Source organism: Gobius niger (genome assembly GCF_951799975.1).
Source record: "Gobius niger genome assembly, chromosome: 18".
In the NCBI taxonomy this organism is placed as follows: Eukaryota; Metazoa; Chordata; class Actinopteri; order Gobiiformes; family Gobiidae; genus Gobius; species Gobius niger.
Window position 1 is genome coordinate 9,299,763 of NC_136869.1, and position 288,358 is coordinate 9,588,120.

Genomic DNA, 288,358 nt, shown 5'->3' on the forward strand with positions numbered 1-288,358 from the left:
GGGAATCGGAGCCGGCGTGCAGTGTTGAGCGTGTTTATTGTGGCTGTGTAATTACAAACTGTATTATGCACAATCTAATTTATTAGATTAGGGAAAGCATTGTAAATCAGTAATTGTGGGACGCTCGGGTGGCTCGCGGTGCCGCTGTAAACAGTGCCATCTAGCGCCCGGGCCGGGGACTTGCTCCAGCCCGGGGTAAGAGCGAGGAGGAGGAGGAGGAGGAGGAGGAGGTGGTAGTGGTAGTGGATGGGATCAGCATCTGTTGGGGAAAATGAGCTCAGAGTGAGTCAGAGCAGGGCTGACTTCAGACGTCCTGGTGAAAGTTTGAAAGCGGAATAGCAATGGTAAATATTGTCAGGTTTACCTATAAGAAGAAATCTAACACAGATGAGCTGATAATGAAGAGAAGCTGTTATTTTCTGCGTCATGGACTCCTGACTACTGACCACCACACACTCACACAGGAATGGTGGGTGAAGTGCCTTGCCCAAGAACACATCACTGACTTTTTAATCTGAATCTTTTTAACTCCTTAACCCGCACCCTTTTCCAGTTCGGCTTTACTCAAATATAAAAGCAAAAAAAGTGGCAAAAGAGCGACCAAAACGTGCCGGGAAAAGTGTAACAATAACACAATAAAAAAAAAGCGACTAAAGAACAAAAACCGTGACAAAGACATGACAAAAACGCAACAACTGAGAGATGAAAATGGGATGAAAGAGTGACAAAAACACACAAGAAAATGCGCAGAAAAAGAAACAAAAAACAACAAAAGCAACAATAACGGAACAAAAAAAGCAAAAAAAAACACAACTACAGAGCAAGTAAACCACAAAAAGCGACAAAAAAGTGACAAAAATGTGGAAAAAATGTGGAAAAAAACGCGGTGACATCCCGTCGAAAAACATACGATCAGTTTTGTAGGTCTTAACTTTCAAATGAGGCACGACACTATAGTCTATAGGCTATCAGCTCCAGTCAAGAAGCTTTTAGATTTGGGTAAAACTGAACTGGAGAAAATGTGTTCAGTTAAAGTGAGGGATAAGAGGTTAATAGTGATGTTAGTTGCTATGGATACCTCTTGTTTGTTTGTTTGTTTGTTTACAGTGAGGAAAGGGAACTGTTAGTTGTGTCTAAACTCATTCCTAACATCCCCATTCTTCACACGGGTGGGTTTTATAATGTTTCATGGCTTTCACGTTTCACGGTCACTTTCCAGGGTCAGTGTCATGGTAATCCAAACAAAAACCAGCCGGGAGGCTCACAACCGATAAATATATGGTCAAGCTTTTTTTCCCCACACACATTCAATAAACTGATGGAGGACAAACTCATTTCATTGTTATCATTATTATAGTAAATAAAAAAGGTACAGGGCCCTTAGTCCTCAGTAAACTGCAATGTTCAGTTCAAGATATAGAATATATATATATATATATATATATATATATATATTTTAAGTATTAGTTGTAGTACTAGTTGTTAACCTCCGCCTTAACCAAGTGCATTTTGTCCATTTCAGCTTTACCCAAATCTAAAAGTTTACAGCCTATAGGCCAGTGTAACGCCTCATTTGAAAGACCTTTAAAACACATCTAAACTGACCTTTTCCCTTGCGTTTTTGTTCTGTTGTGTCAGTTTTTTGACATTTCTTTTCATCGCTTTTTCATCACATTTCTCTCACTTTTTTGTCACTTTTTCATCATGTTTTTGTCACTTTTTTGTCCAATTTTTGTCAATTTTTTGTCAAATTTTTGCCACTTTTTCGTCACATTCTGGTCATTTTTTCTTAACATTTTCGTCACATTTCTGTCGCATTTTTGTAAATTTTTTGTCACTTTTTAGTCACATTTTCATCACATTTTTGTCACTTAACTGCTATACTTTGTTTGCTTTTTTTGTTCCGTTTATGCCACTTTTTTTGTTGCATTTTCATCCTTGCTTTCATCTCATTTTCAGCTAGTTTTTTCAATAAGCTTCTAGATTTGGATAAAGCCAAACTGGAGAAAATGGGCTCGGTTCAGGTGGGGGTTAAGAAGTTAAACGATAATAAAAAAGTGAGACAGATCAATGATAGAAAGTAATGATGGTGACAACAGTGGCAACTATATTGTAATGGCATCAACTTTCAGGTCTATTTTCTCTAATATATTTCTCATTTCTTAGGCCTTCTTGCAACATGTGATTATGATACTTAACCTTACATAAGTGTTTTATCTAATGCACCAAGAGAGTCAAGAGTTCCATGCACGAAATGTTAAAGTTTTTTGAATCGCTGCCACTTCTCCCGGTACAACATGTTTCTCCCTGTCATGAAGACATTTAAGATTTAAAGGAAGTAGATGTTACTTCTTCTTCTCAGACGGGGACTTTCTCAGCTGAGCGCAGGAAACTCGCCTCAATCCCGGGGAACGTCTTGTACCCGCGACGCCTCTATATCAAACATTCTCCATTCCATAAAGGTGTGAAAGTGATTCGGCTATATCCGACGAGACACTCTGACCCCTGCCATAATACAGCTTTTATTATACGAGGCGATTAATTTACTTTTAGAGCCATTTCCCCGTGACATTAAACTGCTGCCTAAAGCGAGAGATCAGGATAACTACCCAATCTAAAATCATTTATGTCCATGGCATTAATCTTTCTGATGGGTCCAATATTATCCCAATTAAATGATGTTGGATGGTCATCTGGCTCATAGAATACCAAAGAACTATAGTCAATGCAGCGGAATTTCACCTGCCTGTGGGACTGCAGATGGAAACTTGCATATTCACTATAATCTGCCTTATTTACATTGCAAACAGATGTTCATCATGATGCTCTGTCCCCATATTGAATAAATGCAACAAACTGGCCAGGTTTTACTTTTTAGTTCTACACAAGCGGCAGACAAAGTGATGGCATCAACAATAGAAGCTTGACAGGTGTGTAAAGAGTGTAGGGGAGGCTGATGTGTCAACTGGTGTGAACAGTATAAGGGAGAAGCCTTTGGAAGCGCAGTTATAATTGATACTGGCCAACTCCACAGCGGAAAACTCCACGAGAGCTGCAATTTTGTTGATGCGCTGGCCGGGTTGTCGTCTAGACTCGCAATTTGTCCATGGTCAAAGTCACTTTCTATAGATCTTTGCAGCTGCTGGTGTTGCTCTTAAAACGCAAGCAAATTTTTTCCCACGTTTGAAGCACTTTTCCTATAGACTGTGGGTAAAGAACGTTTGCAGATGTTTCTGACAGTCTGATTAGAATCATACTTTTTGGAGCAGATAGTAATAATAATAATATCAGTTTTATTTAGCGCTTTCCTAGACACTCAGACGCTTTACTCCATACTTGGTGGTGGTAACCTAGCTGCCCTGGGGTAGACTGACAGAAGGGAGGCGACCAGTCTGTGCCATCGGCCCCACAGACCACCAACCACTCACTCATTCACTACATTCGCCAAGGCTTCCTGGTGTTACCAAACGGTCTCCGATCCAGGTACCAACCAGACCAGGCCCTTTCCTGCTTAAGCTTCCGAGGTCTGACGGCGGTATGATCGTCTTGTGATCGGAGAGTCAGTGGTTCGAGTCCCACAGGTACACACTGTCGTTGTGTCCTTGGGCAATACACTTCACCCACTTAGCCGCTAATGTCTGACACTGGTGTATGAATGGGTGAGTGTTCTTTGATGTAAAGTGCGTTGAGTGCTTAATGAAGGTAGAAATGACCATTTACTGTTCTCTTTTTCTTATGCACTGATTGCGCCTCATCAATTAATAAGTAGCATGATAAACTTTATTATCCCTCATGGAAAATTTCTTCTGGGCACATAGTGTAGGTGCAGCTGACAAACAAATATCGGATTTTCCGGACTACGAGTCGATGCTCCGTTGACAAGCCTCTCCCGGCAGCACGTTGTACAAGCACCCATTTGCAAACTCGGTCCACTAGCTGTGGCCATCTAGCTTTAAAGGGACTATACAGAGTTTAAAAATGTTAAAACCAAGTATTTTCCTCCCCCTACATGTTCCAGCCATGTCCTAATGTGTAGAATGAGAATCAGAACTATTCACCACAACTGGCACTAAAATCCTGCACGGTCACTCAAAAAGGTGTTACTTCGAGTCCAAAGTCCCGTCATGGACAAGCTTAATCCAGAAGCTGCAGTTATGCATAAGACCTGAGGTGGCAGTAGTGAGCATAAAATGACTAACTTGCATTTAGCTTTAAGCAATTAGCTTTTTTTGTTTTCTTCATTACAGTAAGAGTAACCTCCGCTTTTCCCCAGTCCCTCAAAAGTTTCTCACTTACTCCAAACTTTATTTTCTGCTACTCCATTACTGTTACTTTCAGTGGTTCAGGAGTAGCAGATACTGGTAAACAAGTCTAGAGCGCCCTCTAGAGGCTGTCAGAATGACAAGAACAAGTTGCACCTGAGTATAAGTCGCACCCCCAGCCAAACTATGAAAAAAAGTGCGACTTATAGTCCGGAAAATACAGTAATACAGAATCGGTAATAAAATAGAATAAGTGCAGACTTGTACAATGGGATAATAAAAGCATTGAAGGAACGAAAACCTCGATCATCCAACCGACCATGGGCAGACAGATAATAAACCTGAGTGGAGCCAAGGGGATGTAGCCATTCTGGAGCAGCAGATGAATAATATTTGAGGAATAATTGATTGGAGAGGAGGGCAGGGAAGGACATTTATGAACATTTAAGTCTGTGGTCAATTCCATTCATCGCTAAAGATGCTTTCTGAATTAAAGATAATAATTTGAATATTTTCAGTTTGAGACCAGAAGGATATAGAATGAATTCCTGATCCCACTGTATTTGCAACATTACATGACAGTCATAAAACTATAGCTGTTTATCCCAAAGCCAAGTGCAACAAAATCTACAGACCAAAATGTAAAATGAAAAGTAATATTCTTTCAATATGTTTTTCTGAAATTGAAATGTCTTTGTGTGGTGAGTTCAAAGGCAGCGGGTCATCTGAGGACCCGTGCAGCAGCGAGAGGCTGGAAACTCCCGCTCATGTCACCACAGCACATTCCTCAGCCTCTGCAGCAACGGAAAAGAGCGCACTGGCCCAAAGATCGGCCCAAATGTATCCCCCAAAATATCCCAATATTCACCACAGTCACAACAGACCTGTACCGCCGACAGGACACGTCGGCGGAAAATGAAAATAACCGTCGGAAGAGTAAAGAGCCACACGGACATTTCATTAAACTGACAGGATCGAATAAAAGGATGGATATTATTTTTTCTTCTTCATATGTCTTTACTTTGAGTGTGTGCCACGTTCTTTCTATGTGTATGAAACTAATGAAAAGGAGAGTATTGTGCTCTCATTTGGGCTTTAAAAAAAGATAAATAGATGATAATACTTTACTAATATCTACTACTACCACTACTGCTACAGCTGCTACAGCCTTTTTCAAATGCGACAGTAGCTGAACATATAGTAAAGCAGGTGAACAAAAGCTTCTGCCTTACAAAAATTAAATAAATGCTTAACCTCTTCACCCCCACTTTAAGCGAGCACATTTTCTCCAGTTCAGCTTTACCCAAATCTAAAGACTTCTTGACAGGAATTTACAGCTTGTAGGGCAGTGTAACGCCTCATTTGAAAGCAAAGACCTACAAAACTGATTTAAGACTTTTCCTTGAGTTGTCATCTCTTTTTTCACATTCTATTTCCATCTTTTTGTTGCATTTTCATCACTTTTTTGTCACATTTTCATCACTTTTTTGTCACATTTTTGCTGTTTTTTGTTCCTTTTTTTGGAGGGGTCACTTTTTGACGCTTGTTTTGTTGCGTTTTTATCTCATTTTCTTCTCTATTTTGGTGCCTGAACTCTTAATCCATTTCAGGGACAGCTTTTTTGTTGTATTTTTGGTGTTTTTTTGTTGCCTGTTTTGTCACGTTGTTGTTCTTTTGATCCTTTTTGTGCATTTTCATCCTCATTTAGGATGTTTTTTTTTAAGAGCTGGAAAAAAAGTGATCGGTTAAGGAGGTGGTTAAGAGGTCAATGGCGAAAAGTAACAAGGCAGTATCAAATACCAAATGCTTTATTCTGGCAGCCTGCAACAACAAAAAACATTTTCCCCCACCTTAATTGAGCACTTTTTTTGTCACCAGTTTGGTTGCTTTTTCATCACTTTTTCATGATATTTTCGATGCTGTTTTTAATTTTTTTGTAAGTTTTTTGTCGCTTTTTCTGCACATATGTCACGTCCATGGTGCCTGTTTCATTGCAGTTTTGTCGTTTTTGGTTTCATCACTTTTTTGTTGCAGTTTTGCCGCTTTTTTCCCAAGTAGCTTTTAGATTTCGGTGAAGCCGAACTGGAGAAAACGTTCTCGGTTAAGCCGTGGTTTAAAGGAACAGGCCATCGTTTTTCCATACTGACAATATGTTCTTACCTGAGCTTAGACGAGTTGATGCGTACCTGTCTGGTCTTTGTGCGTACCCTCAGTCACGCACAACGACCAAAAGCTGTTGTTAGCATTTGGCCTCTCCCAGCATATTCCTATGGCTCCAAACGGGGTGAAGTTAGAAGCGACCAAGCTCTTCCACTCTTCCACGGGCAAAGACCAGACAGGTATGCATCAATTTGTCTAAGCTCAGGTAAGAACATATCTCAGTATGGAAAAACGGTGGCCTGTTCCTTTAAGAGGTTAATGACATAACATTTGTAGTTTTCTCTTCTATAAAGGCAGCAGTAATAGAAACCTGTAACCAATGGCCGCTGGCTGCCCTGCTTTTTGACCACAAACGTGGGGGCCGCCATTGCTCCGCCGTTGCTGCAGTACCTCCATATCGCCGCTAGGCCCCCATTGAAAAGCATTGGACTTTAGACATGTTAAAAACTACTTTAAAGCCTGGTTTCAATTGTTTCAACGCTAGACTAGGCTAGATCTTCCTCCTGAGATAACGCTGGGTTAATAACAATATATGAAACCAGGCTGGTTTTCGTAATATGATTTTTTGAAATCTCGTATTTAATGAGGCTCGGACTGTTAGCATTGGAGCAGCGCGAGCTACACGTCACGCAAGGGCCGAGTCTACGGTGAAAATCCCGCCCGTATGTCCTTTTTAGGAACATGCTTCGTCAGAGCTGGGGAGGGGGAGCCTGTAAATCCGCCATGAATTGCCCCACGGCCGTGGTCATTCTGGGAAACGGGGAGGAGTGAGCATAAGACGTCCATTATTTTCTACAGTCTATGCCTGTAACACATGAATACTAGTAAATTATTCATCGTGCTCTTGGGTTCTCTTAAGTGCATCACTGTGCCATTCACTCGTGAGCATGCCATTAGCTAAAAGACAGGCTTTACTATATTGTTCTATACCCTGACCAGTCTGTCACTCCTTACTGTCTTCATAACATGAATTATCAATGTGGAATTAGCCCAAATCCTACTTTTAAGCTTCATCTATCCACTTTAAATGAAATATAAAAAAGTGTGCTGCTCACTCGGACCGTATCCTCTGATGTACTTGGACACTGGGGACTTTTGCACCTCTGTCAAATCAAGTACTCGTGTTAAACCTGCCACGGCGTAAATGAGATTAAGATGTATTATCAGATTGAGAATTATGAACCATCGGGGACACAGATGTGATTAGGCGCCGGTGGGTTAGCGCAGGTGAAGGCATCGGGGCGCTCAGAGCTCTTAGCCCTGCCCCATGTGGGATTTGATGTGCATTACTGACAGTGAGAAATGGACTGTTGAAACACAATCTCTGGCTTTCTGCTGTGAAGATGGAGGGAAGAGAGTGGAGAGGGCAGGAGGAGGGGCCCGGCTAAATGAAAATGCTCACGAGAAATATTATAGACGGGAGGCGGGGAAAAAAAAAAAAAAAGAGGCCGAGATACAATTTAGGGATGAGATTACGATTGATTTCCAAAGTGACATGTGAACAAAGTACGACTCCGTAAAGATGTGTGCAGGGTGTTTGGTATCAAGCACTAAACTTATAATTGTTGTAGTCGTTTTTTCTAGTAATGGAACAGAATTTTCGTTGTGCTCCTTTTCTATATCGTAAACACTGTGCCTCTAATTGTAATTTGGATTTGGAACGATTGCATGAACTTGCAGGCGAGTTTTCTTGCATTTCTGTGACAGTGACCCTGAAACGTGACCCTATATGTTGTGAAATGTAACTAAATGTGCCAATAAACTCCTCCCTGTGAAGAACTGGGATGCTAAATATGTTAGGAATGAGTTTGGATCACTACTGACATTTTAATGTTGTGGCTTCCTTTCTCATTGTTTGTTATAGGGCCTTTAAAAGCACTGGGTCAATGAATAAGGCAATGTAAAGCGTCTTTGAGTGTCCAAAAGAGCACTATACAAAACCAATTGACCAATTTATCACATTGTCTGCCTTTAATTGCAATTTTTTTTTATAGCTTAATTAAAGACATATTAGAGTGGAGACAATTTGAGCACTAAAATGGCCAGAATGAGTCTGGGTTTGCTCGCACCTGCAAAGCCTTCAGCATCACGGTGAGCCCATGCTCCAGTCTCTTCAGTGTGGAGGAGACTGAACTCTCTCCCTCCCCTGCCCTCCTTCCCTTTAGATTTTTGACTTGGTGGTGAGTAATCAATCACTGAACCTGTGTGACGATACAAAAGTGCCTTTAGTTAATGATTTACTCTCAATGATAGGTTATCTGTTTAAAGTAGGGGCCTGTCCTGTAATTAGTGATTTAGGGCGTGTCAATGACCAGTCAATGACCTGTTACAGACGCCCAACCTCTTAAAGACAAGGAAATAGTCAAGTAGATGCAGAAAAGGATGTTTGCCTTCATCCCTAAGTAGCCTGTAAAACTATTAGACTATTAGTGGCCATGTTTTTGTTTAACCTTTAAAGGAACAGGCCACCGTTTTTCCATTCTGTGATATGTTCTTACCTGAGCTTAGACGAGTTCATACGTACTTGTCCGGTCTTTGTGCCCGTGGAAGAGCGTGGTAGCTTCCAACTTCACCCCCGTTTGGAGCCATAGGAATACTTTGGGAGAGGCCAAATGCTCACAACATCTTTGGTCATTTTGTGTGACTGAGGGCACACACAAAGACCAGACAGGTACGCATCAACTCGTCTAAACTCAAGTAAGAACATATCTCAGTATGTAAAAACGGTGGTCTGTTCCTTTAACCACCAACTGAACCAAGCACATTTTTTTACAGTCAAGCTGCTGGGTTAGATGGAGAGATGATATGTTACTGACAACATATCACCGAAATTATTTCCATTTTCTTATTTCCAGACACAGTTAAATGTCAAGTATTTGGGATATCTATATACCGACTATAAGTCCCACTTTTTTCATAGTTTGGCTGGGGCTGCGACTTATACTGATATATAAATACTGATTTATATATCAAAATACATAATTTCACTTGTTTTACACTGACAGCCGCTAGAGGGCGCTCTGGACTTGTGCACCAGTATCTGCTACTCCTGAACCACTGAAGATTAAAAAAAAAGGTGATCAAACAGCAGACAGAAAGTTTGGAGTGGGCGAGAAACTTATGAGGGACTGGCGAAAAGCGGAGGTTACTCTTACTGCAATGAAGAAAACATAACAAAAATAATCGCGGCTAAAAGCTAGAGCCACAGCGAGAGGAACGAGTTTGCAAATGAGAGCTTGAACAATGTGATGCCGGGAGAGGCTTGTCAGTGGTGCAGTTACGCCTCCATGCCCCGGTAGTTGCCTAGGCTGATGCGACTTATACTCCGGAGCGACTTATAGTACAGAAAATACGTTATATATTATTTTTGCATTTTGTTGTGTTTATGCCGAATGTCCAGCCATTTACTCATCTCCCTTTTGGAAGTCCAGCTCTATAAATCCAAACGCAACTACATCGACCTCTTTACCACAAGAAGGTAGTTCTGAAGTCTCTTTGTGAAGTCGCTGAAAGGCCGACTTGTACTTCACAGGGGCAGGTCAAACCCATGAATACATTTGATAATTGAACTGAGGACAGGACGCCTAACTTTTTTTTCCTTTCTTTCTTTTTTTTCCCGTGAGCGTCCGCAAATCTTTATTCAATAAATCATCTCTCATACTTCTGAAAAAGGGTATCTTACAAAGTGTTCTGACAGCACGGTAAAAAAAAAAAATCACATTAGCGGCTGAGTCATCACAGTTATAAAAACATAGTCAAGGTAATGTCGGAGACCATGACTTGTCTATTGATAGATTTCTAAAGCGCTTTAAGTCGCAAATGAAAGGAGAAGTGATGTAACAGCGCTGCCCGACATGCTCCGAGTTTCAAAAGGGAAGAGGAGTGGAATAAGAACTGCATTGAACTGGCTCTTCTATAATAGACTTTTGCACCTCGCTGTAACGGGCCGTACCTGGCCTTATCTGTGCCCTTGCCCCGATATAATGGAGCTTTTCAGAGTGCCCCACGTTCAAACCCTCCTGTATAGATTAGCATTTTTAAATTGGACCGTATTAAAGCTGTTATTAACAAAGTAGCCAGGTTTCTTCCCTTTGTGAGTGGATCAGTAAGTAATTCCCCTCTGCAACGGGTGATGGATATATGTCCACAATTAAGATGGAATCAGTGTAACCGACAGTGTTTTACAGATATTTAAACATCTTAACACCCACTTGAACAAAGCACATTTTCTCCAGTTTGGCTTTACCCAAATCATCAAGTCATTATAGCAACAAAAACGGTGAAAACGTAACAAAAATGCCACCAAAAATGGCAGAAGAAAAGGGACAAAAACAAAGCAAATGAGTGAGGGGAAAAAAGTGACAAAGAAGCAATAAAAGAACGGGTAACGCTTCATATTAAGGTGCGCTCATTAAAGTGATAGTCTGTAAGTTTGCAAAGTGAGGAGAGATAAGAGCAAAATTTCAAATCAAATTCCTTTAACCATAAAGCCACTCCTAGTTCGCAAAATGAGGCGAGCAGTAATAGAATTTTCAAAAGTAAACTATCAAGCCCCTCCCCCTCCTCCTGATTAGATCCGACAGGCCGGTTAACAGGAAAAGCGCGTCTCATTGGTCAAAGTGGTATCCTGAGGATTCTGATTAGTTGCTGAAATCAGCAAAGAGTTAATATATTATTATTTAATATTACTTATGTTACCACAAATTTCAGATCCAGGCAGTCGATTATACACAATCTATAACATTTAAACTTAGAGACTATCACTTTAACCATTAATAAGGCACTAATAAGCATTAAGAATATGCTTGTAAAGTATTAAGACACTGCTTATTATACTTTTATCTGTTAACATACAGATAAAAGTATAATCTGTAGGGGTTGTCTATGAATAATACACTTATTCATAGCCAACCCATAACCTTACCTTTTTTAATGTCCCTCCTTCCAGATTTCTGTAGCTAATCAGAGTGTAATATCCTCCCGCGTTGGCCAATGAGACGAGCTTTTCCTGTGAACCGGCCTGTCAGATCCAAGTACCAGGGACGGGGGAGGAGCTTGATCGTTTACTTTCAAAAATCTGTTCCTGCTCTCCTCATTTTGCAAACTAAGGGCTATCACTGTAATCTAAAGCAATACGGACAAAAATTTGGCAAAACATGACCAAAAAAGCAATGGAAAAAGAGCGACAAAAACATGCCAGAAAAACTACAACAATACAACAAAAGAGCATCAAAAATAAAAAAAACATCATAAAAGATAACGCAACAAGAAAGTTAGGCTCAGAAATGAGGTATTACACTGTTGCTCTCCAGTACAGAAGCTTTAAGATTTGAGTAAAGCCGAACTGGAGAAAATGTACTCGGTTAAGTCGTGGGGTAAGAGGTCAAACTTAATACTGGAACACCAACAAGACCAACAGTGTCAAGTAAATATATAAATCCATATGACAATAGATGATGCTTTCATGAAAACATGTACCTTCACTGACAATGGAGATAAAACCTATTCTGTTTCTGATTCTGAAATGAATTATTGATTGTTATATGTAATCTCCATGCGGTCCGCCCCACGCGTCGATACAACACCACATTAAGACTCCTATTACCTAAAAGGGTTGATTTGTTTCTATTTCTGTTTCTTCAGCTGGACACACTTAGCAGCGAGGAGTCCAGATGTTTCCTCTGTCCTGCATTAAGGACACATGTGGCCTCAGATTGGTGCGCCGGGGCTCCGGGTGCGTCCCATTCCCTGTGTTGTGGTCACGCTTTCAGCTGGAGTCACATCCTCGCCTCCTACACACTCTTCCTTCCTCTGAGCTTTCCTATAGGGACTTCCTGCTTTAAGTGTTGTTTGCTCAGTCAGTGCCCACTCGTCTCCTACCTCCTTGGCAGACGCTTCCTCTGGCCTCCTGCTGCGTGCGAGTGTTCCTGCTCCTTATGTAAAAATGTAAGTGTTTGCATAATGACGTCCCACGTAAACCCACATTACATAAGCACGTGTAATTGTTATGGATTAGAATAGGGCTGAACACGTCACAGCATGTGCCGATTACACAGCGTAAGTGAAAATATGAATAGATTTGAGTGCAGAATAAATAGGCTCGATGAGGGACATGTGACTCCGAGTGTGATCTCCGGAGGTCGTGGTCCTCCCTCTTGGTATTTTCCCAATAAGGATCCACGATGTCTTGCACAAATCAACAAATCATTAAAGAAACATCACGAACATTTAGTTACTGATAGTAAGTCACCGGCAACATGTTCAAAACATTACTTGACGTCTGTGTTTTTATCTCAGAGCTAACGGCTAGTATCAAAACACACCAGAAAAAGTTATGTAAAAAGTAATTAAAGGGACTATACGGAGTTTAAAAATGTCAAAATTATGTATTTTCCTCCCCCTACATGTTCCAACAATATCCTATGGTGTAGAATGAGCCCAGACCTGTTCACCACAACTGCCTCTAAAATCCTGCACTGTCACTCAAAAAGGTGTTAATTCAGGTCCGAAGTGCCGTCATGCACAAGCTTAATATAGAAGGTGCAGTTACACGTATGACCTGAGGTGGCGGTAGTGAGTATAAAATTGCTAACTTGCATCTAGCCCCTTTAAGACTGGCCAAGTATTTGTTGAGCAGCTTGTTCAAAATCTTACTGCTATTTTAATTTTCATATAGTGCTAGTGTTTTTTTTGTTTTGTTTGATTTTTATTATTAAAATAAGTACTGTATATTGGGCCTAATGTCTGGCAACTGGTCCTTTGTCGTTTTTTTATTTTTTATTGTGTCTCATAAGCCACAATAATAAAAACTTCATTCATTCATTCATTCATTCATTCATTCATTCATTCATTCATTCATTCATTCATTCATTCATTCATTCATATTAAAGTGCATATGACAGGTTTTAATACTTTTGAAAATATGACCTCAGTTGCATAACTGTAATTGTAGCAGCAATTTCAACGAAGACATGTTGGTCAAAAGCTTTTAAGCGGCTGACAGGAAGTGACATGGAGGTAAAGTTCCACAGCAGTTTGACTCATTTCCCACCGACTTAACATGGTCAGCACGGCAACAGTTTAAAATGGCTTGCCTCTATCTATGTCACTTCCTGTCGGTGTCCAATAAGGAAGTGAAATCACAAAAATGGTCCAACTAAAGAAAGAAAATATTTTGTGTTAACTGTGTTTTAGCAAAAACTGTGTCTAATGTGTCATATGAACTTTAAAGGCGTGATATCCACACGGCCTCTTTGCCGTGTTTGCTCCAAATGACTAGTTTCTTGTAAACCAGGAAGTAGCTAAAAAACACACATAGCTTGGTGCTGGCTAGTTGTTGTAAATAATACTTTGCCGCTCTGCTTACTGCAGGTGCTTATAAACTCACCACTGCAAAAAAATGGTGATTTTAGGAAGAGCAACTAATAAAGCTCCCTGTTTTTTGTTTGAAAAGTCGAAGAAAAAAGGGCAAAACCTTCAAACTGGACTTGTGGCATTAACTGAGAGTAAAGAATGCTTTTATGTGATTACATTTGTGCAGCTACTACAACAACCAAATTAGTCCTAGTTCTTTATAAATCCATTTTTATTGTTTATTTTGTCACAGGCAGAAAAACATCTCTGAGCTAATTGCCGAAACGTTTATCTTTATTCCCTGAATCTCTTTTATTTGCCCCAGATCCGCCTCCTGGCCTGTGTTTTCTATTTAACCCTCTAATGATTGTGCATTTGGAGTGCCGCTCGGGGGCACCTGCTCGCATGTCGAATAGTAAATATATAATGAAGCGGAGGAAGAGTGACGTGATCCCTGCCTTTTCCAGCCACTTCCAGCCCTGACCCGCTGCCCATAAGGTTAATCGCATCATTAGCATGCTGTTCGGGCTCGCCTCGGCCTTACCGTTTCTTCCCCCCACAGCAGGCTTTGGGGCAAGGGGCTGGGTAAGCTGGGGGACTTTACGGTGTGGTCAGAAAGCAGAGTGGAATAGGGGGTTGAGAGCGCGGTGTGATCATGTGCGGAGTGTCATGTAGCCTGGAGATGTGAGTCAGAGGCTGGGAATGGAGGGTTAGGGCTGGGGTTAGAAGGGAGGAGATAGGAATTAGGAAAAAGGAGCTAGGAGGGAGGAGGGAGGAGATACCAGAGAACAGGATCTTTGAGTCATTGGGAGTGACCATTGACCGAAAGGAACATACAAGTCCAATTATGTCATGGTTAGTCATCCAGTTTCAGAACTTCTCGTGAAAATTAAAGTGTGAGATTGTGTTAAACTACTATCCAAGAAGATAAGGAGAAATGACTCAAATCGGGCCCATTTGTCACTCAAAAGCGAAACTCTACCAGTGAATAACAGTTATAAGTAATTAACAGTATAGTTTAACAGTAAATAGCAGACAATAGCATAACATTTTCACAACTATGGCACTGTGATGAACACATTTTGAGGCCACAACCGCTCAGAACAGCTTTAAAACTGTAGAGGACAATTGTGTGTACTCTCAGTGATGTGATCACCTCCAGGAAATACAAATATGAAAAGGTAGAAGTGAATAGGATTACTCAAAACTGCATAAATGTTTGGCTGAACCTAAGACAAATTTCAAATGGTCTGAAGATTATTTAAAGGCAAGGCAACTTTATTTATACTGTGCATTTCGTACCTAAGGCAACTCAATGCGCCTCAGAAAAGAAGATATGTTGAATTACAATCAGGTCAAGTTAAGGCAAAGCACACACAGATAAAAACATCAACACATGGGAAATACACAGCACACGAGGTCACGTGCGGCATTTTCTCTTGGGGACAGGAAGGACGACCAGCCATTGACCTGGGGGTGGGGCTGAGGAAATGTGTTGAGGCGTCAGAATGTCAGAACGACGGGGGCGTGGTTATGGAGGGGTATGTGTGTGCAGTTGTGTGGTTATGGAGGGGTATGTGTGTGCAGTTGTTTACAATCTGAAAGTCAATGTTATGCAAAATATAACCCAGAGAGCTCAGTCCGTATCTAGTTTCGCCCCATGACTTGGAAATGAAAAGGCCAAGCGGGATTTCCTTTTATTTAAATAGATTTAAATAAAAAAACAAAAACAAAGGGGCGGCAGTCCGGCGTGGCGTGTTTGCATGCATGGGTCCCATATGTGTTCATTGGCAATCAAATACATGTAATGTGCTGCAAAATCAATTGTTGTAATTGACATTAAGGCCATTTATATCATAACTTTATCATCTTTTCCTCCTTGTTATTTTATTACTGTTTTTGTTTGTTTTGTTTGTGTGTTTTTTGAATATTAATTAATGGGGCGACAATGTTTTATGTTATGTTTCAGTATCAACAAATTAGACCCTTACACTCATGCTGCAGTGATGAAATATGTCAACGTGAAAAGAATGCAGTAAAGTACAGTACATATTTACACTGGGCACAATGTCTTTTTAATGGTCTTTCTCTGCTAAGCTATTTGGCTTGAGGTAAACTGAATACGCACAGCCTTAAGAAGTAGATAATGTCCAATTGTTTAGCCGTAACTACAAAGCATTTAAAAGTCAATCAGTGATAAGTGTTTGATACTCACACATAGAGTATACTAGCTGAAACCCGGCCTTCGGCCGGGCCTCGCTAGTGTCCACATTTGATATTCTGAGATTATGAGTGATTACAAAGAAATGTCCAACCCGTCACACAGTTCAGCTGTAGACCAGTGGTTCCCAACCCATTCCAAAAACTATGGCCACGACAAATGTTTAAAATAATGAAGGCAAAAAATAATTGCAAACAAACAGCAATTGGAGAGTTTGATGCACCCGTGCTCCTTTCTTATTAACTACAACAACAATATGCTATGTTATATGCTAAACTCAGGGAATAGAATTCAAGAGATAGTGGAATAATTATGGATAAATATGAGGGGTTGAGCTCTAACGGTTTGGGTCACGGTGCAGGACCCGTGGTTTGGTGCATCACGGTAGTGTACAATAAAACAAATAATGAGTAGGTTTTGAACTGAAATAGCCTAATGATCGTTGTTAGACTGTATTTATAACCTTACAATAAAATTGGCAATGCTTTCAAAGCTGCTTTAGAATAAAATGTACCTCTGGGCTCACAATACGTGAAAGCAAAATAGAAAACAAATGGTACAGCAGCAAAGTAAAAAAAAAGAAAAAAACTACGCAGTGCAGGCCATGCGCTCGTGAAGTTGTAGTTTCATTTTCGCTTTCACTCACACGGAGGATAAATCAGTCGGAGCAGCGCGTTTGATTAGAGGCTCGTGTTTGAGCAGGTTTTGGGCAGGAGAGACTTAAACAAAGACACGCAGATGTGTTTTGGAGGATGTACCTGTACCTGTGCGGAGCGTCTACAGCTGCAGTTTAGGGTGAGTGACGATGGCACACAGCGCCCTGTTTGGATGCGCGCGCGCACACACATACACGCCTGCGCACGCACACACACACACACACACGCACACACACGCACGCACGCACGCGCACACAGCCCTGTTTGGATGCACGCGCGCACACATACACGCACGGACGCTCACACGCGCACACACACAAACGCGCGCGCACACACACATCGCCCTGGTTGAATGCGCGCACACGCACGGCAGTCAGATCTCGTGCACTCGCGTTTTTGTGACGGTGGGTTGTCCTCGGACAGCAGCACCGCAGCACCGCGGCTTCCTGGTGTTCCCAAACGGTCTCCCATCCCAGTCCTAACCAGGCCCGTCCCTGCTTAGCTTCAAAGTCGGTATGGGAAATAAACATGGCGGCGCCCAGGCGGCGGCCATTGAGATAGCGTTTTCTATAATAGATACAGCTCCTCATTTATACAGTATGAAGATGTCACCTCCTGAAGTTGCCTAAGATAACAGCCTCTTATTGTAAAGTGCACGTATTGGGGATTACATTTCAAGTGGCAACAAGTTATTTAACGGCAAACTGATGCAATGAGTGGCTTCTCATTTCTTAAGAAGTTATGTGGAAAGACACAACCGGAGTTTCTGGTTAAAATCTGTCGGTTTGGGAAGTGTCAGAGTCATCGGTGTCAAGCTGAGAAAACATCCAAGGAGATTGCAGAAACTATTACACAGTAGGTTCACCTCTTAGACCCCGCCTTAACTGATCATATTGTCTCCAGTTCAGTTTTACTGGAGCTTACAGCCTCTAGGCCATTTGAAAGCTAAGAGCTACAAAACTGATTGTCACTTTTTTGTTGCGTTTATGTCATGTTTTTGTTGCTTTCTTCATTGCTTTGTGTCTTTGCTTTTTGATGCTTTTTTTGTTGTGTTTTCGTCACACTTTTGTCACTTTTTTTATTGTTATTGTGCTTTTCTGACGATGTTTGACATGATGATGTTTTTGTTGCTCTTTTTGTGACTTCATTGTTGCATTTTTGTCACTTTTTTGTGGCTCTTTTTTCTTGCTTTTCCATCATCGTTTTTGACGCTGTTTTGACGTTTTTATTTTGTCATTATTTCATCACGCTTTTGCCGCTTTTTTATTGTGTTACTGTTGCTTTCCCAGCACATTTTTCTTGCTTCTTTGTTGCGTTTTCATCCTCGTTTTCTTCTCTTTTTTTTATTTGACTTTTTTTAACCAGGAAAGTCCCACTGAGAATAAGAATCTCTTTTTCAGGGGAGTCCTGGCCCAGGAGGGGAGCCTATTGTACATGTTTTAGTGGTAGGGAAAACCGGAGTATACCTGTAGGGACACAGGGAGAACATGCAAACTCCACACAGAAAGGCCCCGTTTTCGACACTGTTTTGAGATTTTGGGTAAAGCCAAACTGGAGAAAAAGTGCTCGGTTCAAGTGGGGGTTAAGAGGTTAAAACAGGAAGGGAAATCATTTACGACTCCCCCATCACCAGTACGAGATTTCTGGGAAATAATGGACACTGGACATAAATAAACCTGATTTTCTAGCCAGGGCACAATTGGTCTTCATTTTCACTGGTAGCTTTTGTTTCTGGGTTTATAACGAAGGAGGTGTTCAAAAATCATTTATGCTCCAGACTGTTTATCTCCGGGTGTTTGTTTAACCTTTTCATTAGTTCAGGAGGTCAACTCGAGCTTAATCCCAAACCCCCACAGCTGCAAACCTGACCCTCCACTCCCATAATCCCCCGAATCTGCGCAACGTCTGGGCCTAAAACTAACAACAATTTGGCCTGCACGCCTCTTCCAACTTTCTGCTGAGCTCTCCTGCCTGCAATTACAAGAACATACAATTGAATCAGCCTTTCCAATGCGGTCTCAGGCTTAGTCATTGTCTAAATAAATCCTGGAAGCCAAGGGGAGGTTGCTGTTATTTCTAATGTGGTGGCTACATTAGCAGTTTTGAGTGGAAATGCTTGCTCCCAGTCATTTCCTCCCTCCTAATTGCCCGGTTTCTGTGTTTTGAGTGTGCTATTTATTTATTTATTTTCATTTTTTGCCGACAAAGTGCAGAGGAAAGTGTTATGTAACCGACGCTAGCGCAGTGTGGTCGGCCGTCCTTGAAGAAAAATGCTATATTTATACGTTTCTTTCAGTGTTTCCAATGCGTGAGTCATGTTTAATTATTGACTATCAGAATCTACCGCAGTGATACTGTGTATATGGAACAGGCTGTTGAAAGAAAAAATGTATTTCAGGAGTGTGTACAATCAAACAGGAGAAGGGTTTACGCGATGGAGTGACGGACGTTTGTTGAAGGCTTTCCTCCATTGTTCAAGACTTGAGAGTTCACAGTGGCAAAAGAGCGACAAAAACATGTTGGAATTGCAACAATAACGCAATAAACAAGCGTCAAAAACACACGACTTGAGAGTGATGAAAAAGCAACAAAAAGTCAATAAGAGCCACAAAAGAGCGTCAAAAATGTGACAAAAACGTGATGAAAAAGTGACCAAAAAATTACTAAAAATGCAGCAAAAATAAAACGTTATGGTCAGTAGTTGGTCTTAGCTTTCAAATGAGGCGTCACACTGGCCTCATAGGTTGCAAGCTCCAGTTGAGAAGCTTTTAGATTTGGGTAAAACTGAACTGGAGAAGATGTGCTCGGTTAAAGGCGGGGGCTTAATACATATACTGCAGAAAGCAATTCATTTACAACCCCAATATTCAAAATATATCAAATTTAACCCCTCCCTCCTCATCTTTTTTGTGCAAAAAATTCATTTTCAAACAATACATATTTTAATTTTAGATTCCCTATGTTGAACCCTGTAATTCTGGGCTGTATTTGTTTCAACATGAAATAAGTAGAAAATTAAGAAATGTGTTGGTAACGCTTTATATTAAGCTGTGCTCATTAAGTATTAATAAGGTTCTAATATGCATTAATAATCTGCTTGTAAAGTATTAACACACTGCTTATTATACTTTTATCTGTTAAACATACTAATAGGCCATTAATAATACGCTTATTCATAGCCAGCCCTAACCCTAACCTTAACCCTAAAATGATTACTAATGCTTATTAATACTTAAAGCAATACTAAGTAACTTGTTTACCCAATAAATATATTTTGTAGTCTCTCTAGGTGTAATGCAAGTGTTAATGGGTGGATTGGTTGTCTTTCATCTCCCCCTGGTGTCTCTGGCCAAAAAACCACAATTGCAACCGACCCGGAGACACCAATACACACTAATAAAATCACGAAGAAGAAGCTAACAGGCTGGCGGGCAAAGCTAACTGCGGGCTAGCGCTACTTTAACAGTATTACAGCCAAGTTTGAGTGAAAAATGATCTCCATTGTGTAATTGGATGTACAATATCCCTATCCCACTCTCACGGACAATTAATAAGTTAAAAAACGCAACATGCTACGACACCTGCAGTGGTGCTTTTGGCCTCTAGGGGCAAGAGTTACTTAGTACTGCTTTAATGAGCACACTTTAATCTAAAGCAATACCAATGTGTTTATTCATTACACACTGTTGTGACTGAGCTCAATAGATTATTGTACCAGCATTTTTGTTAGACTTTTTTACTTGATCAAGAGGTTAAACCAGAATTCTCCCCATTATTCAACCAAACGTTACGTCCTTGCATTCTGTATATTATAAAGGCAACACTAGTGAAAAAAATGTGTGTGTCGAACTATGAATCCTTTTCATCAGTTATCAGCTCCCAGAATGCAGTTGTTTTTGTTCTCTGGAAGTTATGAAACCACAGAATGTGAGAAATGTGTAAGAAAGTCCTGAATGATTTTGTACCACAGTTATTAGCCATTTCATTTCCGTTTCTTCTGACCACCTCTGGTTGCTTGAAGAAAGGCTTCCTTCACTGTCATGCATCCACGCTGTAGTTTACATTAGCACCGGCGTGTGAGCTGCTTTCAGAGTGACCACTTCACTGCTCACGGTCCTCTCGTGGTGACGCTGTGTCAGCCATTTTGGCTCAGCGCAGCCATCTCTGTAACAGGAACCACAGAGGTGACTCAGGAGATCCTTCTCTTCCCTCCACTCAGGTGACTGTGCCCATGTCGACACATTAAACACCAGCTGGAGGGAGGGGGGGAGGGAGCCAGCAGGGGGCAGCGAGGAGGTGAGAGAACTGCATACATGAACGATCAAGTCAGAAATATGGAAGTGGTATTGTGATATGTTTTTAAATCAGGATTCAGTTCCAAGAGCACTTTCTAACCTCTTAACCCCCACTTTATTGCATATTGAGTGCATTTTTTCCAGTGCGGCTTTTTTTTTTTTCATGTTTCCTTAGATTTTTTGTCATGTTTTGGTTGTTTTGGTTTTGTTTGTCTTTTTCCATTGCTTTTTTGATGCTTTTTTGTCACGTTCTCATCCCTTTTTGGTGGCTTTCTTATTGTGTTTTCGTCATGTTTTTGGCCATGTTGTTTTGTCTCTTTTTCATCACTCTTGACTCATATTTTGTCCCTTTTTTACTTTTTTATTGTTTATGCCGCTCATTTTCATCCTCATTTTTGTTGCCCTTTTTTTTCAAGAAGCTTTTAGATTTGGGTAAAGCCGAACTGGCGAAAATGTGCCCGGTTCAGGTGGGGGTTAAGAGGTGAAACACGTCAGTAACGATTAAAGACTCATCTCTTCAAACTCGCTTTTAATACTTAGAGCACTGAATTGGTCTAGGTTGTAATTATTTGGTGTTTTTAAATGTGTTTTATCTTTCTGTGAAGCACTTTGGTCCTCCTGGTGTTGCTGTAAAGTGCTATATAAATAAACTTTCATTGATTGATGGAGCAACACTTTATATTAAGGTGTGCTCGTTAATAAGGTACTAATATAAGCAGTAAACATATGCTTGTAAAGTATTAACACACTGCTAATTATACTTTTATCTGTTAATATACTAATAGGCCATTAATAATATGCTTATTCATAGTCAGCCCTAACCCTAAAATGATTACTAATGCTGATTAATACTTAATGAGCTTAAAGTGATAGTCTGGCAGTCTAAATGTTTTACAAATTTGATAAAATGTGCAAAATCGACTGCCTGTTCTTGCATTTTGATATACAGTAAGTACTAATATATACATATTTATTTTTTGTGAAGTTCCTCCTTCCCCGATCTCAGCCACTAATCAGAGTGTAGTATCCTCCTGTGTCGACCAATGAGATAAGCTTTTCCTGTAAACCAGCCTGTCAGGTCCAATCAGAAGGGAGGGGGAGGAGCAAAAAGTTCTGTTCCTGCTCTCCTTATTTTGCAAACTAAGAACGGCTTTCTGGTTAGAGACGAAGGAATTTGATTGTTTACTTGCAAATTTACACTCAAAAACACTCTCCCCTCACTTTGCAAACTTACAGACTATCACTTTAATCTAAAGCGATACCCACACGTCCTGCAGCATTAGTATTTGAATAACTCGTTGCTGCATCTCTTATGTGTCAGTCGCATAATTACAATTCAGATTTGCGGATCCGTGAGGAGCATCAGGTGGAGCTCCAGGACAAAGCGATGCGTTCACAGCCGCCCGAGACTTCTGGCAGCGCTGGGCATGTAACACCTTCCTCGCTCTGACCCAGATGTAACCTGCAGACACCGGGGCCAGGCTGAACTCATGTGTCAAAACCAATTTAGACCAAGACACGCAGAGATACCCTGACAGGTTTCAGATATGTGCAAGTATTAGCCGGTGAGAAGGAAGAGTGCGGCTCCAGAGGTTTAGCCCTCAACCACATTCAGGGCTAGAAAAATGGTTAATTTCTATTTTAGTTTGTAATCAGATTTTAAAAACAATGAGAAAACAAAGTATAGTTCACCATTGTATAATATGTATTGGCTGTTTTCTATCGGAAAATCTATATAAAGCAACAACCGGCTCTTATTATGCTAAGACATTGGTATCAGCTTTGTAACTGATTAAATGTAAGTTTAAATTATATTATTTAACCTCTTAACCCCCGCCTTCATTAATCACCAGCTAGCTCAGACCTACATACTGATCTAGAAGGATATTTTTCCTCGCACTATCACTTTTTTGCCTTTTTTTTTTCATTGCTTTTCACAGCCACAGTTTTGTTGCGTTTTTGTCACTTATCTGTTGACACGTCTTTGTTTGTGCGTTTTTGTGTCTTTTTCCATCCTCGTTTCCGTCTCATTTCTGCTACGATGTCCCAAATCTAAAGCTTCTTGAGAAAAACTCAATATAGCAATAGAAATAAGGATGAAAACACAACAAAGAAGTGACAAAAAATTGCAACAAAAGTGTTAAACAGCTGTCATCTGCAGAAGTTCCTGTGGGCTGTGTGTCTGAGTGGAGCGACCTGGATGACCGGTGGATTATCATGGACTTTGTGGACTGGTGTGGGCGCAACCACCTGTGCCTGAACACCAGTAAGACGAAGGAGATGCCGCAACCACAACTGAACATCCAGGAGGACATTGAGGAGGCGGACAGCTTCAAGTACCTGGCTGTTCACCTCAACAATAAACTAGACCAAGAAGGGCCAAAGTCGCCTGCGCCTTCTGAGGAGACAAAGGTCCTTTAGAGTGAGCAGGCCTCTGCTCAGGACTTTGAATGACTCTGTGGTAGCCTCCACTATCCACTACGCTGCCGTGTGCTGGGCCCCGGGCAGCTGGTCAGGAGGAACTGCTCCGTCCTGGGCTGCCCCTTGGGCTCTGTGGAGGAGGTGTGGGACAGGAGTGTATTAACCAAGCTCACCTCCATCATGGCCAACACCTCCCACCCACTACACGGGACTGTAGAGGAGCTGAGCAGCTCTTTCAGTGGAAGACTGAGACACCCTCAGAGCAAAAAGGAGCAGGTCCTTCATCCCCACTGCTGTTAGACTGTACAATAAGACTGCGAAGCAACATGTGCAATATCCCCTTTGCAGAATACACACAATAACTACATCACTTATCTGCGTCACTTTATCAGCCACTTGCACTATGATGATGATGGCTATAACATTTTTTATTATAGTCTGTTTACTTATTATTTATACTTTTTGTCCCCACGAAGTCCTTGGTAGTCACTGTGATAAGATATCACTATTTACTATTTAATCGTTTTTTCCTCACATTTCCTGCCTATTTGCACACCCTGACTGAGAGCTGAATGTAACAAGTTCATTTCTCCATTGTGAGATCAATAAAGGCTATCTTATCTTATCTTAACAAATTGCATTGACGTTGATTTGGTCGCCCCATTAAAACAAAGCACTGCCTCACTGTGTTACCCTCTCTCCTTGTATAACTGATATAAAAAACTAATTCATACCTTTGGGTTTGTGGGCGAATGCTTCTGGGAATGTTGCATATTGTGTCTGTGCTGATAAACTTTTGCCATTACAGGATTCTGATCTCTTCTCTTTACAGTCTTCACAGCGCTAAAGGCGGGATTTGAAATATGAATTCCCGAATGTACAGCTCAGACTTTGCCTCTGCATTTGTCAAAAAATAATGCTCGCTTCTGCTCCTTTGACATCCTGCAGCCAACCACCGTGGGAAAATGCAAATGCTCCGGCTTTATTTTTTTTGACGAGTCGTCTGTATTGCCCTCTGTAGATTCACTCTGGCAGAAAGTTCCCTGTACATTTTGTCTTCTTTCTGAACTGTGTCTCCCTTCAACAAAACGCGTCTGGCTTTACGTGCCGAGCTATAAGGGCCTCATAATTCTTATCCTTATGTAACATCTGCAGAGCGCGTGTCGAAATCCGCCGCCGTCTCTGGCCGCGGCCCAAGCACCAGCTGTTGAGTTCTTACTGTGGGGGGGGGGGGGAACGGGAATTAATAACTCGCTCAACCTTCCCCGAGTAATTCCCGCTAAATTTCCCTTCTGCAAAGCAACCGAACCCGAAGCAGATCCCGAAACGCTCAAACATGGAGCAGTAATTAGGTCCGCCGCGCTGAGAGACTCGCCCCGTGCCACCGAGGGCCCGCCGAGACCGTTCCCCGGGCTCCTGTATTCATTAAGATCGGCGCTTTTGTAATCACATGTAACCTCCAGCGGCCGCGCAACCATTTCCCGTTTCCCGCCCGGTATCTGCGGCTGTCTTACCGGGCGCTCCAGCCGCACCTCGAGTACCGCGGGATCCTAATAAAACCAGATAAAACTGGGGCTAACAGGGAAGAAGTTGGGGGGGGACGCACAAGCTATGAGCGTTTACGCATGGAAGAATCCTATTATGTTTGGTTTCAAGGAACACAAGTGGAGCGGTGGTGAAAGTCTGCTGGCTGAGGATCTGCAATACTGTTCATAATCACGCTCGGATAAGGCTATCTCACAAGACTATCACTGCCAAACCTCTTTTTTTTTTTTTTTTTTTTCATCCAATCCAACACTCAGAACTAACAATTTGCCCGAATGGCTCAGTGATTTAGGATAACCTTCGCAGGGCGCGTTACAAATTGCACTTGAATTCTCATAACACACTTTGAAGAGCTTTGTTTGATTACTTGGGCGACCAAAAACAATTACAAAAAGCAAGTGGAGAGCTCTGTTGCAAAAACAGATGTGCCATTTTCAAGTGCCATTGAAAAAAACAAAAAAAAAAACAGTTGCAGTGTTTTTTAAAAGGCAGGTGTATTTCATTGCATTAAAGCGGCATTATGCAACTTTTTATGCGAGAGAAAAAAAGTTGATTTATGTGCGTATTTGATCTTGTAGTGACTTAGCGAAGGTATGAGTGGTCAGCACCTCTACTTTCGATCACGGTGGTCTCTACAACGCTCCGGGATCGGTTGTTTTGTAGGTTGTCTGGTGAGTGGTTCCGTCAGCGGTGAAAACCTTCCAAACGATTGATCATGGAGAATCCTAGGGAACACTGTGATGGAAAGTAAAGGCGCCATGCTGACCTCTCATACAGCCGCAGGGTCACTGACAGGTCAAATTTGCATGAATATCGAAAAAAAGGAACAGGCCACCATTTTTACATACTGCGTACCTGTCTGGTCTTTGTGCGACCAAGCCCGTGGAAGAGCTTAGTCGCTTCTAACTTCGCACCGTTTGGAGCCATAGGAATATACTGGGAGAGGCCAAATGCTAGCAACATCTTTGGCTGTTTTGCATGACTGAGGGCACGCACATAAAACAGACAGGTACACATCAACTCGTCTAAGCTCAGGCAAGAACATATCTCAGTGTGTAAAAATGGTGGCCTGTTCCTTTAAAAATCCGAAGACTCCAGTATAGTAGTCTCGCCAACCAGACTCCGCTTCTTTACAGAAGAGGGTCTGGCAACACTCCATTGCGCGCCTACCGAGCCTACCGACCAATCAGAACAGCTCCCTGAACAGGCGTCACGTTGTTGCGCCTTTGTTTTGTAGTTTTTCAACGCAATCAACCACTTCACGTAATGCTCCGGTTTGCTTGTATTCTTAAGTTTTTCTGACATAAACGACAGAAGTCATTTACTGAACTCCGTGTGGCAGGAGCGCCATTGTTAATGTCCAAATGACCACAACTTTCTTGTCACTGTTTCTGTCGTCACCTCCGCTATGTTCTCATTGGCTGCTATGCGCTTCGGTTGTCCCACATTAATCCCGCCTCAAGCAGTAGCTTTTCTATGACAGGGTCGCCAGACTAGTCTCCTGTTTATTAATTAATAAACATCGGAGATTAGTCTGGATGCCAGGCTACCAGTATAGTTGTATTGGTATATCAGCTGTAGCACTAAAATCAATGAAGTCAGATCATCATTATTCTCCTGTATGAGTACCAAAGTCATATTTTAATGGTTTTGGGGAGAAGCATGGGGAAAAAGGAAAACACTTTGGAACCGTCATGAAGATAAACTAGTCAGAGGCTGTTTCTTTGGTAGTAACCCTGGCAACACTTCTGGACGCATTCTCACACACGGTTTTTGGTCATCTTTAAGAGGTCCCTGGAGCACACTGGGAACATGCCACATGAGACAGGAGGAGACCAGCACCAAGAGCACCAAGTCCTCAACTGTGAATGGTCTCTAACATTGGGCACAGTCCAATTATACTCCACAGGGCTGCAGTGTTTAGATGGTATAATATAATGAAATACTGACTGACAATTCTGCTTATAGCTACTATGTCACTGTCACTTTCTTTCCCCCAAAATATAAAATCCTACTCCTACAAGTCAATTTATCTACTCGATGTTCTGTATGTGGTGCATTTCCATCCTGAACTGTAATTCACAATACCTTTTCTCACATTGCCCCCCTTTTACACACAGTACTTTACTTCACTGTGATTTTTCTCTCTCTATAGAAACTACCTACTGGGGAATCCTACTGATGCACTGGTCTGCATACTAAAAACCCATACATCTCCAGCTCTACCATATACATACATTCTCTCTACCTTTACATTGCGCTCTCCCAAAGTGCTTCACAGAGAAAACCCCCTAGTTATCTCAAACCAGACGGGAACGCGACGCACGGCAGCCTTAATGCCTGTCTATTAATTGCGTGAAGCCTTGAAGGAAAGAGAGAGAGAGAGAGAAACAGAGAGAGAGAGAGAGAGCTTGGCAGAACAATTGCCTCTATAGACAGCAGCATATGTGGTCTGCAGATTTATGCACACTGAAAAAAGGGGAAGGGGAAAAACAAGTGCGCGGGTGCCTGTCAGGTAATTGCTTATGGCTAATGATATCACATAAGGAATGCCGGGGGGAAGTCTGCTCACTGTAAAACTCAGGGATGATTATTAGCAAAAGAAATAGGCTGCTGTCCCTCCGGTTTGTAGCATAGTTTTGCGAAAAGTCAAACCTACACATACACAAAAAAAAAAGGAATTCTTTGAATATACTCGCTGCAAAAAATATTGAAAATGTTCTGTCTGTTAACACAATATCCCTCCTTGTTACTTATTGTTGAAGAGATTTTTTTATATCGGCTGGATAGTTTTCCGTTTGACTAAGGTGTGAGAAAAGAAGTGATGGGTTTATGTCTTTATTTATTTCAGGGACAGCACATTTTAATGGACATTTCTGTGTATATGCCAGAATTAGCCACAAGGTTTTGTTTTCATCTGTTGACAGGTGTCACAGTCTAAAATTCTGAAATCAAGAACAACAAAATTACCACATCTGCACCATCAATTTCATGAGTATAGAAAAATCAGTAAACTCAGCCGAGTTGACAAAGATGCTTTTGTCCGTTTAAAAGAAATGCCAATAATAAGGGAAAACATCATGAAATGTGTACATAGACAGTTTGACATAAAAACAGATCTGTCTTGATGCCCTTTTGATCTGTTTTTGTTTTGCCTATTTGCAGCTGCCAAGAAAGAATGTTACTGTTTTTGTGCCTTAAACAACCATATACTTTTGATGTTTACACAGTGGGGATTTTGTATTTTTTTGATTAGAAAAAGATTTATTTCATATCAGTGCAAGTATATTAAAATGATACAAATGACCCACAACCCAACCATCCACACCTACCACACCTAATTGTAACTAACCCAGCATTATCACAGGGGGAATATCTGGCTGTAGAAAGTTTAAGAAAATTAGAGTTTGTTTTTAGTGTGTATAGAGCGCAATGCATTCCAATGGGAACCTAGCGGCGATATGGAGGTACTACAGCAATGGCGGCCCCTAGTGTCGTCGTCACAAAGCAGAGCAGCCAGCGGCCATTGATGCCCACCCTCGACCTCAGTGGGCATTTATTGAAGGGGCTAGATGCAAGTTGGCCATTTTTATACTCAGTACTGCCACCTCATGTCACACGTGTGACTGCACCTTCTATATTAAGCTCGTGCATGATGGCAATTCGGACCAGAGTAACACATTAGGACATGGCTGGAACATGTAGGGGGAGGGAAATACATCATTTTAACATTTTTAAACTCCGTATGGTCCCTTTAAGTGTATCTGCACCATTTATTTCAATGCACTTTCACAACACACCATGTATGTTTGCTCCAGTGAAACTCCGTTGTTGCTTTTAAATGACAATGACAATAACGCATTGACTGATAAATAGTAGAAACATTTATCAGGTGAAAAAGTATAATATGCTCAAGATCACAAAAGGCCAGACACCACCCTTGCTCTGCCCCATCCCGTCAGATCTCAGAAGCTAAGCAGGGAAGGGCCTGGTCGGTACTTGGATGGGAGACCGTTTGGGAACACCATGAAGCCTGGGTGAATGTGTGAGTGAATGAGTGTTTGGTCTTGGTCAGAGGGGCCGATTGCACAGACTGATGGCCTCGCTTCCGTCAGTCTACCCCAGGGCAGCTGTGTATACAATAGTAGCTTACCATCACTAAGTATGGAGTAAATGAATAATGCAATGTAGAGTGTCTCTGAGTGTCCAGAACAGCGCTATATAAAACCAATGCGTTGTTATTAAAAATAAATAAATAACCCCTCTATTACAGCATACTTATTATTGTATGAGCTGAATAATGCATCGACGTTCCCCACAACACTAAAACATGGCCACATTTTACAGTGCACATATACATGAGGTGAGGAGTGTTTGGGTGCACTTGAAGAAGAGGCAGTCATTTGCATAGGATTGATGCAGCCCCAGCAGCAGCTCCCTGTGTCGGAGCCATGTCTGAGCCCTTTGTACCGTATATGTGTATAAGTATGTGAACTACAACGCCTTCACAGCGTGGAGCGCAGATCACTCACCACAATGCCGTGTGGATGTTTTGTAGATGGAGATCCAAACCAGTGTTTCAGAAGCGGGAGTGCGGAGGGTGTTTCCCCAGATGCAGTGGATACCAGTGGAGTGTTGTTACAGAAATCACACTGGGGACGTATGGCTTTGATGGGGCTGTATGCGCGGCAGCTTTTGACCTAAATAAACTGCAAACTATACGATGAAATGTTTTTTTTTATCTACCCTTTTTCTTTCATATAGGTTTGCCTTGCTGCTGACGTATTCCCTGACTTGACTCCTGCTCTTAGGATAAGAAATTATACAGTTTTAATCCTTGAAATAACATAGCTAATTCCAATCCTGGACAAAGGAGTTTTAGGAAAGGCATCTGGAACAACATCAGTCAAATACATGCCTTTCTGTCATGTGACTTTGGTTGTTTTGGTGGCCATTTTGAATAGAATAGTAGAATTCAGTGCTACAACATACAACAATAGCTCTACTCAGGATATAAATGAAAGACAACTGGTCGATAGGGCATTTTTATTTACGTGTAATCATTTCTCAAAAAGAGAACAGTAAAAACACGGCCCTCGAGAGCGCAAGTTTATGTGAAGAAGCCAGTGAGTCAGTGTTTAAGCTGCTCAAGACGCTAGCATGCTACTGGTTAGCATTTAGCTTTAACAGCTCCCTCCGAGAGAAAGCCCTTAACCACATTCCATTATCTTATCATGTTGAATGGTTTAAATGCTAACCGGTAGCATGCTAACGTGTTGAGTAGCTTAAACACTGACTCAGACTGAGACTCTGTTGACATGACAGACTTCATAAAAATGCCACAGTCCATCAGTTGTCTTTCATTTTAATCCCATGTTTGCAGAGACAACAACCATAAATATGAAGTCTGTATTTTGACCGTAGACTGATCGAATGACGTTACAAGGACTACAACCTTTGTGCCAATGTCATAAGTGCTGATGATGTAGAGTCACTAATGTGAGGAAAATGCTTATGTTAAGATGACCTATAGTATTATTTGGCTCTCATTAAAACGGTTTCTCAGTCTGTGTTTTCATTGTTTTATTATTTCCCTACGCCCCAAACTCATCACTGTGCATCCAACTTGCACTTGATGCAAATGCCAATATCCAGTATATTTTATGTTTCTGAAACATCAATATGCACCAGTTCAGTGGTCTGCAAAAAATGCTGAATAGACAAGAATTGGTTTTCATTTGGGAGACTGCTGAGGAGTGAGCATGAAGCCCGCACTGTGGGTTTCGGGTGTCTTGAAGTCGTGAAGTCTTAAATATGGTAAGTATGTGCCAATTGAACAGAACTGCTGCACATAAAACATGGCATTTCACATGTAGACTTTCCATGCCCTACTGACCTACAAACGTTACTCGACACCTCATCTCACTTTTTGCTCCAAGTTGATGTTTTAGAAACGTGAAATGGTACAAGGGCATAAAAATCCGACAAAAGTATGTTCTTGAGCTCATTGGTTGAACTTCTATCTGACCATGTTGGTGTGTGTGACTTCATTTCAAAAAGTGTCACTAAAATCTACAAATAAGACCTATCTGATCATATCTTTATGCCTGGTTTGGTACTATTTTAATTAAATTATCATGTCAAACCGTACAACTCCAAATGTTCACAGATTATATCGCCGCAGCCAACACTCAAGCAGCGCAGCGCTAATGTGTCATAACAACATTTACAGTATGTGTCTCATCTTTGGTTTCTTGGATCTCCTTTCGTCCCGCCGCAGAAGGGCACGCTCGCGTTTTTCTCCAGAATTCTCTCGACTTTGGCCGACCCTGCTCCGTCCCGTCCCCTTGCAGGAAGCAGGCCCGCCTTGTAAATTAGGTTAAGATACTGTGCGAAACACTGCTTCATGCCATAATGCTGTATCCACATCGACAGCTGCCAATACAATTCCCGACGTCCACATCACGGCGAGGAGTGGAGTGAACAGCCCTGTCAGCCGCACAGTCGGGGGGGGGAGAGAGAGACGGGGGGGGGGAGACGAGAGGACTTGTGTCATGGATACAGGCAAAGTCATGTGGGCACTGCATATAGACACTTCTCTCTTTTGCAAACACATCACACGAGGCACAAAAAGACAGACTGAAATGCATATTACCCATCGCAGATAACAGCAGTGCCTCTAAGATACACCACTGACCCTTAAGTTTTCTCCACACAGTTTTCATTTTATTGTCTCTGCCGGGCGCCAGTCAGCAAATCGAAATAGCGAGAGTTCCCACTATAGCCTAAGCTACGGGGAATAAGCGATGCATCCGCGCTCCACAGAACTGGCCAAAACTGTCTCTTCTAAAATAACTTCAGCAAATATATGTTAGGGATGCACATTCTGCACATTTCTTTTATCGATTTATTGGTTACTTTATCAAACAATTAGCAATAAACAGTTAACCACTGGCTTAGTGTCGATGTACAGGACATTTCATATGTGAAACATTGTCGAAACTCTGAAATATTAACCAAAATAAAACGTTTGTAAGCTTCAACAAATATACAGATGGCATCTCGTCATACTAGGGCTGTCTTTTGGTAACACTATTTTTCACAATTTTTAGTCATTTTCTGGCAGAATATAAACATATTTATCATACACAATAAAGTCAAGTCTAAATCGGGCCCATGCAAATTTTAGCTAACATTAGCATTCATAATTCAAGCATCTGTCAAAGCAAAACTAAGTAACTTATGCCCCTAGAGGCCATAAGCGCCACTGCAGGTGTCGTAGCATGTTATGTTTTTTTGTCCGTGAGAGTAAATACTTCGCTGACATATAAGATAAAGGGAGAGAGGGATATTGTACATCCAATTTAGCTGTAGCAGTTAGCTTTGCCCATTAGCCTGTTAGATTCTTCTTCATGATTCCATTAGTGTGTATTGGTGACTCTGACCCGGAGACAGGAAAGTTGTTATTGTGGTTTCTGGCCAGAAACACCAGGGGGAGATGAAAGACCCCCCAATCATCCCATTAACACTTGTATTACTCCCAGAGAGACTACACCAAGGATTTATTAAGGTAAACAAGTTACTTAGTTCTTCTTTAAAGTAGTCTTGGAGCAATTAGAGAAAGTTAAGATTTTTCTCTTTTTTGTTTCTCCCTCAACTGCTTCAAACATGACCATATATGGGCGATTTTGCCGTTCATCTACGCCATATGTTGTGATAATTCGCACTTAGATTATGCTGTATTTTCCCCTCACATGCAGAATAAAGATTACCTTTATAATCGATTAAGCCCATGATGACAATTAATCAATCAATTGAATAATCATGAACATCCCTAATATAGGTCAATATGCAGGTGGCCGCCAGAAAAATAAGATAAATAATAACTGACTTGGCCTTTCAGCTTTTGACTGAGCTGAAGCAACAGTCTTGGCTACTGTTTATAATACTTGAGACATGAGTAAACACAAACACAAACCTTGTTGTCATGTAAGAATATGAAATAAGGGCTGAGGTATTGAAATCTGAAGGACCGTTCGCTTTGCACTTTTTCTTTCATTCAAAATTTGAAGTTCGATGTATTGAGGTGGGAAAATATCACAATAACCGATATTATTGAAGACTGTTTTATCTCTAATGCTTAAAAATGACAGAAATAAAAGTACTTTCTTGAAATATCCCACAATGAACATGAAATACAATGAAATACATTAGACATATGGGGGGAAAATGCAAATAAATGTACAGACGATAAATATTGAGCCCAAATATGTATCGTATCTGTCATTTATTGAACGCTGAGTCGATATTGTCTTTATCTTGACAGCCCGAGTTTGACTTTGACACATCTGTGAGATATTTCAAGTTGGTAAAGTCTAATGTTCGGCTTTAATGAGGAAAAAAAAAAAAAAACAAGATACATTTCCTGCATGTTCACCATCAAATTTCCACATAATGACACACCTAATCAAAGGGCTGCGAACACGTCCCAGAGCCACTCATCAACATTTGTGTTTGAAATTCTCTCAACACAGCGTCAGCATCAGCAGCAGCAGCAGCAGCAGCACAGAGATGTTCAGTGCTAGTGTGTTATAGTCTGGGGACATGTAGCTAATGCCATTTTGAAAAGCAGCCTGTCCCCTTTAGAGAGGATCCTGACTCCTCTCCCCTCACCCCGGGCCTTTTCCGATCCCGCGTTTCCATATCACCCCCACCTGTCCGTCTCCTCTGACCCGGGGCAATCCACACACACACACACACACACACACACACACACACACACACACACACACACACACAGGCATAGGACACACACCAGACAGGCAAGGAGCAAAGGCTTAACTAAATCTCACGCCGCTGTGGCCTGAAAAATCACTCTGCAAGGTGGAGAGTATATCCCGCACTCCAACCCTCCCCCTCCCGCACCCCCCCATCCCAGCCAGAGGTGAAATTTCCATGGCTTTTTACGGGGACGCTTTGAATTTGGTGCAAGCTCTGCGGAGAACAATCAGGCAACATGGCAGTGTGATTATGTACGGTGAGTGAGGGGGGACATTTCCCATTCATGTATGCAGATCGCCCAGCGCTGCTTCTTCATATTTATCGGCAGCGCGGCGTTTCCGAAGTGGAGCCGGAGCAGGTATAACCCCCCCCCCCCACCCCCACCCCAAACGCATATCCATAATGTATTGACCCGCGTGTATGTACCACACGGCTATTTCATTTCCATTTTATGCAGCCTGCATTAAAGCGCGTGTGAGAAATCGCTGTGTTACTTTACGCCCTTTGTGCTATATTTAAACTGTTTCATTTAGGTGCCATGTGTGATTTATTCAATTCTGTAGGCAAAGAGTTTTCTTCCGCGAGATTTTATGTTAAATGACATACTGTGGATGTAAAGTGTAATTGTGGGGTGTGCATGTGAGGGCAGAGAGGGTTAAATACTGCATGTTGCTCTGGATCAAACATGCATTGTTACAACATTAAGGTGAGGCTCAGTCTGGCTTTAACATATGAAAGTGGGAGACGCCTGGCATAAAAAGTCTCATTCAGTGGCTCTTTCCTTCAGGGGTCAAAAACTACCGTTGGTGTGATGTTCTTTTGGGCTATATATTGTATTGATCAAAAACTGTACATGCCGGAGTAATACTGTATTCAAAGAAGACTTTACTGATCTCACAATGGAGGAATTAACTTGTTACATTAGCTCTCAAGAAACACTCAAATAGACGGATAATGTGAAATCAAGTCATAGTAACTAGATGTGTCTTATATACAATGAATACAAAATCTTTAAAGGCACACTGCGTAACATTTTGGACTACACTGTTGCCACCAAAACAAAACAAGGCAGCCAGACACAGAAAAATGCTAATTTGGGCAATCAAAGAATGGATTTGGATGTGAATCTAATCATATTTGGCTGCCTTTAGCCGACATCTCCATGGAGACGAGCTGGAGACGTCCCGCTCCCAGTAAAGATACGGGTCAGGTTTGAGGAGAGGTGAGCCCAATGGCCGCTGGCTGCTCTGCTTTGTGACGACGACACAAGAGGCCGCCATTGCTGTAGTACCTCCATATAGCCGCAAGTCTCCCATTGGAATGCATTGCACTTTAGACAAGTTAAAAACAACCACTTTTTGGGAACTTGATACAGCTAGATATTCCTCTTGTGAACATTTTAGAAATCTCGCACTAATGAGGGCCGGACTACACATCACACATGGGCGGAGTCTACAGTGAAGATCCCGTCCTTATGCCCTTTTTAGGAACATGCTTCATCAGACAAAATATAGTATGATCAAATAAATGCTTGAAAAATATATAGATATAAAAATTAGAACAGTGACACTGATATAGAGATTATTGCACATGGTTTTGCATAGAGGTTATTGCACGTTACTTTACAGTAGGCTTGATTCTCTAAGTAGCATGGATAAATAAATCCACATCCATTAATTCATCATTTATTGCGCCACACATAAAGGTAATTTCCACACACTCTCATTCATACAGCAGTGTTCACAAACCTAAGTTTATCGACATTAAAAATACTAAATGTCAATGACAAGTTTCGGTGATTAATAGACACGGACATTTACATTCGGTCATAATCACTTACGCTCAACAATTATCTCAACATTTAATGGGAAGTGTAATTTATCCTGTTACACTGTATTTAATCAATGTATCACCAGATCACTATCACAGGGGCTCATTTACAAAACAATGCTCTTATCCTCGAATCATCCTGCATTTAAATACGGGGATTAATCCTTGTCATGTTATTGCATACTGATTGTTTGTTCTACATTTTACTGATGACGATTAGCCGAAAGGAGGGTAAACAGTGGCTAAATATTCAGATATTTTTTGTCACCTAATCAAAGCGAGATGACAAATGAACAGACAGGGACATTAAAAACTAGATCCAGGCTGCAAACAAACAAAAAAGCAGAAGGAAAAGAAGTATTGAATTAGTTTCTTTTCAATCAAAGAGACACTGGACATGTAATTTGGAGATTTTCCAAATAGGATTAATACAACAGTTTGTGTTAGAGATGCACCGATCCAGCTTTTTTGCTACCGATACCAATACTGGGGTTTGAGTATCTTCCGATATCCGGTATTTACCGATACCAAGACACTTTCTTAAACTTGGCTTTCTCTGAGTGAAAAATTTAATTGACTCTTCTCCATTGTAAGATCGATAAAGTCACAGATCGATTATCAATTATATCTACTGATAAAATCTTGGATAAACATTTAACAAATGACTTTTCTACACTAAATATCCTTGGGTATATGACATATAAACATATACAATAAAACTAAAACACAAACACTTGGCTTAATTCAGCAATGGTCGATTTAATTGTTTGACTACTTTAGGTGTTTCTATTCTATCATAGCTTCTGACCCAGCCTTGATTAGTTTTCGTCAGCATTAGCATATTTTCGCTAGCTTTAGCATGCTATTACTAACCGCAGAATTTTGCGCGGCGATCAAAAATATATTTACGAAAGTTAAAACCAACTCAGCGATTGGATACCCCAGGTTCTTAGCTTTGCCCATATTCACTTAGATTTAGGCATGGCCATGGGAAGCCAGGGTGCTGAGGGCGCTACAGCACCCCCTGGTGGATCATTTACGCACTATAGGCAATATTAAATACATAAGAGCGTTTTTGGCGACAATATTGTCTCTCAGCACCCCCAAGCCAAAACATCTTCCCACGGCCCTGGATTTAGGTGGCAAAAGTTATGTTTCTAAGGCGTTGAGAGCCAAAACTAGCATTGGTTCAGTATCGGATATTTGTAGCCGATACCCAATATCATATTTTCTTCCAGCATCAGCTCCGATATCCGATACCAGTAACGGATCAGTGCATCCCTTGTTTGCGTAACATTTTGGTTAACAAAACTATAACCAAAGGACCCAGTAAATCCTTTGAAATCAGTTGTAAAAAAAAAAAAAAAAAAGGAAACATTAGTTGAGCTCAGTTGATGCTCAGTGACTGAATTCTGGAGGAGCAGAGCTTTCAAATGAGGAATGCCATGTCCACATTAAGAAGCTTAAGAAGCCTGAAGGCAATCCGAAATGAGCTGTGTTTGTGTAAAGCCAGTGAGAGCAAACACATGCCCAACCGTTAGCACTGAAAGAAAATACATGTGGAGATGCAGCGACAGTTAAAAGGATGTTGAGCAGTTCCATCCTGTATCTGCCTCCTCTGTCCCCTCCATCGCGGCTGCACTGTCTCTACTGCCGAGGTCAGAAGTTAATGAAATTCCTGTGTTCAGTTAAATAGTCATTTAGTTAATATACTGCGCTCCATACAAAGCCCCCATAAATCATCCTAATTTAATAAACGAAGGAATAATCATGCAGACGTCCGGCCAAGAGACGGTCACTCCCAGACTTCATCCCTCTCTCGCCGTCGCGCCGCAAAGACACAAAGATGTCACAGAGGATTTATACTGAGATGCATCACAGACAACTGGGTCAGAACAAGCCTCCCCAGAGTTCAACCCTTAAATCCAAAAGAGTGAAGGCAGCGGGCGAAAAGGTGAATAAAGGAAACTTATTGTTGATGTTAGAATTGAAAGAGGACATGTCATGAAAACATCATCTTATGTGAGCTTAAAACCAGGTTTGAGGTGTTGCATAATATGTAATAGGTCTGGGAAAATATGTCGTTTTGCAAAATATCGCAATACGCCGGTTGTGATATTGCATTGTATCGGATTGGTTTAAACACTAGAGGATGCGCTTAAAATGTGTCACCCATTTGCAGTTTTCAGAACGTTTTACTCAATGTCTGACGGATTTATACTTAAAGTCACACTGTGTAACATTTGGATTATAATGTTGCCACCAATGCGAAACATGCTTCTAATGAGCAGCTCGAAATCAAAGAATGGATTTGGATGAGGACCTAATCTATTTAAATCTCACATTTGGCTGACTTTATTCAACATCTCCATGGAGACGAGCTGGAGACGTCCCGCTCCCAGTAAAGCTACAGTCAGAGCCGCACACATGTTTATTTGGTAATTCTTTCGATATTGTTCGACAATACTTGGGTTAAATATTACACAGTGTGGCTTTAATATAACCTTTAAAATGTCAACATTTGCTTTCTTATTTAATGAATTCAGTTTAAAATATGGCTTATTGTTATAATGACATGTATCGATAATGTATCATATCAGGCCCTCTGTATCGGGATACGTATTGTATCCTAACAAAAGTGTATCGTGCCAGCCCTGATACAGTACAACCTAGGACTGTACTCTCTGTTATTAAAGGGGCTAGATGCAAGTTCGCCATTTTATACTCACTACTGCCACCTCAGGTCATATGTGTAACTGCAGCTTCTATATTAAGCTCGTGCATGACGGCAATTCAGACCCAAAGTAACACGTTTTTGAGTGACAGTGCAGGATTTTAGAGGAAGTTGTGGTGAACAGGTCTGGGCTCATTCTACACATTAGGACATGGCTGGAACATGTAGGGGGGAGCAAAATACTTAATATTAACATTTTAAAACTCTGTATAGTCCCATTAAGTAATCTGTAATAAAATACATTTTTGTATTGTATCCTATTCACTGGGTGAGATATTACGCATTGCGGCTTTAAAAACTCAACCTTTGCTTTCTTATTCAATGAATTAAGGTAAAGTATTGCTGATTGTTATAATGACATGTATCACAAATGTATCATTCTGTATCGAGATACGTATTGTATCGCAACAAAAGTGTATTTTGTCAGCCCTGATATACAGTATAACCTAGGACTGTACTCTCTGTTTGTAGCCCATTAACCATCGCTGAACTCGTTCTGGGCAGTTCCGCACTCGCGCTGTGTTCATCATAAACCCCCTTGATTTGTTAGCATGGCGTTAGCTTAAAGTGATGACTTGCATTTTATGTTTACTTTGGTTAATTCCCCTTCTACCAGCAGACGGCTCTCCAAGCAGCATACGAGATGCTTAAAAAAGCAGATATCACGACAACATAAAAAACAACCCAGTCCAGATGATGGATTAAGAACTTTTGTCCACAAGGGAAATCTCTTGTACAACTGAGAAGTTGTACAAACAATGAAAGAAGTATCCATCATGCGTTACAGCAACATGGACTCATACTTTTCGTGAGCTTTGTAAACCCATGTAAACTCTGTGCCTGGACTTATTCAAACTCATAAATAGCCTTTCCCATTTTCTAAATCAAACTTTCTCAGCAACAGTCCCGCGTTTATGGAAACCCACCGACTTCAATCTGCCAAGTATGTTTTTTGGACAAATTAGCAGAAAGTATGCATAAGCCAAGACGTATATTTTGCAAGCGGCCGCTGTGCTTTCAGTAGGAGGCATAATGAAGTGTGAAGGAGGAAATCTGCCGTTTTTATGAATCCCTCGAGAAAACCGTTTGGTTTCATCCAAAGGGAAAAAGAAAACGCGGCTGTTGTTGAGTAGAATTTATAGCTCTTACAAATAAGACACAGCATGGGCCCCTTTTTGAAAAAAAATAAATAAAAAAAATCCCAAAGAAAAACGTTTTGCAATTGAAACAGTCTCCAGCTGACTGCGACCAGTGAGGATAAATACATGTTGACAATGATATGAGTGAAAATGTTTGTAGTTTAGCTTTGGGCATGTCTTATTTGTAAGGAGATGCAGACCTCACACAAGATCAATTGGGGTCTGTGCTCCTGTAATGCAGTGCCCTCTAAAGGACTCGCATCGGTATTGTCTAAAATACAACTGTATGCAAGGATTATTTAGGCACAACTGCTCTGAATCTATAATAATAATAATAATAATGCATTGGTTTTATATAGCGCTTTTCTGGACACTCAGACGCTTTACATGGCACTATTCGTTCACTCCATACTCAATGGTGGGTAAGCTACTATTGTAACCACAGCTGCCCTGGGGTAGACTGATGGAAGCGAGGCAGCCAGTCTGCACCATCGGCCCCTCCGACCACCACCACTTACACACTACATTCGCTAGGCTTCCTGGTGTCCCTAAACAGTCTCCCATCCAAGTCCTGCCAAGGTCTGACAGGATCGGGCAGAGCAAAGGCAATATGGCCACAATCTATTTTACAAGCTTCTGTTCAATGCCTGACCCTTTGGGCTTGAATTAGGCGACAATCTGAGCACAACTTTTTAATCCTTTTCATACAAAAAGGGAAGAGAGAGATACAGAGATATTCTAAAATGTTTCTCATATTGTGGAACCAGTGGTCATTTATGTTTTGTTTCTTTTATAACTAAATCAGATGTTTTTAGACCTGGTTTAGTGATAGTTTAGCTTCAGTTTTGACCTGGTAGGCAAGGCAAGGCAAGGCAAGGCAAGTTTATTTGTAGAGCACAATTCATACACAAGGCAATTCAAAGTGCTTCACAGTTGCATAAATATAAGAAAACAAATACAATCAATAAAACATCAACAGAATTAATCAATTACAGTAAGAGGCAAGAGTGTAGATAAAATACTTTCAGTTATATGCATTTTTAAGTCTTGTTTTGATTCGCTCTGTCTTGAGCACTATTTTTAAGTCTTGTTTTGACTCGCTCTGTCTTGAGCACTATTTCGCTCTGTCTTGAGCACTATTTTTAAGTCGTGTTTGGACTCGCTCTGTCTTGAGCACTATTTTTAAGTCTTGTTTTGATTCGCTCTGTCTTGAGCACTATTTCGCTCTGTATTGACACTATTTTTAAGTCTTGTTTTGACTTGCTCTGTCTTGAGCACTATTTCGCTCTGTCTTGAGCACTATTTTTAATTCTTGTTGTGACTCGCTCTGTCTTGAGCACCATTTTTAAGTCTTGTTTTGACTTGCTCTGTCTTGAGCACTATTTCGCTCTGTCTTGAGCACTATTTTTAATTCTTGTTGTGACTCGCTCTGTCTTGAGCACCATTTTTAAGTCTTGTTTTGACTCGCTCTGTCTTGAGCACTATTTCGCTCTGTCTTGAGCACTATTTCGCTCTGTCTTGAGCACTTCGTACAGTCTTGTATAGAGCTGGTGGTACCCTAGTTGTTTTCTTATTGCTGGGTTGCAGGTGACATGACAGCATTCTAAAGGCCTATACTATTATATAGAGGAAAAAATATTTTGTTTTTGAGGAAATTTTTGGTCTTGTACAAAGAGATCATGGACCCAGTGACTGATATTAATTATCATTATTCAATTATATCAATATCAATTTTTTTTTTTATTCATATATTTTCTTTCTAGCTACGACTTGTGAAAGTGTAATGCTGTTTATAGGTAAAACTGGCTCCTGCCCCCCGTTGGGTCCGATGACATCATCATATTCTAGAACCTGAAACCCAGCAATAGGTGGTACATGGAGTGAAAAGTTGGTGTAACCATGAACAAAGTGGACAAATCGCCTGCTGCTCCAAACTATATCTATATCTTCCATATCTCTTGTTATGTCGAGGCCACAGTGGCACAAAGCCGTTCCACTGGTGAACAAGTCTGTGAGGAAATCTCCCCAAAACAAAAACGCCCGTTTGACTCCGGCCTCCTCGCCACACGCGCCGCAGCGAGGGAGCATCCGGCGCAAAGACCAATCAATGAAATGCATTTGACTTTCAGAAATGCCAAAATGCCACGGAGTCCAGAAAAGCAGCCGTTCTCCGCGCCCCTATCAGGACCAGCTAATTCTTTGTGGCATTTCCGGGCAGTTTCCTCCCTCGTCGCTATGTAAATGTCTCGGTACAATCTGATTAGGACAAATGTCATTCATGGGTAACACAACAAGTGGACAGGCGGGCGGTATTGTTTGGGACTTTTTTTTATCTCCTCTCGCCGCGGGCCGATCTGGAACAATGAAATGAGCTCTGAGGACAGGTGTCTGGGAGGGAAGGAACACATTTGTCTGAGTCGGCCATGTTTAGAATCTTGATTAAAGTTATAATGTTGTAACGCACCTTAGAATGACACTGAACCATCCACAAGCCCAGGTAAGTCTCACTCACTGTCGAAGTACTGCAACTACCACCATCACCACTACTTTTACTTCTATTATGATGAGTCGTTTCTGCCACAATGACATACACAAAACAATCCCATGGGGCATTAAAAGTTATTGGAAAGTCAGGATATTGCTCAACCACAGCATTGGATAATCTGAAACACACAAAAGTAAGGTTCAAAACACAATCAACTGCAGTTTTGGCTAAAATTGTGCTTTTATGCTCAAAATCTGTCTGTGCTTTGAACCTGTTAACCCCCCTTTCCACAAATTTCAACCAAGCGTCAAAATCCCACACTTTACCATTTCTTCAGTCACAGTGCAGATATATTTATAGTAAATAAAAGATTTTTCACTTTTTTTTTTCATTTTTCACTCTAAAGGGCTGCATTATTTGGGGGGGCTGGTGGGGTCTTTATGTTTTGGAATTTAGATTTGTAAAGTATGTTTTAGAATACAATCACATTTGTGTATGTACAGATCTAAACTACAGGGTTAGCCAGTGTTATACATGATAATTCCTTATATGGGAGGCAGGGTTAGGGTTAGTTAACCATAATCCGGATAAAATTGGGGTCAAGAACGGCAAATGTAACGTAAGCTGTGTCTCACTCACACAGATCTCACTCATATTTTTTTTACAAACTAGAAGGTCTTGGCTTTCAAATTAGGTATCACACTGGCATATCGGCTGTAAGCTCTCCAGTCAATACGCTTTGAGATTGGGATGTAAATAACTGTTAAACCGAACCGTAACCCTATAACACGGCAGTTAAGTGGTTGACCAAGTGCATTTTGTCCAGCTCAGCTTTATCCAAATCTAAAAGATGAATCTCTGAAAGCTAAGACCCACAAAATTCCTCTAAACAGATATTTTCCCAAGAGTTATCGTCACTTTTTTTAACTTTTTTTTCTTTGCTTTTTTGTTGTGTTTTTGTCACAGTTTTCTGTTACTCTTTAGTTGCTCTTCTGTGGCTTTTTTATTGAATTTTCATCGCTATTTTGTCACTTTTTCATTGCTTTCTTGTCACGTTTTTGTCGCTCTTTTGTTGCATTTTCATTCTCATTTCCGTCCCATTTTTGACACACCTTTTTCAAGAAGCTTTTAGACTTTAGCAAACCTGTAGATAATGTGCCGGGTTCAGACGCGGGTTAAGATAATTGTGAAGTCCTTGTAACTGCCTTTTTTGAAAAAAAAAAAAAAATGCGCACGACACACACAATATAGTCTTACCAAAACAGCAAAGGAAGCTCCGGATCCTTTAACTTTTCCGGTTCAGGGACAGTTCATTTCACTTCTAACCCTCTTCATCCTCACTGCACGCCGCTGCTCTTTCATTTACCCCTCTTGTACAACACACCTCTTCCTTTTCTTTGCGGAGGATCTTGTGCCGGAGTTCAAAGCCCGCAGTCCTAGCAGCATGTGTCCTACTCCACATTTGAACAACCTGGCTGCGTGTTCTGCTGCCGGGGCGCGTCAATTCAGCTGAGATCTGAGCGCTAAAGGCTGTCCAAGAGGCAGGAGCAGATCCGGCCCGGGCTTTGCGGTTTTGGCTATTGTCAGGGGCGCGAGGAGAGGGGCGTGAAATCAGGGCGGGTACTTAGGGCTCGCTTAAGGTTCAGGATACAGTAGTGAGTTTAGTGAGTGGTTTGCCAATGCACTTTTACCCTTCAGTGATAGGAATAACTTGGGGTTTGAATGTGGTTAATGAGGGAATTCACAAGACTGTCAAGGTATTAAATAAACACACAGGTCTGGCTATGAGAACTATCATCAACGAAAACCCAATGAACCTAATTGAAGTAAAAAAAAAGCTACGACGACCATTTTTGCTTCCTCTGGTTGCACGATTTTTGAAATAGACTATTAGTATCTGTTCTAGAAGCAAATTTAGTAGGGCTGGAACGATCCAATATGTATCACGATTCTAAAGGCCCGATACGATATTGCGATACAATATAAGTATTACATTTCTGATTTGTCACTGAAATAAACTGCGATATTTGAATTTGTGTGCTTGGGCAAGACACTTCACCCTATGCCTATGTGTGAGTGGTTGGTGGTGGTCAGAGGGACCGTTGGCGCAGATGTGAGGAGCCTCGCTTCTGTCAGTCTGCCCCAGGGGAAACTGTGGCTACAAATGTAGCTTGCCACTAGGCCTGTCACGATAACAAATTTGAAGTTCGATATATTGAGGCAGGAAAGTATCGCGATAAACGATATTATTGACACTAACGATACTAGATACCGTCAACTCTCAGGCATATATAAAAATGACAGTAAACCTTTGTTCTAAAAGTGCACAAGCTGTAAAAAAAAAACATTAAATATAATGTAACTCAATTTGCTTCCGTTAGAAATCAAAGTTTTACACAGAAAAAAAGGGGGAAAATGTGAATAAATGTACAGACGATAAATATCAAGCCCAAATTATATCGTTTATCTGTTATTTATTCAACGATAAGTCGATATAGAAATTATCGTGACAGCCCTACTTACCACCATCAGCATGGAGTGAATGAACCCCCTCCCTTTAAGTCTCTTTCTCCATCTCATTTTAGCCACTTTTTCATTGCACTTTAATCGCTTTGGTTTTCACTTTTTGCTGCTTTTTAGTGGGTTCTTTGTCACGTTTTTTTTTTTTTTTTTGCGTTTTCATCCTCATTTTCTTCTCGTTTTTGTTGCTACTTTGACGCTTTTTATCATGAAGCTTTTATATTTGGGTAATTTCAAACTGGAGAAAATTTGCTCGGTTAAGCGTGGGGCTTAAGTGGTTAATAAATCAATTATAAATCAGTCTAACACTGATTAAAATATTTTTGAAAAGCGCAAATGGCAGAAGCATTTTAAAAGTCTGGCTCTTTTGTTTAAACCAATCAGACCAAATCTGGATTTGACAAAACTAACTTTAAGCAAAAAAAAAATGACTTCAGTATCAAAATGCACTGCGATACATACAGTAGTTTCCGATACGATACATGTATCACAACAAAAGAAGTATTGCGGTATACTGTAAAACGATATTTTGTCTGTGCCCTAATATTTAGCCCCTGGTTTGTGTCTCCCTCTCTAACTCTCCCTCTCTCCTTGTGTCTCCCTTTCTCTCTCTCTCTCTCTCCCTCGCTCCTTGTGTCTCCCTTTCTCTCTCTCCCTCTCTCCTTGTGTCTCCCTCTCTCTCTCTCCCTCTCTCTCCCTCTTTCCTTGTGTCTCCCTTTCTCTCTCTCTCTCCCTCTCTCCTTGTGTCTCCCTCTCTCTCTCTCTCTCTCTCTCTCTTTCTCCCTCTCTCCTCGTGTCTCTCTCTCTCTCCCCCTCTCCTTGTGTCTCCCTCTCTCTCTCTCTCTCTCTCTTTCTCCCTCTCTCCTCGTGTCTCTCTCTCTCTCTCCCCCTCTCCTTGTGTCTCCCTCTCTCTCTCCCTCTCTCCTTGTGTCTCCCCCTCTCTCTCTCTCCCTCTCTCCTTGTGTCTCCCTTTCTCTCTCTCTCCCTCTCTCCTTGTGTCTCCCTCTCTCTCTCTCTCCCTCTCTCCTTGTGTCTCCCCCCCTCTCTCTCTCCCTCTCTCCTTGTGTCTCCCTTTCTCTCTCTCTCCCTCTCTCCTTGTGTCTCCCCCTCTCTCTCTCTCCCTCTCTCCTTGTGTCTCCCTTTCTCTCTCTCTCCCTCTCTCCTTGTGTCTCCCTCTCTCTCTCTCTCCCTCTCTCCTTGTGTCTCCCCCCCTCTCTCTCTCCCTCTCTCCTTGTGTCTCCCTCTCTCTCTCTCTCCCTCTCTCCTTGTGTCTCCCCCTCTCTCTCTCTCCCTCTCTCCTTGTGTCTCCCTTTCTCTCTCTCTCCCTCTCTCCTTGTGTCTCCCTCTCTCTCTCTCTCCCTCTCTCCTTGTGTCTCCCCCCCTCTCTCTCTCCCTCTCTCCTTGTGTCTCCCTTTCTCTCTCTCTCCCTCTCTCCTTGTGTCTCCCTCTCTCTCTCTCTCTCTCCCTCTCACCTTGTGTCTCCCTTTCTCTCTCTCTCCCTCTCTCTCTCCTTGTGTCTCCCTCTCTCTCTCTCTCTTTCTCCCTCTCTCCTCGTGTCTCTCTCTCTCTCTCCCCCTATCCTTGTGTCTCCCTCTCTACCTCTCCGTCTCCGTCTCATTCTCTCTTGAACAGTGGCCAGACCTGCGACGAGCTCCACTGAACGTCAAATATCCAAATCCACGCGGAGCCTCGGAGCCTCCCCTCTCTGTGTGCTGGTGTGAATGGCAATGTAGCTGGCATTGAAACAACCCTGGAGGGCTAATTAATTTTCCAAGCTGACAAACTGACACTGTGCACTGCTAACCTTTCCAAATTATGCGATATAGACATGCATACCCACGCATACAGAATATATAGAGGAGGAGAGACAGACCTATAGGTTAAAATGACAAGTGTCTTCTTTCTATGTAATGTTGCTTCTACTATTGCCATTGTCACATTTCTTGTATAGACTAAATCAGGGCTAAATGAGGCTAGTATTGTTTTACCTTGAACAGTTGTTTGACCGTGATGTCATTATGGCTCATATATCACTTATATAGTGGGTAAATTCTCTTTGACTATAGTGAAATAGTCTATATCTGGTATCTATACTAATTTAGACATACCTTAGTCCTGGTGAAGTAATAGTTTGAAATCTGGTTCAGATTTTATGAAGAATCAGCTCCAAAAAGTTGCAGATCCCTGGAATTAACCGAGTAATCATGGACTAAAGGAGGCATGGACCAAACACGCCGAAGTACACAAAAGTAACACAAAAACAAATTTACAGTCCGCGAAAATGAATCCTGCAGAAGCCGTCCACAGACGAGCAGCATTTGACCCACACCATGGTGTACTTACACTTGTCAATAATAATGAAAAGCCTTGTAATTGAGATTGTGTTATGTAAGATTGAGCAGTGGCCTTCTGCTGCAATGTGCTCTGCAGCTCCAAGTCTTTATCAGGCCTACAGTGCCACCCAGTGTTGAAAACCGGAAGTGTCACGTCTCATCTGGGAGGCAAAGCAGACACAATATATTTATAACTAGGCCCGAAGCCAACTCAGAGTTACAGTTTATTGTTTCAACTTGAACAGCTTGCCGACAGACTCCTAGTATTTAGTGAGCTAAAATTATTTCCCAGTGTGTTTTAAAGCAATATTTCGTATTAGAGGAGCCAAATTTCTCAGCAGAATTACAGCTCTTTAATATTTTGAATGAACCTAAAAGCTTTCGCAGAGATGAAGCCAATAATGAATGCACAAACTTATTCAGATTACTTTGTTAATAACATTAATGTAACCAGGGCAAAAAAAAATACCACGACAAATGGGATTCTGTGACATTTTTCTTTTAATGGGACCATTTTGAGACTTTTCACCATTGTAAAGATACATTTATTTTTTTCCCCATTTTGAAACCTCTCTAAATTGTTAGTTGTGGACCACACGAACACACGTTAATATCCCTATTTTTGTGTTGGGCTTAGTTTATAAGCACCCTTGACAGCTTTCAGGGAGTAAAGTTTTTACACAAGCTTATTCCAAACAGCTAATGCTTGTTTCTAGTCCTGTCTTTTAATATATTTTGTATTGTATTGTTTTTCATTCTGTCGTCCAATGCGGCACTTTGAGATTCGGTGTCAAATGTAAAGTGCATTAAAAAAACCTAACCCTAATGTATTATTATCATTATAAGAGTAGAATGTAGAGAGTGTTTACAATATTAGCCTCAAATGCTAATTGCTTTTAGCGTCACTGCTACTTTACAATCATAACATGCAAAGGGTACAAGATGGTCTCTTTTTTTCCTTCAACAAATGTCTGCATATAATATACTGTAAGGCGAGGAAATGGATCCCACTATCAGTAAAATAGGTATTGCCCCTTTAATTGCTATGGAGACAGTCCTCATTTTGCATCGATGTGCTTATGTTTATGAAGAACCCCATTAGCGTAAGCGGCTTACACTTCAGCTACACTTCCTGGGGTCCTGTGAAACTCATAGGTGATGAGCATACTTCTCAAAACATAAAGTGAATGAATAACACATTAGCACTTTCTTTTCCCTTTGCAAAGGAAACCCGTATTACCCCAACTCTACCCCAGTCCTTCAGTATGACCCAGGATCCATTCTAAGTGAATTCAGATATAGTTTACTTCAGTTTCTGTGTCTTCTTTGATGGGGTCATTAAATCCCATCTGAAATCTGAAGACAGCTCCATGGAAGGGGAAGAAATGAAAGACTGGCACAACCATCCTTGATATGTAGGTAATTGAATCAGACTACTAACCTGTGATTGTCCTTCGTCTTTCCTCATTGTCGGTGACCTCTCAGGTTACTGGTCAAATCCTCACAAAATTCACTTTCCCCACCACCCACGCTTGCAATCGCTCTTCTCCTCATTAAACACTACAACCCCGGTCTCCCCCACGCGTCTCTGATCCTCTGACCTTAGCGTCCTCACATACAGCGGTGCCATAAAGCCGCTAATGGCCTGTTGTAGGAATACTAAAGTGTGCGCCAACAGATGGTGAATCATATGCTACAACAAGGGCACCACTGACACCGGCAAAGACCAGGAAATTACACTGATTTAACGCTGCACGCTGTCGTCCCATGGAGAGAGGCTAAACATATCCGTATGCTTGGCTATTGACCTTAAGTGTGGTGTTGTGCAGATATGATTCATGTTTTCAGTAAGGTGGAGTTAGCATGCTGTGACGATCTCTTAAAGCTCCGTGCAGGAGGAGTAGAATCCCAACAGTAGGCCTTTGGAGATAACCTATGGAGTCACCTCCGGCTTGGTGAATAATGAATGTGTGTTAGTTTAGTGCACTTTCAATCCCTCATGTCACCAATTTAGACTAGAGGTGTTTAATATCGGACGGCCATGTAGGTTGGTGCTGAAACAGGATTTTACGAGATCAGCAATCGGCCGAGCTAGTGCTGATTAAAGTCGATATCTCCAGGACCGAAAGTGCTATAGAGACGTCACTTTTTTTTGCATTGGAAAGAGCGAGTGCAAGTCAGTTCTTTAAAATGAGTCCTCCCCCAACTCTTGAGGCCTCCGAGAACTCCGAGGGGACAGAGAAACATTGCGATGAAATCGGTTAGCTACACGTTTGTGAAATACAAGTTGCACAAAACCTCAGTGAATATGGACATGCTGTATGTCAGTAATTGCGACAGTATGCTAATGCTAATGGCAGCATGCTAATGCTAACGGCAATGAACTAATCACTTAAAGTAATAAAATAAAACAAAACCAGCCACTGCTGGAATGGGCAAGTATATATATGTTTTTTACAGGATTATTAACCAGACATTTGGAAAAAATTGCCCAGAAATATTGGTAATATTGAAAATATCGGCACAGGCCATGCAGGCCGTACCGTCTTCGCTCTGCCCGATCCCGTCAGATCTTGGAAGCTAAGCAGGGAAGATCCTGGTCAGTACTTGGATGGGAGACCGTCAGAGGGAAGCCTGGGCGAATGTAGTGAGTGAGTGAGTGAGTGGTTGGTGATGGTCGGAAGGCCCCAAGGCGCAGACTGATTGCCTCGCTTCCGTCAGTCTACCCCAGGGCAGCTGTGGCGCCAATAGTGGCTTACCACCACCAAATATGGAGGGAATTAATAATGCAATGTAAAGCGTCTTTATTAATAAAAACACAAAAAAAATCGGCAACGCCATCAGCCTTAGAAAAAATCATATTGGTCGACCTCTGGTCTTGATTTTAAGACTAGAACAATGTACCTTAGCTTGTTTTCTGCCATATAGGGTTAGGATTAGAGTAATTTTCTCCAATTATGCATCACCAAATCTCAAAGCGAAGCAACAAGAGCTTCCAGCCTGTGTAATACCTCATTTGAAAGCCAAGACCTTCCTGTTTCTAAATATGTGTGAGTGAAATACAACTTAGATCCCTAACCCTAATCACAACCCCTGACCAGTGGGGACGGCAAGTACCAGGTTAGTGGCTTCAAATGACTCTGAATAAACTCTTAGTATTTCTCAAGTTCTTCGACAATACGACCTAATGTCCACAATGTCGCCCTCTTACGTGATTGCTCGCCTTCTTCTGTTTTGTGCTGTGAGGCGTTATCGTAACTTTCCAATTAAATCATAGTAAACAATTTGAACGAACAAACCATATCTTAAGAGGCTTTTTCCGGGCTTTGTTCCTGCGTATCCTCTATCATGACCCTCTTAGTAGCTCCCCATAAAAGCCTCTCGAGTGTTTATGGAAGTTTCATTGTTTTTGTTGGACATTTAAACCAGCGCTCTGAGTTTTTACGAGGTCATTCCGTTTTAAAAGTCTGTTTGAATTTCACCAAAACAACATTGTCTCGGGTCTGAAGCCGTTCTCAAGTCTAATTAATTTTCAACGTAGATTCCCCAATGACTTTATTTTGTCTTTTATGGGCCCGTTTAGAGCGTCTGATGGTTCCAGTGATATCTTTAATTACCAAGATTATAAACATCAGAGCAAAGATAATTAAGACATTTATTGCGTTTTCCTTCCAAAATGGGCTCTGAGTCATGTCGGGCCATATGTCGAGCTGAGAGATGCTTGAATTTATTACGGGGATTATGAGCGGGTTTATATTTCTGAGACGATTGGACGATTTAGCATCTACGCTCTGTGGAACATTCGACTTGGCTCTGAAACTGAAACTTCAATCAAGGCTCAGCAGGTGAACCGGAAAACAATAAATCATATTGTGGGATACCAGTTTGAAACTTTTCCCCCGTAGATCCTGAACATCATTATATAATGCTTGCCCTTTTTTTTGTTATCATTTAATATGTTCATGTGGAAATAAGGCAGTGTATGTGTGTAAACATGGCCGAAATTTGCATTCTCATGGGGCTTACATTAGTTTTTTCCTCATGACATACTGTAGTTACAAACATTTTATCTTTAAAGGTGCATTATGCAACTTGTTATGTGGAAAATAAAGTTTGCATTTGTGCGTATTTGACCTTTCAGTGACCCAGCGGCTGTATGAGTGGTCAGCATGGCGCCTTTACTTTCTTTCCCAGTGGTCTCTATGACGCTCCAGGATAAATTGTTTGGAAGGTTTTCACTGCTGACGGACCCTCTCACCAGAAAACCTTCAAAACAATTGACCCAGCACTGTTGGCCACCGTGATCGAAAGTAATGGTGCCAAATATCACCTTTTGTTTGTACCAGCCCCTATGGCTCCCCCTGCAGGTGGTGGGTCCACAGGAGGACGGCCTCATGGTTCTAACTGGGCCTGTTGGTCTCTCATAAGGAGCTTCTGAACCACTCTTTGTCTTTCCCGTTAACTAGGACCTGTTGTGCCATGGGAGACCCTACCAGGGGCCCCCGACAACAGAGCCCTCTGGATCATTTGGGCGCTCAAACCCCTCCACCACGTTAAGGTGGCGGTTCCAGGTGGGATTTTAAATAGATATGGATTTTATTGTGTTGTTTTGGCTGAGGTATTAGATGTAATCTATAATCTAAAAGTTGCTCAATTTGATCCGGAAGTGAAGTGTTGATGTTGTTTCTTGAGCTTTTTTCATTGAGGGCCACATTTTGAAGTTTCTCCCGCACTGGGCCACAAACTGGTGGTCAACACGAAACATCCAGCTGGGTGCATTTAACTTAAGAGAGGTTTTAACTGTGTCTCAGACTTGGACGCTTAATGCATCTCTACCTCACAGAAAAGTGTTGATTTTTGAGGCTATAATTACAGTAAAAACTACCTTCTCTGGTCATATGTGCAAACTCAGCAAAAAGCCCGAGGGCCACCAAAAATTGGTTTGAGGGCCGCATTTAGCCCCCAGGCCAAACTTCTGGCAAAACTGCTCCAGAACGTGCCTTTTTAGAAACCATCTATGAAATGAACAATGACACAATTAAATTTATATCGCGCCTCTCTACCTGCTTAAGGTGACAATGTGAATTTAAACAAAGTTAGCCACAGCCCATGGTTAACTGTGCAAAGGACTAGGACTATTTTTAAGCCAAAAAGTTACATTGCATCTTGCTGAACCATCTAAAAACTTCACTACACCAACCTAACTCCAGACTTTGGCAGACCACTCCTAACCCACTGACACAATTGCCCACACAAGCCTTGTTACGCCGCTTCTGTGGCTGGATCCTTGTCAGGGTCCACAGTGCGGTGTGGGGGAGTATCGGGACAAAATGAACAAAACTGGCCCCAAATCAGTAACAGGACGAGAGAGGGCTGACGAGAAGGGGGCAAACACTAATGATCTCTCTGTCAAAGGGAGCTGTTTCCAACTGTCCCGGGACACTGACACTGACAGCCCTGTGGAGGTGACAGGTACAGTACATGTGGGATACTGTCTTCACCTGCACGAGATCTGTACATAATGAGAGGAAATCAACATACGCTACATTTTATGCAGCGTTTTTGGGGTTGTTCGGGGGTCACATTTAAATAGTGCTTTAGGCGCCAATTGTTTCAGTGTTCAACCATGACAAACGACATAATAATAAGACGCTTTGGCAATTTTCTCTTGACATATTACTTTCTTATTAAACACCTCAAGTTATAGTTCAACCCCCTAAATCTGCCAACTAGGTATTCTCAAGCCTGGCTCAAGATTTAACCTTAACCTCACATGTATCAGGTTGGATTTACGTAAGACGGTGGAACTACCTCCACCTCACCGAAGTGTTACAAACTAGAAGTAATGTAGAAGCGTAGAAGCCTGTTTGGGTGTAGGACAAAACGTCTTCAAACCCTCAAGATGACCACCTTTTGGAAAACTGATTTATTACCCTGAAGTTTCCACAGTTGCCTCTATAAATTGTGCCCGCCCCTTCCCCAATATTAGTTTGGGCAAGGGACAATCATTGGACATTTCACACACATCACATTATGTGAATGAGAGTCTGAAAGGGTGACTGGTTCTTTGCTGTAAAGCGCTTTGGGCCCAATGAAGGTAGAAAGGCGCTTTATAAGTTAAGTCCATTTACCATTTACTGTACATCAGATTTTAGCAGCAATGACTCCGTGCTTTCCCAGAAGTGTCAAGATAGAGGAAGTGCCGTGGAAGATCCGTGGCAAAAGAGGCAAAAGTGGACAGTGCCTAATATGGTGTAACCCATGCCCCTGGAGGCCATAAGCGCCACTGCAGGTGTCGTAGCATGTTGTGGTTTTTTCCTCATTAACTGTCCATGAGAGTAAATACTACACTGACAGAAAAGACAAAGGGAGAGAGGGATATTGTTCACCCAATTACACAATGGAGAAAATGAAAATCACTCAAACTTGGCTGTAGATACAGCTAAAGTGGTGCTAGCCCACAGTTAGCTTTGCTAGTTAGCCTGTTAGCATCTTCTTCATGATTCTATTAGTGTGTATTGGGCCTTGATGCAGGAAAATTGTGGTTTTCTATCCAGAGACACCAGGGGGAGATGAAAGACCCCCCAATCGTCCAATTAACACTTGAAAAACACTACAAAAAAGATCTATTTGGGTTTCTTTGTTCTTCTTTAATAATTACTCTGAAGACAGTAAATTATGATACTACTCGTGGAACCCTGGCATCACAAGATAGATGCGAGGCTATGACACTCTTGACTTTGGGAGTGATACTGTAAATCTATGTTTCTGACAGGTTGAAAACTTACCTTGCGATCTCACATTCTGCACTGTAACCGTATACATTTCCGAGACATTCTGGCCATTAACCTCAGACCTATATAAGCCCACAGCCGGGACTTTCTTCTTGTTGCATCTTTCCCTGGTTTTCTTTCCCACTCCGCTGCATCACCGGGCCGGCTCTGACAACCGCTAAGACCCTCATTATCCACCGTGAGAGAGGCTAGAGAGACAAACACAGAGGCTGAGCCAGACAGGGGAACAGCAGCAAATTGCCTGGGAGCTCATTGAAATGCATGCAGGGTCCGTCCATAGACTGCGGCGGTGTGGTGTGCGTGGCGGGAGGCTGTAGGTTAGCAAATGGGAAAGGTTGGGCTGCGACTGTGAGGGTAGGGGGGGGGGAAGAGCCGCCAAGGCAATATTTCCCAATGCAATGTGTCACTATTGAAGGGACATATGTGTGACATGTGACATCCAATCAGCAGCAGAGGGGGCTGCCACCGCTGTCACCGACTACAACAGCTCGGCTTCCAAACGGAGGTAATTAGGCGACAGGCAGGCAGAGAGGGACAGTGGGAAATGCACATGGACGTCAGGGAAGCAAGATACTGCTACTACTACTGTGCAGCAGAGGGGACAAACTAAGGCCAGGGGAGCACATGCGGACTTAGATCAACACCTTAGATCAGTCCTGAGAATGACCTCTGACACCAAGCTTTGATGCATTAGCCAAGGAGGGTCACCAACTCCACTCTTTTAGATATTGTTCTATTTATTTATAATTGGCCCCTTTAACCTCTTAACCCCCACCTGAACCAAGCACATTTTGTCCAGTTCGACTTTGCCCAAATCTAAAAGCTTGTTGACTGCAGAGCAACAGTGTCATGCTTCATTGAAAAGCTAAGACAAAAGTGACTGAACTTTGTTGTCACGTTTTTGCCGCGTTTTTGTCACTTTCTTGTCGTGTTTCGTGCCTTTTTTGCCTCTTTTGTGTCATGTCATTGTTGGTTTTATGCATTGCTTTTTTTTGTTGCTGTTTTGTCGTGTTTTCGCCACATTTCTGTCGCATTTTTCACGCTCTTTTGTCACTTTTTTGGTTGCGTTTTCACCATGTTTTTCGCTACGCTTTTGTCACTTCTTTGCTCCGTTTGTTTTTCTAATTTTTGTTGCTTTGCCGGCACGTTTTTTTGTCGCCCTTTTGTCACTTTTTTGTTGCGTTTTCATCCGCGTTTTTGTTGCTATTTTTAAGCTTTTTTATAGCTTTTAGATTTGGGTAAAGCCAAACTGGAGAAAATGTGCTTTGTTCAGGTGGGGTTTAAGAGGTTAAAGTTCTTTATTATACAAGACAGCCTGATTTTGTATCAATTATTCTCACATTAGTGTTTAGTGTGAATTTCTCCATTGTGAGATCAATAAAGGCCTATCTTATCTTCAAATGAAGATAATGCATACAGTAACTTCTGCTATTTATTTTTATTTTATTTTATGTTATTGTTTTACAGTCCATATATTATCAGTTCAATAACCTCCGAACAGCTACTAACCTGCACTGCTGGAAAAATGTCAAGTACGCTTATCATGGTTTGAACTAAAATTGGCCATACTACAACTATTATGATATCAGTATATGGGTTCTATACTGTAGATGTGCCCACATTATCAATAACCCAAATCAGTCAATCATCATTTATGCTCAATGCTCTTTATGTGACTTAAACTGTCAAATTGTATAATTCTATAAAGAAGAGCTTTTCATCATTACAAAGTTGCTTTCTCATGTCATTCATGAAGAGGAACAAGTAAACAATAAGAGAAGGAGAAAAAGAAAAAAGAGAAAAAGAAGAAGGAGACAAAGAAAAAGAAGGAGAAAAAGAAAAAGGAGGAGAAAAAGGAAGAAGAAAAGAAGAAGATTGTATTACAAAACTGAAGGGGCAAACATTTCAAAATGAGGTTTCTAGCCTTTAACTGCAGTGATTTTAGTCCAGTCCTGTCAATAGTAACTCATGCACCATCCCCCTGGTGGTGACACAAAGGCATCACACGCTATACTCTACAATTACCTTTCTGCAGATTTCACATTCATTAAAACCTTGTATTACCAGATTTACAAGCGATTAGAGATAACTGTTTATCCCTGTGCTATCCATGTGGTTAAAAGTGCCTGACACAAGACCGATCACATGACTGGCCCATAAGCTTCACTTCACAGGATTAGCAGCACAGATGTGTCTGATAACAGGGTTACTGTTTACATTACGAGCTTTGACACTTTCAAACCTATTAGGCCGTGTTACATAAGAGACGGGGAAAACAAGCAAGACAAATGATGAGGTGGTTAACGTGATTTCTAGGCACCAATCCTCTAGATGTAATTGATCGATCAAATGTGTCCACTCATGTAGATATTACACACAATATCTATGTACGTCTCTGCCTTCAGCCTCTTCATCATATTTCACCACCGTAACTGCTACTTCAACCCCGACCATGCCATTGTGCTGTCATTTTACTGTTTACTTGTGGTTCACCTGCTCAGACAGTCAACTCTCTCCATGTGTCCAGTAGAGCCCCCTGCTGTCAGACTAGGAGCACTGCGGAACCTCCCTGTGGCCCCTCATTCGTCTGAAACAACCCACAAGTCAACTCCTTTGTCCTCTGTGGTGAGAGTTAAAAGGCAGAAGCTATAAAAGCAGCCGGCAAGGAGTATACTAAAAGATGACGGAAACATGTTTTATTTTCTTTATGCACTCGATACATGCCACTTTAAGGTATCATGCCCTGATTTGTTGATCATTGAAAGCAAATGTATTTGTCTGATCTGTGACCCATGTAGTATTTTATGCTGCAAAAAAGGCGTGTTTCAGAGTGTTGTCTTTATTGAGGAAGCAAAAACTTCATGTGGAAGTCAATACAATATGATAACAATAATGTCAGTCCTGTATGGTTTTTTGTTGTATGTGTATAATATAGAGCGCAATTGCAGTGTTCCAATACAATACGACTATACCTTTGCTCAGTGTCTTAATCAGGCACGTGCTTCTTGTTTTATTGGCACACATCCACAGAGATGGCACTGCAATCGTAATAATTCCACACAATTAAAACCTCAAAAACATTATTGTGAGACAGAGCCAGCTTTATGGTTCCAAGCCTAAATAAAGGTAATAGGTAAAGGCACTGTTTAAACCTCTCTTAAAGGAACAGGCCACCATTTTTCCATCCTGAGATATGTTCTTACCTGAGCTTAGACGAGTTGATACATACCTGTCTGGTCATTGTGCGTGCCCTCAGAAACACACAACGACCAAAGATGTTGTTAGCATTTGGCTTCCCCGAATGTATTCCTATAGCTCCAAACGGGGACGAAGTTGGAAGCTACTCTGCTCTTCCAAGGGCACGCACAAAGACCAGACAGGTACGTATCAACTCGTCTAAGCTCAGGTAAGGACATATCTCAGTATGGAAAAACGGTGGCCTGTTCCTTTAAATACACCCAATTGAATGTTTTAATGCACTGACCTCTGATATGTGTCCCTCCATGCTGTATAAATGTTAATAAATAATAATTTAATAATAACAAAGCTGCACTTTATTAACTCTGAGTGATCTTCTTAAACGCCGACTGTAACAAGTGAATTTCTCCTTTGTGAGATCAATAAAGGTTTATCTTGTTTATCTTATCTTAATATGTGCCCCTCTGTGAAAAGGTATTGGTTTGGCAATGTCCTGGTTTACTTAACCCCAGCTCTTATTTAGACTTGACTTGATCCTGGCTTGGTTCATCTTCATGAACCATTCAACTTCATATTTTGTGGGTAAATTGGATTAGATCCAAAATATTGCAGGCATTTCCAGAGTCAACTTACAAATAAAATATTTTCAGTGTAGTACATGTTTTGCCACATGACATTCCTGTTGTACAAAGATTATCCAGATGCCTAACGAGGCTGTTGCCATGTCCTTATATCGCCACTAGAGGCCAGCAGCACCTCACAGCTGGTGCCTGTATTATTTTTCAGCTCCTTTGCCAACAGTAACCAACATTAGTTCAAGTCAAACAACCATAAAATGACACCACTTTTTCTAATATACTGTATTTATGGCATATGTAGGTAAACCACTGCAAGGTTAGACCAGTTTTCCTGACTCTGCAAAGGTAACAGAGACCAAAATACTGTCATGACTATTAGAAGAAATTACCCTTCTCCGTTTCCTCCAAATATGAATCACTGTCTCACTATTGCCAAAAACTACATGAGATCCCAGCTCTATCCAAGTGCACCCCCCTGCATCTGTCTTTCCAAAAGCATGGGTGGAAAATCGAGTTAGCCACCATTAGCAGTAGTGACACAGTACTTAGTGGATCACATGTGTGCTGCAGTGGCAGATGAGTGATGAACTGGGAGCGCTGTGGTCTGTGATTGAACATATTGAGGTCTGGACCGATCCTGGATGAGCACTCGCTGCTGACCACACGGAGAAGCCAAAATGTACTACTCGTGCATGATACTCCTGCCTTAGAATAACTACAGCGATGGGAGGAGTTTGTATCGCAGAGATGAACGATTGGACTAAAGGTATAAAGAATGTAAACTTCCAAAACTCCAGCAACCATTTCAAAGTGATGTACCAGAATTGTAAACTAATACATATGAATCTGAAATGTTGTTTGAGGCCCCAGCATTTCCCAAAAGTGTTGACTCCATCAGCAAACAGTGTATGTAACACCAAACTGACACACTGGATCTGACATGGCTGTGCTAAAATGGACCCGTCTCCAGCCTGTTCCCACCAAACAGACATCTCTGCCCAGACATCTCGGATTTTGCAGACTGAAACCGTGGAGATTTGTACCTGCAGTCACTCAAAGTTTTACATCTGTCATGGAATCGCATTGGTTATTTTGTCCTGAATGCCTCTATGTGTGGAAAACGTACCTGAACTTTACTTGATTGAGTTTAATGTACAATTTTATGCCCTCACTGCGGCGATAAAGGGAAAAACAAAGTTTATCTGTTAGCGACTACGTACGATATCTCAGGAATGCCTTGACCTTGCTTGTTCGGGTCAGAAGTCATGTTGAGGTTGCTATGTGATGTAGGTCAACAAACAGTGACTTTATTGACTGAACAGCGGTCGAGTGGACTAATCTCTACTGGTATTCCCACGTGGTAATTATTTACATTTTCCTTTAGTAGCAGACATTGTTTTGAAATTGTGAAGGGAAAAGTGGCATGAAAAGGTCTCAACACTAATCATCCAAACAATGTTTCTCACCTGGTGAACCTGTTTAACTACAGGCAGGCAGAGGACACCTATGGGTTCTTAAGGCCTTGCTTTTGTGGCAACCCAGTACGACATGGCCTGATGAAAAGGACTTTATCAGGCCATGTTGTACTGGGTAGTCATTCCTAGTTTGGAAATGCTTTGGTGCTAGTCTAATATGGAGTTACTAGTTACTTATTCCTCTTATACAGTGGTTTCCAACCTTTCTTGCCTCGTGCACGCCTTGTAGGGATGGGATTTACGACTCTTTATGTGAGCCGATTCTTTGGGATACGTTCATTTCAAAGAGCTATTCAAAAGACTGGCTCTTTTTTATGTTAAATTTTAGCCAAAAAACTCACAATAACTAAAACGGAATCGATAAATGGCCCCACAACTGAAAAGAAGAAGCTGCATCTGTCTGACAAATCACTTTTAATGCAAGAAGCACTTCAATCAATCAATCCATCAATGATTTTGTATAGCCCAATATCACAACAGGAGTTGCCTCACAGGGCTGAACCGAACTTTAAGGCAATGAAACAGAGCAGTAAATATGACAATGCAAAGTTCAGGCGAATTCAGTATCCAGGCAAACATAATGTGCTAATAAGCATCAGCAGCAGGTGGCGACGAGCGGCGCGGGGTGTTCCCTGTCCTTAGACTCTCCAGCATGGTGAGGAAAAACTCAAAAACCCAGGGGGGAAAAAAAATAAAACCTTGGGGAGACCCACAGAAGGTGAGATCCACTCCCATGGACGGACAAGCTATAGAGACTCAGGACCGATGGAGTCCCTCAGCAGACGAGACAAGATCGCAGACTGTCCAGTCCTTGGTGTCCAACTCCAGTAGGCAGGGTTCCTCCACTTGTGTCGCCTTCTCCAGTGTTGGGCTGATTCTTGAGTTCGTTTGGGGGAGTTCTGGGTAGAATTGACTGAAAAAGGATCTGGCTCTTTTCCCAATTGAGATCTGGTTTGAACTGTTAACCTTAAAGAAATTAAAAAAAGCTGCTCGGTCATGAACGGTCACATCACTAACGCCTTGAGTCGTTTATGTTTTTACTCCAAGTTCCTCCTACTTCGAGAATTCTGCCCATATTTTCACAATGTGGTCAACGAAACTCAGATTAGTCAAAGTTTAGAAGAGTGTTGTTTTCAAAAGGAAGCTAAACTCCCAAACTCAAGGATTTTAACCCCGACCGTACCCCTTTGTTGAGAGACACTGCTCTTATAGACCGGAATTAGTCTTGGTGTAATAATGGACTAGTTGGTTCTGTCATAGTTTTGTTCTTGTTTAGTCCTCATTGATCACAGTAAATGCACCAATTGGGTTACAGCGCTTTATGGATAATATTGTTGGGGAAAAATAGTCTCTTTGGCTCCATAAGGTTGCAGGTCCATGTGTCAAATCATGCATGTGTCATCGTTCAAGTTATTGCTGGGCTCTAAACAATTTTAGAAAATGACAGCACCAAGGGCAATATTTTGGGAGAGAATGTTTTGAGAAGGTTCTGGTTCCGTGTGATCATTATATTTCAAACATGACAAACACTACCGATCGCACTTGTGATGTTAAATTTGACATTACGCCGCCCCCGAACGTCAACCCAAATTAACAGTGAAACCTTTCTCTCTCCGCCTGTCGCTGATCCTCTCCAGTGTCGCTCGGGTTTCCGTCTGAACTCGGCGAAAAACCATCCGAGCGCCCAAATTAAAGGTTAGCGACATAATGACTTTAACCGCGACACTGCTAACACGCCGTCATCCATCACATCCACTTACCCCGACGCATGCGATCCATCATGAGCAGCTCATAGAAGCGCGAGGGCACTGAGGTTCGGCAGAGAGGGGTGCTATCCGTCAGCTGGGACGCAACCTGACACTTATAACATTTAGATCAGTCAAACAGGAGAGTAATAAAGCAAAACGAAGTGCTCTGGCCTTTTGAAGTCGCACCTACCGCAGACGGGGATGGGTCGGGCGGTCTCTATTTGGGGAGTGAGTTAAGCTCTTTAGATAATTACTGCATTATTCTTTCTTCTAATGGTTCATGTACTGGATTACTGCACTGTATTCTTTTAAATGAGAAAGACGTTGGTTCATTACGATATTAACAGAGCCCAATTATAAAATAATCCCCCAGCTACAGTGAGTACTCCAGATCAAAATCCTGGCTAAAGATGTGGAGAAGAGTCCCATGACAGGGCCACCAAGCCTTACAAGTTTTTTCAAAGCAAGAACTCATTTGCTGCACCCATAAAGTCGTCGGAGGGGGATTTGGTGATAGGCCCATTGTTTCTGTGTATGTAAAATTGTCATCCGCATCCTTCAATACCACCGTGACTGTGAAAGAGGAAACCTGTAAGGAGCAACCGGGTGAACCCATCCCTGGTTCTGCCCTGGTAATCTGTATGGGGCTTTAGTTTGGTTGTGTATGAACATAAATAAGACATTTTATTCAACTGGATTATGGCAATGGAAGGACTGTGGGTAGACCTTTGTACAGCCATAAGTCCATTAGCAAATGTTGTAAGAAAGACCATGATCATGTGCATTAGCCTTTCCAGTGTTGGACAAGTTACTTTACAATGGTATAATATTCTATATTAGTGGTTGCAGTTTTTAAAAAAAAAATATTGTGACCCCCAGACTGTGGAATGCCCTGCCCCTGTCTCTGTGTCTCGCATTCTTTGTTGACTTTTTAAAAAAGGATCTGAAAACATGCTTATTTAAAGGAACAGGCCACCGTTTTTCCATACTGAGATATGCTCTTACCTGAGGTTAGACGAGTTGATGTGCACCTGTCTGGTCTTTGTGCGTGCCCATGGAAGAGCGCGGTCGCTTCTAACTTCACCCCCGTTTGGGGCTATAGGAATGTGCTGGGAGAGGCCAAATGCTAACAACATCTGTGGTCGTTTTGCGTGACTGAGGGCACACAGGTCTTCCATACTAAGATACAGTATGTTCTTACCTGAGCTTAGACGAGTTAATGCGTACCTCTCTGGTCTTTGTGCGTCCCCATGGAAGAGTGTGGTCGCTTCCAACTTCACCCCCGTTTGGAGCTATAGGAATACATTGGGAGAGGCCAAATGCTAACAACATCTTCAGTGTTTTTGCGTGACTGAGTACACGCACAAAGACCAGACAGGTACGCATCAACTCGTCTAAGCTCAGGTAAGAACATATCTCAGTATGGAAAAACGGTGGACTGTTCCTTTAAGAGAGCTTTCGGTTGATGGGTTTTCACTAGTGTCACTTTAAGTTTACATATGTACAGTATATGCAGTTTTATATCGTTTGTTTTTACCTATTTTTTTGTACAGCACTTTGGGATTATATCTGTGAAAATTAAAGCGCTTTATAAATAAACTTTACTTACTTACTATTATATATTGCTGTATTTCACGCAACTTGATTTGGATTTTATTTTATTGTATTGTTTCGTTTGTATATTTAAACGCACTTGTAACTTGAGTTGCTTAATAATTGTAATGTCTAATATATTACCGTATTTTGTGTCAGTAAAATGTTATATTAACCCCGGCCTTAACCAAGTGCATTTTCTCCAGTTCAGCTTTACCCAATTCCATATTTTTTACCACAGCTTATAGGCCAGTGTAAAGCCTCATTTGAAACCTAAGACCAACAAAACTCATCTTTTTCCTTGCATTGTCGTCACTTATTTAAACACTTTTTTTCCGTCACTTTTTTGTTGAGGTTTCGTCACATTTTTGTCACATGTTCATCACTTTTGTCACTTTTTTGCATCTTTTCTTGCTTTTCTGTGACTGTTTTGTCAGTTTTCTGTCACTCTTTTGTCGCTTTTTTGTAGCATTTTCATCCTTGTTTTCGTCTCATTCTTGTTGCTATTTTGACCATTTTTTAGAAGCTTTGAGATTTGGGAAAAGCCAAACTGGAGAAAACATGCTCGGTTCAGGTGGGGGTTAAGAGGTTATGGACGGGTCAAATACCCAGACCTTACAGCCTCAGACAGTAAAACAGCCTAAACTAAACCTTGAAAGGCTGGAGAGACAGTGTTGCATGAGAGTTAAATGCCGTGGCCATTTAAATTTCCCTCTTTGCAAAAACAACACTCCTCAATAGAGTTTGCAAGTGGAGTCTTTGCGTGCAGTGTCCATGCGTGTCCAGAGAGTTCACACATCAGTGCAGTTTCCCGTAAGCCCCGCGGCAGCAGCAGCGGTGGGTGGCGTCTGTCCTTTTTAGACCCAAGGCCCTTCTCCTCACGAGCCTTAAGGTGGTATTTTTTATTATTTCAGTCCATTCACAGTCTATAATTACCCCCTTTACATGTCATTTTTGTTCCAACTTCTTTTTTTCTTCTTTTTTTCAAATTACACGTCTGACCATCTCTGAAGGATAGGATTTCCCTGCCATGTATTTTAACCCTCTCTATTTTCAGCGCTGCTTCCCTGTGATTATTTTTCATTTTTGGGTATAGTTCCTTTAATCTTTGAGCTATGATCTCCACTTTGGGTATTTTGTCTGGAACCGTTCATATTGTGAAGTTTATGCAAGAGCTGGAGTGGAATGATTTTGGGGGGGATGTGAGAGAAGGTTAGGTGAGGTTGGTGGCATTCGAGGAGATCATTGAGATATTTCTGGGTGCATTAAACTAAACGTCGGATAGAAAATTCAGTTCGTGAGGTTTTTGGCCACTGGTGATTCAGAAAGCGTAAAGCCACCTACATATGTCTTTCATTGTCTGTAAACAAAAAGATCAAGTTCCAGGCAGCCCTGTCCAATGAGTCACATCTGCTTGCAGCGTGATACTAAATCGGAATACTAAATGATATGATCATTTGAAACATAAGGTGAGAGGAAAAAGTGAGTACACTACTGGCAAAATATTCTGTGGACTGATTAACCCAAAGTTGAGTAGTTTGGGAGGAACACACAAAGTCATGTGTGGAGGAAAAACGGAACAGCACCAACATCAAAACCCTATCCTCAAAGTGAAGTATGGTGCAGGGAGCCAACGTGCTATCATCAATAGAAAAATGAATAATTTTATTATTATTCATTTATCAAGATATTCACAGGACAGCGTGGAATAAGTAAGTGAACCCTTGTATTAAATAGCTGGCTGACCCTTCTTTTGCAGCAATAACTGCTTTACTGTAGTTGCAGATTAGACGCTCATAATGATCAGGATGAATCTTGGATCATTCCTCTTTACAAAACTGCTGCAGTTCAGCGAGAGTCAGGGGGTGTACTTACTTATTCCTCCCTGTCCTGTGAATGTTTACATGTTATGGCCAATGAAAATATGATAAAATGTAAATGTTTGGATGGCATTAGTTTAAGCAGACACTGTTTACTCACATTTTATGACCAATTTAGGCATAAATGTAACAAATTCCTAATCAATGGCCGATGGCTGCTCTGCTTTATGCCCACAACACTAGAGGCCGCCATTGCTCCGCCATTGCTGTAGTACCCAAATCCATAAGGTCACGACAGACTAATAGGCCAGTGTAACGCCTAATTTGAAAGCTAAGACCAACAAAACTCATCTAAATGGATCTTTTTCCTTGCATTGGCGTGACTTTTTTTCCATCACATTTTTGTTGGGTTTTCGTCACATATTTGCCACATTTTCATCACTGTCAATCACTTTTTTTTTGCGTCTTTTGTTGCTTTTCTGTGACTGTTCCGTCAGTTTTCTGTCTTTTCTGGCTTTTTTGTCGTCTCTCATCAAAAGCATACCTGCAGCTTTGTATTGACCCACTGGCACATCTCTGAGTTGTCTTTAAATCTTCCCCAGAGGTTACTCCTCGCTCTCAAAAAGCTCCTTGTGAGGTCTTTTCCTCTTCTCTCAATCAGTTTCTAAGCTTAAAGGTGCAATATGTTACTTTTTATGTGAGAAAAAAAAAGTTGATATCTGTGCGTATTTGACCTTGCAGTAACCCAGTGACTGTATGAGTGGTCATGATGGTCAGCATGACGCCCTTACCTTCGATCACAGTGGTCTCTACAACACTCCAGGATCAATTGTTTTGTAGGTTTTCTGGTCAGCGGCAAAAACTTTCCAAACAATTGATCCTGGAGCGTCCTACAGACCACTGTGATGGAAAGTAAAGGCCCCATGCTAACCCCTCATACAGCTGCTGGATCACTACAAGGTCAAATACACACGCATATCAACTTTTTTTCTGCATAATGCACCTTTCATGAAAACATTGCAAAGTAAAGACACTCGCCATAGCTCCACCACAGCCACACCTACACTGTGTATTGAAACAGCCGGGATGCAAAGAGGAGGTTATGGAGAGATCACTTGAAAATAAGGGAGTGAAAGTACTTGATATTTAGTTTTAGATCAAGTATTTGAGATTATTACCAAACACCTGCATAAAGCATAACACCTCCTCCGCAGAAACCATAGTAAGTTTACACATACCCACACACACAACAAACATCCCGACTGCAGCGGAGATGTCCTTTTTCCGAGCGAGAGTTGTCCCTCCTCTAATTTCAACCCCAAACATCACATTATTGCGGCGCTGCCCGTCTGAAAGAGAGACTGACAGGCTTTTCAGGGCTTTGTGTACACCGGCCATTACAGGCAGCTTTCCCACAAACTCCGGCGCCGCTCATGTGCCAATCCAAACACAAGAAGGCCCCATAGTAATGGCCCGGGCTTCGACGCTAAATCAGGACCTGCTCTTTGTGGACAGAAGGGGACGTGCACAACGCGCCTAAAAGGGAGGCTCGGGTAATTGTCCGAAGATATGAAAAACCACGGACAATGACAGATGGGGGAGAAAGTGCCAGAGGAAGAGAGAAGAACGTGATGCAATCGTCTGGTGCGCACAAATGTTTTTGTTTTGAGGGTTCGGATGCTCAATGTGTGGTTTTAGACTGAAATATTGAGGCAAAAATGGACCATGCTTGTTCTGCTAGGTTACGAGGTAATAACTCTGAAGCTTTTGTGATTTGCTGAGATCCACATGCAATTCATAGGACCAGGTTTGTTTTCAAATGTGAGCTCGTACCTTCTGCTGTAGCTTTATTTAGTGCATTCTCAGCATAGTTGGAAAACAGCTTTCACATGACTCCACTGCCACAGTCCAGCTAATGCAATTACATGGACATTACATAGGTTAAACGTGGATACAAGTACATTGTGTGTAAGTGGCTGCGAATTGGTCTGGTTAGGACGTTCATGACCGGATCTGATCTATTGAACGCCTCTTTGGCATGAGATCACTTTATAATTTAGTCTCCCATTCCCTCTTAACCCCCGCCTTTAACCAAGCACATGTTTGCCACACTTTATTGTCACTTTTTAACACTTTTATGTCACTTTTTTTCCACACTTTTTTGACTTGTCACTTTTTATCTTTTTTTTTTTTCCCGTTTTTTTTTGGGGGGTCACATAGCCCCCCTTTAAGTTTTCAACATTTTGCCATCCTATGGACCATAAACGTACATATATTTAATTGAAATTTTATGTGAAAGACACATGATCGTGAAGCGTGAAGTGAAATGAAATTTATACATGATTTAGATTTCAGAAAAACTGAAAAGTGGAATGTGTATATGTACCGGCCCCCCTTTCCTTTTAGTGCAACCAATTGCCTTCAGAAGTTGCCTGATGATTTCTGAATGATCACATGTTGACCCAATGACTAAATAGAGTCTACCTGTGTGCAATCTAATGTCAGTTCAAATACAGCTGCTCTGTGATGGTCTCAGACTATTGGGGAGCAGAAGCATCATGAAGTCCAAGACCACACCAGACAGGTCCGGGATCAAGTTATTGAGAAGTATAAAGCTGGGTTTGGTTATAAAAACATTTCCAAAGCTTTGAACATCTCTCAAAGTACAGTTAAATACTCCATCCAGGAATGGAAAGAGTATGGCATCAATGCAAACCTATCAAGACCCGGCCGTCCTCCTAAACTTACTGACCGAACAAGGACAGCACTGACCAGAGCTGTTACCAAGAAGCCTATGATGACCCTGGATGAACTGCGGAGAGGTACAGCTCAGGTGGGGGAAACTGGCCGCAGAACAACTATTAGTCATACACTGCACAAATCTGGCCTTTATGACATTTTTAAAGAAAGCCATAAGAAGTCCTTCTGATGATTCTTTTTGGTTCATTTTCATCCTGGTTTTCATTCAATCCACTTTATTTATAACACACTATTAAAAACAACAAAGTTGACCAAAGTGCCCTACATAAAAGACAATATGAAATACAATCATATATACTCATACTGCTCTCGTTTTTGTCGCTATTTTAATACTTTTTTCCCCCAAGAAGCTTTAAGATTTGGGTAAAGTCAAACTGGAGAAAAAGTGCTCGGTTCAGGTGGTGGTTAAGAGGTTGAACAGTTTGAGTCAGACCTTTTCATTACTTTTTGTGTTGTGTTAAAGTGTTAAAACGGAAAACTAGAACACAACATGTTTTGTTTGTTAAAAAAATAAAATAATAATAATAATAATAAAGTAGAATGACAAAACAGAACAAAAACAACAAAGTAGTTTGCTGTCATTTATGTGCATTCACCTTTTCTCAGCAGTATGAAGTTAGATCGGAGTTTGGCCTTCAGTTTGTGAGAATGGAAGGACCGGCACTAGAGGGCGCCAAACCATAACGAGTTTGCCCTGATCCGCTCTCCAAACAGAACTCCCTTTCCAACCGAGAGTCTAAATGAGGCTGTGAAGTTAACCCTCTCACTAAAGCACAGTGGGGTCTTTCTGGCTCTTTTTAGCCGCACCGCTGATGTGTGACCGCTGCCACTGTCTCGCTTTGAAAATGGATTTACGCGAGTACAGGGGGCCTGCTGATTATGGTGGTTTGAACTGGGGCCGGGTTAATGAGCAAGGCGCCTTTGACAAACGCAGGCCGGCTCTCTAATAACTGCCAAACAACAAACAGTAAGTAAGTAGCGGCGTGCAGACATTCAAAGACAATTCATGTTTTTAATTCAGTATCAGATCAAACTAATGGAGTTAACATGAGTCTATTATACTTTCCTGTTGAAGTATTTTACCTAAAGCACATTCTTCCATATTGTTGTGGGTTAGTGGTTTTCAACTGGTGGATTGAGATTAACCTTTTAACCTCCGCCTTAACCAAGTCCATTTTCTCCAGTTCAGCCTTACCCAAATGCCAGTGTAACACCTCATTTGAAAGCTAAGACCTACAAAACTGATCTAGAAGAATCTTATTCCCCACATTGTTGCTGTGTTTTTGTCACATTTTTGATACATTTTTATTGTTTTCTTCACATTTCTGTCACTTTTTCATCACTTTTTCGCCAGTTTTTCATAACTTTTTTGTCACTTTTTCGTCACTTTTTCATAATTTTTTCATTACATTTTTGTCACTTTTTTGTCACTTTTTCATCCCTTTTTTGTCACTTTTTTAAATCAATTTTTCGCTACATTTTTGTCACTTTTTCATCACTTTTTTTTGTCACTTTTTTGTCACTTTTTTGCAACATTTTTGTCACTTTTTTATCACTTTTTCATCACTTTTTCGTCACTTTTTTATCACTTTTTTGTCACTTTTTTGTCACTTTTTTGTCACTTTTTTGTCACTTTTTCATCACTTTTTTTAAATCAATTTTTCGCTGCATTTTTGTCACTTTTTTATCACTTTTTTGTCACTTTTTCGTCACTTTTTTATCACTTTTTTGTCACTTTTTCGCTACATTTTTGTCACTTTTTTGTAACTTTTTCATCACTTTTTCGTTACATTTTTGTCACTTTTTCATAATTTTTTCATCACTTTTTCGTAACATTTTTGTCACTTTTTTATAATTTTTTCATCACTTTTTCGTAACATTTTTGTCACGTTTTTGGTGCATTTTGTCACTTTTTTGTAATTTTTTCGTTACATTTTTATCACTTTCGTCACTTTTTTGTTGGATTTTTGTCACTTTTCTATCCTTGTTTTCATCTCGTTTTTGTCACTATTTTCACCCTTTTTTTTCAAGAATCTTTCAGATTTGGTTCAAGTCAAACAGGAGAAAATGCGCTTGGTTCAGGCGGTGGTTAAAGGTGCTGAATTTAAAACAATGTGCAGGATTGAGGGTCCCTTATTGGTCGGAAAGTGCAAGAGCGACTCCAAGCCAAAATGCATGTTTGACAATCCTAAATAATGGCTTACTTGGTCGTCGTAGTAACCATGCTTCCACCATCACTCATTCTCTCCACAGATAATGACGTCTAGGTGGAGCCCATTGAAGCCGTGATTGACTCCTCTCGAAAACTCAAGCATAAATCTCCCTCTTCGTCCAAAAACTCCTCATTTACAAAACACTGCACTTTCTTTTCACCTCCCATTTCGGGGTCTGTTTCCTGTTTTGTAAAGCTTCTCCATTATTTAGCCTCGGATCAATACCGGCTTCGTTCCGGCGAGGATAAAAAAAATCGGGGCTGATCCGATCTGAAATGTGGATTTGTTTCAGCTTTCCGGTGGCCACTCGCGCGAGAAATTTGAGGAAAAACAGAAAATCTCTCGGACTCGCTGTATTTTGAACAATTGTGCTTTTGGGGCCATTACAGCCACGGCCAATTATCAGACACTACGAGTTTCAGAGCCGGCCGTTGTTTGGGGCTCGGCACAATCAATACTTAAAAGGTAAGTTTGGGAATATATTTGTGGGATTTTCAAACAATGTATTTTTGAAGTGTGTTGGGATTATTAGGACGGGGGAACGGAAAACAAACCGGGTAAACACTTCTTCCACGAATTTCTTAAATGATAAAGTCAAACGGGCTCTTTTTTTTCCGCTTTGAAGTGATGCTGGAAAGTTTGCAGACAAAATTCTGAATTGTGGAAAAATTTGGCCATGAAAAACTGAAAGGCAGTGTTTTAAGACGATAACAGGATGTAAAAAGGAAGCACTAAAACTGGTTCATTAAAGACATTTAGCGAATGCCGTTGGTCGGGCAGTGAAGATGTGGATTTAAAGTGAAACAAATGGGTTCAATTGAAACTACTGACTGGTTTTGTGTGACTAACTGAGAAATGTGATCTTTTTTTGAGTCAGGAAAGTTGAGCTGTCTTGACTGACCTCTATCATTTGTTTATCAGCATACATCTCATGACACATTACCTTTAAGAGATGTGCTTGTACCACGAAAAATCCAAATCAACGGCAAATTGACCACAAGAAGCTAGATTTTCTACAAGATCCTGAAAGAAAGATGATACCAAAAAAAAAAAAAATAGTATAGCAACTTGACCCTGTTGTTAAACATCAGTATCTCCTCATTGAGTTTGACGATTCAAGCTTTCATTGCCTAAAAACGACATTTGGGAAACAACCAGTAACTCAGGCAGCACGGTGGCACAGTGGTTAGGGCTCGTGCTTCACCGCAAGAAGGTCCTGGGTTCGATTCCCACCTGGACGGGGCCTGTGTGGAGTTTGCATGTTCTCCCCAGGTTTCCTCCGGGTACTCTGGTTTCCCCTACCACACTAAAACATGTACAGGGGGGGCAGGACTCTCCGAAAAAAGAGATTCTTAATCTCAGTGGGACTTTCCTGGTTAAGTAAAAGTCAAATAAATAAATAACAGTCAAAACTTTCAAAAAGTTGTTTAAAGCTACTAAAATTCAAGAATATATAAGCTTAGGATGAATAAAGTAAGAAAAATAAATAAAAAATAATAATGATGACATGATTTAGTTTCAACTAAATTAACTTAAACAAATGTATGTATACATATTTGTTGAAATTTATGTTACTAACTTCAGATACATGTTTATTTATCTTCTGTTTAACACTTGATATTGTTCATTATTAATGTTTGTGTTTCGTTTTTCTCTCGTGGAAGTTTGTAAACTGGGTTAGGCGTAATAAGTTTTCACTTCAGCCTAAACCCTTTCGGTCGTGTTGTACACAAAGAATTGGAAATGTATTTACGTTTAAAGGAATGAACTGACCGAATAAACTACTACTAAATAATGTTTCTTTGTCCCACTTTTAAGGATGTATAACATTTAAAAAAAACTGTGTTAGTTGGGGGGAAAACTGGGACTATAGTAAATGTATAATGTAAAGATATTTTGAGATTGAAATGAGACTGATAGTTCTAGTAAACAGCTGTACAAGACGATCTTACACATCTTGTATAGACGATAATGATAAGTGAATGGACCGGGCCACTGATGACAAACGCAGCATAATTCATCACACTGTATTCAAGCCAGGTCTAATGTAGCACACAGAAGTCTCCACACAGGACACCTCTCAGAGCACTTTCCCAGGCAGCCGCCCTCTCGGCTCCTGAAGGGACTTATTAAAAAACATATTTTCCAACAGGACAAGTGAAGAAACAGGGGAACAGTTTGTGCACCTGGATTTGTTGTGGCCTGGGACGGTTGTTACGGGACATTCTGAGTCCAACCGGGAGTGGAATATAGTCATTTCCTTACGTATTATACAGGGTGACTTTCCTGGTAATATTTCACTCGAGCAAATTTAAGTGCAGTGTATTTAATCAGCATTAGCCCCCTGAGCACACCTTCTCCAGTTTGGCTTTACCCACATCTAAAAGTGATGGAAATGAGGATGAAAATGCAACAAAAAGCAGCAAAAACACAGGGAAAAAAACACGTGAGGAAAGAGCGACAAATATGTGGCAAAAATGTGACGAAAACAAAACAAAAAAGTGACGAAAGAGCGTCATAAAAAGAGATTAACACAGTTTTCTTTCACATGAGGCATTACACTGTTGCTTTCCAGTCAAGAAGCTTTATTTGGGTGAAGTCCAACTGGAGACAATGCGCTTGGTTAAAGCAGTACTAAGTAACTCATGACCCTAGAGGCCATAAGCGCCACTGCAGGTGTCATAGCTTGTTGTGGTTTTTTACTCATTATTTGTCCGTGAGAGTAAATACTACACTGACAGAAAAAACAAAGGGAGAGAGGGATATTGTACATCCAATTACACAATGGAGATCTTTTTTTTTCTCCACTCAAACCTGGCTGTAAACATTGTTTAAGTGGTGCTAGCCCACAGTTAGCTTTGCCCATTAGCCTGTTAGCTTGTTCTTCATGATTCTATTAGTGTGTATTGCGCCTCAAACCTGGAGGCAGGGAAGTTGCAAGGGTGGTTTTCTGGCCAGAGACACCAGAGGGACATTCCTAGAGGGACTACGAAAACTATTTATTCAGGTAAACAAGTTACTTGATCAGTGATCGCCTTACGTAACTTGCTTTAGACTCTGCACATGAAACGAGACCGTCGTTGTAATTGTGCTTCTTTTCTGTTGATGTATGAACATTTCAAACAGTGTTTTGTAAGTTATAGTACCTTATAAATAGTTTGTAAGTTTGTAGCTTTATCCTAGTTGTTTCGTAATCAGTATTGCTCCCTTTTGGATTGGGATTGTATACAGTGCATACGTTTCAGTCATGTAAAGCCATAATGTAAATACCATTTTGTAAACAACAGCAAAATTTGTTTTGCTGTTGTTTCGTTCCTTTGTTGTTCCACTATGTTCTTGTGAAATGAATGAATGTTTGCTGCTCAAATAAATAAAATAAAATACTGCTTTAAGGCGGGGTGGGGGTAAGAATGACAAAATGTGATTTGGCAACTTAGTCACAAAATATGTTCAATATAGTTTTAGTAATAGCTATAAGAAACCGCCTTCCGTCCAAGTACTTTTTATTGACTTACTTCCCATTCAGTGCTTATTCTCATGTACATTTTTGAGCGCTTTGTCCACCTCTGACAAACCCTGCCAGTGTCTTAACTTACTGCGCCCCCCTCCCCCCCTCCCCGGCTATAAAAGCTTGTCTTGGTCCGCACAACTGTCGTGACGTGCTCATTTAGAGAGTGACATGAATCACAGCTGCCGAGAGCTCCCAAAAGCTTCGCATGGACCCCAAATATGAAAAACATCTGTCCGGGGCCGAAACGCGATCCTCCGTGTAGCAGTTGGTGTACACCAGCGCTTGAAAACCGACTGTAACCCGGGAATTTGCGAAGGATTAGTTTAACAAAAAGTCATTCAGAGCTATTACGAAAGTCAGGAAATGAGGGATTAAGTACAAATGCATTAACAGAGTGGTAAGAGCTGGCTATACACAGTGTTGGTATAACGTTTGGCAGTGACTCAGGCTGAGCCATTGTCTCGGATGGAAAGTGTGGAGACTTTCTTGGAACGACAGGTGCCGTCCTATAGCCTCAGGATGTATATATATGCATAACTCAAAAATAGGCTTACACAAAGGATTATGATTACAATTCCATTATACAGACAGAGACGATAAATATATGAAGGAGCAATTACTGAAAGAAGCTGGGGGAATTTGGTTTTTCAAGGTTTATTGAAAAGGAGAAAATCTCTTAATTCAACACCTGAAACGAGTTTGGCATTACCCAAATCTAAAAGCTTCTTGACACACACACAAAATTACAAAAAAACTATGAAAATGTGACAAAAAAAAACAATCCAAAAATGGGAAAAATGCAATAAAAAGCCACAAAAAAGTGACAAAAACAAACAAAAAAACTACAAAAAAAATAAAAATGTGACAAAAAAAACTACAAAAAAGTGGCAAAAATGCGATAAAAAAGCCACAAAAAAGTGACAAAAACACAACAAAAAATGACCAAAAAAATATAAAAAAGTGACTCAAAATATGAAACAAAAATGGGTTGAAAAATGCAATAAAAAGAGTCCAGAAAAAAGGCAACAAAAGAGTGTCAAAAACAGCATGAAAAAGTGACAAAAATCTGATGACAACATGGCAACAACGTAAAGAAAATGATCCATTTAGATTGTGGTCTTAGCTTTCAAATGAACTGTTAGACTGGCCTATAGGCTGTAAGCTTTTGGATTTGGGTAAAACTTTTGGGTAATAGGTTGATTTTGAATTGCGGTCTCACTAAGAAGATTTTTCAGGTCGTTAGTCCCATTTTTGGGAAGCATGTTGGAGGAAAATGAAGCTTCACCATGTTTAGGCTGTACTCTGGGCAACACCAACAGACCAGAGCTGGCAGATTTTAAAGGTTCGGGTAAAAAAAGAACAAAAAAACAAAAACAAAACACTGATTTTATTGATTTGTTGGTTGTAATTATCCCACTGTTTTGGTAAACTACAAACCTACACTGTATTGTATGTTGCATCATTTAGCTTTCACTTTCTCCATTCATAGCCTCCTTTTACTGTCTCTGTTTCAAAAATCTTCTCCATCTGTTTCTGTTTCCTGCCACAAGTCGACAAGACCATCCTGAAATCACAAAGCATTTCCACTAACGGTCTTCTTTTCTTTTCACCAGCCGTGGTTTGGTGACACGGTCGGCCATATTGGGGAGGTAAAGAGTGACAGAGGTGTGGGGGTGTGGGGGTATGGGGGTGTGGGGGTGTGGGGGTGTGAGAGGGTGTCGTGTGCGTGACAGACGTGACACTGGCTTCTGTCGCTCAACGAAAACATTGCTCTGGCTTTACTGTTGCCGGGTTCGATTTCAAGTCAGAAAATGTCAGGTCATGATCACCCAGGTCACATGTCGTCCAGGTGGAAGGTGGACTTCGACTTTGACAAACTTTATTGATCCACATGGACAATAGTAGGGTGGAGACTTTAGGTTAGGTTAGGAAAGTATAGAATTATTAGACTTTCATGTTGTGGTTAATCTCCACCTTAATTTTCTCCAGTTTGTGCACAGTGTCTCATTTGAAAGCTAAGACCTACAAAACTGATCTAAACTGATCTTTTTCCTTGTGTTACCATCACTTTTTTCACATTTTTTTCATCGCAGTTTTGACACTTTTTTGTTGAGATTTAGTCACTTGTTTTTGCTGCCCTTTCAACACCTTTTTGATGACATTGTTGTTTTTTTGTTGCTCTTTTGTTACCGTATTTTCCGGACTATAAGTTGCTCTGGAGTATTAGACGCACCAGCCATAAAATGCCTAATGAAGAAAAACAACAGGCTGAATGATGCATTGCATGCAAGTTGACTTACTTTTGTTACTTTTGTTGGTCTTTTGTAGCTTTTTGTCACTTTTTCTACGTTTTTTGTTGCTCTTTTGTTGCTTTTTTTAAAATTGCGTTTTCGTCACATTATTGTCACTTTTTTTTGCTGCACTCTCCTCGCTGTTTTGTTGCGCTTTCACCCTTGTTTTCTTCTCCTTTTTGTCGCTATTTTGACGCTTTTTACAAGAAGCTTTTAGATTTGGGTATTGTCAAACTGGAAACACTGTGCTCAGTTCAGGTGGGGATTAAGAGGTTAAACAGTTTGCAAAGAACCATTAACACAGGTGTAGCATGTAGATGCAAGTTAGCCATTTTATACTCACTACTGCCATCTCAGGTCATACGTGTAACTGCAGTTTCTATATTAAGCTCGTGCATGACGGCACTTCGGAAGCAAAGTAACACCTTTTTCAGTGACAGTGCAGGATTTTAGAGGCAGTTGTGGTGAACAGGTCTGAGCTCATTCTACACATTAGGACATTGCTGGAACATGTAGGGGGAGGAAAATACATCATTCTAACACTTTTAAACTCCTTTTAGTCCCTTTAAAGGCAGTGCTTTTCAGTTTTTCAGGGTAAAGAATCCAGGAACTTGTTTGGAGGATCCAGCCATGAGATGATAAATGAGAGTCCTCCGGCAACTGTTTTGGCCTGTTCCCCGATTCTATCACACCAGTCCAAATGTTTTCCTCAAACTATTAATTTACAAATTAAGCCCTGCTTAAAGGTTTACCCAAGCAGCTCTACTCCCTCTTGTTTTCAAGCCCAGAAAGTCAGAGGTATAGAGCACTAGCTACCGCTCAAATAGTTTTTAGTTCTCATAACACTCCCGCAAAGTAGTTATATGGATGCTTCACATGTTTGTAACTTACTGAGAATCAGGGCAGATTGCTTCTAAATCTGTCCTGTTTGTGACCTATACAATTATAGTATTTGTGAAATCTTCATATCTATCTACTGTATGTCTATATAGGATTTGCATCCACATACTACTTAAAACACCCACTGCTCCTATAACCACTATTACCACAATATTATTGCTGCCAGTATTTACCACCGAGGCCTAAATGAGTTTACTGTAAAAAGGTGACTGATGTGGCCGCCCGGCTTAACATGGCTTTGTAAATGGTTTTTCAGTCCGTTTTTCTTCCCCAGAGCTGACCCATGCCAGCGTCACGCTCATAGAAACACACGTCGTCCCTCCAGTTCAACAGCGCCTTCACATAATGCACAGTTAGTGTTAGAAAACCCAGCTCAGCACTTGTCACCTTATTACCGCCTCCCAGCCGCAATTACCGGCTCTGCTTTTGCCATTCAAACAGATGGGCACGTTTGTTTGCATCGTAATTAGCCCCGGCATGGAAAAAACAACAACTTAGGTCAAACCTTTAAATGCTCAACAGTGCCCTGGAAAATCGGCAAACACCTCTTCTGCCATTTGCAAATTCTAGTATGTCAAGCAAGGGAAAAAAAGGACAGGATTTGCCTTGTTATTGTGGTCTTGTGTTGTATGTTTGATGAGCATTGACGTTGAAGTTAGCCAGGCAGGTGGAGAAAGTACAGTATGTGTGTGTGACTTCAGAAGGCATGTGCAGGTGAATGGGTTCATGTTGTTTATGGTCATGGGCAGGTGATGTAACTCGGCGTGTCCGCACCGCTCTCCATTCACAAAGCCCACATGCAGCTGGGTCTTGGAGCAAAGTGGCTAGAGTTTCTGGGTAAATATGAGAATGAAGGTGTTTTGCCTGGACCGGCTGTTAAGAAACGGCATCATGTTGTCACTACATAAACCTCTTAAAGGAACAGGCCACCGTTTTTCCATACTGAGATATGTTCTTACCTGAGCTTAGACGAGCTGATACGTACCTGTCTGGTTTTTGTGCCCGTGGAAGAGCGTGGTCGCTTCTAACTTCACCCCCGTTTGGAGTTATAGGAATACATTGGGAAAGGCCAACTGTTAAAAAACATCTTTGGTCAAGACAAGAAAGGTACGTATCAACTCGACTAAGCTCACACGGCATCGAGCACATTTTCTCCAGTTTGGCATAACCTAAATCAAAAGCTTAAAAAACAAACAAAAAAAGCATCAAAAGAGCGACAAAAACAAGGATGAAAACGCAAAAGGTAGCCTAACAAAAATGTGTCAAAAAGCAATGGGAAGGCAACAAAAACTGACAAAAATGCAGCACAAAAGTGACAAAATGTGGCAAAAACGCAACAAAAAAGAGATGAAAAAGCAACACAAATCCATTTGACCTTTATTTAAAGGAACAGGCCACCGTTTTTCCATACCGAGATATGTTCTTACCTGAGCTTAGACGAGTTGATACGTACCTGTCTGGTCTTTGTGCCCGTGGAAGAGCTTGGTAGCTTCCAACTTCACCCCCCGTTTGGAGCTATAGGAATACATTGGGAGAGGCCAAATGCTAACAACATCTTTGGTCTTTTTGCCTGACTGAGCACACACACAAAGACCAGACAGGTACGAATCAACTCGTCTCAGGCAAGAACATATCTCAGTATGGAAAAACGGTGGCCTGTTCCTTTAACCAGGAAAGTCCAACGGAGATTAAGAATCTCTCTTTCATGGGAGTCCTGACCCAAGAGGGGAACCTATTGTACATGTTTTTAATGGTAGGGGAAACCTACGCAGACATGGGGAGAACACTTTTGTTTGTTTTAACTTTTAAAATGAGCTGTTACACTGTTGCTCTCCATTTGAGAAGCTTTTAGGTTTTGGGCAATGCGGAACTGGAAAAAACAGGTTAACTGCCATTGGTTAAAATCTATAAACTTCTTCTAATCCTGGTCAAGATGGAGGATTAGCGATGTCCATAGTATACATGATTTTACATGATTTTGAACAGATTACCTCACCCAGAATCAGGCAGAACTTGCAAACTCCACACGTTAAGGCTGCTCATGGCTTGGATTCTGCGCGTCTATTTTGTCTGAAACCTGTATAACTTCCAGCGCATCACTGAAAGCATCGCTATGAGTCTGCAGTTCCAGATGAGACCGTGACATGAGGTAGCAGTAGCCGGCAGTCTAGACAACGCCGAATTGGAGAGGACAATTACGCACTTTTGTCAGGCAGCTGGGGCATGGATTAAGAAGACGGAGGAGGCAACTAGATATTCCAAATGAGAAAACATACTTCACCCAGAGGACGGCGTCTGTGGACAGTGAGACAAAGATGTATTGAAATGTCAGACACAATTCACATGAGGATCGCATGAGCAGAGGAAGTTAATGCCTTTGAAGTGACATTAATATTTGACTGTACATTAACATAAGGCGAGATGAAGTAGCCAGTTTATCTGTAATGGCCATTAACGCGGATTATATTCGACAATGGAGAAGTATGGGAAGTATGAGAAGTAGGCGAACCTTGAACTTTGATCAAATTGTAAAAGCATTTTTATACAGCACCGGTCAAAACTCTGAGAACAATTGTTTTGATTTAAGACCGTTTACATTGTAGATTCTCCTGAAGGCATTAAAGGAACACTGTTTTTCCATACTGAGATAAGTTCTTACCTGAGCTTAGACGAGTTGACCTGTCTGGTCTTTGTGTGTGCGCTCAGTCATGCAAAATGACCAAAGCTGTTGTTAGCATTTGGCCTCTCCCAGTATAATCCTATAGCTCCAAACGGGGTGAAGTTGGAAACTACCACGCTCTTCCACAGGCACACACACAGACCAGACAGGTACGTATCAACTTGTCTAAACTCAGGTAAGAACATTTCACAGTACGGAAAACCGGTAGCCTGTTCCCTTAATGTATTAATGAACACATGTGGAATTATGTCTTAAACAAAAAGAGTTGACCTAAATTCTTCGAAATAGCTGCTTTTTGCTTTGATTACTGCTTTGCACACTTTGATGAGCTTCACAATACCAGATATGAGAATTGTGGGGAGGGACTAAGCCAAGCTAAACTCCTCCCTGTGGTGTATATCTGGGCTGTGGGCTGAGCTGAACCTTAGTGCGCTGACAAAGCCTTTTGGATGTGAGGCGAAACATTCGACACTTCAGCTACAGAGTACAGAAGAGGACTCAAGAACCTTAATTGAAGATGGACTCCTGTACGACTGAGAGCCTACACAGACAATACCAGATATGGTTTTGACTTCACAGACTGTTGAAAACCATTTCAGATGACAACCTTACGACGCTCATTGAGAAAATGAGAATAAAGGCTGACACAATTCCATGTGTTCATTCATAGTTCAATGTCTTCAATGAGAATCACACAAGGTAAAACTTTGGAAGGTGCCCTGCAATGGGAGGAAGTCAAAGAGCTAGTAACACAAAGGGACAGTAGAGTTAACTGTTCTGGTAACAGCACTTCCATTAATTTTATTTGTAGAGGCCAGCATCACAATGGGATTTTGATGTTGCCGTTTTTAGATCGCAAATACAAGCGGCCGAAATGAGCTTCCTTCGCAGGGTGGCTGGGCGCACCCTTCGAGATCGGGTGAGGCGCTCAGCTACCCGGGAGGAGCTCGGAGTAGAGTCGCTGCTCCTTCACGTCGAAAGGAGCCAGCTGAGGTGGCTCGGGCATCTGTTTCGGATGCATCCTGGTCGCCTCCCGCGGGAGGTGTTCCAGGCATGTCCTAGTGGGACAAGGCCTCGTGGAAGACCCAGGACACGGTGGTGGGACTATGTCGTGGACCGGGAAGTTTGGGCATCTCTGCTGAGACTGCTGCCCCCACGACCCGGCCCCGGATAAAGCGGAAGAAAATGGATGGATGTTTTTAGATCAGTTTGGAAATCAACAATGAGAAGGACATCAAACAATCAAACAGACAATGAAACGTCAAACAGCCAACCATGCAATTCCAAAGGTCAAAGTAAAACAGCTTACTCTATCTCTCTCTCTGGGAAGAATGCTAGCCTCACTTTGTTTAGCCCATGCAGGCTGTGTTTTCTTTACTGATTGCAGCAGTCGAAGCGGTTAGCCCTGATTTAGCCTCACACGGCGGAAGAAAGAATGGCCAATCTCAAGTCTCACCAGTGGATCCTGGACACATACATCACTTAAAACTTTAGCCCACGTCATTGCACGGATTAATTACATCTGCATTTCCTGACTTCGGTCTATGTCACCACTTCCTTGGCCAAGAATGAGTCAACAAAATGGAAATCTTCAAAACCTCACTCGCATGCAAACATTGCCGGCAATTACTTCCAAAGAACATTGGTGCGTAAGCGGACCGTGCCCTCCTGGCTTCCTCCGGTTTCGGCGGCACAAACCCAAGCGTCAGGCGGATTGGTGGAAAGCGGGGACTCCTAATTGCGTTCAGGGCTGTGTTTACTTAGCAGTGACACCGGCAGCCCCGAAACCTGTTTATTTTTTGACTTTGCGTGACTTTAGCGGGGGAATAAATCATCCGTGCGCCGCCGCATCATAAAAAAAAAAAAAAAAAAAACACGGCTCAGAAGAAATGTCAAGTTGAAAGGGACCTGCATCCTGTGGAAAAGTAAGCTCTCTCGTCGCCTCTTTTCACTGCGGTGTCTTTGAAGAGTGAGCGATTAGCCCTTTTAGCCAACGTACTAGCGCCTAATAATTGAGTTCATTGCTTTCCACTGTGTAAGCAAATGCTATTTGAGAAAGCCTATTTTGCATTTACTGAGTACAGTAGACTGTGTTCTCTGTTCTTTGGTCTGTTGTTTAAAGTATTATAGAAGTTTTCGAATATCCTTTCACATGATCTCCTCAGACATCCTTTTTGCTCATAAGTGAAAAGACTGGGCAGCAAACAAGTTTATGGAGTGGTTGTTTTTAATTTATTGCTTTATTTAGTGCATGTTAATGAACATAAGACACTTCATGTAAACATTTCACGCCAGATTGTACCCAACTTACTTAATCATCATGGCCCTTTTGCACATGTTTCGAGTTGTAAGGGATATCACACTGCACTGAAGGTATAGGAAGCTTCAGTACAGCCAGAAGCTTCCTATACCCAGGCACATGGAGACATGCAAACCCTTCATAAGTTCATAGAAAGGATCAAACTGGCCACTTTCATGCTGTGAGGCGGTGGATTAACTGAAATCTTCTACTATGATGGGAAATTAATGGACAACTGAGAGTTTATTCAAGCTTGGTATCAAGTTAAAAGCAGTGGGTGACATTTAGTTTAGTCAGGAAGATGACTATAGTTTTACACTAGACTAGGGCTGGGCGATACAATATTTAAGATAATTGTTATATTTTGAAATGGCATAATGGAATTAGACCGTATCGTATATATCGATATAGTTCAAGTTTGCGCTGTAATACTTGCTTCAAGGCAATGGCAATTACGTGACCTCCAACAGAGCATCTCTGAATCCAGATGCCACCGACAGGCTGGAGTTTCTTGCACAAAATCTTGCACAAAAAGAACATGTTCGTCTGTCTTCTAATGTCTACCCTCAAGACAGCACTACTGTTTATCAAAGTGTCAAAAAAAGAACATGTTTATTGAGTTGAAAGTCTTTTTTCTTGTTCAACTGGTTGAGACTGTTCAGATAAGCTATTAAGTTAACAAAAAGAAACAGGTAATCTCAAGCTGATGTTTTAAAAAAGCTTGTCTTAAACTGAGCACTTTATTTTGTTATCTATAAATGCTGCCCTCAGAAAAAGATTGACCTATTTTATTTTGCAGGCTATTGTTATTTAAGATATTGTTTTATTTAAATGTGCACAATATAGAGCTTTAATATACAGTATTTATATGTTTACATTGTATAGGGAGTTTTCAATAAAACTACTCATATTTGGCTTTGACTTTGACTTAACATTTCATTTCACAGCTCTCACTTAAAAATAATATTGGGATATATATCGTATATTGCTATTAAACCGAATTATCGGGATTTTACTTTTAGTCCATGTTCCCCAGCCCTATGCTAGACACTAGCCCAGACAATAGCCTGTTAAATTTGGCTAAAATATAAAAAAGAAAAATACAATGAGGGAATTGGTTAAGAGATGTTTGATGTTTATGTAAAATGCAGAAGGAATGCAGCATGTTAAATATAAAAAGATTCAAAGATGTTTAATAGTCAATTCATTTGTCAATGAATTTAATTTCTCTCGTCCTTGGTTGTGGAGCGATGTAACAATGTTAATGGAGAAATAAATACAGCATTAATAACTGCCTTAATTTAATTAATAATATTCAGTCTTGATCTCTAACAGGTGAATTAAAAATCCATATGTATGTGGACTTTCACATTATTCAAAATGTAAATTAAGTCCATTAAACCCTCCACTTATCAGCTCATTATACCCAGTTAAAGCCTATGATGGGCCATTATAGGAAGATGGAGCTATGCCTGAAGACTTATATCGAGTCCTGTGTGTCCTACAGAGGAGCACCCAAGGGATCTGCCGCAGTGTGAAGTGCTCCCAAGGGTGCGTGGGATCGCCGAGAGGGGGAATGTAATAAGTGAAGGAGAGGAGAGCTGCCAATTACAGTCAGCGCAGGACACAGAGGATCTGAGGCAGTGGAAACGCTCTGTGGTCTGTCCCGAGGGGGAAGGGGTTGTCTACAACCCCAGCAAGTGTGGGAGTAATGGGAACGGATGATTCTTAAATTGTGCAAATTAATGTTTTCAAATTTGAATTTCGACAATAATCAGTGTTCTCAAATTGCATATCATTTCGCACATTTGCTTCATCAGACGGACGTTTGTTTGTGTTGACAAAACCACACGATCTTTATTATGAACAATCAACGCACAATTTTCAAACACCCCATTGATGCCACAAGGGATCAGATCCAGGCCAGGTCCATCGACTGAAAGGCAGCTTTATCCACCAGGCTGACAGGAAGATGAACTCTCTCCCTGTGCTGCTCCATTACAGTAGAATTCTTAATATTGCTTTAGTGGTTCTTATTTGTCTCCACACTCTTTTGCATTTTCTGTTGGAGATTTACATGTTGTAGAGCTATTATCATGTGTGGTTCATCAAGATTATTAAGACAAAGTGCAAAGGTCTGAGAAAACAGGAAACTACTTGTAATTGTAATTGATAAAACGGGGGCAAAAAGATTCTTCTAAACAGACCTCGCTGTTGTTTTAGGACTGCATGAACACTCTCGCCCCTCTTTCTTCTTCTCTCACTTCTGGCCTGCACGTCTCCACTGTTTGGTTTGTCTTCTTCTGTTATTTCTTCAACAAACACAGATGGAATGACCCAAAGGCTGCACATTCTTCTCCGAGCAGATAAGCAGCTTGTGGTAACAAGACACAAACAAAAGAGTTTAACTACTCAACCTTTACTTTGGATTGGAGGGAAACACAGTAATGCAGTATAGGTTAAATATTACCCGTATTATTTTGTTTTACAAGCATAATGAAATGAGAAGATTTATTACATGTGTTGCACAGAGAATGAGCTGTTACATGTTTTTTATATTTATGAATTTATAATAAGCACATAATAGCACAAATATTTCTTGATTGTTGTCACATCTAATCTCCATTATCGATCCTTTACCCGGGCCAGGCGCAGCCAACCATCACACAACTCATTCGGCAAAACAACGATCATCCACGATTACACAAGTTACATGGGCAGCACATAGTATTTAGGGCAATTTCATGAAATAGGAAAGTGGCTTGCATGCTGTTAATTTGGTTGGAAACTTACGCAACACTTTTGAGCAAGTCATGAGTTCCTTGCATCACAGCAGAGCGAGTTAACATGGGGTCAATGGCCTTGAACCTGACTTCCAGCTATTGAACTGCACTGAGCAACACAGCTATTTTAAAACCAGCGTGGGGGCTCTCCCAGGAGGTCACTGTAAGTTAAGAATTCTGGAAATCATAGCCCCGAGGAACAGCTGACGGGGAGACGGTGTACAGAGGTTGAAGTGTGAGATTACGTCACGGATTACAGATGATGTGCTGCAATATGACAGTTTGTGACGAAGTAATGGGTGTCATGCTTGGGCATATCTTTGTTGGTTGCCTCACACCAAAAAGTTCTGAAGTTTAGTGTGAGGCCTTTATCCAGCTGGGGCCCGGGGCAAGAAGGTTCCACATGCTGTCCTTGGGTGACAGTGCTGACAGTGCTGGTTGATGGGAGGAGGATATCCTGCCATTGGACTTTTGCGGCGGACTTCGCACATTGACACTGAACTGATGACCTCCTGTCTGTGCAGCTTTTCCTGCTTTATGTCCATCTGAAATCTGGCCATCATTTGAATACATCTGTAATGCAGTATTGATTTAAATTATCAACATGAACCTAGCAGATAGGTCAGATAGGTTTCCCCTGCAGCACTGAAAGATGCGTCCAATTTGGGACACACATTTTCATGTTGAGACATATAGTGGAGAACTTTACCTTAGTTCAAAACTAAAAAAAAGTTATTATTCCTACGCCCCATGAGCCCATGTGTAAATTATTGGTGTGATTTCTGGTATGACCCGCAGTTAGTTTGCATGATACCCTTCGCTCTAATAGACTTTTTATGACTTTTAGAGATGCAATTACCTGTTCACAATAAACATATGACTGAAAATTGCACAGTCGCAAGGTTTTCTGACCTATGGAAAAAACATTTCAGGATGACCAAGTTGTCCCCACCAAACCCATGTGGATATCTTCTCATTGTAAGATTATACTCCTATATTGTACTTAAGGCTTGGATAGTCAGAACAACAACACTTTTTGCTTTGTGTTGATTGGTCAAATGAGAGATCTTCACGGGTCATGTCATTTGTACTATGAGAGCAGGTCAGTCGTGTGTGTTATTGCTCATACGAGGTGTGTGTAAGCACCTCGTATGAGAGTTATTTGCATTTGGCATGTTCACAATCGTCCCAAAAACTGCACAGTGTAAGCCCAGCTGTTGTCCAGGAGCATGTTCCAAACATTGCATGTCCCATAGCCACAAATATAACTTTCTCTGTTCTTTAGTACAACCGTAAACAGCACACGAGGGCTGATTGTTTGGAAAATCATCTAGAAATGTTGAAATATGAAGCCTAGGCGTTAATTCAACCTGGTAGACTAATTTCAGCATCACATACAGTACCTCCAGCCAGTGATCGCTTCCGAGAGGGCCACACCTCCACCTCAGCCATTAGCGTAAGAGCCGCACCTTTTAAGCCCCTGCATTCATGGTTTGTTCGCTTCCCAGCTGTGCTGCGACCCACTTCCGCCCCATCTCCACCTCTTCTGCCCACGGCTTCTCCCTGCCGGGGTCTGATTACCAAAACTATTATACATGTCAGTAAATCTTCCTAATCACTACTTTTGAAGAAGAAGAAGAAGATCTTTATTTATATAGCGCCTTTCACAGACATGGTCACAAAGCGCTTTACATGAGACAGTTGTACATTCACTCCATACTCGGTTTGTAGCTTCAGTTTCCCCTGGGGGAGACTGTCAGAAGCGCTTTCGCGACTACACAGTACACACGTCTGCGCCAACGTACCCTCTGACCACCACCATACATTCACTCACACACATCATTCATCCTGGCCTATTGTGCAAGTTTTTTAGTCGTAGGGGAAACCTACGCAGACACGGGGAGAACATGCAAACTCCACACAGAAACGCCCTGTGCTGGTGGGAATCAAACCCGGACCTTCTAGCTGTGAAGCGAGAGCACTAACCGCTGCGCTACCGTGCCGCCCTTGCCTGTTTGAGTCTATCTAGGTTGAAAAAACGCTCTGTGAAATGAAAACTCACCCTGGAGACAGCTGGAAATCAATGGCTCAGTGCGATTTCTAGTATCTCACAGAAAAGTGTATCTATAAATGTTTCTACATCAGCTGCACCAGGAATAAGGCGGATAAGACTGTTGTCCATTGCATCAAACCAGTGGTCATTCATAAAATAAAGTGATGCATAAATATTTACCTATGGCTACAATCTGCCGTGTTAACATGCACGAGTATCACGTGTGTTAAAGAACATGCACTAACCCACCCAAATAGCCAAATATTTAGCCAAATACTGACTATAGGTTGAGTAACATTGCAGTCAAATGCATACCGGTACAGTATGGCTTGCACAAGACGTTGAAACTAAATAGACAAAAATATTACTTATCCTCTGAACAAGCAGTATCGTAATTAATTCCACAATAAATATGTTAATCATCCTACTAATTCTATGGCTAAATTCTCATAACATATTGCAGATCCGCTGCCAAAACGTCACACTGTCAGCCGCTCATTACTGTCACAGTGGACAAAGCGGCGCCCATTATACTGAGCGGCGAATCTCCGAAACAGTTCCGCACTCACATCTAATTAACTCTTCCTCACAGAGCGCTACCATCCTGGAGTAAACAAGACCCCGATAGGGAGTAAGGGTCGCGTCTCGGCCATTTTAATAAATCGATGCGCTAATCATGGGACGTGTTCACTTTGCCCCTGCCTCACCGCCCGTCCCGTCGCTTTAGAGCTTAATTTAATTAGGTCCCTGCTCTGAAAGCCGCACACAAATGCAAGGTAAATTGATTTTTCTGCTCACTCTCCCTCATATTCTTTACTCTTTTCTTTTTTTGCTTTGAGTTTGTCGGGGGGCAGAGGGATTTTAATGACAAACAGTCGATAAAGTCCCGGCTCTGTGGCTTAGGGGAAGTTTAGCTGGTGATACAGCACAGGTTTAATGAAGGGAGATTAAGCCCGGACAAATAGGACGTCTTTTGTGGGGCTGTATTGTTAAAAAAGTGTCTGTAATTATGGAAATGCGGTGTCGAGGTTCAGACAAGTGTAACGCCTTGTCCAACCCAAAATGAGAAAATTTAAATCTCATTGATGTGCATCTTACAGTCAAAAACTGTCGGAGCAAGATCAATTATGTTTGTCATATTTGTGCCGTCAAACATGTTTTTTTTTTACAAGAAGAGAAGCTACATTAGCGGATTTCCAGTAATATATTCAACCATTAATGCAGTCGCACATTGCCGAGGCGTAACCATGAAAAGTACTTTATAGTGCCAGTGCTATGATAAAAGATAGAGGTCATTTATACTGTAAGAAGCCGAACCTTTTGCATGACAACAATTGTCCAATCTATGCATTTGTTTCTAAAGACCTCCAGTTAAAGCAGTACTAAGTAACTTGTTTACCTTAACAAATCCTTTTCGTAGTTCCTCTGGGGGTAATACAAGTGTTAATGGGATGATTGGGGGGTCGTTCATCTCCCCCTGGTGTCCCCGGCCAGAAAACCACAATTACAACTTGACTGCCACCGGACCGGAGCACCAATACACAATAGATTCACGAAGAAGAAGCTACAAGGCTAACGGGCAGAGCTAACTGTGGGCTAGCGCCACTTTATACAGTATTTACATCCAAGTCTGAGTGAAAACAAATATTTACATTGTGTTATTGGATGTACAATATCCCTCTCTCCCTTCGCCTTTTCAGTCAGCGTAGTATTTACTCTCACGGACAAATAATAAGTTAAAAAAAAACGCAACTTGCTACGACACCTGCAGTTGCGCTTATGGCCTCTAGGGGCAGGAGTTACTTGGTACTGCTTTAAATACTCATATTCTCAAACAACACACAACAATATTTTAAAGAATGAGGCATTTCTGGAGGACGCTCTTACACAGACTTCTGTTCATCTCATCTCGGCAAATCCCTGGAAAACCTGGAAGCATACCATTCATGCTACACTTCCCTCACCCTCCATCAGGAAACAGGAAACCTGCATCAGATCACAGATATGTTTTCCTCATAGAAATCACTTAGACCAAAAGAAAAGTAAATGTGGAACTTCTGTCTCCCAGTGCTCATTTGCCTCACCCAACCTCACAAGAAAGTGCCTCTGTTCTCAAAGCCTAGGTTTTTTGGTCCAACTCTTGACAGCCAAAAAGCAAAATAGCAATTGAAGCCGCAACCTTCATCCTAAAGTAGAGAAAGGTTGTGGCTCATTATCACCTTCTGAGCTGGGGTTTATTTTTCTTTTAGGCTTTTATGGGTGAATATACAGTATGGTCCTGACAGTCCTTAGAAAACCACACGTTATTTGATGTTGCAAAAAGGTGCCTGTATGGTTCGAGACTGCACTTTCAACTATTGATTTGCCTTCTGGAAATATGGCAGAACGGCTCCCCGCATCCCCACATTTGTTTTTTCTTTCCCCCTCAAAGATCCATTCCCCCTTGTTCCTGTAAGAGGTCACACTCACTGTCTCGGGTCAGGGCTGGACTTGTTCAAAACTGTAGCTTTCATGACAGAAATCCTCTCCGAAACGCTGCGCTCATCATTTATTCAAACGTGTTGTTTTTTGCTTGTCGAGTTTTGGCCTTGCTCCTGGTGCCAGCGCTGCCCTGCTCCGGCGTTTAGCATCTCACAAGGCTAACCTGTATTAATATTTCAAATGAAGGAAACCCAACACGCCCCGGTCCACAGTTTGATTGGCAACCGAGGTGAGATGTTTGCTGCATTGTAGTTGTTGCTTCAAATTTGAAGAATTTAAACCGTCATGAGCAGTTGTCCGTCAAATTTGTTTGGTTTAATTAAATGTTTCCAATTCGGGCTGCGCAGCTTCAGGCGGAATCCAGTGGCACACATGTGGAATGAATAAAACAACGACAAATATCTATTAGCGCTGGGATTATTTCTGTTTTGGAGATGCCAAATGCAGAGTTGTTGCTGCGTGATTGTGCTTGTAATTGGTTTAATTTATGAGCAAACTAAAACAAGATGCAATTGAATTGATAAAAGCAATTAAAAACTGTTATTTCTAACAGAGCATTATTTTTCTTTTCATATCCAGGCTGTTTTGAATCATGTTCAAATCAGTTGTTAAGAAAAAAAATAATTTGAGTGTCCGTCAGCAGTAGAGCTTGGAATTGTGTGGTCAAAACTGTGTTCTGCTAATAACAGACCAACCTGCAGTCAACAACTTGGTCCAAACTTTCAGTGATAAATGTCTGGAGCTGAACGTTGCTAAAACCAAGGAGCTGTGCTGTGGAAGTATAGGGGGAAGAGGGATGTACCAACACCTCGTGGAGCATCTCAGGATCCACGTCAGCTGGTGGAGCTGGCGTCCTCATTCAAATACCTGGGCACAGAGATCAACACCTGCCAGTCCTTTGCCCAGCACAGTGATGCCATCTACAGACATTATAACAGTTGTCTATACAGGTCACTCATCGAATCTATTCTCACATCAATATCACATCATGGTACACCTTTCTTACAGTAAAACACAAAACAAAAATCGTAAAACAGGCCTCCAAAATCACAGGTTCACGACAAACCCCTTTTTCTGACCTCTACCAGTGCGCAGGGAACAGGAAAGTCACCCTGATCTCCGTCATCATCTGCAGTCGCAATTCCAATTGCTCCCTTCAGGAAAAAGATCCCACTCTCAAAAAAGTCTTTCGCACCATCCATCCATCCACTTCCACTTATCTGTTGCGGGGTTGTGGGGCAGCCATCCGAATTGCCCAAATCACATTGCACCAGTTCTCTATGGCTCCTCCTGCAGGTGGTGGGTTCCCCGAAGGATGGCCTCACGATTCTAACCAGCCCTGTTGATCTCTCATAAGAGGCTTCGTGAACCACTCTATGTCTGGACCTGTTTGCCATTGGAGACCCTATCAGGGGCACGATCCATCCATCCATCCATCCATCCATCCATCCATTTGATAATTAACCATTTTTGTCTGATATATGTATTTCTGTTACAACATGGAACAGTTACTAATGACATATTGAATGGATTTATATAGTTTATCAGAGACAAGTCCCACATATGAGATTGCATCAGTATAAGAGGATCTAGCTGGACCTCCGGCATCAAACTTATACCACATATTAAATGCTGCAATAGGAGGCAGGCGACTTCTCAGCGACCCCATGGGGAAAACCCAAATGTAAAGAGATTCTGAACTATACGTACAGCCCAGCGTCAACAGAAGAATCCCGTACCTGCTCCGACATGTCCGCCTGTTATCCCCTGTAAGACCAACTCCATTAGTCTGCGGCCTATATGACAATGCGCATCAGGCTGGGGGTGTTTATTTTCCCTGCGCTGTTCGTCTGAATGGGGCACTTGTGCGAATGGGAGCTGTCGCCGCCGCTGCGTTGGTGGTCCCACGGTGTAACACAGTTTGTATATTGTGTTTTGCAGCAGGCCATGAGAAATGACATCCCTCTCAATGCCCCGGAGAGTGCACACGTCGAGACTATGATGAGTGGTTCTGTTAACACCGAGTATGACAACGTAAAGGAAAACAATCATTGGATTTCTGTACTAGGAGTCTTAAAAGTAGGCATTATAATTCCTTAACATGACTCAACTGCGTTTTAGAGCTTTTGTTATTCATATTGTCTCTGGAAAAAAGCTTGAGAGAGAAAGATCCTTCATTAATATTTTGATCATTTTCTCCATTGCTTCTGCTAAGGGCTTGAGGCGGGTCACACCTTAGTAACATTTTGGAACTTGTTGATTTGTCTGACAGTATTTGTGAACAGAAAGCTGAGTGTTTTTTACTTGCCTACATTATAAACCAGATTAAAGACCCAGACTTCCCCACGCGTCCATGGAAATACGGATCTCCTTCTTCATTGTTTTGACAACTATTGGCGGTAGCATCTGTTTCTTTATTACGATACAACTCAAAGTATTTTCTCTTTTCTAGATGAAACGGATGTCAGGTAGAACTTCCCCCAAGCTGTTTCAACTTTACACCAACCGTTCAACATTCTGTACTTTCTGGGGTTGCTCTCTCTCTCTCTTGTTTTTCTAGAGATACTATCAAAAGCAAACACTAAAGAATGATTCTGATTATAGGTTGACAGTACTTTAAGCAGTACTAATGGTAATGCAAGTGTTGATGAGATGACTGGGGAGGTCTTTCATCTCTCCCTGGTGTCTCTGGCCAGAAAACCGCAATTGCAGCTTTCCGGCACCAGGTCAGAGGTGCAATACACACTAATGGAATCACGAAGAAGAAGCTAACATGTATTTACAGCCAAATTTGAGTGTAATTGGATGTACAATATCCCTCTCTCCCTTTGTCTTTTCTATCAGTGTAGTATTTACTCTCACGGACAATTAATGAGTAAAAAAACGTAACATGCTTCGACACCTGCAGTGGCGCTTATGGCCTCTAGGGGCAAGAGTTACTTAATACTGCTTTAACCTCAGATCTTGAAAAGGATTAGTCGCAGGTATTAGCCAACTGTACATGTTTTGGGTTGACGGGACAGATTGCAGTGAAATTGTCATTCTTCAAGGAATCCCACGGTGAACATGTGAATATGGAAAATCTGCAAAGTTCACACAGAAAAGCCCCAGGTCAAACTTAACCTAAGCTACAGAAAAGCAGTCCTCCAACATCTGCAAATCCTTGTATGACAGTAGTTTTATTTTTGTTTTTTAATTGCAGTTTCAGCCAGTAGCATAAACAAACGCTAGATAGTAAACTATTTTGGTCTTCATCCTTAATGCTTTGAATAATTGGTCGTCACTATTTGTGTCAGTCCAAATCTACCAGCCCAGGAGCGGCCAGCAATCAGTGCAAATCATCATGTTTACAATTTCCTCGGTTGGCTCCTAAATTTATTTGGGCAATTACGGGGTTAAGGTCCTAAACATTGGGCTGCAGTCATTTAGCTGTCAGAGATGGATGAGGTTGACGTGGCCCGGACTGAACTCGCGGATGATGTGTGTGGCCTAACTAATGAGGGTCAACAGGAGTCAAAGTTCAATGGGGCGGGGTCTCTGTCACAATTTGTATGTTGCAATGGCATCATGGGAAATCTATCACCCCAAACAAGAACAAATGAATATGGTTCTTTCAGCGACGGGAAGTGATTTATCAGGGAGCGACTAAGGCAGCGATGGAATTCGGTGTTCTATCTTATGAGCGTAAAATGTGACCGATTGAAAGTCTTGTCTGTGTGGAGGATTTTGCCTTCCACATTTGACCCATCCTTGAACCAATGCCTCAGGGCAAAAATCTTAATCAGGATTTTCCAGCTAGCAGGTTTTGGACTACTGTGCAAGATTTCGGGTGATGGCGCAACCGTAAAAACCTGCAGGAAACACACCCAGAGAGGGAATAAACCCAGAGATGTGAGTGCAAGCCACAGAGCCATAATGTTGCCAATTCCTGATGTGGATTGAGATAGAATCGTAATTAGGAATTCAACAAAAATAATGATGTAGCTAAACTGGTATTCTAGTCTTCTTATTATCCATTATCCAGTATTAGCAGAGCTTGTTTCATGGCCTTCAGGAAGATGTGGGATATACTGAGGAGTGTGTTTTTTTGGAGTTCATGTTGATGTTGCCTAAACAAGATGCTGGCAGGATGGTTGTTATATCATTATTGTTTTATTGTATCTCAGACGGCTTATGGATTGACCGTGTCTCTAAATAAATGCTTTATTTGTCATTGCACAAGCGTACAATGAAATAGTGTTCAGGTGCTAGTCCTGAGCTGCTGCGACTGAGCCATGCGGCCACTGTGGGCCAACTTGACCTGCATGTTTTTGGAGGTAGAGGAAACCCGGTTGGCTGCCTTCAGTGCTCCTCTGATCCTCTGAAATGGTGCAGTGCCTCCCGGGTTTGTCCCTGTTTCAGAGCGTGGTGTCCAGCACTGGTCAGCTCCACCTCCCCCTTCTCTTCCGCCTGCACAGCTCCCTCCGCTCCACAACAGTCTTTCACCATCTTCTGGGAAGAGCTTAGAAGTTCATCTGTTTTAAACTCCAGTGAACGTCCATTAGCCAGAACAATTGAAGGCATGTGTGGCTTTGCTGAGAGTCTCGCCCGGATACCTCCTCGTTTGTCCCTTCATTGCATCCTTGTTTCCTGTAGCGCCTCTTGTGACGCCTCCACAGTCCTGCAGGTGTAGGGGACTCTTGGTGCTTCAAACATTATTGTTTTTACTGTATCTCAGTTTCTTCCAACGGCATTTGGATTGACTGTGTCTCTACCAGAGACAAAAGGCTTCAATCTAATGCTTTTTGTAGGATGTGAGCAGTTCAGTGAGGGCAATCTTCTGGACCTCGTTTGCATTGGGCATTATTATTATTATTTTTTTTGTTATTTTTATCATTCTATTTGAGTTCAAACACCAGCTTGGTCTGATATTACAAGCAGCAGAAAAGTTGGTAACACTTTATGATAATGGTACATGGGTTCATGCATGATTTTCATGAACTTATGCATGAATTAATGCATGATTTAAATATTTCTGCATTACTTAATCTTGACTTCTCAGGAACAAACATGATTACATGTTAGTTCATGGATGACTTCATCCCTGAATGAAACATTTAACTACTGTAATGAATGTACATGAAAATCTTAATGAAGTCTTGCATTAATTCATGCATAAGTTCATGAAAATCATGCATGTACTCATGTAGCATTATTATAAAATGCAACCGAAAAGTCCTCTTGCAACTTTATAAAGAATGGAAACCTACACCCTGAACTAACTGAAGTGTCTTTATCTTCCTTCTTCACGTAATGGTATTACTAAACCGTAACCAAAAGTTTGAGTTCCTGCTGATTTAGTCGACCCACAGTCCACACTCAATTAATCCTTTAAATATACTTGTATCTGCTTTCTTATAAAGTGAGAATTGCCGCTCCATCCGTCCTTCCTCTCAGTGAAAATATCTGCCTTCATGTTCTCATCAGGAGGTCCCCGCTAACACAACACCAGCGTCCCGAGCTTGTTTTTCCATTTCCTAAGATGACAATGATAAGGGGTCCGGAGTGGCAGGCAGGAGACATTTGAAAAACAGAACGAATTAGTCTCTCCGCAGCAGCCGCCAGTCAACCCAGTGTGTCGCCTCTATGAGAGTGATGTTTACATTCATTAGCACTTGTCTGAAATGTGTCGCCCTGCTCGCACTGTGCTAACGGGCTAGCAGTGCAAACAGATGCTATCACGCTAAGAAAATGTTTTGTCTGGCTTCCATTAGCACGGTCCACAGTTTGGTCAAGACTTTACTTTTTGGAGTGTGGCATAAGCTTCAGGAGACAAGGTCAGGCGGGTCATTTGAGCCTCAGAGTTTTATTTGTGGAAGTCAGTGCCTACTTTGAGTGACATTTCAGTATTTTACATTTTCTGTGTATGGTAGGACACTTTTATCTCTGTTTGTTTTGAGGAACCCTCTCCGTCTTAAATGAAACAAATGTTAGCCTTCTTTTTGAGCTAATGGCCTCTGAACAAATAAATGGCATGATAGACCTTGTTTGAGTGCAGGGCGGAAATGACGATTATTGGGCTTTGCAAATGCAGAGACCAAACAAACAAGAACATTTAAGATAGAAAGAAAAATGTTTCTAACCCAACCCAACACCTGAACGCACTTTTGTTGTAAAATTGTACAATGACAAATAAGTAAATATTTGTTTATTTGGTTGGGACCGGGCATGTTAACTTCTTAACCCCCACCTGAACCAACAGCATCTTGTCCAAATCTGAAAGTGTCTTTACTAGAGAGCTATAGGCCAGTGTAACATCTCATTTGAAAACTAAGAACAACTAAACTGATCTAAACTGATTTTTATCCATGTGTTGTCGTCACTTATTTACCTTTTTCCATTTTTTGTTGCATTTTTCACATTATTTTTCACATTATTTTTCCATCGCCTTGGCTCCTCGTTTTCATCATGTTTTGTGTGGCTTTGATTCTTCTTTCAAGAAGCTGTTAGATTTGAGTAATGACAAACTGAAGAAAATGTGCGGGGTTCAGGTAGGGGTTAAGAGGTTTATGAACACACATAGGACTCATACATGTAAACATGCCACGCTGGATTGTAGCCTTGGGGTAATTTGTCCCACACTCACACCTCATTCATCCTGGTATATTGTACATGTTTGGTTTTTTGTAGGGGAAACCGGAGTACCTGGAAATGCAGACACGGGGAGAACATGCAAGCTCCACACAGAACGACTCTGTCCAGGTGAGAATCGAACCTGGGACCTTGTAGCTTTGAAGCAGTACCGCGCTACCGTGCCACGTAGTAAAGCCCTTACTTTCTTACTGAAAAATGTTGGACTTCAAACATCTTTGTGTCGATTGTGCGCCCACTCGTCGAGCTCTCACACATGAACTACTCATGTTCCGCAGCGCACTTACACCCCCCGCAGGACACCCCTCTACCCAAGCTCCAATCTCATTCCTCACATTCCTGCGTCGTCCTGTGAATTTGATGGGACGGGTGCAGTCATTAAGCCTATCTGACACGAGCAGCGCCCCTTTGCGATTACCCACCAACTTTAGCCAATCTCGCCCGACGTTCCTGCCTCTTGATGATGGCTCAAGCTGCGGCCGCTCGGTGCCGTGGAGGGTGGGGGCCAGGCACGGACCCGGGTCACCCCACGCCAAGTCCCGTTAGGCCCCCATTAGCCTAATGCAACCTGTCGGGACGCGCATTGAAGTCTGCTGGTGCCCCTGGTGGACTTTCTGCCTGGGTGGAGATGATCAAACCTGTTCTGAGCGGCCTACTGCGATGCCTTGTGTCACTCCATTAACCAGCGTGTTTCAGAGGCTTCATGCCACGTTAAAAGAGGCGACAGGGGGAGGCAACTTGACCTTGAGCGGCTGCAGGCTCCTGCTCTGATGCGCTAATCAACAAAGTTATTCAGATGTCTTGATAGTGGCGGTATGGCTGGAGCAACTGATTGAAAGGACATATAGTTAATGAGAATGCTTGGTGAGAGGAATCATTGGGGAAATGAATGGCAAATTGGAGAGAGGCTTCGAGGTATGTTATCAGCTGGCGATCGCACAGTTGACTGGCACTACTGCATATTGCCACGCTTTAGGACGCTTTGATGATTTGGGCTTGCTGCAGTCGGTCAGGGTTCTTATTGTGAAAGAGTGGTTCTGGGAGCATGAGACTCGTGGATTGGTTCATTGAGAATCTTGGGGATGTGCTAGAGAAGGCTTCGTGCTGTGGTCCACACTCTGCCATCATCAGTACAAGATGTTGATGAAGAATGAATGGAATACTGGATCTTTTGACATTGCAGATGCTTATTGAAACAATGTTAAAGCGAATGTGTGCGATAAAGCTAAAGGCGGTCCAAGGAAATACTAGAGCAACGTTTTTGTTTTCAGGTAGTGTATTTTTAACCTTACGAGGTACAATGCATTTGGGAGTACAGACAGCAAAACTCCTTTACATTATTGATTCAGGCCAGTTGTAGATCAATAATGTCCTTATAGGAAGACAATAAACAAACAGTGATGCCCCACAATGGGAAGCAGGCACTAGTGCAGAGTCAAATAGTGTAAAATAGTGATCGTATTTGAACCAGGAAACCACATGTCACGTAAGGAGAGCTGAGTACTTTTCCAGCCTACCCCGAGTATCAGTAACAAACTCATGTGCACATTCCCCTGATAACAGAGTGCCCCCAAAACGTTAACGATTCCACCGATGTGGCCAACGAAACAGGAGCACCATCACTTTCTACTGACAGTAGTGCCAGCTCAGGCCAAGGCCCACTTTCAACCTCCCAATGAGAATTTATTGCATGCAAACACAGTAATAGCTCAACTACATAAAAGAATGATAATAATAAATGGTGCTCCATGCCTTCTAAAATTTCCGGTTTTGTGTGGACTGCTGCTGATTTCCTTCTCCATTTATAAATGAAAGGAAGCAGCACATTTAGTCGGTTGCTGGTTTTAAAATCAGATGGAGCTGGAATTTAGTAACTCAAGATGCTTTTGCAAAGCATCCGAGCAGCGTGCTCCACATAGCAGTCCAAGGAACTTTGCAGGAATGCTCTGCACAGTCTTGGAGACATTTCTAGTGTTGTTTACAAAAAAATCCAACATGTACTGCATTGTAAACCTGTGCCATTTTTGGCATGCCAATTTGATGTCCATGACATACCAAGTGTTGAAGTACAACAAACATATACATTTACATAAAGTATCTCATTAACCACGTTGTTATATATACGCTGGCTTGACTTTATGTTCGCTTGAACTGACCTAACTGATACCCTTGTGAACTCATACGAGACCAATCACAGGAAAGCTGATGAATGTATTTCACCATTGCTTAATACATAACATTGTTTAACACCACATTACTGTTACCGTGCTGTGGCCAAAACAGACAATTTATGCAACAGTTTTGGGGGTTTGTTCATCCCTGTGGTCCATAAATCTTAAGTTGTGTGAAGTCACTTGAGGGAAACACGTAATTGATGATCTTGGCTGCTGCAGGGATAATACAAAGTTTTGCAATGTATATTCTCTTTTCAGTTTGGGTGTTCCCTTTTGGACTTATACCTTATTCTTGTAAAATGAAGACCTTTGGTATTGTAATTAACAATTCAACACAAAGTATTACTTTGTTAAATGGTCAAAATGCCATCCACAACCGGGAACTGAAATGATTGCATATTCTGCTCAAAAAGGAAAATTTGATCAATTTAGATCAATTCTGTTAATTTAGATGTTCCCACCAAACATTTTCCTTATTTAATTCCTCATGAAATGGCGAGTGCTATCTGCCGTGGCTCCTGCAATCGAGCCGTGGCCACATGTTGTTGCCGTGGAGATGAAAGATGGCACTCCGTGGACCGGGGCGCGCTGCTTCCTCCGTGCGGCCCGTGCGGAGACGTTACTCTGATTTAGCCTCCCCTCTCTCCTCTCCATCACGCGCTGCCTGTTTTCTGCATAAACCACTGGAGTAGAGGGGTTAAAACAGGCCGTGGAGAGCCCTGTTGTTTATTTTCACAGGAACATTCCAGGAGCTGACAGCTATTCCCCCGTCTGCAGCTCAATCTCGCTGCCATTTTCCAGACTCCAGACGCACAAGTGAACTCCCACAAAGACCGGCCCGGGACAATGAAGAATGAGACGTATTCACACTTCCACAGGGGAGAGGAGCACACATTGAATCCACAGAAGTAGGTTGCATTGGATTTCAAACCACGAATATAAGTGGATGGATATATAGAAGCAGTACTTCCTTGTATCCTGAATTTGGATTGGTCAAAATGGCCTCTGCTGAACTGAACTAATCTGGATGCATTTTGTAGATACTTAAACGTCTATTGTGCATCAAGCATCTATGTTTTCTACTGTAGAGGAAACAAAATCTCTGTCTTTTCCTTGGCCCGCGCTCAGATCTAAATATGAATTATTGGCTCGTTCATACTAACCGCTCTCCACGTGGCTGCAGCAGGCCCCGTGGATCTCACAGAAATGTCACAGAAACCCGATCGCCCCTCGCCTGAGTTTAGTTACACGTGCTTTAACGACCTGTAAGTTATCCCCCCCCTGACCCCAGAAAATGAACCCAAATTAGCCAACATATTTCGAGCATGCCTTCTTCTGTTGCAGGAAGGTGTTTCACAAGAGTCAAGTGGCATCAGCGTGTCGCCACTGACCCGCAATGTTTCACTGGCTTTGAGTGTAAATACGCCGTAAACAAATTGTGCTATAATGGAGAGATATTAATAATTACAGCATGTGCTTGTTCAATGAAATAAACAAACAGAAAACACCAAAGAAATGGACCAAAAATCTGCTGTAGTGGAAATCATTCTGTATTTTTCCCTTTCTTCTTTGTGGAGACGTCACAAGAGGCACGATAGGAAACAAAAAAGGGACAAACGAGGAGGTATCCGGGCAAGACTCGCAGCTAAGCCACACAAATCTTCCATTCCTACTGTTGAATTCACTTCATCTTTTTTCTTTTGAGCGTCTGAGTTCCACAAAGTTCTACATAGGAACAGAGTTCAGTGCAGTCATCAAAGGCAAAGAGAGATACATGCGTAGGTGAATAAGCAAATAAATAAATAAATGACGTGGATATGATGCTCAAAAGGAGTAGGCAGAAGCTTAAAGGAGCTATACCTAGAGCTATATATTTTTTGCCCCATAAAAGTATGTTGTAAAAAAAAAAAATCAGCCTGACATTTGCATTCCGTCACATTTTGATGAAAAAGGTTCAGAATTAGGTATAGTCCCTTTAAGCTTGTTAGCGCCTTCCCCCTTTTATACTATTGTTCTGACTAACATTCATACACTGGAGGATAAGACCTAAGAAGATGTATTACCAGATGGGCTCAGCTCTTCCCAGAAGATGGTGAAAGACTGTTGTGGAGCGGAGGGAGCTGCACAGGAGGAAGCAGAAGGAGGAGGTCGAGGAGCTGACCAGTGCAGGACACCACGCTCCGAAACAGGTTCAAACCCAAGAGCACTCTAAAGGCAGTACTCCAGTTTCCCCGACCTCCAAAAACATGCTGGCCAGGTTGGCCCATTGAGGACTCAGGACTAACCCAACGCCTGAATGTTGTTAATGACAAACAAAGCACTTCTTTTTCAATTTCTGGTTGTGTAACAATGAAAACCACATCCACGGACTACTGTACTACTTATTCTCATTTGACTCAGTAACGATCATAGACATTGTCAATACCTTGTTTGTTGCTTCCGTTTAACGCAGCACAAATACATATCTATTTTTGTATGCATTCGTCAGCCTCAGAAATGGAGAGACAAGCGGGCATCACACTGAAATCAACCATCAGAAGAAGCAGCCAAGGTCTATGAGAGCTAAAAACCCATTTAGGCAACAGCTGAAAGATTTTACTCAACTGCCTATACGACTTTCATGGCTTGATAATGCTTTAAGAAACCACAAGTTGCATTCTTTCACACTCGGGCAACAGTGGATGAAAGCAAACGGGACTCACTCCATCTAGTCATCACATTTGGGGCTTTTTCCCGTATTGCTATGCGATGTACGTCGGCGCTCGAGTCCAATTTACAACTGTTACACACGAATCAGAAACTACCACTAAAATGCAGCGTTGCACTCCGTCTCCCCCTGCACGCATCGCAAACTCTGTCTTGTCTAAATGGGAAGTGCTACTTTGCATAAAATTAAGGTCATTTGAAAAATCCCGTCTCCTCGGGTTAAACAGCTAACTACTGGTTTCCTTCCCCGATACAAATGGAAAATACATTGCTCGGGGCTTGCATGATGAGTTGCCAAAGACGGAGGAGGGGAAGGGGGGGAGAAAAAAGGTGTTATTTTTCTGAATTTTTAAATGAATCTTCCAATTTAAAGTTAGTTGTCAGGCACTTTAAGGTGAGCGGGGCTGCGCGAGTAGCTGGCTAAGTAATGATGCAAGGGTGATGCAAGGAAGAAACCAGCTTTACTTGAGCGGGGCCGTATTCGAAAGTTGCTTCTAGGGTCAATAGTTAAACCAGCGCTCCCCTTCAGACGGGCTGTTTTCGCAGTTGTGCAGTCGGGGCCTCCCTCTTTTCCTTGAATCACAATGACTTATAATGAGAAGCAACATGAACTTTCACCTCCACTTTGTCATGTCTGCAGGTCTGACCACAGTGCATCCAAATATACTATGTAGCAGTGTAAGTCCATTATAGCTACCATCTGGAAACTTGGGGAGATTTACTGCCCTTGTCGACATGCTGGCTGTCCGCATCTCTCGCAACGGAAAAGGCACATAATCAATGGGCTATTAAAGCGTGTAGTGCCAACAGGAGGTGTCCAGGAAAAACAGTGCAGTTCTTAAGGCGAGCTGGTAGGAAATGTTTGCTTTGACCAACCCCCCGGTGATAAAAAAAAAAAAAAAAAAAAAAAAAAAAAGCAGGCACTGGGAGAAAGCGAAGTTGTTGAAAAACTTGAATAGGTTTACTCGGCCCCAGGTGCACACAGTCTCCCGCTGACTCCTTTTCAGAAACACTTTGTTCATTTGTGAGTTTGACGGCGGAGTGGACAGCGAACTGGACCACTGCCTGGACTCTGGGACAGTTTCTTGGGAGGCGCGTCGGTCCGCCTCGCAGCCTGTTCCCCCCCCCCTGTATCCAGTAGGGTGGCTGTAATTGTCCGGTCTGTTCACAGCGTGCTGCTAAGTGCAGACGAGCTGTAAAGTTTCTGTATTAATGTGTGTTCTATGTTTGTGGAGCGCAGACATACTGTATGTGTTTATTATTTCACAGGCCTCGCACTTGCTTTGTTTGGGTTTCAGTCATTGTGTGATTAGATTGTGGTGAAGAGTTTGCTGGATTTCCCGAACTGTTATGATCTGTGGGTAGTTTGCAATCACATTCTATCAAACTCTGAGACAGTAATATGGATTTAACTAACTGCTATGATCTGGACGACATTTGGTCAGGTCTCAGTTCAGCAACACTAGAGCCCAAAGAACGAGATCGGCTGACTACATGAACATCCTGAATGACCAGGTTATTCCATCAGTGGGTTCCTTCTTCCCTGATGGCACAGTGCATATTCCAAGATGACAATGCGAGGGCTCATCGGGCTCACATTTTGAAAAGTGATTCAGGGAGCATGAGATGATTGGCCGCCGTAGAGTCCAGATCTTAACCCGACTGAGAATCTTTGGGATGTGCTGGAGAAGGCTTTGCGCTGTGGTCACACTCTCCCATCAATAGAAGGTATTGGTGAAAAATAAATGCAGTACTGGATGTTTTGGGCCATACCGCCTTTGCTCTGCCCAATCCCGTCAGACCTTGGAAGCGAAGCAGGGAAGGGCCTGGTCGGTACTTGGATGGGAGACTGTTTGAAGCCTGGGGTGAATGTGGTGAGTGAGTGAGTGGTTGGTGGTGGTCGGAGGGGCCGATAATAATAATAATAATAATAATAATGCATTAGTTTTATATAGCGCTTTTCTGGACACTCAAAGACGCTTTACATTGCACTATTCATTCACGCCATACTCGGTGGTGGTAAGCTACTATTGTAGCCACAGCTGCCCTGGGGTAGACTGACGGAACTGAGGCAACCAGTCTGCGCCATCGGCCCCTCCGACCACCACAACTCACTCACTCACTACATTCGCCATGGCTTCCTGGTGTTCCCAAACGGTCTCCCATCCAAGTACCGACCAGGCCCTTCCCTGCTTAGCTTCCAAGGTCTGATGGGATTGGGCAGTCTGTGCCGATGGCGCAGACTGGTTGCCCCCTTCCGTCAGTCTACCCCAGAGCAGCTGTGGCTACAACAGTAGCTTACCACCACTGAGTATGGAGTAAACGAATGACGACGACAGTTTGGCGCTTTGAGAAACTTGGTAATACAGGCTTGTAAAGCGCAATGCAAGTATAAGGCATTATTATTATGATTAATATTTTGAAATGGCAGAGGCTTATTGAAAGAGTGCCACAGCGAATGCAAGCTGTTATCAATGCTAAAGGCAACTCAACGAAATATTACAACTTTGGCAACTTTGCTTCTTGGTCAGGCAGTGCCAAAGTTCCTCCCATCCACCTTAAACATGCAGGGTAATCCAGGCCAAACCTAGATGAGTTCCATGCACGGTGATGCTTTAGAGTCACCCATTTCTTCTGGCAGTTTGCCTTACAATGTCGACTGATGTACAGTGGACCTTTCCCCTTCATGAAAAATTAAAGAATGCCCTTACTTTTAAGCCGAAACACATACTTTATGGTACAGCACAAACATGGTTATGTCGTTTGCCAATGCTAATTCAGTTTACTAATTATAATTTAGTGTGTTTTAGTCAAATAAGAGCAGCGGGTGCACGTTTCAGGGCACAGGGTTTGGTTGGCCCTCCCTTTGGCCTCTGTCCCGCTGTTGGCACAAGCTCCACACTGGCACAGACCTCTGATTCTTGAGTATTTGAAAAGCCCTCGCTGCATGTGCCTTTCTCCTCTCATTGTCGGGACGTTCTGTACCCATGTGGGGGGCTTCCACTCCGACCACTCTAGATTTACCAACTCATCACGGCTCCAAATCCCTCGCTATGTCGCTCCTTTGCTGTGTTTATGAATGGAAATGATGATGTTATGTTGCATCCTGTAATCAGGCAAGTATTGACTGTTTCGTTCATAGAGTAATCCTTCTTATTCAGTCAGTGTTGCTCAAAACACTTGCCTCCCCACCTGCTAATCTCATGAGATGGTTCCCTCCTCTGCTTTTTAAATCCAGTCAGCTTTAACAAATTCATTGTAATCATTTTGGCCAACAATGTACTTACATAAAAATGCATTTCTTGCTTATAGTCGGCAACGTTTTATCGCTTCATTAATACAGCTTCACTTAATGAGCTTTATGACTTCAACATCTTTCCATTTACATTATTTAGTTATGGTATTAAATGTGAAGTATCGAGGCTAAGGTATTCAAGAATATGCATAAAACAGACCTTTTAACTGGCAAGTCCTGTCCATTAGTTCCCAATTTGCATAAGATCGAGTGCTTAGTGCCCCTTGAATATTCAGGTCCCTTTGCCTGATTATGGTGAAATTAGTTTGAATCAATAATTCAAGTTCGTAGCAGATTCCTACCGGGACATGTTTTATTCCTCTGTTTGACTCATTTGGACGCTCTACATTATGTATTTGAACTGAAAAACACAATTGTCAGAATTGTATGGCACTTTACAAGTTTCTGCTACATTGTAGTCATTATTTATTCACTCCACACTCTGGTGATAAGCTTCTCAGATACCATAAGCCTTTATTGATCTCACAATGCAGAAATGTACTTGTTACCATGTAGCCACAGCCGCCCTAGGGCAGACTGTCCATTTACCATGTGGCTATAATGTGTTGTTTGTATTGTGAGCTCTAATTATGTCAGTGCCCTCTGCTGGACATGTGCAGAATACTTTCCTTTCTTTCTTTAAGCTGCCCCCTGGTGGCTGGAGTGAGCATGCTGGTTATTTCTTTAAAAAATCATAACTTCACAAAGGAATGGCCTTTTTTTTTTGGACATACTCAGGAATTTGTGAGGGGCCGGATTAAATAATTTTGCGGGCCACCTGTTGGAAACCCTGCTGTATATACACAAAGGAATTCAATGTGCTTTACAGAAGAAAGTGTACATGAAGTTACAGATAAATGGCAATTAAAATTGATAAAACATGAATAAATAAAAAAACATTAGAAAAGAGTGGAGATAAAACAATTTCCACTGTAAATAATAATAAATATATATAAATACAATTAATAAAATCGGTTTAACTGAGCAATATGGAAGAAGACAGACATTACTATAAACTATATCCTCATACATTTGAAATCATTTTGTCAAAATACTGTAATACTGTAAATACTGTAAAATACTGTTTATCGTAAACTGTCCCTTTTATCGTACAATATGTCTTCAAAGAATGTAATTTAAGGCTGCATTTCTCTAAGAAGAAGGCACTGACAACACTGATGCAAAAAATGATGGCTTAAAGGTGCATAATGCAACTTTTATGTGCAAAAAAATAAAATATTTTGACCTTGTAGTGACCCAGCAGCTGTATGAGTGGTCAGCATGGCACCTTTACTTTCAATCACGGTGGCCTCTACAACCCTTCAGGATCAATTGTTTTGTTGGTTTTCTGGTAAGAGGGTCCCGTCAGCAGTGAAAACCTTCCAAATAACTGATCCTGGAGTGTCCTAGAGACCACTGTGATGGAAAGTAAAGATGCCATTCTGACCACTCATAAGCCAATGGGTCACTACAAGGTCAAATATGCACAAACATCAACTTTTTTAACATAAAAACTTGTATAACGCATCTTTAAATTACATTACAGCATTTATATAATTCATATCTAGTTTTTCCTTGCAGCCACTTTTGCTGGGTATAATGTGTCTTTGTTCTCACTTCATGGCATTAGTCAAACTTGTGCTCATCCCATGTAACAGATATGGATTGTATTGCTGCATCCTCGCCGATCTCCAACACTAAAAATACTGTATCTGCTCCCTTAGCACCTTCAGGCAACTCGGCGATAAGCACTTCCTCCCGAAACAAAAGCTGATTTTTCCTGTTGGTGCTCTGCCGAACCCGTATCCACTGACAGGCTTCCCCCGTCGTCGCGTCAATAAACGCTCGTATCCAGCTTGTTTGGCCCCTCGCCCATAAATGTTTGACAAGACAGGCTTATTAAGAGTTCTCCATGTTATTTTTCACTTTGCACACTTCCTCCGGTGCAACGTCTGTCACTGGCCTTTCAATAAATAATGCCACTTCCCATCATGCATTGCAGCCTCATGCCATAAATATGAAGCACCTTTGACTTGACGCGGTTTAATGAGGTTTTTGACAGCTCTGACAGGTGCAAACGCTGACTGTGTTGCAGCCTATAGTTTGGTGAAAATTTGCTTGGCAATGAAATTTTGGAGTGAATCCGTTCCCCAATCAAAACTTCTACCAGAGCATTGTGGTCGAAGTTCTGGGTTAGTGTATGGACCAGGGCCATCATTTCTATCTTTAGCTGAATTATATGAATTGTTTTCTTCTGTGACGTAACTAATGATTAGATCAATGAGCAGAAATGGATAGACTGGCCAAAAAAAATATTTTACTCAAAGCAAAAAGCAAAAAAAATAAAAGCACTTGGTGAAAGAGCTACTTAAGTACTGAATAACTGTTTAACTGGAATAGTCTTAGTTGTTTTATATTTAGGACAAACAAAGCATCAAATAAAATGGGAATTCAGATAATTTCAAGGACACTAAAAAGAGATTAAAAAAAATATACATATTTTTTTAACATAAAATACAAGACAAATATTTCTGTAAGTTAAGTAATAAGTAGCATGTGATAAGATGACAGCCAGATACAGGAAAAGTTGCTGAAGTACATGTATTTGAGTAAAAGTACTACAACTGCGTACCACCTCGGGTCCACTTGAAAAGCCTGTCTTCTGCAAAACTGACCTTTTTGAGTATATAGAAGCTAAATCATCGACTTTTTTAGGTTAAGTTGAGGACGTTTCTCTTCTAGTCACAAAAGCTTCTTCTCAGCTCTTTTACTCAGAAAAAGACACTTGTTTCACCCAAACTGGAGCGGTCTATATTAAAGTCTCATTACTTCCCACACGGCACTTCCATGTGGAATTGAGACGAATGGACAGACGCTAGTGGCCTTTCATGCTCTGTTCGGCAGCACTGTTTGTATTCTCCATTGAATTATGTATTCTCCCAAACTGTAGGAGCAGTGCAAAGCAGTCTCCAACCTTTTATACCTGGCTAGCTACTTTTACACAACAAGAACGTCGGAGAGCTACTTATGCTTCAAAAACACTTGTGTAATATGCAGGGACTTCACCCTGGAGAATTAGTATTTCAAAGAAAATTACTTTCTGTTTGTATTCTGCTTGTTCTGTGTTCAGAACAAACAGAAAACGCATCTAAAATTTGAGTTTTCAAGCGTGTAGAGATGTAGAAAGTCTTTGGCGAGCTACCTAGGAAAGCTACTACTAGCTCCCGAGCTGCTGGTTGGAGATCCCTGATTTCTAGCTACGACAGATGACAGTGGAAGTAGAAAACATGGCCTCATACAGTATTTAAGCAGCTTTTTCTCTCTGAGAATCATTTACCATGTGTTGATCACAATGATCTTTGTGTCCTGAAGCATTTAAATGTCAATGCCTTCGTGTTTCTGCCACAAGTCGTTTCCGGCGGGACCGTCCGACCCCAATGGGGAAACCTGAACCACGCGGAGACCGTGTGAAGGGGTCTCGCGGACGCATTAAGTATAAACCCACTTTAACACTCTAAGACCACTCCAGTTTGGGTGAAAGTGTCTTTTTCTGACCAGCTTTGTTTAATTCATGTAAGTAATCTTTCCATACAAACCTGTCTGCTCATTAAGATTATTACAATTTGCAGGAGTGAAAATGCCGACTACAGGTGCCCAAAGAGCATTTATCCATTTTAATAGACTATTGCGATATCATTTTTGGGGAGGGGGGGGTGCATGGCCACACCGCGTACACCTTGGATTGTAAAACTATTTTGAATACTTGCGGCAAACTGTGGCATACAAATGAACTGCACACAGTTACAGCATTTTTAATTACGACTTGAGAATATTCTTGGGGGGAAACCATGTTGCAGAGAGGCAAATCACGCGGGGCCTGCGAAGCTGATTTTGGTCACACACACACACACACATGTAGATCCAGCCAGTGCCAGGAGAGAACGCCGCAGTAATGAATTCTAATTGGGACATTTCTCTGCGCGGGACTGTGGACGGGTGCCGTACATGTGTTTTTGAAGCCGCCTCAGCCCCATATGCCGCAGTGAGGAGCACATCTGCGCCCGGTGCCCATTGAGAAATCCCCCCCTGACTCAAAACACAGAGAGACTGAGAAGTGGGGGGGGGGGAGGCGGGACATCTCCGGAATTACAATCCAAGCCTGCAACAAATACCCATCCTAATTACTTCACAATTGTATTAAACTAGCCATTATGTAGCAATTAAATGTGTTTAGCTGCGTCGCAGGTTTAAGCGTGACTAATTAAAAACAAGGGGAACCCCAGGCAGAGGCTTTTCCCTAAGCTCCCCAGCGGACCCACGTTTAGCCTGCCACTCAGAGACGCACATGCAGGGACATTGGTTTAGGTCCCTGTTCAATTTCATATTCATTTCATTAAGTGGATAAGCCCCCCAGAGATTAATCATTTAGTTTTCAAGTGCAGGGAAAGTTTTCTTCCGTCCACCGATCGGGCAACTTCGAAAAGTAATTTTGAAGTCTCTGAATTCTGACCCCACTTGTGCAGGTCATCTGAAAGCACCTCCTGACACTGCACAGTATGTACAGGCCGGACTGTACGGAGGGAGACACTGGGCTGGTCAGGATTTCAATAATTTAAGGCCTGGTATGCAGTATTGGGAAAGTTAGAGGACAGTTTTTGTTTTCCATCTTTGACACAACAAAATACTGTTGAAATACTGAAGGAAGGGCACGTGATCAGTGGAGCTCCACTTCTCCAAAAGGAAATTACTTTATCTTTGCAGGACAATGCTACAAAACTCATCTAAATGGATCTTCTTCCTCGCATTGTTGTTTGACGCTCTGTTGATGTATTGGGTGGCTCCTTGTATTTTTGTCACTTTTTCATGTTTTTTTGGCACTTCTTTGTTGTGTTGACGTTTTCTTTGTCATATTTTCGCCCCTTTTTCATCGCAACTGTTCTTGCTTTTTTGTCACGTTCATACTTGTTTTCCTTTCCTTTTTGTCAAGAAGCTTTTAGACTGGAGAGAATGTTCTTAGTTCAGGAAGGGGTTAAGAGGTTAAAGGTCACATTTTAAAAAATCCATGCCCTCACCTCACAGCACATCCCCAGCACACCCCTCACCCCCGTATGCCGCAGCAACAGTTAGCGGCTAACAGTTTAGCATTATGATGGAAGTTTACAAAACATCTGACCGACCTGCTCTGATGCAGCTGAAATCCTCCTGAAATGACCGTTTGTTTATTAGTCCAATATCTACAGGAGCTGTAAGATCTTTTTCCTCCTTTTTTTACCTCACAAAGCAAAGCAGCACCAGAGGAGAGGCTGAGGCGTTCAAGGGTTGCGGTTAAAAAAAGCACTGCGATGTGAACTTAGTTCTCAATAACAGACTTTTATGAAAGTTGCAGTTTAGCAAATAAATATAAATCTCAAAATATTTACATTGTACATATCTTATTTATGCGGATGAATATATGTTTCACACGAGATTAATGAGATTTCCGTAGCTCATTGAATGCAATCAGAGCAGCGTGTGGTCTAAACAGTGTGGAGGGGAGTGAGGGGCGTGGGCGACGGGGCAAAGCCAGGTGAGGGGAGGGGGGAGGTGGAGCAGAGTTCACGACTCCACCTACTGATGAAAACATTTCAAAAAGACATTGCTTTAAGGGGCTAGATGCAAGTTCATTTTATGCTCACTACTGCCACCTCAGGTCTTCTGCGTAGCTGCAGTCTCGTGCATGACGGCACTTCGGACCCGAATTAACAGTACAGGATTTTAGAGGCAGTTGTGGTGAACAGGTCTGAGCTCATTCTACATATTAGGACATGTAGGGGGAGGAAAATGTTTGGTTTTAACATTTTTAAACTCTGTATAGTCCCTTTAAGGCAGCTTTAAAATATAAAAATATCTTAATTTTTCCTGGAGAAATGGTGAGATATATTATATATTATTATATATTATAGAACACTTTTTGGCCTTTCATCTGATGTCATTTCAGCCAAAGATTCAGGATAAAGTTGCCTTTTTTTGCAGTGTTTTCTATGGAACTCTCAACAGGTTATTATTGTGTATGATGTCACACTTAACAAAGAAATTGAGATTAATTTCAACAACTGTTGCTGGAAATAAAGTGGAGGTGACATCATTTCCTGTGGAGGTCTCGAGCTCCACTTACTGCATCACATGACTCTCCATTGCCTGCGTTTTTAGACCCTTCAGGAGTAAAAGAAGAAACAAAATGCAAATCTGCCAAAGCCAAAACTACATGAATGATGCAAAGTACTAAAAACTCCTGGGATGGAACTCCAGTAGAATTTTACATGTCATTGAGGGCCCTTTATTGTCATTATACAACCACACAACAACGAGCAGTGGGCACCCATCCAGACACGGGGAGAGATTTTTACATGTTTTAATTCACTACTCTGTTCGAGGATGACTCTCTGTGTCTTTGTTGATTCTTAATTTGACCCATCCACCATATCATTTCGAGGATAAGTGAAGAATTACCCCGCCGTACATCGTATTCTTTATTCACATTGTCCCACTTACAGTTAATTATCCCAAAGTGTCCAACAGAAAAGGGCCATTATCCCCAACAAGGCGACCTCTGCCCCCGGGAAAATGTACAGGAACCACGTAATGGCGGCATGCATATTCATCCACACATTTTACCATTTAGCCTGGTGGAGCACGAGGAGCCTGCCTGTGTTTTTAGCTCCCATCTGCAGCGGTTTTTAATGAAGGTCCATTTAGTGAGTGTTGGCCCGAGTCCAAAAAGGCTGGAGCCGTTTCTGCTCGAGGCTCGGGTCGACAGAGGTGAGAGACAAACCGATCCACACGCAGAGTGCCCTAATGTGCCGTGAAATGAAAAGGGAATTAATTGGACCCCAGTAAAGAAAAAGATTAACAGAGATGGATTATCCAGTACTGTTTTTAGAAGATTTGAAATTATTTTTTTTTGTCCCAAGGATTTGCATAAACAGCTGCGGCAATTTCCAGCTGAAATGGTGCACATCGACGCCAAGCTGAATGTTCCTATAGTTACAAAGCTGAAAGTAAACCGCAGTAATATTTTGCCCAAGTCAGAAATATCATAACTTTTGAGGATCCACAGTTTTGAATCAGCTTTCACCAAGAAATTGAGCCATGTATCTGTCACTGCCGAGTTAAAATGACCCGGTACAACTGAAGATTGAGCTGTCAGTCTTTTGAGTTAGTAATGGGTATTTCTGGGTATCTTTTATTAGCGGTTTTTGAGCAAATTGGCCTCCTCCTTGACTCTCGGCTGTATCCTGTTGTACAGACTGGTGCGTGGCCTCTCTCTGCCAGCTGCACTCTGTCAGTCTGTAGTTCCTGACCTTTAATGAAACACTTCCTGAACTCACATCCCTCTGCTGACAGACAGCCACATGGGCCGGACACGGCCAGAATAGAAACACAAAGACTGCACTTAACGTAGCGGGGCTGCCAGGGCTGTGCAAAGGTTGAGCTGCTATTTTGCTTGATGACAATAACGTTTTTTTCACCTCTTTTTTCACCTTTCACCAAATATGTGGAAAAATACAATCAAATAAGGAAAATATTATAAGATCAAATCTATGGAAGATAATTTCTTCACAGATATTTTTGTAGAAGTCAGAAAGATTGTTTGGAAGATTAATGGTATTATTTTCACTCACATCATTGAACCTCATTGTTCTGAAATGAGTGTCAGAACAAACAGGAACAATGGAGAATTGAACCTAAATTTGTCTGTTGCTATGTGGTGACCTAACTTGCATACCTACTATAGCAGTGTTTCCCAGCTGGTGGGTCAGGACCTTGTAGTGAGCAATGAATGGCCACTGGTTGCTCTGCTTTACAACGGCGACGCTAGGGGCCGCCATTGCTGTATTACCTCCATATACAGTATGGGCGGCAAAACAAGCTAGTTTTCCATTACCAAGCATTGCACTTTACAATTGTTGGAAAAGAACTGTAGAGCCAAATTTTTAAAAACCTTCTACAGCTAGATATTGCTCTTGTGATCACGCTGGGTTAGTGACAATTAAAGAAACCAGGCTGGTTTTCGTAAGAAACATTTTAGAAATCTCATATACTAATGAGGGCCGGACTTTGACAGACAGGCCATTAGCATGACAGCTAATGACACGGGCACGGTTACAACCAAACTACGCGCCGAGTCTAAAGTGAAGATCCCGCCCTTTTAAGGAACATGCTCTGTCAGAGCAGGGTAGGAGGAGTCTGTAAATCCAGCATGATTTTCCTTTCGAACGTGGTCATTATGGTAAACGGGGAGGAGTGAGCAGAAGCTGTCTATTAATTCTACAGTCTATAGTAGTGAGTCATGGGACTCTGCCTGATATGTTCATTGATAAATTGTTTTGATAATGTTAATGTTCATCAGCCTCATGAGCTATGCCTCAACAGAACTCTTATCTTTGGAACATGGCTTGAATTAAGACATTTAATGCTGATGAGGTTTGAACTGTCTTGAAATAAGATTACCAATGGAATGAGCATTAAGTCGCTTAACCTGTCAGCTGCCATTTTGGGGTTAGGTTTAGAGTTAGTGTTTGCAATTGTGCATATCCAAATCTCAAAGCATACTGACTTGAGACCTTACAGCCTATATGCCAGTGTGATACCTCATTTGAAAGCCAAGACCTTCTAGTTTCTAAAACTAGGTGTGTGAGTGAAACACAACTTACATCACATTTGCCATTCCTAAACCTAATCTTGACCCTAACCCTCGCCCCCTGAGGGCGAGTAACAGGGTCAAATGAAAGAAATTAACTTGAGCAGGACAAAAACACTTGAAATCAGGCACAAAGTCAAAAGTAAGTTAAATCATTCTGGCAATATAATAGTCCAAACCTACTAAAAATGAGCACAAATTCCCGATTGAATTGCATTTTATCCTGTGAGCTGCGGTGGAACTGTGCTTTTTTTTTTAAAGGCCAAACTGGAAATTGTTTTATTCATTGTTTTCAGTTGAGAACTAACAAGTTGAAGATTCCAGATTTATTTATTTGTCCCTCGGGGCAAACAAACAAACTGGTAAGGTGAACTTGTGCTTCCATGTAATTCCAATTCATGAAATCAACTTCAAACTTCCCCAAATGTCTAAAAAAAAACCCATCCCAATCACTGTTTCAAGCCCTCAGCCCTCCTTTCAAACCTTCGACTGATTGCACGTTGTTGCCACGCGTCCACAGTCTGACTCATAATAACATGAACCTATTAAGTCTCATTATGCCACAGCACTGTCGAATAACTTCCTCTCCCCATTGTCCTTGAGTGCTTTGGCTCCCCATTACCAAGTTTGTTTTGAGGAGATATGTGAAAAATGTCCCTTCATCTTCAGAAAACCGCAGCTTCTCCCTGGGCCTGGGCAGAGTGACAGCGAGGAAGAGCCCGAGTCGGAAGGAATTTGTAAAAGAGAAACGCACGTCAATCACACGACATGTTCAAGACAACAAACCCCTGCTGAGAGACATTTCTGCTTAATCCCTATTAGGATTATTTCTAAAGACTTTAAAACGGAATTGTTATTTTGGTAATTGTGGAATATTGTGAGAACTTGAGGCAAACTTGTGTTACCAATTATAACAAGTCGGTAATACAACATCGAGGCCTCGTCTCGGTTTGGGGTCGAGTAAAGCAATTGATTCCTCCTTATTTATCCGGCCTACGGTCTGAAAGTTGATTCCCGGGACTCGGATGTGTTTTGGCGGCAGGAGGATGCGGGTTATGTTCTCAGCCTCGGCCTCAGACAGCGCTCCTCAAAGAGACGATTGTGCGGCTCTTTCACAGAGTCATGTCAGAACAGGAAACTCACTCCAGGATTAGAGCGACTCACTTAAGACTGCTGCTGACGGACGACAGACAAGAGAAGTTGATTTAAAAAGGTATGTTTGTGTTCAGGCTCCGCCCAGTACTTTTGAAATACAGTATAACAGGGAAATTGACTGCACTGTTTCATGATTGAACATCAACAAAGTGAGATGCCATTGCTTTAGGTGGCAAGTGGACCAAGAAATAAAAGTGGAAAGAAACATTATCTCTTCATTATTTCAACTTTTCATGAAATGTGGTTGTGCATGGACGACAATGGACTATTGAAGCATGACTGTCACGAAGTGGTAGGGTTGTCACGATAATTACAATATCAATTCAATAAAAAACAGTTAAACATTATGTACATTTATTTGCATTTGTTCCCATTTTTTCTTTGTAAAACTTTGATTTTAAAAGGGGCTAGATGCAAGTTTGCCATTTTATACTCACTAGTGCCATCTCAGGTCATACGTGTAACTGCACCTTCTATATTAAGCTCGTGCATGACGGCACTTCGGACCCGGATTAAAACCTTTTTGAGTGACAGTTCATGATTTTAGAGGCAGTTGTTGCTAATTCTACACATTAGGACATGGCTGGAACATGTAGGGGGATGAAAACACATTATTTTAACATTTTTTTAACTCTGTGTAGTCCCTTTAAACTGAAGTTAATAGGGTTACATTAAATGTCATGTTTATTGCAGCCTATTGTGGTATTTTGGATATGATTATGAACTTTTACAACAAAGTTTTAATCTCTTCACCCCCACCTTAACTGAGGGCATTTCTCTAATTCGGCTTTACCCAAATCTAAAAGCAAAAAAGAGGCGAAAACGTGCAGGAAAAGCAACAATAACATAAATAAAAAAGCGTCAAAAACACATGACTAAATAGAGATTAAAAGGCAACAAATAAGTGACAAAAACATAAGAAAAAAAGCCATGAAAATGTGATGAAAAAGTGATGAAAATAGCAACAAAAAAGCAACAAAAAACACGGCAATAAAGCGATTCAAAAGGACGACAACACAACAAAAACACTTCCAAAATGTGACGTGCTGGAGAAGCAACAATAACACAACAACAAAAAACACAACAAAGATACAACTACAGAGTGATGAAAAAACAACAAGAAAGCCACAAAATTGCTCAAAAAAGAAAGAAGAAGAAAGTTTGATCCGTTTTGTAGGTCTTGGCTTTCAAATGAGACATTACACTGGCAAATTTTCATCCATCGTTACAACTTTAACATACTACCATAAACCAATATCCGAATTACTGTTTACATAGGCCTAATGTAAAGTTAGTGTTACTTACCGACCGAAATGTGCTATTGCAGGAGCGACCTTGTATTTTCCCTCTTCTCTCCCATATCTCTGTGCTATCGATTGCCTCTCGCCTTGTAAATTATGCATTCAGGTGCTGGGTTCGGTGGGACGTCCCCGGTGGGTTTGTCAAAGGCAGAAGACACATGTAGTCGGGGCAGTACCACTGGGATCCGCGCTAATCCATACAGGTCAAAACCATGTCACCCAATCGGTTTTAATCATCATGAGCAGAGCCGGAGCTGGTGACAGGGCTCACGCAGGTATAACTCCCCAGACGGCGCAATGTAACTCAATGCAGGTGAATGGCAGGAATAGAGACTCATTATCCACATGATGAGATGGTGGTGGAGTAGACCGGTAATTCAAAAACTTTTCAAGATGGAGAATCACCTCAGAAAGGCCAACATTAGGTCTATAATATCTTAATTAGTGATGTACAAAATCTAAAGCAGGACAGAACCCCAAATAGCCCAGGTTTAAATTACATATGTTGAATCTATAAGACAAAACCTGAGTAAGAGCAAACCGGATCTGGGAAGTTTTAACGAAACACGTTGCACTAAAGACACCATCAACCAAATCTGCACTAGACCTTTTGAACAATTACACATGCTACTACTGCTTCTACATAGAACTTTAAGTAAAATCATCTGGGCTGCCATTTTTATTTTCTTGTCTTAAAGCAGAACTAACTCATGCCCCTAGAGGCCATAAGCACCACTGCAGGTGTCCTAACATGTTGCGTTTTTTACTCATTAATTGTCCGTGAGAGAAAATACTACGCTGACAGAAAAGGGAGAGAGGGATATTGTACATCCAGTTATAAAATGGACATCATTTTTTTCAATGAAACTAAATACTGTTTAAGTGGCGCTAGCCCACAGTTAGCTTTGCCCGTTAGCCTGTTAGCTTCTTCTTCTTGATTCCATTAGTGTGTATTGGTGCTCCGGGTCGGAGCAGGGAAAGCTGCAAGTGTGGTTTTCTGGCGAGAGACACCAGGGTGAGATGAAAGACCCCCCAATCAACCCATTAACACTTGTATTACCCGCAGAAGGACGATGAAAAGGATTCATTAAGGTAAACAAGTTAGTACTGCTTTAAGTAAACAAAACATTCAATTGAACAGAGCTAATTGTATACTGTCACAAACACTCTTGTTCATACATCTTTACTCTGGTAAACTGAGGTAAAGTAGGTCAAGTGTCTTGCCCAAGGATACATCAACGTTATGAATTGAAGTTCAGATTGAAAAGATAACTTTCGGATTTGAGACTGATTTGCTGCCTTACTATTGCGTATCACTTTCTGCCCCGTGCTCACATATCACGGTAAATCTAATCTAGCATTTAGCCCAAGTTACGACATTCACATTTGCATACTACTTTACACACATCCCACCTGACTTCAACGCTATCAGTGACCGCCTTCGTGGTCCGGTCCACGGTGCAAACATAAACAAACGCTTTCATACCGAGCAGCTGACAAAGAGCCATGGATTTCCGGCGCAGATACGCAGATACCCTTTTTAGCATCCAAATATCCTCAGGCCTTAAAGCTCATTTAAACTTGACAAAAGACTCACAAAATGGTTGTTTCCTCACCTGGTATACACTTACAGGAACAGATCACGTACTTCCCCGGCAAACCCCAGGGTGGAAACTGGAGCTGCGCCTTTCTGTTGATCGCCACGTCCGTGTGTTGTTACACATCCAACGGAAGAAGATAAGTCAGTGATGGACGGTTTGGGCACAGAAATCTAGTTTCAACAAGTGATTGTGAGTCAGTTTAAGAAGGTTATAATGGGTTTCAACATAGCGCCTTCGAGACTATGTCAACTTCTGTAATACAACTTTGATGCAACATCATCACTTTCAATAGCACATCTTTTGTGCTTCTTTTTATACTTAAGACATATCTCCTATTTTAAAACAGCTTCATTGGCTGCCAGTGTCCTATAGGATCAAGTTTAAAATTCTGGTTCTAGCCTTCAGAGCCGTGCATGGTCAGGCTCCTTCTTATATCAGTGCTCTGATCCAGCCTTACACCCCGGCGCGGGCTCTGAGGTCTGTGGATCGGAATCTGCTAAAGGTTCCACGTACGAGTTTTCGTACTAGAGGTGACTGATCCTTCCAGGCTGTTGCTCCCAGGCTCTGGAATGATCTTCCGCCCTCTTTGCGCCCTATTGACTGTTGATTCTTTCAAAAGCAACCTTAAGACACATTTATTTGTTCAAGCTTTTAATTAGCTACTTTTGGGCTGCTATGATTTCTGTGTTGTTCTGACCCCTTTTTATATTGTATGTAATTTCTGTGTTTAACTGTGTTGTGAAGCACTTTGTGGCCTTTGTCTGTGAAAGGTGCTATATAAATAAAGATTACTTACTTACTTACTTACTTACTTAGGTATTCCTGATCGTTGGCTTTTAATTGAATGTTTCTTGCTGTATCGCTTTCTATCTTTCTATCTTGCCTTTCTGATTAAACATACCAACAGATCTATTACAATCAAATAGGTCAAGACCTTTTACATCCACCAATTAAGTGAACTTGCTTCTTGACTATTTCTACTTTGCTGTAACTCTACCCTCAGCTATTTCCGATGGTTTTTGTGGGGACACTGATAAGGCTGGGAGTGTTGGGATCGTCATATGGGAAGTGTACGGCGCGGAGAGAAAAGGCAGAAACCTAATCCGCGACACACCTGCTGTTAGCGGGTCAGCTGGCCTTGTGAAAGTCAAGCCTCTTTTCATTGGCAGAGTTCGGAAAATCACACCAAGTCCTGCACAAATCGCACAAAGAAGGGGCCGGAGGAACAGAAGGCAGGATTTGCTCTTTTGACCCTCCGGTGTTTTGAATGCTTTTTTACTTTGAGACACTTCTAGGTCTGTGCATGTGAATCGAAGGAACAGTGGGCTGCCTGTCGTGGGAAGATACCGCAGAAACTTGATCTTATTCTACTCTCCCATTAATTACATTGTCAAGGACCAGCCATTTGTGTGCAAGCATCCGGAAGGGCTGAGGAGTTTGCACTGTATGACCCGACCAAAGGAGGAAAAATGGTGCCTGATTCAATACATCCACATGTAACTCCAGAGCAGAATTCAAAGATTGACAGATTCAACGTTCAAGCGCACATAATGAGAGACGTAGACCTTCGGAGGACTAAGATCTTGACACATGAGCAGTTGGAACTAAGACCATCCACTCTCATCCAACAACCTGGTCACAGAGATTAAAGCGCCAAGTGACTAGTTCCATTTCAAAACCGCTCTCATTGTCAAAACTATTCTTGTAATTCCGTCCTCAGTTCCGAGTTGTCAAAAGCGTTTACGCGTTTCTGAATGGTCTTGGTTGGAGGGAACATGCTTCCCCTAAAACTTGTCTGGACCGAATCCGTGTCAGTCCTTCCAAGTTTAGCGCCACTGAAGCAAACCACAGCATAATGAATCCTATAGTTACTGTTCAGACTCCCGGCAGCGATGACAGCCCAGATAAAACTGTCCATCCCAGTTTGCATAGTGGCAGTGAAACACATTGTGAGGCAGGCTCGGGCTCGTCCAGCGCTTCTCAAACTGTGCATGTGCGTGATTCGGCGGTACCTAGAGATACGTCTGGACAGAATAAGTTCAATTAGCTCATTGATGCCACTGGAACATATACTGATTTTCCGAAAGTGTCATGTATGGCTAGTAAATCTACTCTTCCAAATGCCCCGGAGACTGCCACTTGAACATTCGCCTAATGGGCTGCAGAATTTGGTGCACACATCCCACTTTGTCATCATATCCTGCTTGTTTGGACGTCAAATAAGCAGAAACAAGCCTGGGAAGCTGCCAGAGTCACAAACATCCTCCCGCGCTGACTGCCTGCCTGCCTGTCTGTCTGTCTGTATGTCTGTGCGAGCATTCAGAAGTACTCAAAATAAACCAACAGCGAGCCCCCAAAGAATGGCCCCGATGTTTGTCCAGACTCAACCTTTATTTCCGCGCAGTGTGTTCCTTATCTCCAGTTTTGACTTTTCCGTTTCGCGGGGTTTGTTGGGACACATTATGGAGCTTTCAGGAAGAGCTCACCTCCCCGAACGTCTCGGTGCAGCGGAGCCAGACTGTTGTTTTAACCTGCTGCTCACTCGAGAGAAACGCACTGTGCCCGGCCAAGTGCTACAGCGCGTTTTAGACATTACAGACCTGTCAGCTTTGTAACCGGTTGTCTTCGTGCAGTCGTAATTGGCCCGATTTTAGCACGGTAGATTTGTTCAAGGACATTCACAATTGAAACGGAAGAAACTGGAAGAGTTTATATATCAAGTATAGGTTACAAAACTGTGGGAAAATAATGGAAAACATTTCAGCTTAGTTCAGGGGCCTACGCAAAAGTTCAGGGGCCTAAGTAAAGGTTCCAAACACATGGGGTTAATTTGCAGTTTTATGGGAATAATACTTAATAATAAGAAAGAATACAAATTAAGATTTCTGTGATTTGAAAACGTTGCGCTCCTTAAAAGCACCTAATACTTACAGTAATGTTATAATTTACATGCTGCCAGCACAGACACTGTTATAATTTGGGTTCTCTCAGTTTTAAAAGTTTATTTTCTAACTTGTGAGATGTTAATAAGTCATTTCTGGACCATTTCTTTAGCAAAATAAAGTGTCAAGGAGCTAAGGGACAGCTATTTCTGTTAATCTGGGCTGCAGTCTGCTTCTCTGCTACAGAGAGAGAAAGAGAGCAGGCACGTAGCCTGGGATTTACTCTCATCCAAAGGTTTGTGTCCGGACAGGTCGGCTTTTGGGTTTGGATCAGTACCGGGGTCCACTAATTTTGACCTCTGCTGTAGATTCATCAACGTCTCTGTGCAGGTAATGATTCTGATAACTTGAGCCCTGATCTGGATTCAAACCTGAAGATTTTTTAGTTCAAGGGTTTCATGTTCTATAAATCCACCCCACCCCTTGTGTCACAGTGAGAAGGTCCCTAATCCCATATATATTTTTGTCTTTATCTGTCATCCAATGTGAACTGTTCATAATTCCATTGGACTATTCAGGTAAAATGTCCCGTAAATGCTGAACTTTTGACATTGCACAATGAGGTCATCGCAAAGGTAAAACAAAACGGTCAAATTGACTTGTAAATACAACCCACTGGCTTAAAAACATGTGCACTTTGTTGCAGCAACATCTTACTGGACGCCATTTTGGAAGTTATTAGCATTCAGCCTCAGATAATATACACTAGTGCTGACTTCCTCCTCTTTGTGACCTGTCCACTTACTTTCATTGCCAGATTTTTCCAGCCTCTCTCAGCACAGTAGCATAAATCTTCGCAACGATTGCAGTAAATAGTTACGGCTTTTCCCCATGACTTTGCCATTTAATCTTTTCAGTAACATTTTCATTGTAGTCCTGATGTCTCCAGCACATGTCCACACGTCTGTGTGATACATGGACAGAGGAGCTGCCGTGGGACAGTAAACCGGTCTATGCTTTCCGCCCCTTTCCTTGACTTACTGTCCAATTGTAGCATCAACCTTCAAGCTATTGTTCAAGCATGGAAACAGTGGAGTTTGGAACATGCTTTCTGGATGGAGGATAAGGTACGCTGGTGTCGCTTTATGTATCTGAAGAACAACAAAAATAGCTGTAGAATTTCAAGTCATATCAGCATGCCCTGACCAGCAAGTCCCAGAAAAACCTGACCATAAAGGGTCTTTTCTAACTGTAATGTTTACGATGGTCCACACCTCTGCAATGTCCCACGAACTCGCATCAACACGTCAACACACGCCTATACTTTGCACCCCAAACAAGCACGTCCCGGGACAGTGAAACCCATGTTTAACCCAAGGCCTTCGCTGCATGACAATGTGGAATCCATGTAGGAGCACAGTATATAATAAACATATATAGAGTTATGAGGATATCCAAGAAAAATATGTCTGAGCAGAGCTGTAATCACAATATACATTCAGAGGGATACATCCTGCCCGTGTTTAAAATGTTCCCTCCATACACAAACACAGACGGAGACAGTGGAATCCTTCAACATACAGCACCGAGACAAAACATCGCACTGGCAGGCTCTAAATCTACCTCTTTTTTTTTTTTTTAGAAAACCCAAGAAGCCATTCAAGTGGGTCACAAAATAAGGAATCCACGAGAGGGAAGGAAGTAGCCACCAAATGAAGACCAACGGAACCACAGACAGGTCAAAACATATAAATCAAGCTCTTTTCATGGTTTTCTTCTGATCAACAAAATACTTGCTACTCAAACTCTGGAACTGAAACATATTAGGTAGCGATTCAGGGGATTAGGAGGACAAATTAGGTTGCTTTCTTTGCTTCCAGGAATTACCAAACCAAAATGATTTTAGGCTTTGTGCATTTCCTAATCAAAACTTTTCCATCCGACTGGACTTTCTAGCACTTTCCTTTCCTGCGGCAGGACATGTCAGGAAGCTAAACTCTCCCCTTCCCTCCATCTGTGTCCTCCCATTGTGTACTTGTTGATTTTTGATATCGCTATCTGTGTTAAATTAATGTTGTAGGAAAGTCAAATAAATACCAAAATTGTCAACGCAGTGGTTCAAAACCTTATGTGTTTTGGCAGCTACCATCCAGGCATTTAACACGTCCAGCCTCACTGCTGTGGGCACCTACGGATTACTTCAGATAAACCCCGTAGCCCCGTGAAAGGGCGAAGTCATTAGTAATAACTGGGCCTGTTTATATTGGCGGGCTCGGAGCAATACACAGAGAGGTGCCTCCGATATTACTCAGGCTTAAAGGCAGGTAAACACGGCTGGCGTCCCCTCAATTACTCTTTATTGAAGGTTAAAACATTAGGCGCTAGTACCGAGACATAGAGCCGTGACAGATTCCTTGTTAATTTGCTCAAAGGTAAACATTCCTGGCTCCCGACGGCCATAACGTCATTGTTAGCTTTAGCAGAAGTCGGGCGTGGATTAGAGAGAGAATGGACGAATTAAAGGTAAGGTAAACACGGTTAGTAAGGAATAAGTTTACAATGGAGAATGATCGTCTCAACACAAGCAAAAATGGAGAGAAACTAGGTATACATTGAGAGCATATACCATTTTAAGCTGTAAAAGTTTGAGGTGGTTGAGTATACATTCTCAGCTGCAACACAAACTCATTTCTAGCTGTCTAGGTGCAAGTTTTGAGCACAAGAACCACTTTCTGAGACTGAAAGGTTAGCTGGGTGTAATGCCTCCTGTAGCAGCAACAGTATCTATTACAGTAGCACCACATCTCCACAGTTGCAGTGGTCACTTCTGTGCTACTGTATCTCTTTGAAGTAAGAGTACTTTTAATTGAGTACATATGTATTCAGAATTCTTCCCTTTACCTTTGATCACATCTGACTTTCGCGAGAAGTCTCTCTTTGTTTCCCCCTTGGCGCAGCTTCCTGCGGTGGAACCCCCCTCTCTCCTGTTACAATCTTTAATAAGCGTCTCGTCTGTATCAGATCTCAAGCGCGCTGCTGCAGTAAAAGTAGCTCAAATTTACTGCTTTGCCCCTAAAGGATTTTCATGTTTTTAGGGGAGAGTCCCTTGAGCTAGATCTTGTCTGCCAGAAGTGCATTTTTCTTTGCAGTTTTCACTGGACCAGTGGAAAAAAGAAAGAGAGATTTTAACAGTAAGAACTTCAGACACATCATAATTGAAGCGAAAGCACGGTGAGACGCCTCCACCTCTGCAAAGTCCCGGGGAACTAGGCCTTCAAGGCAAAACAAAGTACTGTATATATTTTTGAAACGAGTTTGCAGATACAGTATGAGACCTGTTTGTAGTTTTGTAAATTATCACAATGGATTATGAAATGACAAAGTACTTACATGATTTGGCAAAGCTATCGCATCAAACATTTCCATTTTAAGAGATTTTGCCCTGAGAAGAGAAGACAACCCTCACTATTAACATGCAGGTCATACCACTGTTGCTTTAGCTGATGATTGCATTTAGCTGCTGTTCGCACAACTGGAGTTAGCATACCATTAGCATGTAGCTTGCCTTCATAGTTGTTGTTTTTTTTTTAGCTTTTTTTACCCTGGCACCTCTGAATAATTCCATAAACCCCACGAAAAGGCAGCACTTGTCCACATTGTCGGCTTACAGAACCTTTCAGGCCTTTCTGTTGTGCCTTCAGTAATGTGTATTACAGCGTGTGCATCAGTCTACGGTCCATGTGTGTATAGTGGAAACCCTCACGTGTACTGGGTAGAGTCGATACATGACAAGGGGAGGAATACTTAGACTGAGGTGTGTGGGATACAAGCGTGTTACGTGGAACTGCAGCTTAAATGAGCCTGAGTTGCTCGCCTGGCGGAATAACTGTGCTGATCTCTCACATACTGTAAACGGCCATTTCTAAAGAAGCACAACAGTTCACACTTAAGTCTGTCTTCTACTCTGAGCCATGAGAGACGTGCATGAAGATCAGCTGAGCTCTGCCTCCAGTCAAATGAATCGCTCAGAGCCAGTCTTGCAGCTTTGTTGAAAAAACACAGAGCAGGGACAACACCAAATACTGAAATACAAAATAATTAGCTGTGAAGCATCTCTGAATTCTTAACCTGTCTAATATACAAAAGCTACTGACTTGTTCTCTAGATGAATAACTTGACAGTTCCTCATTAAATCACAGTTGTTGGAAAAATCATTCAGTCCATTTAAGCAGAAGCCCGATATCATCTCTTCGACTAGTTTCTAAAGTCATGCACCAGCTTGTTGCGCAGACGGACATGTGATTAAGCGCCATACAAACTCTACCAGACAGCCGCTCCTTGACCCCTCATGTATATATTTTGACGTGCCCACAGGACATTATATTTATCACATTGTGCAGAAAATGACTCGTCTTGAATGAGAACCCCGCTCGTGTCTGTCGTGGTTTGTTATCCTGGCTCCTGATGCAACACAATGCAAGCCTCCCCAACAGCTGCCTACAGTATACAGTGCAGCGAAAGTAGTGACGTGTGCGGTTTTTCCCAGCTCTGGTTGACATGTAAACAGGGCCAATGTCACGTCAAAACAGCAGCGGCAAAAAGCGCGGAACCAGCCTAAACAATTATGTCGTCAATAAAACAGGAGTAAATCTTTTCGCGAGCTGACAGTGGTTGAGTCATGCCCCGAGATAACATCAGGAGAAGTATGCTGCCTCCGGTGGATTTGGGCAAAAATTCAACCTTGAAGCGAAAGTTTGTGGCAGCGAAAACTTTCGGAGGCGCTGTAGAGGAAAAATTAGTCACTTGTTTTAATATTGCGAAGTGACAAGTAAGCCAAGGGGGACCGTCATGCTCAGGTTTATTTCTCACTGACAGTGTGCACAGACAGGTGGGCGACAAGAGTTTTTTTTTTTTTTTTCCAAGGACAAAACAGCAGCATGGACCACAGACCTTATGATCACATCAGAATAGTCGAACTCAGGGGTGTCGAACTCATTTGGGTCGTGGGCCGAAATCCAGCTTCCTTGGCGGGTCACGGGCCGCATAAAACGTGATAAATATGCGCCCACAAGAAAATACTGTAGAGGGAACAACTATATAAATGAATTATATTGAGCTGTGATTTTAAAATAGTGATGATTTGGTTAAAAGCCCGGGCTGTAATAATAATAGTTCACGCTTGTGTTGCGCTTTACAAGCCTGTGTCACAAGTTTCTCATAGTACACTGTTGTCATTGTTCATTCACTCCACACTCGGGGGTAGCAAGCTACTATTGTAGCTACAGCTGCCCTGGGGCAGACTGTCAATTTACCACTTGGCTATAATGTGTTGTTTATATCCCGATCTCTTATTATGTCAGTGCCCTCTGCTGGACACGTGTGGAATTATTTCCTTTTTTTTTTAATTTAAGCTGCCCCCTGGTGGCTGGAATGAGCATTCTGGTTATTTCCTTCAAAATTCATAACTCCGTACAGGAATGGGCTAGAGACAAACTTTATGTTTTTGACACACTCAGGAATTTATCCTCTACAAGTTGGGCAGGGCTGCCTTAACCACTGGGCTTGCCTGGAGTCCATGAAAACAGTAAAAATCATCAAATGACTATGATCGCTTACATTAATGAGTCAGCTGAACGCGTAGTGGAGCCATCTCGGGTAAGAGTGGGTGGGTGGGTGTGTGTGTGGGGGGCCTATATTTCATGGTTAGCCCAGGGGCCTATGGGTAGGTTAAATCGGCCCTGAAGTTGGGGGCCAGATTAAATCCATCTCGCAAGCTGGATTTGGCCCGCGGGCCGCCAGCTTGACATGTCTACACTGCGTTCCAAATTATTATGCAAATTGGATTTTTGTGTCAAAAAGGTACAAAAAAAAACAATAATAATGAAACTCATGGATGGTATCGTGTCTTGGGGCTCTATGAATCACTGACATTAATCTCAGAGACCTGGGATGATTAGTTTTCAGGTTAAGCCCAGTTAAGGGAAAAACTACTGAAAAAGGGTGTTCCACTTTATTATGCAGATCATCATTTTCAAGCAATATGGGAAAGAAAAAGGGTCTGTCTGCTGATGAAAAGCATGAAATAGTTGAATGCCTTGGTCTAGGTATGAAAACCATCGATATTTCATGAAAGATTAAGCGTAATCATCATACTGATAAGAGATTTGTGGATAATTCTGAGCACACTCCTGTTTGTGCAGATAATGGCACAATAAGGACCGTTTCTTTCAGACAAACACATCATATTAAGAGAACAGATGCTAAAAAGCAGCATACATGTATTTGAAGCTGCTGGTGCCTCTGGAGTCTCCCGATCATCAAGGTGTAGGACCCTCCAGAGGCTGCAGTTGTGCATAAAACTTCTACCCGGGCCTCCCCTAAACGGTTAATTGAAGCTGATGAACAGAAACGGCTGCAGTGGCTCAGAAATACATGAGGACTCATTTTCAAACAGTCTTGTTCACTGATGAGCGCCGTGTAACCCTGGACGGGTTCTAACATCCTGCAAATAAATCCAAGCAGAAACTGTCCAAAAACTCGCAAGTTTAATGGATTTAAGAATTTTGAAGCTGCTATCACACAAGGGCTCTTATGGTAAAATATAACTTGACCTGTTAATATTTTTTTGATTGAAATAGCTTTTGATTTCAGTAAGTATGACCTCCTAATGCTACAAAACTGTTCAAAAAAATGACAATTTTCAGTTAATTACAAGCTTTAAAATGTATTGAAACGATGAGTTGCATAATAATTTGGAACAGTAGATTTTGAGGTTTTTACTATATTTATTTTTGAAAAAAACACTGTTATCACTAGGAAATATTTTCCACCACATTTAAATGATCCTCTAACAGTTAAAGACTTGAAAATTATGCTGACTCTCATTTGAGTTGACAATTTAGAAAATCTTAGAAAAATGTCATTTGCATAATAATTTGGAACGCAGTGTAGTCTAACTGCATAAACGGAGTAGCCCCAAGCTTGCAGAAACTGGCATACCCTCTCAGTGCTACTAGGTGTGGAGATCAATAACGTAAGTCCTGATCAGTTTTCTCATGGTACCATTTGCATTAGTCATACTGAAAAAACAACAAAGCGGTCGTTATTGTCAAGGAAAAGCATGCAAAAGGCCTGAACATGAATTCATGTCTGTTACAACCGTTCACGCGTGACTTTCTTAAATGTGCCGTATCATTGGTAAGGCAATAAAAACAAATTAATTGGTCGGTGCTGACAGACGACGTTTGGCCCACATTCAAGTCTTTGTATTTATCGCTACCACCTAGAAACGGAAATGCGTCACATTTTTCAATCTTTACTAGAGAAGGCGAAGTTAACTGTGCCATTATTCCTGCTACAGTTTTCAAACCACAGACTTGGACGTAAATATGCGGAACTCCCAAATGAACTTTTGCAGGGCGCTGAGCAATTCAAATTTTAGGGCCAAATTTGGGCTTATCCATCACGTTTCCACTGCTGAAACACAGCTCCCTCGCCGCCAATCAACCTGCCCGGCGCTGCGAGGCTCGGAGGCACAGGGGCAGGATGTCGGCGCGCTTTCTTCCTCACAGCTTTGGCCAAACAACCGACCTGTGTCTCTATTTCACAGTCTGCACGAAAGCCTCTGTCCAGGGAGCTGTTAGACTTTCCGGAGCTTTTAGAGCGAAAACTCCACAGTGACCTTATAGTAACAGGGATTTTGTGTGTTTTAAATGATTGGTAATGTCATCATGGAAATATGTAGTGTTTTTTTTTCCAAGGTTTGAATTCCATTTTCACAAAAGCAGCTGAGGAACTTGGTAATGGTCCTGGACAATAGAATACTTATTAAAAGTGTAGTGTGCTTGCGGTTTTGAAGAATTTGGGGTATTTTTTGTGTGACAATTCATTAAAAAGGTCAAAAACAAAAAGATGCATTGTGCACAGAGCTATGAAGCTGCTTTCTATTCTGGTTGTCATTCTATATCTGAGATAGTGGCCTGGAAAATGTACACATACTTGTCATACTGTATAGTGAGACTATGCACCTAATCTTTTGTATGGTTTTCCCTTCTGCTTATATTTCTAAAAAGTAAAAAAAATAAAAAAAAAATAAATAAAAAGAATCAGTGAATAAAAACTATACAACACACAACCAATAGAGTTTAAGACTGTGACGTTTAAAGTTATAGCCACATTCCATAGTTGGAAATACTTGTAAAATACTGCAGTTATTGTTGTTAAAAAGCATTTGGAGACAACAAAGTGTTTATATATTACCAGAGATATTTAGAAGGACGATCCACTTCTGTCACGATCCAATACATATCGCAATACTCAGGAGCTGATCCGATATGTATTGTGATATGTTCACCGCAATGTGTAAAAAGCCATGTGTCCAAACTGTTTAAACCAAATACCATTTGGGATTTATTGAAGTGTTTAGATTGAAAAGTGCATTAACACAAATGTAACAAAGTGCTGTGTAACTGTTAGTGGAAAGCAAAGGAGTGTGTGATAATAATGCCTCCTCTCCAAGTCCTCCAAATCCATACGACACAAGTGGTTGTTTGTCTTATCCCAGAATTGCGACCATATGTGTACATCACATTTAACCCAATTCAGAAACGGCTTTATTGTACGTAGTGTAGCTGACCAACTGCGATGATGATTCCAAAACTAAAACGTAAATAAATTAATGTCAAACTTGCAAAATTCGCCCCACATGCAATAGGTGAGAACATAAAGCAGCCCCAGGTCTTCAGCCCTGCCACACCTGTGGAGGAACAGAACGGGCTGTGCCAATGGCTCTCCAAGCGCACTCTGCACCATTAGGCATCACATTCCCAACCGCAGCAGCGTCACATTCACCACTCTCATATTATATTATATGGGTAGGCTGTAGGTTATCACCATTTTACTGACAACAACAGCGGCGCATTTCGGCAACAGTAAAGGCGTCATGCTAACCACCCATACAGCTGTTGGGTCACAAAAAGGTCAATTATTGTTTTGCATAAAAAGTTCCATAGCACACGTTGAAGGACAGTGTTTGCTGCTGATTTCAAAGGTATATATCATTTCATTCCACACATCTTCAAGTGTGGGCAAGCTGGCCACAGGTGGTCGAAATGGGCAGGCAGACTGATAAAAGTATTGTTCTTACCAGACATGTATTCTTTCAAACAAAGACACTTTAATGACAAACATGTCACATGCATGAACAACATGGCACCACTCTAATGGCTAGAAGCAGTCAGGTTTATACCTCCCCTAATGGGAAAGGACCTCCCACAGGTGAGTACCATTGCTTGATGGGTAAATTCCAAATATAAGTTCAGCTGGTAAGCTTTTATGTTTTACATAAAACAAGTTGTCATCCAAAAATGATAAGTGTTCAAATAAATCAACAGCAACATAATACAAACCAAAAATCACACACAATGGAAACTCAAAGCAAAGATGAAACTAGTTTTCCCCCTGCCACATGGTTCAGCCTGAGATTTTAAAATGGCCGACAAAGACCACACCTTGGCTCAATCCGAAACCATCAAATTGTAGCCCCTAAGCACTAACACTAGCAACTAACTCCTTAACCTTTCATGGGGTCAACTGTTAGACCTCTATGCAGTTAGGGAACTAGACCTTCAGCAGCATTTGAACAATCTGTCCATCCTTAAACAGGGGAAAGGGAAGTGACATCACCAACAGCTGCTTTTCTTCTTCTTTAAAGTTATTGGTGGAGTGCAGGCCAAACAAAAGTGCATGTCGCCCCCTACTGTACAGTGTCCAACAACAACATAGTGTCCAAACAAAGACATTTAAGGAGAAAAATAAATCCAAATGATCCAAACATTTCCCTTTAGTGTTATTTTATTTCAACAGCTGTTTCATAAAGCTACATTATGCAAATGATCCATGTGGCTTAAGTTTCTACTAAATGAAAACAAAAGCATTTAATCCGTTTACTGAGTTTACTCTTTAACACTGACATGTGACTGAGCTGTGGAGACGACAACATGGATTTATCACTTTTATAAAGTTTGGCTTGTGCAGAATCTTCATTTTTAATTATTATTATTTTTATTATTAAATGTGCTCCTGTCAATCAACAGTGGTTGCGCATGAATCACTTGAGGGTGGGGGCGAGGGGGGTGGGGGGATTTGGCGCAGTGGCTTGTGGGATGGCACATAGCTCCTAATCACCGGTTAGTTAGCATCAGAGGTCCCTATGCTAAAGTGGCCATGATAGTTAGCATCAAGGCTCCTTTTCCTAACTACTTCCTAACTGACTTACCAATTCGGAGGCAACTTGCCATGGCGGACGCTGACGCACATCCGGTTTGGCGTAAGAGCTCTTAGCAATCTGCCCGTTTCGGAAGCAGCCCTTCCCTTTGTTCCCACCATGTGGTACAGTGGTATACTGAGTAAATGAATAAAGACACAACGTTTTAAACGGACAATGAGAAGTGCAATCACTAACTTAAACAAATGAATGAATCTAGAGGGTTATTGTATTACTGTATTATTGTATTACTTCATGCTTCGTGCTTCATTTGTACTCAGGAACACTTTTAGATTGATGACATGGATTTGGGGAACAGGACAAATCATTTGCTGGAACACTCTCATTAAACACCATTATCTTTGCTGGGTCCTCCAAAATAGTTCCCAGATCCTTTACCTTGAACATTAAGAATGGGGAACGCCTTCTCCCAAACAGTGGATCAAATTAAGCACTGCTATAAGGTATGTGACACAAAACACTGGAAAGTTGGTCCAAATCCCATCTTCTGTTGTGTTTCCATTGCTCAGTCTTGCATGGGGAGTCTGTCCAAGGAGCTGTTTGCATCCAACAAGCGACTTTTCCCTTCCCTGGACTTTGGGAGGTGTTGGAACCCAAAGAAAAGGTTCAGTCCTACGGTCGTTAGCAACCGCCGGCCTGTTCGGGACATTAGTCAGTGAGCTGGAAGCTGGAGAGAGGTCACTTTATTCAGGTGTTGCCTCGGGACAGAGGGTGATTTATTTGCTGGATAACTCTGTCCATGGCATCAGCTGCGAAAGAGTTGTTAAAGACACAGAGCACATCTTTTGTGACAAAACTTTGGGGTGACTCGAAAGTAGTTACATATTTGTCTTGTGTCTGTGTAAGCTCTCAGTCGTACAGGAGTTGTCCATCTTCAATGAAGGTCTTTGAGTCGTCTTCTGTACTCAGTAGTTGGAGTCTCTGCTTGGGAGAGTTCTCTGTCAGAAGTTTTTTACCCAATTGGCTGTAGTGCTAGGATTTTCATCTACTTCTTCATTCCCATGCCACTGTCTGCTGTATCCTGGCTGGTTTTGCCCTAAGAGTCTTAGAAACTTACCTTTCTGTCTCTCTTTAGACCTGCTGTGTTGGTCCATCTGAACCACTTGTGTGAAATCGCAGATCTTAAGGAAGGCCTCTTCAGTCACGCAGGATTCTAATCTGTGTTGAATGGCTAAGGCCTCAGACTTCAGCTTGTAGATTCCTTGATTAAGTCGGCTAATCCTCAAATCCAGAACCTTCATCAAATAGTCGTGTTGCAACTTCTCTGCTGTATATCCTGCTTCCAGGGCCTTCTGCTTCAGGCAACTGGGGATCAGTCTGTTCTGTCTACATCTAAAGTTGAACCTGAGGTGGCTCCTCTCGAAAAAGAAGGGTGCCTCTCCCAAAGTTGGCAGCAAGATGTCCGTGTAAGCTCTCAGTCATACAGTGAGTTGTCCATCTTCATTCTTTGAGTCGTCTTCTGTACTCCGTAGTTGGAGTCTCTGGAGTCTCAGAGTACAGAAGACGACTCAAAGACCTTCATTGTGATTTTTTTTTTCTGGGGGGGAAAAATAGACCAATGTGTATGAGGCTTGCCAAAGAAAATACTAATACACATCAACATTTATTAGGCGGTGACTGAACCCGTGTTGCCAGCTGTTAGCCTGCAGTGCCGACCTTTCTGCCAACACGCCGTAATACCTTCTTATCTAATACCTCACCATGAATCACCGCTCACTATTGTTCAACATTTGTTTTCCGCACTTGACGACAAAAGTGCAAAAGTTCAGGGCGAGTGTGAGAAATTGAGGATAAAAAACATGAAGTAATCCAGTTTCATTACCTCTCCTAATTATGACCTTATTTATTTGACAGTTTGTCTCTCGCGTTGTTACTCCTGCGCTGCAATTACCTGGCAGCCAAATACCCCCAACCTGTGATTATCCTTTCAGCAAAGCGCTAAGTTAGCTGTCACGTCACATGCCAACTATTTGAGTGTATCATTTATTCAAACGGCGATAGCAGCCTGTAAAAGAGGTACTGGCTGCATAGGTTTTCGACGCGGTGTTTTTACAGTGTGATGTTTTGCTCCGGGTGATTTGCCTTCGTTTGTGTTTGTTGTATTTTATTGATTGAGCGATATTGACATCACATCTGTCAATCCCTGCTTTGGGCTAATAAAATATTAACAGAGCAGCAGGAGATGAGCATAGTTTCCACATCATGTCAGGGTATGATGTCGAGTTTTTTTTTTTTTTGCTGTTTCTGACTTCACAAAAATATGCATATCGAAAAAAACTGTCTTTTGAAATATCTCAAATTTTGGTAGATATAAAAAAGAAAAAAGGCTGCAAATTGTGGCTTAATTAAAGGCACTGACACTTTATAATAACTACATCTTATTTAGCCTTAACAAATGATGAACTAACACTTAATTCGTCATTAACTGTTCATTAGTTAAGTGTGACTAACACTTAATAACTACTTAACAATGTACAAGTGAAGTGTGTGAACAGTTCATTATTAAGTAGTTATAGTGTTAGTCATACTTAACTAATGAAGTGTTCATGATGAATGAATCATTTATTAAGGCTAAATAAGGTGTAGTTATTATAAAATACAGTGCATATGATTATAAAGGCTTGGCATTCCATGAACTCGCAGGCTAGTTTTGTAGCATTTCTGTGACAGTGACCCTGCTAGTGTGGGCCATATCGTATTGCAAATCGTTATCGTGATATCATTTTTCATATCGTTGTCATTTTTGATATCGTTGTGGACATGACATAATTTGTTTTTACACTCAGCTCCATCAGAGCAGCATAAACACTGACTGTAGAACACGGGGACAGGAGCTTAAAAAGTAAATATTTGTAGAGCACAATTCACACACAAGGCAATTTGAAATGAAATGAAGGGCTTGAGTAGATCATATTTGCGAGAAAATTAGTAAAAAATAATAAGAATAATCTTCCCAATAGGCATAAGGCTAGGATTTTAAAGTCATTTGTCCAAATCATATATATTATTGTGAAATTTCTTTTTTATATTGTATAGATTTTAGGCCATATCGCTCTGCCCTACCTGCAAATTGTGAAATGTGCCTTTAAACACGTCCCTGTGAAGAATTAGCATTCTAGGAATATGGTACGAATTAATTTGGACCACATAGCATAGCAATTTAGTGTCTTTCTGTTTTATTGTTTGTAATTAAAAATACAATTCATATATAAGGCATTTAATGCGAGACACTGCAGGTGAAGAGGGATTTTTTTTTTTTTTTTTGAGATATCAATTTGAACTTTTTGCTATAGATTACAGACATAAATATGAGGAAAAAATATATTGCAAGTTTTTGACCATTTTATGTTTTCATGTAAAAATAAGGACTTTTATGCCTAAAAATGCCCCAAATTTCAAAATCTGAATAATGGATGGATGTTTTTTTGTTTTTTTGTGACATATTTGATACATATTTGTTAAAACTTTTTCAGAGGGGTTTCGGATATCTTGTTTTGTTGTAAAATTTTCCTGTAAAAATATGTTTAAAAAAAAATTACATTATGCCTTGTCTCTCTGTTTGTGTCAGTCACCAATGTTTTTTTTTAGAGCCATTATAGATGTACATTTATGCGGTAGACACCATTAAGAAGTAACGACTGAAACTCATAGGCGAGCATACCTGAGCCGCTGTCGCTTTACAATCATGGTGTAATTTGTAAAAACAGCACATGAGCAAAAAGCCCAAAGGAAGACATGATTTGGCCCATGAGCTGCCTAAGTGCACATTAGTCAGGGAAGTTCATCTTTGGAGCTGACGAAGCCATGAACCCACTCCATCACCGCTCTCCGTCACAGATAAGGGGGCCAGCGCGGCACATTCATCATTGTTGCTAACGTTTAGACACGGGAACTCCTCTCAGTGACTTACGCAGACTAACCCCGGCCCCATGTGTGAAACATCGTCAAGCCATAGCTACATCTGTCCCATGAAGAAAGCCCCGGAGACTCGACTGTACCTGTGATTTACAGTCTGTGTGACCCCATTAGGCTCCTGAATACTGTATGCAGTGCAGAGGGGGGGCTGTTAAAGTTATAGGGATACACAAAGAGGGATCAGGGGTTGGACTTAAAGTTTTGCAATAACATGTTTCCATTGTGCAGTTAGTTAAATGACCAGACTTTTAGCTTTCTTATGTACCAGTCCAAACGCTGGTTAAATGAAGGAGTCTGACAGGTTAGGCCTCTATTATTAGGGCTGGGTCTCGTCAAACAATACCAGTCTGGTATAAAAAAAAAAAAGGTTTAGGTACTACTGGTATCAACAAAATAAAAGTATTGAAGGCAGGAACTGAAAAGAAATATACATTCTTAATATTAAAGTTTTGGTGCTGTTAGTCATCAAAATGTAAAAGAACTAAAGGGGAAAAACAAGTGAAAAAAGTGGGGTATATTTGGGAAAAATTGGTGAAAAACATGGAAAAAATCTGTAAATTTGGGGCAAAATTCAGGGACAAAAATGTGAAACATGTTGGAAAAATTGTGGGGGAAATTTTTTGAAAAAAAAAAAAAAAAAAAAAAAAATTAAAATGGGGGAAGCAATAAGGAAAACTTGGAACTTTTCCCCCCTGCCCTTTTGTAGAAGTTTCTTTGTTGTTTTACCTTAAAGGGACTATACAGAGTTTAAAAATGTTAAAATTTAGTATTTTCCTCCCCCTTCATGTTCCAGGGTCCTAATATGTAGAATGAGCTCAGACCTGTTCACCACAACTGCCTCTAAAATCCTGCACTGTCACTCAAAAAGTTGTTACTTCGGGTCCGAATTGCCGTCATGCACAAGCTTAATATAAAACCTGCAGTTACACGTATGACCTGAGGTGGCAGTAGTGAGTATAAAATGGCCAACTTGCATCTAGCCCCTAGGAAGAAATACATTAACATCATTAATCAGTTTTATGGTTCTATATGACTAATCATTTTGTAGGTATCCAAAAAGTATTGTTCTGTTATCATTAAAGTATTGGTATCGAAAAACTTTAACGGTACCCAGACATATCTATTATAAACAGATCTAAGGCTAACTGATTTTGCGCTTAGGATGCATGCATGACATGAGACACTTTTAAAGCATAACGTAAGACTTATCAATGTCAAAAAGTACTTCAACTACATACATTTCCTGTAAGTCCTGTAAGAATGTAATCCACTTTTCTTTTCTTTTTTACCAGGTAGATATTTGAGTTTGTATTGCAGAGGCAGAGGGAGGATGTGGAGCGGGCACACAGGCCACTGCCTCACGGGCTGGCAGCGTTGCATCAGGGCTTTGTTTATTTCATACACACTCTCCTGGCTGTCAGTGTGAGAGATACAAGTCCTCTACCCCATCTCCCCAAACCCACCCCCCCTCCAGCCTGAGCCTCCCGCTGCCTACCGGGCCCAAAATATGCAACAGCACTCCCGCGGCTACAGAACTGCTGCCCTCGCGTTCGCCCCCAGAAGAAATCCCTTTCAGAGGGTCGGCCCAGAATAAAAGATGGCAGGTTATAATATCTGCCCATGGTTTTAGAAAGACTCGGCGTAATAAGGCGTTCATTGGACTTCGTGGGGCCTTGTCTCTTCCCTGAAAGCTCCAATATGCAGGACACTTGTATTTTGAAATGCTTAGTATCCCAAATGAACCAGCTACACCTTTTTATAGAATTACTAAACATTATTTTAAACCGCATAGGGCCATTACTTCACACATGTGTTTAAATAGCAGCAGAAGATGTATTATTGTAGGCATTCGGGGTCAGGCTTTTAGTTCAGTGCAGGGGTCAGTGAGGCACATTAGGCCTAATATAACAGCTAACCATCCATCAACAGCCCTATCCTTCGTGCTGCTCCCCTGGTATCCCGCGCTGAGAGACGCCTGCCCAGTCCGGATACAGAGGTCCCCCACTGCCTCCCCGGAGTCCCACCTCACTCTACCCCTGTCCGTCCATGTGGAACTCCTATATTTGTCTAGAGGCCATAAAAGCTATTAAGGGCATGTCTCCTGTATGCGTTTAGCTTAAAGTCGCACATGCATAGAAGGTGATGTCAGAGGTGGACTGAGGTGTGAGAAGATTGGGCTGAAAAGAGAAAACATCAGAATAGTAAAGTGACTCATCTAAAAGGTCTGAGTTACAAATAGAACTTTTTGGGACTATGAGTGACTGAAACTAAATACAGCATGCATATTATAACTTTTTCCCTGTGAAAAGCATTAATCCTGAACATGTTCATAATTTCATCCACTGCAAAAGTGTGAGGTTGTTTTGTTTTTTTCCTGGGTGCATTCAGGTGCCTTTATCAGGGTGGTGTTGATTTGTTAGCATGATGGAGAGAAATGGAGTCTTGCATATTGTTTTTTAGCATTTTTCATTCCTTCCACTCCCAGTGGAGGGCGCTTTAACCAAAATTTAAAGCAGAACTAAGTAAGTCATGCCCCTAGAGGCCATAGGCACCACTGCAGGTGTCGTAGCATGTTACGGTTTTTTGCTCATTAATTGTCTGTGTGAGTAAATACTACACTGACAGAAAAGACAAAGGGAGAGAGGAATATTATACATCCAATTACACAATGGAGATAATTTTTTCACTCAAACTTGGCTGTAAATACTGTTTAAGTGGCGCTAGCCCACAGTTAGCTTTGCCCGTTAGCCTGTTAGCTTCTTCTTCGTGATTCCATTAGCGTGTTTGGTGTCTCCGACCCGGTGAAGGAAAGTTGTAAGTGTGGGTTTCGGGCCAGAGACACCAGGGGGAGATGAAAGACCCCCCAACCATACCATCAATACTTGTATTACCCCCAGAGGGACTACGGAAAGGAGTTATTAAGGTAAACACGTTACTTCGTACTACTTTAAGATGCAAATCAACATCGTCCTGACGATAGAGTCTCCTTTTCATAAACGGTATAATATAAAATAACAAAGCTGAAGTGCCCAAATGCAGGTTTATAAGCCACAACTATGTCCACTGTTATGTGATGTAATGTTGTTTACAGTCCAATCAAACACCATTACACATATGAATTCATTCAAAAGGTACTTAGGTTATTGTAACAACATGTCTCGTACCTCTGAGTGCTGTTCCATTTGCGTTCGAGGGTGTGTGTGTGTGAGGGGGGGGGAGGGGGACGTTGGTCTTGTGTAAATAGACCTGTCAGGGCCTTGTTATGGTCGGGGCGGGGTGAGGAGAGCTCGGGACGCCCTGGCAGCCTCTTGGCCCCTGGTCTCACTCTGATTCATAGCTGGCTGCGGGACAGGACAGAGAGAGAGAGGGGTATCCAAACATGAGATCCCAGTTCACACGAGTCTGTGAAATGTTTCCAGGGAGCAGTGGGGCACACGGGACGCCGGTCCTACAGTGGCTAAACATGATGTGTATTGAAAAACCAGATAAAGGAATTTGTATCATTTTGTGACTTAACTTATACTGTACTGTTGTATTTTGTGCCATAAAAAAATGCAAATTGACTCTTTGTTTGCGAATAATCAGACAAATATATACAGTATGTTGCTCATATACATTGTGTCCAAGAAAGAGCTTCAATATGGCTCAGAAGAAGAAACTATGGGCCTTGGGTGGGCAGGACCTCCACATAATTAAATTATTGGCAGCATATGTAGGCAGGTCTGGAGGGCCATACATTCAGTTAGTGCATGTTGTAGTACACGGTGGCAAAGCAATTCATATTCTTGTGGGGCAGCAGTAGCTCTGTTGGGTTCGGATCCAAGGGTCTAAGGTCCAAACCCAGCACCAGGCAGTGAATATACTGTTGTTTTGTCCTGGAAAAGACACTTAACCCGCTCTGTCTCCATGGTACACTGGTGAATGAATGTTTGGTTCCTTAACCTCTTACCCCCACTTGAACCGAGCACATTTTCTCTAGTTTGGTATTACCCAAATCGAAAAGCTTCTCGAAAAAAAAAAAACATCAAAGAAGCGACATAAATGAAGTTGAAAACGCAACAAAAAAGAACGTGGCATAAACGGGACAAAAAGCAATGACAAAAACAATGAAAGAGCGATAAAAAAGTGCACCAAAGAATTACAGAAACAGTACCAAAAATGCAACAAAAAAGCTATGAAAAAAGTGATAAAAAAGCAACATATAAAAGTGTCAAAAACATGACAATGTGACAAAAAAGCTACAACCACTGGGCCAGGCAAATTTATCACATTTCATGCACAAGGCAACTCATTGTGCCTCACAGTAACACCAAAAACACAATAAAACAATAAAACAAATCAATACACTCATAAAAATATACAAAATTACAAATATGGGTATATTAAAACTATATATTAAAAGTAGTTAAAATAGCTTCAGTTGCCATAGGCAGCAGTAAATAGGCATGTTTTCAGCCTGGACTTAAACATAGTAAGAACTGAGGCCTGTCTCACGTCCTCATTGAGGCTGTTCCACGCTTTTGCTGCGTGAAACTGAAATGCAGCCTCACCGTGTTTAGTGGAGACTCTATAGGAACCACCAGGAGACCCCTCCCTCAGGATCTCACGGCCCGAGATGGTTCATATGGCAGTAACACACTATATATTTTGGTGCCCGACTATGAAGAACTATAGCAGAGCAACAGGAAGCCAGTGCAGAGACCGGAGCACTGGACTAATGTGGTCGTATTTCCTGGTTCTTGTTTTTGACTCTTGAATGTACTGCAGTTGTTTAGCAGCACTATTCGATATTTGCTCTCCAGTTGAGAAGCTTTTAGATTTGGGTAAAGCCGAGAAAAAGTGCTCGGTTCAAGCAGGAGGGTAGGAGTTTATGCCAAGTACTTCAAGTGTTCAGTGGAAGTAGAAAAGCTGAATGAAAGCGATCCTGTCTTCGTTGGTAATGTATAAAATACTTCCCCATGGGCAGATCCGATACTCATCCTTTTCGCAATATTATTTCGTAATATTATTATTACAGCGACCCAGAAGGATACGAGAAATCAGACAGCAACAATTCATACGTAAATCCAACTATCAACCACAACGTGACCTTCATAAACAAGGTCATTTGTTTGTCAATTGGGTAATTGCAGAATTGCTGGTACTTGACTTTGTTGCCTGTAGTTTAGGTGCATTTAGCTCAATGAGTTTGTCTCCCCTCCCTCCTTCTCTCTCTCTTTCCGTCACTGTCACGCCCGTCATCACGCGCTTCATCCCACCCGCTCTCTTGGCCTCATTATTTTCTCTCCCCTTCCTTCCTCCTTGCCTTCCCCGCGCCGCATTGATTGGCATGAACCAATTTCTAAAACTTTAATTTCCACTAAACCCCAAGGAACACATTGCCTCCAACTATTCTCATGTCTGACTCAAAGTTGCCGAGCAGCGAGGGCTCGTAATGATACCGAATGAGGAATGAATTTCATATTTGAATTTTATAAACATTAGCTGGAGGTAAATTCCGTCGCTCCGTTTGCCGAACAGATCCTTAATTGCTGCATCGCTGGATTTTTAAAATAATTCTGGGGCCTAAATTATGAACCACGAGGCCGAGCAAATTAATAAATAATGGAGTTTTGCATAGAGTAAATGAGCAATAACCATACAATGCTATGCCGTGTTTATTTATGGACAGCAGTGGGGTTTCTCCTATTCTCCTGATTACATAGGAATAATTTATATGCCCGGTTATTATCGGTATCGCCTTCACTCATTAACATTGCATTCAGCGAAATTTAACTTTGGAAACAGCCTGAATTCCACTTGCTCACTGTACTTTTCCCCCTTCCAATTTTAGAAGTACATATCTACATACAGCAGTCAGAATGTGGGAGATGGATGCGAATAGTTTGGATGCTGATGGGAATTTGCTGACAGCTAAAGTTTTGCCTGAAAAATTGTGGCCAACAACTTTCAGTGTACAGTTTGTTCCCATTTCGGCATCCTGTGAACAGTTTGTAATGGTAAAGCTGGCCGACAACAGGAAGCTATATCCTATCGCTGACACTGCCCCTGTGTCCTTGCGCAAGGCGCCTGAGCACCCACAGCTGATGTTACTGCGAGTGCTGTGAAGTGTTTGGTGGTGGTCAAGGAGGATGGAGGTGTGGTATTTGTCACATTCACAAGCTGTGCAGCTTTCTCACAACCTGGGACCTTTTAAAATAGTGTTTTTCAAACTGTGGTACAAGGACATTGGGTAAATTAAAGTGTGCTGATTAAATATTATAATGTATTAATAAGCATTAGTAATCTGTTTAGGGTTAGGGTTAAGGTCAGGGTTTAGGATTAGAGGTAGGCCATGAATAAGTATATTATTCATGGCAAGGCATTCATGGTCATTAGCATGGGTGATAATAGTGTAATGAGGAGCTTTTAATATTCATCCAAGCATATCATTAATGGCCTAATAATAATAATTACTAATATTATGAATATCTCATTAATGCTTTATGAGCACCCATTAATATAATGTGCTACTGAACATATTTCCCATCCATCCATCCATCCATTTTCTTCCGCTTTATCCGGGGCCGGGTCGCGGGGGCAGCAGTCTCAGCAGAGATGCCCAGACATCCCGGTCCACACACACTTCCTCCAGCTGTTCTGGGGGGACCCCGAGGCGACACCAGGCCAGCTCAGAGACATAGTCCCACCACTGTGTCCTGGGTCTTCCACGAGGCCTTGTCCCACTTGGACATGCCTGGAACACCTCCAGGCAACCAGGAGGCATCCGGAACAGATGCCCTAGCCACCTCAGCTGGCTCCTTTCGACGTGGAGGAGCAGCGACTCTACTCCGAGCTCCTCCCGGGTAACTGAGCCCCTCACCCGATCTCGAAGGGTGCGCCCAGCCACCCTGCGAAGGAAACTCATTTCGGCCGCTTGTATTCGTGATCTTGTCCTTTCGGTCATTACCCAAATCTAATGACCATAGGTGAGGGTGGGAACGTAGATCGATCGGTAAATCGAGAGCTTTGCCCCCCGACTCAGCTCCCTCTTCACCACGACAGACCGATACAGCGACCGCATCACTGCTGACGCCGCACCGATCCGTCTATCGATCTCACGCTCCATCCGTCCCTCACTCGTGAACAAGACCCCGAGATACTTGAACTCCTCCACTTGAGGCAAGGACTCCCCACCGACCTGTAGAGGGGAAGCCACCTTTTTCCGGTTTAGAACCATGACCTCGGATTTGGAGGTGCTGATCCTCGGCCGCTACACACTCGGCTGCAAACCGCCCCAGAGCGCGCTGAAGGTCCTGGCTTGTTGAAGCCAACAGAACAACATCATCTGCAAACAGCAGAGATGAGATCCTGAGGCTCCCAAACCGGACACCCTCCGGCCCCTGGCTGCGCCTAGAAATTCTGTCCATAAAAGTAGTGAACAGAATCGGTGACAAAGGGCAGCCCTGGCGGAGACCAACACGCACCGGGAACAGGTCTGACTTATTGCCGGCAATGCGAACCAAGCTCCTGCTGCGGTCATACAGGGAACGGACAGCCCTTAGCAGAGGACCCCGGACCCCATACTCCCGGAGCACCCCCCACAGGGCACCACGAGGGACGCGGTCGAACGCTTTCTCTAGATCCACAAAACACATGTGGACTGGTTGGGCAAACTCCCACGAACCCTCGAGCACCCGATGAAGGGTGTAGAGCTGGTCCAGTGTGCCACGACCAAGACGAAAACCGCATTGTTCCTCCTGGATCCAAGGTTCAACTATCGGCCGGATCCTCCTCTCCAGCACCCTGGAGTAGACCTAACTGGGGAGGCTGAGGAGGGTGATCCCCCTGTAATTGGAACACACCCTCCGGTCCCCCTTCTTAAAGAGAGGGACCACCACCCCGGTCTGCCAATCCAGGGGCACTGTCCCCGACCGCCACGCGATGTTGCAGAGACGTGTCAGCCAAGACAGTCCTACAACATCCAGAGACTTAAGGTACTCATATTTCCCATTTCAGGTAATGTTTAAAGGGGGGGTATTATGCAAAATCGACTTTTTCAAGCTTTACATCTTGTTATTATGTCATTCCCTCATTAAAAACATGCCTGAAGTGTTGCCTTGGCACATTCATGTATTGTTGAGTAATCTGTAAAAACTCTGGTGGCGGCCATTTTAGGGATAGGTTTGCCTGAGTCCTCCTAGGAACGCCCCCACCTCCTGGAGACGCCTCCGAGCTTTCATCACCAGCCGAGTAACCAACCACTGCTCCTCAGCAGAACCCCCTCCCCACTGATGCCACAGACAGCGTGTGGAGGGGGCGTGTCGGAAAGGGTCAGAGGTTCTTAAAGAGACAGAGGCCTATTTCAAGACATTCACTACAGCCATTTTGAGAGCAATTTTATACAAGGCAGTTATTCTAATTTACTGCATTTACAGACCAACAGAAGTTTCATCATCATTGTAGTGTGCTATAGACTGGTGCTATGTGATTGAAAAAAGCATACTACCCCCTCTTTAAGATTACGATTATGTTATGTTATGTTGTAATTTAGATCAATGACTAGTTCTTGAATTAGTACAAGAAAAAACCTGCATTGTCTATATTTTGTGTTTTATTTTTATCTTGGGGAGCTGTGTGACAAATGTCAAGTGCGCTTCAGTGAATGTAATTGTAATGTAAAGTGGAGTGTAGAGTGGAGTTTGTTCCCAAATCCCGTAAAATGGCATAAAAACATAATAATACTTTGTAGGAAAATATTTTCATACAGCTAGGTCTCCTTCTTAGGTGGAAAAAAAAAGAAAATAAATAAAAACAGTGACTAACACACTTTCCAACAAAGCAATGTTTTTTCTTTACCAGATACTATGATGGGTCCAGTCAGATTTTGTTTGAGCAGAAATCCATTCTCTATGGAGCAGTACCAGTCTCACTCTATAGATACAGAATTTACACATTTTTTCACTCTTTTTAGCCGTTTTCTGGTGGAAAATAAACGTTTTCCTCACACACAGTAAAGTCAAGTCAAAATCAGGTCCATGTGGATGTTTTTTCACAGCCGATTGTTGAGTATCAGCGAAAAAAAGGCAGTTGTAGCTAGCGTTAGCATGTAGCATGATGTTAGCATTCTCTGTTGTTTATGTAATTATGAGCTGTTGAACCACTTTCCTCCTCTCCATGTCTTCGTCTCTTTATTGGGTAGAAAACTACAAAAATAATTCAGCATTTCTTAAAGTAGTTTTGGAGTAATTTTAGAAAGTTTACATATTTCTCCTCTTTGTTTTCCCCCTCAACTGCTTCAAACATGCCCATATAAGGGCGATTCCAGAGAAGCCGTCTGTATCGATGCAGAATTACAGTACATGAAGTGAGTCAGCTGTTTGCAACACAAGATTTTACTCAGTTCGGATTGTTTTTTTGTTTTGTTTTTTATCAGTGCTCGTCTCGCTTCTTGTTTCCTTGATTATTAGCAAATTTAATTATGTTTTTTTTTTCTATATTTTCAAGGATTAAAAAGCCATAGTCATGAATAATAGACTACACAACCTACCCCTGGATTTTTCTTCAATAAAAAAAAAAAACACAAAGGGGTAAATTTACAGTTTCACATCAATCCACTGTCTAAGTTAAAATAGATGTTCGCAGTATAGCTGTGCACAACTCCCTCATCATTAAATCCAGCCAATCTCGGTCTCTAACTATCCCTCATTTGGGGCATCAGTCTTCTTCTGCTGCTGGAGGAGTGCAGTGTTTAATTTAGCCCAATCTGTCTAAATCAGCAAAACCATTTTTCTCACTAATGGAGGGGAAACTGTGCGCCGCATGTCAACTAGTGGTTAACCTCCCGTAAAGTTTCGGAGGGGAGCATGGGAATTTGTTTTAATGAAAAAAAAAAAAGAAAAAAAAAGCCAATTAAAAAATCAGTTAACATCTCCCTTTTTATAGATGCCTTCGATTTTTCAATATCTTGCAGCGGGACCTGTGACCCCCAACCCCATTTCGCGAAGGATAGAACGCAATTCCGGCGGAAACAATGGCGAAGGTATTTTAAATTGAGCCGTAATTCCTCACAGCGCTGGCACTGGCGGGGGCGCCCTCTCTCCGACCCACTTCTTGCGGGCGAGAAATTGAAATTTACATCCGCGTTGCACAGCCGCGGAGCTCCGTGTTAGACAGCTGTATTTTTAATAAGGCTTGGGAGACTTAATTACCGCTGTTTTACTGGGCAAGGCGGTGTACAGTGTTGGGGTGGGGGGGGGTTGGAGCGGTGGCAGATGACTTTTTCATTCCTTTCGCAGCCCGATAGTGGAAAGCGCAGAGAGAGAGAGAGAGAGAGAGGGAGGAACTCGCTGGCACCGAGTCTGCAATTAATACAAATTTATTCCTGCACGACTGTACACGGATGATCTGAAAGGAGGCAGTCAAGGTGGAGGAGCTTCGAAAACAAATAAATAAGCGGGGAAAACGGCGCCGACACTTGACACGCGGCAGTCTGAATGTGATTTTTTTTTTTTCCTAATGTTGCGAAATCGTCCCCCCAGGCGTTGTTTTTTATCGCTTCATTGCACTCCTTGAAACTAACATTTGACATCTTCATTATTTACCGCTAAGAAACGCTCGTCTCAGGGGTGGGTTGCAGGCATCGCCATTGATGTGTTAAGTAGTCGAAAATGTTCACAGTGCGTTTGATTTTTTTTTTGGCATTGGACTGTTTTGCAGCATTTTTTTTTTTTTTTGACTTTTATAATTAAACTACGGTTTCCATTCTGAACCTGCCGAGGACCTGTTCTCACTCATTTACGGAGTCCTTGATCTGCTTTCCCTGTTGTTGCCTCGCTGATGACTTTCATGAAAACCAGGTCAAAGTTTCTATCCGATCGCATCGTTGGCTGCAGTTGCAGTGTGAACCTTTTAGACAAAAATCACCATGGTTACTTTAAAGGAACTATACAGAGTTTAAAAATGTCAAAATCATGTATTTCCCTCCCTACATGTTCCAGCCATGTTCTAAGGTGTAGAATGAGCCCAGACCTGTTCACCACAACTGCCTGCGCTGTCCCTCAAAAAGCTTAATATGGATACTGCAGTTACGCCAAAGACCTGAGGTGGCAGTAGTGAGCATACATTGGCCAACTTGCATCTTGCCCCTTTAAAGTGAATGGTCCGTACCGGATCTCAATTGTGAAAAGAGACGGATCTTTTACCCAGAACTCCGCCAAACAGACACAAGATTCAGGCCCAAAAATGGAGCAGGCGACACAGGTGAAAGCTAGTCAAAGTCAAAGTTTAAACTGCTAATTTATCCGACAGCCTCGCTTATTAGTTTATTGACAAAACAGTCCCATTGTAATTTTAGATTATTTCAATTAAAAAGCAGAACTACTGTCAGTAACTCATGCCCCTAAAGGCGAGAGAGGGATATTGTACATTGTGCCACAACCCAATTACACAATGGAGATCATTATTTTCTCTCAAACTGGGCTGTAAACACTGCTAAAGTGGTGCTAGCCCACAGTTAGCTTCGCCCGTTAGCCTGTTAGCTTCTTCTTCGTGATTCCATTAGTGTGTATTGGAGCTCCGGGTCGGAGAAGGGAAAGCTGCAATTGTAGTTTTCTGGCCAGAGACACCAGAGGGAGATGAAAGACCCTCCGATCATCCCATCAATACTTGTATTACCCCAAGAGGGACTACGGAAAGGATTTATTAAACAAGTTACTTTAATTGATCGAGTCTTAGATATTGTGACTTATCCGGCTGGCATTCAAATTTCATATTCCCAGTAAAGAGCCGGAAATTAGGAATGGGCGATACCACATTTTTTTGGAATCGATACGATACCGATACTTTTGGGGTCATTTGTGTCGATACCGATACGGGTCATTTCATGTTTCATATGGGTGAATGTATTTCACTCATACATTTCTAAAACTGGTTATTTTATATAATTAACTGGTCAATTAAAATTATATTACTTTAACTGGTTAATTAAACAATGCTAATGTGAAATCAAATACATAAACACAATTTTAAATTAATACATAGATGACAAACAGAGCCTAAACCAGAATGATATGCCTGGCTCAGTTCAATCCTTTGCTGTTGTGGACTGTTTTGGCTCAGAACAAAGAAATAAAACATCCTTTTGTGTTGATATTTGCTGCACCGCCTTCTTTTTACATATGCACGTTAGTATCAATACTTTTTGCCCAATATCGATGCTTAAAAAGTATCTGTTTGGTATCGATATATTGACACTTTGGTATCGATCCACCCATCCCTACCGGAAATCCCATCACTATCAGGAATCTGGTTGTCTGTTTATGTCTTTTGCAAGCTGGTACAATCCTATACCTTTCCTTTAAACATTCTGTAGTCTCTCCATAGCTACTGTACTTTTAGTAGCTTTATACGGTAATCGAGATGGAAACTTCATAGCGTCATCAGTTTTGCGTTACATATCAGCCATCCTTATCCACAACCGTGTTTTCAAAACATATTAGACCATTCTCACAGTCACTCATATCATCAGTCTAATTAGTTGTACAAATTGTATCAAGGCCCTGTTTGCATTTGCCATCAAACTAAACTCCCCTTCAGTATTCGCGGACGTATTTTGATAAGATGATTCATGACTTTCCTCCGCAAACATCTGCAATGACATCTGGAACCAGCCGCATCGTAAAATATCATCCACTGTGTATCTTGGCTCCGGCGAGATATCGAAAAACACGCATGAAAAAAAGAAATCCTCCGCTCAGTTTGGCATAAGGGAAAACAGGCAGTGAATGACAGACATGCATAGTCAAGGAGGGAGCGCCACTCAGGACCTTTTCCCACGAGTGCCAGCCGCCGCTCGTGAGGGAACGCCATTACGACTGCATGAAGCCACAACGCGGTCAAATAAGGAGATTTTCGGGGGCCTATTGCTGCCATTGAGTCGGATAGACAGAATTGACAGAGATGCTGAGGGTTGCAGAGCTCTTGCCGCGCCGGGTTCTTTGCGCGTGTGAGATTTCATTGCAGTTTCATGGCAGGGGCACGGGGTCTGAAGAAGTGCCTAGCCTCTCTGTCAATCATGCCTGGCAAACACATCCAAGCCAATATATAATTCAGCTACAGGGGAGCTCATACAATTCATAGAAGCGAGGGTTTTCTTTTTCTATTTTTTATTTTGTATTTTTTTTGCTTTTTTGGCATTTTCCAGAGGTGGACAGAGAGTGGGCAAAAAAGCAAAACACATCCATTTCAAGCTAATTATCCAGCCACTCACTCCAGACAATTAACCTGAAGATGGATCAAAATGGAGTTCATTTCAATTTGGAGAACGTACCATCACTTTGCTGTATCTTAAAGCCACACCGTGCAGAATTTTACCCGATAAATAAAACTGAACTACAAGCATTTATTTTATGACAGATATTTTCATCATTGAAAGATACTTCATAAATGTACAAACAAACATGTGCTGTTGCTTTGACATGGCTAAGACATGACTGTATCTTTACCGGGAGTGGGTGCGTCTCCAGCTCGTCTCCATGGCGATGTCGACTGAAGGCAGACAGATTCTCATCCAAATCCACTCTTTGATTACTACAAAAATAGCATTTTGTGTGTCGAGCTGGTCAGAGAGAGCATGTTTTGTACCGATGGCAACAGTATAGTCCAGAATGTTACGCAGTGTGCCTTTAACTTTTCTTCTCAAAATCATGCAACCAATATTTTGCATTGTATTAGTTCATGAATTTATTTTCATTATTTAGATCTTTTACTTGTATAGTTGGTAGGATGTGTGAGTGTACCAGACCACAAATGAAGTTCCTTTACGGGAAAAGTAAAGTTCTTTGAATTGAATTGAATAATTGCATGGTTAGTTGATCAGATACGATTGTTATCATCACTATTATTTGAATTAGGCGAGAAGAAGTTGCCGGTTTGATCTCTATTGTCGGACTGTGTTCTTAGGCAAGCCACTTGTAATATTGGTTTAGGAAAGCAAACAAACAGAATGGTAGTCACAAAACCCCGCGATAGAAGAAAACTGCTCATGGAGGAGAAATACAACAAAATCATTAATGAGGTGAAGGCATGTTGTTGTAACGTCACTCTGAATGTACCATTTGATCAAGTTTTATTATTCAAGAAACAAGAATGTTGATTATTTACCAAATGTTGGTGCTAAGTAAACAGAGTAAACAAATGTAAAATACAACAGCAGTAAGGCACAAGAACCACACATTTGCATACATTTGACAGACTGTGGAACTGTCTTATTGATTAAAAAATGAATTACACCACCTTTGGGCGACCTTTACAGACCACCGTAAAATGTGTTGCCTTCTTCTTATCATACACACCCTGTAAGAGAGCTTTATTTTTTTTTAAATCCTGCTGATATGTTTACCTTCTTGTTGCAGCCTCTACGAGCCAGATTATAACACAACCTTTAGCTTTTAAAACCTCTACTTTTTTTTTTTACGTTAAGTGGAGTCAAACATTTGCAAAGCAAGCTGTAAATGTTACACCGCCCGGCTCTGCTTTTTATTCCCTCCACCATAGTGTTGTTTAATTTAACCAGCTTGTCCAACACCTGACATTCAGACCACCCAACTCCGGCCTTTCTAATACAAACATATGCAGTCCAATTACCCCACGAGTTCGTAATGGGAAAAGTGAGCAGCTGTCTGTTCACTTGTGGCTTCAGCTGTCCCCAATTTGTCCAGTTGCTCCAAAGGATAAAAAGGCGTTTCGAAAACATTGCGCCTTTCAACACGCTTTCACTCCATGCAGGACTGTCAGCAAATCTCTACTGGAAAGTATTAGTTGAGAAATGGGCGATGAAATAAAGTCGTGAGTAAGAGACGCTGAGAACAAATGGGCCACTGGGAGGTCACAAGCAAGTCAACTCTGTGGTCGTCTGCTTTTGATTTGCCGTGACAATCCCCAGGAGAAATGTACAGGACGGCTTTTCTCAAACACGGTGTGGGTACATTTGTTGGTAATTGGGCCGCGGTTTAGTATTCATGTTGGCCTCATAAGTTAAGTTCAATGACCAGCTGAACATTTCTATTTCAAACAAACAGCCAGCGTTTCATTTGATTGGCGAAAACATTTCTTCATGGTTAAAGATTTATCAGAGTCTGCTTAATAATCTACCTGGATGTCTGAGATTTCATGTTTGATTGAGCTTGAAATTGGCACAGTTTGCCCGGCGACTGTGTGTGAATTTAAACACCTGTGCTCTGTTTTGCGTCGCCGTCCACTTTGACATCATGTGGTGAATAGAATTTTGAATTTCAGAGTTTTATTGAACACGGATCATGATTGGGGCTCAGACCCCGGCGGAAGATTGCATTGACGATATGGAATACATGGCGATGATGGGTGATAGCCAGAATCTTCCCCCGAGCACTGGTGGCTGTAGGAAGAGACCCGGGGTGGTCAGTTGAGCCGAGGAGGGGCGGAGGAGGGTCGCAGCACGGCTGGAAACGGCCGAGTGATTGATCCGGGAGCTTAAGAAGGGGATCCTGCACGGTGAATGGCTGAAGCAGGATGAGCAGCTGCAGTGATTGGCTGATTCGAAGGTGCGGCTCGAGATGGGGCTGTGATTGGATGATTGGATAATGAATTTTGAAGGCTTTAATTTTCATTAGTCTAAAAAACATAAGATGTCATGTGCTAGGTTATAGCAAAAACATGCACATTTCCACCCACAGTCCATGGACAGGTTGATGTCATACTTACAAAACTTCTGAAAATGTATATACTCAGTCACTAACATTGATTTGGCAACAAAACTGTAAGAAGAAATGTCCAATTGTTTCGAAGTTTAAAATTTTTCTCATTAATCTACTGAATGTCTAACAATTCCTGTTTAAGATTACCATAATGTACATCATAGACATTCAAAAGTTCAGGGATTATAGATTTAGGCTTTGTTTGAGTGGAATATTAGCTTGTCAACGCACACCATGCATACATTTGGGTCGGGGGTTTTAATCCCAGCTCCTCAAGATACCCACTGTCATTGGGAAGTGTTGGGCAAGACACTTCACCCACCTTGCCTCCAGTGTCTGCGTACATTGGTGTATGAATGGGATTCTGAATAGGTGACATTGCACTGTATGGAAAAGGCTTTATAAATATACAGTTTTGATTGATTGCTAAAAACTCCTTTATGACGCCGCTTGTGATATAACTTGCCAGTTCAAGTATATGAGTGTCCTTCACAGAGGAAACCTACGCGCCTAAAACCACAGTGGTGATATTTGAAAGGTGCCATGCAAAACAAAACCCACACCACTTGGACTAAAACCAGCAAGAGGGCGTATTATTAAGAAGACGTTTTCCTCTGCCACATTTTCCTCTGAGTATATAGAGTTTTCCCTCTGGTTCGCGATGGCGGCGACCACACACCGACTCGTCCATATATGCGCTCTCGATCCTGACTCCGGAGTGCGTTACATGAAGAGCTTTCAGTCAAATTATAGGAATGCAGCTCCAAGTGCCCACCACAGTCGAGCTATTCTCGGGCCCTGAAAACCATCATCTTAATGTCATTGTACTCAAGCAGAACAGCCACCGACCAGGAGCCCGCTGGCAGGACGGGCTCTCAGCGAGATGGGATGGAGAAGGCGAGGTCTGCGGACTGAGTATATCGCTTTTACCGAGATGCAGAGATAGAGAGTGAACCAGGTGTTGGCCACAACTCAGTCTAGTCTAATCTAGTCAAGGCACTTTTTAAAAACTATGTGTTCTGCTTTTCAATCGACATGAAGACACATTAAGCTTAAACTTGGTGGAAAGAATATGGCCAATAAACATGGGTCTCATTAATAACACACTACAGTATCTCTGAGGTGATTGTGTGACTTTTTCAACTAAGTATGACCTATACCAATGCAAGGGCATATTGTTTTTCCCTGGTTTCTTTCTGAATTGGCCTACACTGCCAGAGATATATTTCACTTCTTCATTTTTGAAGAAGTCAAATAATTATCTTCAATTTTAGTCAGACAAATTTAGCTGACTTTGCATGTATTATGTTTATTATAATCCTATTTAATCAAGGTTTTCTGCTTCATAAAGTTTCTCCTACATGAACAAAGCTCATTGTTGTTCCTTTGGCAGTGGATTTAAATGATATGAGGCTTTTTCAAACGGTCACTGGAAGTTTTGTTGTTTTTAGTCTCTTCTTTTCATTTCAACGTGAAAAGACTCACAGAAACAGTGGCATTCGGAATGTTTTATTGGACATGAATTGTAATTGGCGCTCAGACCCCTGAATAAACAATATGAGATACACAGCGATGATGAATGATTGACACAATCCTACCCCGGAGCCCGGACACTGGTGGTGATAGAGGATGAGACCCGGGGCAGTTGACAACGACGAGCAGAGCCGAAGAGAGGCCATGCGGTGGAGGGGCGGAGGAGGGTCGCAGCACAGCTGGGAAAAGGCCAAGTGATGCATCAGGAAGCTTAGAAAGAGATGGCTAAAGCAGGAATGAGCGGTGTTTGGCTGTCGCTAAGGTGCTGGGACTGTGATTGGATGATTGGTGAGGAGCTGCCAGTGATGAGGCAATGAATGAATGCTGCAGGTGAAGCTTCATTTCTATTCAGTCACAGGTTTAGTCTCATAGAACTGGAATTAAAGTTCTTGAATTTGTTTCCTAATGGATCCAATTGAATAAACTTTGGACACACCACTGTGGTTGACAATTACCTATTTTGTTTTTGTAGATTTCTTCTCTATTGTGAAATGCAAATTCACATAAGAAAACCAAGACAGAATGATGACTATTAATAGCAGCAGACAGATAAAAAAGACAGACAGACCTCGCTGATTCATGTTGTTTACTTTCGGAGAGTATAAATATGTGGAACCGTGTTTTAATTTTGTTTTGTAAATTCTAATGCCTTGTAAGAAACAATATGAGTCTACAAAATGCATTCATTTTCCATAACGTTCAGACGGATGGAGATCTTCGACATGTACGGAGCTTCCTCCCTTATTTCCGTCCTCTTGAAGTGAACCCGCTGAAGCGTGAGCGCACATGCAGGTACATACAAGCGTTTCATCACATCAGTTTTACACGCTTTGAACTCCGCTGCTCTCGGTGCGTGCGGTCGGTTTGGCTTCGTAAAGATCTAGAAAACCCAGGCGGAGTCTCCTCTTTAAGGCCCGGCTTTACTGTATGCGGTCAAAGCTTTATCTTCCGACACGACATGCACAATTGCCCGTCAGTTAGCGCGGCGAGGGCGCGATGATGTGTTCGAATTACACGCTCGGCTGAGGCGCCGGTGGATGTGTCTTGGAGCGGCCATGTTTGATGATGGAGAACTTTGATTAATCAGTGGAGACTCGCGGGGAGAGTCCCTGCAGGAGAAAAAACACAGGCATCTCAAAAGACACGCGCTCCCTTTTACGACTGCAATCCAAAGTATTGCAGTCGTATATACTTGGTACTTCATAAACCGGCTCGCCAAGACAAACTGTTTTTTTACATTATATCTTTGCTGACATTGTTATAACTAATATATATTCTCTACACAAAACTACCAAGACTAAGTTTGAAGCCTTACATAAAGCTAAAATAAAGCTTGCCCAATTCTAAAAGGTTACAGCCTATAGGCCCATAGGCTCATCTAGACAGATCTTTTCCTCACGTTGTCGTCACTTTTTAGACATTTTATTTCATTGCTTTTTTTCGTTGCATTTTTGTCACTTTTTCATCACATTTTCACCACTTTTTAATTTTTTTTTTCACTTTTTCGTCACTTTTTCATCACTTTTTTATCATTTTGTCATTACTTTTTTTTTGTGACATTTTTGGTCACTTTTTTGTAATTTTTTTCATAATTTTTCATCACTTTTTTGTAACTTTTTCATCTCTTTTTTTTTTTTACTTTTTTGTCACTTGTATAATTTTTGGTCATTTTTTGTAACTTTTTCATCCCTTTTTACCATTATTTTTTTTCAGTGTTTTGTCACTTTTTTTTCCCCCTCACTTTTGTGTAATTTTGTGTCACTTTTTTGTCTTTTTTTTTCATCATTTTTTGTCACTTTTGTATAATTTTTTGTCATTTTCTTGTCATTTTTTCATCATTTTTTGTCACTTTTTTCATCATTTTTAATCACTTTTTCATAATATTTCATCACTTTTTCGTCCCTTTTTTGTTACTTTTTTGTCACTTTTTCATCCTTGTTTCCGTCTCGCTCTATTTTGACACTTTCTTCAGGAAGCTTTTTGATTTGGTTCAAGTCGAACTGGAGAAAGTGTGCTCGGTTAAGGCGGGGGTTAAGAGATTAAACAGTTTCATTTTGGATTTTCACTCGAGTTATGGCTTCTTCCTGTTTGTAAAACTTTAGGAAACGGACAATCAGCACTTCTTTATCTCCCGGCGTGGACCCGTTGCTTCCGTTTCGAGACAGAGGAGCAGGTGCCAGGTGGTCGGGGAAACCAAAACGATACGTCCACAATACTTCACAGCTGACCCCTGTGAACTCACTTTATGAAAAACCCCAAGAAAGTCTCCTTTATGATGGAGAGAGAGCGCTGGTGCGGGTGGAGCGCTTTGAAGCCACTGACAGTCGGAAGCTGCAGCCCCTCCTCCCTCCCTCCTTTAATAATATCCACATTCAAAAGAAGAGCAGATTGAGAGTAAGTGGTGGGCCATATTGAGAAGCTGTTGATTTTGCTGAAGTGCGCAATAAAGCTTTGTTGATTTCCTGGTTAATGACAGCAGTCTGTAAATCTGTCAATCATTCAAGCAGATCACAAGCAGGAATTTCAATGTGGTTATTTGGGGGTTTGTAAGTGTAACATGGTGCAAAATAAACAATCAACTTCCTATTGTTAACATGTAACATCCACATCGCAAGAAGTCACACAGATCCCCCCCCCCCCCCCCCCAGTGCCAAGTGCACAAGAGAAAATGCACTTGGTTAATGCAGAGGTTAAGAGGTTAAAAGAATTGCCCAAAATTAAGGCATTAAATATCATTACAAAGCATTAAATTGGAGTCGCTCTGATATTAAATCAAATGTGTTTTCGTTCATTAATGCCATTGTTCAACTAACTTACAGTAACAGTTCTTTGAATGTACAAAAATGGTTCAAAGACTCATTCAGCTGCAATGTTTTGCTCCAAAGCTGTGTCCAATTTGCTAATAAATGTTACAATTCACCCTCTCGAATCTTAAGAAATAAAATAAATGGTCAATGGACTCAACTTAAATAGCACTTTTCTGCCTTCATCAGGCCCAAAGCGCTGACAGTGAGCACTTCCAGGAGCAGGGATTCAAACCCCCAACCTTCCGATCATGAGACGACTCCCTCTACCAACTGGGTTGAAATACGCACAGATTTTTTCCGTCTTTGCCGTTAAGAATATTGTATTTGGGCATTAAAATGCATTAAATTTGACTTGCCTGTATAAACCTTGATAAATATAATAATGGACAACAATATACTTTATAGTCATTATTCACTCACTCCATACTCAGTGGTGGTACTATTGTAATCACAGCTGCCCTTGGGATAGACTGACGGAAGTCCCTCCGACCACTCCCTCACTACATTAATTCTGGCCTATTGTACATGTTTTTAACTGGAGTCCCACGTTTATGTACTCACTTGTACTCATTTTTTCTCCACTGTTGTAGGACGTCAAGAGGAAGCATGAGTTTCCAGTCTTCCCTTTGACTACAAGAGTGAGAAGAAGCTTCTGAAAATGGAACGTTTTCAACTCAAATTTCAAGGTAATCAATTTGTTCCGGTCCCAAGCCAGGGTTATTATTAAGCAATAACTACCAGCACTATTGAAAATGAACTCCATTGGATAAATAAAATCATATATTCATACAAGGAACAGAGAGAGAAAATAGAGTACGATGAATATTAGAACAGTAATTTACAAATGAAGCCAAGAGATTGTGTCCTTTGCATTGCCTCGGTGTGAGTTTTAAAACTCTATTGACTATCGCCGAAGCCTCTTTCTCACACATGCAAAAATGCCTCAGCCCTAGAGTCATATATCCCTGCTCTTTCAAGGTGGACGTGGAAGCCAAAGTTTGTTTTTTTCATTCCTGTGCAGTTTGAAAGAAAAACAGTCCTATGTTTGAAGAAGAAGAAGGAAAAAAAAAAAAAAGGCGAGCGAGCGGGGCCGTACTTCTGGCAAACCACGTAATCTCGGGACGTATTTATCCAAACAAAGCCCAACTGCAATACCATCCCGCTGTGGCTTCCCAATGGCTTGTGCATCATCCTCCTCGATCCCTACAAAAACACAAGGAGCCTCCGGGCTATTTCCAGATTCCCAGATTTCCTTGCTGGGATCTGGCAGTTAGTGGTTTAGGCAGACAGTCTTAAACTCAGCTGTGTTGACTTGCGCAGGTAACATCTGTTCTGATTCAGCCGCGTGATCGCTAAGATTAGACATGCAACTTAAAGGTAATTTGTAGCTTTTATTGTCTGCAAATTGCCACTGGCTCCTGTCCCAAAATCACAATTGCACCACGTTCAGGGCTCCCACCATCGGGGCACTGAGGCCGGACATGGCGTGATATAGGGCAATTTTACCTAACAGCACGTGTAATCCGCTGAAATTACTGGAATGTAATACCGTCATTTTGTCTGAGAATTAAAAAGTGTTTCGTGTAACGGCTAATTTAATCTGAATTATGTTTTAGACAGTAGTAGTTAGAGGGGAGCTGTGCTGATTTGACATGTCAAGATCAATCCAAGCGTTTGCAGAGGTCTTAAAAAACAGCTGGACCGGGTGGTGTTACGTGACCAGACTCCCCTGTTGTTTGTCTAGAATAGGCCAAAGACATGGGCCTGTAATATGACTTTAAAATGCCTGTCTGCTGCTCAAGAGCTGAAAATACAGCACTGAAATTACCTGTTTTTAGCCTTTTAAATAGCTTCTGTCCACTCTTTGGTATTTCGCAGGCACAAACATGGGGGCTGAGTTACTAACACTAGTTTAGTTTAGTTTATTTTTTATTTGGTGTCTTGCACCTAAAGGTGCCCAGCCCGCATGGGCTTATGAGACACAAAAATGCAGGCAGACAACAGAAAAGCATTAAACAAAGAGTGTCCTCTTCCGTGTAAGCCAAGCGCTTAACAAAAACTTAGACAAATGAAATGGCTTATACTTGAACAAGAACTTAAGCCTTTCCTCATCGGACATTTCAAACAAATGTACAGCAACATCAGACAGTTTACAAAATATTTGCCTTCTCGGTTCATAATACAAAGTACAATAAAACACAAAATGCGACTCATTTTCAACAACATTTAACTGACACAAACAACAAGTCCGCTCCTCCTCTGGGACCGAATTAAATCGTCCCGTCTCCAGTGCCAGGGGCAGAGTCCCGGACCTCAGCTGAGCACAGACTGACCTCTGACCTCTAGATAGGTTCAGGGTCACATAGGGCTCCGGACCAAAATCATCTTTAATCAAAATATAAGTTCTCAACTTTGGCTTACACAAGACATCATTTAACCATTTAAGTTTATACTTTTCAAAGTAGACATTTTTAATTTCTCCAACATTACATCTTAACTTGTTTCGAAAAATAAACTGGAGATCAGCATCAACAAAAATGTTCTCCATCTGCACACTCCAAATGTATCTATTAGACAGGTCCCATTTAAAGATGTGTTGGACAGTCTTGTGTCAGACATATTGATGAATCTATTCCATAACCGTACCATGTCACAAACATGCCTCACTTCACATGGTTCCCAGCCCATGTCCCCGTACAGAGCAAGCTTAGGGTTTTTTTGTGAACGCCAAGAAAGCACCTTAGAGCTCGACATTGAATTTTTTCACTGTGGGTTTGTTTACAGTAACCCCAGACCCCAGCACCATAATCCAACACAGGACACACTTGTAGATTCGCATTGGCCGACATTATTTGAGTCCTAAAAATGTAAATTGCAACGCCTCATACAAGGGGGTGTGGCCCATTTAGGGGGAAGAAAACATCTCACGGGAATCACAATTTTTCACTGTTTTTAGACGTTTTCGGGCGGACTATGAACATATTCATCACACATCAACAAAGTCAAGCCAAAAGCGGGTTCATAGGGAGCTTTTTCCACAGCAAATTGTTCAGAAGAAGCAAAAAAACAGCACTTGTTGCTAACGTTAGCATATGTAGCATGATGCTAATGTAGGTTCCTGGTCAGCATTGTCTGTTTTTTTCAAGTATTTTTGGGCTGTTGAACCACTTTGCTCCTCTCCATGTCTATGTATCTCTCTTTAGTAGGAAAATATATTCCTAATTGAGCATTTGTTAAAGTGATGGTCTTGTTGTTCCCCCTCTGCTTTGAACATGACCATATATGGGCAATTTCAAAGAGGCCATCTTTATCTATAAGATACAGACGGCATTTTTATCACGGCAAATTTATCGGCGGTCATAGCTGGCGCTAGCATGTAGCATAATGCTAATATGAAGCATCATGTCACCATTATCTGTTATTTATGTAAATATGGGCTGTTGAACCACTTTGCTCCTCTCCATGTCTTTATATCTTTATTGGGGAGTTGTTTAGTAGCTAGTGTTAGCATGTAGCATGATGCTAGCATGAAGCCATTATCTGTTATTAAAGTAATTATGGGCTGTTGAACCACTTTGCTCCTCTCCATGTCGTTGTATCTTTATTGGGTAGAAAACTATATTCATAATTGAGCATTTGTTCAAGTAGTTTTCCCCCTCAGCTGCTTCAAACATCACCATGGGCGATTCCAGAGATGCCGTTTGTATCAATTGTTGGCTAAATGGCATATTAAACAGATCCCGGTTTTGTTTCTTCCCCGATACTTGGACTATATTCTCCCCTGAGGATTTTGGTTTACGTAATCCACAGATTTTTTTATTGTATACATTGCTTCAACAAAAGAAATACGAGAAACCTCAGGGGCTCAGCGCATATGATCCATGGTTATAGTAGCCAATTGCAAGTCTTGGCATTTTGATAACACAATTTCCCAACGCTGTTGCATCCCCTCGGCTACTAACCGCTGCGTGACATTTCGGCTAATTGTACGGGACAGGCAGTGGGCACCCAGGGCTGTTTTTTTGGCGGAGCATAGACCCCAGTGCCACGGTAAGCCTGTTAGCTATACCTACATTAGCTAATTTGTTCAACTCCTCAGCATAGCAGGCCAAGAGACGCATTCCAGACGTCTCAATTGAAGCGGCGCAGAGTGAATGGTCTTTGGGGAAGGACGGACAGCGGCATTCAGGGAGCAGCTTTTCGGGGGTTTTGTCAGGCAGGAATGTAGAATGGGCGTCTTACATGACCTCTGCAGGGGTCACTGGTTGGACGGGATGCGGCTTTTGTTGGCACACCTGGGTGACGGGGCCTTGACAGAGCCATACAAGCTCCTGTTTCAGGTTTTTTGTCCCGCGCCACATGCCGTGCAGCCCGCATGTCTGTCAGTTCTGGATGTGAGAGGGACATAGCAACTGTAGCTTGGTAAACATGTTCAACTGGACATCGCAGGTCTGTTTAAAACGCCCGGCTGCCCTTATTGCTGTAACTCAATAACAGATTTGTCATGCAAAGAAGAGCTACTTTTGTCTGTTGTACTTTATAGTGTATATCCTATTTCCTTTGCAAATACTGTGCACACACTGGATTGTTTCTATAGGTCACATTTGAGACCTACAAATTGTCTTCTTCTGAAAAACTGAAGAGGCACCAACCTGCAGCACAGTGGAGGCGGCACAAGAGGCGCTATAGGAAACAAAAAAGGGACAAATGAGGAGAAGATGGTGAAAGACTGTTGTGGAGTGGAGGGAGGAAGCGTAAGGTGGAGCTGATCAGTGCAGGACACCACGCTCTAAAACAGGGACAAACCCAGGAGGTGGAGCACCATTTTAGAGGAGTGCTGAAGGCCAGCAAGCCAGGTTTCCTCCAGGTGTTCCAGTTTTCTCTACTTCCAAAAACATGGTCAGGTGGGCGGACAGCGACTAGCCCAGGACTAACCCAACATCTGAACGCAATGTCGTTGTACAATTGTAAAATGGCAAATAAAGCAACTACTTATGTGCATGGCCAGCCAGGTGTTCCTCCTTTCTGTTCAAAAGAAGAACCATCTGGGGAACCACAGAGAGGCGGGAGTTCAGAAGCCATCACTCTTCCAAAACATTAAAGATGGCAGGGCGGCAACTGATACACTGTTTCCTTCTGCTCTTTCGTCTGTTTTAAATCATTTGTAGAATATAAAATCCCTAAAACCGGAGCAAGAAACACAGTTGGAAGCGTTCCTCGTTAAAAGGATGTTTTGGAAAAGGCTTCCTGTCGCTTGTTCCTGCGTCATATCCAACGTTCCTCTGATTGGTTGATCTCGTCTGTCAATCACGCCCTTTGGTAAATCAATTATTCATCGTTGTGAAGAACACCTCCTGTTGTACAATGCTTGGGTAAACCCTTCATGTCACCCTCAGTACAGGGATCTGATACTGCTGATTTATGTGCTCAACCCCTGAAACATCAACAGATTTCCATTCAACAACTTTCCATCCCAAACTCTTCAGACTAAATCCCAGCTTTCACCACATCCGGTCCGGTTTGGTATCAGCGGACCGCAGCCTCCCCTCCGGTGGCCTGGTTCTCTCCACCTCCTCCTGGTCTCTCACTTTTTGCCCGTAGCGTTTTGACTGCAGCGGTGATGCAGGGGAGCTAGCCAGGAGCGGCTTCAGGGGCTCGGGCTCTTTCAGCCTTTGACAAGCATGGATGTGCAAATACAGAGCGTGACCTTGGCAACCGCGGCCGGCCCGGCTCATTTCAAACGTTTGGGAGGAGGAGACGCTGTTCTCCATCCTACTGTGAGAATCATTTGGACCAACATCATATGCAAATGAGCATGCAGTATATAGGTTAAATGCACCTCTTATTAGATTTTGCCTCATTTCAAATTCTCTATAACTACACATTTCTTATGCTGTATATTACGTATATTTAATTACATTACAGTAAGTGCAGGACTAGACAAAAGAGAAACTTGCCATATAAACTGTAGGACTGTTGTCAACATTACACATTACAAATACAATACCTCCAATCTGTTTCACGGCTATCCTAGACTTGTGAATTTATATTAGTCGTCACCACAGCTGTTAGCTCAGGAAAATAATGCAGTCTTATTCCTGTGGTATGTGTTACATGCTTCAACGAGCAGATCAATACCACAGTATAATATATCGATACCAACACAGGACGCATTTGGGGTCATTACTGGATAACGAGTATCCATACCATGCAGTATGTAAAAGAATAGGCAAGGTAGAAATTAGGGCGACTTACTTTATTCATTTCATTTATTTATTTAATTCAAAAGTGACTTTAAAATGTTGGTAACACTTCCATCCATAATTAATGGGCCATGAATTAAATGCTTCTATAGATATTAGGGGTGGGACTTTAACGCGTTAATTTCGATTAATTAATTACAAAGATTTTAATGCCTTAATTTTTTTAACGCAATTAATCGTATTTCCCCCGAAAAAAAAGTTCTCCTTCCACCGTAGTTACTTAAGTCTGAAATACCATCTCAATGTAAAACATGTTGGGGCAAACACAAAGACGTCCTCGATACTAATGTTAGCATTCAGCCTCAAACAAACGCTCAGCCACGCCCACTCAGAGCCACAATAACCCTAACCCTTGTCAATATAAGAAATGGCACTTTGATTTATGTTTACAGCAATTGTTAAACACTTCAATGCCCTGTTTATGGCGCTTTCGCTTAATTAATTTTTTTACTTTCATATAAATGTGGCATTATTATTACTGTTTAATGAACTCTACACATGAGTGATCAGAGTTCCCAAAACACTTGAAAGCTGAATATCTCTAAATGCACTTTGCCTCCGTTACTTGAATAACTATACAGATTAACAACAATAAATACATTTATTGTTGAACTCATGTTTCTATCTAATTATTGAACAATTTAGGTGCAAAAAATGTGTTGCTTTTGGTTTTCGATCAAAATGCGATTAATTAATCAGAGACCTGTAATTTTTATCAAGTCCCACCGCTACAAGATGTTAATAAGCTGCTTATTATACTATTATCTATTAAAATACTAATAGGCCACCCTAACCTTAACCCTAACCTTAAGCAGATTACTAATGCTTATTAATAACTTACTTATATACGTATTACTTAATGAGCACACCTTAATATAAAGCGATGCCAAAATGTTTACAACAAAACTGTCAAGTTGATGCAGTTTGAATGAAAAGGAGCAGAAGAGAAGACCAATCTTATGATATCATCCCCTTTGTTACTATTGTTTTGTATCAAGACAGTAAAGTATTGGACTGATCCGTCCACATCAGGTCACAGGAGCTGCACATTTATGCACTGTCTGTCCTAAAAGTACTTTATCAATGTTTTTTTACACATGAATAGTAGAAAATAAAACAAAGCATTGATCGAAACGCATTCACCGATATGAAATAACTATCAGTATCAGTATTGTTATGGACTAAAATGAGCCCAAATATTGGTACTGTGTCGATTCCACAAAGCATGAAATCAACCAATACTAAGCTGAACAAAGAAAATATATTATAAACTCTTTATTTTTGTTAATATTGTTTAACTTTAAACCTGCAAATTCCCCATAGACTCTTGTTCAAATGTATCCATGCATTTCTAAAAACCTGTTGTTCCTCTGCTGTGGACGGCTGTGCGCGTGTGGAGCAACACAGCTCTGTTTTTTTCCCCCAGCACCTTTGAAAGACTTCGAATAAAAATAAAACACTCTCTCTCCTCTTCTGCTTTGCCAGTGTGTGTGTGTGTGTGTGTGTGTGTGTGTGTGTGTGTGTGTGTGTGTGTGTGTGTGTGTGTGTGTGTGTGTGTGTGTGTGTTGTGTCCCCCCGTAGACCAGCACAGTCGTGGCATAAGCAGACAACACCATTGACTTGTGGGTAATCTCCACTCCCCAGAAAACTCTCACAGCAGCTGGACACAGACCTGGAGCCCTCGCATCGCCTCTTTCTCCCTCTCGCCCCGCGGCTGTTTTTCCCCTCACTCTCTCTCTCTCTCTCTCTCTTCTTCTTTCTCCTCCTTTTCGCTCCCTTCTCCTGTGAATTTGCAGCCAGCTCGCACATATGGAAAAAAAAAAAGAAAAAAAGAAAAAAAGCCCTATGGTTTGTTGGTAGGGACTGCAAGCGACTGCCAAAATCTACACTGCTTTTCTCCTCAAGGGAAACCTGCAGCAAATTGGACTTGGTATTGTTTAATGTCTTGAACCTGCTTTTGGCTTTAGCTCGCTATAAGGCCCCCACAGTGAAACGAGAGACCGCTGTGTCCATTTCTGTCCGAAAAAAAAAGAAAGAAAAAGTAACAGCCACAAGTTAGCGGTGTAGCAATTGGTACATAGTTGAAAGGGATTGATTTCAGTGTAAACAGGTAGGCCATTAGAGATCGCGGTAGGTTTTGATTTGCGACTGTGCTTGGGGTCTATTAGTGGTTTCCTCCGCGCTGGCCCACAAGGTATGGCAGTCCGCCTCAGCCTGTCTGCAGCTGCACACATTACACTTTCTCATATTGATTTCACACTGCACTCTTGGCAGGCAATAATGGCGGCGGTGTGTGCAGTGTGGTCAAAGTTTGCACGCAACGAAAAGGAATAACATCGCCCGGAGGAGGTGCATGAAACCTGCGAGCTGTCAATTAAACTGTAAGCTGAAGACGTAGCGGCGCGTGATTCATAAAGAGGCTAATTGGACGTCACATTTGAGTTCTTTTGCAGCGGTGTTTTGTTATTCGGTGCAGAGGAAGGAGTTTTTCACGACCGTCGCAGTGCAGGGTAGTGATGTGACGTTTGTGGCATAACTCTTTTGAATGGATGGATCCTTAAGGTGAACCGTTCGAATCTTGAACAAAAGAAACTGATCTTTTTTTCATTCAGTTTTGCACAGATTTACCTTGAACAAACTCGAGGATCTTGCACAACAGCAGAACAGCCGACACTTTTTGCACAAAGAATAATATGGAAGAGTTGTAGCCTCCTTTCATTGACTGTGGTACGAAATTCTATTCACATACACGTTTCTCAAAGGGTGAAAACCAGTCCATTGTAATCTTGGATTCCGAAGGTCAGCAATCAGGTCTTGGATAAAAAGAGTTTTCTGACTTAATCGATGCAAAAATGAGCTAGTCTTTTGGATGGCTAAAGACCCGGCTCCTTGTAATGAGCCGTAAATCTCATCCAAATCTTGAGCCAAGATGACCCAGCTGCAGCTGACTGTACGCATGAAAGATGTGCTATAAAAAGTGAAGTAAGTAAGTACAAGCATACAACACATGTTAGTCCTGAGCCGCTGCGACTGAGCCGCGCTGCCACGTTTTTGGAGGGAGAGGAAACCGTAGCACCCGGAGGAAACCTGTCAGGCTGCCTTCAGTGCTTCTTTGAGCATTTGAAATGGTGCACCGCCTCCTGGGTTTGTCCCTGCTTCAGAGCGTGGTGTCCTGCACTGGTCAGCTCCTCCACCTCCTTCCTCTTCCTCCTGTGCAGCTCCCTCCGCTCCACACCAGTCTTTCATCTTCTGGGAACATCTTAGCAGTTAATCTGTATTATTCTCCAGTGAACGTCCATTAGCCAGAAAAATAGAAGGCATGTGTGGCTTAGCTTTGAGTCTCGCTGGGATACCTCCTCGTTTGTCCCTTCACTGTTTCGTATATAGCGCCTCTTCTGACGCCTCCACTGTGCTGCAGCTGTGGGGGGATCTTGGTGCCTCTTCAGTGTCTCAGAAGAAGACATTTGTAGGTCTGAAATGGGTATAGCTCATAACTTAAGTTGAGATGACGAAGAGCAGCCGAAGTTGCTGATGCTAATGAGGATCTTAATAAATGCAAACAAACACGGCAAGAAAAATCACCTCTATTCTACAGCAAATTAAAAAATAACCTGAGTGATGTAGTCATGTACTTTTACAAAACTAATTTCGGTTTAGTCTCCTGTTTTAGTCAATGAAATGGAATACAAATAACCCTATAATACATGTAGACAAGCAGAGAATTACAATTATATGATTCCCGGGACTTGATTGCAAAAGACCAGACTCATTTCTCGAAACAAAAAAAGGTTTTGTTCTCATTTGTCCCATCTGTTCACTTTCATCTAGTTTTTATTTGTCACTGTTGCTGAAGACAGACATCTGAATGACTCCCACCGTACGGCATCCCCTCCTATTGTTTGACGTACAGCAGACGAGAGTGAAGGTGGCGGGGAAAGGCTGGTCTAATCTTGTATCTCAGGCTTTCTCTCTTTGTATCATTACACCTCCCAAGTTCAAACCCGGCGGATGACATCTTGTTTGAAGGTTTTGACGTTTGATCGAGTCCTGTTTGATGCAGGTGGAAGAGAAAGTAACACCTTATGCTTTTCATTCATGCTTTCCATTGAGGGCGCTGCAGCCGTTTGAAGTGCACCGTCCGGACACAGAAGAAGAAAAAGAGGGGGGTGGGGTCTGGTCAAGCACTATTGACTTTCCAGGGTGAAAGGAGGGCACTGAATTTTATACGAGATAGGTACTGTTTGTGTAGAATACAATATCGGAAATTGCTATGGACTGTAGACAATGAAATATAGAAATTTGAGTAGAAAATGTATTTGTCCCAATCCAACAAAACAATAATCAATGTGATGCTGTATCAATTCACTTATTTTGTTTTTTTGTGGGTGTTATAGAAGGTATCAGTTCTATAACACCCACAAGGTTCTTGAACACCTGCTCTATAGTATTGTTCAGGTGTCTTCACTCACAACATGAGTGTGTTAGATTGCATCATCTGTGGTGGTGGTTGATGCCGTAGGCTTCAGTAGGCAGTCAGTCTGTGCCAGGACAGCAGCACCTGAAGAATTAGGTCATATTGTATCAGTGTAAATGTGCCAGAACTGTAGAAATGTTTGCGGGACGGGGCAATCACAGTGGAATAGCATAGTAATAAAGTTGTGTTGAAGCAGCAGAAAAGAGAAACATTGAGCTTGAACTTGTGAAACACTCTTACAAAGCCTAGAAGAAAAGCAAAAGCCTATTTTATTGGTAGGTAGCTTAAGTCACTGTGACTCTAAAGCACTATTTATCATACTGGGTCATGCTGTACGGCCTTATCTCTGTTGCACAGCCAATACCTTGGTTCCATAATAAGTAAAAAGGCAAATCGTAACGCACTCGCTACTGCTAACGGTGCTAGTGCTACTGTACACATAAGGCTTTGTCAATATTGGGAATAACCAGTCGCTCCCTGATTGGCTACTGTTGGAGGATGATAAGTGGAGCTCCACCCATGACGTCACCTCCCCAACTAACCAACCTATCTGTATCTCTAACCCTAACCCTAAGGAGAGTGAAGTTTACAAAAGGTTTCTTGCATGCATGAGCATGAATCAGACCAATCAGGGAGACAATATGTAAATGTGGCCTTTCCCATCCTGGGAAAAAAATATTTGCCTACCGTACATAGCAGTACATAGCAGCTTATACACTCACTGAGGAGGCTCTCCGTCTGCTGAAATATATGTTTTTATGTATGCATATTAAGTAGCCATGTGCTTTGGTTGCATATAGTCCGGCTTTCAAAGTAATACAGCATGTGTCACAGTGAGAGTTATAACACTACAGCCGCTGCTGTAGTGTTTAGTGGCTAAAAATGCTGGGAAATAACATGTTTTTGTCCCAACTTATTTTTTAGGGAGAATAAAAAGTAGTTTGTGTTTCTTTAAAGGCAAACTGCATAACATTTTGGACTATACTGTTGCCATCGACACAAAACATGCTCCTAATGATCAGCTCGACACAGAAAATGCCATTTCTGTACTGGGTAATCAAAGATTAGATTTGGAGCCTATTTAAATCTCAAATCCTGCTGACTTTAGTCGCATCTCCATGGAGACGAGCTGGAGACGTACCCACCCCCAGCAAAAGCACATTTTGTACATTTATGAGGTATTTTTTAATGATGAAATTATCTGTCACAAAATAAAAGCTTGTATTTCAATTTCATTCATTGGGTAAATTGTACACAGTGTGGCTTTAAATAACGTTTATTTGTACATACTGTATTGACATTTATCATTGTGTTGGCATTGTGCTGCCATTGAAGCTACATTACACCTCCGAGTTGAGTGACTGATTGAATGATGGAGGGAGAACAGATGTCATGAACCCGGGACAAGTCCAGGCCTCCTGCAGCAGCAGAGTGTTACATAAGAGCTCTGCCTCTGCACGTCGCCCAGGAAAATGTCTCTCCGCTGCTCGGAAATTTGGACACTCACAGTCGTTTCACTCAAGCATCATCAAGTTTTATTACCAGGGGATGTTACAGTAGTTCACAAGTCGAGTGAATGTGACGTGACAAAGTGCCAGAGGTTTACACTCGGTAGCGGGTGGAGTGAGGGGAAAACAAACTGAGAATCAGCCAAATGTAAACTGTAGTTCCATGTCTGTGAAATCTTTAGTGGCATTGTTTGGGAGAAACTTTGATTCTCATACACAACTTTCAGTGTTTTTCTTAGTTCCTCGGAGACGACAGTTTAACACATATTTACTTTATAATCACGATATTCATAGCTAACTTGACATTTCCCCTCGATCTTGCTTCCCCTGCTCTGGCTGGGATGACGGGGATGATCTCATGGCACATTTGCATTGCACCCAGGAGCAATGGGTACTGCTGCAATTGTTTCTTCATTTTGCTCAATGATGCAACTCTGCAGCTCATAAAACATGCACGCTGCGTAAGCGATGCACAGCCAATGTTTTGTTTATTGCTAGGGGGAATCGCATGACAAATGTACGAGCTCGGAGTTTCATGCGTGTGGACTAGACTGTGTGCAACGCTGTGTTCATGAATGCTGGATCGTGCTTCCTATTCATTTTAAAGTGGATATATCAAGGCGACAAAACATTTTCAGCTTTGATATGTATTTTGCATTTGAAATTTTGTTGATTTTGCAAGTCTTACTGCATGTAAATCTTTTTTTTTATTTTTTATTCTCGAATGCTTGCGGAGAAGAGTCACTGACACATTATGAGTAGCTGTGGGGAGAAGCTTGTGTTGAAATGTGAGCTGGATTGAGCGAGGTCTTGTCTGACTGGGCCGCCTGCTTATCTCCTGTCCCGGGGCGCTGTGATCTCACCAAGAGGAGGAAGACAGGCTCCTGCTATGAAATACCTCCTCTCGGGGCAGAAAACTTCACCGTATCTCTATATGGGACATTTCTCCAGCTCATTGTTACACGGCGCTACCCTGGATGTTAGCAATGCCCCGCGTCGTTGTGAAGAGCAGCATAACAAGGCAAAGTCGTGACCATGAGGCTGACGTACGACAAGTGCAATGCGCCTCTGTCCCTTTAAGACCCCCTCGCCTCACTCCCCACAGAAACAAACCTCAGCCGACTCGTGGATGTGTAGCTGCTGTTGAACATCGGCGCTAGTTTGAGAAAGTTGTCCTGTAGTGAACATACAGTGGTATTTCTTGTCTCAGTAGTTACTGGTTCGGAAGGGCCACAGGAGGAGCTTTCGATGAATTGTCAAGAGTGGAGACATTATGATTAGAATCGGACTGTTGTGGTGAAGAGGGAGCTGAGTCGGGGGGCAAAGCTCTCTCTCCCACCCTCGCCTATGGTCATGAGATTTGGGTAATGACTGAAAGGACGAGATCGCGGATACAAGTGAAAAGGAATTAGTTTCCTTCGCAGGGTGGCTGGGCGCACCCTTCGAGATCGGTTGAGGAGCTCAGTTACCCGGGAGGAGCTCGGAGTAGACTCTGTCCACGAGGGAGCTGGAGCTACCCCAGAAGTAACTCCGACATTCACAAATATTGACATAATTTTATATCCACATGTCTTGCGATCGTTCATGGCATGACGCTATAATCCAAATATGGTCATTTCCTTTGTGGGAGGAACCCGTCACAAAAGACCAGATAAAGGCACTCGTGCATCATGCGAACACGATACAAACTTTAGGGTCAGTTTTCTCAAAATATGTGTTTTGTTCCACTCATGCAACAACATGGACTTAACAATATTCTGAAGTTTTTTTGTTTTGTTTTGTTTTTTCCAGAGGGATTCCATAATATCTAATTCATAATCTGATTTCGGCTGCCTGCTGAGATGTCCAAAATCCCCTCTGAAAAAAATCTGTGTTACTAATATTTTAACAAAATAAAACCACCAATTTAAATCTGTGTGTATCCATTGAATAGGTGATTTTTTTTTATGCCTGAAACGTCTTATTTTTTTATGAAAATATAAAATGGAAGAAAACTTGCAATACATTTTCCTCTCATATTTATATCAGTAATGTTCAGCAAAAGTTTCAAAAAGATATTTCTAAATGTATTTTTTCTCCCTATTCACCTGCAGTGTCTCGCCTTAAATGGACAGTGCTATCCATTTGATATAGCACTTATGAATGTGAACCCAAGCTATTTTGTTTTCACTTCAAAACATTCCAAACACATTGACCAAACACATTATTCATATACTGTGTACCATCATTTTGAATACTTTGGCTACCTGGTTTATTAGTATGGGTTGCCATGTGTTTGGAGACAGTTTTCCCCACTTCCTGAGTAGCCTCTGTTCTGGTGCTTCAAAGCCCAGGTACCCACAACCCCCTGGGGCGCTGTGATTGAATGCTCCAAAGGAAACCACCCGATGCCAAAGTCTTATAAAGAATGCAGCAGAGAATACATATATTATTCAGATGATATTTTAATGCCACTTGTTGGGTGAAATCCCCGGAATTGTAATTTCAGGATTGGACATGGACCGGAGCAAAGAATCAGAGATATTGAAGTGTTTCATTTTGTTTGGTTGCACAACAGTAAATAATTTGTTTGGGAAAAGCAGACAGAAGGTACTGAATATGGTAAATAAATATATGCTTTTGAGCATAATTTATATTTTCTATGCATTTACTGCAACACTCTTCTAAATTATATATTTCTAAATCGAAAATGATCAAAAGCTAAGACCACATTTGTGTCTACTAAACATTACCTACTTGTGTGTTTAAAAGTATTCATTTATTTGCTTATGGATGGCAGGACAGAACATTTTTATGAACACACATGGGACTCATGCATGTAAACACGCCATGCTGGATTGTAAACTAGGACTGACGTTCTATATTGGACATGTTTTAGCAAAACCGGAGCAATACGCAGCCCCGGGGAGAACATGATTCTGTCTACTTGTCCAATATGTAAATCTGCTGACAATCACAGCTAGGTATTCAGTTTCATGTACCGTATTTTCAGGACTATAAGTTGCTCCGGAGGGTAAGTTGCACCAGCCAAACTATACATACTGAAAAAGAAAAAAACATAGTATAAATTGCTCCGGAGTATAAGTCGCACCAGCCAAAATATACATAATGAAGAAGAAAAAAAACACAATAGCAGTCGCTCCGAAGTCCCACCAGCCACCTTGGTACACCGTTGACAAGCCTCTCCTGGCAGCACGTTCTGTGGCCCTCTCCACATTCAAGCACCCATTTGCGAACTCGTTCCTCTCGCTGTGGCCATCGAGCTTTTAGCCCGCGATTAGCTTTTTTTGTTTTCTTCATAGTAAGAGTAACCTATTTTCAGGAATTTGTGTTCAGTCTTAGCAGATACTGCTACACGAGCCAAGACAGCCCTCCTGCGGCGGTAGTGTGAAAATAGCGAACAACTGAAATTATATATTTTGATATATAAGTCGCACCTGAGTACAAGTCGCACCCCCAGCCAAACTATGAAAAAAAGTGTGACTTATAGTCCGTAAAACACGGTACAGAAATACAGAAGGGGTGGCTGCAGCACACAATTTCATCTTTAGATATTGAGCCAGAAACGTGGTGACAACAGTGTACATCACCGGATCAAAAGTTCAAAACTGACCGTAGACCGTTGTTTGTAAAGTTTGTAAAGTGCAATACAACAACAAGCCATAATTTTGATCTGAAAACCCACATATTCCAGATAACTATTAACAGAATAACTGGTAAGGCTTGGTAAGTCAAGGGACTATCTGACAAATGCTTGGCAACTTCACTGTTCATAATGAAGGAAACAAGTTGAAAAGTGCTCCTCCTTCTCTTTAACAGCTTTCATCTCTATTTTTTTTAATAATATGACCATTTCAAGTATTCTGAATCTTGTGGAAAAGGCAGCATCTACTGGGAGCCTTCCAGATGTCATAGCACCAAGCGATTAGCACGGCCTCGACACTGGGAGGAGGGGGGTTTTGGTCTGGGATACAAACATATTCATGGAGTAGGTCCCCCGCAGGGTCTGGCCACCCCACTGCCGCGGCGCCAATCTGCTCTTCAGCGGGCCGGAAAAATGGCTTTCCTCTGCGCTTTCCGCCTGTACGCCATCATAGGGACTGTCTCTGCACATAATCAAGTCATATCAAAACGCCCGTGCTGCCTCCGCGGACTCCCACAGCGCCACGGGCCAAATACTAACCAGCGAGGAGAGAGGGAAAAACACCGCGGTTAAAGAAACTATGAGGAATATAGTGGCTGTTTAAAATTAATGTAGGGGTGTGTTTTGGAATCTCTTCTCTTACAACTGTTTTCGATCGGTATAAAGTAAATCCAGTAAATTTTCTATACTAGTCTCAAGCACAAATAAACTTTTAACAAGACTGCACGCTAAAAATAATGAGAATAGAAATGTAGTGGTAATAGCGGCAGAAGTACTACAAACAGTATGTTGACTGAGATTTGGTCAAGGACATTTTGCCGTTGTATTATTGAGGGTTAAAAAGCACATTTTGGGTAAACACTTCACCCCAAATAGCCGCGTTCTCATAATATCTGCATAATTACTCCTCAACTTTGTGTTTGTGCGCCCCTGTGTGTGCCGGGCGGCGAAATAAATTTGTCATCATGTTTAAAGCTTTTTTGGCAGGCTATCCCAGAGCCAGCCGAGGGTCTTCTGAAGTGGGAGCGCGTCTCCTGCTGCTCTGCTCCTCAGCGTCCCAGCAGGTCCAAGGATTAAATTTATGGCTCCCGTCAAAGCCGTCTGACAGCCCTTAAAGCTAGAACAGCGCTCTCCGGCTCTCTCCTCCATCTTCTCCCCTGAGGAACAGAAAAGATGAGGCCCTTTTTTTATTGGCAGAAGCCAAGCGGTGTCCTGGTGCGACGGCATAATGCGATGGCGGGTTTAGGCGATACGCAAGCCATGGCTCATTCCCTCTCCCAGAAAGATAAATCTCTCTCTCGCACGTGGCGTACGGGCTGCCTGCCATCGTCGCACGCTAATACTTTGCTAATTGTAATTCCCAAGTGTGTCATACGTCTTCATCGAATGCAACCTACAGCTACTGCTCAAGCAGATTAGAGTGTAAACACATTAAGTTAGGGCAGTTTGAAGTTATGTAAGGAAACAAATGCGGAGAGGACTACAATGATGTGATTAGTAATTAACCCAACTGTAAGTCTCTTGTGAAAACTAGTGTAGAACGTGTTTTGTGCTCAATGAAGTGTGTGAGGCTGTTGTGTTTGGTTGTTGCGGTTATGTAGACATGCCTCAACATCAATCTTCTTTAGATTTGCTTTCAGAGCGTTATACTGTAGATCCCATGTGCCCATCATACAGCCTCTACCCACCATCAAAGAGATGATGAGTCTCGATCCGTACCAGATCCAACTGAATGTCTGCCTGACTGACACCACATAGTGTACATCTATTCTTTTTTTTATTGTTCCATATTAGAACTATGATAGTGACAGCTTAAAGTAGTATGAAGTAACTCATGCCTCTAGAGGCCATAAGCGCCACTGCAAGGTCAAGGTCAAATTTATAGAGCACATTTACAAACAGCAGGCACTGCTCCAAAGTGCTGTACAGATTCATAAAATAAAACAATCAACATTTAATACAAATAGAAAATAAAAACACGAGTGAGTCTTCAGCGAGCACTTGAAACTCTCCAAAGATGTTGCAGTTCTAATATGTAAAGGGAGAGAATTCCACAACTTAGGGCCAGCTACAGTGAAGGCTCCGTCCCCTCTGCTCTTCCGCTTAAACCTGGGATGGTCTAAAGTATATTGTTCAGCGGACCTCAGAGCTCTGACAGGACCGTGCAAAGATATCAACTCTGACAAATAAGGTGTCGCGTAGCATGTGCCGTTTTTTTTTTACTCATTAATTGTCAGTGAAAGTTAATAATGGCCCGTGAGCCCATTCATGTGGATGGGAACAAAATAACCACTTTGCTCACTCCAGCCACTAGGGGGCAGCTTAAATTAAAATAAGAAAATAATTCCACATGTGTCCAGCAGAGGGCACTGACATAATAAGAGATCAGGATATAAACAGCATATTATAGCCATGTGGTAAATGGTCAGTCTGCCCCAGGGCGGCTGTGGCTACAATAGTAGCGTACTGCCATCGAGTGTGGAGTGAATGAATAATGACTTTATGTAACACTTTGAGAAACATGTGACACAGTCTGATAAAGCGCAAAGTGTAAGATGTTGTCATTTATGAGGCCACAGGCCATAACAATATATGCGGCCCGCGATCCGCCGTGGGGGCTGAATTTCAGACACCCCTGTTTGTGCCACAACCCAATTACACGATGGAGATAATTTTTTTTCTCTCAAACTTGGATGTAAATACTGCTATAGTGTTGCTAACCCGCAGTTAGCCTGTTAACTTCTTCTTTGTGATTCCATTAGTGTGTATTGGGATCTCCGGGTCAGAGCAGGGAAGTTGCAAGCATGGTTTTCTGGCCAGAGACACTGGGGGAGATGAAATCATCAATCAATCATCCCATTAACACTTATATTATGCCCAGAGGGACTACGGAAAGGATTTATTAAGGTAAACAAGTATAACTATATGTGGTTGAGCTTTTGAGCTTAACACTATTTCCATTCTCTGTATGTGGTTCTCAATCTGACTCAATTGGTAAAATAAAGAATAAAGAAAGAATTAAAAAGTTTTACAGTACCATGCTTACTAAATATTACATGAAAACTGTTGCCATTTATGATGCTATTATTTTTTCAGACTTAATATAATATTACTTGAAATACTGAACAGCACTGCTAAATAATGCAGTGACACTCCATGGGCAAGAATTACTATTACGGCCCGAACTTACCGTATGCATCAGTTTAAATGCTTTGAAAAACAGTTCACCTTGACTCATATTTAATTTGTCTACACACTCCAGAGGAAAAAAAAAAAAGTTCATACCACAATAAACTTTAAAACTTATATTACCCACAAAAATATAAAAAAGCTCATCTAGCTCCGCGGTTCATGGCAGTTTTCTGGCTTGTACTTCTCAAGGTGAGCCCAGAAGAAGCTCCTCGCGCTGCACTTCTTTAAAGCTATTGATTTCTCCACACCCCTTCCCCAGCTTTGCCCCAATTATGTACAAACACAAGGATTTCCATGCGCTGCTCGGAGACCACTTGTCTAGCTCTGCTTTAGATGCCGCGCCTGGCCCTGGAAACCAACCTTGGGAAAGTGTTTGTGGGGAGGGTTAATGAATTTAGATCAGTATTTGCCGAAAAAAAAAAAACAGCACCGCCATCCTCCTCGCGGGGCCTTGAAGTCGGGACGCTGGAGGTTAGAGAAAGGGTCGTCGCCGTGACAATGTGCCTGATTAGAACGGCAAACAGCACAGACTGAGGAGGAGGACTGTCCCGGAGCCAACCGCTGCTGGCAAAGGGAGAGGCAAAGTCCACAGCGAAATAAAGATGGGACCACGTGACGGCTAATTGGAATAAGAATGGGTAGCGATAAATGCAGACCCAATGAAAGTATAAGCAGAAAACCGAACAGGGCTAGTAAATATCGGATCCTATAACTGACGGGCAATGTCATGGCTGACCTCTGCATACGGTGCACCGAGCCACTTATTACAAGGTATTGTGAAACCTCCCCACTGGTTTTATAACTCCGTGTGGAGCACTCACATTTCACAGCTGTGGAACTGGGCTGCGATACTGGACACTTGTTTGGCAATGGGAACGGATTTAAAAATGTATCTGTTTATATTGAGAGCTTTAGTGATAAATCAGAAACGCATTCCCTCCTATTGTAAGGACGAACTCTTGCACTGTTGTTGTTGGTTGTGCTTATTGTCTGATTGATTACTTACTTATTTTCTGGATATAAAACTGGACAGTTATCCATTGACTCCTGCAAAGATGCCTCAGACTGTGTTCAGCTTACTAAAATTGTTTGTACTGAGAAACATCACAAATTTGAGGAAAATGTATCAATATCAGATCTTGCGATGATAATCCATGCTTTTATCTCATGGACAGTGTAATGTAGCATCAATCACAAAGGAAAGATTCCTTGTATAAAGCTCGGAGGCGAGACACGTGTGGAAGAGTTGCGTTCAACATCAAGTTTCACAATGCTGTTTTGAAATCAAACCAATTCATAGCTCGATGACATGACAACACACCTCCAACATGTAGTAACTTTATGAAAAAACGTATTTTACTTACCTTGGCTTAAAATGAAGAATGAAAGAAAAGGTTTTGTGGCTCCTCCTTCTCTGTCTCAACTCTCCAAGGGTTTTAGGGGGAGTGCTCTTGAACACACACCGCAAATAACCCCAGAACCCCGCCCAGTTTTTTTTAGTTTTTTTCAGTGTTTCAAAATGTGCTGAAAAAGACTCCCAAAATTCGACCCCCCCCTACACTTTTCTGCCTTTTTTTTCCTACCTAAATATTAATAGTTAACTATGCTTTAGCAAAAATGGTCTAATGTGTCATATACACTTTAAACATCATCATGCATTCAATTTACTCTCGTATTGATTATTGTTGATCTGTTTATCTCCTTTCCTTGTAGCACGCTCATCTGACTTAAAAACTCCACCATTTTATTAAGTCTTCACTGTCTCACCGATTATAAAATTGTAGTTCTTCCGGGTGTTGCATTTTCCACACAATGCGCCTTTCGATCTTCATGCCAGAGTGTCCTGAAGGTTCCAAACATGTCCTTCAATGTGTTTGAACCCAGACTCTGACCCCCTGTCCCCGTCCTGTTTCGTCTCGCCTTAACGTAATGGAGCAAATGTACCTCCACCTCCGCCGCCTACTTGTCATGCACAGGTCCGTCCGCGGCAGGCAGCTTCATTGCACACTTAAACCGGGATAAATAGCATTTCCCGGGGAATAATCCACCACTTATTGGAGGTTTGAGCCGCGGATAGCAATTTGTGCCCATCATGCAACACTAATTTATAATGGCACCCCTGGAAACGCTGCTTCTCGTTTTCATTTGCATTGCTAACTCCTCTCTGGTCGGCGCTAGCGTGGCTCCGCGGTGTGAGGCGGAGGGGGGCTAATTGCACAGAGGTGGCCAGTGGCGACATGAGAGGCAGTAATTGGCAGTGTGTGCATTTACATATCGCCCGCACTTGTCTGAGGTGATGGGCGTTTTCGGCTGAGTTTGTCCGCTGTCCAGACTTTATTCAAATTGAAATCAAATCCGGCAGTCGGGCAAACTCTCGGACAAGGAGGGGAAACTGGGCATGTTTTTTGTTCAGCCCAATCCATGCATGAAGTAATTGAATCAACCAAACTAAGTGTAAGTGTCAGTGAAATGGCTTACGGATAAAATAAATAATAATTTGGTTCCAACAGTTGGGGTATTTCCTCTTTAGAGTTCTAACTATTATGTCTTCCACCGAGTGCATTTTCTCCAGTTCGGCTTTACCCTAATCTAAAAGCGTCTCGACTGTAATCTAAGACCCACAAAACTCATTTTAGCTTCTTCCTTGTTATGATTGTTTGTGTTTTCATCATGTTTTTGCTGCTTGTTTGACATGTTTGGGTCACATCTTTGTGGCTTGATCACAGTTCCATTACACTACAAAAGAACGGTCAAAACACACCAAAAAAACAACAATGAAAACGTGTCAAAAATTTGGCGAACGAAAACATGATTAAAAACTTGACAACAAAAACAAGATAAAAGCTTAGAAGAGTTTTCTAGGTCGTAGCCTTACATTGGCCTATAGGCGAGAAGCTTTTAGATTTGGATAAAACTGGAGAAAATGTGCTTGTGTGGGTTTACAAGGTTAATTTAGAACACACAAGACAGCACAATCATTTGTCCGAGAACCTCCAAATGTGTTTCCTGTGCCACAGTTTTTCCATACTAAGATATGTTCTTGCCTGAGCTTAGATGAGTTGATGTGTACCTGTCTGGTCTTTGTGCCCTTGGAAGAGTGTGGTCGCTTCCAACTTCACCCCCATTTGGAGCCATAGGAATACATTGGAAGAGGCCAAATGCTAACATCATCTTTTGTCGTTTTGCGTGACTGAGGGCACGCATAAAGACCAGACAGGTACGCATCAACTCGTCTAAGCTCAGGTAAGACCATATCTCAGTATGGAAAAACGGTGGTCTGTTCCTTTAGTCCAGATATGGACCTCTAAAGGCTTTAGTGCGGACCCCAAAGCCTTTTCATCCTCTCATTATACCAATTATCTAAGGCTGAATTAACAATTTTCTCAACAATTGTAATAAGATTTAAATAAGATAAAATGTAATGGCAAAAATTATTGATTCATTAATCAGTTCCGCTTTGTAATTAGACAACCTTTTAAGAGCAATGGATGCATACTGTATGTCCGGACCCTGGACATACGTCGAAAGTCACGAAAGTAAAGTTTGCAGACCTCGACCTGATTTAGTTGGGGACCCCTGGCTTAAAGCGTTTCTATTTACGTGCAGTAGTTTTCACAGTGTTCAATAAGTAAAGCACCGTCTTTGAGAGTCCGTGCCTGTGTTGTAATTTTGGAATCACACAAAGGAAACTGTCCAATAGTTTCTAGACTAACTACAATGATCACTCAACCACTACTTCTACTACTGCTCCACCAGCTAACTATGAAAATCTTTTATTACTGCTGTATCTGTAACTTATATATATATATGTATTTCCAAAACCTACCAAGGGGTAATTGTTCCTCCAAGTAGGATAACTATTTCCATATCCATAGCTTGCATTGAACAAATAATAGTAAAGTATTTTCCCTAGAGAGGCATTTAAACATGTACTCAAAAAAATCCTGGCAGACATTTCATTATTGTCAACAGGACTGTATTTCACTCATCTTTTTCTGGGCTGAGGCGAAACAGAGAGTTTTCCGGTCCCATATAGTGGAGACAAATTGCGTATGTGCATTTCGAGTAACATTTATTTAAAGAAAAAATCTCCACCTCTGCTTCGTACACGGTGCATTTGCTTTCTGTGTGGACAAACTAAAAGGAGCAGCATCATTACTTTGACTTTTAAACCCCCTCACCCCCTTCTCTCACTCCGCTCTCTCCCCTCTTAGCCCCCTCTTGGCCCTTGTGCTCATGTTTTTTTGGACACAATGCGCTCAGGACGTCCCGAGTGGCGCGCCCCCTCCCCGCCCCGAACAATGGCTCTGTTGTGCTTCCCCAGCAGCGAGCAGTCGGTCCTGGGAGACGAGCGGGGCAGCTGTGGTGGGACCGGGGGACCAGGCAGGACTCTGGGAGGGAGGGGGGAGTGAAGAGAGGGAGGGAGGGGCTATAGGCTACAGCTTTTATACTTTGTTTTTACTGGAAATGTGGCAGAATAATTGGGAAGTTTTTAATTGTAATGGTTTAACTGTTAAGTCTGCTTACGGCCTCAGCCCATTCATTTATATTTTATATCAAGGGGGTTTGCTCATAATATAGAAAATTATTGTTTTCTACCACAAAATATGTTTTAAATTACTTTCCTTTGAAATTAATATGAACCTTTTTGGCTTTACCCAAATCTAAAAGCTTCCTGAAAAAACTAGCGCCAAAATGAGATGAAAACAAAGATGAAAATGCAACAACGTGACAAAAAAGTGATGAAAAAGTGACAAAACTCTGTGACGAAAACGCAAATATGAGACAAAAACGAGGTTGAAAATGCAAAAGAGCAACATAAAAGTGACCAAAAAGTAACAAAAATGTGACGAAAGTGATGGAAAAGTGACAAAAATGTGTGACGAGAACACAACAAAAGTCCAACAAAAAAGTATCACAAAAAAAAGTCTTAGCTTTCAAATGGCCTCTGGGCATATGGATTTGGGTAAAGCCGAACTGGAGAAAATGCACTTGGTTAAGGCGGGGGTTAAGAGGTTAAATTACTACTAAGTTCCACCCTATTACCAAAGAAGTCTGAAAAACTCACTTAAAGAGACAAGATGCAAGTTGGTCATTTTATACTCACTACTGCCACCTCAGGTCTTACGGAAAACTGCAGGTTCTATATTAAGCTTGTGCATGACGGCACTTCAGACCTGAAGTAACAACTTTTAGAGGCAGTTGTGGTGAACAGGTCTGGGCTCATTCTACACTTTAGGACATTGCTAGAACATGTAGAGCAGGGGTCACCAACCTTATTTCAGCTGAGGGCTACTTTAAGAGCAGTAAGTTGTTTGAGGGCTACCAGTTAAAAACAAATCCTAAAGACTTAAACGTACACTGTTCACTTATAGGATATTGACCCCATATTATATTAAAATAAACTTTATTTTAAACTCATACTGAGTCACAAGAACCGAAATAACTGTAATTTTAAGAATTAGATTCAAGAAAATGAAGTGTTTTACACTTTAGAAAAAGTCCCAAAGGCTACTGGACATGCCCCAAAGGGCCCCTGGGTGCCCGCGGGCACCACGTTGGTAACCCCTGATGTAGAGGATGAAAATACTTAGTTTTAACATTTCTAAACTCCGTATAGTCCCTTTAAGTAAAGTGCAGCGCATTTGTTCCTCACAAATTCATTCATTCTAATGGATTTTGATTCTGTTGTTTTCAATATGAAATGTAACCTCTTAAGCCCCGCCTTGTAACCGAGCCCAATTCCTCCAGTTCAGTTTTACCCAAATCTAAAAGCTTCTTGACTGGAGCTTACAGCCTATAGGCCAGAGTAACATTTGTAAGCTAAGACCTACACAACTGATCTAAGGTTTTTGTTACTTTATTTTTAGGTGGTTTTATTGCGTTTTGTTGCTTTGTTGACACTTTTTTTGTCGTTTGTTTTGCTGCCTTCATGTTGCTTTTTTGTTGCGGTTTTGTCGCCTGTTTTGCTGTGTGTTGTCACCCGTTTGTTGCTCTTTTTTTGTTGTTTTCATCCTCATCACGTTTCGTTTTGTGCTTGATTAAGGCTGGGGTTAATGATTTAAAATAGACTTTATAAAAACGATAAAAAGCGACTAATTACTCTATGCCTGGCTTGTTTCCTTTCTCAAATGAAATCACATTTATTGTTATCTTTACAACACTGAAAACCAAATGAAATGTTTACGCCGGAGTGGCCAAACCGTTCCTTTACAAGTTGTTTTTTTAATGTCAGAAATGGGCTTGTCGCTGGTTGCTACGTACCATTCCTGACACACATGTTTTTTTTTGGGAACCACGGCTTGTATATGTGTTGCATTGTGGGAACTCTCTCTCACACACACACACAAAAACACCTCTCTCCACCCCCATCTTTTCTGACTGACTTCGGGGAGGAAAAAAAAAAAACAGAAAGACCAATGCGACCGAGATTTGCAATGCAGATCGTGTCCAGAAGCGGTGGAGGAAAGAAAAAAAAAAAAAAAAACTTGCAGCGCTTGGAATCAATGGCGCTGTATCAATCCGCTGACTGCTAATGTCCCGCACTTTCTGATTCTTGACCCCTTTCGCCCCGTCCCAAAGACAAACCACCATTGTCTCTCCGCGGGCCCCACCTTTTGTTCCCCCTTTTTTGCCTATTGCTCCCCAAAAAAAAAAAAAAGATACCACATTAGCCTAAAGAGAATCCACAAGTCAGGGTCCCCTTTGAAGGCCCAACGCAGTAACTGTCATTTAGAAATGTGTTTAGCAGGTTTGGGAATGCCACATAATGGGGTGAATGGGGAGAAAGAAGGGTGAGAACAGGCAGGGTTAACGCCATGGGGGACCAGGCAGGGGTTTGGGAAACATTTAACCCTTGTGGGCATTGTCATAATATCCCAATTTGTGTCAGAAATCTGGTTAGAGCGATACGGTAAATCAGAGGAAGAAAGGCAGGACTGTGAGGTGACACGACTGTGATACAAAGAGTCATAGCGTTCCTCATTTCGATACTTTGAATATGAAATTGGCGATGTTTCTGTATTTTGAAACCGTTTGGAGAAACATGGGTTTGTAAGCATTGGTATTTTACATTTCATTATTTGAGACAATCCCTATGTATGGAAAAGATACACTCTTGAACTGCAGAACTATCTATTATTCCTCAAAACCCAGGAAATGCAGATCAGAGTGCTTCTGCAGTATAGAAGAATGAGAAGAAGAAACAACTTTACTCAATGAAGCTAAATACTACATCAGATACAGGAATGGTTAAAATCTTAGTAAAAGTAGATTGTTCCTGGTCTGTCCCCTTGTGGTTTACCCATAATCCCAATTCAAGGAAACACCTTCCCTCCAGTTACACTTGAAACAAGAAATAAATAAATGAATCCTATAGCTCGAAGGTCCCGGGTTCGATTCCCACCTGGATGCGGTCTTTCTGTATGGAGTTTACTTGTTGTCCCCCTGTCTGTGTAGGTTAGTGGTTAGTGGTAAAAACATGTGCAATAGGTTAATCCTCCAGGTCACATTGAAGATGGGTCAAATGCAGAGAACAAATTTCTCTGCAGAGATGAATAAAGTCAAACTTAACTTAAATTAAACTTAAACTTAAGACTATATGGAGTTTAAAAATGTATTTTCCTCCCCCTACATGTTCCAGCCATGTCCTAATGTGTAGAATAAGCCCAGACCTGTTCACCACAACTGCCTCTAAAATCCTGCACTGTCACACAAAAAGGTGTTACTTCGGGTCAGAAGTGCCGTAATGCACGAGCTTAATATAGGAGCTGCAGTTACACGTATGACCTGAGGTGGCAGTAGTGAGTATACAATGGCTAGCTTGCATCTAGCCCCTTTAATATAGAACCTGCAGTTACACATATGACCTGAGGCGGCAGTAGTGAGTATAAAATGGCCAACTTGCAAGTAAATTTTTCATTTGCACTGGATTGCTTCTATGCAGATGATGATTAGGAATTTGTTTCCTATGGTAGAAAACGTGCTGTACAAGTGAGAGATTGCAAAAACAGTTCAGTGTCTGTGTTTTTTTTTAACCCCCACCTTTACCCAAATATGAAAGCTTCTCAAAACAGAAAAGTGAGGAAAATGTGGCAAAAATGTGATGAAAACCCAAGAAAAAAAATATGGAAAAAAATGTCAAAAAGGTGATGACAAAGCAGCAACAACACAAGGAAAAAGATCCATTTAGATGAGTTTTGTAGGTCTTTGCTAGGCCTATAGGCTGTAACTTTATGGATTTGGGTAAAGCTGAACTGGAGAAAATACACTCGGTTAAGGCGGGGTTTAAGAGCTTAAATTCCACACAAAATCTGAAGAAACCGGCACGAAATCTCCGCTATGACAAGTTTTAGATGATCAGATACACAATCACATGTATTTAATATGGAATAGTTTTGCAAGGGCACAATGGCCATTCAGAGAAATCCAAGTGGAGCCACTTTGACTAAATGCTACAAATCTCCCTTTAACTACCCTTTGATACCTGCGCCACAGCGATCTGTGGCACCGCCTCATTATTTTTGCATGAAGCCTGTAATGAACTAACAGCCCCATCAGTGCATTAAAAAAAAAGCGGTAATTACAGAATCAGAGCCTCCCTTTGGTCTTTCATGTCAGACTGGCTCCTCATCACTGGGACGGCTGACTTCTGACGGAGCACTTCACAAACGCTCAGTCATTAAAACCACTTTACGTTTGTGAAATAACTCAATCATGAATGGAGCAGCTACAGCGTAAAAGTCAGGCCTCCCGTCTTAATGTTTTTGACCTCCTTTGATTAAGACGCGCGTGTGCAGTGATTAAGACTCTCGCCTCAATGAGATCCTGCGTTTATTCCTGGTCCCGTGTGGGGTTTGCCTGGTCTCCTCTGGGTGCTTCTGTTTCACTTGGGGGTGATCGAAATCTGGAGAAATGTCACTTATTTGTAAAGTAACGGCACTTTTCACATTAAAGTGTTAGGTTCTCCTAGTATTGATCTGTAGATGTTCGAACATATGTAATAATTAATTGTCAGCTCTAAGCAGGCCCGGTTAGTACATGGATGGTCCTTAAGTTCATCCCTATCACCATAATACTGATATATGTAATGCATGTCTCTAACCTCTTTTTAATGACACAATCTTGAGCAAAATAACCTGCATGTTTGCATTTATGTGCTACTTTCACAATTACGAGACCTGAGAAATCTCCACGGTCGCCATTGGTTACACAAACAAATTAGTGACTAATGAAGCAAACTAATCCAGGATGAAGCCACTCGGGCCGCACTTGAGATGAGTGAAGAGCGCTCCACATTTTAGCGGGACAGGCCAGCCCGGGGTTCTTCATGTCGGGGCTATGCTGAAGTGCTCACCACAAAACATGCAATAAGCCTCTATTTGTCTTCATTTTGCTTGTTTGTTCTGTAGATTTGAATTTAGAGCATAGTAAAAAACAACAACATGGTAATAGGATGGAAATGGAGAAGGGAAGATGTGTAATTGACAGTCATTATTTTGGTTTATTATATGGCTCTTCACAACGTAAGTAGAACGCTCCGTTGATTTGAATGGGATTTCCCAACGTTCTACCGGTCATTATTTTCTGATAAAGGACCTCTGAGAAAAATAATGACCGCTGCCAATGGCAACGGAGTTCGTGCTTTCATATCACTCCGCGCGTACGTAGTAGCGGACACTATCTCTGTCCCCGTCACTGAGAGAGAAGTTGGGGGAATTGCTCGTGAAGTTAGCGTGAGTCTGACTTTCAACTTACCCAGAGATTCACCACCATTCCTCCTCTCCAACTGCGCCTTCCATTAAGTAGCTAGGCTAGCTACTAGCCTTGCTGCTTCTAGCCTAGCAAAAGTGTACAAAGTTTATGTTGTGTGCGTTCAGTTGGCAAATGGCCGTATAATAAGCGAAACAAGGGCGAAGGTGATGACAAAGCAGCGAAACAAGACCCCTCCGCTTCGCGTCGGGGTCCGGTTCACCCTGTCGGTGCTTATTTTCCAGATAATGACCAGCGTTCTATACATTATCCCTTACTTAAAGGCGCACTGCGTAACATTTTGGACTATACTGTTGTCATCAACACAAAACATGCAGCTAATGACCAGCTCGACACAGAAAATGCTATTTCTGCACTGGGTAAACCAAGAATGGATTTGGATGAGAAACTAATCTGTTTAAATCTGAGATTCTGCTGACTTTAGTCGACATCACCATGGAGACGAGGTGGAGACGCACCCACTCCCGGTAAAGTTACAGTCATGTCTTAGTAGAGCTGAGCCTCTCACAGCAAAAGCACATGTTTGTGAGAATATTTATGATAAAAATATCTGTCATATTTTTATGACAGATAGTTTCTCATCTGCTGGTATTTCAATTTTATTTATTGGGTAAATTTTACACTGTGTGGCTTTAGAGTGATAGTCTGTAAGTTTAAATATTTCACAAATTTAATAGATTGTGTATAATTGACCGTCTGGGTCTTAAATTTAAGGTAACCCAAGTATTATTAAATAATAATATTTTTTCTAAAGTCCCTCCCTTTGCTGATTCAGCAACTAATCAGAATCCGCGGGATATCACTTTGACCAATAAGACGAGCTTTTCCTGTGAACCGGCCTGTCAGGTCCAATCAGGAGAGAAGGGGGAGGAGCTTTGCAAACTTACAGACTATCACTTTAAGGTTAAAATAAATCTTTGCCAAGTGTGTGTTCTTTTTTCCATTCATTGCATTACTATTGCACATTGAATTTCTAAAATGATTTCTAATTTTTAACTCACAGTGGGAGTATCATTCTCATTTTGTTCCACTTGCTAATGAAAAAAATGAGAAAAAAATAAAGACAATGTGTTCTTTTTAAAACAATGACATTTCAACATGACTCAATCCATTGTAATAAATCACCTGAACTCTTCAAAACTAGTATTTTAACATAAATCCCTCCTGTCCCCACTACATAGACCAGAATAACATTAAGAACATAGTCAGCCGTTACTTTTGCCTAATGTCCCCAGACGCTATGGGCTGCATGTAAATGTGAGAAGCCGTCCCGGGACAAATCAGCAGAAACACATTACAATTAGCAAACCTGCCGCTCTTATGGAAAAGCGTTTCTGCTATTTCCAGCCATTAGTGCCTGGGTTTGAAGCAGGCAGCGCTCGACCTCTGGAGTGAGAGGGGGCGGAGACGGACCGAAGTGTGAAGCTAAAAGTTCAGAATCTGCATGTTGGACAGGGCTGTTTATCATAATGCCAGAGGGGTGGAGGGTCGTCCCGGGTCCCGTTTGAAAAGGCGGGGCACATGGATGTAGTGACCCCTAATGTTGCCCCAAAGCGGTGGTAGATATAGCATCGCTGGAATCTGAACATTCTTATTGAAACACTTCGTAAAGCTTGGTTGCTGTTGTTGTATAGCTGTGAATGTGCAGTGAAAGGATTGGATTTGAACTGAGGTTGAGTAACAAAAATATGGCTGAAGACACTGTACCAGCTGTACCCAAATCTAAGGCCCTGTCCATACAAAGTCAAGCTGAGGACCAAACACAAAGATATTTTATTACTCCAGTGTATCGTCCATATGAGTGGCATTTTGGGGGTCTGTAAACGAACATTTTACAAACTAGGTCCCAGAGTGGAAAGATCTCAAAACGCCGTTTACGTGGCACCGTTGTTACGACGTCTCTGCAAGTTTTACTAAAACTATGACATCCCAGCTCCAGAGTGGTGTCTGTTATCCATAATCTACTGACCTTATAATGAGTTTTACTCCTCTCATCTTTGTTCCACTGCAGTCCACAAGCCACAGGTGACAAGTAGAAAAACACGAGTCAGTCTGTGTTTTTGGACTGACAGTAAAAGTCAGTTTTTTCTGCTTTAGTCCCGTTACGTCTGAAGAATAAACTCTCCTCCTCGTCTCTTCTGTAGATTGTAAATCCTGGTTTCATTTTCACTGTTTACATTCCACAAAAGTTTACTGCACATGCGCCCTCTACATCTTTTTCTATTATCTGCGTTAGTGTCACAGCCCCTCACACAGGCCTGGAGGATGAATTGCGCCGTTTTCACAGACCTGAGTCGACCCATGTGGACGCACACATTTACTGAGCTGGCTTTGTGCTTACAAAGAAAGTTTCTGAAAATATAAGCGTTTTGTCTTTGTGTGGATATAGCCTAAAAGCATCTTGACTTGAGATTACAGCCCCTTGGCCAGTGTGACACCTCATTTGAAAGCTAAGACCTACATGATGTCGCCACATTTTGCCACTTTTATTTTTGTTCCTTTTATGACGCGTTTTGGTCAGGTTTTTGTCTCTTTTTTTTAATCTCCTTTTCAACTACTGTCTTCCTGATTCAGCACATGAAAGAAAATAATAATTGACTAGAAATCAAATTTTTCAGCGGTTGTTTTTGCAAGCGGAAAACTACTATCCCAAATATACAACAAAAAACTCAAAGTAACCACTCTACTCGATTGTATTGAAAGTAAATACAGTATCCACTCCCTGTTACCCTGCAGCACTGTTATTGTTTGCTCCTGTCAGCTCTGCACATGATATAGACGACATATTATTTACCCCGAACCCTCCGCACCACAAAGTTCATTTAAATTCACACACTGTTCCCAGTTTGGGGGGGGGCTAAATAAATCTACTTGGTGTTTGGTTTTGCCACTCATCGCTGCACATTTTCATCTTCCCTTTTAAACAGCCCAGCTTTCCTCTTCCCTCCTCAGCCCATTGGTACATATGCATGATGTCTGACCGGGCTACTCGGGCATAAAAATACAGCTATACACTCGGATTAGCAGGGAGTGAATGGGGGTGAATTGGGGAGGCAGTCTGTCAGTTCCTGCCTGTCTGTCCGGGAGATTTGGAGTCCTGTAGCCCACTGCTGCTGCTGCTGCTGCTGCTGATGCCGCGGCTTCGGCTGCGGCGCCTTCTGTTTATTTATGAGGCGGTCTAAGCCAGGCCCAGCCCTTTTAATCATTCATGAAACTTCGACGGGCCGCGCAAAAAAGAAGTCAACACCAATGCAGGATCCTCCTCCTAACACCCCCCCTAAAAAAAACACCGGAGGTACAGAAAAACAACCACCTTTTTCTAACCAAGGAGTGGAATTAATCTAAAGGCGAAAATACAGAGCAAGTTAAAGGAACAGGCCAGCGGTTTTCCATACTGAGATATGTTCTTACCTGAGCTTAGACGTGTTGATACGTACCTGTCTGGTCTTTGTGCCCGTGGAAGAGCTTGGTATCTTCTAACTTTAGCCCGTTTGGAGCCATAGGAAAATGCTGGGAGAGGCTAAATGCTAGCAACATCTTTGGTCGTTTTGCGTGACTGAGGGCACGCACAAAAACAGACAGGTACGTATCAACTCGTCTAAGCTCAGGTAAGAATTCCAACATACATATCAAAAACTGTGGCCTGTTCCTTTAAATAGAAAACAAAATCGAGAAAAAAGTAATTGTTTATTTGTCTTAATCTTAATTGTTAAAGATTTGAAATATTGCCGACAGGTTGGTTGATTCAAATTAGTGCCTAGATTTTTCAGCAACACTACGACTTGAGACTGATTCACCAACTGTGCATTGTTGGGGTCAAAAGGTAGTTTGCTCCCACTGAGATTTCAAAATCTCTCTTAAAGCAGTACTAAGTAACTTGTTTACCTTATAAATCCTTTTCGTAGTTCCTCTTGGGGTAATACAAGTGTTAATGGGATGATTGGGGGGTCTTATATGTCGTCCTGGTGTCTGTCCAGAAAACCACCCTTGCAACTGCACCGGGTCGGAGCCACCAATACACACTAATAGAATCACGACGAAGAAGCTAACAGGCTAACGGGCAAAGCTAACTGCGAGCTAGCGTCACTTAAACAGTATTTACAGCCAAGTTTGAGTGAAAAAAATTATCTCCATTGTGTAATTGAATGTACAATATCCCTCTGTCCCTTTGTCTTTTCTGTCAGCGTAGTATTTACTCACACGGACAATTAATGAGCAAAAAAACGCTATGTTACAATGTTACAACACCTGTAGTGGCGCTTGTGGCCTCTAGTGGCAGGAGTTACTTAGTTCTGCTTTAACTACCATCTGAACCGAGCACATTTTCTCCTATTTGGCTCTACCCAATGTAAAAGCTTCTTGAAAAACTATTTTTTTTGTAGAAAATGTATTCAGTATGTGAGAGTTAAGAGGTTAGCCGTTCCCACATGAAAACCTGGAGCAGACTTATGTTTCAATCATTTGACAATACCATGACTACAAACTCCATTGTTTTGAGCGTAGCTCCATTCCCCGTGTGTGGCTACATTTTTTATCACCTCACAGAAAATCCTTTTGTTGTTGAATAATCTGGCAAAATGAGGGTTAATGCGACTCGCCCACTGTTAGCTCAAGTTGTAAGGGTTTGCAGAGAAAACAATGTTATTTTCCTTCCCGGATAAAAACTCCAAGTAACAAAACAAGGATTCTGCAATCTCCTGCCAGTCTCAGATCCCGCTCTCATTAATAAGTGGAAAATAAATGACCAGTAGAAGCCAAATAAATTGAAACGTTAGCGAGAGGTCAGTGGCGGCTCACGCAGACGCAGGCAAAACAGATGTAAATCACTGGGTTGAGAAGTTCACGCTGAAACTGTCGACTTTTAGCAGATAATAGAACGGCGAAGGAGAAAATAATAAGTTGATTAACAAAGAATTGTGTGATATGAAATCAGCAAAGTGTGGTTGACCTGCACGAGGGGGTCATTTGGGAGACGGACTTTGTACTAGCTCAGAGCACATGAGGTCAACTCAGCTCAGTGAAGATCATAAACCCGTAAAACAAGACAATTAACCACAATTAAGACGCTGCCAAGTGCTGGGTAAATGTTTTCCTCTTGCAGTCAACAGAACCTGGGGCTGTTTTGTTTAAAAAGTGTTTTGTAATCCCAATGTGCCAGTCTGTCATCAATTTATGGCGGGACACTATATAAGAACACATTTTCTTGATCATTATTTAGCCAAGAAAGTCTGAGATTCTCTATCTTTTTTATGTCCCTTCTGTTTTCTTTCCTGGCCACAGATGAGACCCCATTGTACATATTTTAATGGTAAGGGAAACCAGAGCACATGGAGGAAAGCTGCACGGACACGTAGAGCAGGGGGTTCCCAAACATTTCAGGCCGCAACCCCCAAAATCCCTCAACAAACAACAAACAATCTGTAAAATGCAATTAGCATTTATAATAATTTAAAGGGACTAGATGCAAGTTGGTCATTTTATTCTCACTACTGCCACCTCAGGTCTTACGCGTCGGCACTTCAGACCCGAATTAACAACTTTTTGAGTGACAGTGCAGGATTTTAGAGGCAGTTGTGGTTCATTCTACACATTAGGACATGGCTGGAACATGTAGGGGGAGGAAAATACTTAGTTTTAAAATGTTTAAACTCTGTATAGACCCTTTAAAGGGAATATTCACCACAACTGTCTCTAAAATCCTACACTGTCACTCAAAATGTTGTTACTTTGGGTCCGAAGTACCGTCATGCGCAAGCTTGATATAGAAGCTGCAGTTACGCGCAAGACCTGAGGTGGCAGTAGTGAGTGTAAAATGGCCAACATGCACCTAGTCTCTTTAAGGTGCAAAAAGTATCTGGTTTAACTTCTTACCCCTCGCCTGAACCGTGTGCATTTTCTGCAGTTTGGCTTCATCCAAATCTAAAAGCTTCTCGACTGGAGGCCAACAGTGTAAAGCCTCATTTGAAAGCTAAGAACTCCAAAATGGTCGCAACTTTATGTCAAGTTGTCGCCGTGTTTTTGTCACATCATTGTCGCTCTCTTGTTGTGTTTTCATCCTCGTTTTTATTCAAGCTTTTAGATTTGGGTATGGGAAATTGGAGAAAACTTGCATGTTTCAGATGGGGCTTAAAAGGACTATATGGAGTTTGAAAATGTTAAAACTAATTGTTTTCCTCCCCGTCATGTCCCAGCCATGTCCTAATGTGTAGAATGAGCTCAGACCTGTTCACCACAACTGCCTCTAAAATCCTGCACTGTCACTCAAAAAGTTGTTACTTTGGGTCCGAAGTTCCATCATGCACAAGCCCAATATAGAAGCTGCAGTTACACGTATGACCTGAGGTGGCAGTAGTGAGTATAAAATGGCCAACTTGGATCTAGCCCCTTTAAAGGAACTGGCCATCGTTTTTCCATGCTGAGATACGTTCTTACCTGAGCTAAGACGAGTTGATGTGTACCTGTCTGGTCTTTGTGCGTGCGCCCAGTCATGCAAGAAAGACCAAAGATGTTGTTTAGCATTATGTGAGTGTGGATTCTGCATTTTGGTATTTGGCTTCATTTAAAACAGAACCGTCTTTCCGTGACTCAAGAGCACCGACTTCTGCGCCACCATATTGAGTGGGGAAACTGTGCTTTTTCATCGACAGAGACAAACTGTTGGGACTGTTGATAAGAAGCAGAAAAGTTCGCCGAAAACTCTCCAGGTTACACAAACACATTGGAAGGTGGTTTTGCGAGCTGTCACACGCGCACCGTCCCATTAGACATTCAGGAGACACAGAACCAACCGTTTTGTTTTATGTTCACACTTCTCCCTCTCTGCAGTGTTATGATATTTCACGCTGTTGTCACGCACTTGGACTGAGATTGATGCCTCGAAAATGATTAAAATGGTTTCGGCAGCTCCTGGAAAAGGCCATAATATTTAACTTGGCATCCCTCTGCTGCATGATGTTATACTCAACAGCCCGGTTACCCCGATACTTCAAAGTCAAGCCTGATTATGATAAATGATGGATTTGGCCTATTATGATTATTAGTTTGAATGTGAGTGTGAACAAGATGAAACAAGACAAAAGTTTGGTTATTTTAGAGGGCTGAGCTGAATAATGTTAGTCATGATGGGCAGCGTGCCCACGGGGTCGTTCCCTCCACTGTCCAAGACAAGTTTGTGAGAATAAACTGAGCAACTGAAGGTGAAGCGTGGAGTTTATCCCACACAAGGCCCATAGTTGCTGGGATACTGTTGTGCCCAAAAGTTTACATATCCTGGCAGATCTAATTTTCAAAAAATATGAAAGATAACATACGTTTATTTTTCCCTCGTAACTGAGTTTGCTCTTTTTAAATCATAATGAAAAAAGAAAGTACCAAAATGACCCTGATCAAAAGTTTACATACCCCAGTTGTTCATACCGTGTATTGTCCCCTTTATCATCAATGACAGCTTGGAGTCTTTTGTGGTCGTTGTGGATGAGGTTCTTTATTTTTTCTGATGGTAAAGTGGCCCATTCTTCTTGGCATAAAGCCTCCAGTTTCTGTAAGTTCCTGAACTGCATGTTTGAGCTCTCCCCACAGTGGTTCAATGATATTGTGGTCAGGAGACTGAGATGGTCAACCAGTTCCATATTTCACAGTAGGTATGGTACATGGTGCCAGAGATGGGCTATGATCAAAAGTGCACCATACCTATTAAATGAATTAATTAAATGAAAGCTTGAACCCTTGACTTGAACTAGACCTCGCTCTCTTTTTTTCTATCATATTGTGATAAATAGTTATTAACCGTCAAACACAACAAAATCGACTATGACAATGTGCCCCATATGCGGGGCAAGTTGTCACAATGTTGGGGTTGGTCGTCGTTATTGATTTTAATAGAGTTTTTCTATGTTAACTTCAAATTTGATAAACCTTTGTAACTTCTTGGCTTTTTGAGACAAAAGGACGAAATGTGTTTTAAAACAGTCGCAATGCCAGATGTGTTCATATCACTCATTTCAAATAACTGTTGATTTCTTTGAGGTGTAAAATTTACAAATTCACTAAAGTGACCCAAACATACAGGCTCTATGAAATATAATGTTTAGATAAATGTATCATAGTAGACACAAAAGAAAAATGTCCCACCATTGATGCCCCATGTGACAAATTACCCCTCAGGTTTTGTGACAAATAGCCCTGAGTGTCCACTTTACCAACAATGTAAGCTAGCTAACAAACGGCTTTAGCATGCTAGCTTTAAAACGGCTCAAACCAAAGCTAACACCGCTGTCAAACACAAAGAAATAACCCAAACATTAAAGATTGTGAGAAACCATAAAAGACATTCAAATGTTTCCTGTCCTCATGCTCTTCACGTATTATATATTAGTACCAGTGTACAGTGCCCTCTAGTGTGGCTATAAAAGGCAAATTGACAAATTACGCCGCATGACAAATAGCCCCAGTCTCCCCTACACAGTATTAAAAACTGGGGTATGTAAACTTTGGATCAGGGTCATTTTGGTCTTTTTTTTTCATTATGATGCTAGAATGGCTTCACGAAACCACTATGAGTGAAAAAAAAACTTTTTGTGTTATCTTTCTTTCAAAATTGTCAAAAAATTCTATTCTATGTAAACTTTTGAGCACAACTTTACATGGTACGATGTCTCCCCCATACTGTACCATAACCTCACAAATAAACCCATTTCTTTACAATATTAGTTTGTATACACAGTCCGCCCATGTGCTCGCGGGGTAATCCCAAACAAATTCCTCAGCCTTGTATCCGACACTCGATGACAAGTTTTGACAAATGCGGCCTCCAGCTGCTCGGAGAACTCCCGTGGCTCGGTTTGGAAATATTTCAGCCCCGGTCCGTGCCAGCTCCGCGGGATTACAGCTCAGTAAGAGACACCGAGCGCACGACATCTGGGTTTGTGAAGGGCAAACAGCAGAATCCACCGGACCTGCAGGAGAAGAGGACATTTGGAAAGGTTAGCCAATTTGCCTTAGAGCGAACGAAGCTGACAGGCCTCAAGCTGCACAGAGTATGTTGATATGACAAGAGAGTAACTTGGATGATGGGGGTGGAAACCAAGGCAAATATGAAGTTTTACAGATGCTTTTCAGTAATAACTATTTACTCAAAGACCAAATAAGATATTCAAAGTCCCTCCTGAATAAATCTTTGCATCAATGTCTACAACATGAAGAGCTTTTTCTGTTTTTTTCTCCTCAAAATACATTTTTCATAAAATCATTGAAATATACTGAAGAAACTTGCAGTACATTGTGCTTTTTATTTATGTTAGTAAACTACTGCCTTCCTGGAACCGCAACCTTAACGTGGTGGAGGGGTTTGAGCACCCGAATGATCCTGGGAGCTCTATTGTCGTGGGCTTCGTGCCCCTGGTATGGTCTCCCATGGCAAACAGGTTCTAGGTGACGGGTCAGACAAAGAGCGGTTCAGAAGCCTCTTATGAGAGACTAACAGGCCCGGTTAATCATGAGGCCGTCCTTCTGTGGACCCACCACCTGCAGGAGGACCCATAGGGGCTGGTGCAGTGTGATCTGGGCAGCTCCAACAGCTGCCCCCACGACCCGGCAACGGAAAAGTGGAAGAAAATGGATGGATGGATAGTAAACTACCACACAGTGGTGCAGGTCGTCTCATGATCGGAAGGTCTGGGGTTCGAATCCCAGCTCCTGAAGGTGCACACTGTCACTGTTTCCTTGGGAAAGACACTTCACCCACCTCGCCCCCAGTGTCTGTGTACATTGGTGTGTGAATGAGTGACTGGTTCCTTGCTATAAAGCGGGCCTAATGAAGGTAGGGCGGCACAGTAGTACAGTGGTTGGCGTTCGTGCTTCACAGAAGGTCCGGGTTCCATTCCCACCTGGACGGGCCTTTCTGTGTGGAGTTCGCATGTTCTCCCTGTGTCTGTGTAGGTTTCCTCCGGGTAATCTAGTTTACCACTAAAAACATGTACAATAGGCCAGGATGAATGAGAGTGTGCTTGAGAGTGTGCATGGGTGTGGCTTGTTCATTAACATGCTGTCCCTCCCAAATAAACCACTAAACTTAAAATGTAAAAGCTCTATATATAGTAAGAAATGTACCATTTACATGAAGAAGGGTTTTATTTCACACTTGCTGTAATAGGTGTGAAAGAAAAGGCCAGAAACATAGGCCAGAAAAAACAGAAGTAAATCTCTACTGCAGCACCAGTGTTACTTTATTCAGTGCCACATTTCGACCAAACATAAAAGTTTCAAAGTCATATCTCAAAATGTATTCACCTCTAGGAAACCTCAAACTGCATGTGGAAATCCACATGCAGTTTGTTGAATAAGTATTTTTTGTTTTTTTAATTTGACTTTTATTTAAAGGAACAGACCAGCTTTTTTCCATACTGAGATATATTCTTACCTGAGCTTAGACGAGTTGATGCGTACCTATAGCATATACTATAGGAATATGCTGGGAGAGGCCAAATGCTAACAATGACTGAGCGCACGCGTAAAGACCAGACAGGTACGCATCAACTCGTCTAAGCTCAGGTAAGAACACATCTCAGTATGGAAAAACGGTGGCCTGTTCCTTTAACCAGGGAAGTCCCACTGAGATCTCTTTTACAGGGGAGTCAGAGGGAAACCAATTGTCCGTTGTTGTTTTCTTAGTGGTAGGGGAAACCTACGCAGAGAGAGAACATGCAGACTCCACACAGAAAGGCTCCCGTCCAGGTGGGAATCGAACTTGGGACTTTCTTGCTGTGAAGCACGAGCGCTAACGGTTGCACCACCTATGAAAGTATTCAAGGAGGTGAAAACGCATCTGTACTCACAGTTCAACTTATTAAACCTTTACACTCACAAAATGAAGAAAGTAAACTTCTCTAAGCATCTCGAAGACTTTTTAAATCTTACTTTTAGTTTCGGAAAAATGAAAGTTGGAGCAAGTAAAGTGTAAAATGGCAGGTGCAAACTCACGCATTTCTAACATTGCTTATATTTACAACTTTCGGGAAGAAAAGTGGAGCTTACTTTCACGGTATTGGTGACAACCACTAGTCCAAAATTACCAATTCAATGTGTTTTTATGTGTGTGTTTTTGTGTGAGTTTTTATTCGAAAAAAGGGCTTAATTTAGAGCCATTTGAGGCAAGTTTCTATAGAGCAAACTATATTGAACATTGGGCCTTGATTTACTGTTAAAACGGAGTTCACATCGAGACCACGGACTAGACTGTGCTTTTGTGTGAAAAAACAAACTCGGCTAACTTCAGAAAAGGGCCCATTTCATGTAAATTACATTGAAATCCACTTATTTAAAAGTCACTATAAAGAACAAGCCGAGATTTACGAGGGCCATAAATCGCCGCGCATTACACGGGCCGGGCAGCTCGGTGATAAAAACTACCTTACAATATGAAGTCAAAACAAAACCCCTGCATGAAATATAGCGCTTAGTTTAGCTTCCATTTACATTTGAAGAGCATATAACAGCGTGAAAACTGCGGTTCGGTGCGATCGCCTTGATCTTTCGGGGAACAACAAAGCATCCAACAGGACCAGAGACTCCCGGGGTCAGCAGTGTTTGTCTGTTTGCTTTCGCTGTTTGGAGAATAGGCCTCTTCTTTTTTTACTGCACCATCTGCGCGAGGAGAAAGGCCCGCATTGTCCCGTAACGTGCTAGCTCCTCGTGAGTGATCGCCGAGCTGAGCTGTTAATACAATGCAATTTGAACTTCCCACACTGTGTTTTCTTTCATGCTTTAAAAAGTCGGAGAGGACGCGCCAAGCCAAACAAGAGCGTAATGGACATTCTCTGGCTGCAGCAATTACGTGAAACAAGACGGGTCTGGAGGTTTTTTTTTTTGGTTTTTTTTAGAGCGGTGGTAAAGGAAAGACGAGCGAGTTCGGGCCGTCTGAGAACAGTGCAAAAGTTCATTGTCCGCGATAGACCTTGACATTACGGGGATGTATAATTATTCTAGTTTTGCGAGAAACCGTTTTGGTTTTACTATACATACTTTGCATCCGCCAAGTTCAAGTGTAAAGGGAGTAGTTTGGGGTAAACAACTGTACGGCTGCTCTTTCAGATACAATTTTACTCATCGTTCATTCTAAATGCACTTGTCTATTAGTTGGTGAGCACTTCAATGTCAATGTAAATTTGTTTTTTTAAATGTTAATCTGGAAATATCCACATTATTGTTACAGCACAGGTAACAAGCACTATTTCAACCTGAAAAGACTCACAGAGACAGAGTGGAGTTTATTGGGCATGAATCATAGTAGTGGCTCAAGACTGAATTAACATATGAAATACATGGCAAGGATGAATGTTGACAGAATCTTCCCCCAGAGCCCGGAGGATGGTGATGGAGGATGAGACCTGGGGCGGGCCAGCTCATGGACAAGAGCAGAGGACAGGCCAGGCGGAGGAGGGGCGGAGGAGGGGCGCTGCACAGCTGGGAAAAGGCCAAGTGATGGACGAGGATGCTTAAAGGAAGAGTTCACTGTTTTTACATACTGGGATAAGATCTTACCTGAGCTTAGACGAGTTGATACATACCTGTCTGGTCTTTTTGCATGACTGAGGGCACGCACAAAGATGTTGTTAGCATTTGGCCTCTCCCAATGTATTCCTATAGCTCCAAACGGGGAGAAGTTCGAAGCGACCAAGCTCTTCCACGGGCACAAAGACCAGACAGGTATGTATCAACTCGTCTAAGCTCAGGTAAAAACATATCTCAGTATGGCAAAACGGTGAACTATTCCTTTAAGAAGGGGCGATGAATGGCTGAAGCAGGAATGAGCGGTTTTTGGCTGTCGCAAAAGGTGCGGCTTGAGCTGAGACTGTGATTGGGTGATCTGTGAAGAGCTGCCGGTGATGAGGCAATGAATGAATACTGCAGGTTGGTCTCCAAGCTGAATTTGCGCTGAATCTTCATAATATCAATCTGAACATTGACACTTTTAGCGGAGCATTTGTTCCTTATTGGCCATTTCACTTGCAGGAGGAATAGTTTTTCCATGCAACCTCTCCCATCTCTCTAAAGTGCCGTTCACATACAGTAACTTCTGAGAAATTGACGGAGATTCCTATATTACAGACATATTCCTCTACAAGTCATGGTCATCTCTATCGAATTACACAGTTAAAACTAACACTCTCTCCTTTGATTCCCTTATTTAGTTCAAACTAATGAGAAACTTCTCCACACTTCATTTCATGGCACAACATCGTGCTTCCTCACAAATCATTATTTCCCCGGATTGACTAGCACAGACAGTGACAGGAAGCTGCCACACACTGTACGCCAGTGTTTATTTTCTCTTCCCTCACTTTACAACAGAAATTATGAACCGACTTGCGCACAGAGCTCTAAGTACAGTGTGTCATATAACGAAGAGCAACTCATCAGTGTTTGACGGATAATCAGCTTTTCCCCCGGTTTTTGCTTTCTCTCCTTCTCTTCCCCTGCTCGCTCTGCACAATAACTGTCATTCTCGCTCATTTCACTTTCGCGTAGCTGTAGTGGTTGTTTTGTTGTTGTTTTTCCGAGCATGCCCAGAGGAGGCGTCTCTACTGTACTCGGAATCTGCGGTCCGTGCCGTTCAGCGGGGATGGTGTGTGTAGGCAGCTCATTAGCAGCCTCTCTCTCCCCTTCGCCCTAAACAGCTTGCTTTGCATATTGAAGCAAATGGAAAGTGAAGGTGTTCCGAGACTGCATGGGACTCCCGAATCGCTCCTGATTGGCGTTTCCTTGTTGTAGATGGGGGTAACATAACAAGCCCGCTATTCCCTGCCCTCCGAAATACATTTCTGTCTACATTGCATATAGCCCCCAAAAGTGGAGCTAAAAACACATACTTGCCACAGCACAATCACTTGTTCGTGCTGTGGTTGCAATAGCTGTAGGAACTGCTCAGGTGCATCATGCAATACTCAACTATTTTCACTGAAACAGGAATTCAGAGGGGATTTGTGACTTTACAGTTTGCAGGAGATATAGCCTGTTACTTGGCACATCAAATTAACAATACACTCAACCATATACGCATAGGTAACCACAATGCAGTGATGTTTGACCCTTCTCCAGGTTTGTGTCAGGTCACTCAGGAATCTGTCCACTGCTCACACACCTTCTGTCTTGCCATCCACTTCAAAACCCACCTCACGACCAATAACAAGTAAGGCCTATCCCAGTACTGAACCGAAATAGTCGTCCTTCGAGGCACCTATAGACTCCTCTCCTCTCTCACCTCCAACTTAAGCATTGATGCTCTTGCTTCAACCTCACTGCGGCCTTTGACATCACTCTTCTCCGGACTCCGGTCCATTTGCAATTTTATCCGGTACCACTCTTTCCTGGTTCACATCGCATTTCAGACATCAATTCATCCATATAACTACAGTAAATGTCCCTCTGCTCCCCTTGCCGAGGTGTCCCCTAGGGTTCAGATCTAGGTCCCCTCCTCTTTATTCTCTACATCTACCCCACCCTAGCCACTCGCCACTGTAGTCTTGGGTCAATTGCTTTGCTTATGAAATGGAAGTCTCTTTGTCTACCAAATAAATAGCCCCAAACCATGGTTAGAGTCCAAATTTCTTTAAGACAACTTTGATTAGTCTGATTTAATTGTCACAGACCCAAAACACTCACAAAAAGAGAAAGAAAGAAAACCACTCTATACTTAATGGAAAGCCGTACACTTCCCTCCTCCCCTCTCCTCTGTAACATTAGAGGACTATTTTAACCCAGTGCTCTTAACAGCACATAAAGCACATGAACAAAATAAAGCCTGCTCCTTCTGGAACATTGTCCGCTTCCGCCCATACCATCCTCTTCAGCATGCTGAAACGCACTCCACACCTTTGTCTCCTCCCGCTTATAAATAAGTAAATAATCATTCAATCACAGCTGACTGTCCATTCCCACTCAGAGTTTTCTATATGAACTCTCTCTGCTCTTGACTCCAAGTCCAGGACTTTGGCGCTGTGCACTGACAATTTCATGAAGTGTTGAGGGGGCAGATGTCAGAGCCATAAATTAGCATTAGCTCCATCAGGCAGCGCGCGCTGTGGCTTTCTGACAGAGAGGAAACGAGCTGAGAGGAGTCCTGGGTCGTGACCGCTCTTTGGCTGCCAACCCAATGGCCTGCACACAGTCTTGGACCAACTGGATATTGAGAGGTCTACTGAACCACTCTCTCCAGTGTAAACAAGGGGCACAGGGGCAGCACTGTCTAACTTTGATATTTTCTTTAAGAGAGTAACATCCTGTATAAATTACTCTCTGGTTAACATATGTTGGTTTTTCATGAAGGATTACCTGTTTTAGAGTGTCACAGAGTTTCTTGATTTAAAAAAAAAATATTTGTGTGGCAAAAATGGCTTTTGGGATTACTGAGCAAATTGACTTGAGTTTTCTTAGCTTCACGTTAAGTTATATTGCAAACACACTGAGCATGGAGCAGATTTGGTAATAGTTGTGTCTGTTTACAAGACCCTTTTTTCACCAGTTTTCACAATTTCGCCGCTTTAAGAAGCACCCAATGAGACAAAATCCGCCTCATGGCTAGGGATGGGCATATCGATTGCAGAGTATTGATAAATCGATATCAAATGGCTACTTTTTCAAATATTGACACCGGCTAGTGAGCATCGATACTAATTATCCATCCATGCAATCATTCGTTTTTTTCCGTTTTGTCCCCAGCAGGGTCGCAGAGGCAGCAGTCTGAGCAGAGATGCCCAGACATCCACACACACTTCCTCCAGCTGTTCCAGGGGGACCCCAAGGCGGCACCAGCTCAGACACATATTCCCTCCAGCATGTCCTTGGTCATGGGACATGCCCAGAACACCTCCTGAGGGAGGCGAAACAGATGCCCGAGCCACCTCCTCTGGCTCCACCTCCTCTGGCTCCACCTCCTTTGGCATCTCTCGACGTGAAGGAGCCGAGACTCTGCTCCGGGCTCCTTCAGGATGACTGAGCTCCTCGCCCCATCTCCAAAGTTATGCCCCACTACTCTGCGAAGGAAACTCATTTCAGCTGCCTGTATCTGGAATTTTGGTCATTAGTCAGATTTCATGACTATACAGTTGGGAGGAAACATAGATCGTACGGTAAATCATGAGCTTTGTACCCCTTCATCATCTCCCTCTTCACCACAACAGCCCGACACAGCAACTGCATCACTGCCAATGCCGAGCTGTCTGTCAAACTCACAAATATAATTAGCCTGAAGAATAAAAGGTGCGAGAGCAATTATAGACACAAAGACACGCCAAAAACATCCACAGCAGAGTATTGAACTGACCCATCCATATCAGGTGACAGGTACTGCTAGTTAATGTTGTATTAAGAACTGTTTGTTCTTAACCCTAGAACCCTATCGCTCAAATTCATAACACCATCACTAACGCCGGGGGATTTTTACCCGAGATAATACAACCAATAAAAAGTACTTGTCATCAAAATATATCAAAACATGACAATACATGACAAATTTGAGTAGTGTTCTTTTGTGTCATGTCTAATCAAATGAAAGAAAAGCATCATGAGAGGACCATATAAAACTGGTCCAAAATTACTGGAAAATTAGGATTGGGAACAAAAAATTCCTAAAAAAATAAAATAATGAAGATGGAAACTTGTTTTTTGGTCCACCCATTCCTGGGATATGTGAGACTTCTCTGAAGGCTCAGTGTCCTTGGCACAAACAGCCACAGGAGAGAAAAACAAAATATACCATATCTTGAATGGGTATTAATGACCAGCTGACTGACATAACTATGTGTTACTCACTTGCTGTGAGGCCAGAGACACAAACTCTGTGACAGGCGCAAAGCTGTAGGTGAAGTTGCCTGATTAAATACATAAATACATTAAATACCCTACCATACCTTCTATCACTATATAACATGTGCCTATGGGGAAAAGTGTGTTTTGGATTGGGAAAACACCCAGGCCATCAAAGATGTCAAAGACAATGCTGACAATGCTGAAGGTGCCCAGACCCAGGACACTCAAATAAACGCAGAACAATGAAAATCACATAAACGCATTTGCTCGGGTGAAAAACACCCAGCCATAGTGTTTATGTAATTAATTAATGTTAACAATGAATTTAATTCTTAAATAACAGGATTAAACAACAGGCACTCACAAATATGCAATGACCAATATCAGTGTCGGTATTGACGATATCGATAATAAACAAAACAAAAGTATAACTACTGGTCGCCTCTTTATAGGGCATGGTGCTCACTTCTCCCCCATTACGTAAATATTGCACCTCATGCGATAAAAGTATTCTTGGATTCACTTTCCTCCTGCTGTGTTACTTAGCCATCAATCACCCCGCCCTTAATTGATACGTATAAACCAATAGTGTAACAAAGTGTCACAGCTTTTTCAAACGCAGTGACGCGTGTCCTCATATCACCGCCACATGAACTAATTCACTCCGTCTTTTCTCTTCAGCTCATTCACGTCAAACAAACAATGCTGTAATGATCTGCTTAGCATGTTGTTCAAAGAGCTGCTTTAGACATGTGTATTCCCACTTCGCTGTCTTTTTCAGCCCAATTTGTCAGGGTGAAGACTTGTAGAAAATAAGGCCAGCATCCATCCCATCAAGTGTGTGCGTGCGTAAACCGTTTCTTTATTTTGGGGGGAAACCGAGAGCTTCAAATTTTCCCTATTCTGCGCTAATCAGGTGCTGCCAACCTGCCAGCCGAGTCGGGGCCTTTCACAACACGCGGCTAATTAACAAGCCCCCCTTTGCTTTTACCGAGCGAGCACATCTGCCATAGACGCTCCGGAGAGGAAAATAACATGCTAAGCCAAATAGCGAGCGACGTGTTGTGTATTTGCATGTTGAAAATGTCTTGAAAGTATCGGGAGCTTTGCATAGTTACGCTGCTTGTGCAGATTTGCCGAAGTGCCCTGTATCTATCAGACTTAATGAATGTTTACATGTCCCCAAACCAGATTAAAAGATGTTACGGGAGGCGCTGAGGGTATCGCCAAGATGTCTTTGACAACCAGTCTGTATGATTAACTGCGAAACTCGCTTTTTATCAATGTTGCTCTGAGTTTTATCTTGCGCCGTTATGTGGGAAGAGGAGATCATAGAACGAGGCTGTATTAGTGGAAGCTGTTTTTTAGCATGAATGACCAGATACAAATAATCCTATTGATACATTTAAGGATTTTTTTGCTCTGGTTTTGCTGCTCTCAGGTTAAAATATCAACCTCTTAATCCTCACCTGCACAAGCAAAGTGTCTCCAGTTATTGTCCAGGTATCCAGGCTTTACCCACATCTAAAAGCTTCCAGGGAATAAGCAACAAAACGGCGACAAAAATGAGACATACATGAAGATGAAAAAACAACAAAAGAGTAGTAAAAAACCCATAAAAACGTGAGAAAAAAGCAATGAAAAAACAAAAGTGACAAAAAAATAATAAAAAATTGCAAAAAAGTGTCAAAAAAATTGCTAAAAAGTGTCAAAAAAATAACAAAAGTCTCAAAAAATGACAAAATGTGTCAAAAAAGTGAGAAAAAAGCAACAAACACATGACAAAAAAAAATAGCAAAAAAATAGCAAAAAAATAGCAAAAAAAATGTCAAAAAAGTGAGAAAAAAAATAACAAAAAGTGTCAAAAAAGTGACAAAAAACCCCACAAAAAAGTAACAAAAACATGACAAAAAAGTGACGAAAAAATTATAAAAAAGTGACAAAAAATAACAAAAAAGTAACAAAAACATGACAAAAAAAACAAAAAAGTGACCAAAAAAGTAACAAAAAAATAGCAAAGAAATGTCAAAAAAGTGACAAAAAAAATAACAAAAAGTGTCAAAAAAGTGACAAAAAAGTAACAAAAACGTGACAAAAAAGTGACGAAAAAATAACAAAAAAGTGTCAAAAAAATAACAAGTGTCAAAAAAGTGACAAAAAATAACAAAAGTGTCAAAAAAATAACAAAAAAGTGTCAAAAAAGTGACAAAACCCCCCACAAAAAAGTAACAAAAACGTGACAAAAAATAACAAAAAAGTGACCAAAAAATAACAAAAAATGACAAAAATGTCACAAAAACACAACAAAAAGGCAACAAAAAAGTAACCAAAAAGTAACAAAAAAGTATCAAAAACATCGCAAAAAAGTGATGACAAAGCAGCAATAACGCATGGAAACACGCCGAAAAATCTTCGATCAGTTTTGTAGGCCTTAGCTTTCAAATGAAGCGTTGCACTGGCCTGTAGACTGTAGGAAGTTTTTAGATTTGGGTTAAGCTGACCTGGAGTAAATGGGGGGATTACGAGGTTAAAGGCGCCGTTTATCAAGCGTTTGCTCATGTGCAAAAGTGGAGTACAGAGTCTAGTGCTCTTGTCTCACAGCAAGAAGACCCCGGTGTGGATACCTGAGCTTATGTATGTGGAGCGTTATTATTCTGGATATCACGCTGAAATGATCCCACGCGGTGATAGCAGTTTTCCAAGTAAAGAGAAGAGAGAAATATGTTTATGTTATAAAGCAATAGGACACCAGCTCTGTGACTGACAGCTACAAGTGAGCCTTCCCAGGGATAATAACGTGGGTTCTAATATCTGCTGTGTTTGTCAGACGGTAAACACTGCGTGGTCCACAGGTCAGAGGTCCTCATGCAGATATTATGAGGTCCCTCTGGGCTCTATCAGTTCAGTATATTTGTGTTAGTGGGACTCCGGCGTCTGGACCACCATGGGAAGTCCCGTCCCTTGAGAAATAACAGAGGAATATAGGGTTTCATTGAAAGAGGATATTTCATTATGCATCGGTTTGGACGAGGATTAGTCTCTCTGTGTATTAGGTAAATAAATATAGTGAAAGTGAACAAGAAGTTACATACTGTTATTTCAGCTCTGTATTGAGTATGTTAACCAGTTACCTGCCAGCAAGCACATGTGAGTTATGTTTTACTCACTCGGATCTTGCACATCATTTCAGAAACGGTAAGGTATTAGCTTTCAAATGAGGCGCTGCACCGACATGTAGGCTGTAAACAAAATGTGACAAAAAAGCAATGAAAAAGCAATGAAAACGTGTCAATAAAAACGTCCAAAATACGATAAGAAAAGGACCAAAAAAATAATGACAGAGAGGCCAAAGAGTGGTGATTAGGCAACAAAAACATGACGAAAAAGCCACAAAAAAGCAAAGAAAACGCGCAAAATAATAATAATAATAATGCATCGGTTTTATATAGCGCTTTTCTGGACACTCAAAGACGCTTTACATGGCATTATTCATTCACTCCATACTTGGTGGTGGTAAGCTACTATTGTAGCCACAGCTGCCCTGGGGTAGACTGACGGAAGCGAGGCAACCAGTCTGCGCCATCGGCCCCTCCGACCACCACCAACCACTCACTCCATTCGCTAGATTCCTGGTGTTCCCAAACGGTCTCCCATCCAAGTACCGACCAGGCCCTTCCCTGCTTAGCTTCCAAGGTCTGATGAGATTGGGCATCGCAAAGGTGGTATGGTAAAGTAAACAACGAAAACACAACAAAAAACACAACAAAAACGTCATATAAAAAAAAGCAAAATTATTATTTTTGAATTAGTCAAAAACGTGACATAGATGCGCCGACAACTCAACAAAAAAAAAGTTTCGATCACTTTTGTGGGTCTTAGCTTTCAAATGAGCCGTTACACTGGCCCACAGGCCGTAAGCTCCTGTCACAAAGCTTTTAGATTTGGGTAAAGCTGAACTAAAAACAAGTCGCTCAGTTAAGGTGGGTGTAAAGAGGTTAGAAGCTCATATATAGTTCGGGAATGTGACGTCATATCGCTAAGCATAATGGGATTAGCCGATTTTAAAAGTGATGAGTTATTGTTTACATTAAAACACTAGATGTATTTACCAGCAGTAACTCGGCAGCTTTTTTCTCTCCACTTTTTATACAGTGTTTAGTTAATGTTAATGTATGTTGAAATGTATGTTAACAGCTGCAAAGATGGCGGATCTGCATGGTAACTGTAGAATTTCCCAAACTCTATTGTTTATTTGGTATTGGTAAGGACAGTGCATGAACAAGCCACACCCACGCGCACTCTCAAACACACTCTTATTCACCGTGGCCTATTGTACATGTTTTTTAGTGGTAGAGGAAACCGGAGTACCCGAAGGAAACCTACACAGACACTGGGAGAACATGCAAACTCCACACAGAAAGGCCCCGTCCAGGTGGGAATCAAACCCAGGACTCTCTAGCTGTGAAGCTCGAATGTTAACCGCTGTTCTACTGTGCCGCCCTATTGATGACTGTTAAAGCTGCACTTCCAAAATTATGCCATTTTCAGCCGTGAAAGTCTGGTCATTGGTGGCGAAAGAAAAAAAGAAAATAATGTTAAGCTTTGACCCTCAAAACAATGAGGCCGTCGGTTCAAATCCTGGCTCGGGCTTGGTCTTTTTGTGCTCATTTTGCTTGCTCTTCCTTTGTCCACTATTCATTTATTGACAAACTCCTTCTCCGACCACGAGAACACTCTGTGGAGGTGTTGGCCCTTACCCTCCCGAGTCCTCCAGGTCCCAGAGCAGAGCAGCACAGATGGAGCCCTCAGACACCGAGGTGGCGCAGGTTACCGGGACGTCCCATCCTCCGACCCGCCGGAGTCCGACTAATGGACATCTGTCAGCCTCCCCTGACACCCGCCCCGTCACTGTCACGGCGCCATGAAATATGTATGAAACAGGGATGTTTAGCAGCGGGGCCGGCCCCAGCTCTGCTAATCAATGATTCGATCCACTGGCAACCCGAGCAGGAATACATTTATTATACATTATCTTTTCATGGAGTCAATTTTATGCATTCTGAATCCACCTCCAGCCGTACCGCATTGAAATGAAGCTGAAATTGTGTTTAAAATTTAAAGTGGTCCCATTGCCGCGAGCTACATGCCCTCTCCTTGTCATGCACACGAGATTGTTGGAAAGTGAGACATTTTCTTCCCCCTCGCCTCGCCTTGCTGGTATATCAAAAAAGGCACAGTGGCTCGCTCCGGCAAAAAAAAAAAAAAAAAAACATGCCTATATTTGTCGCAATTAGGCCCCTTGTTTCTAATTAAAAATATCCGGTGCGTTGATCCGGAGCTAAGTGACCTGAGCAGGAGTTCGCGTTGGCAGCCAAGGGCAAAGCGGGCTAATGTAAACCTAATCCTGTACCTGGGGAGTGCAGTCTATTCAAGCTAATCCACTCGCCCGGAGGCTGCTGCGGCTGCGGCTGCTGCTGCTGCTGCTGCTGGTGCTGCAACTGCTGCTGTTAATAGGGGCACCCAGAGCCAAGGCATTGTCCTCGCTGCACAAGAAGCACCGTGCAACATGTTAGACCCGCTGAGCTTGGAGACATGTGGGAGGGAGGGGAGAGTAAGAGATTGCAAACATTTTAAAGGGATATTTCAGGATTTTTGACATAGGGACTCATTTCCTAGTAATCCAGAGTGTTGTTGATTTCTGGAGATTTTTTTTTTTTTTTTCTTCACGCAGTCCATATATTTGAAAAGTTAGTGGTGCTAGGCTAATGCTAGGCTAGCGCATGTCTATGGTAACTAGTAGCCTGCATTAAAAACAGTCTGACCCAAGCACAGTGCACCTGAGGCAAATCACTTATAACACCAGACTATATAAATGTCTGTGTTGATTGAATATTTTTTTTTAATTGTAACCATTTGGGATTTTAAAGAACTTGTATTTGAGCATCAACTTCCTGGTTGTATAAGCTACGCAGCAGCGGAGTGATCTGCTCGGTTACCGGATCTACAGTAGTTTGTTTACCTGTGGCCGGCATTACTACACGTGGAATTCACAAAGGAGATTTCTACAAATCAGATATGGCAACGTTTGGAGGACGACCCCATGATTTTGAAGAGGTTTTTAATGCAGGCTACTTTACCATAGACATGCGCTAGCCTAGCACCACTACACTCTTCAAATGTAAGGACTGCAACAACCCTCTGGATAACTGAGGCCCTATGTCAAAAATCCTGAAACATCCCTTTAATGCCAACTGCGCTCTCTTATTGATTTGTAACATTATTTATCAGATCGTAAATAAAAAACAAGTAAGTTAGGGCCGAATTATGTTGGATTTTTAAATGATTCTTATTTCTTTTGCTGTCATTAAAATTTCCAACTTGACAACTCTGAAATGACTTTCCTTGCTCCTATTTGCGACCTCCCAGGACAAATGGAACACAGCATTAATATATATAAAGGGAACGCAAGTGATATTAATCCAAGCCAAATGAGTGTGTATTGTTATTATTTGTTTTGACACTAAAGCGCCGAGGGTTCTGTTAAACATGCAAACGATCCAAGTTTATACCCTTTATGCTTTAAAGTTCCTGAAGGGATTTTTTGTCTCCTCTATTTTGACACATCCCTCAACGGTGCAGGGGCAACCAGTCAGGATCACCGGGGTATAGCACTCATCCTCATAATCCTAAATGTGTTTACCCTTATTCCATTAGATTTACGGGATGCTTGCTATCTTTGGACCCTTAAGCGGCTCTGCAATTAAAATACGACAGCAAAACACTCAACAAATTCCAGAAATCATTGCTTGTCACTACAATTTATCGAGCCCCAACTTTTTTTTTTTTTTACAGAGTTTGACTTTGTGCACAAAACCACAAATGAACAAACACGGCGTCTCCCGTTCAGGCACCTGACGATTTGTCAGCGTTAGCAGCGACAGGATTATAAATAGTGGTATGGGAGCGCGTTGCATTGTGGTGGTTTGTATTATCAAAGGCGGCGCGCTCTGCAGGGCTGTCTGTTGGCACCAGTCACCGAGGGAGCAATAGCAGCTGTCAGCACAAGCCCTTTACATATCTATCCTCCCAATACATCTCATTGGATTCAATTCATTTTTCCTCAGGCAGTTTTGTCACTCGTCCTCTGCACGTTCTCTCATGGCACACACTGTACTGTATTGTATACGGCTCCAATGCGGATTTCATGTTCAGGCCTAGACCCTCATCATTTTGATTTAGCAACTCTATTGTTACGTAAAAAATCAGTTTGCTCAGGCTTTTATAACTACTTCAGACCCTAGCCTTGATATTTGCTTTAAATGGGTCAAGAAAATATCCTTACGTTTGATGATGTTATGAAATGCAGTTACAATAAAGGCCAGCAGAGGAGACACTTCCTCCTTTTGTACAACAGTGACCAGGGCAGCATTGAAAACACAAAGCCACAGACTGGATTAAGTTTTTAAAGCAGAACTAAGTAACTCATGCCCCTAGAGGCCATAAGCGCCACTGCAGGTGTCGTAACATGTTGCGTTTTTTTACTCATTAATTGTCCGTGAGAGTAAATACTACGCTGACTGAGAAGACAAAGGGAGAGAGGGATGTTGTACATCGAATTACACAATGGAGATCATTTTTTTCACTCAAACTGTGGCTGTAAATAATGTTTAAGTGGTGCTAGCCCACAGTTAGCTTTGCCCGTTAGCCTGTTAGCTTCTTCTTCGTGATTCTATTAGTGTGTATTGGTGGCTCTAACCCGGAGGCAGGGATGTTGCAACTGTGGTTTTCTGGCTAGAGCCACCATGGGGAGATGAAAGACCCTCCCAATCAACCCATTAACACTTGTATTACCCCCAGAGGGACTTCGAAAAGGATATATTAAGGTAAACAAGTCAGTAAAAACGCAGAGGAGTTTCATGGGAATCTCTGTATGACGTAAACCAGAGATAGAGACGGACTGAATATGCAGGATGACTGAAACAAGTGTAAATAAACAACAAAGCTACTCCCAGTATATTAAGGATTTGGAAGTAACATTGTAACTCAGTTAAAAGCTTAAAAAAGTCTATTTTGCCTGTTCTAGGGTCCTTAAATAGGCCTCGTAGTTGGTATGCCAGAGCAGTGCAAAGCAAGCAGTTTATCCTTGTGTTTACTTGGCCCACACTGGGAGTGTGCCTGAGCTGTGGGGTCACTCAGCAGGGAGCAGTCTGTGTGAAGAGCCCAACTGTAAACCACGATTATGTGTCCTGTTAATTCACACCTCTTTGACCTCGGCTGCTCAAGCTGAAGTCAAGCTGAAGGCCCCAGTTTTCTCAAGCGGCTCACACCGACAAGCCCCGCATCCAAATTCAGTCGACAGTGAAATAATGCCATACTTTTTTTTTTCCAAACACTGGAATTGTACCATTTGCTTTTTTTCGTGGCTCAATGGTCCTGCTGATGAATGGCTGTTTAATGATTGATTAAATAATTATTCATTGCCCTACCCCCTGATCAGGGAGTTAGGGTTATTAGGGTTAGGTCTTGGGTCAGGAGTTACGATTAGGGTCAGGAACAGCCAATGTGTTGTACAATTCATTTTGACGCCTTTCTCGCACCCAAGGTCACCTTACAATTAATAGAAGGTAAAAACAATAGTACAAAATTGCAAGTTGCCATTGAGTTTGAATTAATTGTATGAAAACCATGATGTAACTGCCTGCAGACAGTCAGTGAGTCTGGTTTTGTGGAGATGTAAATTTGCGTATCATCTGCATAACAGAGCAAGCGGACACCAAACGACTGAAAGATATTGCCAAGCGGTAGGATGTAGATAATGAAGAGCAGCGGGCTGAGATCTGAGCCTTGTGGGACCCCATGTTTAAGGTGAGAGGGTGAGGATCTGCAGTTACAATGTCCTTGGATGTATCGTGTGTGGTCAGACAGGTAAGAGCGGTACCAGACCAGCGCAGTACCTGTGATGTAAGCTGTGTTTCACTCACACAGATCTTACACAAAATGTTAGAAACTACCACATATACGATGCCAGGCTGGTTTTGCAAACAACACAGTTAGACAAACAACGCTTTATAGTTTTGTGTTGACATGCCACAGCTGTCCAGTTCTGGAAAAAGACAGAAAACAGTATGGCACAATGCTATGCTTTATTATTTTGCAAGTCAACTGGGCATCTTACATAAACCCAGACATCAGTTTCTTTAGGTGGTTATCATTTAAACCGCACCAGCTCATACCCTATATTCCTGCACCTTCTACCCACTGCCCCACCCTCTGCACCCCAAGCCGTTCCCGTGCCCCTGGTGTGACTGACTGGACCAGCCTGTGGCGGGATAATAGCGAGGGGAGTGGAGGCCTTGGGAAGCCATGGAAATGCATTCGGCTTGGCTTTAATTGAAGGTAGAGCTGTCACGTCCCACGCAGACAGCCACATGTAATTATTCCAGTCTGCCAGGCTTCAGTTTGCCTGTCAGCTACCTGCCTGCCTACTGCTGCTCCGGGGCGTATCAGAGGAGGAGATTTTGGGAGGGGTGCATTGCGGGTAGAAGAAGAAATATGAAGGTGGGGGGGGGGGGGGGGGGGGGGGGGGGGGGGGGGGGGAGTGTGGTTGCTATCGGCCCATAGCTGGGGAGTTTCACTGGAGGGGTGCACACGAGAAAACACTGATCTTCCAATTTGTTTTTGCTTTAACTTTCTATCCTGGCACCCCCCCTAGTCAATCTCCTCACTTTCTCCACGAAAAAAGAAAAAAAAGTCTGAAGAGGAGAAAGAGCGCATTGACAGTGAAAGTAGGCCCTCCACAGATAGCCGCTAAACATAGCCCGCTTGGTTCGACACCGACTTCAATTTGGGGAACCTCAGAGTATTTTGTTCCTCCATGTGGCAATTAGGATGTCAAATCAAACTTTTGGGGAAGGCACACGGCGCAGCGAGCCTCTTCTGGAGCTATTTCCAGACACCACATCTCCCCGGCTCGAATACAAACCGACTTTTTTTGCCAACGGATTGCACAAGCGCCACACAGAAAGTGCAACAAAAACAAAACATCTCTTCTTTTTTTTTTTTCCAGCAGTAGAGCCGGTCGCCCACACACTAGAAAGTTGGTGGTTTGCTTCCACCTGCCAAGGTTTTGTACTGCCTTTGTGCTGTTGGGATCGTCATTTGAAGCCCCCTTGTTTCCAGTGGCTGTGGTCTGTGGGGCTGTGGCAGTTTGTGAGAAGAATCATTGACACAAAATGGCAGCCACGTCTCTGTCTGTCTGTCCCAGGGCAAGAGTGAAATTATTTGTAGACTAAAGCTGAAGTTGTCCACGCCTGCTTTTTGTATCTGTTCAAAAGCAGGACAGTCTTTAACTTTGCTAACAGCCAATCAAATCTCGAAAGGTTTTGTATATTGATCCAATCACAGAGCGCATTGTCACGACAGGAAGAACCAATAAACCACATGCTCTTCAATGTGCTTGACAAGAATGTCCCTGCATTGATGCTTCATCTCCACTAAGCTGACTTTCTTCTTGTTGACATTAGGGGTGGGCTAGATTGTATTGCATATCGTTATCGCGATATCATATTTTGATATCTTTGTAATTTTTTAAATCGTTGCGGACACGATTTAATTTATGTTACGCTCAGCTCCATCAGAGCAGCATAAACTCTGACTGTAGAAGACAGGGACAGGTGGTTGAAAAGTAAAATGAGATGAAGGATGTAAACTGCTTGATCATATTTGGGAGGAAATTAATAAAAAAATATATATATATATCATTGAATTAATCTTCCCAATAGGCGTAAGGCTGGGATTTTTAAGTAATTTGTCCATTGTCAAATTATGTTGTCAAATATATCTTCATCATCATGTTTACTTTTTATATCGTGATATAGATTTTAGGCCATATCGCCCTGCCCTAGTTGACATTTATCGAAAATATTTTTGCCCCGTTCCAAACGTACATTGATTGAACAGCCGTTCGTGTTGAATTCAGACCAGAGTTGCTTATGACTCCTTGTACCCTCAACTTTTTGGCAAAAAACAGCATAGATCGCTAACATTTGTCTCTGCTCTTCGGGAAAAACCACTAACTTCTTTGTTTACAATATACGTCACATGATGTTTGTGTAATTTCCGTTTTTTTCTCTGATTGGTTAATACGCTTGTCAATTACCCCTGATCCCAGATTACACATCTTTGTTTAGAAAAAGAAAAACATCTATTCTGGATGGCCAGGCGTACGTCATAGACCTCGACTTTGGTGGTACTTTTTTAAAGCCAGTTTTGGGGCATTTCTAGATGACTTAATACACGTTTAGATCTCAGGTGTGCAAATTCACACTTTTCAAACTTTCCTATATGACCAGAAGATATCTGATGTTGCTTACCCCTGGACTAAGTAACAGAAGTTACACGTTTATGTCCATCTGTCAATCCTACCCTTGAGTCTTAAATGATGACAAACATTACCAATACCATGTAGCAATCAACTTTCCAGAACCAAAAACGACTTAACTATTGCTACTTTTTTTGTTAACAATTGGATTACTTGCTCTTTAGCTGATGTTAGACTCTCAGAAGCCTGATACCAATATCATTTCAGCCCTATAACCAAAGGAAGGACCGATTTCCCATGGTTGGCTGTTGCCTCTTTCTCTTCCCCCTCACATGGCTACACTGTTATGGAAATTCGTCCCAACAATGCTCTCTCCCTGACCCACGAGCGCGTAAAGGCCGCCCCGGTGGTGACATGACCCCGTGCCCCGTCCCACACCAGGCCTGTCCTAACTGTCAGTCAGCCCATTATCTCCCCCTCCACCGCGGGACATTAGCCAGACAATAGGGCCGCGGAGGCAGGACCCGGGATCCCAATCACACGCCTCATTTTGGCGTTTAGCACCATGACATCAGTGTGTGTTCTGCATTCCTCGACAAATCACTCATCGCGGCCCATGTGGCGTGTAAACCAGGGACGTTACACTTGTAAAATGTCAGATATAGCCAACGGAGGGCCGGGTTTTGTGAGCGTGTTAGGTCAATTTGTATGGTGCTTAGAGTAGCTTCCTCTTTTTTGTTTAGGTACTTGTTTAGTGTTCTATGGCCAATTTGTCAAGTTTCATTTAAAGTTTCCTTGCGCAGATATGTTTGTTGGTGCATTTCATTTTTGCATGATAAAGTAGTAGTAAAAGTCTAGCTGTTATGATCTGGGGTCGCTGCAGTTTGTCACGTCTAGATTCAGCAACTCTATGAGCCCAAAGAATGAGATTAGTTGAGGACCTGAACATCCTGAATGACCAGGTTATTCTATCAATGGATTTCATTTTCCATGATATATTTCAAGATGACAGTGCTAGGATTGATCAGGCTCACATTGTGAAAGAGTGGGTCAGGGAGCATGAGACGTCATTTTCTCACATGGATTGGCCACCAAAGAGTCCTTAACCCCATTGAGAAAGTTTGGGATGTGCTGGAGAAGGCTTTGCGCAGTGGTCACACTCACCCATCATATGATTGACACATTATATGATGCTTCTGAGATTCATTAACTGTAGGGCCTTGAACCATCATTGTGAACTGTATTCTTGACCTTCTTTGTCCTCCAGGAGGCTGCATCATTGGTATACCTCTATTTATAAGGCCATGCTTAGTCTACTGCCCTCCTACATCTGTAACTCAATCACACGGAGGAGTGTTGACTCAAATGATCATTTGTCGCTCGCGGTTCCATTTGCCTGCACAGAACTGGGAAACTGGCTTTTTCTCACTCTGCTCCTCCAACATGGAACAAAAAGACTGAATCTGGACTTTTAAGTCCAGATTGAGAGCAATTGAGACGACCTCTTTAAATAGTTTTTCATAATGTGTATGTCAATTTAGTTTAGATTGATTTGACAATGAAATTGTAATCTTCGGCTGCCTCTTGGCCAGGACTTCCTTGAAAAAGAAGTTTTTAATCTCAACTGACTCTGTGCATAACTTCAAATCATAACAGCTCCGCCCAAGAAGTGACTTCCTGTTTCGATCCAGCACGCCAAAATAAAAGCACACAGCTCGTCTCAATGATTAGTTTAGCAGGTACTTGCAACATTACAGGATTATAATTAAATACACACATTATACAGGTTTTGTTTGATAATAGTTAAGCAGAAAGAATATTGAACTAATGAAGGAGATGGTGCTTTTATTTTGGCGTTCTGGATCGAAACAGGAAGTCACTTCTTGGGCGGCGTTGCCATGATTTGATGTTATGCACAGAGTCAATTGGACTTTTCTGGTTAAATAAAGGTTAAATTAAAAAAATAAAAATCAATCATCAATACAAGAGCGAATGAGAGCAATCTAACGGTGGCCCAATGAAATATAAAAGCGTGTGGCCTTTTTAGTGTGTTATAGTGAAGTAAATGTATTGTATGTACTTGAATATATGTAAGCAATATAAGACTCGGGACTTTTCCAAATATTGCAAACACAGACAAAGGTAGAGGTTTGTTTCTACTAGAACATTCAGTTCATGTTCTCAGACAATGACAGACAAAACACCTCACTGGGTTGGTAGAAGTTGTGTAATTCCTTGAAACTAATACTGGGATAAAAAAAAAAAAAGCTACCATGACGATGTTGACATATTGAATTCAACAGTTTTCCTCTTCACAATTTGTCTCCGAGTAAAATCGCACCGTGTCTGTCTGGGGCCCGACCCGACTAAACAGTGTAATTCTCCCAACGCGTTGACAATTTATCAAACAAGATCCCTCTCCCTGTCATCTCCTCGTCTGCTCTGCTCCTCTTGTTCTCTCACATGCCCCGAACAGTGGGCAAAAGAGCGCACGGGATAAACATTTAGCCGACGCGCAACAGCTTCTTCGGCTGACTGGAGTTTTCAAAAAAAGACGACCACATGAAGAGGCCCTATCCATTCTCATTCACTGTAAAGCATTGTAAATTACAGCCGCTTTGTGTTGCATTCAAACATATCTAATGACAGAGCGAATGGCTTAAAGAGAGACTGTGATACACAAAGTCTGACCTCAAGCTTCGAAGGCAGTCCCTATATAAGTCTTTGATGTTACATGCAATGAATACCATATTGATATAGTGAAAGTTTAGGCCAGTACGTTGTGTAAGGTCAACACATCTCGGAAAAAAAGTGCGTGTTTGTTGGACTTTGTGGACCCTGGCTGTTTTCGCCAGGCGTCCCGAGCGGGAGACGGGGAGGAATTTGGGGCAGAACGGGACAAGCCCACGTAGACAGACACACAAGAGCTCGCTTTGGGTCACTGCCTCACGGGGTCAAGCACCACCCCCCCTCCCCTTGCGTCGTCCCGCTCCCCATTGTGTCCCCATTCAACCCGCAATATGCCACAATATTCCCTGCAAGTCCACTAACAAGCCTAAACCCGTCGTCTAATCTGGCATTGAGGGCCTGAAATTGTATTTTTATTTGAATAGAAGTCAGCGGTGTCATTTCAGTCGTGTCCTATATGCAAATCGTATTAACTACCATTTTGGAGTGTTTAGAGGAAGGAGGAAGACTTAAAGCTGCAGCAATGGTGTTGGTCTTATAGTGTGAGGCTTAAAAGGGAGAATAATTTTGAAACTCCTCAAGATCTTTCGAATCTTCTGACAATTAAGTTTGATAGCAACATCTTTCTCCAGCTACTTTACCTGTTGTCTACAATGAAGAATGAATAAATGGTAAAGTGAGAATGTATATGGCTAAAACAAAAACCCACTATTACTATTCTATTACACTATTACTGTCACTATTACTTTTTCTACACCCAATTCTAACAATTCTCTCAGTTTTTGATGCCCTTTTGATCCGTATCTGCAATGCCTCTTTGTTGCAGACAAAAAGTGAATGTTGCTGTATGTTGTGCAAGTCTTGCTGTGCCATGATTACACAGCGGGTATTTATTAATGGGATCTCCAGCATTTATTCATGCACTTTCAACAACACACTGTGTAGGGCTACTGTTGTATACTGCAACAGAATTTCATTGTTATTTAAAGCAGAACAAAGTAGCTCATGCCCCTAGAGGCCATAAGCGCCACAGCAGGTGTTGTAGCATGTTACGTTTTTTTTACTCATTACTTGTCCGTGAGAGTAAATACTACGCTGACAGAAAAGACACAGGGAGAGACGGATATTGTACATCCAATTACACAATGGAGATCATTTTTCTCACTCAAACTTGGCTGTAAATACTGTTTAAGTGGTGCTAGCCCGCAGTTAGCTTGTCTGTTAGCCTGTTAGCTTCTTCTTCGTGATTCTATTAATGTGTATTGGTGGCTCCGGGTCGGTTGCAATTGTGCTTTCTGGCCAGAGACACCAGGGGAAGATGAAAGACCCTCCAATCATCCCATCACTTGTATTACCCCCAGAGGGACTACGGAAAGGATTTATTAAGGTAAACAAGTTACTTAGTACTGCTTTAAATGATAATGACAATAATGTGTTGAGTGATTGATTGATTTTGGCTTAGAAAACAGTTGTAACCTATCAAAAGTTTGATCATAAAGCCCTGCTCCTAATTTCTCCAGTTTGATAGAGGGAGCTACTCATTCTGATTCCTAACCCTTACCTAAAACATTTCAAACATACATTTTTAACCTCTTAACCCCCACCTGAACAAAACACCTTTTATTGGCATTACTCCAATCTAAAATGGCAACAAAAATGGGAAGAAAATACAACCAATAAAAGCGACAAAAAACTTAGGACCTTTAAATAAACATGTGCGCTGTCAAAAACCCACTGCATCTACTCTCTTCATGGCTGTTTTTCTGTACTTTGAACTGTTAGCTTTAGCAAGGCCGGTCCAAATGAATCAATACAGTTCAAATTGCCCCAGCAAAACCAACAGAGCAAATTGGCACAAACATGTTTAATTTATTCGAGCTCTTATTACAAACGGACAGACTTAACTACATGCTTGCTGTAAGATGTAATAGGCGATTTCCAAAAGGCCGCAGCCTCTCATTACCGTGCACATTCAACTGCTTTACTCTGACAATCCATCTTCCTGGCTATATTTAGATTTCAAAACAACTTGTTGAGTCCGTTCAGCCTTCTTCTCTGTCCAGTGCAGCTCAGCGTGGAGCAGTGATTACAGGATAAATGCTCTCAGAGCCTCCTCCCATTCAGATGACATGCTTCAGCCCTGCGCACAGCTGGAAGCACTGGGGCCCCACACTTCTTCTATACACTACAGAGGAGGAGAAAGTAGTCCAAAAGTACCTCAAAGGAAGAGTACTGTTACTTCAATATAGTATTACCCAATTGTGAGTGAAATCTACCAAGTAAGAGAAGAGGTATTGGGAATTTTTTATATACATTTTAATTTAATCATTCATTCAATCAATCAAACTGGGCATGAACAAAAATGATCAATGCAGTTAAAACATGTCCCACACCTCTCAGCGCATTGGTGTCTGCAGAAGAATGGATGATTTATGGAAAGAAAAACAGTGTCAGAAATGGTGTGGTTATCACAAGCCAGAAGATACATGAATACAACAGACACTGTGGATGCCTGGCCTGGGTTGTGTTTCGTATCTAACACTTGAAGTGGTTTTAGCTGCATTTTCAATTGTTGTTATTGCATTCGCCTCTCCATTTATAAAGATGGCAATAAAGTGCATTGAATGTTGGCCACAGAGCTGTCTAGAATTATAAACAAAATGGAGAGAGAGTGTGTTTGAGAGTGTACCAGTTTTATCTCTCACCGCTTGAAAGCAGTGCTAAGTAACCCTTGCCCCTAGAGGCCATAAGCGCAACTGCAGGTGTTGCAAGTTGCGATTTTTTTACTTATTAATTGTCCGTGAGAGTACTACACTGACAGAAAAGACAACGGGAGAGAGGGATATTGTACATCCAATTACAAGTATTTTGTTAATCAAAGGATTCAGGATTTATTAAGGTAAACAAGTTACTTAGTACTGCTTTAAATTAAATCGCTGAGTTAGTTTTAACCTTCACAAATATATTTTTGATCGCCGTGACTGCAGCATGTGACAAAAGCGTGTGTATTATAGTTTACGAAATTCAGTTAAAGAATAACTGATCTGTTATGCATATGTTGTAATGATCAGATCACTTCATGTGATTCGTTTATAATAATGCAACCAAGCCTGTCATATAGCCAAGAATATAAAAAAGTCCAGTGACCCTTGGTAAATATTTTCTATTAGTTTATTAATTGATATAACTGATAATTGATCTGTAACATCATGAGAAGAAAATAAGCTAAAAAAATGTTGGGCTCAAAGTTCTCGTGGTCTAAACGAAGAGTGGGGACCCTAAAAAACATCCTTGTGGGCCAGGCAAAGCTCAGCATCTGGATTACATGGAGGAACCAGATGTGAGGCTCAGGATGCACCGACCCAGAGCTGATGCTGAGGAGGCTAGTGGGAGTTCAGTTGAGCACATCTGTAGCACTTTGGAGGGGGTCTGGACCGTAGGTTTTTTTTTGTGTGGTCAGGGAAGGAACTGCTAATGCCGTCCTGAGTATCATTGTTTTGTGATTTTTCTACTAACATAATGACATCTCAATAAACGTTGTGGTAAAGTCAAGAAAATATCAGACCTATCACACATATTGATGTTAAAATGGAGAAAAGAGGAACATTAACTTTTTTTAATCAGCGAAAGACACTCAAGAATCATCTGTACTGACGAGGATCCCATTTTTAAACATTTTGTAGAACCTCCTTCAGCTTTGACTACTGCACTACACTGCATTCACAAAGCCTTCTTAATGGGGTTAAGGTCTGGACTCTGTTACGGCCAATCCATGTGTGAAAATGATGTCGCTGAGCTCTCTTTCACTCTTTCTTTGCAAAATAACAGTTTTGCTGTTTTCTCATCAGTATTTTTAGAAGCAAGAAATAAGAGAAAAACACCCCTTTCTAAAAGTTGTTTATAAAGAGACCATTACTATGTGGGAGTACTCGCAGCTGACAATTACTTCATTGTGAGGAAACAGCTTGTTTACAGTTCATTTGTGTGACAACTTTATGGTCAGAAGATCATTGGCCTCTTGGTGAATTTGTTCCTCTATAAAAAGATTCACTGTAACACTCGGTTTTCTTGTGAAATGTGAACTTTACATTAGTCACGGCTCGGGTCCATTTTATTCGCAGCTGCGAGAGTTGAACTGGGAAGCCTACAGCCTTGAACAAAAGTCGCCCCTGTCCCAAGAAAAGTGCTGGATATGTGGCTGGACTGCGCCGCTGGGACCCCGCTCCACCCCTCGGCCCCCCTGGGCACAGTTTAGCGGGAGCTTGTTAAAAGCATGACTGATTTACATCCGCGCTAACCGGGTTTCCTCCTCACACCAGCTCCACTGTCCCACCGCTCGGGGGGTGGGAAGGGGAAGCGTTATGGGGCCTAGATAGAGCAATGGGTTAGAAAGAGGAAAGCGGTGTACCAAAATAGACTTATAAACAAAGAATGAGGGGAATTGTGCTCAATAATACTGCAAATGATTTTTTTTTCTAGTTATGGAATGACATCTGTTTTGTCTTCCTTTAGTATATTGTAAACTCAGACATTTGTTGGGGAAACAGTGTAGATCTAATTATAAAAAAAAAGCATTTGTATCAACTTCATGAACTTGCTGGCTAGTTTTCGAGCATTTTTGTGTAAGTGACCCTGAAAAATGACCCTGCAAACTGTGAAATGTGCCAATAAACCTGTCCCTGTTAAGAATGGGGATGCTACAAATATATTAGGAAGATTGGGGATAAGTTTGTACCTCAACCAACATTTTAATTTAGTGGTTTTCGTTTTCATTGTTTGAAATGAAAAAATCAGGTATAGGACCTTTAAGATTTAAGTCCTATAGTGTAGCATTTCATTCAATAAGTAGGATAAAAGAGATTTATTTCATTACAAGTGTTTTTGTTGTTGAAATATATCTTAGACTTTTGTTGGCTGTCGAACATTGTCAGCTCATCTCCATGGAGATGTTGACTTTGACTACAGCCAAACGTTAGGTTTAGGTCGTCTTCATTCATTCGTGTCTCCAAGGAGCAACCAGCCTAACACCATGCACAAACAAATTAGCTGATAAACATAGTGAAAGATGTGCACATAGACAGTACTTACTTGTTTGTTTGTTTTTAATCATGATTACTTCGCCATTAGGCCTGTCACGATAACACATTTGAAGTTTGATATATTGAGGCAGGAAAGTATCACGATAAACGATATTATTGACTCTAACGATACTGGATACTGTCAACTCTCAGGCATGAACATGACAGTTCTAAAAGTGCATCATCATATCATAAAACACCACACAAGCTCCAATAAACATTAAATATAATCTAACTCAATTTGCTTCAGTTAAAAATCAAAGTTTACAAAGAAAAAATAAGGGGGAAAAGTCGATGTATATGTGTGTGTATATATGTATATATATATATTCTGTTGCCTTGGCATTATCTTGTCTTCATTTTACACTTTTTGGATTTAGATTACCTAAATTGTACACGTATATGTTCCATGTAAGAGTGTTAATCTTCGTTATGCAAATGAATGTGAAATTGCCAAATGAGTAAATAAAAACAAAGCTTAGGATGTTTTCCAAATGACCTACTTAGCATTGTCGTGAGTAACTAATCATTGGAATATGGCTTTCAGTAGCATTTGTATTATGACTGTTATTTAGATAACTTGTGGAAAGTTCTGTGACTTCTTCCCCATCTTTTGTCACCATTAGCATGTTACTAGTTACTAATAGAAAAGGGAAAAGTGTCTTTTCCACATTCATCTAAACAAGTAAAAATGTTGACCGCTGTTGACCTGTTTCCTGGTCAACACAAATTCCAGTGGACGACAGAGCGTTTTCTTTCTTTTTCTTTTTTTTTTCTTAAGGGGAGGGTTTTGCGCGAGGGAGGGGCAGGTCATGAGGGCAAAGCGGGGCGCTCCCAATCAGTGCTGTGTAAACAAGCCTCCTCCTGAACGGGACGGGGTACAGGGCCTGTCCTGCACGGGCCACTGCGACTGTCGGCAGGCCGAATAACTGATGGCAGGAATGTGGTGTTAGTCCTTAACGGACAGAGGAGGAGGGAGAGAGAGAGAGGAGAGCACTGCAAAGAAAAAGAGATAGATAGATAGATAGATAGATAGATAGATAGATAGATAGATAGATAGATAGATAGATAGATAGATAGATAGATAGATAGATAGATAGATAGATAGATAGATAGATAGATAGATAGATAGATAGATTTATGTTCTCTTTTTGCAGTGACAGAGCTGTGCGGGGGCGGGAAGGTGAAGGAGGGGGCTGAAAAGACGGGTTGCCAATTAACATCCACTTGATGCATTGATGCAGTGGCCCCTCAGAATGTGCAGGGGCCGCAGCTGCACGGCTCCTGGCAGCGACAAACAAGGGCCAGATCTTTACATTCAACTGGACTGTGAGCAAAGCAGGCCAGGGCTCTGAGCTTTACAACTCCTGTGGGTTACACTGGTTATTTTTAGCCAAGATTATTACATTGTCTTGTTTATCTCAGCATCGTCCTGTTGTGATATTGGGCTTTGCAAAACAATTGAGTGACTGATTGACTGAGGCTTTTCTAATGTATATCTTAGTTAGTTATAGTTGGATGGGATAACGCCTTTTAATCTGTTTTACGAGTTTTTTGTTGTTTTTTTACCTCTTAACCCCCACCAAAAACAAGTGCATTTTCTCCAGTTTGACCAAAAAGCGATGGAAAAGTGGCAAAAATGTGATAAAACTACAAAAACATGGCAACAATGCAAGGAAAAAGTTCCGCATAAGAATCACAAACTATGAAAACTAATGAAAACCTATGTACCTTTTTTTTGTGTGGCGAAAACCTTTGAAAGATGTTGAGATTTGGGTGTTTTTGTTGAGAAATCATGACAACAAATAGAGGAAACAAGATGATTACTTCTTGTGTTGTCATATATACAGTACTAACTGTATCAAAGGAATCAATAGAGCAACTTTTGTCCCCGCTGTTCCAACTCCAACAAAGTCAAATGGCCAAGATGCTAATGTAAAATGCTGAAAACAAAATGGCTCTTCCCTGTAAGACTTTTTTTCTTTTTTTTTACCCAGCTCATCTCCATTTCCAAACAGCCTGCGGTCGAGAAGATTGACATCAATTTAGGAGCTTAGCCACAGCAGCGATGGGATTAATGTTCTCCACAAGTCGAGTCCTGTCTCTCCATAGCCTCTGCGTGTGCGTCTTAGTTTACCTTGATCCCAAACCAGTTATCAGTCTGCGGCTCACTACGGGGACCGTCCCATAATGAAGACGCACCTCTGCTGACCCCACCTCCGTTTTCAAAGACCAATCCACTGTGCGGCGGCGTGGCCCCAATCGGCGAGCGGGAGCCACCAGCAGCCTCTTTGACCCTCGCTGCAGCACCACCCGCCGGACTGCTCTTTGAGGCCAAGTGAGCTGTAAAACAAATCCAATATACCCCGCTTTGTGAGCCGCCCCGTGCTTGCTTTTCCTTGCTCAGTTTAGTTCCCCGGGGTTTCTAGAAAGAGGTTGCCCGCACCGACCGGAGACAGCATACTAATGGAGTTGTCTCGCCTCGGTCAAAGTGCTACACTTTCTAAAACCACAACGAGGATTAAAATTATAACTCTTAACCTTTTACCCCCCACTTTAACCGAGGGGATTTTCTCCAGTTTGTCATTGCACAAATCTAAAAGCTTCTTGAAAAAAAGCGACAAAATAGAGACACAAAAAAGGATTTAAAAAAAACGCAACAAACAAAAGAAGTTTTCAATAAAATAAAAAAAGGCAACAAAAGAGTGACAAAAACATGACAAAAAAAGCAACCGAGGTGTGACAAAGATGTGACGAAGACATGAAGAAAGTGACACAAAATGCAACCAAAAAGTGACTTAAATGTTATAAAAAAGTGACTAAGATGCAACAAAAAAGTGATATAAAAGTGGCAAAAAGTTTACAAAAAAGTGACATCAAATGTTACAAAAAAGTGTCACATATGTTCTAAAAAAGAGACTTAAATGTTTCAAAAAAGTGACTAAAATGTTACAAAAAAGTGACTTGAATGCAACAAAAAAGTGACTGAAATGTTACAGAAAAACTGGCAAAAAGGCGACAAACACGCGACAAAAACCCAAGCAATGAAAAAAGTGACAAAAACATGGCAACAACACAAGGAAGCAGATTCATAAATAAGTTTTGCGGGTTTTAGCTTTCAAATGAGGTGTTACACTGGCCTATGGGTCCGAGATCAAGATGCTTTTAAATTTGGGCAAAGTCGAATTGGAGAAGAGGCGGGGGGTAAGAGGTTAATACCGCTCCCCTGCGCAACATGTCACCCAATTTATAGAATACAATCTTTTCAGTGTCATTGTGATAATAAAAGCTCAACAACATCTTGACAAAAACACACTTTCTTCTTTTCCACTATTACCTTACCACTATTACTTTTTTCTCCCTCTGTTTCCCCAGGGCTTGCTGTAGTTCCCTGTGCTACGTTACACATGCCACCCACTGCAGCATATAGGTTTATTTACACTTTGGTGGGCAGAGATTGATGAAGAGCTGCTTTTCGGGTGTGTGTGTCCATTTAGGCCTGTTTAATGTTGAAACCACGGACCACCACCAAGAAGAAAGCGTTCCTATATTGTAAAACACTTCAGTTTTGGGGGAAAGTTAATTGATATGGGCGCTGTATTGTTTATGGAAGAAGCTTCCTTATACTTTGTCATATGGAAAGGTGTGTCCAGCCAAACTGTCTCTTCTTTCACAAGTTCTTTTGAATGTGGAACATACCTGAAACTACAGTATGTTCACAATTATTATGCAAATTGTATTTCAGTGTCATAAAGGTAAAAAAATAAAATAGTAATCAATGAAACTCATGGATGGCATTGTGTCTCAGGGCTTTTTGAATTAGTGACATCAATCTCAAACGCCTGTGATGATTAGTTATCAGGTCAGCCCAGTTACGGGAAAAACTACTGAAAAAGGACGTTCTCTCTGCTGATGAAAAGCGTAAAGTAGTTGAAGGCCCTTTACTAGGTATGGAAACCTTCAATATTTCATGAAAGATGAAGCGTGATCATCGTACTGTTAAGAGATTTGTGGCTGATTCAGAGCACACACAGGTTTGTGCAGATAAAGGCACAATGAGGACGGTTTCTGCCAGACAAAGGCATCAGATTAAGAGAACAGCTGCTACAAAGCAACAAACAGTGGTGCCTCTGGAGTCTCCTGAACATCAAGCTGTTTTTATTGTGTTTTGGCCGCTTTTTTTGTTGCCTGTTTTGTTGCTTTTTCGTCACTTCTTTTTTTGTCGCCTGTTTTGCTGCATTTTTGTGTTTTTTTGTTGAGTTTGTGTTGTTTTAGTTGCTTCTTCATCTGTTTTTCATTGCTGTTTTTGACTGTGTTTTCATCCTCATTTACTGTATGTCTTGTGTTTTCCAAGAAGCTTTTAGAGTTGGTCGAAGTCGAAATGGAGAAAACGTTCTTTTTAAGGCGGAGGTTAATTATAGTAACCGCCTTAAATTAGAGAAATAAAAAAGATCTGCAATTTAATTCACATTTTAATTAGTAGTCATTCTTAGCTCCTATTCACCCAGGGTTCTGTTCTCAACAAATCCTCTTGCAAAGTCAACCAAAGCATATGAGACAACCCTTTGTGTCAATAATCAGAGCATCCACTCCATTTATTTGAAAAGGCAGATAACCAGACGTGATCACAATGGAGACACGAAAGACAAACATGTCACACGTTAAGATTCCACCGCTCTCCTCATTGTGTAAGGCGTCAGGATTTCCACCTGTATAGCATTCCTGTCTGATATTTCCCCCCGAGTTGCTCTCAGATTCCTGGCAGTCCTCATTCAACTGCTTCACATTTGGACGAATCCGACGCTGCGTAAACATAGGTGAGTAAACGGTACAGCGGGTTCATCCGGCCACAGGACAGCAATCCATTTCCACTGACCCCTCCACGCCCCCTCTCTCTCTCTCTCTCTCTGTCGTTCTCTCCCCTCCTGAGCTGACCTGACAGACAGTTATCAGGTCAAACAGGGTTCAGCTCCAGGGCGCGACGCACACCACAGTCTGAGATTTTCCTACTGTATCAGATGCATACAAAGAGAGTGTGAGAAACTCAAACAGGGTTTACGGGGAGTGGTGGGAGATGGTGGAGAACACATGTTTCCTGACCATTTTTAGTATTCTAACTTGACTATATGTGGAAGACAATTTGGGACAGGAATAAAAGCCAATCAAAGGTGTTAGAGGATAACATTAAATCGCTATTTATCATACTGGGTCAAGCTGTAAAGTCATATTATCTCTGTCATAGCCTTGACTGTGGTGCTCAGGCGCCACTCTCAGCCCCTGAATGTTTGCTTGCATATCAGTATGACACTCTGAGAGGGTATTTATCCCTTCTCTGTGGAAGCATAGACAGACTTGAATGGTAGGGCTAGTGCAATGTCTCGAGTTCATGTCTCCGGGTCCCGTACTGATGGTAAATAAACCTGCTCCTGTATAAGACATCCAGACTGCTGCCTGTTTTTCCTCTATCCTCTCGAACACCATTGTTAATTCTCTAACAAAAGCCTTGTAACTCTCCTCTGCCCCTGCCTTCACTGCAGCAGCAGAATCATAAGCTACTGCAGCCTCTCCATCTCTCCCTCCTCACCATTACTCACAATTTCCCCCAAAACAAATGTAGCACACGTCAAAGTTTTTCCATTTCTCTATTATTTTTAACTTCTTTTTAACATCTGAACCAAGCACGTTTTTCTACGGTTTGGCTTCACCCAAATCTAAAAGCTTAGAAAAAAGCATCAAAATTGCAACGAAAACGCAAGAAAAATGCGGTGAAAACACGTCAAAAAAGCAAATGAAAAAAAGTGATGAAAAAGCAACAAAAAAGTGACACAAACGTGGTGAAAACACGACAAAAAAGCAACACAAAAAGCAAGAAAAACATGACAAAAATGCGGCCACAACACAACAAAAATCAGTTTTGTCAGTCTTAGCTTTCAAATGAGGCGTTACACTATTGCCCTGCAGTCCAGAAGCTTTTAGATTTGGGTAAAGCCAAACTGTGGAACTTGGTTAGGCGGGGATTAAGAGGTTAAAATGTCACACTGTAACACTGCCTGACCAAAAACAGCTTTGTGAAAAAGATTACACGCTCTAAGCAAGAATCCTGGCATTGTCATCTTGGAATACACTGTCCCACCAGGGAAGAAACAAATCCATTGAAGAAATAACTTTCCGTACATCCATGCAGTCAACCCGTCTCATTCTTTGGGAAAACGTCAAACAGACAAAAAGCCAGCATAAATCGGCTAATGCCAGCTCTAGGTTTGTGACAGTCCTTTTCAGGTTAAAAAGCCTGGATAATGTTTCACACGAACCACTTACTCTCCCTTCAATACACTGAACCTATTGACAATAATCTGCCCGGGTATCATGGCGCTCCCAGCTTGTATGGGACCAATGACAAAGGGAGTTTCAGTATCACCGGATGTGCAACAATGGCCTCTTTGTGTCCAGTTATGTCACTCTAAACTGCAGTTGTTTCCTGGGAGTACACTAGCTTGTACTGGGGGGGACCCACAGTACCCTCATTCATGGGGGCATCATCGACGAGAGCAGAGGAGGTGGAGGCTGTCGGGGCGGAGGGAAAGGCTTGGTCCTTTGAGTGGTTGGATCCATATACTCATAACATAATCAATTGTCTGCATTTGCACAGTATTAAGTTGCCAGTTCTATCCCCATGCGCTCCCATTCCTCCCATAGTGCCATTGTATTCTTGGACAGAACACGTAATTCCTGTCCATTTATTTTCTACATGCAGAGGTAGGCTATACAAAACGGATGATTCCTTGTTGAAAAACCCATTGAGGTATATTAAATGAGTTTTTGTTGCCTGTTATTGGTCAAACCCCTTAACCCCCACCTTAAAGGAACAGGCCACCGTTTTTCCATACTGAGATATGTTCTTACCTGAACTTAGACGAGTTGATGCGTACCTGTCTGGTCTTTGTGTGTGTGCTCAGTCATGCAAAAAGACCAAAGATGTTAGCATTTAGCCTCTCCTCCTCTCCTCTATGGGGCCAAATGGAGGTGAAGTTTGAGGCAACCAAGCGGCGCAGTAAAGTGAAGATATTACTACACCACGCCGTATTTAAACAGGGAAAATAGCCCCATATAGAACATAGAGGAGGAGAGGCTAAATGCTAACAATATCTTCGGTATTTTTGCGGTATACATCAACTCTAAGCTCAGGTAAGAACATATCTCAGTATGGAAAAACGGTGGCCTGTTCCTTTAACCAAGCAACAAAAAAAGTGACAGAAGAGTTTTGATAAATAAAACGTCAAAGTGATGGCAACACGGCAACAATGTGAGGAAAACAATCCGGTCAGATCACTTTTGTAGGTCTTAGCTTTCAAATGAGGCATTACCCTGGCCTAGAGGCTGTAAGCTCCTGTCAAGAAGCTTTTAGATTTGGGTTAAAGCTGAACTGGAGAAAATGCGCTCGGTTCAGGCGGGGGTTAAGAGGGGCGAGAAAGTATTTCAAGTACAAGCCTATCATCTGAAAGTGATGCCTTATTTGTCAGTAGACTTTGGTGTCAATTAAGTGCTTTCCAAAATCAAATTCATAATCAAAATTGGGGAAATGGACTCGGTCTTTCCAACCACTGCCATGAGGAAGGTTTCGGTGGCCAAAAATCTCCATGACATGAGCGAGTTGGGTGTTAGGGTCCCGAAATAATGTCAATGTATGTCTAGAAAAAAGAGGTGCCAATTGTAGACAAAAGTTTCTAAGCCATCATATGCACTTTTAGTTCTATTAGTATTAATCACTTATTTGCCTCTCACCATTAATCTCCGAAAACATTCTCAACACTACAACAACCCAGTACAGTTGACAGCTTAACACCTTTTGTCTACAATGGAAGCTCTTGTACGCCTGAGAGGGGCTCCAGTCTGGTCTGGAGCATGTGTGTGAGGGAAGTCCCCAGTTCACTATCCGACTCCGCGAGGTTTGCCTCAGCTGGAGACATGCATCTGCTTGTGTCTTAATACATGAATGGGAGATTATAGTATGGGCCAATGACTCAATTCACTCCGCGCCATGTCGTGAAATGGCAGTTGCTCCAGATGCACGGCGCTAAATTGACTCGCGTGTAATTGGACGTGACAGGACCACGGGGTGAGCAGCAACAATGCGGCACAACTCATCCGAATGAGCGTTTTCAGGACAAAGCTGCCCCTGTGCGAGGGATGCACCCGTGTGTTTTAGGCTGAACGCGAGTCAAAACAGGTTTGTGGTACTTACTAATGGTTGGATGGAGGTTGGAGTTCAAAAAATGCTGCTGTACATGGAGCAATTCAGAGGGTAATCTTTAGCAGACAAGTTTCAACTACCAGGAGCACATCAGTGACCGCCCAACTCCAAAACCTGCTCTGGTTCCAGAAGCAAATTTCCCCTTTCATTTATTTCCATAGACGTTTTAACAAGGAAGTCAGTTGTGTGGGAACTCATGACAACAAACACACCATTTAAACTGAATATTATCTTAAAGCAGTACTAAGTAACTCATGCCCCTTGAGGCCATAAGCGTCACTGCAGGTGTCGTAGCATGTTACGTTGTTTTACTCATTATTTGTCCGTGAGAGTAAATACTACGCTGACAGAAAAGACAAAGGGAGAGAGGGATATTGTACATCCAATTACACAATGGAGATCATTGGATGTGAATACTGTTTAAGTGGCGCTAGGCCGCCATTAGCTTTGCCCGTTAGCATGTTAGCTTCTTCTTCATGATTCCATTAGTGTGTATTCAGGGCAACAGTGGCGCAGATGTGGCGCAGATGGTAGAGCGGGTCGTCTCATGATCGGAAGGTCGGGGGTTCGAATCCCACCTCCTGAAAGTGCACACTGTCGTTGTGTCCTTGGGCAAGACACTTCACCCACATTGCCCCCAGTGTCTGCGTACATTGGTGTATGAATGAGAGTATGAATGGGTGAGTGGATCCTTGCTGTAAAGCGCTTTGAGTACCTAGGTGGAAAAGCGCTATATAAGTTGAGACCATTTACCATTTACCATTTATTCAGGCCTCTGACCTGAAGGCAGGGAAGTTGCAATTGGGGTTTACTGGCCAGAGACACCAAGGGGAGATGAAAGACCCCAATCATCCCATTAACACCTGTATTAGGTATGAGGATTTATTAAGGTAAACAAGTTACTTAGTACTGCTTTAAAACTTTACCAACCCAACATGTGTTTCAGCATATTTCCTCTTAGTAAACATGCTGTGAACCTGATTAGCCTCTGGATACTTATTTTTTCCCTGAAAGTAAGTGGGAAATTTAACAAATCATTGGCTTCAGGAACCAGAACAGCTTCGAAGAACAATGTCCTGATCTTCACAGTAACTGTACTAGCCATGGCACAAGTACAACAACTTTAAATAATGTAGTGTTTTAGTGAATATGTGTGAGTGAACAAATTATTAAAGTTCAGACATTTGAATAATTTACTGGTGGCATGATTTTTTGATGTACAAATCAATATATACCAAGATGCAAGAAGATGCCAGCCATATCATTTCAGCTGTTGTGTGTAGGCTCCAACACAAAGGAATATCCATAGCTGGAGAGATTTATTGATCATATGAATAGATTAATATCTGATTAAAGAATGATAAAAGAAACCTATAAGAAATATCTCAGCCATGTTACTACTGCTACGTCCTGCTCTAATTATGAAACTAACATTCTCTATTATGATTGGCCCTGCTGTTTTAGATCTAGGAGTAGGTAGCTGGAGTGATATTGTGCATGTTTTAGTTTGGCAGTCGTTGAGAAGAACAAAGTTGATGCTGAAAGAACTGAACTTTTAGGACTGCCTGCTGTGAGGAGAGGGTTAAACAATTTACCTCCACACTACCAGATCCCTTATAAGAACTAGTCCACGGCCATTTTCAATTAACATCGAGGGTTTGAATCTTTCCATACACTGCTTTAGTTGTAATGGCTCAGTGGTTTTAGAGCATTCACATCCGGAGGCTGTAGTCTGTTTCTCAGCTCCAGTGAGTGTTTTAAATGTTCTACATTTGGCCTGGTTTTCGCTGCCCCACTTGCACAGTCCCCGCTCGGCTCTGCTGCCTAATTAAACAAAAACAGCTCGCCCCTGTACGTCCAATCACACACGGCTCTGAATCAGCAAAGTGCGTGCATTCAAATTCCTGCTCTCTCACTCACACAAAAAAAACATGGAGGTTTGTGATGTATCTTTTATATATATTGTTGGTTGGTCTGTAATTTTAACTTCAGGTTCAAACTTAAAACAGAATAAACATTTAAAGGTACCCATATTAAACACATTTACCATAACATTAATTGGCTTTTTTTTTTCATCCAATTAATGAGGAACCTGTTTACTATAATAAATCCTTTTCATAATCCCTCTGGGGGTAACACAAGTGTTAAAGGGATTAGATGCAAGTTGGTCATTTTATGCTCACTACTGCCACCTCAGGTCATACACGTAACTGCAGCTTCTATATTAAGCTCGTGCATGACGGCACTTCGGACCCGAAGTAACAACTTTTCCAGTGACAGTTCATGATTTTAGAGGCAGTTGTGGTGAACAGGTCTGGGTTCATTCTACACATTAGGACATTGCTGGAACATGTAGAGGGAGGAAAATACTTAGTTTTTACATTTTTAAACTCCATATCCTTTAATGGGATGACTTGTGTCTCTGGCCAGAAAACCACAATTGCAACTTTCCCTGCCTCCGGGTTAGAGGCGCAATACACTCTAATGGAATCACGAAGAAGAAGCTAGCAGGCTGATGGGCAAAGCTAACTGTGGACTAGCGCCACTTAAACAGTATTTACAGCCAAGTTTAAGTGAAAAAAAAATATCTCCATTGTGTCACTGAGTTGTGGAACAATGTACAATATCCCTCTCTCCCTTTGTCTTTTCTGTCAGCGTAGTATTTACTCTCACGGACAATTAAGGGGAAAGAAAAACACTACATGCTTCGACAGCTGCAGTGGCCTCTAGGGGCATGAGTTACTAAGTTTTGCTTTAAGGCTCCATTTAAGCATCCTTCCAAAGGCCCAATACAACCCAGTGTAAGAACTTTATTTTCCATGTACCAAATAATTTGCCTTCTAACACCAAGCTCTCTCTATGTCGGTATAAAACTCTATCCATTTAGAGTTTGCTGGAACAAGAACTGCTCAAACATGTCAGATCCCTTTTGTAAATCATTCAAAGTGGTGTTTCAAGGAGAGATTAAAACTAAACTAAAAGTACTTTACTACAGAATTAGGCAGTTTCCATGGCTGACACAGGGACATATTAGCAAATACAGAGCTGTTCTTAATCAATGGGGGAATGTAAGATGCGTAACTCCATTTGTCAGATTCTGTCACACGCTCCAACGAGCAACTGAAACCACTTCCTAGAAATTCAATTGACGCAAACCCGTCTGATCAGGCACTTCTCACTGCGTGATTTACAGAGGACTGTGTCATCCTCAAAGTGAAAGGTTTTTTAGACTTAGTCATCTGTCAGTCAGCAGTGTGTTTTGTTGTTGTTTTAATTCAATGCATGAGAACTGCTCAGTTTTTTTAATAATTATACTCCATAATATGACCGATTGTGAACTGTCTTAGATCGTATTAAGCTTCTTTTAACTCAAATGCGTTTTATTCAGCACAACAGTGTTTGAATCCCCAGGTAAATGATGATAGTATTTGCATGAGTTACTTATTTATGCAAATGCCAGATCAAACTTTCATTACATTTCAGAGCGCAGCCTCGCTATGTCTTCTTAACATGATGCAACTTAAATAAATGCAAAACATGGATAAGCTACTCGCTCATATGTTGTTCACAGTCCACCAAATCAAATGCTTCAATTGGGGACATGTATTTTTAATAATGTGTCAATGCTCATCGGTTTTTCATCGCATTTACAGACGCAGTGGGGAGTGCTCTCCAAATTAAGCTTGTTTTTTCTTTTTTTCTGTTTTGTCGGCTTCAGTTTTGGTGGGTAATATTTAAAAATGCTCTTGGATCTCGAGCCTGACAGGGCCTGCAGAGATTATTTTTTCCACCGGTGCAACCTTGGGGCGAGATGTTTATTGGAAATTCAATGAAAAGAACCGTTGCTTATCGAGCTCAAAGTGCCCGACTCAAAACACAGATAATAAACACGGAATCTGGCGCCGGTGGATTGGAGAAGAAATGGCCGACCTGCAGCAAACAAACAATTCTACCGCAAAAAAAATAATAATAAAGCGCAGAAATGGGAGTTTTGAAGAGTTTAAAGTTTGATTTTGAAAAGAGAAAGTGAAAGAAGTAAGTTTTACCCACTTTCTCGTCAGGACGGCCACAATCTGAAGCAGATAAACACAAACAATATATGGCAGGCTTCCTATTTTAGTGAGGCAGGCCAGTTTCAAAATAAAATGTGCACTTATTTATTATCTTTTTGAGTTAGCCAGACAGATATTTTATGGGATAGACTGACTTACTTCTACAGTGTGGGGAAACTAAGGCTTGTGGTGTAGGAACTGCTTCATTCACCATTACAGCGGTTAGAGCTTGTGCTTCACAGCAAGAAGGTCCCGGGTTAGATTCCCACCTGGACGAGGACTTTCTGTGTGGAGTTTACATGTTCTCCCCGTGTCTGCGTATATTTCCTCCGGGTACTCCGGCTTCCCCTACCACTAAAAACACGTACAATAGGGATGAATGATGGCTGGCGCAGATGTGTGCAGTCGCAACAGCGCTTCTGTCAGTCTACCCAGGTGGAAACTGAAGCTACATACAGAGCTTATCACCATTGTGTGTGGAGTAAATGAAGAACAAATCTCCAATACTATGTGAAGCACTTTGGGTGATGTCATGTGAAAAGTGCTACACAAATAAACTTCCATTCCATACTGAAATCTATCGTATATGGTTGAAATTTGTCACATTTCAGATGTATTTTCCCTTTTTTTTTTTCGGAACGTTTGAACAACTGCAAACCCATCCATCCATTTCTTCCACTTGTTGTTGTTTGCACTTCCCAAATCACATTGCACCAGCCCCTTAGGGCTCCTCCTGCAGGTGGTGGGTCCACGGAAGGACGTCCTCACGATTGTTGGCTTGCTAGTCTTTCATAAGGGGCTTCTGAATCGCTCTTTGTCTGACCCGTCACCTAGGACCTGTTTGCCATGAGAGACCCGGGGCATGAAGCCCCCGACAACAGAGCTCCCAGGATAATGCAGGCGCTCAAACCCTCCACCATGTTAATGTGGCGGTTCCAGAAGGGGTAAAGGGCAAAATTAAACTCATGTTCTTTAATTTTGTTGAGGTTTCTTCGCTACTAACTGTCCAGGGTGGACTCTTCTGAACCTCTTAAAGGAACACGCCACCGTTATTCCATACTGAGATATATTATATAGATATGCGTGCCCATGGAAGAGCTTGGTAGCGTCCAACTTCACCCTCGTTTGGAGCTATAGGAATACACTGGGAGAGGCCAAATGCTAACAACATCTTTGGTCTATTTGCGTGACTGAGGGCACGCACAAAGCCCAGACAGCGTCAACTCGTCTAAGCAGGTAAGAACATATCCCGGTATGTAAGAACAGTGGCCTTTAACTCCCACCTGAACCAAGCACATTTTCTCCAGTTTGGAGAAAAGGTCTATTGGCCGTGACCTTTTAGATTTGGGTAAAGCTGATCTGGAGAAAATGCCGGGGGTTAAGAGGTTAAGTTGCATATTTAGTTACACAAGTGTCCATTAGGAGCTCTCTGATGGTTCTGTTTTGTCAAAGTATCTCACCGGGTAAAACAGATTGGAGACCTCTGATTTAATGACTACAAAAAGCGTTACTTTTTTCCCCTTTGCAAGACATTTCGCCTCAACATGTGGCTGCTCAAGCTCCTGCGTCTCAACCTTGACAACCAGAGAGCCCCAATGCAGTTCAAATGGAGGTTCTCAGCCCGCAAAAACTGTTCCAATTTTCTGCTCGGTGTCTCGGGTCCTCAAACTTTAAACCCGCACATTCCCATTAAAAATAAAACAGTCCAGAAACTTTACAAATTTCATGACACTGTAATACGCTGTGCCTCGACTGCATGACCCGACACAAAACTTCAAATCAATAAAATTCTGCTCATAACAAGCAACATTTTCGACTTCTCGCCAACTTCCCGTGTCCCAAATCCCCCAAGCAAGACCCTTTTTTTTTTACACAACGTCTAAGTTTTCACCTGTGTCCCCCCCCTTACTCCCCCCCTACTCTCGTGTTCGCTCTCCAGCCTTCTGTGGCTAATAAGACCATTTCAACCTGCTGCTTCTCGCTACAACCGATGGCTAAGATGCGGTGCGCTGCTCAATAATGCATTAGACAGGCCAGCAAACACCCATGGGTCCCCAACACTACACCCCCCCCCCCCTTTGCCTCCACACACCCCTCTCTCAAATCCAAGCACGGTGAAGGTGAGCACAGCCAATATGGTGCTGCCTGGCTCAAAGGTGAGTATGGGGCCCATTGATTTTGTGCACTGAAAGGGGAAAAAAAAACACACAACACAGTTCATCTTCCCCGTAGCCCTGGCTGTAAAATGGATCGGAGAGTGGAGAGGTTTCTTGTTGGTGATGTTGCTTGTGTACAACGAAAAGTATAAAAATATATGGGTCGAGAGGTAGAAAGTGCAGACGGGAAAGGTAAGGTAAGAGTGAGGTAGCGGCAAAACAAAACGGGGAAAAAGAGGGAGTAATAAATGCATGTGATATACAATGAATGTGGATAACATGTAGTAGAAGTGGAAGAATAACTGCTAGTTGTTGTTGTTGTTATTGTCATAGCAGAAATTGCATGACTGACATGGAAGAAAAGCGCATATGGCATTTTATTTCATCTTCTTTTTAAAGATTCAATCAATCAATCAAAATGTATTTCTATAGCACTTTACAACAACACATAGGCAGACCAAAGTGATTTACATAAAAACACAGAGAAAAAACATTCAGCATAAAATATGGCGAACTATAAAAACACCGGCACACAAAACAAAATAGATCAGTACTAAGTGTTCTTTATGTTAATGCACGTTATTACAATAATATATGCTATAAGGATTTTTATACATTAAAGTACACACAGACATTGTGGTGAGTCTCACTAGTGACCTTAAAAAAGCCAAGATTACAGTGGTATGCATAAGTATCGGCCCCCCTTTAACTTTTTAACATTTTGCTACACTGTGGACCATAAACATTAATATATTTAATACATGATTTAGATATAAATAAAAATCAGAAAATTAGATGTCCCATTTTCTGTTTGCCAGAAGCCACATGGAGGACTTCTTATGGTTTTCTTTAAAAATGCCATAAAGGCCAGATTTGTGCAGTGTACGACTAATAGTTGTTCTGTGGCCAGTTTCCCCCACCTGAGCTGTAGCTCTCTGCAGTTCATCCAGGGTCATCATAGGCTTCTTAGTAACAGCTCTGGTCAGTGCAGTCCTTGTTCGGTCAGAAAGTTTAGGAGGACGGCCGGGTCTTGGTAGGTTTGCAGTGATGCCATACTCTTTCCATTCCTGGATGGAGTATTTAACTGTGCTTTGAGAGATGTTCAAAGCTTTGGAAAGCTTTTTATAACCTAACCCAGCTTTGGTGTGTTCTTGGACTTCATGATGCTGTCTGCTCCCCAATAGTCTCTTAACAGACCTCTGAGACCATCACGAGCAGCTGTATTTGAACTGACATTAGGTTACACACAGGTAGACTCTATTTAGTCACTGGGTCAACATGTGATCATTCAGAAATCATCAGGCAACTTCTGAAGGCAATTGGTTGCACTAAAAGGAAAGGGGGCCCACACTTTTGCACATCACACCTCCTTGGCACAAGAGGTCAACAAGTTTGTCTATTTTCTCTTAATAATAATATACTATGTTCAGACTACAGGCTAAAATTGTATTATTTTATTATTATATTTTATTATTTTGCCAGTGTGCATTGAATATATCTATTCTTAGGTCCAAATTCATGATTTGTGTCTTGGCTTTACCAAGTTGATATCAGCCTGAGCAACGTCATTCAAAAACTCCGAATGAAGCCTGTGTCATCACTACCCCTCCACTCTTGATAGCTTGTCCGTTTATTAGAATGTCTAACAATAAAACGTCAAAAAACTGTTTGTGAAGTACCCACCATTGTCCTTTCACTTCTTGACTCTCTCAGCCTGTGTCTCCGGGTTTAGGCTCTTCCTGCTGCTAATACCCATGAGCTTTACGAGACCACAAGAGCAGCTTCCCGGAGCAGCAGCCACTTCTGTTGAAACGCCAACTTTTATATGTTCTTTTTCTCCTCAGTCACTGCCCTCTTCCTCCGTCTCTGTCCTGCTCGCTCCCCTGGGAAAGAAAAACAGCAACACCATGATGTCACCACAACTCAAATTTTACAATACACATTAAAGAGGAAGGAAACGGAGATGGATTGTTTCACCAATACTCCCTTTTTTCTTCATATGTGCTGCGTATTTTTGATCGTGGCCTGCAAATGCTCTTCCTGGTCTCAGGGCAAAGGTGCGCTGTATTTTCCCGGTATGAAAATTCTTCTTGCACATTTGGTCTATTGTTCAAAGCGGCTGAGGCAATCTGTCAGCAACAGTGGGACCTGTAAAATTAACCTACTGTGCATATGTATTGGGTTCCATATAGGGAAAACCAATCAGAGAAGGTCCTCAGTGACACAAGGAGAAGATGCAAAACTCAATACAAAGAGGAAAGTCTGGAAATTGAGACCGAGACCTGCTTGCTGTGCGGTGTGAGAACTAACCACTGAACAACTGTGCTGTTTTATACTATGGGACATTAAACCAGGTTAAACCACACAAAACATGACTTAGAGTTGTAGTTCATTCACACTTATTGTAACTTTATCCAGTGATTTAGATAAACCTGTCATAAACCTGAGCCAACTCTTTTCCACACAGTTTAGTTAAGCTGCTGATAAACGAGCGAAACCAGGGACAAGATACAAAGTATTGTCTCGTAATTTGTCCCCGTCCCTGGGTGGCTCCCTGAGTGGACCCTCCATTGATAACGCCACAATACCTCGGCCCCAAACAAAAGCTGCTCCGACCAGATGGCAAATTAGTGCCAATTGTTCAAAGACAATGTGGACGGGTGATGGCAGACGCTGAGGGCGCGTAGAGGAGCCAGAGGCAGCCTGTTGTGTGGAGAGATGGACCAGAGCTTTACAAACTTTTCACTTCAAGGACTGAAAGTACTGACTCAAATGGGCTTGCATCAGGTGTTAGAAACTAAACAGTGATTTTGCAGCAACACAACATAACCTTGTTGTGTGGATTAGGGCTGTCACGGTATGAAAATTTTACCTCACGATTATTGTGACCAAGATTATCCCGGTATTATCGCTGTATTGTTTTAAAAGTATGTTGAATATGTTCAGAAAGCATTGATAGTCCTACACAAACTGGTGTTGTTGATGAATTAGATTAGATTAGATTAGATTGACTTTATTGTCCACCGAGGTGGAAATTTGTCTTTGGTTCACCATCACAGTCTCAAAATCACACATCGTCACAACAGACATGACAGACAGTATCAAAGACAATAAGTTAATAAGAACAATTAAAAACAGTTGTGCTGCGACTCCACTATCGCTTATTCAGCAGATTTATTGCATTAGGCACAAATGAGCCCTTGTACACTCTCGATAACAGGAAAATATTGTCCTCAGTTTGTGTCCTCCTGGTGTGCTTTGCAGATTTGGGAACATTTCATCAGACAGTAATCTCTGTTAAATTCATAATAATGCGGCGAGAGTGAATCTATTGCAATCTGCTCCCTGGGAGCCCCATAATGCATTGTGCCAACTCAATATGGAGGTATCCGCGACACGTCTTACAGGTATATGCTGGCAGTGGGCACTGCGGCTGCACTATGGGGCGACTCATTGCATTATCGCTCAACCCAAAGTCCCCACATCAAACGCTATCGTACCTTGCATTGGCTATAGAATTGTGGGTGATGGTCACGCAGATGAGTCATGAGGTTCGAAGTATTTCTGCCTTTAGCAGACACTTTTTCCTGCACGTTCTAGCAAACGGATAACTGTCTTCTATCAACTGTCCCTGGGCTTTCTTAAAATACCCAAAATATGCCCAGACTTTAGACTTGGCACTCTTTGAAGGCTGATAGAGTTCCAGAGCACTGTCGTCTCCTCCTTCCAGAAAGTTTGAAAAAAATTGTACTCGTGCTGCACTTTAGTTGTCCTTGGATGTTGAATGATGACCTATGAATGTCTCTTTTGAAACTTTCTTATCACATCTTGTGTTCTTCACTGTTTCAATATTGCCCGTCTGATAGATGCTAATGTCGCTAACATCCACTACAGGCTAAAGACAACAAGAACTAGATCCAATGGACCACATACAATCACACTGTCCACTGATTAAGCCAATATGTGACCAGTTTCATAGCTTCAATTATTATTTGTCTCACTGTCATTAAACTTTCAGATGACTGGAACACCAAAAGCATCAGATTTATACTAAACTCATCATGAATAACAGAAAGTCCGGTCCAAACAAAGACCAGAACAGGGACTGAATTAGAACAAATGACCCACTTCCACGTCCAGCCCAGTCCCACCGCAGGTTGAGAACCTCTTGGTCAGACAGTTTCTCCCTTTCCAAGCAAACTCCCACATCGAGACAAGTAGCGGGACTGGGAATCATTATTCGGTACTCTCGGGGCCCGTAGGTTTAACACACATCCGCCAAGTTCAATATGAAGAGACATGCGAGGAGCGCAGCCTCTCTTTAGTGGAAAACAGATGAGGTGTTGCGGATATATCTGCACCCTTGACAGCGAGTGTTTCGTGCGTGTGGTGCGTCGAATCTGTCCACGCTTCGGCCCATTAAAGTAGCACAGAGCCATGCAGCAGTGTTCCTTGACAGCAGCAGGAATTAGCACCATATTTCCCCCCATTGTGCTTATACTAGGAAAGAAGTGTACTCCTCTATTTATGACTACAGTATCATTATCTTTTTTTTTCTTTTTCTCAAATTAGAATTCAAAGCTTATTATTAACATTGTGGCTTCCTTCCAACACAACGGGACAAACCTGCTTCCATGCTGTTCATCTGAATCATTGACAGAGCATCTGCACAGCGCCACCTACAGTCCTAGAGTGTGCAAAATGAGGCTTTGAATAAAACATAAGCTGCGTCCGAAACCATCAAGTTATAGCCTCTAAGTAACACTAGCAATGAATCCTTAACCTTTCATGGGGTCAATCGTTAGATCTCTATGCAGTCAGTGAACTAGAGCTTCAGCAGCATTTTCCCAATTCGACCGTCCTTACCCAGGGGAAGGGAAGTGACATCACCAACAGCTGCTGTTCTTCTTCTTTGGCAGGCAAACAAAAGCAAATGTTGCCACCTATTGTAGTGCATATGCAACGACATAGCGTCCAAATAAAGACATTTAAGGCGAAAAAAAGAAAAGAAAAATGCCTTCACATTTCCCTTTAGCGTTATTTTATCTCAGCAGCTGTTTCATAAAGCTACAAAATGCATATTAGCCATGTGGCTTAAGTTCCTACTAAAGCACAAACTGCCTTCATTTAAGCCATTTACTGAGGCGGCTCTTTAACACACTGACATGTGACTGTGCTGTGACTCACTTTTATAAAGTTTGGCTTGTGTAGAATCTTATCTACATCTTGGGGGGATTGGCACAGTGGCTTATGGGATGGCACATAGCTCCTAATCACCGGTTAGTTAGCATCAGAGGTCCCTATGCTAAAGTAGTTATGACAGTTAGCATTGAGGCTCCTTTTTCTAACTCCTTCCTAACTTACAGCCCAATTCGGACGCTTCTTATCATGGTGGACGCTGACGCACATCTGGTTTGTCGTAAGACGTCTTACCAATCTGCTTGTTTCAGAAGGGGCCATAACATGCAGCCAGCTTTTTACTTTTGTGCCTAGAAATGCAGGGGAGTAAAAAGTATTATAGTTATCTTTCACATGTCATTGAATAGAATAATAAAAGTAGTTCTCAACAAAAATGCTACTCAAATGAAGTGAACATTGTCAAATACTACAGCACTCTCTGACACTGATAAGAATGGGGAGCACAGTACAATAGGGCTGGGACAAAGTATCAGATTGGATTGCAATAGTAGAACAACAAAGTTATTGATGAACTGTTACATTTTAAAATAGAAATGATGAAAAGAGGTCTGATGACTTTCCAAAGCCCCTGTATTGACTGTAACTGTTCTCCCCAATACACCATAAAACCACGTGTCGAGCGCTGACAACATTTCCTCAGTGTGAGGTAGTCTGTTGTTTCTGGCCCGCGTTCGAATTAATAACCGCGGCTGTAGTGACACAGCGCTGACACAACGGACAATTTGTGGACTGACAAAAGTTGGCAAATGCAGATTTCTGTGATGAATTGCCTCAATTTTAAAGCGGCGTCTGGCTCGAGGAAATCAGCGAGCAAGTAATGTCCTGTTTGCAACGTTTTTCCACCTCGCTCAAGTCAAATGTGTTGTAGCAAATGGAGAAGACATTGGGTATTTTGGAGCACAATTGTTTTTTTCTTACCCACTTTTCATTTTTAAAGACGTCAAGTACACAGAAAATGACACAGCGACTTTCAACTAAATTTGGTATTCTGGTGCAGGATTTGACCAATGTATGTTACTGTGTGTTATGAATGAGTAAAGCCTGACTGTATGAGATTTCCTGATAAAATATAAAATACAAGCAGTTTTGTGTTGGGGTTTTTTGTTGTCCCCTCTCCTCAGATCTGACTTGTAGCTTCACTGAGAGCAGGACATTGCCAACTTGTCTCTGTGGAGATGGTTCATTTTCACCACAGTTGGTCAACCTGTGGTGAAAGGTTGACCACAAATGAATAATGGCCACGCCAACACACTGGGTTCTCTGTTTTATTTTCAGTTTAGTCGCTCTAGCAACATGGAAAGTTCCGCACTGAGGCTTTAATATTATTCATAGTCCCAATCAGTTGATACATTCTCCTGGCACAGCTCAGGATCCACAGCTCCTCTAAGGTCGCCCTCTGCTTCTGACGGTTTACCCTGGTACCACTGAAGGACGTGTCAAACGCAGAAGGATTTTTTTCCCTAATTGGAGAATAAAGGGTTTAAACCAAAGTTCACAAATACTTCACACCTTATAAAAGATTTGACTTTCCAAGTAGTGGTTTCCAACCAGGACCGAGACCAAATCAGGACTAAAAAGTGCATTAACTAAAGCATCAAAGAAATAATAGCTATTCAATCAGACAGCAATGTGTGGGCGTGGCCTACTGAGGAGAAGAAAGTGTGTTTGAAATCATTTTTTTCACTGGTTTTAGACATTTTATGGTGGACTCTACATATATGTAGCACAAAGAAAATCAAAACAAGTCAAAATTGTGTGTTTTTATGTTTTTACACTGCAAGTGTTCCACAAGAAGTGAAGCAGAGGCACACAAAGCTAACGTTAGCATGAAGCTAATGCTAGCTTTGTGGTTAGCAGTCACTGTCATATGATCAGATGAGGGCCATTGAACCACTTTTTCCCTCTCTATATCTCTGTACCTTTATTTGATATACAAATGCATCTGTAATTCATTCTGCATTTGTTGATGTGGAGTAATGGGTGAAAGAGTTTCTTTGTTTTCCCCCTTGAACATGACCATTTATGCCAGTTCCAAAAGATGCCATCTTTATTTATTAAGTCTACATTCACAGATAACCCTATACCACTGTCGGCTTGGGGCTTATCAGGCGGTATGATAAGCCCCAAGCCGACAGTGGTATACGCGCCACAGTTTGAGAACCAACATTTCCCAGCACTTGTTTTGCACTCTGGCCTGAAAAAAGAGCTGACTAAGCGAGATATCTTTGATAAATTGCCCTAATTTTAACAGTGGGTCTTTCCTAAACAAATCAGTTTTTCCACCTTGCCGGATTCACATGTGTTGTTATTACAATGGGAAATGAGGTAGTGGTGTTTGGGATTAAATTTAGATTGCCGAGAGAGAGAGAAAACCTCGTAACCACCGCTGCCGACCACAAACTGAAGAGGCCAAGGCTTCTGTTCAAACAGCCAGAGCACACCAAGTCTTATTTTTAACTTCTGGCTTCCAGCATCTCTCCTCACCAGAACCACAATCTATTACCATTAGGCTATAAATCAAAAACACAGGACAATGCCAAGAATAACAGCCATAAAATAGAGTGCGGATCGGGCTTCATGCAGCTCTGGTGGCTTCCAGAGCGTGCAATTATTTTTTATATTATATGGCAGGGAAGTCATGAAGCAACTGTTTCAATGTGGGCTCATAGAGGACGAATAAGAGGTTATTCAAATGGGGTTAAAGGCAATTCATTGGTTTGAGCAAGCTCCCAGTCATCCAGGAGGTTTCCCTTTGAAGTGAAGAATTTTTAAATAGCCAACTGGATCAGATTAACTTATTTGTTAAACAAACCCAGTACAGTTGATAACTTTACTATGAAAGATTGAAAAAACAACGACCATGACATCCCTATTACTGCTATTCATAGTGCTAAGTGAAACAATGCATTTTTTGTTATTTATTTAATTTGAATTAATTTTCCTCTTTTATTATTGTTATTATTATTTAGCTTTATTTATTTTGGAGTGTTTTGTTAAAGGGAAGTGGGTGGGACATGAGACCCATAGATTGTCTTATTTGTTGGCAACTTATGTGAAATAAAAAGAAAGATTGTGCCTTTGCTGCATGCAATTGTTGATTCAAAGTTCTCTGATTTGCCGCAGTGAGGCCATCATGACAAATACAAATCACACAACATGTCAATGATGGATCTCAGTCATTCAGAAACAAATGTTTTAAAGGGTAGTCATCTGCATCAGGTTATTTAAAGCAGTAACTTGTTTACCATATTAAATCCTTTTCGTAGTCCCTCTGGGGGTAATGCAAGCCTTAATGGGATGATTGTGGGGTCTTTCATCTCCCCCCCGGTGTCTCTGGCCAGAAAACCACACTTCAGCTTTCCTGCTCTGACCCGGAGACCCAGTACACACTAATGGAATCACGAAGAAGAAGCTAACAGGCTAATTGGCAAAGCTAACTGTGGGCTAGCGCCACTTAAACAGTATTTACAGCCAAGTTTGAGTGAAAAAAATGATCTCCATTGTGTAATTGGATGTACAATATCCCTCTCTCCCTTTAACCTTTCTGTCAGCGTAGTATTTACTCTCACGGACAATTAATGAGTAAAAACCGTAACATGCTACAACACCTGCAGTGGCGCTTATGGCCTCTAGGGGCATTAGTTACTTAGTTCTGCTTTAAATGGGTGAAACGCCTTCAACTAACTTGGTCCTTAGAAGACATTCAGATACATTCAAGGTCTCATCTAGTGTTGGCTAGTGTTTGTGATCTTCTGTTCTTTTTTTTTTTTTATTAAATATGATATATAAAGATACATATGAAATAAATCATTAATGAACATTAGGGCATGGATGTAGTTTTGGGAGATGTCTTGAGTTTGATTGTCCATCTAGCAGTCAAACTGTATAATCAAAGCTAATATCTGACTTTACACCCATCCCATGGCATCATTTGCAAACCGGTAATTACACGGTATTTGGAAGTTGATGACTAATGGCATGTTGGGTGCGTTCCTGGATAAGCCTGCAATTTCTCAATCGGAAGAGAATGGATCCTGGCTGCATCTGACTTATTAGGGATTCATTTGGGAAAGAAGTAAGTTCACAAAATATCAAGTGTCATGAGAATTCAATCAAATATAGTTAGAAAAGAAGTTTTAAGGAGTCGGGCAGATGTTCCCTATTTCTAACGCTGCTTGTTTATGAATGAAGGTCTGTTTGGTGTCTCAGGTCGTTGGGCATGAGGTGGGGAACACCCCGGGTAATCGCCAGATAATTGCAGGGTTAGCGCTTCCCGGATTACTGTGACAAATAACATTGTTACCCCGTTATTACAGGTTAGGCAGGCGCAAACTTTAGGCGGCCAGGATAGTTTATAGAGTCAAGCCTTTCGCAAAATATCTCTACAGGTGAGCTATGAAGCAACACAAAACATATAAACATTTGAAAGTCCAAATATGTATAAGCAAATGATGTGAGATGTTTTTTTTTCCTCCACCTTTCCCAAAGCCTCTCATCTGTAACCTTCGCAGCACATTATAGTATGCCTGGTTTGTATTGCACAAAGCAGAAAGGGGCTCATTGTGTTTATGCTCTTATGTCATAGAGTAACCAGCCAGCCCTGAGGATTTCTGAGTGGGAGTGTGCCATTCACAGCCTCTTATAAAAAACTTCAGACATCTCCATGAAGCCCCGCAGACCCTCAGGTTACTCCGCATTTCACGCTCAAACCATTATTCATGAGGTCACGTACCGTATGGATTTTTACCCCCAAACCGCAAAGGGAACAATGTTTCTTTTTTTCTTCTTCCTTTTACATATTACCCAGGTGCACTGCAGGGGGTTTCAAAACATAACACTGACCCAGTATTCAGACCTCGCCATAACAAAATATCAATGCATCTTTTTCCCTTTCATCTGAATTTGAGAGATGGTCCAATTAAACACGAGTTATGAAGCAAAAACATCTATTTGCAGAGGTAGGAAATAAGAGACCTGTGTGCGAGTACTGTGGCAGCAGTAATTAAAGTAGTGCAGACACCACCATGGACACTTGAGAGATGTCCCACTGGGAATCCATGAGCTACAGTCCTTCGGACACAATAGACACAATATTTGCAGTGCAATAAACAGAAAAACAATGAATGGACTTGGGTCCCAAACCTGGGATTGGACTTGGGATGGAATCTGGCCTAACATTCATATATAGGAAATACTAAAACAAAGAGCAGTATATCATTAGTAAAAGTTATAGAATTAGATGAAGAAGTATGAGTAAGTGTACTTGATGGCCACAAGTCTTTCTTACTAGAAGTAGTTGGTGGCTATAGCAGACCACAATCGTATGCAGGACAAGATCGTATGCATCGTATGTAAGACAGAGGAGCTTTGCAAAGAGAACCGCAAATTATGGGAGAAAGATTACTCACGTGACAGATATGAGGATTCTAAAAGTGATATCAGAGTGGAAACAAAAAGGAAAGAAAGTGGACGCCTGAAGCAGCGGATGAAGCAAAAGAAGATCCCAAAATGGTTTGCTGAACATCTTGTGGAGTATGAAGTATTGGAACATGTTTCTTAAAGGACTTTATAGGTTCATATGAAAAGTGCCAGGGAGCTGTTTTGTTTTTTAGGCCATGTCCCGCAGTACTCAGTGATGGCTCAGAGTGACTCCATCGAGGCAAGATTCTTTGGTAAACAACATCGTGCTGGAGTCAACTGTAAGGTATAGCTTACTTTACAAAGTGCTATGAGCAGTGTTGGGCAGGTTACTTTAAACCTGTAACATATTCTATATTAGTAATTACAGTTTTAAAAATTAAATATGTTTGCATTACAAATAACCGTTTAAAAAATGTTACACTTTGAGTTACTTCTGAGTTACTTTTGGCAAAATATAAACTGAATATACTAATAATGCCCCCGAAAGTGCAGTCAAAGATTTCCTTTTCCTTGGCCATCCCCATTTTTATTGTTTTGTTTTGACGACGTTGCCTACACTCAAGTGCAGATCTTATACACTTCCAACTAGAGGGTGGGTTAGGTAAGTTAAACTTCTTCCCACTCCCTTTTGGACATGTGCATTTGTTTTCTTAGTTTTCCAAGAGAATTCGGTTTTCTTATGTCTTTTTGATTTGTAGCAGCCTTTATGTTTACATTTTGTAGAGGTGCGTTGTGTTGCCCACATGTTCAAAATCAAATCAACTTGATTTTGTGCTGAAGATTCTTCAGAATCAGAGTTGGTTTTATTGCCACGGTTATGAACAGGTTCACAACTAGGATTTTTTTATTATTATTTTTTCGGTCAATCGTGCTACATGACACATAAAACATATAACTGTAGATAAATTACAAACTATAAAACATTAACTATGGGGAGAGTTTGGCTTTTTATTCAAACTCGAGTCACTTGAATTGTAATGACAGCTACTTGACTGTTTTGTTCAAGTAGTTAATAGCAAAATGCTTATGTAGCTCATTATTTTTGTTATACGTTACCCCTAACACTGGCTATGAGATCCTCAGAAACAGACAGAAAAGTACTGTTGTCTCAGTAATGTTGCTCCTATTCAACAGCTTTTCTTAGTAATCACATCTTCTACAATGGCAAACCCTGCATGACTAAGAGTCTGCGCAAACACATTTACTGTAAAGCAGATTTAGCAATCATTATTACATTTACTGAAGTTAAATGACCAATTAAGTAACATTATATTTAGATGAAGGTATTTGAGTGCATATTTCGAGCACCTCACCACATCTGTTAGCGCCGATTCTTTAATTTCCTTTTGAACTCTGTCTTTCATCTCCCTCGTCCCCCATTTCCGCGCTCTGATTTACGGCCGCTGACTCCATATAAAAGTTGATGAATGGCTTGTGTGTAGAAAGTGTCTGACTCTGTAGTGACTGCGTGGTTTTATTTTTTGCCGTATAGCCTATAACCTCGCGGGGGTTTGGGAGAGAAGCTCGAACGGGCCTGAGCATGTCGAGTTCTTCAGAGCCCTGTGGTGGATCCCTCTCCATTTGTCGAGAGTCTTTGGGAATACAAACAGGAAGTCGGAAGCAGACGGCTCTCTCTCCGCTCCGTTTGTTTGTGATTACGTCTGCGCTCTGGGAAAACTGGAGGCAGGGATTCCGCTTTCTTCACAAGACGTGACAACTCTATTTACCAGGGTTACTGACAGAGCTTCAGGAAAGAAGAACGAGATGAGAAATTTCAAGTTTTTGTTGAGGAATGGAACGCACTAATGTCAGACTAAATAATGGACACAAATATATAATACACTGTCCACTCCGGTCATTGTTTTAAGTCATAAGTAATAATGACAAGTACCAACTTTATTGTTAGAAGCATAAAAGTCTACATCTAATCCAGTATGTGTGTTGAAGTATGTACAGTGTGGATGGCCGCAGATGGGTGGTCAATGCAATGACAATTTCAGACTGCATTTAGCAAAGTTTTAGCCCGTGCCCCACACCTTTATTTAGGTTTGGGACTTTAAAGAAGAACTAAGTAACTTGTTTACGTTAATAAATACATTTCGTTGTCCCACTGGGGTAATACAAGTGTTAATGGGACGAGATTTGTTAAGCTAACAGGCTAACAGGCAAAGCTAGCTGCGGGCTAGCGCCACTTAAACAGTATTTACAGCCAAGTTTGAGTGAAAAAAAAAAATCTCCATTGTGTAATTGGATGTACAATATCCCTCTCTCCCTTTGTCTTTTCTGTCAGCGTAGTATTTACTCTCACGGATAATTAATGAGTAAAAAAAACACAACATGCTACAACCCCTGCAGTGGCCCTTATGGCCTCTAAGGGCATGAGTTACTTAGTTCTGATTTAAAACCAGCTCTTCCCCACAATAACAGGTTTGCTTTTCAGGTTACAATTGTGTATAATTATGGAACTTCAGTGTAAAAAGTATCATCTCTGGTGATGTGTACCAATTCAAAAGGAAAAAAAAAATCGCCTTAGCCACATTTGGCTCACAGGCCGCTCTTTGGGCACCTCTGATCTGAACCATGCCAAGTCCATAACATTGAGAACAAAGCCTAAATCAGGACATTAAGTTCATGCTGACATCAAGGAAGTAGTTTTTTTTTTTTTTCGTTTTTTTTATTTACAGAAAACTCTCGTTGGGAGATAAAAAATGCAGAACATATAAAATTAAAATTAAACATTTCTTTAAGAAAGTAGAAAACACAAATTAAAATAGATTGTCATCAAGGAAGTAGTAGTTCATTATGTTTTTTGTTATGAAACCTGTAATTAGGAGGAGCTATATCTGATTTTTTTTTTTGTAGCAATGGAATGAAATGTGTTTTTTCCTCCTTTAGTATATTGTTAACACAGACATTTGTGGGGGAAAAAAAAAAACTGACCATGTAATGATAAAGCTTTTGTGACCCTGCACGTTGTGAAATGTGCCGATAAACATGTCCCTGTGAAGAATTGGGATGTTACAAATATGTTAGGAAAGTTCGGAATGATTTTGTACCTCAACAAACATGTTAATTTTGTGAAGGGAAGGTGGTCGGGAGTGCTGCACTGGGTACGAAAAAGTGCTAATAATCAGGTGCTGTGGTTTCCTCTTGAATTGCTTGAAATGAAAAATAAAATAAAAAATCAGTTTTAGGGTCCCATTTAAGCATATTTATTTATAGGGGATTTTCAGATGTATATTTTAGATACATCTATGTAGCTTCGCACATTTTAACAAATCTTAAAGGTGCATTGTGGGAAAAAGAGTTGATATTTGTGGGTATTTGACCTGTAGTCAGTAGTGACCCAGTGACTATAAGAGTGGTCAGCATGGCGCCTTTACATTAGTCTCTAGGACGCTCCAGGATCAGGTTTTCACTGCTGACGGACCCTCTCACCAGAAAACCTACAAAACAATTGATCCTGGAGCGTTGTAGAGGCCACTGTGATCAAAACTAAAAGGCATCATGCTGACCACTCATACAGCTGCACAAATATCACTTGAAAAAGTTGCATAATGCACCTTTAAGATGAGACTTGAGGCCTGTGTGATCATTTCAAACACTTCAGAGACAATAGCAGTTTGATTAATTTTAGAGAATGATCTTTTTAAATAGGGTTATATCGGTATATGAGTAAATGAGTTCAATAATGTGTCGTATGTGACTCTCACGAACCCAGTCATTCCAGATTTCCATACAGGTATATTTGGAGGCGTGAGATTAAAGTCCCCACAGGAGTATAGAGCCGTATTTACAGTCGCGGTGATGATAGCCCTGCGTCTTTGGTGCTGACTCGTCCTCTCGTCTCCTCTTCGGGCGCAGACGTCTGGCAGCCTCTGGACGACACACATCACAGAGACGGCACTAAATAACACGGTGAGGGCGACCGGAGCGGCTCCAGCCACCGCTCAACGGCTCCGCGCCGCACACCGACCGAATTCCTACAAAATGACTTAATTGTAGGGTGCATTAGCAAAGCCTGATCTGAGCCCGAATGACAGGAGGAGGAGGCAGGTCAGACGTGGAGGGGGGGGGGGGGGGGGGGGGGGGGGGGGGGGTCTGTCTGCAGAGATTAACAGGTGAAAATAGCTAAAGTCGAATTCAGTCACTGTATTTTATTGAAGTATAGAATTCATGGGAAAAGGATGGCTGTTGAGTTGTAAAACATTGGTTGTATATTAAAAGTTATTTGCCAAAGTACTCAAGAAACTACAACTTTTAGTAGTTGTAAGGTTGCTCCACTCTTTCTGGGCCATCACCTGGAGGATTGTGCCATCAGGCGAGAAAGGATTTTTGTCAGGTTTTTGTCGCTCTTTTGTTGCATTTTCAAAAGGTGCATCATGCAACTTTTCATTCGGGAAAAAAAAAAATCATATATTGACAGTGGCGCAGACGACGCAGATTGGAAAGTCGGTGGATCAAATCCCGCAAGTGCACAAGTCCACACTATCGGTGTGTCCTTGGGCAAGACACTTCACCCACCTTGCCTCCAGTGTCTGCGTACACTGGCGTATGAATTAGAGAGTGAATGGGTGAGTGGGTCCTTGATGTAAAGTGCTTTATGACTAGAGAGGAGGTAGAGAGGTGTTACCATCTACCATTTATGGGTTGATGCTCCATGCAGGACCAATTCATGTCAGGTTTTGGGGAGGTTTCTGGATGGAAGATACTGTATACGTAACCATGGAGACAAATCCATCTGCAGTGAAAACCTACCCAGAAACCCTAAAAAGAAATTGAAATAAAATTGGTCCTGGAGCATAGAGGCCACCGGGATGGACACGTACAGTCACTGAAGGGGTAAAATATTAACTTTTTTTCCACACAAAAAGTTGCATAATGTACCTTTAAAACACAACTATATGTCTAAAAAACAAATCCACCTAAATCCACCTTATTTTTATAATCCATTTAAACACTGAAATTCAGCGGAGAATATATCTCAGGGGTGTCCAAACTACAGCCTGCGGGCCAACTGCGGCCCATGGCCCACATTCAGTTGGCCCACTGCAAATTCTCAAAATATAATAGTATATTTTTTTTTTTTTACCTTAATTGAAAATCCATGAATAAAAGGCTGTGATGAAGGCTGTTTTTATTTTTTTTACTTCAAGCATATTCAATTAAAGCAGAGTTAACATTTTTATTTACTTTAAAAACTGAGTGCGGCCCAGTTGTTTGTATATTTTTCTGTATGTGGCCCTCAGTGAAAAAAGTTTGGACGCCTCTGCTGAAGTTTTAAGGAACCATAAGCCACAGATACTGTACGCTTCAAAACTCTTGAAAATACAATATACCTACACTGACACAAATGTAGCTGGGTTTGCTAAACACTGTGTTCTCGAATACTGTATGAAGTAAACATGTTCAAATCAAATATTAGCTTTACTGTTAACAATTATGTTGATTTATCGACAAAAACAGCTTTCACTTGCTGTACAAGTTGCATGTTTGAACTTTAAGCTACTTAAGATTCACATTTCAACAATACCTGTATGTCGAGTATAGACCTATTATTACGCCAAACTGTTCCCAAGCGGCATACCTCATATCTCACCTGCCAACTCCCCCATTTACCAAATCAAGGCTAATTCCCCGCTCAAATCAAACCACAATGACAGGTTTACCAACAGCACGGCTCTCCCCTGTCATCTCGTCTGACAAGGATAATGATAGCGGGCTTAATTCTCCGCAGCCTTCGCGCGTTTCTCCTGTGCACGGGGATTAATTTGAGCCACTTTCTGACAGATAGACACGGCGTTGAAACCTGCCCCCGCTATACAAGGTTATTGAGTCGTAGCTGGCACGGGGGATGTGTGCACGCTGCCAAAGTCACTTCCTTAAACATGTCAGGTCTAATCCGATCGTAGCCGGAGGGGATGTAGATACAGCCAGGAGCCGGCGAGCAGAAGACAGGGGAGCGAGAATGCAGGAGTCGTCCATATGTCCAGGTTTGGTGGTGACAGGGACCTAATGGAGTCAAGGTAAGGGTCCTGTTAAGAATGTGTGTGGGTGACCGTGGGCATGGTGGCATTTGTCAGCTGTATGGACTTTTTTAGTTGCTCAGCCGCCACAAAAGTTAAGCTGCAAAGTGGCTTCGGACACTGAAAAAGTTAGAAATCACTTGAATGTACAAAAAAAAGTTGCCACATAAAAGGTCCGGCTGTAATATTTGATTGGACCGCCTTGATTACAGCTTGTGTTCGCAGTGGAACTGTTTCAATAAGCTTCTTCAATGTCAAAAGATCCAGTGTTGCGTTAATCTTTCACCAAGATCTTGTATTGATGATGGGAGAGTGTGACCATCGTGCAAAGCCCTCTCCAGGACATCCCAAATCACACTGCACTAGCACCTTATGGTGTGAAAATGACCTCTGAAAAACATGTGCAGTTTCTGACTGACCACTTTCTTCCATGGTACAAAAAGAAGAGCTGTGCTTTCCCTAACAAGATCGTCTTCTTGCATGACAATGCACCATGTCATGCTGTAAAGCAGGGGTAGGCAACGTCAGGCCTGGGGGCCAAATCCGGCTGTCCAGCACAGAACCTCTGGCCCCCAATATGATTTTGAGAAATATTATTATGCAAATAAGGGCCTTAATACCTGTTAAAGAACTCTAAAAATGTGAGAAACAGTGTTTCTTTTTATAGTGTCTTTTTTAAATGTCCTTGCAGAACATCCCACTTGGTCATATATAATGTAAAACAGTGATTCACAACTGGTGGGTCGGGACTCAAAAGTGGGTGGCGAGCCTCTAGGGAACTTGTTTTCAATATTTTCCATCTGAAACTACATAAAAGAAGAGAAACTCATGATGTGGACCCCATTCTCCCCTGACCTATTGAGAACCTTTGGAGCCTTAAGCTAAACATCTGTGAGAGGGGGAGGCAGTTTTCATCCAAGCAGAAGCTCTGGGAGGCTTTTCTGACATCCTGCAAAGAAATCCAAGCCGATACTCTCCAAAAACTCTAATGGATGCAAGTATTTTGAAGCTGCTCTCAAATAAGGGTCCTATGTTAATGTTCCTTGAGATGTTTTTGATTGGAATAGCTAAATATGACCTCCTAATGCTACAAATTCAACACATGACCATTTTCAGTGCTTTACAACCCATAAAATGTATTGAAATGCTGCTGTGCATTATCATTAGGAAAAGTACATTATAAGTTGTTCACTATTATTCTTGAACAAAAAAAAACAAATTCTGTTATCACTGGGAGGCTTTTTCAATCACATTCAAATGATCCTCTCACAGTTAAAGACTTGAAAATTATGCTGACTGTCATTTGAGTTGATAACTCAGAGAAAATCAGAGAAAAATATCATTTGCATAATAAGTGTGAACTCAGCGTAGGTGGCAGTTATTTTCTTTGGTCAGGCCGTTTATAAGTATCAGCCTGCTTCAGCAACACAAGAAACCTGTAAAAAAAAAAAAAAAAAAAAAAAAAAATCTAAATAGAACCCCTGGTATTTTTCATATTGTACAAATATGTTTAAACAGGTAACAGCAAAGGTGATTGAACACCATTTTGACTAAACGGAAATTCACATGTGAATTATAGAAAAGCCTGTAGTGGTTTAACAAACACCACAGGCCCAGACAGTATGATTTTCCATTAATGTCAGTTTCTTCCTATTTGCAAAACTTCCAAACAAGTTTACCTTCTGTCTCGTGCCCCGCGGACCAGAGCTGATTGAAATGTCATCAGGCCTCGAATTTCCACACAGCTTTACAGAGTCATTTCAGCTTGTCCATATTAATCCAACAGCTGCACCAGTTTAAAGGATCATTTTTGCTCTGGTCGACGGATTGTCTTTAATAGTCCGCTGGGAGCTGAGGGTGTCACTGTCGTTTTAAATGAAAGTACATGTGCAGAGCTCACCACTGGCTACTTTATATTCTATCAAATGGATGTACTGTATAGCTTTTAGTGCATCAAAAAAGACGGGTCAGAAAAGCATAGCATAGAACATTTTAGCAACACTTTATGGTGCATGAAGTGAAAGAGAATCCTACATTTTGTACCACTTTTTGAATCAGGCCTATTGAAAAACAGCACTGCAGTCACTTTGCCTGACAACATCAAGTGATATACATAATGCAACATACTGATTCTGAACATTGAATCTACATTAAACCCAAAAAAGAATTGAATATGTAAATCGTCAAAGTATGCAGAAACTTTGCCCAAGTTGTTGCGTATATTTATATGTTTTGTATAATCCCAGGTCTCAGATGAAGTGTGTCTGGAAGCGCATCATGATGAATGCATTTTGTTATGTCTGCGAGCTGCTCCTCCTGTCACGGTGTAATGTAAACAATGATCGGTTTTAAATACATAAGGGAGACGCGGCTGGCAGAGGTTCAAGATAGCATCGCTGCATTAAACCCCGTCAAACATCTGGCACGATGGCACTGGTAATCGGGGAGCACAGCAGAGAGAAAATATGTGATCATTATTCAAGCAAATTGTCATGGGGTTTTTAAACTTGTTGCAACATTAGTTTGCGGCACGGTGGTGCTGCAGTTGGCGTTTGTGCCTCACAGCTGGAAGGTCCCGGGTTTAATTCCCACCTGGATGGGGCCTTTCTGTGTGGAGTTTGCATGCTCTCCTCAGGTTTGCCCCAGGGGTACTCCAGTTTCCCCTCCAGCCATCCTCCAGCCAGGTGATTCTGACCATCAGCCTGGCTCCACATCTGGACATGGGTCCCTGGGCAGCAATCCAAATTTCGCTCTACAGTTAAAGGGATTTTTCAGGATTTTTGACGTAGGGCCTTATTTCCTAGTTATCCAGAGTGATTTCTGGAGATTTTTTATTTTTTTTTCAATTCATGTAGTCCTTATATTTGAAGAGCCTAGTGGTGCTAGGTTTGTGCTAGGCTAGTGCATGTCTATGGTAACTAGTAGCCTGCATTAAAAACCTCTTCAAAATCATGGAGTCGTCCTCCAAACGTTGCCATATCTGATTTGTAGAAATCTCCTTTGTGAATTCCACGTGTAGTAATGCCGGGCTGCAGGTAAACGAACTACTGTAGATCCAGTAACCGAGCAGATCACTCCGCCGTTGCGTAGATTACAACCAGGAAGCTGATGCTGCTCAAATATAATTTCTTTTAAATGCAAAATGGTTATATTTCAAAATGTATTCAGTCAACACAGACATTTATTTAGTCTGGTGTTATAAGTGGTTTGCCTCAGGTGCACTGTGCTTGGGTCAGACTGTTTTTAAAGCAGGCTACTAGTTACCATAGACATGCGCTAGCCTAGCACAAGCCTAGCACCACTAAACTCTTCAAATATAAGGACTGCATGAATTTAAAAATATGTATGTCTTCAGAACCTCAACCGAGCACATTTTCCCCAGTTTGGCTTTACCCTAATCTAAATGCTTCTTGACTGTAGATCAACAGGGTAATTTCTCATTTGAAAGCAACAAAATTGATCCAAATGGATGTTTTTCCTTACATTGTTGGCGTCACTTTATTGTTGCGTTACATTTTCCATCCCTTTTTTTTGTCTTGTTTTAGTGGCTCTTTCGTTGCTCTTTTCTCTCTTTACTGTTGTCATTTTTTGTCACTTTTTCATACATTTTTTATCACTTTCATGACTTTGTCACCTCTTCATTGCTTTATTTGTTGCGTTATCGCCACGTTTTTGTCAAATTTCTGTCGTTTTTCCCATGAGGCTTTTAGATTTGGGTAAAGCCAAACTGGAGAAAATGTGCTTGGTTCGGGTGGAGATTAAGAGGTTAAAGCACCTTGAACTTGACCTGACCAACCTTTCAAATCCCGTTATTGTCATTACTATGTCAACTGGTTTTATTGATTCACCTGTGTATTTGTTTGGGGTCGGGACTGGCACAACATGCAATAAATAAAAAAATAATTAAAACATAAGTTATTTTAAAATGAAACAGAGAGAAATATATTGTGGAAAATGAAGACATCCACTGCACATTTTATTCTGTTTAAGGTTATTCTACAGACAACATTTGCCAGTTCTCCCTCACGGTGGATTTCTATGGTAACGTTCGATTTGATTCCATTTGATCGCTTGTTGATCACTTTCCCACACCACACCTGTTGCTTTCTCTCGTCTTGCTTTTTGCCATCTGAATAAGCAAGTTCAAGCTCCGGGGCTGTAAATGGTCTTTGAAAGAGTAAAAAAAAAAAGAGGGAACGACAGAGTTTTTCGGGGTCTGGTGTCAACGGTGGGAGGGGCGCATCGGCGAAATCAAAGCGGAATCAGCCGAAGTTTGAGAGGCAGCGGCGCGGTCGGCTGAAAAGGAACCTAGACAGGCTCCTGAATGCAAATGAAATCCCCCTTCATTCCTGCAAATATTGTCTTAGCCATTAGCGCGGGCCTGACTAGAAAGGAGTGGCCGTGCCCATTGTGGCGGGTCCAGGGAGAAGTCAGGGGAAGAATGCCTTTCAGTGCCCGTCTTGTGGGGCTCGCTGGCTGCACTTTGGCGCTTGTTTGGTGCCATTCAAAGTCCCCGGAGCGTAGCAACAAAGAGAGCTTTCACGGCACCTCACTGTAAAAGCATGAGAACGAGAAGAAAGCGCACGGACCGGGGAGGAAGGAGAGATGGAGGGTAGATACGGCTCAGAGGAAAGTTGTTTTTATTGGTTATTTTGCGAAGTGGGATAGTAGAAAGGCCGGTCGTTCGTTTATGCGCTCGATGACAGGTGCTTGTGCCAGACAGTTAGGCATGAAAGGGAGTGAAGAGACTTTCTGTTAACTGTCAAAGCGAAAGGGCTCGAACCCAAGACACTGAGGAAGTCAAAGTGCTCCTTAGCAGAGCCTTGGCCAGTTCGGAAAAAGCCATAATCACAAATAAATAGTAAGTAAGTAGTAAGTAAGTAAGTGTTTTATTTGTCTTTTTCCAATGTTTAACGAAATTGCGTTCAGGTGTTGGGTTAGTCCTGAGCCGCTGCAACTGAGCGCCCCGCCATTCTGGGCCAACCTGACCCACATGTTTTTGGAGGTCTAGGGAAACTGAAGTACTGCTTTCAGTGCTCCTCTGAAATGGTGCACCGCCTGGGTTTGTCCCGTTTCAGAGCGTGGTGTCCCACACTGGTCAGCTCCTCCACCTCCTCCTTCCTCTTATCCACTGTTACAAACTATAATAACAAGTTTTGAACCAGAGGATGTCTTCAGTGTGAGCCAGTTTCAGGAGACGTGTTTTGCGAGCTGCACATCACACTGGTCCTCATCCAACTCCACTGGCTGGTGTCATGCCATTGGTTCAACAACCCATTAGTCCGACGTCTCATTATTCCGAAAATGTACCATTGAGCAGAGGTTCCATTAGTCCTACATCTCTAACCCAGTTGTGTTGTGGATTAAGAGCCATATACAACCAATGCCCCAAACCTTAAGGTCAGTGGACTCTTGCATGAACCTAATTTTATTTTTCAACCCCTACTCAATGGGACATTTTTGGAATAATGAGACGTTGGACTAATGGGTTGTCAGACACCCACTGGTTCCCCATAACCCACAGAATCCAGTACAATCCAGAATCTAGCTCCTCCATACTTGTCTGACCTGCTTCACCCTTACACTCTGTCCCGTTCCCTCCGCTCATCCTCTGCTGCGCTCTGCCTCAAAGCTCTGGAACACTTTACCACAGCCCATCCGTCAACTGGACTCCTTTGTTTCCTTTAAATCCCAACACCTAGACCAAGACCTACCTTTTCAAATCTGCTCATGCATTGTGATTTTATTAGTGATTTTACATTTTGTATTTCTGTTTTCTTAATTGTAAGGTGTCCTTGGGTTGCATGCAAGGTTCCATCAAATGAATTATTACAAAACAAAGTGGAGTTTTGCTTGAGGTTTCCTATAAATGGACCAAAAATTGTCAAATTTAACACACCCTCACATGATCCAAGTGTTATCTAGAGCAAAAAGCTACACATAAACCTAAACGAATTCCACGAAATCGACACAGCTGGAATGTTCTATACTTAGAAAGAAGATCTTTGTATAGAAAGTTCCAGCTGTGCGTTCGAAAATCATCCAGTTTTCTTCTTCAAAGGGCCAAAGATATACAGTCCTATCATAGTTGTAGAGTGGGCGGTTGTCCTGATGGTATCCCAGCACATTTTGAATACCTTTGGCGTATACCAAAGTACAGTATTGGCTGCAGTGGATGCCCTGGCTTATGCACAGAGCCATAGGCCCGCTTTGCCCCTCTTCAAAAGCCGACCGTCGCCTCTACCTGCCAGTGTTTAGAGCACCATTATCCATCCATTTTACTTGACCCAACCCAACAACCATCGTTTTGTAACTCAATAGAAAGCTTTAAAGAGGGATACGACTCAGAACTTGACTCCATAAGTGAACCCAGGTCTGTGTGCATAGGTGGAGCTGGGTGTGTTTAAGAGATTGGCATCCCACATTTGTTTTGACTGGTGCGATTTCAGCTGCGGCCCGAGCGAAAGAGCAGTGAGGAAGGGCCCCGTTTTAAGTCAAACAACCAAATTCTTACTTTTCTTTTCCTTCTTTCTCCTCTGCTCGTGTCTGCGGAGGGATGGCCCCAAGCCAGCCAGCTGTATAATCAAGCCTTTCATTTGGACGTTATTGACAGATGCTACTTCAAGAGAAAATTTACGGTTTGCTTTTTCGAACCTCTGGGAGAGATTGGATTCATGGCACCGTGTTAATGGCGGTCCACAGCTGCACGCAACGAGTCGATGAGCGGTTTCCCCCACATTTTGGCAAGAAAGCTCAAAAATGTAACGGTAGGAGAAGTGCAGTGTTGATGAGGAGTTTTCAGTGTGCGGTACTCAAATCCTTTTGAATCACGATAGCGCAGAGCAGCCACAAAGTCCAGAGCGTCTTCCCTTGTAGATCACACCCCCAAAAAAGAATCAATTGTGGCCAAACCTACATTGTAAAAAGCACAAAAAAGCAATAACTGTGGGCAAAATTAGTATACTTAGTTGAATACCTTTATACCTTGAATACCTTTTTGACATTAAGGGAAAATGGTAATTGTAAATGAACATTATTATCAAGGATGAGGACTGGGAACAGACACTGCGGGACGGACATAGAATAACTAAAAGTCTAGTCCTTTAAGAGTTCAAGTGGAAAACTAAAATTAGCTTATTTTATTTAGAACTCACTTTGTCACATCCAAGTTTGGAAGAACTTCGGACCAATGCTGGAGGGGCGTTGGTCAGGTGGGAGACCATACTATTTTGTGACTGAAATTCAACCAAATGTCATAATATTGGGAATATTCCCTTGCAACTTGTAATCAAATAATAACATTTCCCAACTAAAAATACTACTCTACTCTTAATTGCAAAGGAAATGATGACGGTCTCTTGGCTCAAACCTCAGCCCCGCACCATTACCCAGTGGAAAAATAAACTGAAAGAAGTGCATCATATGGAGCACATAATAAGCAAGATTGAAAATAAAAAGTGACCTGTTCATGGACAGCTGGTCTGCATTTGTAAATTATATTTTAAGTTGATGTTTTCATTTATGTGCATTTAAGTTGATCTTTGTTATATTCATTTATGTACTTTTACCCCCACCATAACCAAGTGCATTTTCTCCAGGTCAGCTTTACCCAAATCCAAAAGGTTGCTGCCTATGAGCCTGTGTAATGCCTCTTGACAGCCAAGACCTGCAAAACTCAACTAAATTGATATTTTTCCTTGCGTTGTTGCTGTGCTATAACTTTTTTGAAGAATCTTTCCATCACTTTCTTGTTTGGTTTTCATCAAATTTTTGCCACATTTTCATCACTTTTTGTTACTTTTTTTGTGTGTTTTTTTCCACATTTTTGTTGCTCTCATTTTCATCCTTGTTTTCGTTTAGTCTTTGTTGTTATTTCGACACTTCTTTCAAGAAGCTTTGATATTTGGGTAAAGCCAAACTGGAGACAATGTGCTCGGTCCAGGTGGGGGTTAAGAGGTTAAATAAAAAAAAGTTAAAATATATATATACATAAAGTAAATGTGTAACTCAATTCCTGTTAGCTTGATGTACCTGACATCTCCTGAAGTGCCTCTGAGGGCCCCAGACCCCGCCTTGAGAACCACTGGGGTCGGGTATTTGTCAAATAACTTTAGAGCTGTTATAGTACATGTTGTAATAGCTGTAGCTCTGTTGAAATGTGGTTGAACCAAAGGACGACTTCATAAATGGCTGCTGTGACCATTAACCCTGTGCACACCTTTTACATAAAGATCAACCTTTTGTTTCATTCTGTTAGAGAATGTAATTAAAAAAAAAAACATTTTCAAAGAACTATAAAAAAAAATCAGATTCTGCTAAATGGAGCCTCCCTAATTGCCTTAATCCAGATTATCTTCAGGTGTAATTCAGCTATATCAATTTTCCCCGAGCAGATGAAGACGTGTATCATATCCTGGAGTTAAACCAGCCTCTAGGATTAAGCGTTTTAATCACAATTTTCCAAAAGCCATTCTATAAGAGGTTTACCATTCGCCTCGGGCTACACAAATAATTCCCCGACGAAGAGGCTGATTGAGTAAAGTAATTAGCAGTGTGGTTTTAAAGGGACGGTGCATTAGATTACAAAAGGAAAATACAAAACATTTGCTAAGACTGAATGACAGGAGTGTGCCTCAGCCAAACGCCGTCTCCTTAGGCCTATCAAACGCTTCCAAACTGGTTCGAGACTTTGTAAGCTGTTTCTACGGGGCAAATCATCACAACGGCTTTCGATACTGAAAATGAAAATGCTTCGGAGGGCTTTTACTTTGTTTTTTTCATTTCATAACATTCATTTTGGTATTTAATCCAAAGGGAGGCTCCCCTTTGCATAACGGAGGATTATTTGCTGTATCCATATCTATATTGGGGCTAAAATGCTGCTATTAAAAAGCCTAGATCTTCTTCTTCTAGATCAGCTTCAAATTGTCATGTCTTTTAAGCCTGAATGTGCATTAAACGTGTGAGAACGGATGGTCGGCCTGACAAGTGATTATGATTGTTATTTATGCACATATTTGATGGCTTCGAACTTGCTTTTCAAAGTTCAAGGTAATTACAAAAGGCGCCAGGGGTGTTGGTCCATCTTATCCGTGTGAGTCATCAGAATTGTCTTTACCTCGCATCGGTAGCTAATAACAAGCACCGTATCATTAAGGGAACAATGTATGTGTGCGAGAAGGGAATCTTGCAGTCGGCTTTTGGAGATTCCAGCTTTGAACATTTACATATGTCTACAATGTCGCGCCTTTAGCTGTAATTTGTCCTCTGAGGTTGCGGCGCTGACATCCTCCCCGCTGCGATCACAAAGCCTTCAAAATGCTGTTGTTTTAAAAGGCGTTTCTTTTTTTTTTTTTTTGGCAGAAAAATAGACGTAGCGCGCGTCAAGGGGGCCGTGCCTCTGGGAACGTGAGACGGTAAACAGATTTCTGACAGAGATGTTCACACGCCACCATGAAACAAGCGCCTTTTTACCATTCTGTTTGAGCAGACAGACACGGGGAGGGAACTCCTCCTAAACGTGTGTTTTTAGTCATAAATATTCAGCTTACAAATTGAGTAGTGCAGGGGAGAGATGTGGTTGTAGGTCGTGGTAATACAGTTGGTTTGAGTTTTTCTTGGGGTGAGGAAAGGGAACTTTTTCTTTGTGAAAAACAATATAATTTGCACTTTATTGTCCCCAATAGGGAAATGTGTCCTCGGCATTTGACCCATTCCTCAATCAGTGCCCCGGGGCGACCTGTCTGGAGGTGCAATGCCCCCTTGACATAGATACAGACGGCATCTCGTCATAGGAGGGGGCGTGGCTTCGCCGAGGGGGAAAATAGAATCTTTAGAGACACAATTTTTCACTCTTTTAAGCCATTTTCTGGTGGAATATGAACTCATTTATGACACATAAATAAAGTCAGGTGTAAATCGGATTAATTGAATAATTAAAGAAAGTTTCGATTTTTCTCCAAATTGTTTCCCCCTTAACTGTTTTCAAGCATGACCATATATGGGCGAATCCAGAGATGCCGTCTGTATCTATAGGTTCCTCATTAAAATTATTGAGATCATGTTTTATAAGGGACTATGTTTGTGGAAATCGGTTGTGTTCATGTTATAGAATTGTATTTCAGCTGGAGGGCTGGTGCCAATATAACCCTTCGGGAGAGAAACAGTCTTTGAAAGAAATGTCCAAAAAGAAACTGTCCAAATGTTTTCCCTGATCATTATTTGATATCGTTTGTCTTCACAAACCTACCACATTTATTTTGTGTCCTTTCACACACATATTTTTGAATATTGTCACCACTTTTGGACGCCTTCATTAGACCATAGTTCACATGAGCCGGAAGGGATGACTTAAGATTTTGTGACAGTTTTTGTTTAATGTGAATTGGCCCCGGAATTACAGAGGAATTAGCAATAAACTAAGACTAGAAATCTGCATTTTGACAGTTACCGCCATGACATGATCATGACCTCCACCTCAATCTTAAACTATAGGGTCTTTATATTGTTGCGATGTCGCATGAACACAACCTACTGCAGTCATGTTTCTATGCGACTGCCCCGGAGCAGCTGTAACTACAAACACAAGCACTTTCAATGCAATACATCAAAGCTACAATAACTGTTTTGTCATTTCTATCAAAGTTAAGGATTTCAGTTTATCTTCAACAATAGAAACAAAAAAGACTGAACTCTCCCTCACACGTACGGGTGTGATTAACCCATTGTAGTTCTTGTCTTCAGGCGTTGAACTCGTCGTCATGTCCCAGTGAGTCACCTGCTGCTGGTGTTTCATTCGTTGGGCGCTGATTGTGTTGTTTTCCTGCCTCGCGGACCACAGAAGGAGGTGTGTGCACTGGCATAATAAACACACAGGAAGACGGCTCACTCAGCCTCTCCAAGGGGCCACAAGTCAAACGGGATCACTCAGACAGAACACAACAAGTGCCGGACGATGGTAAACTTGTGGGCTGACTGGACGTTCGGCATGAAGCAATCAAAACAAGTCGCGGAATTAAAACTAAAAAAAGCAACGATATGCTACTTTTTGGGGGTATTTTGATAGTTGGTATATGTTTTATATGTAAACTTTATTGTCCCACAAGGAATTTTGAACCGGAGTATAGCGTCTGAGTTGTTTAGTTGTTGCTATTGGTATTTTTAGCCTACTGCACATTATATGATTTTATTATACGGCTCTTCACAATGCAAGTAGATCGCTCCATTGACTTGAATGTGATTTTCCAACATTCTACCGGTCATTATTTTCTAATAGAGAACCTCTGAAAAAAATAATGACCGCTCCCAATGGCAACTTTTCATATCACTTCGCACGTAGTAGTAGCGGACACTATCTCTGTCCCCGTCCCTGCAAGAGAAGTTGGGGGAATCGCTCGTGAAGTTAAAGGGAGTCCGACTTTCAACTTACCCAGAGAATCACCACCATTCCTCCTCTCCAACTTCTAGCTAGGCTAGCAATAAGTAGCTAGCCTTGCCGCTACTAGCCAAGCCAAGCTGCAACAAACGTTGCCAAGCCACGCACTAACTTTTGGGAACTATTTTCTGCGGAAATCATTAAATAAACCTTTCGGCCTTCATAAAAGTGTGTGAAGTTTATTTTGTGTGTGTTTAGTTGGCAAATAGCTGTATAACAATCCCTTACATACAGTATGATTATAACATCCACACAGAAAGGCTCCACCTGCATGGGGATCGTAGCTCCTCAGCCACTGTTCTATATCACTCTATGCACACAATTGAATTAAGTAATAACATTTACAAGAGGAATATTACCAGAAAGTAGAGAGACAACGAAACTATGGCATGATAGCAAGACAAATAGGATCAGTCAGGATATCAGTCAGGATATCAGTCTGGACAGGGCGCCCGCTTTTGCCACTGCGGCCAAGCTCAATCGGATCCATGCAATCAGAATCGTATATTGTGTGAATGTGAGTATATTGTGAAGTAGCTTGATGTCATTTCTTCAATTCTTGAACAGCAGCAGAATGATAACTTTGAATTGAAACTGTTCGCTGTGGCACAAAGCGCTCACTAATCAAGTTTACCAACAACTGCAAGTCTTAGAGAACAAACAAACTATAACATTATTATAGAAAAGGTTTATATTTCCAGATGCATTTGGGGGTCTATTGTTTGCGGCAGACGGACAAAGGTGTACTTGTAGCGTAATCCTATACAACAAGGACAAAGCGTTGGGTGCAAGAGCAGAGTCCATCCCGACTAAAGCCCTAAGTCATTCTTTCCACACTGACACGTTGGTAAAAACTTTTAACTTTTAGCCAAGTCGAAACAGGTCTGCAGGGTCAGCCATGAGGCGAACATACAGGCATCTGCCGTCAGATCAGATCTGGCTGTCTGCTCACTGCACCCCACACAACACTGCAAAATAATAATGAAAAAAATATCTATCTATGTGTATTACAACCTGAAGCAACGAGAGAGGGAGAAGTAGAGAGTGGAGGTGTTTTGGGGGGTGACACAGTCTGACTTTTGAGAATTGGGAGATCTTTTTTTCTTTGCTTATTTGCAATGAGCTCCACGTCTGCTGTTTTTCCTGCCGAGCCAGTAGCAAGTATACCACCATTTTTTCGCCCCGGGCCATATTGACTTGAGCCAGGCATTGGGGTCTGATATGACTGCAGGCTATGTAGAAACCTTGCCCTGACTCTCCACGGACTGAGCCAGTCTGCACGGCTTACCGTTGGGGGCCACAAAGCCGCTCTCCCATCTTCCAAATTAACGAGATGAAATTCGGACCAGAGTGGGTTTGACAGGGCTGTCTGTCTGCAAACTTTCTGCGGGAGTGAGCGCCGCTGCTACAGCCGATGCAATTATACACGCTGAATCTGAATGAGGGTCCACTGGGGGGGCTGCGGGTTTTAGCGAGAGCGATCCCCAAAAGTCGTTTTAATGAAGCTAAAATGCTAAACCCGCTTAATCCCTTTCAGCTAATAATAATAATGAGCCCGAGATAGATTTAAGTTGTTACAACTTAAAGTAGCAGATTAACATAATTGTGCAGATGATTAAAATTACATTATGCGTTATTCAATATTCATCTCATATCAATTTATAATGTGTAAATAAACAGGCCTTGGTAAACCGCAAGTAGACCTTGGTTAATAGAAGATTTTTCATGTTTCTGGTTAAAGCGATAACGTGTTTCTCCATTTCATTATTACAGATTTTTTTCTAAATTACATCAACAATATAAAGGGAATCTATTTAAAAAAAAATAATAATAACGCTTGAATGTCACCGAAACTGCTGCACCAACCTTTTGTAGCAACAACTATCCATCAGGAAACAAACAAGCATGAGCAATATTATCAACAACACTGATGCAAGATTAATCATATCAATCAGTGGTTCACAAGCATTTTAGTCTCGCGTACCCTCTCGAGTATCCTCTACCTCCAGGATACTGTCAATGTTATTACAAGGTAACCAACAAAACTAAGATTATTCAGTTTTTAATAGTGTGTTGTGTTCAAAATGAAGCGGAAATACTCTCAAAATCAAAGCTTTTACTGAAAAACATGATTAAAGTGATAGTCAGGAAGTCTACATGTTTTACAAATGTTGTAGAATGTGCAAAATCGACCACCTGGTCTTGCATTTTGATGTAAAGTAAGTATTTATATACATGTATTATTTCCTGGATCTCAGCAACTAATCAGAGTTTAGTATCCTCCCACGTTGACCAATGAGACGAGCTTATCCTGTGAACCAGCCTGTCAGGTCCAATCAGAAGGGAGGGGGAGGAGCTTGGTAACTTTTGAAAATTCTGTTCCTGCTCTCCTCATTTTGCAAACTAAGAACGGCTTTGTGGTTAAAGAGGGGAGGAATTGGATTGTTATACTTTTAGATTTCACTCTATCTCTCCTCACTTTGCGAACTTACAGACTATCACTTTAAGACTAACTTTCATTTGAAATTTCTTTTCTTTTTTAATCTGAAATAATTCCATGTATCCCAAATTGGGAATACTGATATAAATTGTTGACTTCATCCAGTTTCTCATGCAGTCAAGCACCCAAACACATCCAGTATCTTGGTGGGAGTCAGAAAAATGATGTGTGTGCAAATCGCTACTAATAAAAGCATAATTATTGTTTTCCATCATATTGTCGACTGGACTGGGTTGATGGACTTGAGGACATTTCTCTTTTATTCTAATCCATGTAGTCAAATGTAAGTCTGGTTCAAAACAAAAGATAAAGTGATAAAGTCCTTTTCATGCTGAACCTCTTAACCCTCACCCGAACTGAGCATATCTTCTCCAGTTTGGCTTTACCCAAATCTAAAAACTTGAAAAAAAAAAAAATGTCCAAATAGTTACAAAAAAAAACGAGGATGAAAACACAACAAAAGAGCAGCAAAAATGTGCAGGAAAAGCAACAATACAATAAAGAAGTAACAAAAACAAGACTAAAGAGTGACAAAAACGTAACAAAAAAAACTTCAAAAAGAAAGACAGAAATGCAACAAAAAGGAATTTAAAAAATGACAATAAGAGAAGAAAACATGACAAAAAGGCTTTCAAAATTATTTTTTTTTCATCAGTTTTGTAGGTCTTAGCTTTCAAATGAGGCCAATAGGCTGTGAGCTTCAGTCAAAAAGCCTCTAGATTTGGATAAAGCCGAACTGGAGAAAATGTGCTCAGATCAAGCTGGGGTTAAGAGGTTAATAAACCCAGTCCAGTTCACGATATTTGAAAATTTCTAGTGCATACATACATACATACATACATACATACATACATACATACATACATACATACATACATACATACATTATACCTTGGTTTTGAATTCATGAGCGTTATGGTTGTGGAAATGTAAAAAGAAAACATGACATCACTTTATAGGGGTTACAGTTGTCAGGCTGTAAAACGTAACCAAGAAAGTCGTGAAAGGTCTTATTATGTATTCGCCCCAAATGAAGTAACAGCAATAGTGCGTTTTACTCACAGCGTCCCATTCACGTTTCAGCGGGGCAGTAAAAAACCCACCCGAACGCTGCTCGGATGAAGCGGTCACACATTCCTTTCCAACACGTCTGCTCCGTGTGCAGGTGAGGCTCGGCTCGCGGGGCTGTGCTTTCACACTGACAGCTGTCCACCCTCCGAGCTGTAAAAAAAGTGTAACTGTAACTTTTCACTGCAGCGCCTTTGATTCACGGCTCCGCTTCCTGTCACTTCCCATTCACTATTGAGTTATGGAGACAGGTTTTTAAACAGCGGGCCTAAGCGCAGGCAGGATTTCTGCACGTCCGGCTCAGTTTTACTGCCACATGTTTCAGATTTTGAGCTCAAGTTCAAGCCGTACAATTCAATGTCTGTTTTCTACATCTCAGTCCTGTTTCGATTACATACGACTATAATACGACTATCAAAAGGTGCACAGTCTTCTTCTATTATTTAGCATATTTTGTTCTTTCAAATTTCAAGTTGCTTACAGGTTGCCTTCAGGTACCAGCTAAAATGTGTAAATGCAAAGACATATAAATCCCTAGTTTATATTGGTGGTCCCTGGTTTGACAACTGGCCTATCAAAAGAAGTGATTTTTTTCTGGCAAATGAAAAGGTAAAAACGACCAACTTTAACAACATGTTAAAAGTATTTTGATTGTGTTTTGACTCATCAGCACAGCAGCGCAGTGGTTAGCGGTCGTGCTTCACAGCTAAAAGGTCCCGGGTTCGATTCCCACCTGGACCTTTCTCTGTGGAGTTTGCATGTACTCCCCATGACTGCATAGGTTTCCTCCGGGTACTCCGGTTTCCCCTACCACTAAAAACATGTACAATAGGCAAGGGTGAATGATGTTGGTCAGAGGAACCATGGACGCAGATATTTGCAGTCGAGACGGCGCTTCTGTCCGTTTCCACCGGGTGTGAGCTAGTCTGGTCTTACACGCCCTCATACTCATTTCATACAGAGGGTCTGGATCTTCACAATTGAGCTCCATTATCAGGTGGGAGGGTGAACTTGTTTGAAACGATTTGACCGGTCGTGATGCCCAAACTATTGTAGAGCTTCCATTACCTTTACTTTCGTATCCGCTGTCATTGCCAAACTACAACCAGCAAATGCTTGACGTCACCCACCTCCCCCGCTCGCTGAATGGTAGGTTGAAAATTCAACCATCAGGCTGGATGGAGCTTTTTGTGTGGAGTTTCCGTATGACGCTGTGTTTGTGTTCCTAAATCCTAAAAATATGCACAATAGTGAACTCGTTACCAACAAGTGGACTGAAATCGACAATATCTTTCAGTCAACAACCCAATGATATTGGGTGTCTCTGTAAGTGAATTTACTTGAGGATTAGTACCTTAGTATTTCTGATCAGAACTTACTACTTTTACACCAAGAAGACAAATATACTACTTTCTACTCCACAACATTCCTAAGTAAGTAAAAGGTAAATTTGACTTAGTTTTGTTTATTGTATAAGCCTAATAATGCACACTCCAGAACAGTAGGTGGCGCTGTTTGATGCACTGTCAATGCCACAGACTCAGGACAGAAGGAAGAAAGTGTGCCCCCGTACAGAGGGTGAATTCTGGTGCAAGAAAAACAATTACCGAGCAACTTTTACTTTATACTTGACTTAAAGGGACTATACAGAGTTAAAAAATGTTAAAATTAAGTATTTTCCTCCCCCTACATGTTCCAGTCATGTTCTAATGTGTAGAATGAGACCTGTTCACCACAACTGCCTCTAAAATCCTGCACTGTCACTCAAACAGTTGTTACTTCGGGTCCAAATTGCCGTCATGCATGAGCTTAATGTAGAAGGTGCAGTTACATGTTTGACCTGAGGTGGCAGTAGTGAGTATAAAATGGCCAACTTGCATCTAGGCCCTTTAAAACCTTTGCCAAACACACAAAAAGGCTTAAGTTGTTGGAATGCTACCACCAAAAAGAGTCATGCTTCTAATTTTACCGCACACATGCTACTCTAAGTGTAAACCAGGATGTTTGGAATTGCTAATGATACGTAGCCGTTTTCAAAGCAGTATTTACTTACATCACGATCCAAGCCTCCGCCAGTGGCCAATCAGATACAGCGGGAAATACCCTCACTCACTGTAACCCCTTGATCTCCAAACGCACCGGATCCCCCCCCCCCATCGGAAACGTTAGCAGTTTCAGAAGCGCCACTGCCCTGTGTTTCCCCATGTGCTATAAAAGCCCGTCTGTTTCATCTCCTGGATATTTATCGGAGGCACTGCCAAATTACACTCGTCTCTATTGGGTGCATCAAAGTGAGGACATGTCAACAAGTGATAGCCCTTCGTCAAAAAACTGGCAAAGGCGGAGTGCGCATATTAAACACTGAATTTACTGCTTTGGCAAAATCGTCTTCAGCTGCTGCGAGTTAGGATTCTTGTTTGACAGATTGTGGAAATGTTTGACACGTGTTGGACATATGTCTTCTATTTCAATAACTCTCTCTGTGTGTCTTCGCTGTTCGGTTATAGAGTCTCTACATGCACAACAACCCGTCTGAGCAGTGATTTACATATTCATCTGAGTTTGGCTGGACATGACTCTCTTCATTTATTCCAGTGTGGGACGAGCACTGCTTTTACTTCATATCTACGTCTTATAGATGTTTGATGAGCTTTATACATAGTTTCTAGAAGGTTGTGCTCTACCAATTCATCAATTACAGAGTTTTTAATGGTGTAAATGTCTTTAACCTTAACCAGTTCAGCTTTAAAGCTTATAGCCTGTAGGACAGAGTAACGCTTAATTTGAAAGCTAAGACCTCAATGCTTTTTCATCATGTTTTTGTCATGTTTTGGTCACTTTTTCACCAGTTTTGCGTCATTTTTATGTCAATTCATCGTCAGTTTTTTGCCACTTTTTCATCGCTTTTTTGTCACATTTTCATCACTTTTTTGTCACATTTTTGTCACTTTTTCCAACACTTTTTTTATCATGTTTTGGTCAATTTTTCATCGCTTTTTTGTCAGTCTTTTGTCACTTTTTCATCATTTTTTCATCATTTTATTTTTGTTTTTTTGTCAATTTTTATTCAGTTTTTCATCAGCTTTTTGTCAGTTTTTTGTCAGTCTGTCATCCGTTTTTCATCCTTTTTTGTCAGTTTTTTATCAATATTTCGTCAGTTTTTCATAATTTTTTCATAGCTTTTTTGTCACTTTTTTGTCACCTTTTATCAGTTTTTTGACAGTTTTTTGTCACTTTTTCATCATGTTTTTTGTTGCTCTTTTGTTGCTTCATGTTGCGTTTTCATCCTCATTTCCGTTGCTTTTTTTGAGGCGCTTTTATTCAGGTAAAGCCAAACTGGAAAAAATGTGCTCAGTTCAGGCGGGGGTTCAGAGGTTTAAGTTCTATGCTATTGATGCTATTGGAAATGACTTTCTCTATCTCTACAGTGTGGAGATCCGTGGATTTTCAGCAGTTCAAGTGATTCCTAGATACAAGACATCTTCATTAATAAGAAAGTATGATTTTTTTTTATGATTTTTTTTTTACTGGATTTAGGGCAAACCGGGAGTAGGAATTTGAAGGCCAAGAACTTGAGGTTGGTTTGAGACTGGGGGAAATCTTCAAATAACTGTGAAGCCGATTTCTTTTTTTTTTTTTTTTGCAAAGATGGGGGCAACCTCCGGGCAGCTCCACTGGAGACCGGGGCTAACGATACGGTAGAGCTCCATAAAACATGCTCTTTCTGGGTTAGGATGTCGGTCAAAATTGGCCACAGTTCATTCATGCTGGAACTGATGACTCTGTGTCTATCTGTCCATAACATGATCTGCAACTGGACAAATGCTTTTTCAAAACAAAAACTCACATTCTGGTCACTTGCTGCAGTTTAAAATTGCCGTGTGGTGGAAACCCCGAATGTTTGATTAAATATGGTTTATGGGTTTGAAGCCGCTGGTCTCTTTCACCAAATGGAAGCCTGTTTTGTTTGTGGACAGAGGATCCGATTTTGTTTTTGTGGGTAGTGGGTTATTGTGGGTTAAGAGAGCTTTTATTTATGTTATTGTAATTTTAGTCTGTTGGTTACAAAGTACTTATTATTCATGAGAATTGGTTCATAAAAATGTTTCCAGATGTGATGGTTTATTTTAAAGTGGCAGGTGGGCCGGGTCCTGCCATGATCTCTAGCTACCGCACTCATTTCTCTTGCCAAAATACTATTCGCACATAATTTGACTTAGGTATGTCATCCACAGTGTCTTTTCACTGATTCACTATATTCATTATTTACCTTTCCTTTTGGAACCTGTAAGCCCCAATAAACACTCTTCCCAGCTTATGATAATGCAGGTGGCCTGATTTAGCTCAGGTTAGCTCTGTCGGTCTCCAATTGCACATAATTGGATTGGTGGCTACTTCATGAATTTGCACATCTAACAAGGTCTTGTGCCGACTTTGTGTGAAATAATGAGTATCTACTGCATTTGAGCTTCATTGGACCAATTAGGGGACGGGTTTTGAGTCAATGCTGGTGCTGAAACAAGACAGAGGAAACAAGGAAAGTCATGAAGGTAATTTGTCGGTAATCATGCAAATTAGATACTAGAAGCAATAATCAAAGATCTTTGGGGGCAATATTGATAAGTTTGCATGAAGGTATAGTTGAGCACTACTTTAGTTTATACTTAAAGTACATCTGACAGGTATTAATGCCTTTGAAAATATGACTTATTTAGATGGTTAACATCAGTTCCAAGTTCATTAGTTGCAAAATTATCATTTTATTTCAGTGAAGCAGCAATTTTAATGAAGAAATGTTGGGCAGAGAAGTTATTTTTATTAGATTTTTAAAGGGATATTCTTACTTATCCAGAGTTTTGTTGATTTCCGGAGATATTATAATTTTTTAATTCAAGCAGTCCTTATATTTGAAGAGTTAAGTGGTGCTTGGCTAGCACATGTCTATGGTAACTAGTAGCCTGCATTAAAACCTTTTCAAAATCATGGGGTCGTCCTCCAAACATTGCCATATCTAGAGATAAACACACTACTGTAGATCCGGTAACCAAGCAGATCACTCCGCCACAAGTGTTGAAATGAAGTGGCATAGATGCAGACAGAATCTCTGGAATTGCACATATATGGTCATGTTTGAAGCAGGTGAGGGGGAAAACAAAGGGGAGAAAAATAAAAACATATAATGAAGTTTTCTACTCAATAACAATGCAAAGACCTGGAGAGGAGCAACGTATTTCAACAGCTCATAATTACATGAATAACAGAGAATGCTAACATGAGCAACACTAGCAATGACTGCCATTTTTTCACTTCTACTGAACAATCTGCTGTGAAAAACATCCATATAGACTCGATTCAGACTTGACTATATGTGCGTGAAAAATACGTTTATATTGTATAGTAGTAGTAGTATAGTAGTATATTTTGTCAGAAAACAGCTAAAAAGAGTGACAAATTGTGTTTCCCAAAACATGCTTCCTTCCCTCTCGGCGAGGCCCTTGTATGACACAATGCCATCTGTATCTTTTGCTGCGTTCATGTGGACTGGGGAGCTCGTTTTCCCGAGATGTGACGTCATTGTCCTCAGTTGGTTTGTGTTCATGTGGTTTTTATGTGGGAAAGTGGGGATTTTGATGCCATCAAATAAAAACAGTCTTTTATCATTGATTAGTGCTTAGCTGAGCCAAAAGCTAAACGTTAGTTTGGTAGTTAAAAATAAAAATCATGTACAGTGAATTCACTTTTGCCTAGTATTAAACACTACACTCAAAAAAGTAGCAGAGTTTAACTAAAAACCTCACATTAGACGATAAAAGAACAAATCAGTTGATTTCCGTTTTGACCCGAGTTCTCCTGTCGTTTTCCCCAGTTGAGCGAGCGTTCAGGTGCATCCCCAACTGTGGAAGTCGTTCACCCGAGTTCCCGAGGACCACATGAGCGCACCATATGGATAAAGGTAAAACTCCATAGCAGTTTGACTCATTTCCCATTGACTTAACATGGTTGCATGGCAACAGTTTAAAATTGTTTTCCTTCATCTATGTCACTTCCTGTTAGTGTCCAATAAGGAAGTGAAACTATAAACATCACAAAAATGGCCAAACTAAAGAAAGTTTGGGTACAATCTATAGCAAAATCTTAAATATAATTGTGTTAACTATGTTTTAGCAAAAATTGTGTCTAATGTGTCATATGCGCTTTAAGTTTGTTCACGTTGCATTCATTAAGTGTTATGACAAAATAATACCTGCAGCTCGAATGCCTCACATAACATCAGTGTTCGTAATTACCCGTTATCTACTGCGGTGACACGATGTTATGAGCTTTACCTAGTAACGAGATGCTCACAATATTATCCTAGGCTTTGTATAATGACGGGTTTGACAAAGACAAGGAGGGCACTTGAGATAAAAATGTTGCTCTGTCAATCAGAAGAGGAAACATCTAATCTAATCCACTGCTTATGTAAGACATCTCATAAGCAAAACAGAACGAGAAATTATTCCAGTCACATCTACAAGTTCTCACTGAAACAATGACATTAAAAACAGTGAGCATATGGATGACATTGCAGTCAAATGAATACAATTGATTTCAAAACACTCCACTGTCCTTTGTTATAAACATTATATAAGAAGCCGTTATCAGGAAACATATGGAGTCTGGGAGAAGTGGTATTCCCTTGACTGTTGTTACTTCTTCATAAAGCTGTGTTCCCAAACATGGGGGTGTGTCATGTTTTCACTATTATAGCCTCTCCTTCTCCCAAAGCTGCCAACTTTTTGCTTTTGTGCGGTTTGGCTCATTGTCTGCTCCTCTTGTAAACCTAATTATCGCTGCACTAAAGTCTCTGCAGGTCTGCTCTGTGAAATACAAGCTGGATAAACTGGTTGGGCTGTGGGTAAGTCACTGTATTTGGCCTCACAACAGCACATTAAAAGCATCAACAGGTAACTCAAGGACGCTTGCTCTTCATGCTATGAGACAATGTTTAAGTGGTGTCATCAAGTTTTTGGCAGAAAACCACCTCTTTCTTTTCTGCTGTGGCATTTCTTATTGCATTCCTAATAACTTGTATTGTTTTGGAGTCAGCTAGTTACCATTCAATTTCATGGAGCCTCTTACTACATCTTACTACACGTAATACATTCCTGTTCATAAAGCACTTGAAATACTTTGAGTACAAACACGTGAGAACTGCAGGTTGGGATAAACGTCAGTCAAATATCATTGTAAAAGAGGCAGAACTGTAGAATATTTGTGGGAGAGAGGAATCACAGTCTAAAAGCATCGTAATTTATCATGTTGGGTTATGAAGCTTAAAGGGGCAAGATGCAAGTTGGCCATTATATACTCACTACTGCCACCTCAAGTCATACGTGTAACTGCAGCTTCTATATTAGGCTCGTGCATGACGGCACTTCGGACCTGAGTGTGGTGAACAGGTCTGGGCTCATTCTACACCTTAGAAAATTGCTGGAAAAAATACGGGGAGGAAAATACATATTTTTTTATTTTAACTCCGTTTGGTCCCTTTAAGCACAAATTCAACCTGGAAGACCTTTCGGCTGCGTTCATTCATAGCCTCATCACCGGCACGTCTTCATCGATCATCCAATCAGAACCAATTGCCCTCATGCCCTTTTTAGGAACATGCTTCGTCAGACCTAAGGAGGAGAAGTCTGTAAATCCGCCATGATTTCCTCCTCGAACTTAGTTATTTTGTCAAACGGGGAGGAGTGAGTAATGACGGTCTATAAATAATATGTCTATGATCACAGCCCCACCTCAAGCTGCGCCTTCACGACAGCCAATCACCGCAGCTGCTCATTCATGCTTCAGCCATTCATTGCCCAGGATCCCCTTCTTAAAGGTATACAGGAGGATTTTCACAAATTTTAGGAAAGAACCGCCCTCTCCACTTTTTAAAAAAACACTCTGGTCTTGTTTCTCTCTTCTGAAGCCTTTCTCTTCTTCTCATACACTTTTTCTCTTGTGACCCTCTGCCATTTTCAAAGGACTCGGTGCGTTCTGCGAGCAGCAATGAATGGCTAACAGCGTAACTCACATAGGCTTGAAAGTGCGCATGCGCAGAAATTACAAGGGGCGAGCACGCACGATGGCCTTACGTAGGCATATCACCAGAATGATTGACAATTGGTACCAATCGTTTTGATGATCCACCCGGAAATAGAACATCCTCCGCTATACGTTTAAGCTCCACCGACCATCGCTCGGCTTTTTCCCGGCTGTGCTGCGACCCTCCTCCACCCCTCCTCCGCCTGGCCTCTCCTCGGCTCTGCTCGCCGTTGTCAACTTCCTAAGTTCATTGGACCTGAGTCTTTTCAGGTTGAAATGCTGTACGACCATGCCATCTCAGTAGTACAGTGATACCCTTGATTCCATAATAGATGCAAAAACAAATATAGACTAATCACATTCGCTACTTCTAACGCGGCTAGTGCTAACACAGCAGCTTACAAATACTCTCACTGAGGAAGGTCTGCGCCTGTTAAAACATAATTATTGCAAGGAAAACATACCTTGTGCTGATTCAGTGCTTCCATGGAGCCTTTAGAGTGGAGTCTGGTAGAATCAGTCCGACAGCTGTAATCGGGAGCCGAAGTACGTCCTTTCGTTTGTTGCATATTAACTAGCCATGCTGTTTGCGTGCGTCTCAGCCTTTCAAAGTGAGGAATTATGCCTTACAAATAAACTTGCCATGACTATAGAAGTGTGGTGTGTTATCAGGGACATTCAATGAAGGTGATAGCAACAGACCAATGGAAACAGTCGTGTGCTCTGTCTCCACATTGCACATACCACTTTGTCCAAGGGTATATTCAAAATGCTAATCACATTGTTGAAAGTCACAGAAGTAGTGATGGATTTAACCGGTATTGTACACGGACACTGGAACTCCATGCATTTAGATGTCCCCCAAGCCTATAGGCCGTAACACATGCCTTTTCATTCAAATCAAATCTCCACACGCCTGTACGACCGGAATCTCTGCCCCAACGGTGAGGAGCGAGTGTCCCACCCGGATAATTACATTGGGATACAGAGATTTTCTTGCCACAGGGCGGAATCACTCCCAACCCATGGAAAAAGAAAGGCGCTTTCCACACTTGATGAGCGGCCGCAGTCTGACTCTGTTTGATCCTTTTGAGGAAGGGGGGAAAAAATGGGAAAATCAAGCACGGACATGAAGTGGTGAAGTCCTATTCGAGCTTTGGAAACATGCGAGCTACATCTACATGTGTACATACCAGCAATGGAGCGCTTTGAATAACCTACAGGCTATTGTAAAAAAGAAGGGCTGTAAAAATATTGGCAGGTGGTGGTTCTCAAGGAGTGAAAATGGTCAAAAGTGTGTTGTGTAAATCATTTTTATCTAAATGGAATATTTGGGTTATTGAACATTTTGTTATAAATGCAAGTTAAAACAAGCCACCACTTAGTCATTACTGCTCAACTCTACAACAACAAGTCTTTTCCAACATTTGCCTGCTGTTTAGAAAAAAGATTTACGTGCAGTTGAGAGTCCAGAGGTTCAGGCTGCAGCACACTGGGTAAAAATACCGCAAAGTCCTCAGGGTTCGAGCAGGGCCGCTGCTAGCCTTTGTGGTGCCCTAAGCAGAAATGTTTGGCAGTGCACCCCAAAAAACAAACAAATAATATAGCAAAGGTGGTGCTTTTTCACTCTCGAAAACTACATCCAAAATAACTGTAGAAATTAATTGAGTTTAGATGTAATGGTTTAACTGTTGTTGCCCCCGGAACCTGAGCTTCTCTGCCCCGCCCCCTCATCGGTCGCGTACATATAACGTCTTCCTCAGCGTTCTCATTGATAACGTGGCTGTTTTTTGTCAACAATTTTGTCATACATTAACAGTGGTACAAATATGCCATTCATTCACAATGGCCTCAATGTGGGGCCTGATTATGACTATATACTGTAGGGTTTGAGTCCCAGCTCCGACTATTTGCTAAATGCCTTTCCCAGCTTTTCATCGACAGGACCGGACTAGTTCAGTTCACTTGAGACCGGATGTTTTCACATCAAAATCAGGCATAGGCTATGAGTAGAGATGGCAAAAAATGCCTATATTTTCTGTGAACCAGTCATGACAGAGCCTTGTGAAGAGAAAGAAACTTTGAATATACAAGCTGACTACTGGCCTGACCAATCAGAGTGGTGACAAACCCCCCTCCCCTTTCCCCTAAACCGGTCTAGTTTGCAAACCGCTCCAGACCCCATGGCTAAAGTGGTCCAGGCCTGAGTGGTTTGGACCCCCCTTTGGGAGCGGAGCAGTTCACTTTGGCTGTGGATACACCTTCAAACCGCTCCAGTCCATTCCGGTCTGGTCCTGTCGAAATTAGGCTTTAGTCTGACAAATAAAGCCTTTGGGCCAAAAAACAAATTGGAAAAGGTTTTCCAGCTGTCACCTGTTTTGCAGTGAGGTCATTTCACTACTCAGTTCAACACGTTTTGTTTGCAAGTTATCATCGGTGGCAACAGGTAATAGTGTTTGTATATGTCATTAACTTAAAACAACTTTCAAAACCTTTACAAAACCGTACATGTACCTGATTTACACTGATCTCCAAACCTCCTGCTCGACAGTAACTTTGAAGCTACAACAGCCATATTTTCTTTGTTTATTCGCTCGACTCAGCACATTTTCTCCGCCTTCAAAGCAGCGCGTAGATATGTTCCGACTATTAACCTACATTATTAAACCAAGGCTGCATCGCGAGTGCCCGAGTGTTAATTGAGTCTTCAGCGGAGATGTGAAAATTGCCGGCTAATCTTTTTCTCCTTTTTTTCCCCCCTTGCACCACGTTAGCCGCATTAGCAAGACAATAGGTCACGTCTTGCAAAAGCTAACGCCGCCGCGAGTCAATTGTTTGTTATCAGCAGGCGGTGATGAGCTGGAGGTATGTGTCTTTAAGCTTAAGGCAACAGTGGAGGTCTGCTAATTGTGTTGTACTGTAGTGGGCCCATGTTAAGCTCACTGTGGTCTTATAACATTGAAATTTAAATTGGGTGGGAAGGAGAGTTTATTGTTGTCTGTCATTAGGATTATGTCTCACACTGTAGTTTTTCTCAATCACGGACACAGCTGTGGATTATGGCACTAGCTGCAATTAGTAAAAGGGTGTCATTACGTTTGTACTTATTTTAATTTCATCCAAAAAGTGTCGTCTAACTCATTTTCATTGGATGGGTTTTATTGGGAATGCATTATAGATGTGTCCCAAGTAGGCGAGGATTTAAAACATTTTGTAGACTAGTTGCGACACAAGGGGACACATACTTTACAATGGGAGGGATGATGTTTTGATCACGTTTCTGCAGCCTAGACTTTTTTTTAAAGTGCATATGACACATTAGACACATTTTTTGCTAAAACATAGTAAACACTGTTATATTTAAGATTTTGCTGAAGATTGTACCCAGCTTTCTATTAATTTGGCCATTTTTGTGATGTTTATAGTTTCACTTCCTTACTGGACACCGACAGGAAGTGACATAGAGGAAGGTAAACAATGTCACTTCCTGTCAGTAGCTTAAAGGGATATTTCAGTATTTTTGACATAGGGCATTTCCTAGTTATCCAGAGTGTTGTGTGTTGTTTTTTTTATTCATGCAGTCCTTATAGTGCTAGGCTAGTGCTAGGCTAGTGGTGCTAGGCTAGTGTGTGTCTGTAACTAGTAGCCTGCATTAAAAACAGTCTGACCCAAGCACAGTGCACCTGAGGCAAATCACTTATAACACCAGAATACCAATATAAATGTCTGTGTTGACTAAATATTTTTTTTGAAATACAACCATTTTGCATTTAAAATAACTTATATTTGAGCAGCATCAGCTTCCTGGTTGTAAGCTACGCAGTGGCGGAGTGATCTGCTTGGTTACCGGATCTACAGTAGTGTGTTTATCTCTAGATATGGCAATGTTTGGAGGACGACCCCATGATTTTGAAAAGGTTTTAATGCAGGCTACTAGTTACCATAGACATGTGCTAGCCAAGCACCACTTAACTCTTCAAATATAAGGACTGCTTGAATTAAAAAATTATAATATCTCCGGAAATCAACAAAACTCTGGATAAGTAAGAATATCCCTTTAAAAATCTAATAAAAATAACTTCTCTGCCCAACATTTCTTCATTAAAATGGCTGTTTAACTGGAATAAAATCATAATTATGCAACTGACGAACTTGCAACTGATGTTATCCATCTAAATAAGTCTTTTATTTTATATTACTTATATTTTCAAAAGCATTAAAACCTGTCACACACACTTTAATGCTAGCGCTAGAGCAGGATCACCCATATTCGAGACATGGGCAGTGTTTAACTCACAGTGGGAGAAATAGGTTGTAGTTTGTAGGTTGTAGTTTGTAGTATGTAAAGAACAAGAAAGTGACAAGGAAGCGCTCGTCATGGTTAGAACATGGTTGGAAAAAAAAAAAAAAGAACTGCTTGTAGCACATCGAAGCAACGCCCTCAGGCTACCGGCGAAAGCACTGGCACACCTCTGTTTGTACACACAATATAGATGTGGTGGTAAGCTATTATTGTATCCACAGTAGACTGGCAGAAGCGATGTTGCCAATCTGTGCCATCGGCCTCTGCTACAACCGCCAATTACTCACTCACACAGGCAAGGTGGATGAAGTAATCGCCCAAGGACACAACCACTGAAAACCACAAAAATACAATAAAAACGATGGGGAAAAAAGTGACGACAACATGGTAACCACATGAGGACAAAGGTCTTGTAGGTCTTAGGTTTCAAATGAGGCTTTACACTGGCCTAAAGACTCTCGTTCAGAAGCTGTAAGATTTGGGTAATGCTGAATTGGAGAAAATGGGGTAAGAGGTTAACAAGATTTAATCACTTTTCTGCTCATACCCATTCATTTTCTGATCATATTCATTATTCAGTCATATTATCCAGGTGTCACCATCTCACCCCTCCCTTTAGTATTGCGTTATTTATCTTTCGTCATGTGGCCCGACATGTGCTGCTTCTGTGCACGACCCCCACCCACTCACACTGGTGTCCACGGGGCTAATGATGCACCCTGTCCGGGTTGAAGGCAATGGGAACCCGGTCCGTGCCGAGACCTCGGGACCTATGGACGTGAAGAAGAAAGAAACACAACAGGTGAGATCAGACGCCAAACCCATTCACTATTTTAAAGAGAGAAAGGGTGACAGGAAAGGCTCGGAAACCTAGCGATCTTTGACCCTCATGCATTTCCTTCCTCACTTGCAGAGTCAAATTACCTTGACTTCCTTTGCCATACAGGACCAATGGCACAGGGGATGAGTCCAACCAAACCATTATACAGTATGTGTGAGTCTTCTGGTTTGCTGGTGTGGGATTGTAAAGACGAGGCAGCTCTGTAGAGGTCATGACACAAACTGTGAACCCTTTAAGACCTTCACTTGGATAAAGGTGGGATCGGATGTTCCCTATTACAATGTGGGAGCGCCAAAGATCCCTATGGTGTGAGCCCAAGCATTATGAAATACAATGTGGACTGTCTTTCTTCAAATCTAGAGGAAAAGCGTTGATATCAGCTTTTAAATGCACCAAGATCTCATGTAAGGAAGTTGAAGATTGGATTCATTCTCTAGCTCTCTACGATGCGCAGAATGTGTGATTGTTATTACTCTCTATCCAGTCACCACCATTGGCACACTCTGTCATGCATTGGGAGGTGAATTGCCATGCCCAAGGACAGAAGAGAGTATGCAGAGAAAATAAACCAACCATTTACAGCTTAGTGGGCGAACATCTCTCCGAGCTTGTTCCCCTCTCTTCAAGTCTACTCTTCATAGATAGATAGATAGATACAGTACATAGATAGAGTCTTTGATACAAAACCTAATCATTTTGCCAATTTAGCCGCACAAAACCCCACAAAAACCCACCATTCACTTCTGTGCACTACCTCTTCTCTCTGCAGCTCTGCCTCAGCGTCAGATCAGACTTGTTCGAGAGTAAACAGCTGGTTCCCCCTCATTTCGTAACATTAGCCGCTGTTTGGCTGCAATCCAGTACAGTAGAGGGCTGAGAGAGCGAGAGAGAGAGAGAGTAAACACAGACAGGGCTCCCAGATGCAAATGCACTTAGCTCCGGCGGTAAACAAAACGAGATTAACCGGGGAGAGAGGGGAAGGCAAACTCTGAATTTGATTTGCTCAGGCTTAGCGTAAACAGCTTGTCAAACTCCTCCACCGCTGTTATGAAAAGGGGCTGCCGAATGTGGATTTGACTAACAAGGCGCACTAGGCCGGGGATGCTATTCATAAAATTACCCGAGCAATTGTCACTGTAATTGGAAGAGAATGTCAAAACAGAATACAAAAAATTTAAGAAGAAAAAAAAGCGCAAGCAAAACTGATTTAACTCGTGGTGGTGTCTTGAGTGATAGGGGATTATCGCAAATAATAGAAATAATATCTGGATAATGGTGAACAAAAATACAGCTTGGGAGGATCAGAAATGGTTCCTGTTTTTTCCCCCCCTCACATATTAACATTATCCATGCATAATAATCCACTGACGGCACTTATGGGATCATCACATAGAGCTATGGAGTCTTCCCATGTTATAAATAGGAAGTTTCATGATAATGTACAGGTATTATGCAGGAGAGTGACATTTTTGTAGTGGTTCCATTCATTCTGTGAATCCCAACAGCCGCTTGTGCCTGGCCCTTGATAAATGGGTTATATCTCAGTTTTTCCATACTGAGATATGTTCTTTCCTGAGCATAGAGAAGTTGATGGGTACCTGTCTGGTCTTTGTGCGTGCCCATGGAAGTCCTTGGTCGCTTCTAACTTCACCCCATTTGGAGCTATAGGAATATACTGGGAGAGGTCAAATGCTAACAACATCTTTGGTCTTTTTGCGTGACTGAGGACACACAGTTCTTCCATGCTGTGATATGTTCTTACCTGAGCTTAGACGAGTTGATCTGTACCTGTCTGGTCTTTGTGCCCGTGGAAGACCTTGGTCGCTTCTAACTTCACCCCGTTTGGAGCTATAGGATTATACTGGGAGAGACCAAATGCTAACAACATCTTTGGTTGTTTTGCGTGACTGAGGGCACGCACAAAGACCAGACAGGTACACATCAACTCGTCTAAGCTCAGGCAAGAACATCTCTCAGTATGTAAAAATGGTGGCCTGTTCCTTTAAGGCGTATGTACGTTAGCGGTATACTGCTAAATAAACCACTGAAATACTCATACTATAGTCAAATGTGGGTAGGGTAACCAATATATTTACTTGTATATTATATGTTCTTACCTGAGCTTAGATGAGTTGATACGTAGCTTTTGGGTCTCTATGTGTGCCCTCAGTCACGCAGAAAGACCAAAGATGTTGTTAGCATTTAGCCTCTCCTCCTCTCCTCTATGGGGCCAAACAGGGGTGAAGTCAGAATGGAAAAACGGTGGCTTGTCCCTTTAAATAAGACCAAAAAAGCAGGAAACCTCACATATCCAGGTAGACAACATTCACAAAGTTCAATAAATCTAACCCATGCATCTTCCTGACTCAAATAAACTGAGTTTTCATGACCAGAGGAAGTGATCAAGTCAAGAAGATCCATGGATTTGATTTATTGGACTTAAAAACTCAAGTTACTTACTTTACTTACTTTGAAATAAATGTACTCAAGTAGAAGTAAAAGAGATAGACTTTGTATGATGCTAATTGTGAGTGGAAAAGTCTGATTCATGTTTAGGCTGTGATGTAATCCATGCTGATAGTATTAAAGATCAGATAAATACTACTCTTGTATGGCAACATGACACTTTTCTTGCATATAGAGTTACTCACAAGCAAAAACAGTCTCATTAGAGCTAAAACTACTTTGAAATTCAGTTGCTCGAATACTGCACCTCTGTATTTCGGAAGCACATGCGCCTGTATTTGCATAAATCCATTATTTTTAGACTGAAAGTTTTCCCACCAAAACCCAATTTCCAGCATGACAATATCTGAATGCTTAAATTAAATTGCCAGGAGACCTCATTGGCTCGGGGTTGATTGGGGTGAGAGATAAATTGGCAGAGATTAGGCAGGACATGGTCTATCGGTTCCCATGTGTGGTACAAAATCCTGAGTCTGCAGTTTAAGGGGGAAGAGGGGGCCATTTGGGGCACAAATTGGGCAAACACGGGAAGAGGAAATGTCTATCTAAATTAGCCAAACAGGACACACATAAGAGCTATGTTAAGAGGTGAAGGAAGCTGTCACTATTTGTAAAGGATTATTTAACCCATAGCTTTTAATCCTGGTATAACGTGCCCCTATAACAAAAACATACTGGAGCTAATACTTTTCCACTCCATTCTATGAGCTTGGAAAAAAATCGAGCCATTTTTTGTGTGAATTAAAGCCAAAAGCTGCAATCAGAATCTACAAGTATACACAATTTTGAACATGTCTTTTTTCACAGGGGGTATTGTCACTATGCAAAATCAACTTTTTCGAGATTTCTATGTAACATTCCTGGAGCTGTGTTTCGACCCACTTCCGCATCTTTGAGTAATCTTCAAACCTTCTTACTGGAACATCTTTAATCCTTTCATTACGGAGCAAAAACAATCGCCATAGTTCAACCACAGCCACACAAGCCACACGGGCAATTTGTTCTTCTTTTATTATTCTGTTTTTTGCAGTAACTGTGGGGGAGCAAGAGGAGGTGGGAGGGGCTTACAGGGAGATAGCATGAAAATCAGGAAGTGAAACTATTGGATTTTTTTCCAGCTGCTTCAGATCACTATTACATTTGACAATCGACAGAGTGAAAGATAGTGATAAAAACATTACGACGTCTTCAACAGGCTTCCAACACTTTTTCAGAAAATAAACACCGATAGCAATTTCATCCAAATTTTCCCTGACCAACTTCAAGGTTCTGATCCCCTTCTTCAGAACCATGCTTTTGGTATTTTCACCGCAAGCTCAAAAGTCATGACTATTCATCAACTCCAATGAGGGTTATCAAGCGAACCGCCGCGTGCAATAGCATGTGGCCTTCCTTGCTCATAGTCATTCATTGTTACCTGTTGGGCTAATTATGCCTCTAAGCAGCCCACTTTTTGGCCTTTTTCCCCCTAAACCCTGCATTAGGAAGTTAAACATTGCCCAGGAAGTCACTCTCCTCAACCCATAATCCCATTCCGCCTTTGTTTATAAAAGCTTAAAGGTATTACCACTTTGCTATGCAGCAGTTCAGAAAGGAGTTGGACAAGCCCCGCCTCTTCTTCCCCCTGATTGGCCGGCGATGAGGACATAGCCGGCCACTTTTCACAATAGCCCCACTTCCTGCACGACTAATAGGCCCATGAGCGTGAGCTTTTGTCCCCCTATTAGGCGTCCCATTCAGCTCGCGGACCCCTAATTGCGTGGTCCTAGCATTACAGTATACTCCACAATTACCGCTCCCCTGGAAATCTGTGTCTATCCACTTCAAATCTGCTTCATAAAACCTACTTGAGCCGAGAATTCAAGCCACTGTCAAACAAAAAAAAAAAGAGAAAGAAAGACAGACTGAGAAAAAAAATCCAGGTTTGCTGCTTCTTGCGTAGGAAAAAAAATACATGCATTTATCCAAAGCCGGGCTCATAATTAGGCCCTAGAGTGAATGAGGAGAGAGAGTGGAGTGGGGGAGGGCGCGCTGAGTTGAATGGGGCGCACGGATACAAAAGGCGGAAGAATGACAACCTGCTTTCAAAAATGAGGGCACGGGAGATGGGAAAGATGGATTAGCGCATAGTCCAGCTTGAAATACAGGCAATTTAGTGACCAAGATGTGCACTTAGATTGAAATTATTGGAATTAGTGCGTAATGCGGGACACTGGTTTAGTCTAGTGTTCCATATTATAGACTATTGAGGCAACACTGAGAGGAAATAGCAAACTATATATGACTGGGTTAGAGGGATCTTTTCGTGTGTGTTTGAGAGGCCTACGTTTTTGTAGTTGTAGATCCAATTCCATCTAAAAATGCAAAATACAAATCTTAATTTGGCTTCTTCCCTTCTGTCCTCTTTTCTTTTATCAAATTAATTTCAGAGTACTGAATCACTCTCATGCCATAAAATTAGATTATGGCATCTAATTTTGATGGCATCAAAATCAGATGCCATAATTAAATTATTTTCCACGTTTTTCTCTTTCTCTTGGTTTCTTACTATGGACAGTGTTTGGTTGCGAGCTTATTGAATGCAACTAAGAAGAAGCTTTGTCGATCAAACTTTGAGTAAGGCTGTATTTTACAGTGCATTGATACATTGTACCTAACTTAATTTAGTACAATGTAACGTGCTCCGTAACAGTGTGTAACAACATGTACATATGGGTTAGATATGGAATACTATGTATTAGTAGTTGTAGGTACATAATGTAATAAGACATAACTCTAACCCTAACCTTAAGCCTTAACCCTAAGGATGTCATTACTTTTTACATAATGTACCTATAAAGTACTAATACAAGTTATTTCATTGTGTATGTAACCCATAGGTACAAGTTTTTACAAGTACTAAAGTACAAAATTCAGTTAGGTACAGTGCATCAAGGTACTGTAAAATAAAGTCTTACCAAACTTGGATAAAACAATTCCGTAAAAAGGTCTTCAATCTACATAATCTAGACGTATAAATCTACATCTTCAAATCAAAGCTGGTGTTCTGGTTGCACGTAAGACGAGAGAGTTGCAGGTGTCCAGAGAAGAGATGCCTTTGAGGTCAGGGTTTGGAGACTTCGGCCACAGGTGACAAACATGATCTACAAAGCAAGGATTTTATCTGCGTGACCTGTTGGACCGGTGCTCAGGGCAGGGCAAACTTTTTCATCCATGGACCACATTGGCTGCACTTTGAGGGTGTGTCAAACAAGTGCTGTAATCGCCTAAACCAGATTTGAAAACAACAAAGTAGCAGCAGTTCAGCATTACATTTCTTTATATCAAGCTATTCTGATTCTGGTCAGTGGTGGTCGTTCTTAGAGCTGCTCTGGTGCTGTTGGACAGAGCTTTGGATCTTTGGTGGGCCGCATTGAAGGCCTTGTCCGTTCATTTTTTTTTTCGATATCAGTACTTCAACTATACTTGGTTTTCGATACCGATGTCTGGTCGATACTTTTTTCCAGACCTATACGAAATTATTTGTCATATAGAACCATAACAGATTAATAATGTTCATTTATTCCTTTTTGCTTCCATTTAATTCATTTAGCATTTGGGTGGCACGGTAGCGTTAGTGCTTCACAGCTAGAAGGTCCTGGGTTTGATTCCCACCAGGACGGGGCCTTTCTGTGTGGAGTTTGCCTGTTCTCCCGGTGTCTGCGTATGTTTCCTCCAGGTACTCCAGTTTCCCCCTACCACTAAAAACATGTACAATAGGCCATGATGAGTGAGAGTGTGTTTGAGATCGCTTATGGGGGACGGCAGATGGAAATAAGCCCAAGGCTATAATCTGGTGTGGCTTGTTTACATGCATGAGACCCATGTATTAAAATGCACTGTCCTGACCAAACAAACCAATAAATAAAGTATCATTTGTTTGAAGAAGACACATTTCCCCCCCCCCAATTTTTCCACATTTTCTTTCCCAAAATAGCAGTAAAATCTAATTGTGACATTTCTGCTACGACTATGCAACTGCTAAAATTAGTCAGACTAATACTAATACCAGTATGACTACTATGACTTTTGTTGCTACACAAACACAGTATGATCACTGCTGCCAAGTATTTCCCAACCAATGCCTTGGAACATTACCCAATTTCACCTGCTCACCTGGTGTGTCACCTGTCTTTCCTCCATTGCTGCAAATAAAATCAGCTTTGTGTTGTAAAACAGGCCCAGGTTTCACACTAAGTAAGAAAATGGAGACTATTTCCTTATATGTCAGTGAATTTACTCTTTGTGACTTCTTTTGTTTGGTTTGGTGGTGCCGCGGCTCAAAAACGCCTGGAAACACTGGTTAACTGCAATGATTACGACCATAACATGATATTGACACCGCATTAATAATTGAATATAGTGAGACGTCCAAATCACCCGCCTTATTGATTATTGAGTGCCGAGGCTGACGGCCAATCCATTACCCACCCTGCATATTAACATTTGAATAAAAGGATCACATGCCGTTGCTATGCCGACTCACAACTGCGCTAATGATCAAGTCAGAGTGATGTCAGTCCAAGCAGAAATGATCAATATTTGTTGGAGACATCACTAACTTCATTAACCCGATGTTCTTGCATTGTGAGTAGACCTCCAGAACGGGTCCATACCACTTAGGCTGATGAGATAAGAAAACAGAAAACAACTTCACTGACCAGGCCAGACCCCGGGTCCATCATTAGCGTCTGGTCAGTCGTCAACTCTCCGTCTGCTGCACTTAGCGTGGAGACAGGCTAATCAAACGCTATTGATCGGTGCGGGGCTCTAACACAGGTGCAAGTCTACTCGCATTAGCGGGAGTGCAAGTCAGGTAACAGAAATGAACGCCGTCCTTTTATCGTTTTGGAATCGTAGCAAAGTAGCCGCTGGTTAGAAACTTTACTGAACTGGAAATCTCTTGGACGTCTGAGGGCTGATTTTTAAGGTGTTCATGAATGTCTATGTTAGTTGGTGGAAGAGAGTTTTTTTTGTATTTTAGTATATTTAGTATTGTCACAAAATAGATCCGGGCAAAGTGATCCAGTGCCATACACAGTAACTTGTAATTTGCAATTGTTAATGCTAATGCTCATAGAAATAGAATCGAGTGTCACTAAAAGCAGCCCAGCTCATTGGACAATAACATTGGCATTTAGCTCTATTTGCATTATCTTATCAAAGTGCACCAAGGCCTCATGATTGAATAAATAGACTGATCAATAGTTTTGTACTCTTGCATAATGTAAGCCCACTAGGTGAGGTTTCAACATGGCACCACATACACAAAAGGCATCCGGCTCGGTTGATGACAAAAATGTAAGCATAAAAAAACTCCCTGCATGTTGAAGGTAGTTTTAAAAAACTCCACCTTAACCGAGCGCATATTCTTCGGTTCGGCATTACCCAAATCTTAAGGCTTCACCTTATTCTGGAAGTTCACATGGGTGTTATTTTACATAGGATTGGAGAAGTGAAAAGAAAGTCAGTTCTTCACGGACACAAAGCCGTTTTCAGGCCGCGCAGACAAACAGTGCAGTGACTATCTACCAATCAATAGATTTTAGGGGCGAACATTTTCCCTCGTTCTCCGTTTAAAGGGACTATACAGAGTTTAAAAATGTTAAAACTAAGTATTTTCCTCCCCCTACATGTTCCAGCAATGTCGTAAGTGTAGAATGAGCCCAGACCTTGCCTCTAAAATCCTGCACTGTCACTCAAAAAGGTGTTAATTCAGGTCCGAAGTGCCGTCATGCACGAGTTTAATATACAACCTGCAGTCACGCCTAAGACCTGAGGTGGCAGTAGTGAGTATAAAATGACCAACTTGCATCAGGTCTCTTTAATGAACCGACTTTGCACTCTACTGGAAGTATCAATACAAAGGAAGCGCTGATCCGTGCCAAAAAGAGGCAAAAATGGGTGGGGCGGAATAAGGTGAATAGGCCAGTTAAACGCCTTATTTGAAAGCTAAGAACTACAAAACTAATCTAAACTTTCTGGCGCATTTTTGCACTTTTTTAGTTGCTTTTTTATTGCATTTCTATTGTGTTAATGTTTTGGCATGTTTTTTTTTTTTTTTTTAATATGTTTTCATTCCTTTTCCATAGGCAGTGTAACACCTCATTTAAAAGCTAAAACCTTTAGTTTCTGAAAGTATATGTCAGATTTGTGTAAGTAAAACACAACTTACATGTGGTGGACATGGTTAAATCAACAGGTTTACTCTCCTTTACTACAGCTTATACATCCTATAATCAATCAAAGGGCAGGTACTAAATGTACTGTTTTGGGAGTGTACTTTTCTCCTAATGCGGTTCGTAAAGTCCTGAGGTTGCCCAAGATTAGCCGTCCATAAAGCGGCTTATTCTTTCAGCGTGGCATATTTTCAGCACGAGTCGTTTGTGGAATGTGCAATGTGCGGGGCTTTATTCGGACTGTTGTTTACTCACCTGTCAGGCTGTTGTTTTGCCTCTTTCTCTTTCACTGATTGAGTGCGCACCTCGCCTGTGCGTCGCTGATGGCTGTGCAAACGCGGCTGCCCTTATCTGGCCCCGGGAGCCTGTGCGTCTGCGGCCCGGCCCGGCGAGGAGCACTTTACCTGAATGGCCTTTGTTTGGGAGAGTGACCCTCACCCCCCCTCCTCTCCATAAGAGCAGGTCGCTGCCCCGAGCTGTTCCACCCCGGATCTTCTCATGTTTCTCGAGTAAAGAGAGGGAGAGCGGGACAGAGAGGTAAAAATGCACAGGGGGTCAGGGGCTCAGCTGATCCAAGCGTGTAGCCTGTCAATCACAAGTCAGGGCAAACGGCACACGGGACGCTGTGGACGTGGAGTTGGGTGAAGACACAAACATATCACACACTCATAATGTATTGTTCACATTCTCTTTGCATTGACGTCTTACTTTTTTATGTGAAGAAAACAGTAAAGCCAGTATTAGGAGTGAAAACCGGATAGATACAGATGGCATAGCGCCATAGAAGGGGGCGTGGCCTCGCCAAGGAAAACAGAATCTTTTGGGAAACACAATTTTTCACTCTTTTTAGCCATTTTCTGGCAAAACATACACTTAATTATCACATACAAATAAAGTCAAGTCTAAACCGGGTCCATGTGGTTGTTTATTCACAGCAGCTTGTTTAGTAGAAGGGAAAAAACGGCAGTCGTAGCTAGCGTTAGCACAATGCTAATATGAAGGATCATGTTAGCATTCTCCCTGTTTTATATACTGTATTTATGGGCTGTTGAACCACTTTGCTCCTCTCCATGTCTTTGTATATTTATTTAGTTGAAAACTATATTCATAATTTAGCATTTGTTAAAGTAGTTTTCCCCCTTAACTATTGTCAAACATGTCCATATATGGGCAAAGTGGTGATGTCACAGCTCTACTTCCGGGTTCGTAGATGTGCCAGAAACTACAAAACACTCTTTAATACCATAATCAATATTTCTGAAACTCAACGGAGAGTTACTGAACATACTTATTTATCAGGCCCATTAGCTAAAAATGCTGTACCTACTGCTATTAAAGTAATATTTACCAAAATCGGTACATCCGGGTTAGCGGAGATAAATGCTAACGGCGCAGCAGCTATACTAACCCCTGAAGTAGAGACTTTAGTAAATATTACTTTTTTAGCAGTAGGTGCAACATTTTTGGCTAATGAGTCTGAGAAATAAGTAGGTTCAGTAACTCTCCTTTGAGTTTCAGAAATATTGATGGTTGTTTTTAAGAGTTTCCTGTGTTTTTGTCTCGCATATTTGCCGGTTTGCTAGTACCTGGAAGTTGTGACGTCACACTTAACAAACGTATAGATTGGTGAGGATTTTGAAACGTGAGAGGTAGACATTCTAAAACAGTGAAAAACAGGCGTTCACTTTCAGCTAACAGCCTGCAGCAAATCAATGGCACCGTGATCAACACAATTTGTGGAGTACAGTTTTTTGTTCCCTCTATAAGGCAATAGAGTTCAGAAAATTTGTACTGTCCTGTTTGTGTATATGTCTACAGGGCTGGACTGGTAGAAAAAAATCATCCGGCGACTTTTGGGTCAAGACCGACCCTCTTAAAAAAATCTGTCACATTCAAAGCAATAGTCGAGGCCATTAGCAAAACAATAAGTCCTTGAACTAAAACTGTATAAGCTACAAAACCGAGGACAAGAGCTGCATGTTGTTTCTGCCGAATTCAAGCTAACACCTCAGAACACTCACAACTTTAATCTTGTCTTTTAAAACGTGCGGCAAGATGTGTAAAATTACTAAACAATCTTAAAATTTGTGTTCCGTTAATGAGGTTCCTCTCACGACTGCGACACAAATAAACCTCACACAAACAATCAAACGATCACGCTCTAGATTTAGGTTATGAAATGGTAACCCTCAACGCGGAGCTAGGGAGGTGTGGAGTGAGAATAGAAGTACCAAAAAAGGCAAAAAACATTGTAACATTGTACTACATGGGGCAGTATCTGATGGCAGCGGATCAGTGTTGAATCAGATCAGCAGGAGAAGAAGAGATTACTCAACGATGTGTAAACTGGTCAAAACACATCTCCAAGTAGCCATTTGGATGAGGAGCCCATAAAAGCTCATAAAAGTTGATTTTACAAGATATGTTGCACTAATGGCCATCTACTACAGTTGCTACAGTTCTCTACCCCTGTCCATTTGCTAGTATACCTTCTCTCAAAGTTTGTAAAGACTCTCCTACTATTCACTTTCTTGTGACATTTCTCCACAAGGCTGCGAACAAAAGACATGGCGACATAAAAAGCTGAGGTCAGAGTCCCAGCTGATCCCCGTGCGTCTCCTGTCAATCACAAATCATGGACAATCGCTTCAGGGAGTCCCTCTGTATCCCACAAATCCCCTGCCCTATAATGCTTGTCTCACCTTTCACTCCACCTTACAAAAAAAAACAAAAAAAAACACACCCTCCAAACATTCATCCCAATTTTCCCTTACGCAGTTCGCAGATATTTAGACAGAGGGAATCTATTACGGCTTAATAATATGTAATTCCCTGCACTCTGCGACCGCTCATTTGCCAGACTTTCACTCACGGAGCCTCGCTGCCAACGACAATAACAGAGCATGCGATGTTGATAGTGGCTTGGAGACTCCGCGGTAAATGACATTAACTAAATCAGATTTTTATGAGCTCTATAATCAATTAGCAGCATGTCCACAGATGTTGAAATTGAAGGAA